General features: G+C 38.9%; 25 protein-coding genes, 1 long non-coding RNA gene, 1 other non-coding gene and 3 pseudogenes across 47 annotated transcripts; 14 read left to right on the forward strand and 16 right to left on the reverse strand.

The window, feature by feature from the left end:
- Positions 1-19,314: 19,314 nt before the first annotated feature.
- LOC115745251 (probable transcription factor PosF21) lies at positions 19,315-22,874 on the reverse strand. The gene is made up of 6 exons (XM_030680697.2): positions 22,843-22,874; positions 22,087-22,201; positions 20,329-21,116; positions 20,031-20,163; positions 19,831-19,915; positions 19,315-19,673 (listed from the first exon to the last, which is right to left on the reverse strand). The coding sequence occupies exons 1-6, from the start codon at positions 22,872-22,874 to the stop codon at positions 19,315-19,317; spliced, it is 1,512 nt and encodes a 503-aa protein (XP_030536557.2).
- Positions 22,875-29,557: 6,683 nt separating this feature from the next.
- Positions 29,558-31,580, reverse strand: LOC115745250 (probable transcription factor PosF21). The gene is made up of 4 exons (XM_030680696.2): positions 30,844-31,580; positions 30,546-30,678; positions 30,276-30,360; positions 29,558-30,118 (listed from the first exon to the last, which is right to left on the reverse strand). Exons 1-4 carry the CDS (start codon positions 31,578-31,580, stop codon positions 29,769-29,771), a joined length of 1,305 nt encoding a protein of 434 aa, XP_030536556.1. The 3' UTR covers positions 29,558-29,768.
- A 6,987-nt stretch (positions 31,581-38,567) lies between these two features.
- On the forward strand, positions 38,568-40,657 carry LOC115745185 (disease resistance protein RUN1-like). The gene is made up of 2 exons (XM_030680595.2): positions 38,568-38,774; positions 39,572-40,657. The coding sequence occupies exons 1-2, from the start codon at positions 38,650-38,652 to the stop codon at positions 40,518-40,520; spliced, it is 1,074 nt and encodes a 357-aa protein (XP_030536455.2). The 5' UTR covers positions 38,568-38,649; the 3' UTR covers positions 40,521-40,657.
- Positions 40,658-41,147: 490 nt separating this feature from the next.
- LOC115745249 (PTI1-like tyrosine-protein kinase At3g15890) lies at positions 41,148-41,986 on the forward strand. Its single transcript, XM_048273276.1, has 2 exons — positions 41,148-41,390; positions 41,471-41,986. The coding sequence occupies exons 1-2, from the start codon at positions 41,148-41,150 to the stop codon at positions 41,984-41,986; spliced, it is 759 nt and encodes a 252-aa protein (XP_048129233.1).
- Positions 41,987-44,647: 2,661 nt separating this feature from the next.
- Positions 44,648-68,568, forward strand: LOC115745188 (tetrapyrrole-binding protein, chloroplastic). Of its 3 annotated transcripts, none has more exons than XM_048284393.1 (3): positions 46,683-47,037; positions 47,078-47,734; positions 67,608-68,568. In XM_048284393.1, exon 3 carries the CDS (start codon positions 67,616-67,618, stop codon positions 68,453-68,455), a length of 840 nt encoding a protein of 279 aa, XP_048140350.1. In that variant the 5' UTR covers positions 46,683-47,037; positions 47,078-47,734; positions 67,608-67,615; the 3' UTR covers positions 68,456-68,568. The 3 variants fall into 3 exon arrangements, with proteins under 3 accessions (XP_048140352.1, XP_048140350.1, XP_048140348.1); XM_048284391.1 differs by having other exon boundaries at positions 46,683-47,033; positions 47,081-47,734; XM_048284395.1 differs by lacking the exons at positions 46,683-47,037; positions 47,078-47,734 and adding an exon at positions 44,648-44,688.
- Positions 46,216-49,056, forward strand: LOC115745190 (B-box zinc finger protein 24-like). The gene is made up of 3 exons (XM_030680601.2): positions 46,216-46,617; positions 47,757-48,059; positions 48,589-49,056. The coding sequence occupies exons 1-3, from the start codon at positions 46,435-46,437 to the stop codon at positions 48,808-48,810; spliced, it is 708 nt and encodes a 235-aa protein (XP_030536461.2). The 5' UTR covers positions 46,216-46,434; the 3' UTR covers positions 48,811-49,056.
- On the reverse strand, positions 49,524-54,075 carry LOC115745189 (protein YIF1B-like). Of its 3 annotated transcripts, none has more exons than XM_030680599.2 (5): positions 53,983-54,075; positions 51,541-51,716; positions 50,633-50,731; positions 50,390-50,541; positions 49,524-50,025 (listed from the first exon to the last, which is right to left on the reverse strand). In XM_030680599.2, exons 2-5 carry the CDS (start codon positions 51,712-51,714, stop codon positions 49,638-49,640), a joined length of 813 nt encoding a protein of 270 aa, XP_030536459.1. In that variant the 5' UTR covers positions 51,715-51,716; positions 53,983-54,075; the 3' UTR covers positions 49,524-49,637. The 3 variants fall into 3 exon arrangements, with proteins under 3 accessions (XP_030536459.1, XP_048140390.1, XP_048140393.1); XM_048284433.1 differs by having other exon boundaries at positions 53,989-54,068; XM_048284436.1 differs by lacking the exon at positions 53,983-54,075 and adding an exon at positions 52,389-52,413.
- On the forward strand, positions 54,887-59,184 carry LOC115745186. Of its 3 annotated transcripts, none has more exons than XM_030680596.2 (7): positions 54,887-55,078; positions 55,200-55,309; positions 55,929-56,078; positions 56,207-56,445; positions 56,810-56,920; positions 57,978-58,025; positions 58,775-59,178. In XM_030680596.2, the coding sequence occupies exons 1-7, from the start codon at positions 54,970-54,972 to the stop codon at positions 58,932-58,934; spliced, it is 927 nt and encodes a 308-aa protein (XP_030536456.1). In that variant the 5' UTR covers positions 54,887-54,969; the 3' UTR covers positions 58,935-59,178. The 3 variants fall into 3 exon arrangements, with proteins under 3 accessions (XP_030536456.1, XP_048140342.1, XP_048140338.1); XM_048284381.1 differs by having other exon boundaries at positions 54,894-55,095; positions 58,775-59,182; XM_048284385.1 differs by lacking the exon at positions 56,810-56,920 and having other exon boundaries at positions 58,775-59,184.
- LOC115745191 (calmodulin-like protein 3) lies at positions 59,975-85,638 on the reverse strand. Of its 2 annotated transcripts, none has more exons than XM_048284443.1 (2): positions 85,621-85,638; positions 59,975-61,522 (listed from the first exon to the last, which is right to left on the reverse strand). In XM_048284443.1, exon 2 carries the CDS (start codon positions 61,503-61,505, stop codon positions 60,858-60,860), a length of 648 nt encoding a protein of 215 aa, XP_048140400.1. In that variant the 5' UTR covers positions 61,506-61,522; positions 85,621-85,638; the 3' UTR covers positions 59,975-60,857. The 2 variants fall into 2 exon arrangements, with proteins under 2 accessions (XP_048140400.1, XP_048140404.1); XM_048284447.1 differs by lacking the exon at positions 85,621-85,638 and adding an exon at positions 67,418-67,435 and having other exon boundaries at positions 59,975-61,521.
- On the reverse strand, positions 66,041-66,112 carry TRNAT-UGU. The gene has a single exon. It is a non-coding gene; the product is annotated as a tRNA-Thr (tRNA).
- Positions 69,315-75,926, reverse strand: LOC115745316. 2 transcript variants are annotated; one of them, XM_030680803.2, is made up of 12 exons: positions 75,770-75,926; positions 74,280-74,356; positions 73,994-74,069; positions 73,832-73,904; positions 73,675-73,726; positions 72,915-72,976; positions 72,079-72,142; positions 71,903-71,960; positions 71,732-71,818; positions 71,072-71,165; positions 70,594-70,698; positions 69,315-69,635 (listed from the first exon to the last, which is right to left on the reverse strand). In XM_030680803.2, the coding sequence occupies exons 1-11, from the start codon at positions 75,850-75,852 to the stop codon at positions 70,606-70,608; spliced, it is 819 nt and encodes a 272-aa protein (XP_030536663.1). In that variant the 5' UTR covers positions 75,853-75,926; the 3' UTR covers positions 69,315-69,635; positions 70,594-70,605. The 2 variants fall into 2 exon arrangements, with proteins under 2 accessions (XP_030536663.1, XP_030536662.1); XM_030680802.2 differs by having other exon boundaries at positions 69,611-69,975; positions 75,770-75,924.
- Positions 78,181-78,859, forward strand: LOC115745283. The gene has a single exon (XM_030680746.2). It carries the CDS (start codon positions 78,263-78,265, stop codon positions 78,671-78,673), a length of 411 nt encoding a protein of 136 aa, XP_030536606.1. The 5' UTR covers positions 78,181-78,262; the 3' UTR covers positions 78,674-78,859.
- Positions 82,637-96,031, reverse strand: LOC115745248 (annotated as a pseudogene).
- On the forward strand, positions 85,624-89,783 carry LOC115745197 (two-component response regulator ARR14-like). Its single transcript, XM_030680617.2, has 6 exons — positions 85,624-85,829; positions 86,429-86,584; positions 86,678-87,052; positions 87,143-87,231; positions 87,373-87,854; positions 89,743-89,783. Exons 1-5 carry the CDS (start codon positions 85,682-85,684, stop codon positions 87,769-87,771), a joined length of 1,167 nt encoding a protein of 388 aa, XP_030536477.1. The 5' UTR covers positions 85,624-85,681; the 3' UTR covers positions 87,772-87,854; positions 89,743-89,783.
- A 1,868-nt stretch (positions 96,032-97,899) lies between the features above and the next one.
- LOC115745199 (two-component response regulator ARR14-like) lies at positions 97,900-100,135 on the forward strand. Of its 2 annotated transcripts, XM_030680618.2 has the most exons (5): positions 97,900-98,109; positions 98,685-98,840; positions 98,934-99,308; positions 99,398-99,486; positions 99,628-100,133. In XM_030680618.2, exons 1-5 carry the CDS (start codon positions 97,962-97,964, stop codon positions 100,024-100,026), a joined length of 1,167 nt encoding a protein of 388 aa, XP_030536478.2. In that variant the 5' UTR covers positions 97,900-97,961; the 3' UTR covers positions 100,027-100,133. The 2 variants fall into 2 exon arrangements, with proteins under 2 accessions (XP_030536478.2, XP_048140265.1); XM_048284308.1 differs by having other exon boundaries at positions 99,398-100,135.
- Positions 100,136-107,274: 7,139 nt separating this feature from the next.
- Positions 107,275-119,098, forward strand: LOC115745195 (protein SEMI-ROLLED LEAF 2). 3 transcript variants are annotated; one of them, XM_030680611.2, is made up of 21 exons: positions 107,308-107,394; positions 107,540-107,620; positions 107,941-108,101; positions 108,376-108,450; positions 108,761-108,876; positions 109,085-109,199; positions 109,545-109,673; positions 110,271-110,318; positions 110,544-110,743; positions 110,834-111,030; positions 111,126-111,418; positions 112,467-112,616; positions 112,701-113,030; positions 113,148-113,297; positions 113,701-113,776; positions 114,610-114,737; positions 114,879-115,079; positions 116,641-116,781; positions 116,861-116,989; positions 118,153-118,365; positions 118,670-119,098. In XM_030680611.2, exons 3-21 carry the CDS (start codon positions 107,967-107,969, stop codon positions 118,826-118,828), a joined length of 2,985 nt encoding a protein of 994 aa, XP_030536471.1. In that variant the 5' UTR covers positions 107,308-107,394; positions 107,540-107,620; positions 107,941-107,966; the 3' UTR covers positions 118,829-119,098. The 3 variants fall into 3 exon arrangements, with proteins under 3 accessions (XP_030536470.1, XP_030536471.1, XP_030536473.1); XM_030680610.2 differs by lacking the exon at positions 107,540-107,620 and having other exon boundaries at positions 107,275-107,394; positions 112,467-112,625; XM_030680613.2 differs by lacking the exons at positions 107,308-107,394; positions 107,540-107,620; positions 107,941-108,101 and having other exon boundaries at positions 108,435-108,450; positions 108,761-108,863; positions 112,467-112,625.
- LOC115745196 lies at positions 109,557-132,629 on the reverse strand. 3 transcript variants are annotated; one of them, XM_030680614.2, is made up of 13 exons: positions 132,403-132,629; positions 131,420-131,595; positions 130,447-130,969; positions 128,521-128,671; positions 127,455-127,565; positions 125,827-126,007; positions 122,963-123,211; positions 122,567-122,636; positions 121,729-121,901; positions 121,198-121,264; positions 120,248-120,430; positions 116,935-116,938; positions 109,557-109,567 (listed from the first exon to the last, which is right to left on the reverse strand). In XM_030680614.2, the coding sequence occupies exons 2-11, from the start codon at positions 131,555-131,557 to the stop codon at positions 120,285-120,287; spliced, it is 1,809 nt and encodes a 602-aa protein (XP_030536474.1). In that variant the 5' UTR covers positions 131,558-131,595; positions 132,403-132,629; the 3' UTR covers positions 109,557-109,567; positions 116,935-116,938; positions 120,248-120,284. The 3 variants fall into 3 exon arrangements, with proteins under 3 accessions (XP_030536474.1, XP_048140231.1, XP_030536476.1); XM_048284274.1 differs by having other exon boundaries at positions 131,420-131,592; positions 132,399-132,628; XM_030680616.2 differs by lacking the exon at positions 131,420-131,595.
- Positions 132,630-133,961: 1,332 nt separating this feature from the next.
- Positions 133,962-141,717, forward strand: LOC115745313 (endonuclease III homolog 1, chloroplastic-like). Of its 3 annotated transcripts, none has more exons than XR_004015908.2 (11): positions 133,962-134,186; positions 134,284-134,408; positions 135,175-135,238; positions 136,149-136,217; positions 136,864-136,982; positions 138,113-138,179; positions 138,885-138,976; positions 139,175-139,312; positions 139,437-139,541; positions 139,898-140,000; positions 140,037-140,435. XR_004015908.2 is itself a non-coding variant. In XM_030680798.2 (11 exons), exons 1-11 carry the CDS (start codon positions 134,018-134,020, stop codon positions 141,333-141,335), a joined length of 1,140 nt encoding a protein of 379 aa, XP_030536658.1. In that variant the 5' UTR covers positions 133,962-134,017; the 3' UTR covers positions 141,336-141,717. The 3 variants fall into 3 exon arrangements, 2 of the variants coding, with proteins under 2 accessions (XP_030536658.1, XP_048140312.1); XM_030680798.2 differs by lacking the exons at positions 139,898-140,000; positions 140,037-140,435 and adding exons at positions 140,449-140,529; positions 141,225-141,717; XM_048284355.1 differs by lacking the exon at positions 140,037-140,435 and having other exon boundaries at positions 139,437-139,608; positions 139,806-139,905.
- Positions 141,718-145,499: 3,782 nt separating this feature from the next.
- On the reverse strand, positions 145,500-147,074 carry LOC115745247 (putative UPF0481 protein At3g02645). Its single transcript, XM_030680693.2, has one exon. The coding sequence runs from the start codon at positions 147,072-147,074 to the stop codon at positions 145,500-145,502; it is 1,575 nt and encodes a 524-aa protein (XP_030536553.2).
- Positions 147,075-163,384: 16,310 nt separating this feature from the next.
- Positions 163,385-165,034, reverse strand: LOC115745246 (putative UPF0481 protein At3g02645). The gene has a single exon (XM_030680692.2). It carries the CDS (start codon positions 165,032-165,034, stop codon positions 163,400-163,402), a length of 1,635 nt encoding a protein of 544 aa, XP_030536552.1. The 3' UTR covers positions 163,385-163,399.
- An 8,717-nt stretch (positions 165,035-173,751) lies between these two features.
- LOC115745245 lies at positions 173,752-176,113 on the reverse strand. Its single transcript, XM_048284347.1, has 2 exons — positions 175,097-176,113; positions 173,752-175,012 (listed from the first exon to the last, which is right to left on the reverse strand). The coding sequence occupies exons 1-2, from the start codon at positions 175,221-175,223 to the stop codon at positions 174,075-174,077; spliced, it is 1,065 nt and encodes a 354-aa protein (XP_048140304.1). The 5' UTR covers positions 175,224-176,113; the 3' UTR covers positions 173,752-174,074.
- A 357-nt stretch (positions 176,114-176,470) lies between these two features.
- LOC115745193 (diphthine methyltransferase homolog) lies at positions 176,471-179,495 on the reverse strand. Of its 3 annotated transcripts, none has more exons than XM_030680607.2 (3): positions 179,351-179,495; positions 177,669-178,001; positions 176,471-177,340 (listed from the first exon to the last, which is right to left on the reverse strand). In XM_030680607.2, the coding sequence occupies exons 2-3, from the start codon at positions 177,997-177,999 to the stop codon at positions 176,625-176,627; spliced, it is 1,047 nt and encodes a 348-aa protein (XP_030536467.1). In that variant the 5' UTR covers positions 178,000-178,001; positions 179,351-179,495; the 3' UTR covers positions 176,471-176,624. The 3 variants fall into 3 exon arrangements, with proteins under 3 accessions (XP_030536467.1, XP_048140317.1, XP_048140321.1); XM_048284360.1 differs by lacking the exon at positions 179,351-179,495 and adding an exon at positions 179,237-179,297; XM_048284364.1 differs by lacking the exon at positions 179,351-179,495 and adding an exon at positions 178,111-179,209 and having other exon boundaries at positions 177,669-178,050.
- Positions 179,496-184,871: 5,376 nt separating this feature from the next.
- Positions 184,872-193,621, forward strand: LOC115745192 (inositol transporter 1). 2 transcript variants are annotated; one of them, XM_030680604.2, is made up of 7 exons: positions 184,872-185,823; positions 187,036-187,106; positions 187,804-188,139; positions 190,191-190,250; positions 190,772-190,879; positions 190,975-191,160; positions 192,717-193,621. In XM_030680604.2, exons 1-7 carry the CDS (start codon positions 185,682-185,684, stop codon positions 193,368-193,370), a joined length of 1,557 nt encoding a protein of 518 aa, XP_030536464.1. In that variant the 5' UTR covers positions 184,872-185,681; the 3' UTR covers positions 193,371-193,621. The 2 variants fall into 2 exon arrangements, with proteins under 2 accessions (XP_030536464.1, XP_030536465.1); XM_030680605.2 differs by lacking the exon at positions 190,191-190,250 and having other exon boundaries at positions 184,876-185,823.
- Positions 193,622-215,918: 22,297 nt separating this feature from the next.
- LOC125313594 lies at positions 215,919-219,582 on the reverse strand (annotated as a pseudogene).
- Positions 219,583-223,251: 3,669 nt separating this feature from the next.
- LOC115745244 (pentatricopeptide repeat-containing protein At4g39530-like) lies at positions 223,252-226,251 on the reverse strand. The gene has a single exon (XM_030680689.2). It carries the CDS (start codon positions 226,083-226,085, stop codon positions 223,557-223,559), a length of 2,529 nt encoding a protein of 842 aa, XP_030536549.2. The 5' UTR covers positions 226,086-226,251; the 3' UTR covers positions 223,252-223,556.
- Positions 226,252-243,008: 16,757 nt separating this feature from the next.
- On the forward strand, positions 243,009-243,632 carry LOC125313595 (annotated as a pseudogene).
- A 1,513-nt stretch (positions 243,633-245,145) lies between these two features.
- On the forward strand, positions 245,146-245,906 carry LOC125313596 (inositol transporter 1-like). Its single transcript, XM_048273277.1, is given in 3 exon segments — positions 245,146-245,332; positions 245,335-245,647; positions 245,738-245,906. Coding segments are annotated over 3 exon segments (669 nt in total).
- A 4,941-nt stretch (positions 245,907-250,847) lies between these two features.
- Positions 250,848-251,535, reverse strand: LOC125316356. Its single transcript, XR_007199593.1, has 2 exons — positions 251,425-251,535; positions 250,848-251,334 (listed from the first exon to the last, which is right to left on the reverse strand). It is a non-coding gene; the product is annotated as an uncharacterized LOC125316356 (long non-coding RNA).
- A 1,580-nt stretch (positions 251,536-253,115) lies between these two features.
- LOC115731413 (pentatricopeptide repeat-containing protein At4g39530-like) lies at positions 253,116-256,278 on the reverse strand. The gene has a single exon (XM_048284268.1). It carries the CDS (start codon positions 256,149-256,151, stop codon positions 253,590-253,592), a length of 2,562 nt encoding a protein of 853 aa, XP_048140225.1. The 5' UTR covers positions 256,152-256,278; the 3' UTR covers positions 253,116-253,589.
- Positions 256,279-272,438: 16,160 nt separating this feature from the next.
- LOC115745289 lies at positions 272,439-275,315 on the forward strand. 3 transcript variants are annotated; one of them, XR_004015905.2, is made up of 4 exons: positions 272,439-273,020; positions 273,832-274,158; positions 274,349-274,412; positions 274,540-275,315. XR_004015905.2 is itself a non-coding variant. In XM_030680755.2 (2 exons), exons 1-2 carry the CDS (start codon positions 272,489-272,491, stop codon positions 273,909-273,911), a joined length of 612 nt encoding a protein of 203 aa, XP_030536615.1. In that variant the 5' UTR covers positions 272,439-272,488; the 3' UTR covers positions 273,912-274,272. The 3 variants fall into 3 exon arrangements, 1 of the variants encoding a protein (XP_030536615.1); XR_007199584.1 differs by lacking the exon at positions 274,349-274,412; XM_030680755.2 differs by lacking the exons at positions 274,349-274,412; positions 274,540-275,315 and having other exon boundaries at positions 273,832-274,272.
- Positions 275,316-276,669: the final 1,354 nt, after the last annotated feature.

The raw sequence follows: 276,669 nt of genomic DNA on the forward strand, positions 1-276,669 counted from the left end.
TAATTGAACTATAAGAACGTGAAAATTTGAATAAAAATAGACAATATTATCCATAAAACACCTTTAAATTTGAAATCCCAATTTTTATTCACAATATTTCCCGTAAGGGCTAGTAAGTGAATATTATAGAATTACCGTCCGCCCTATATACATACAGCAAACTTTGAAATTCTATTTAGGCATTATCAATCTGCTCATCGAGATTGATAATTTGATGTATAATTCACACATACAAGCACAATCATAGTTCGAGATTGAAGTCAGATGTCGCCTTTAATGTATGTTTTCCGATGGACAAGGCACAATTATGGAGTATGCGTTATGGGTAATATTTATTTATTGATTTTCAAATTAAATCACATGAAGCTAAACATGAGATAAACATAAATAAGACACAAACTTCAAACATGGAAATCAAATATTTAAGAGCTAATGTGCATAATTATCTATAAGATAATATTTTGAATATTACCTTCATCTTTTAAGGTATGCACGATTATCCGCAAAATATTAGATATATGCAAAATAATAAGTTAGGCAACAAGATTTTTCAGAATATTCCAAGATAGAAATCGTCACCTAAATTGAAGATTAGGTTTCCAAGTTCGAACCAGCTTCCAATCGAGTGGATCTAGAATCGGCTTTCGGTGGTCAACGGTGGTTCTCGGACGAACTCGATAGCACACGATCGTTAGTTCGTCATGCGGTGCCCAAATAACTTGCCTGGGTCAGCGGGACGATGTGGCGGAACTCCTTGGCTTGGCAAGGATTGGTAAAAGACTTTTGTTGCGCGGAACAAGCGATCGAACAATAAATAGACAGAACAAGAAAATAAATCGGACACCAGATGTACGTGGTTCGGTCGTAGAGTCCTACGTCCACGGGGAGAGCAGCAACGAATTCCACTATAGAACGAGCGATACACGGAGATTACAGAATCACACTCGAGTAACTCAAACACTCTCAGTGTTTCCCAAACCCCAATTACATCCAATAACGCACACAGTGTTTAGCCCTCAATTCCTAGCGATATTCTCGCAAAGGAATTAACACAAATCTAACCTCAATATTTAATCGGCTTCGACACTTGAATTCTTGATGTAATTCCACGAACAAAACCCACGAATGAAACCCTTGCAAAGCACTCAATGAATGGCTCTTTAGGACTCTCTTTCAAAAGTCATTTGTAAAGCAAGCTTGATAAGCATTTTATATTAAACCCACCACCAAAGAATGTGCAGATTTCCACCGTGAAGATAGGGTCAACAAAATCTCAAACTTGGACTTTCTTACTCCTGCACGCAACTTTTTCAAACAACAAGAAAGCAAATCTTATCTTTTCTTCTTCTTTATTTCTTTCATTGTCGTTATCTTCAAGGAGTCCACTTTGGCCAAATATCCTCATTATTTGGCCAAAGTCAAAGATTGCACTTTTCCCTTTTCTCATCCTTTCACGTGAACACATATCCACCGGCAAATATATGTGTCAATCCTTTTTTCGTTCTTTCACGTGCTGGAGCATCCACACAATACATCGTCGGATTTCGTTCGAACTCAAACTCGAGACATATATTTTAACAACTTTAATTAATCTGCAAAGAAACCACTTAGAGAAACTCAAAGAATTTGTCTAGGTCTCTGTGAGATGTCAGTGTGGTAGAACCGCGGGCATTGATAGCACCAAGTGGATCCAAAAGCTATTATAGTGACAATCCGTGATGCAATGATTTTTCCCGGAGACCACTTGGATGAAGTGAGCGAAAGCAGCTGGTCATGGAAGCATGCTAGAGTTGTCTGGACAGCGGCTGAAAATCTGGTTCCTTGCGACTAGTCACAGGATGCTCGCTGAATTAAAAGGAAATCCTGCAAAAGGATCAAACGTGACGAATAGTGCAAGGAAAGCTCAAAATATCATCTTCTCATCAGGGATCACAGTTAGGCTCTCGTGGAGTTCTCGGTGTAGGGAATAGCTTCGTCGTCGGGGCTTGCGGGTGGTGTTACTCGTCCGAAGTTGATCACGGCCAAAGGTATGGCCAGTCAGAGGTTGGAGTTTGCTTGTGACAAGATTTGACTCGCTCCACGTTTATGGTCATCGGCAAGGCTCCTCATGCTAAATCGGGGCTTCGTCGTTGGTGCCGATTGGCCGAAGCCAAGGCTTCGTTGTTGGATGGCTCAGTCAAGGAGGAGTTCGGCAGTCGCACAAGTCGTACGTCCAAAGAAGAAGACCACTTCTCTCTCCCTCTCCCTCTTCACCTTTTTCTTTTCTCTTGTTCAAGCCTGCCTGCTCTCTGGCTGTCTATCTCCAATCGCGAATTGTATGTGAATGGAAGCCCCGAAAAAAAATTAATTTTGTGGCCCCCTTCTCTCTGTGTGAAATTTCTTCCACCACCCACCCTCAAAGTGCCATGAGTGACCATTTTTTGTGTGTTCCATGAGGACATGCAAGATGAAACGCAAATCATGATTGTCAGTACGATTTAATGGACATGAAACTAAACTAACGGAGAGGCGAAATTAAACATGAGAGCACCCCCTTTTCATTCCCGTTTTCCCTTCATTGGCCGCGACGCCATCTTTGAAGAATGCAGCCCCCACGATTTCTCTTCCTCCACTCTCTGGACGAAACCTCCTCTCAAATTCTGCCGAATGTGAATTATTTGTGGCCTCCACAAAACCTAGGCTAAGCTTCTTATTTATAGAGAAAATTGTTGCAAGCTTGGGGCCTAAAGTGTTTCTTAATTTTTCGCAAGATAGTCCTGGGCATAAAACATGACTCAAATCAAGCCCCAAAGGACTAAAATACATCAATTTGACTTCAATTTAAATTAGAATATTTAGCCCACACCGATGAATTGAGCTTGCCGAATTTCACATGTAATTTTGGGCTCAATTGAGCAATTTTTCAATTCAATATGCGTTTAAATTAAGCCATTTCCCAAATTAAACATTTAGATGGCTGAATTAAACTAAAAAATAAGCTTTAATTGCCTTAGGAAATTCAGTACACATTCCCCTAAATTGCCGAAAATCCATGATGAGTTCTAGTCCAAATCACCTGTCAAATTAAGTTCAATCTTGCGCCATCGATCCAATTGAATGCTAATGCAATGTATGAATGATAAAAATAAACATGAAAAATGATTTAATTAGTTTTGACAAGAACTAAAAAATAGTTCTCATTTTCTGTGCAAAAAATGACTAAAAAAAATTAGTCAAAATTTAGATATCAATAGCAGGTTCATGGGACTATTGGACGATTTCCAGTTATTATTTTATGGAACCGGTCCTTAGTGGATGGTTCATGGTTCTAGGGTGGGAACCACCCACCAAGACCATTCTTATCCCTACCTGTAGCTTTAAATTTGTTATTTTAAACAATAGAATCAAATATACCACACGCATACTAACCTTTTATTTCAAACAGAAGTTCTATAATTTATTCGGCACTATTATGGCCTTGTGCTTGTTCTTTCATGAGTTATCTAGAAAGTAACCATAATTTTCATAACATGCCACACTACTTCTAAGCCCATATAGGTGAAGTATCTACCACGTATTCTTGTACTTACAAACGCGTATTATTGATTTGTATTGTACTTATTAAGAGTATAATTCAGCCTACAATAACGTAACAAACGATACTGTTTTCTCATATCCGAGCTAATGTCGTATTAAATAATTACTTTCAAGTAACTTGTGTTTAGAACGATACTAAACCTACTTTACCATCGATTGCATCTTATATTTCAGTTTCAGCATTTTATGACTTTTATAGTAACATCGGCTTAATCTCATTCCATGAAAACATTTAGATTTAAAATTGTGAAAAGAAATTTGTTCCTTTTGGAATATAGTATTGCAAATGAAAGATTATGGCGGAAAATATCATAATTCTAAGGAAGGATATAAGGAGGGTTCGAAAATGGCCAAAGGACACTAGGAGTGCCAATATTTGTGTACGGCGATCACTTTAGTGCCAAATCGGATAAAAAATGATTATTTAAATGCCAATTCTAGCAAAAAAAACGATCATTTTAGTGCTAATTAATTTTTTTATTAATTTTTTCATATTATGTAATTTTTTTAAAAAAAAGGCAGTCCACATGGGCCCACCAATATTTGCAACAAATATATATATTTTAAGTTTTTTAACTTGTTTTTTAGTTTTTTAAGTTTTTTTAACTTTCGGCTTTTTTTTTATTGCTGACTTGGAAGCTCCGGCGACCCATGTAGATGCCACTTCAGATTTCCAACAAAGCTCATCGGAGTGTGCACTGAAATAATTATTTTTCAAAAAAAAAATGGTAATTAAGTGATCCAAAAAAAATATTGACATTAAAGTGAGCGCTGTACACAAATATTAGCACTTCTAGTGTCCTTCTGTCAATGGAAAACACACAATCGGTACCGGTGACTTTTAATATGACTTTTATACAATTAAAAAGTAGTTCGAGTCTAGGAGATACCAAAAAGTGATCTCTCCTTTAACCGTAGTATATATAGAGATTCACCTATAGTCGCGTCTTGCTGCCTTCGTATCTCTCTTTTGACAGTACTTTTTATCCAATTAAAAAGTAGTTGGAGCCGTACTATATCTCCTCATTATTCCTAGAGTTCAATAAATTTAATCGATTAGAGTTCTACATTTTTCTTTACTTGACCGGATTAGAGGATCGCATGCAAACCGTCTCGTCCACATATGCCGAATAAGGTCCTATAGTGCTAGACTGGGGTTCCCGAGACTATATTATAGTGCGCTCTGAATGTTTCATGCAATTAGAACCTCAAACTAATAAATAATTTATACCCAAATGATGTACATAATCAAGTCTCTAGGTACAGTAGATACTCCCGTGCTCTTGCTATGTACTCTAATCCAATCCTTTCTAAATTTCCTAAATTCCGAGCTCGATATATCTATAAAATATTTTGGATTGAACTTTATCTCGGGGAATGACATCTCTAGATCTAAGATAGGAGAACGCCTTATCACTTGACCCAAGAGCACAACAGCATAGTAACAATTTGACAAGTAATATCACATATATTTTGGTGAATCACTACAATTCAGAAAATGCCAATCACTCATTTGACAAGAGTACAATACATATTAACCTTATTTATTATTGTTCTACATACTCATAATCAAATATGATCACTTGAGGAATATAGCGTCGTATCCCACATGATTCAAGTAGTTGTAACCCCATCAAACATGTTAATATACATCTTTTTATGAGGGCGTATACAAACGTGTCAAGAATTCACATATCGTACCACATATAGAAAAGCCGTTTGAAAAACTAATCAACCATAACAAAATTCCTCATCAATTTCTTATTAATAATATGATCAACTTACTCCTAACAATGGGTATTCACTTATACCTTCCAAACATATTAATTGAGTTCATTTGAGATGTAAATCATATGTTTTATGGAAATGATTGTTGTCATGTATGCAATGAATAAAATAGATGTCATGAGCTGACATTTAGTTTAACACTTGTATACACAAAATAACCGTACCAATATCATGATGTGCATATACCACATAATAAATCACCATGTACACAGGTGTGTATCTATTCTTTACTCATCATTGGCATTCATCTCGACTAACGAGGCATCATCTCCATGAATCATAAACACATCTTTCTCACTGTTGAAATATATAAATATTAAACCACGCATTCTTCTATCGCCTTAAACTTTTAGAACGGTTGGCTGTGGTCCCATAAAATCTTTCATGGTATCAGAGCAAAAGGTCCCGAGTTCAAATCTTTCTAGTCTCCTATTTACCTCCATAATAAATATTTTTACGCCTAATATTAGGCAAAAGACCAGACTAAACGTAAGGAGGAGTGTTGAAATATATAAATATTTACACCACCCTAGATATGATGACGAGTTCAAACTTGAGCTCCTCAATTTGGGCTCTCTATTGATAATTTTTCAAGTGAAGGTATTGGGTTTCTACTGCACCCTCCCAACAAATGGTGGCAGAGTCGCCGATTGATTGGTGCTCCACCCCCAATCTGAATCTCAAAAAAGGAATCTTATGGCCAATGCGGTTTCCAAGGGCAGCCTTCATGGTTCGGGCAAAAGATACTAGGGTTGAAGATGGGAGTTGTCATGAAGTAACACGAGCTCAATAAAAAACTTCATGGTTCGGTCTAGAGAAAAACACTAGGGATAAAGGTGAGTGTTGATAGAGATTCAAGTTGAGATATGTCGGCACAAAAAGGTACTTGAATTACAAGGAATAGACCTAACATTGAGCTTACACATGAGGGCGACCGAGTTATATTAGAAAAGCCTCATATCGAATAATCGATGTGGTGCGGAGTTATTAATATATTCTAATTGGCCCATAACTTATCGGTTTAAGCTTTTAAGTAAATATAGGTTTAGTTTGATATGATAACGGGCTCAAGTTCTCTTAGTGATCTCAAGTTTTTGTGCCCGCTTTAAATAGAAAATACCTTTGCGGGTGTTGATTACGGGTCATCTATTTCTTTCAATGATACTCATTCAACATTCTCCATGAAAGTTGCACCGCTTTTGCTTCATTTCGACATCTTTATTCCAATGGTACACATTCAACTTATGACTGTGGAGGCTTGCTTCGGACCCAATGCTCTTGCTTCATTTCTCCCGTAGGCCTCTATCTATTGTTCATTATTCTAATGCTTGCAATTATATTTATGCTTTTATTTCTTGATTGATTGTTAGTCGTCAGGAGTAGTTAACTAGATTAACTTTATCAATCTTCTAACTCGCATTAATGATTGTATCCTAATTAATTTGTACTCCACATGTTCAATTAATTGTTTTGATGTTTGTATGATTCTCTCTAAAGGAAAGTTGTTGATTTCTATACTTGCCTGGATATTTCCTGTTCGTAATTGACGGAGAACCTAAGCTCCTTCAATTGAAGAGCCTAAGAACCATTTTTGGCAAAAGATATTTCAACACGGGAGAACTTCTAGCAAAAATTCTTTTTGCCACGCCTGGTGAGACCGGTGTGGCTGATTTGAGGAAATACGATGGTCCGTACGAGGAATCGATCGGATCCCGACAATGCATGCGATAACAACTCGTCACCGCAACCTGTTAATGGTACAGTGAAACATTCCGAGTCATTGACTACACAGTTGGTGCAAGGAAAAGAGCAAGGAGTAGATGTTCCTCATCTTGTGACAACTCACCTATGAGGAGAGAATGTAGTTAGAACCAAATCCTATGATGTTGGCTACTATGAGGAGAATTCTTGATGAACACCAAAAGCAAATGACTAACCATATGATTTGGAAAACTTCTTCAACATGGTCAAACCAATTATCGTCAACACCTTCCATGAGGTCATACACAGGCTAGGATCGTCTAGCCATTGAATTCAGATGTAGGCAAATCCTTCCACTCTCGCACCTTATGGAATTTTGCAAAGGGCTGAAATTTTTTGTACGACCCGGACTTGTGGGATGGTACTTGTCGATGGAAGCAAATTTGCAAAGGGTTGAAATAGTTGGGACGACCCAAACCTATGGGACTATACCTGTCGATACAAGTAAATTGCAAAGGGCTTAAACCGGTGGTACGATCCGGACCCGTGGGATGGTACTTATCCATGGAAGTAATTTGCAAGGGGATATAACTATTGGTATGACCCAAACCTATGGAATGATACTTGTTGGTCGAAGTAATTTGCCTAATATTGCAACTTCCAGGTACATTAATCTAACTATTAATCAATTGAACGGGAAAAATAATTTAGGCGAAGTGATCTGACCACCAATGAGGATTCTACAAAGGCTTGAAAATCCTATGTACCCCGAACCTAGGGGGCAAAAAGGTCAAGTCTATTGACCTATCTACCCCGAATCTAAGGGGTAGGAAAGGTGTCAACTTGCAAATCTTGATCAAATGCCTAAACTCGCATTACATTAATTAGGTGCCAACAGAGGAATGTCAAGCTAGTACATAGGAAGCCACATCCTAATTAGGCTATACTATACATAGACCAAGAAAATTCTAAATTCCCGACTTCATTGTTTTCACTGGCAAAAATGATTAATTGATCGTTGAACACGCTGGTTGATTTATCACCCAATGTGGAGAGGCAGGAACAAATGAATCCTAAGACATAGGTTGTTCCCTTTATTTATATCATAAGTTGCCTTTACTTGGTATGCAAATTAATGTCTTAATTTTATCCATACTTGGGTTGAGATGGAGAGATAATTCTATTCTCAATTTTATAGAATGATACTTGAAGTAGCGATTGCTAATTTGGCTAGAATCTATCAATATGATAATGAGTCGGTCGATCGGTTTGTTGCTCGCTTTAGTAGGGCTAGAAATAGATGCCTTACTTCACTCTCAGAGAGAGAGAGTTCACAAATTTAGCTTTCATTGGATTGAATCCAATCTTAGAGAAAAATTCGAAGGCCAAAATTTTGCTGATTTATTTCAATTGGCAATGAGAGTGTCTAAATATGAGCAACTACTTGAGGATGGAGACAAAGGACCACAAGAAGACTTTATATAAAATGTGCCTTATGGCCAATCTTGCCAAGACAAAAATCGGCAAGAAAAAATCAAAGTTACCGATGACAAGGAGGCACATGATGACTCTTGATTATCTAATTTAAAAGAATCCAATAATCGATCAATCATTCAATCATTTGAAGGGGGATTTGTTTGTAGTAAAATGACCAATTTTGTTGTAAATATCAATATGTGATAGATTTAGTCGATGAGAGTAGAAATAAGTCATGTATGAATAGAATTATTGACAACGTGATGAATCAACAACTTGAAGGGATCTACAAAATGTGAAATCGACAATGTCGGATGCAAGCGGCGAAGAAGTAACCATCAACAAGGTGGAGTAGAAGAAACCATCAAAATACTGGAGTCGAAGAAATCGTCAATGTAGTTAAGTTGAAAAAACTGTCAATGTAGCCATTTGTAACTCCACTTTGTAACTTTTCTTTGTAACTTTTCTTTGTAACCTCTATTTGTAACCTCTGTTTGAAATCTCCCTTTGTAACCTTGAGCGATAACCGTCGATTGTAGGCTTTAAATAGCCACAACATACTCTTTGGAGACCCACCTCCCCTGCATAAATCAAACAAATTGGTCTTTATCTTTGCTTTCTTGTATCGCACTTTATTTTCCTTAGATGTAGATTTCAGATTCGCGTCATCGATTAAATTTTGGTGTATCTTTCTCTCTTGGGTGATGCGTTGTGGATTAAGTTCCAATGTGGTATCATCGCGTTGTAAAACTTTCTCGTCGATTAAATTCCAAAAGGGTTCAACAACGTTTGGTTCACTTGTAAGGATTGTACTTTCCAAGCCTTGGCGTCGATTAAATTTCAGTATGATTTGTGTTTGTATGATTCTCTCTAAAAGAAAGTTATTGATTTCTATAATGGCCTAGATGTTTTTCGTCCGAAGTTGGTGTGAAACCCAGGCTCCTTCAATTTAAAAGCCAAAGAACTACTTTTGGCGAAAATATTTCGCCGCGGGACAAATTCCGCAAAACATTCATAAAATTACTTTTCACCGATCCAAAAGAACAAAGGCCTAGCTCCTGCTTCAAGTTGACAAGGAAAAACCCATAATTCATATAAAATGGAATCATTGCGAATTGACGTGAATTGACTAAACTTACCACTTTGAGATTGCTATGCCTGCGTGATATTTTCATAATTTATATCATGTGATCGTCCGAATAATGTTCGCTCTTATAAACTGTTTGGCAAATGCCCCAGCACTTCTAAAGCTACGCAGTTGCAGCTTCAAAATAGGTATCACAGAACATGTAAGTCCCAACGTTTTATAGCACGGTGCGACTCGAACACGGTGATATTGAATAGGCTCTTAATTTGGTGAAGAAGGGGACGCATCTCGTGTCTTATTTATTTTCGGTTTTTAGAACTCTCCCACAAGTTGGTGAGGGTGGCGGCCTCCAAGAGCGAGACTTTCAATTTTTGAAAACGGGATTTATCATATTTAAATTCAAATCTAGCGATCGATCATTTTTAAGCGATCGATCAGTTTTTTTGTTTTTTGGTCGAACAGTCATTCAAAAGACTCTTTTGGGGTGATTTTTCTTTCACTATCTTGGAAATGTTTAAAGAGAAAACTTTATATACTTCAAGTTGTAGTTGAAGATTTCACCCTCTCCGCTGAGGTAGAGACTTGCTGTCGTAACCACGACTTTTTCATCTCTTTGACCATTTCGGGCGAAGACCATTCGCACCCGGATCACCTTATCGAAGAAGCTAGTCAGCATGTAAGGGCTAACGGACCATTTTACAAACTGTGGTAGGTGAGATATCTAGTCTTGGTGAGGAAGAGAAATCTCTTGAAGAACAAATGGCCAAGATCAAACGGAAGTTAATTGATGTACGTCATCGGAGAGAAGTTAAGCATGCCCAGAGAGTTCAAGTGGAGGTTAGATGAGTCAAACAGGTGGGCCGGGTCGGGTTGGGTTGCGTCTAATATAGTCCGATCCATATTGATTCATTCAACCCATTTTGACCTATTTTCATGTTATACAAATCTAGTGACCCATACCCGACCCGACATATATTGTTAAAACCGTTCAATATTAAAATCCAATTTCAAGAAAAATTGTTTATTATACATTTATATATATTATATATATTGCTAAATTTTTGTATAGTTTTCTTAGCTAACCCATTTATAATCAATTTAAAATCCATTTACGACCCATTAAGTTCCTAAGTAACTTATACATGACCCACTTTTAAAACTTAAGGAATCCATTTATGACCCACCACAAACTGTTCATGGATTAATGAAAATGCGCAAAAGCTCTTGAACAATAAAAACTTGACCCAATTTGATAGGGGGATTCTAAACCCATTTTGCCACCTCTAATAGAGAAAGCTTTGTCTCAAAGCGTCATCTCTCTCAAAGAGTTGAAGAAAACCGACTACGACCGCCTGTCGAGAGGGAGGGCTGAAAAACGTCATGTCAATGATCGATGCCTTCACGACATTAGGAGACTACATTGTTACATGTTGTCCTTCAAAAGAGCTGTCAGCAGTCCTGTGCATCCAAGGAAAAAGCTCCCATAAATGAAGTTGATTCATGTTTCTTGATGTGTATATTGACCTTATTTTATTCATCCATGTTTGGACGAATTGATCCTTTTAAATTTCTTTGGCCTTCTGGCGGGATTGTATCATCTTTCGAATTTGTATTCCTTTCTCTAACCTCTGGCGATCCCCACTAGCTGCACCTTTCACATCTTCGGTTTTTTAGGTAATGCGCCGAGTCGGTTATCTCTGACGGTCTCTCTATATATGCCTTCATGCTCCGTCTATGGTGAATACCTTATAATTTCATTCTAGACTTCAGCCTCGACATTATACAGAGGTGCTCCCAATCAACCGAAGCTTTATTTGTTCTCATGGTTGGTCTAACCCTAATGATCGATTCAGCCCTTTTCCGGCTTTCGATGAGCGATTCTTCCGATGATATTTACGATTACAATGTGTAATGGGACGAAGTTGGTATCAATCCAAGATCGAGTCAAGTTTAAGGTTCTGCTGCCCATCTTTTGACCCCGTCGAATTCGGTCTTATTGGTAGCCTCTGTTGCTTTTGGTCCCCTTCATCACATTGTTTTTACTCCCTACGGGACCATGAGTATTACCTTGCTGGATGTATGGGGACTTACCGACCTACCCCAGTTTGAAGAATTCGATGATCTTCACTTGCATACTTGTCCTTACTTTCATGACCTATCTTGTCCGGATCACTCTTATAAAGTTTTTATTGACAAGTTTGCAAAATTCGAAGGATAAATTACCCCCGAAGAACATACTGCAATGCACTTTTGCTGGCTCTCACGTATGTGTTTTCCATCCTTCTTCGATCGTGTCGCATGGGTTCATTGACTTGGCTTATGCTCTCCCTTTGTGGTCCAAACATTGGTTTATGTCATATGGTCCTAGCCGCCCTTTATAGGTCTCTTACCGATGCTCAAACCTCTCTCCATAATGCACATTCAGATCCTTTCGACGCCCGCTATTGTTGCTTCTGGGGTGGATATGGCTGTACTTCCATAAGTTGTTTGAGAGCCGCCTAACGCTCCCGGTCTCATGGAGTGCATTTGACTACCAATCGATCGCAATCATTTGACTACGAGAATCTAAAAGCTAGAGTTAGGGGAATTTAAAGTGTAGTATAGGAAGATAAAGATAATTGAAAAATAACATTTGGTTTGTTTGAGGGGACTTCATGTTGGATGACTGGTGGTATTTATAATAGTGGCATGATAAATGCTCCTTGACAATTTTGAGCAGTTGTACCCCCGTGATGCTCATTGATCGTGCCTATATCCTCGGAATATCCATCACTTTCTCCCCATGTCTTTGAACAATTGTCTTCATCATGAATGAACCATTTCATAATCGTCGATCATTGCTCTGTGAGTGGTTTTCCAAACAGCAACCTATTCCCTCTAAAATATGTATTCTTGATCCTAGTTGTTTTGATGATTTTCAAGTTTTAAATAACATTTCAATGATGACTTGCCCAGGCCTTGTCACTGCGACCCCCTTTGTGAGGCACTCCTTCTCCCGAAGTTATGGGGCTATCCCACCCATGTTCACAATGGCGGTCTTCACCATCCATCGTCGTACTTCAACAACCGAATATGTGGCATTGCGGGATGCCATCATCACTCAACACATGTCCATTTTTGTGCTCACCGACCAATTTGTGTGTGAACGACAATGCTTATGTGTAGAACACGTGATCGTTCATCATTTGATGCTACTCACGTAGCTTCTTCGATCATGTGCCTGGCACACGTATATCGATGCCTAGATTGAGTTAATTTTTGGTGTCAACACACCGCAAGGTAAAATTTACTTAATCATTTGCTCACTTGTTACCTTGTATAGATTCATCCACTTTGAGCAGGCGTGCAGTGTGTTTCATCCTCCCCCAAACCGTGTAGAGAAGATTGTTACTGTTTTGCAAATCCTTAACCTTACGTTTTCTTTTCCGCTTTTTGGCAGTACTTCTTGAAATTACGGCAATTTTCTGATTATCAATAGACGCAGTACATGAGTGTTAGTGTCAAATTCTGGACAATTTCCGGCGAAGCCAAAGTCCGTTATTGTCTCGATCTGTTAAAATGAGTGTTAGTGTATCACAAGTAGAAGTCAGTAAGTTTCAGCATTATTATTAAGTTACCATGTAGGATTGTTAGTTGTAATAAAATTTACATTGACAAGTAGCTCTCTCTAATCGTTCCTATAGAATCGGTGATCTGTCATTTTGCCACTTTGTTGAGTAAATTGTCGAGATTCGATTAAAAAAAAAAGTAAATTGTCGAGGTAATAAGTGATTTTTCAAAATTATCAGTAGACACAAGACACTTCATATAGGAAGTTCCAAAGCATAATTGGAAGTAGGTTTGTATGCTCAAGATAATCGAACGAATGTCCGAAGAGGAATTATGCTGCTTGGAAATGGAGAAGCAAAGTTCCCAAGCATCCGCATCGCAAGAGTGGCGGTACTCGGGTAAAAGAAGCCATTCCCGTTAGGCGAGATCTTTGGTTGAACCTTCCGCCTTCTCTATGTTGTAACCAGCAAAGTAAATACTTATACTTCTGTAGAATAACAGAAAGTTTCCTCAAAGCAGTGATTATTAGTTTTGCCACATGTTTAGCTGTAACTTTTCAAAATGAAAAGTAACAAAACTATCTTATGGACGTACAACTCGGTTAGCAATTTGATACAGGAAGTTATTCGCACCGCAACACAACTTCAGCAACCACCAAAGCATTTGCAGAATGAAGAGGAATTTAAAGGAACCATGTCTTACAAGACAAAAACGTAATAACTTGACAAGCATTGATCGGTGTGATCAACTGTGGAGGAAAAGAGATAATTTCATTCACTACCAAACGTTGGTAAAAACAACCATACAATTGGGACGTTATTAGGCATGTCCACGACAGTAACAATTTCAATTTTAGTCCACGACGATAACAAATTAGACAACCAAAACAATGTAAAACGGCAGATTGATGGTTCTAAATTATGGAATTACGGAAAAGGAGTTCCCAGAGACGGAAAAAACTAGAAATGGCAGAAGAAATGTCCAAATGAGAGTATGATAGTAATTGAAATGACAACAGAGAACAATGTCAAATAGTGTTAGTTTTTGGGGAAGCGTGAATTGATATTTGGTGAGGGTGTATTGTTTTGGCTATTCACGGCAAGGAGACAAGATTAGTAGACAAGGAAACACTTTTTATTGAGTGGAAAATAACTACAAGGGTTTTGGGTGTTTGACTAGTTCTTTTCACTTTTTCTTCTCTACTTACAAGAGCACTAACAAGCCTATTTATAGGCAAATTCCACCGCCATTACAATCAACATTTGGTGAATACATGGCCCACGTGTCTTTTATTGCTAACCATGTACACTTTGACTTGTCAATCAAGATTTTTCTACACACTCTAGACTATTCTATACTACTCCTCCGCCGTATGAGGACTAGATATTTTAGGATTTTTCTGGATTTTTCTAGTAAATGGATCAATTCTTAACACTCCTTCTTGATCCATTTACTTGATACTCCAAGCATACTTCGCAAGGCCTCGAACCTTGCTGGCGGTAGTGCTTTAGTAAATATGTCTGCAACTTGATCTTCGGTCTTACAATATTTGATCTCGATTTCTCCGTTATTTTGCACTTCTCGTATGAAGTGATATTTGACGTCAATATGTTTGGTTCTTCCATGGAAGACAGGATTCTTGGACATAGCAATCGCAGACTTATTGTCACACAATATTGGAGTTGATTCCGTCTGTTTTTCTCCAATGTCTTCTAGAATTCTTCGAATCCATATTGCTTGACTGGTAGTCGTAGCAGCGGCGACGTATTCAGCTTCTGTAGTAGACTGTGCCACGTAGTCTTGTTTTTTGGATGCCCATGAAAATATTCCAAAGCCCAATGTAAATGCATAGCCAGTAGTGCTCCTTCTATCATCAGGTGATCCAGCCCAATCGCTATCGGTGTATCCTATGAGCTTAGTTGTTGCATTTGACTGATACCAAATGCCATAATCTGTAGTTCCTCGTAAGTATCTTAGAATTCTTTTGGCAGCTCTAAAGTGAATCTGACTTGGATCCCGCATGAACCGTGATAGTAGACTCGTTGCGTACATGATGTCCGGTCGTGTGGCAGTGAGATACAATAGACCGCCAATTAGACTTCTATAGAGTGAGGCATCAGCCTTTTTTGCTCCGTCTTCCTTTAATAGTTTTTCATTTGTTACGAGCGGTGTTGTAAGCGCTTTGCAATAATCCATCTTAAATTTCTTCCGGGAGGTTCTCCGCATATTTCTTTTGTGAAATGAAAATCCCTTTATTTTGATCAACTTCAATGCCGAGGAAGTAGTGCATCAAGCCCAAGTCCGTCATCTCGAAAGTCTTCATCATTTCTTCTTTGAATTCTTGAATCATTTTTTCATTATTTCCTGTGTATATGAGATCATCTACATATAGAGAGACGATGAGAGTGTCGGACTTACCTTGGGTCTTGATGTAGAGAGTTGGTTCGCTCATGCTCCTCCTGAATCCTTGCTTGGTAAAATATTCATCGATTCTGCTATACCACGCTCGTGGTGCTTGCTTTAACCCGTAGAGGGCCTTTTTGAGCTTCAAAACTTTTTCTTCTTGGTCTTTAACGACAAAGCCTTGTGGTTGCTCCACATAAATCTCTTCTTGAAGATATCCATTTAGGAATGCTGATTTCACATCTAATTGATGGATCTTCCATTCTTTTTGTGCTGCTAGTGCGATAAGAGCACGAATAGTATCAAGACGAGCAACAGGAGCGAAAGTTTCAGTATAGTCGATACCTGGTTGTTGCAAAAATCCTTTCGCCACGAGCCTTGCCTTATGCTTCTGGATTGATCCATCCGTAATGAGCTTCGTCTTGTAGACCCACTTGACGCCAATGATTTCTTTGTCTTCGGGGCGATCGACGAGCTCCCAAGTTTTGTTTTTCTCGATCATTTTGATCTCTTCTTCCATGGCTTTTATCCAAACTTCTTCTTTGGATGCCTCTTCATAGTTTTCTGGTTCTAAGGCAGCAAAGTTACATGTGTCATAGATTTTTCTAAGGGTTTTTACCCTTAGTATTGGAGACTCTGGAGTAGATTCTCCTTCCGTTGCTCTCGGAGAGGATGGGGGTGTTACGCCATGAGTAGTGGAGTCTGATGCTTCACCTTCTTCTTGTGCTATTGATTCCTCACGAACAGGTGGTATGTCGGGCAGGGTGACATACTTCTTTTCGATCTTCTCGTTCTCCCAATTCCAAGCAGAATTCTCGTCAAACTTGACGTCTCGGCTTATCATGAGTTTCTTAGTTCTTAGGTTGTAGACGCGATACCCTTTTGATTGGTCACCGTAGCCGAGGAATATTCCCTTTTCAGTCTTTTCATCTAGCTTGCTCCTTTTTTGAGCAGGGATGTGGACGTAGCATATGCATCCAAACACTTTAAGATGTTTTGCTGAAGGCTTCCGTCCGCTCCATGCTTCAACTGGAGTTTTGTTTTGAATAGCTCTAGTTGGACATCTATTTAAGATGTATACCGCAAGATAGACTGCTTACGCCCGTAACGAGTTTGGAAGGCCTTTTTCCTTTAGCATAGACCTTGCCATCTCCATGACAGTTCTATTCTTTCTTTCTGCTACTCCATTTTGCTCCGGTGCATAGCCAACAGTTAGTTGACGATGAACTCCTTCATCTTCACGTAACTTGTTGAACTCCCTTGAGTTATATTCCGTGCCTCTGTCGCTCCTTAGGACTTTGATCTTGCGACTACTTTGATTTTCGACGTGGTTCTTGAATTTCCTAAAGATAGAGAAAACCTCGGATCTTTCTCGAAGAAAAGAGACCCACGTCATTCTTGTATAGTCGTCAATGAATAGGATAAAATATTTATTTTGACTGGCTGTAGGAGTTCTCATTGGACCACAAACGTCCGTATGGACTAGTTCCAATGGCTTTTTAGCTCTCCATACGCCTCTAGATGAAAATGATTGCCTTTGTTGTTTTCCAAGAAGACAGCCTTCACAAACATCTGAAATTTTCGATATTGCTGGAAAATCTCTCATCATATTTTTCTGATGGAGAATTTTCAACCCAGCAAAGTTGAAGTGGCCAAATCTTCGATGCCATAGCCATGATTCATCAAGTTGAGCTTTCATGGCCATATCTCTAACATAGTTCCATCGAATAGGAAAATTTCTATTTTCCATCTTAACAGAGGCAATAATATTTTTATATTTGTCGTAGATAACGCAGGCATCTCCATTAAAGTATAGAGAATACCCACATTGTATCATTTGGCCCACGCTAAGTAAATTTTGTGCAAGACTAGGCACCGGATATACATCATGAATATATTTTGGGCCTTTATTTGTTTCAACGGCGATAGTGCCTTTTCCTTTCGCATCGACTAACACGCCGTTGCCCAATTTTATTTGGTTTTTCACCGATGTATCAATATTGGTGAATATAGATTCATCCCCCGTCATATGATTGCTACACCCACTATCGATATACCACATATCATTTTTCTTGTCATTTGTCGCTTGGCCAGCATAAAATGTGTTGTCTCTTCTTTCCTTTTCTTCAACATAGTTAGCACGAGAATTTATTTTCAAGCGACAAACTTTTTCTACGTGGCCATATCTTTTACAAAATCGGCATTGTGGTTTATTTTTAAACCAACAATCTTTCTCCAAATGATTATTTTTCTTGCAAATACCACATGGTGGATGTTTCTCCTTTTGTGAAATTTCTCCCCCTCTTTTATTTTTCCACGAGCTTTTTCCACCATTTTTAAATTGATGAGACCGTATGTTTATTTTGGATTGAAAGGCACTTTCAACTGAATCTTCATCTTGTGCCATCAGTCTTTTCTCATGTGCCTCTAGAGAGCCAATCAATTCACTTATTGAAAGGGTCGACAAGTCCTTAGTTGCTTCTATCGTCGTGACAATCGGATTGTATTTTTGGGTAAGTGAAACTAATATTTTCTCTACGACCCTCCGATCAGTAATTCCATCTCCATAAGCTCTCATTTGATTAACTAGTTCCTTTAGTTTTCCACAGTATTCTTGAACGGTCTCATTTACTTTCATTTTAGAATTCTCAAAATCTCTCCTTAGAGTCCGAAGCCGAATAGTGCGTACCTTATCTGATCCTTGATATTCTTCTTGTAGTATCTCCCAAGCTTTCTTTGCCGTATTTGCTCCAATTATTCTTGGAAAAACTGTTTCCGAGAGCGCTTGTTGAATAATGCATAACGCCCTTGCATCCTTTTGTAGTTGATCCTTCGGAATTGTTGCACCTTCTTGCGGAACCTCGTAGCCTTTCTCCACGATGTCCCATAAATCTTGGGCCATCAGAAACGTAGTCATTTTGATGTTCCAAGAGTCGTAGTTGTTCCCATCAAAAATGGGAATTGGAAATGAGGATGACGCAACGTTGGCCATGGGGTGATTTTAGATGAGGGTGATTAGGACAAACGTCCAAAACCAACCGAACGTGGCTCTGATACCACTGTTAGTTTTTGGGGAAGCGTGAATTGATATTTGGTGAGGGTGTATTGTTTTGGCTATTCACGGCAAGGAGACAAGATTAGTAGACAAGGAAACACTTTTTATTGAGTGGAAAATAACTACAAGGGTTTTGGGTGTTTGACTAGTTCTTTTCACTTTTTCTTCTCTACTTACAAGAGCACTAACAAGCCTATTTATAGGCAAATTCCACCGCCATTACAATCAACATATGGTGAATACATGGCCCACGTGTCTTTATTGCTAACTATGTACACTTTGACTTGTCAATCAAGATTTTTCTACACACTCTAGACTATTCTATACTACTCCTCTGCCGTATGAGGACTAGATATTTTAGGATTTTTCTGGATTTTTCTAGTAAATGGATCAATTCTTAACAAATAGAAAGCAAGATAATATAGGGAAATAACATCATACAGATCCTAGGAAAGTTCCGACTTTGAACCAAATCGATAATGAATCTGATAACCAATAGAAAGTATGATAGTATCGATAATGGGGAGCTAGAAATGGCAGGAGAAATGTCCAATTAAAAGGACGACAACATCCGAAGAAAACACAGCAATGTCTGAATGGAAAGTACGATAATATCCAGGAATAACGACATAGAAAAATATCAAGCCGTTGAATGTGCTATGGCGCCATGGGCTTTTGCTCAGTTCCTCATAGTAGAAGAATTATCCGCAGCATGGTTATCACCCTGGATCGCCAAGTGCACAGGTCCTCTACAGCTGAAATCTCCAGTTGGTTGTTGCAGCTGTGGCAGCTGCAGTTGAAGAGGTAGCTGCTGATGCTGAACCTGAAAGGGATGTTGCGGCTCTGGCGGTTGAATCTGCAGCTGCTGGAGCTGCTGCGCAGCGATAAGAGGGCGCAGGTCACTGTTGTTACGAGGATAAAACATAGGGCGCGGTGCGAAAGGAGCTAAAGGCACCATGGCTGGTGCACCGTTGGGCATGACCTGGCCAGTCAGCACCTTCATATGTTTGATCTCGTCCTCCAGCACGTTGTTCAATGCTGTCAAGGAAACAATGCGAACATACAATATCAAGTTAGGTACATAGTGGGAGGAAAAGTTCCACTGGAAGTAGTAAACATCTTGTAAGAAATCCAACGGTGCTCTAAGCATCATAAAGGGCCGTTTAAAGTTGAGGCATTACACAGCCACGCTTACCATCTTGTAATTGAACCCGTTGCTCCATAGTCTGCAGCCGATACTTGAGCTCATGGTTTTCGGTGTTCAGACCAGTTGTCTCTTTCTAAATAAAAGAATAAGGTAACGGAACAAATTAGAGGAGCAAGCATTACGATGTTGCTACCATCAATTATCTATAGTTAAAAGTATAGCAATAAACTAAGTTGACCGGAGTGTACCTGCAAGAGGGCCAATTGAGAAGTTAGTGCTGTGGCCTGTGTCTGCAAGGTTTGCACCTTTCTTTCGAGCTCCGCAGTGCAACGCAACTTTCGCTCCTTCGACCTCGTAGCCGACTGCCTGTTCAACAAGATCCTAAGATCACCAAAGACATTACCTTAATTTCTGAAGATATCATACAACAACCTATAGAAAACTATTTTTATTACATTATAACGAAGTGAAACCACATGAAAATATTAGTTGGAGCATGTACGAACAGTATCTAATACAGCTACAGGTTTCAAAAGAGAGAACTACCTCTTGGCACGCCTCGAGTCGACCAAGGCCAACTCGGTTAGCTGAGCAGCAGAAAGAGCCTTCTTTCTCTCCACTCTTGAGGGCCCCTCAGGGCTCGAAGCGAGCATTTGGGGGTTGATAATCGTCGACCCATCCACGGACTGACTGTGTTGGTGCCTCATCCTGGGCCTCTCGCCAGCTGAACTCTCAGCATAACCCGACCCATGCCCCAATGCCGGTCCTGTAGCTGCAACTAACGGCGCAGCAACAGCAGAAGGAGGAGGAAGAGGAGAAGGCAGAACAGCAACAGCCACAGAGGATGGTTCTCCCACCTGAAACAAAGGTGGCGCAGCAGACGAGCTATTAAGTCTATCCATATCCACGTATATGCCATACAAGTCGGGCTCCTTGTCCTCATCAGAAAAGAATGGCTCACAACCGCCACCCAGAATGCCCGAATCACCATCGAAGTTAATGCCATTGTCGGGACAGGTCAGAATTTTCGAATGGGCGCCTCGAAGGCCGAGATTCCTAAACAGGTCATGGCTAATGTCAGGGCCAAACTGGCTACTGTCAGTTTCCCCTCCACCCTGCCCAAGAATGCAGGGCTCAGGGACGAAATTAGGAGCAGGAACCAATAGGGGTAACGTCGAACTCGATTGTTGTTCAGGAATATCATCAGACGGGTCATTAGTTTGAGTAAACCCAGTGGACCAACCAGATGGAGGTGGTATTCCACCTCCATGGACATAGGACATCTCATTATCCATAAACACTAGACTCGAAAGTAACCGGACCCACTCGAACTTCTATATTGAAGAATCCACGAGAATATGAAGAAACTCTACAGCATCACAAAAGCATAAGCCAAATTTTTTAAGGATGAAAAAGCATATGAGTTAGAAGGGCATTTATAAGGTGTTAATCCTCCCAACATATATGCAGGAAACTTGACAAGCCATAATGTTTTTAAATAGGAGACTAAAGTGAGTTAGTAAGTAATTGAGCTATATTAGACAGTGTTGGACGAGTTTAATTCGGATAATACCAAAAGATATAAAAGGCAAGAGAAGTCCATATGGTAAGTGAGTATGATCAATAATTGTGCGAGACAGCTAAAACTAACCTGTAAATATGGCAACTCGAAGTTGAAAAGACAGGACTATCTATCGTTCCAAAATTGGAAATTAATTAATGCGATGGATAACTCCTATGATTTGGTAAGTAAGTTAATCCCACCTTCACCGACTTTGGAGTCTTTCATTCCTTAAAAAAAGCTATATTTGCGTTGTATCTCCCTTTTTGTACTTGACAAAATGGGTATAAATTTTATTTTAAAAATGCATATTCTTGAAAAGGCTGCCTCGTTGTCTATACTAACTATGAGAAGAATGTAATCAAATCTAAAAAGACAAATTTTTCTTTTCTTGGCTAGAAAGAATCCATAAATTGTTTAGTTTTCTCGTGCAATATGATTTTCAATAAGAACAAGAAAAATTGAAAACCAAACCAATTATGGAAAAATGTTGCAAAATATCAAAACAAAAACTAGAAGTAGAATTCATTCTTTTTAAAAAGTCTATGCTGTAAAATCAATTATAAAACCACGTTGACTCCTCTAATTAGAGCGTGTGCTTAAGTTGTATAATGTAAATCCATATAGGATTTTCTCAATAAATGCACTGAACATATAAAGAAAAAGATCAATAGCAACCATCGCAAAATAAATAAATAAATAAACAGAGAGAGAATTAAGCCAACTTATCATTGCTTAATTACCTTAATGAGGTCCACATGGCAGTAATAATTATAAGCACCAACAAGACCATTGATGCGTCTGTAAGCTTTCCGGATCTTCAATGCAACCGGTAATTTCCACTTTTGATGTTCCATCCTGCAAATTAAGCAAAGGAAATCTCCAATTTCTACAACAGTAGAAACAGAGGGGTTGAATAGGGTTTAAAATGGTTGCGTGAACTTTTGCTCGATCTAATTTAAATCCATAAGGATTAAAATAAATTAAATTTCAACAGGAGATCACTTATAAACGTGGCAAATATTATATACTTTTGTGCATAGATCTAATTTACCATCGTGCTTAAAAATGAAAGGCTAAAGAGAACTAGTAACCAAAAAATAGCAAGGGAAAAATTCTTCGGACGATTATGCTGCACTTGATCTTCTCGAAATCATGCAAATTTCCAATCAACATCGCAATTGTGGAGGTGAATTCGCATACCTTCTTAGTGCCTATTACAATAAAAACAAATGGATGGAAGCATACAATAGATGGACAAATTGTAGGGAATGTGCGAACTTATGATAGAGTTCACTGTAACAGACGTGAACTCAGAAACCTCAAAGGCCTAAACTAGAGAACCCTTGAATGAGCGACTCTCTCTTGAGACACGGTCAAATTTATAGATACAGATATGTATCTGTGTCACGTGTAAAGTGCGTGCCGTGTGAGGCATTTATTAGGTACATGAAAGACCTTCTCTAAAAGCACAAAATTCCAATATTTGGTTGATTTACTTTTCCACGGTCAAATTCCACGCTTCCGCCATTGATTAGTACAATTCATATTCTCGGCTGTCTTGTTATTTGAATGTATATACTTAGAAATAAGTTTTTTGGCACCCGCGTTAGACTTTCATAAGCCATTTTTTATACCATTCCGAATTTTCCCTTAGATATTCCTGGTCCGAAATTAATGTGGTATCCAATGGCCGAGAGTTACCTGCCCAAAATGGTTGTCACGTAATGAAAATTTAAAAACTTTTATATAAATTCAAAATGAACTAATTTTTGTTGAAGTAGTATTTGTGCTTATAATTCATATTATCCAATTAAGAAAAATTTATGCTCATCCCTCACATTAGGAAGAAAGGTAAATACCACCAAAAATCTCAAATTGGTACGGTTGTAACAAGTTTACGCCTAACTAATTTTTTGACTACCAAGAATCTCAAACTAATACACCTATGACACCCAAACTATTTTTTTTACCACAAAAACTACCACACTAGTACACTTGTGACAAATTTACCCTTTATTAATTTCCATTAAATACAATTACTATTACGAAAAGTCTTAAACCGGTACACCTACAACAAATAGAGCATAAAAATCTCATACTTGTACACTTGTCAATTGCCACTTGTTATCCAACTCAGTAATTTGACGGTGAAATCTAATGGGAATTAACCGAGGGTACAGTATAACATATATACCGATTTGGAGTTTTTGATGGTCAAAAAATTTATTTGGAGTATATTTATTACAGATGTATTAGTTTGAGGTTTTTCGTAGAATGAACCCTAAAAAGTTAGAAGTATCCATCGAATTTCACTAAATTAGATGTGATGTTCAAGAAATTTACCCATCTAATTAACTGGTGACTAGAGAAAATGATAGGCTTGAGGATTTCTATTCATTTCTTGAATGCTCGATTTTCTGATTTCACTACTTATTTGGTTTAAACCGAGTTTCTTGTTCGCTCATCGAATCATTCAAACAAAAAGTACTCGTGCTGCAGAAACTTCATGCGGATACTTATTCAAAATATATATATTTGATTGGTATTGTTAGCTCGAATCTCTTTTCTTTAATAGTTGAAATATATATTACATGAAATCAACACTTTTTGGTAAACATATCAAAAGCGGGACAATTTTAAAGTCCTAAATGTATTTTTATTTTTCCGATTCAGTTATAAACCTTTTAATTGTACCAATTGAATTATAAACACTTTTACATTTTGCCAATAGAATCCATTTAGCCTTGGACAAAAATTGCTAATGTGGATGCTGGCCGATCTACGTGGTACACCGAGCGCCGACGTGGATAATTTTTTTTCAAATTTTACTTTTTTCATTTTCCTTTTCCTTTTTTTTTATTTTCTTCTATTTTCCTTATTTTATTTTTTTCTTTCAATTGTGATCGGTGAGGATCGGAAGCCCTTGCTAGCCACTAGGCTAGGCTACCTTGCCCAAATCTGGCCAAGGGCCCGGCAACTTTCTCTAGCCACAATAAAGAAAAAGGAAAGAAGGAAAAGAGAAGGAAATTAAAAAAAAAAATAGGGAAAATAAAAGACAAAATAAAATAAAAAAACTCAAGAAAAATATTAAATTATTATTGAGAAGTTTTTACGTCAACACCGACCATGCTACATAAAACCTTATGCATCCAAGTCAGCCATCGCGTGAGGGCAGCAACACCCTTGTTCGAATCTAGGTGAGGCCATCACAACCCCAGGTGAGGCCATCACAACCCCAGGCGAGGCTGCCTTGCCCGGGTCCTAGCAAGGGCCCGGCAATTTTCTCCCGCCATAGTAAAGAAAAAGTAAGGAAGAAAAGGAAAAAAAAAAAAAGGAAAAGAGAAGAAAAACAAAAGAAGATTGAGAAAAATATAAAAATATTATTCAAAAACTTTTCACGTCAACACCAATCGTGCTTCGTAAGACGATATTATCTATGTCTGCGATTTATGACCAAAACTAGCCAAATTGACTCAATTGACAAAATGTGAAAAAGTTTAATACTCTGTTGACACGATTAAACAGTTTTAGATTGAACTGGTAAAAGTGCATTGAGATTTTTTTTTTATACATTTTAATATTTAAAACATAAGGTATGTGACAATGTACTAATTTGTCTGCACTTCAAAGATTACTGTGAGAAGTAAAAAAAATAAGAGGAGTATTCTCTGTTAAGATATATATGGACAACTTCGATGATGCAATTCAAGATGCAAGAGGCGATACAATTAGGCTATAATCTAATTTGCTCATGGAAGACATGATTTTCTATCTGACTAAATCTCTCATTAACACAACATTATCGATTGCAAGTTGAAAACAAAATCACAATTCATAAAATTAGATTTGCTATGAAGAGCACGAGGAGATGAAACAAATTGAGAAAGTACCTCTATATGATATGGTATATGTTTGTTTAGGATTTCATCATATTACTATTGGTGTTAATTGTTGCTAAGAACGTGTTGGCTAAGTCAAGCCATATTCCAATGTCTTAAAGAATCGTGTCGTTCTTATTTATTTTATCTTTTAACTTTCATGACAGAGTTCGACTTGTAATAGAGTTGATCGTGAGTTCTCTATCTAATTTCGAAACTTGAACATACTCTGAGTGAATATAATATTTGCAAATGAATACTTTCATGGGAATCATCAACTCTCCATATTATTGCTTCACTAAAAAAGATGAAATATCCTTCAAAACTATCATTGGAGATATGAATCTACAAAGGTTGTGCATGGTCTTTTGTTGATTTTGGACAGGAAAGTAAAAGACAAGAAATTGCAAAGTGGGACACTAGGAACAATCTATGCCAGTGATGTAAAATGCAAGAAAGTAAAGATAAAAATAAATAAATTTATCGGAGAATGATGAGTTATGTGATTGATTGGGGGTCCTTTCCCATGAATACAAATGAGGTGTTTATAACCCTCTACCGACAGTTATACATAGAGGTTACATACAACAGTTATTGAATGTGAAAGACCAAATAACTTCATAATCCTATTTATAGTTACAAGAAGTTACTCCGCAATCTTCTATAATTAAGTAACACCTATTTACAAGAACTTACATATTTTCATATCCCGCTATTTTGGGAGTTTCAAGGTGGTGTTGATGACTTCATCCCTGGGGAAAGTTCACGTCAATAATAGATGTTTTTGGTTGATAATTTTATTGGGGAGTTATTGATTCTCTTCAAATTATTAACTATTTTGAGCAAACTATGTGACGTCCCTGCCACGATCCTTGTATCCGTTATAGGAGATATAAACTCCTTCGGAACTCTCGGTCTCTTGAAATCCCTCCAAGAGCACTACAGCTTAACGCCGTCTATAAACAGAGACAATATGCGGATTGCAAGGTCGTGACGTTGCAAGGGAGGATATATGGTGTCCCATGTACACCGTCCTCATAATCGACCCTTAATTTTTGTTTCTTGTTACGATTCGTACATGGCAGCGACTTCATTTCATATTATTCGATCATCTAGGGAACCTTAGATAACATTTAATATTACACATATGCTTCTTGTATTCATTTCATTTACAACACTTATGTCGGTCTACGACATACTCATAGGCATCTTACTATATACAAGGCTCTATCAAGGTCTTCTACTTCGTTGTAGCATGTAGCCCCAAAAAGTTGCTCGTGGGCTCCCAAAATTTCCTCCACCAACCTCGAACACCTAGGGGTTCACGTGCCATCCATCTTCTTATTACTTTCCTTTCCAAAAGGGTTGCTCCATCTTCATGTCATCTCTAGCCCACCATGGCCATTCACCACTCGGATTTCCCGGAGGATGTTCGTAGTCGGGAAAGGGTCCAGTAAGGACGCCCTCCAAGATGAGGTACCATGCCACATAATTATGAGGTACAAAATTCGCCGTTCCTTCGTTTACCCATACAGTCGTAGTATATTGTCAATATGTTATTTCGCAATCTACATCTGCTATATCAACCCAAGACTTCAGTAGACATAACCATACCAAAAAGCGAAGTTGGAGGGTTAGCCATTACCTACAATATAAAAAATAAGGAATGAGATTCATAATCCCAGTATGCAATATCTAAACCAAACGTAGGAAATAAGCTAATCACAATTCATTATGTAAGCTAACATATCATAAATGAATCGTTTTCAATTCTTTTTCCTATATGCACAATGGCTCCACTCTTCTTTTCATATGGCGTACACTTTAAGGCCCTCTCACCTTTTGGTGAGGCATATAACATATCATATCGTATCATATATTTTTACCATCAAAGATAACAAGAAAAAGGAGCATATCATATCATATCATATCATATATTCTCACTATTGAAGATAGCAAGAACAAGGAGCATATGCATCACATATACTTATCAAGCAAGCATTAAAATAGAAAAGCTATATGACCTAGGTAAGGGTTAGATATTACTTACAACTTGTCGATGATCGTAAAATAAGAAACTTGTCGGTTGCTTGTGCTAGTGCTTGTCAATCTCTATTGAGATTCAGTGATGGTAGTTCTTGAATACTTGCTGGCCGAATAAAGTGAGAGGGAGAGGAGAGAGAGGGGGGCGAAATTGAGGGAGGAAGAGAGGGAGTGGTGGCCGAATTTTATGAGGGCTCAAGTGAGATGAAATGGCTTCTTGAGCTCCCTTTTATAGTGCCAATTTTCCATTTATTAAATTTATTTAATTGCTACTTATTGCCCAAGACAAGTTTAGGTTTCCTATGTTTGTCATTTTCTCCTCAATTATTGGCCTCTCACATAATCTCAAGAGCCAAGGTGATTTTGTCACATTGATTCTCTAGAGAATTCCTTTAGAACACTTGACTTGTTCTCCAAGTTTATTAATTTGTCACATGTTTCTAAACCTTGACTTGTTTTCCAAGTTTTGTTATGTGTCATCCTTTCATATTAAGCCACCTAAGATTATTTGAAGCTCTAGAAGTCTCCTTTAATTCACGCCTACTCTAGTACATTGTATATCATTTTTATTTTTATTTTTCTTATTTAAATCTATTAATTTGTAGCAATATTAACTTCTTTTGCCTTTTCTAAATAAATTATAGAATGTTCTAGATATATTATTTTATATTGTCGCATGATGAATCTAGAGTACTCTAATACCTTAAGTTACTTTTTCTAATGTTATTTTGTCTTTTTGTGCTTGGTTTGTTACCTAGGCCAAATTATATTTATTTTCTATTTTATTTTTAACTTGTTCCTCAAGTCGGATTTGTCTTTTGCTCTTTCCACGTGTCGTCATCCTATTCCGACTTGCTGTCTAAGTCAGTTTCGTCTGTATTTGTTGGCTTATTCTCCAAGACAACTATTTTCTAATCATATTTTGTCCTTATGTTCTATCTTGCTCTCCAAGCCTATATTTTACATTTAATTTTTTTGCTTAATAATGGAGAATATTCTAGACACTCTTTTCTTGTTCGTCAAGCTAATATTTTACATTTAAATATTCTTAATAATTAAGAATATTCTAGGTGCAATGCGTCTTACTTTTAAATCTTTCATTTGGTTGTTCTATAACTTTTTAATTTTTTTATGACATATTTTTATAATTGAATGTTTTATCTCTTTTCTCTACTATGGCTCACACACCAACCATATAAACTATTCTTTTATTTCATTTCACATATAACTTCGATACTCTTAATGTTGCCTACCAGGAGGTCTCGAAGCTTCTATTCTATTTTGTAGATACCAAGCATAAATAATGCTAATGGCAATTTGGGCATTCTATTTACTTGGGTAAGGTCGTCTAATAATCGACCTCTTATTCCATACTCTAAAAATGCTACTTATCAACTATCGGGATATTTACACGATTTCTCTATTTTAGGTGCCTAATTAAACTAAAGGTCAGACCATCTTTTTCTTGCTGAATTAATTCGACTCGTAGCTGAGCACATCAAGAGGCGTAGCCATGTTTGGCCCCCTCAAGATTGTGTCTCGTTGCCTATCGGGTCAAAAGCCACTTCTTTTATCTCAATTCAGGATTGGAATCACCCGTTCCTCAAGTAGAAAAAGTCCTTCCTGCTAGGCGAGAGCTTTGACAAAACCTTCCCCCTTTTCTAGGTTGTAACCATCAAAGTAAATAGTTTTACTTCTGTAGAATAACAGTAAGTTATCTCAAAGTGAGAAGTAACAAAACCATCGTATGGAAGTAACTTGACAATTCGGTTAGCAATTTGATAAAGCAAAATAAGTTGCAAAATAGTACAGCCAGTTATTTTCACTGCAACACAACTTCAACAACCACCAAAGGATCTGCAGAATGAACAGGAATTTAAAGGAACCAAGTCTTACAAGACAACAACGTTATAGCTTCACAAGCACCGATCGATGTAATGACGTTACTAGGGACGTTTTTAGGCACGTCACGATGGTAACAACTACGATTTCAGACCATGACGATAACAAGTAAAACAATGTATAACAGTAGATTGATGGTTCTAAGTTATGGAATTACACAAAGGGACTTCTCCCGGACAGAAAAACTAGAAATGGCAGAAGAAATGTCCAACTGAGAGCACAATAATAATTGAAATGACGACAGAGAACAGTGTCAAATAGAAAGCAGGATAATATCAGGAAATAACAACATAGAACTATATGAACCTGTGAAAATTCCGACTTTGAACCATATCGATAATGAAATCGGATAACCAATAGAAAGTATGATAGTATTGGAAAGGGGAACTAGAAAAGGCAGGAGAAAAGTCCAATTAAAAGGACGACAACATCCGAAATGAAAAAAAAAAAAAAAAAGCTATGTCCGGATGGAAACTATGATAATATCCCGGAATAACAACAAAGAAAATTATTGAGTTTTTGTATGTGCCACAGCACAACAAAGGAATATATCAAGTCTTTGAATGTGCTATGGCGCCATGGGCTTTTGCTCAATTCCCCTAAGTAGAAGAATTATCCGCAGCATGGTTATCACCTTGGATCGCCAAGTGCACGGGCCCGCGAAAGCTGAAGTCTCTGGTTGGCTGTTGCAGCTGTGGCAGCTGAAGTTGAAGAGGCAGCTGCTGATGCTGAACCCGAAAGGGAAGCTGTGGTTCTGAGGGCTGAATCTGCAGCTGCTGGAGCTGCTGAGCGGCGATAAGTGGGCGCTGGTCACTATTGTTAGGATGATAAAACAGAGGGCGTGGTGCGAAAGGAGTGAAAGGCATCATGGCTGGTGCACCGTTGGGCATGGCCTGGCCAGTCAGCACCTTCAGATGTTTGATCTCGCCCTTCAACGCATGGTTCAGCGCTGTCGAGAAAACAACGGGAGCATACATTATCTAGTTAGGTCCACAGTGGGAGGAAAAGTTACGCTACAAGTTGTAAACGTTTCGTAAGAAATCCAACGGAGCTCTAAGCATCATAAAGGGCTGTTTAAAGCTGAGGCATTACACAGCCATGCTTACCATCTTGCAATTGAACCCGCTGCTCCATACTTTGGAACCGATACTTCAGCTCATGGTTTTCAGTATTCAGACCAGTTATCTCTCTCTGTAATAAAGGAGACATGATTGTCAATATTAGAATCCAAAAGCGTTTGAGAAAGATGCACATGCTAATGAGAATAAGGTCGCCGAACAAATTAGAAGAGCAATCATTATCATGTTATTAATATGTTGCACAATGAATTATCTATATATAATTATAGATAATTCACTAAGTTGGCTAGAGTATACCTGCAAGAGGGTCAACTGAGAAGTCAGTGCTATGGCTTGAGTCTGCAAGGTTTGCACCTTTCTTTCGAGCTCAGCAATGTAATGCAATTTCCGCTCCTTCGACCTCGCAGCCGACTGCCTGTTCGACAAGATCCTAAGACCACCAAAGATATTACCTTAATATGAGAAGATATCATAAAATAACCTATAGAAAACTATTTTTGTTCCATTACAACGAAGTGAAACTACATGAAAATATTAGTTGGAGCATGTACGAACAGTATCTAACACAGCTACAGGTTTCAAGAGAGATAACTACCTCTTGGCACGCCTCGGGTCGACCAAGGCCAACTCGGTGAGCTGAGCAGTAGAAAGAGCCTTCTTTCTCTCCACTCTTGAGGGCCCCTTGGGGCTCGAAGCGAGCATTTGCGGGTTGATAATCGTCGACCCGTCCACGGACTGACTGTGTTGGTGCCTCATCCTGGGCCTCTCATAACGCAACCCAAGCCCCAATGCAGGTCCTATAGCTGCAGCTAATGGCGCAGCAACAGCAGAAGGAGGAAGAGGAGGAGGCAGAACGGCATCAGCCGCGGAGGATGGTTCTCCCACCTGAAACAAAGGTGGCATAGCAGACGAGATATTAAGTCTATCCGTGTCCAAGTATATGCCATACAAGTCGGGCTCCTCGTTCACATCAGAAAAGAAAGGCGCGTAATCGCCGCCTAGAACACCGAGATCACCATCAAAGTTAATGCCATTGTGAGGACAGGTCAGAATTTCGGAATAGGCGCGTCGGTGGCCGAGATTCCTAAACGGGTCGTCTAGCATTTGGCTAATGTCAGGGCCAAACTGGCTACTATCAGTTTCCCCTCCACCCTGCCCAAGAATACAGGGCTCAGGGATGAAATTCTGAGCTGGAACCAATAAGGGTAATGTCGAACTCGATTGTTGTTCAGGAATATCATCATGCAAACCATTAGTTTGAGAAAAACCAGTAGACCAACCAGATTGAGATGGTATTCCACCTCCATGAGCATAGGACATCTCATTATCCATGAACACTAGATTCGCTAGTAACCCGACCAACTCAAATTTCTATATTGAAGAATCCACGAGAATATGAAGAAACTCTACAACATTACAAAAGCATAAACCAATTTTTTAACGAAGAAAAAGCATATGAGTTAGTAGGGCATTTATAAAGTGCTAATCCTCCCAATTCGTAATGTTTTAAATAGGGAACTAAAGTGAGTAAGTAATTAATCGAGCAATATTAGACTGTGTTGGATGAGTTTAATTTGGATAATACCGAAACACATAGAAGGTAAGAGATGTCCATATGGTAAGTGAGTAAGATCAATAATTGTGCGAGACAGCTAAAATTGACCTATAAACATGACAACGTGAACTAGAAAGACAAGGCTCTGTTTACGTTCTGAAATTGGAAATTAATTAATGCTAAGAAGTAAGTTAATCCCACCTTTACCAGTTTTGGAGTTTTTCAAACTTTGAAAAACCTATATGTAAGTTGTATCTTCCTTTTTGTACTTGACAAAATGGGTATGAAATTTGACTGAAAGATTCTAAGTTCAAACATGTTTAGTTTGTATCTTCAATGGAAAATATTTGCAAAAATTGATAATAACAATATTAAAAAAAAAAAAAAGCAACACGACAATGATAATTTTAATGACGTTGTCTATGCTGATTTTTAATGGAACTTGATAGTAATTTCGTTACAGAAATTAAAAATCTTTCTATCATGTGTGTATATATCTATGTGACTAATTAAAAAAAATTAAATACCCGGCAAAATATGAGGTTAACCATACATTACACCAAAACAAATTTTTCTTTTCTTGGCTAGAAAGAATAAATAGATTGTTTAGTTTTCTCGTGCAATATGATTATTCAATAGATCAAGCAAAATTAAAGACCAAACTAATTATGGAAAAATGTTGCAAAATATCAAAACTAAAAACTAAAAGTAAAATCGATTAGAAAACCACGTTGACTCCTCTAATTGGAGTGTATGCTTAAGTTGTCTAGGTTAAATCCCTAGCAACCACCGCAGACAAGTAAATAAATAGGATAGACTAATCATTGCGTAATTACCTTAATGAGGTGCACATTATAGTGATAATCATATGCCCCAACAAAACCATTGATGCGTCTGTAAGCTTTCCGGATCTTCAATGCGACCTGCAATTTCCAATTTCGATGTTCCATCCTGCAAATTAACCAAAGCAAATCTCGATCGAATTTATATCCATAAGGATTGAATAAATTATATTTCAACAGGAGATGACTTCCAAACGTGCCAAATTTGGATTTGTCTATTCGGCACTTAATACACGTCATATTAGTCATTTTACAAGAGTGCAAAAATGAAAACATATTATATGATTTTGTGTTCATAGATCTAATTTACCATCGTGCATACAAATTAAAGACCAAAGAGAAATAGCAACCAAAAAATAGCAAGGGAAAATTTCTCCGAACGATTATGTTGCACTTGATCTTCTCGAAATCATGCAAATTTCCAATCAACATCGCAATTGTGGAGGTGAATTATCATACCTTCTTCGTGCCTATTATCAAAATATGGATGGAAGCATGCTATAGATGGACAAAATGTGTGAAAGGAAAAAGATACTCCAATCGAAAGGGCGAAGAATGAGAATGAAATGAACTTACAATTGAGTTTACTGTAAGAGGCGTGAACTCACAAATCTGAAAGACCTAGACTAGAGAACCCTTGAATGCGCGACTCTCTCTTGAGATACGGTCAAATTTATAGATACAGATATGTATCCATGTCACGTGTAAAGTGCGTGCCATGTCAAGCATTTATTAGGTACATGAAAGGCCTTCTATAAAAGCATAAAATCTCCACATTTGGTTGATTTACTTGTCCACGGTCAAATTCCACGCATCCGCCATTGATTAGTACAATTCATATTCTCGACTGCCTTGTTATGTCAAAGTACGTACTTAGAAATAAGTTTTTTGGCATCCGCCTTAGACTTTCATAAGCCATTTTTGGGACCATTCCGAATTTTGTCTTAGATATTCCTGGTCCGAAATTAATGTGGTATTCAATGGCCGAGATTACCTACCTAAAATGGTTTTCACGTAATGAAAAATTAAAATTTATATATAAATTCAAAATGGACCAAATTTTGTTGAAGTAGTATTTGCGCTTATAATTCATATTATCTAATTGAGGAAAATTTTATGCTCATCCCTTTTAGAAAGTAAGGTTAGTACTGCCAAAAACCCCAAACGGGTACACTTGTAATAAATTTATACCAAACTATTTTTTTTATTATCAAAAACTTTAAACTGGTATACCTATAACAAATTTACCGCAAACTATTTTTTGACAATCAAAAATCTTAAACTTGTACACTTGTAATAAGTTTACCCTTCATTAGTTTCCATTAGATATGGTTAATACCACAAAAAGTCCCAAACTGGTATACCTATAACAAATGGAGTATAAAAACATCAAATTTATATAATCGCCAACTACCATGTGTCATCCAATTCATCAAATTGACTATAAAATTTAATAAAAACTAACATAAGGTAAATTTGTGACACTCGGGCATTTATTAGGTACATGAAAGACCTTCTCTAAAAGCACAAAATTGTCACATTTGGTTGATATGCTTTCCAACGGCCAAATTTCACGCGTCTATCATTGTAGTACAGTTCATATACCCAGCTGTCATGTTATGCCAAAGTACATACGTAGAAATAGGTTTTTTGGCATCCACCTCATACTTTCATTAGCCTTTTTTTTTTACCATTCCAGATTTTGCCTTAGATATTCCTGGGAAAAGTACACTAGAAGTGCCATAACTTTTCTACGGCGTTCATTTGAGTGTCATAACTTTCAAAACGTTCACTTAAGTGCCATAACTTTCAAAAACCATTCACTTGAGTGCCATGTTGACGTGACACGCTGGAAAAGTTACTGTAGCATGCCGGAAAACCGACGTGGCACGCCAGAAAGTTACCGTAGCACGCCGAAAAGCTTACGTAGCACGCGCGGAAAAGTTCTTGTAGCACTCAAGTGAACGATTTTGCTCCAACGTAGTACTCAAGTGAACGATTTTTGAAAATTATGACACTTAAGTGAACGTTTTGAAAGTTATAGCACTCAAGTAAACGCCGTACACAAGTTATGGCACTTCTAGTGTACTTTTCTCGATATTCCTGGTTCGAAAGTAGTAAAATATTCAATGGCTACAAGGTTTAACTACATATTCGACCAAAAAATAAAAAAGAGGTTTAATTACCTAAAATGGTTTTCACATAATGAAAAATAAAACAATATATATAACTTTTTGTCCAAAAAGTTCAAACATATTGTACAATGACCAATTCAATCATTAATTTTTCAATTATGGGAATTTAGTTTTAAACCTTTTGATGATTCGTCAATTTAGTATTAAACATTTCAATTGGGAAAAAGGACACCACAAGTACTAATATTTGTATACGGCGCTCACTTTGGTATCAATTTTTTTTAATCAATTAAGTGCTCATTTTTTTGAAAAACGATTATTTGAGTGCCAACTCCGATGAGCGTTTCCAAAAATCTTAAGTGACGTCTACGTGGCTCACTAGAAGATCTAGTCAACAATAATAAAAAAAAACAAAAATTAATAATAAAAAATTCCACATATTATTATAATAATTAAAAATAATCCAAAAATTTAAAATATAAGCTAAAATTTTTAAAAAAATAAAAAAGAAAAAGAAAACCCAAGTTGCAACGGTACTCTCCTTGTGACAGCACCACCATCAGCTAGGAATAGCCGGCGAGGGTGGGGGATGGGCCGGCAACCCCGCCGATGGCCGGCAAGGGTCGACCTTGCAGACCTAGCGAGGTCAAGTCTCACCACAGCTAGCACCGAGAACCGGTCGAATCTTGGGGGGCCTGCCAAAACCGGTCGTAGCCACAGCGGGGTTCCTTCTAGTTGCCTAATGTATAGCCCTTTTTCTTGTTCGAGCTACGGTTATCTTGATTGTGCACTGCGAAATTCTGGTTCTCTCCTCTGTAAATCAATTTTAGAATTTATCCTTCTATTTTTTTGAGTTCTGTTTGAGTTTTGGGTTTCTACATTGACAAAGAAAGGACCAAAACTCGTCTCTTTTCTTCTTTCTTTGCTCTGCCGAAGTGGCATTCTCTAACTGCTCTTATTTTGTGGTAACGAGTTTGCCTTTGTACTTTCAAATTTCTGACTTCATTCGACAAAATCTACCATGGATGGATTTCTAAATTGATAGAGTCTGAATAGTTCACCGGAAAGATCACTAGAAGAGGAAAAGGAAAAAGGCAAAATAAAATTTTTATGGCATTTGCTTTAAGAGAGTATTCGAGATGTCTTTAGTTGCAGATGAATCGGTTTTCGAGCAGTGATGATACTTTTGCCGGAGACGGTGAACTATTGCCTGAACTTGATTTTCATTGTAGTTGGAGTTCTCTGCAACTCGCCCGGTCGCCGCAACTTGGGTTTGCTTTTTTTTTTTTTTAAGTTTTTTAAGCTTATTTTTAAATTTAATTTAATTTTTTCAAAAATTAGCTTAATTTTCCACATTAACTTATTCTTTAAAAAAATTGCCACATGGACTTATTTTTTAAAATATTTGCCACATCGATTGTTTGGCCAGAATTGATACTTAAGTGACCAATTTTTCTTCGATTTGTCACTTAAGTGAGCCGGCAAAAAAAATTGGCACCAAAGTGAACGCCGTACACAAATATTGGCACTTGATATATCCTTTTATCCTTTCAATTGTGTCAATTCAATCTTAAACCTTTTCAAGTCTTCCCAATTGAGTGTTAAATTTGTTATTTGGACAATTGTGTGAAAGGACTATATTGACAAATGATCAAAAGATTTAAGACTAAATTGGCACAATTGAAAAGTTTAGAACAGAATTGGCCACGGTGCAATAGGTTTAAGGCTTTTCGGATAATTTTCTTTGGCATTTTGTGCTTATGATTCATGTAAACAAATTATTCCTACCAATTTGGATATTTTGACCAACAATAGCCTGATTATTTTTTATTTAAAGATTCAGGCCTTTGCATAATCCTTATAGGGGTTAACTACTCTAACTAACATTACTGCATCAATAAAATGGAGGACTAGGAACGTATCCATTGGACGATCCTAGCCTTGATAGAGCGTCATTTACAGCATTGATCGTGTGATAAGTGACGTAGTTGACACTATTTCATCAGAAGATCAACTTTCTCACAACAATTATATTCTGCAACCTCCTAGCTGCTGAAGTATCAAATTGTCCAACGTCTCGTTATCAATTTTTCACAACAAGTTTTTGCCAGTAGCATTGTAGGACTCTTGTTGATTTCTAGCTCTTGCTATCGCAATCTCCTCGAATTAACAAAATGTGTTCCATCGAGCATGCCGAAAAAATGTTTCCCAGAAAATGATGAAATATCCTTTAAGAATATTAATCGATCCACTATTGACTAATTTTCAGTTTGTAGTAATAAATTGTTGCCAGCAGCATTGTCGACTCTTGTTGATTTTTAGTTCTTGCCATTGTAGTCTCCTCAAATCAACAAAATGTCTTCCTCTGATCATGCAAAAAATGATGAAATATCCTTTAAAAATATGAATGGATCGTTATGAATCGATAAGGGTTTTGAAGGGTCCTTTGTTGAATTTAGACCCGAAAATAAATGACAAGGACTTCAAAAGTACAACATTGGGAACAATGGTTGTGACTTATGTGAAACGCAGGAAAATAAAGATAAAAACAAATTTGCAGAAGAACGTTGTGTTTTGTGATTGATTAAGGTACTTTACATTGGATACACTTGGGGTACTTATAACCTCTATCGCCAAGTACATATGATGATTACATACAAAGGTAGTGAAAATAAGCAACATTTAATTACAAAAAACTTACATATTTGAAAATATCACTACTTGACAGTTACATACAGTGTCAAGCGACTTCATCCGTGGGGAAGGTTCTCATGGATAGCTAATCTTTGTTGCATGTGTCTTTATTACATTGTCGATTCTCTTCAAGTTGTCGACTGTTTTGATCAAACTGTCTCTACCGACTCAGTTTGCTGCTCATTGATAATAACCAAAAGTTGGTAAATTTTTAGGGGTCAACAGTTATATTATTATATGTTGTAAAAAATTTAGCAATTGACACGAAATAATTAGAATCCAACTGGGTGTCAAACCAACAAAGTAAGAATTTCAGATATGCATGAAAGAGAACACGAGCTTGGAGTGAGTAGTAGCACTTGAGAACAACGCGAGGGTAAGGGACGAGAGCATCGAGATCGTCACGCCGGAAGACATCGTTCTTGAGCGATGACGAAGAACTGAACAAGAGTAAGTAGCAGCACTCGAGGGCGACGTGAGAGAGGGGGGATGAGAGAATGGAGATAATGACACCGGAGGATCAAGGTGAGACAATGAGAGAGGGAGGACGGCGAGGTGAATCCTTGCATGGATGGCGTTCCGTGAAGATTTTGCCGGCGGCAAGGGTAGCGATGCACGGCGCCGGACGACAGTGCTGCCATGTTCCGAACATATTCCGGGCTTGGGTCGTCCCCGCGTCTCCGTTGACTCGTTCCCCGCGCCTCCCTTGTCTTTGAGCGTTTCGCGTGAAAAGAGTGCCATGGCCCCTCTCTCCAACGTTCTTCCGTGGCGACTGCATCATCATCATCATCATCATCATCTTCGTCTACTTCTTCCTCTTGTGCCGCCGTCCCTCGGTGGGACTACGATGTCTTCCTCAGCTTCCACGGCGAGGACACACGCACCGGCTTCGTCAGCCACCTCCACAGCGCCCTCCGCCGCAACGGAGTCCGCGTTTTCATTGACAACGAGCTCCAGCAGGGGAGAGGATCTCCCTCTCGCTCGAGCGGGCCATCGAGAGCTCCAGGATCACGGTCGTTGTCTTCTCCCCCAGCTTCGCATCCTCCACCTGGTGCTTGCAGGAGCTGACAAAGATTCTCGAGATGATGGACTCAAAAGGGGAACTGGTCCGGCCGGTGTTCTTCCACGTTGACCTGAGCGATGTGCAAAAGCAGACCCTCGTCTTCGCTGAGATCATGGCGAGGCATGAGGAGGTTTTTGGTGGTGGTGGTGGTAGCGGTGATGGCTCCGAGAGAGTGAAGAAGTGGAGAGGCGCGCTTCGTGAAGCGGCTAATTTGTCCGGATGGCATTTAGACAACGGGTAATTGTCTAATTACTCTCAGCTAATTGACTGGATTCTCTTGATTGCTGTTTGTTTTGTGGAGAATTTCTGTTAGATTATATCCGATTAGAACTCGCTAGAATTGGTAAAGATGAAACTTGTTGCCTAAATTTGGCAGAATTGTTTGAGAAATGGAGTTTCAATTGAGTTTGCTTAGAAGAAGGAAGCAGGACTATGTGTTTGGAACTGGAATTCTGACTTTCAGAGTGTCATTGTTCCGATGTATAACGCGGATGCATTGAGAGACCACCTTTCGCCTTATGCTCGTGAAATTGCTAACGTTTGTAGTTTCGAAGTTTAAGGTGTTGAATCATAAGTCTCATTTGGTTTTATGGATGGCCAAGAAATATTGGTCGATTATTTGCTTAGCTAGCTTCGAATCATGTATACCTTCCCTCAGTGCTCCTTTAGTGTATGTCTCAATGGTTAAGCACTTTAATAACCGACAACACAATAGTTAACATCACAAGTCAAATTCAAGGACTCGAACCTAACCAGTTCTGCAGCTTAATTCATTTATATCTTCTTGGATCAGGGGGAAGGTGTTATTTCTGATAATCCTTCTCATTAGCTTATTTTAGTTTAGTTGAGCAGATGATGTGCCCACCTATCCTAGATAAAGGAAGCCAGAGTAAAAAGTTTAGTCTTTGTAGAACCTAACGGCTGTTGTATATACGGTACTTTTCAAAGAGCTCTAACAAGTAAATATCAAGTCCTTTTGTTTAGTTTTGTAGCTTAGTGGGCTGTCACATATTTATAGGGATTGCAATTTGCAGTCTTGAATCTGAACTTTATCCAGAGATTGTTGAAGAAGTGTCAAGCAAGCTGCACCGCCTGTACTTGGATGTTGCGAAGCATCCAGTTGCTCTTGACAGGCATATACAGGCCGTTAGAATGTCATTGCATACAGAGGATGATGGTGTTCGCGTAGTGGGTATCTGCGGGATTGGCGGAATAGGCAAGACAACTATCGCTAAAGCTGTATACAATATTATTGCTGATCAATTCAAAGGTAGTCGCTTCCTGGCAAATGTCGGAGAAATTTCTCGGCAGTATGGCCTAGAAAAACTGCTTGAAGCTCTTCTTCATGACATTTTGAGGGATAATACCATAAAGGTTGGCTACATTCAGACTGGTGTAGATTTGATGAGGCAAAAGCTTTGCAATAAAAGGATTCTGTTAGTTCTCGAGGATGTGGATAGTACAGACCAACTAAGGGGCTTATTGGGTGAAAGAGGTTGGTTTGGTCATGAGAGTAGAATAATTTTAACAATAAGAGATGAAGAAGTACTAGTCACTCACAGTGCAGAAATCTGTAAGGTCGGTGAACTAAATTATGATAATGCTCTTCAACTTTTCAGTTGGAATACCTATCGGGAACAATCCCCCGCAAGAGATTACCAGCTTATCTCCTTCGGATTTACTCGCTATGCCAAGGGTCTCCCTTTGGCTCTTATTGTGTTGGGATCTTTCTTGAGTGGTCATAGTATTCACGAATGGAACTGTACATTAGAAAGATTGAGAGCCATTCCTGACGGCCAAATTTATGAGATTCTGAAAATCAGTTTTGATGGATTAGAAGCTAATGAACAAGCTATCTTTCTTGACATCGCTTGTTTCTTTAAAGGAGAGGAAAAAGATTATGTAACAAAGCTGCTAGACCGTTTTAACTTTTTATCCAGACAGGGCGCTTCAAATTCTCTCTCAAAAAGCACTCATATATAAGGACTCGAACAAGATATCGATGCATGACTTGCTTCAAGAAATGGGTCGAGAAATCGTGCGTCAAGAATGTCCTGAAAATCCTGGCAAACGCAGCAGACTTTGGTATCATGCGGATATTCTGAGTGTGTTACGGGAAAATTCGGTAATTTTCATTTCAATATCTGCATTTTCATGTTCCTGAAACTATGTTGTTTAAAAACTACTGGAGGTATGGCACTACAATCACTTGAGGTGTGGTGCTTTGCCATTGGCTTGTTAATAGCGTATATGTAAGTTCTTGCATGGAGACCCTATAGATGCTTACGAACTAACTATGATTAAGCGAACTTGTTTTCATGCACATAAGGGTACGCACACAGACAGAGTATTATTTCTTTCTGAATGTGATGAACTCCTGATCGTATGTCCGCTTCGGATTTGAAGGGAACAAACTCTGTTGAAGCTATTAAATTAGACATGCTTGAGCCTGAAGAGGTGTTTATGGGTACGAAAGCCATCAAGAAGATGAAAAGGCTTAGACTGATTATGGTTCGGAACATTCATTTATCTGGATACCCGAGTATCTTTCGAATGAGATAAGGTAGCTCGATGTGCATGGAAACAACTTGCCAGCAGCTGTAGAGAGCAATGGTCCTGCGCAACCTAGTATTCATGATTCCAGTCCCACCAAGCCTTCTAAGAATGAGAAACATCGTGGTCGAATCAGAACGATCTTGTTTAAATTGCGGAGATGCTCAGTCAGACTCTAAATCTATTATGGCTTCCCCAAATAAGCTTGCCCAGTTTTTATGCTTCAGAAGACGAAAGGGATATTGTCATAACAATGGCGAAGCAGATTCTGACAGCGATATGCTGTGGGAGGAATATTCGGTATATATTTGTCATTTCGATGGCTTTATTTCTCATTACTTCATTTTACTCGGTTACTTGTGATAGATTTTGCTTCTCAGGCATTCAAAATATTTTCGAAGGCAGAGCTTGTTCGTGCAACGAATAATTTCTGCAATGATAATAAGATTGGAGTAGGCAGCACCGGTTCAGTGTATCGCGGGGTGTTGGATGATGGGCAGCAAGTGGCCATCAAGTGGATAAATGTAACCAGAGTAGGCTTTGAAGAATCGAGCGACGAGATCAAAACTCTCCGTCTCGTTAAGCATAAGAATCTGGTTCAGATGTTGGGATTCCATGCAAGACGAAGTGAGCGCGCCCTCGTCTATGAGTACATGAACAATAGCTCGCAGTACTACCACCTTCACACTACCAGAAGCTCAACATTGATGTCATGGAATGAACGGCTCAAGGTGGCACTAGATGTCGCTATGGCAATCCAGTACTTGCATGAATATGCCGGTCCTCGAATTGTACACCGAGACCTGAAGTCATCAAATGCATTGCCAAATGAAAAGTGGACTGCTAAAGTTGCGGATTTTGGACTGTCCAGACTTCTTCCAGAGGATGAAGCATGAGAGTCTTCGGATCCTGTTGCCGGCACCGCGGGTTATATAGCTCCAGAATACTTCTCAAGCAATAGACTAACGGCTAAGAGCGATGTGTATGGCCACGGCATTGTGTTGCTCGAATTGTTATCTGGACGCAAAGCATTCCAAAGGGATGAAGATGGCCCGTTAAGTCATATCACGGAGGACGTGGTTCCATGCGTAACTGACGGTAAAATTTGCCAGGCTCTGGACCCAAACATGCCAATTCCAGCACCGTTCGAGATGATGGCAGTGGAAGATGTGGCGTACCTCGCTGTTGATTGCGTTCATGTAGAAGCTGAAAACCGGCCTCCAATGACTCATGTAGTGGACTGCCTGAGGAGTGCTTTAGCTCAATGCTCACCAGCTTGTCTTTAATCACTCCGCGGATGAAAGTAACCTAAAATCGAAGGTATACACGGTAAGTTTAAATTTATAGAGTGTGTATCTGCTTAGTTTTGAGTATAGTCATTGTAAATTTATGTCCAGAGGTTCGTAGCGAACTCCATTTCCAATTCTCGTTTTTATAGCCTTGAGTTCAGATTTATTTTCTCTGTTCGAAATAAAGAGACAGTTCATGTCCGATACTATAGGATCAACCCAAAGATGGATGCAATAAAATCGATCCTCCATAATGTGTTTTACTAGGAATGTGCTGGTGCACCGGACAGAATACCATGAAATCACCACAATCAAACTATCTCTTACATCTCTTTTAATGACTCGATTTCCAGTTCCAAATTCCCAATAATCCGATCTTTGTTCAGGCTGCATTTGGTAGTCCGGTTTTAAGTCCGAATAGGATAACAATTTATCCTATCGAGTGTTTGGGACGTCCTCCGAACCTGGTATGTCCCGATAAAATGTCGGATAAGAAATTCAGTAAAGAGAATTGGATATATCTAGATTATATAAAAACAAAGTAAAGAGATAACAAAACCATAAGACCAAGTTGTTGATTGTTCAAATTGTTTGTCAACAAGCTTGCACAAATTGTGACGACTTTGAGGCTACAGTTTCCACACCTTGCGTAACGGTAGCAGATTCGCGATTCGTTAGAGTTAGACATGAAAAACAAGGTGCTAAACTCGGTGATCATCAGGCAAGACTTCTTACCTCCATTTGGTCCCTGCTACTGCAACTAGTGGCGCCATCATCTACGCAGAGCATGCAGACCGCTCGTGGGGCGAGGTGAAGATGGTGATGGAGAGGCCGGAGATCTTTGGCGTCGCCGACATTCCAGACCTTGATCATTCCGATGTGACGCGGAGGCGACGCTAATAATCACCGTGAAATTCCCTCGCCCCCTCTGTATCGTAGTCTCTCACATGTCATCTATGGATCTGCATCACCTTGAAGAGGCAACGCTAGTGTTGCTAGCTTCATGCCCGGCCACCATTGCGGTGGTGGTGGCCGCCGCAATACTGAGATCTAGGGTTTTTCCTATTTGGTTTTTTACTTTGATTGCATTTTTTAATTTTCAAGTCTTTTTATTCAATTATTTATGTTTTAATCTTATCCTGAAGTGTACCAAACATTTGATAGGGTTAAAATATGTTCACATCTACTATACAGGGGAGTTATTCATCCCATTTTATCCATCCTAAACCAATTCTTATATTGACGATTAAGCGCGGCAAGAATTATCTCGGACTATTTCCAAACCAGCAAAAAAAGGAAAATTATCAAAAAAAATCATAAACGTTGTAATTGTGCCATTAAATCCTTTTTTTTTTTACCAATTAAGTCCTAAACCTTTAGCAATTGTGCTAATTCAATTCACTTTACCTACTAATGCTTACGTGGATAAATTTTAATAATATTTTTTTATATTATTTTTCCTTTAATTTTTATTTTATGTTTTCTTTCTTTCTTTTTTCTTCCTAATCCTACTATGGCCGGCGAGGATTGTTAGAGCTCGCCAACCGTCGGCAAGGCCATTACAACCCTCGATCAGCACAAGGTGCGGTTGCGAGCGAAGGGGGGCCGCGGCCTCCCCCACGGCCGCGATGGCCTCGCCCGGTAGTCGGTGAGCTCCGGCGACCCTCCCCGGCCACAATAGGATTAGGAAGAAAAAAGAAAGAAAGAAAGAAAGAAAGAAAACATAAAAGAAAAAATAAAGAAAGTAAATATTATTGAAAATTATCCATGTCAGCGACGACCAATAAAGTGAACTAAATTTGCACAATTATAAAAGATTTAGGACTAAATTGGAAAAAAAAATATTATGACTGAATTAGCATAATTGCAATAGGTTTGAAATTTTTTTTGATAATCACCCTGTTATTTTTGTCCTCCTCTACAATATGTAAACCTACTCTTAGGTGAGTGTTCCCTATGGCGTGCTATCATCGTGATTTCGTTATGTGTCTTAAAATAAATCGAAAACATTTATGCACCCGACAATAATGTTCTTTGACAAAATTTCAAATAAGAGCTCGAATTGCTCTTATTTTCTCAAATAAAGATCCGAAATGTTCTCTTTATTTTAAATAAGAGCTTGACCAAGGGCATATTCGTCATTTTCTTCCCCTTTTTTTTCCTTTTTTCTTTCTTTTTTTCCCATTTCTTTTTTTCTTCTTTGTTTCGGCCTACGAGGGTCGCCATCCTCGCCCTCGCCAGTTGCCGGCAAGGACGGTGACCCTCAACCAGCACCCCCCCCACCCCTCCTCTCTCTCTCTCTCTCTCTCTCTCTCTCTCTCTCTCCCAAATTTCTAGTATTCTGCTTCTCCCCAACATCATGGGCCAAATAAGTGCAAATGCGACTAATCCAGATCAATATTTTCGTTTGCATATGACACGGGAACATAAAATCTCCACAAAAAAAAAAAAATCTCTAATCGACGCCAAATAAATTGCAAAGTTTCAAAAAATATCGATGCCATTTTTTCCTCCCAAAAGTTTTGGATCCTAAAAAATAACGCAAAAATATTTTTAAAAAAATCGCCGTAAAGTACCACGTAAATTGATTAGAAATCTAACGAAAGGACTCTTGTGGTTCACGTTGACCCCCCCCCGACTTGAATGCCAGAAATCGACGGGTGAGCCAACTCCATTTAAGATCTCGCATTGGTTGAGAAAATGACGCTGCCCCATTAACTACTGTTACTTCTTTTATTTGTTTTTGAAAGATTTTTTTTTTTTCTTATTAAAGGCAATATAAGATGAATAAATAAAAGGGAAAAAAAAAGAGGAAAAAAATTGGTGGCCACAAGTTTCTCACAGCGGCAAATCAGTTGTGGCCACTCGTGGCTGGGCCTGGCCCCACACCGTCGCGCGGTTTGGATCCACCCGATTTTTTCCGAAATATTAAAACAAATTATATTTAAAAAAAAAAAGAAAAAAGGAAAAAGGGAAATGAAGGCCTTCTTCTTATCTTCGCAGCCTCGTCTGTCCGCCAATCACCTCCATAATTTCGCCGCCCGCCCACCATTAAATTATTATTTTTTCATTTTTCATTTCCCAATTCCACACACGAAACATTAAAAAAAAAAAAAAAAAGATAGCATGTCCTTCCACAACAGTACATTATAAATTCAACTAATGGATTAACGTATTAAATTTAGTTAGCTAAATTTAAAAGAATACTTTTTTTCTACATAATACTTTAGAATGGAAAGAAATACATCATATGGACCTAATCTATTTTTCCAATCATATTGATAACTCGTAATACATCACGTTTATAAACTGCACGATGCGCTGATTAAATTAACTAAAGGAAGGAAAAAAAATTTTGTGAAATCAGCTCGAAATATCTACAATTTCGAGTGAACATAGATTTTTTGTTCTTTCAAAAAAAAGAAAAGATACGTTTTAAGAATTATATTCGAAAAAGTCCTCATATTTTTTTTCTGATTAGACTAAACAAAAATGCTCACTCTGATCGGAAAACTTATTTGAGATTATAAGATCGCAACACGACAAGTTAAATACTAATTTCTTTTTCTGTGATCAGCAAAAAGAATGGCGAAATCATAGGTTTGCAAAAGGAAAATTTTATTGGGAGGCGAAATGCGTTATTGTGAATATAAATGCACGAGAAATTTAAGGAGATGATAATTATTTTCCTCATTTTGTATTAGTATTTTATGTAATATCGAAGACCCTAATTTTTATTAAGAAAAAAAAATTGGACTTTCTTTTTTGTTTTTTGGTCGGAATTGTGGACTTTCCTTTTACTAGGTAAACAGCCAGTCTCTCTCCATGTTCTTGGCTGCTTTAGGCAAAATCCTTAAAGGAACCAACTTTCTGTTCTCTCTTCCTCTTCTTCTTCTTCTTCTTCTTCGATCACTCGACACTGACCTGCGATTGGTTCGTCACTGGAATAGCGACCCTCTGAGCTTTTCCTCAGCTTCTGCTTCTTGGGTCGTCCTCGGCGGCGAGAAATCGACCCGGTTTCTGGGGTTTCTCAAGGGAAAACGAGAAATTCGACGATGAAGATACAGTGCGACGTGTGCGAGAGAGCCCAGGCGACGGTGATCTGCTGTGCCGACGAGGCCGCGCTCTGCGCCAAGTGCGACGTCGAAGTCCACGCCGCGAACAAGCTCGCGAGCAAGCACCAGAGGCTCCTCCTTCACTCCCTCTCCACCAAGCTCCCTGTTTGCGACATTTGCCAAGTGAGTCAATGGCTTCCATTCGATTCGATTTCTCCGCTTCTCTGTCAATTTCTTTTCTTTTCTTTTTTCGTGTGGTTCATGTTGGAGCATGCACGAGATTGAGCGACGCGACGATGGTCTGGCCGCTAAACTTATGCCTTCAACGCGTCGCTTCGTCTTCTTTCCCAAGCTTTGAGAGAGATTGTACTGGTGAATTGCGTGATTCGTTTGGGGGATCTCTGTGACTGGTTGTTATTGAGGAAAGAGGGTTCGCAAGCATGTTTGGTACCTGGGTTATGTGTAGATTCAGCTGATTTGGGTTATTGATAGGTGAAAAGAAGTTGATCAGAATCGACTTCAGCTGAACAGAGCAAGGCACAGAGGTTGTGTTCTGATGGTCGGGTCAAATTGTTGATGTGTTTTAATTTCAAAGGTTAGTTAGTCAGACGTGCACTGTTTTTTTTTTTTTTTTTGGGTAAAGTAGTCAGACGTGCACTGTTTTCACCTACATACTTGTATAAAAGAGAGAAATGAGAACATGCCTCAAGGAGCTTGAGAGATTGTGGTATGGTTCCTCTGTTCTCCAGATCCAAGCTCATATTTTGACTAGGATTAATCTGGGGGGAAACAGCAGCGAAAATCACGAGCTCAAACCCATCCGTTGCTGGAATCGTCCGCTTCCTACTATTGGAGAGTCGATGTTTGTGTTACTGTGGGATTTTAGGACCTGTGGAGGTGACCGGATCGATTCCGGGGAACAGCCTCTAGCGAGACATTGGTCCAGCTCAAAGTGGTCCGACCTTCCCCGGACCCTGCACATCGCTGCACCTCGTGCACCGGAGCAGTCACGGAAAGATTTTAGGACGAATGTGATTGGTACCATGAGGATGCTTATTTCTACCCTTAGAAGAAAAATGTATTGGACTAGTTGCTAATTTGATGTGCTTCAGAATCAATGAAACATGAAGATACGTTAAAACTGAGGACGCAAGCATCAAACGAATGTATGAGAAACCTAGCATGAGGCGAAGTAGAAATTTCGTATTCAATGCAGTGTCTTATATTAATTGAAAGAAGATTGTAAAGCAAGTCGGTCATAGTTGATGAGAAATATCAGCTCTCTCTCTCTCTCTCTCTCTCATAACTGTGTTGCTGTATAGGAGAAGGCAGCCTTCATCTTTTGCGTGGAAGACAGAGCTCTCTTCTGCAAGGACTGCGACGAACCAATTCATCCCGCCGGAAGCCTGTCGGCTAATCACCAGAGGTTACTGGCAACTGGCATCAGAGTCGCTGTCAGCTCTAGCTGCACCAAAGATGCTGAGAAGATTCAATCTGAGCCACCGAGCCGGAATGCACCTCATATGTCGGTGAAATCGCCCCAACAGCAAGCTTCCAGTTTCTCGCCTTCATGGGGTGATGTTGATGAACTGCTACAGTTGCCAGATTTTGAGTCCTCTGACAAGGTAAGGATTACAATGTTGATGCCGGACCCCCATGTGCTTGTACGATCGTATTTTTACCTAAAGAACCTATAATTGCTCAAATGAAAGCCACAACCTGCTGTCTGATGATCACAAAAACCACAAAAAAATTTCAAAATTCTTGTTCACATCGCTTTTCTCTTTGCTCTACTACATAGAATGCAAGAGTCATAAGCACAACCACTAATTGAAATTTTTACTTCAGGACCAGAAATCGTCTAATGTACGATGAGATCAAATCGGTATGATTTTCTTCGAGAGATTTATGGGTAGAATTACATGTTCTATAAATGTAGAACAAGTCTATGTTTCTGTAGCAAGTACAGCAAAGTCTATTCAATTACAGGACTACGCCCTTCTTATGTTGGAAATCACACGCTATATCACACACGTCTCAAAAAAGTCTCTCATTTATGTCGCAAATGCGATCGTTGAAATTAATGTTGTCGTGGACATCATCCTCTCACTTTGTTCTGGCTTTGAAAACTAACAACTACCTTTAATTTTGCAGAAGGGACAGCTCGAGTTTGGTGAGCTAGAATGGCTCGCGGATATGGGTCTCTTTGCTGATCAGGTTCCTCAAGAAGCCCTAGCAGCAGCTGAAGTTCCTCAGCTCCCATTGCCACCCTCGAGCAGCTACACGTCATCCCGAACCACGAAATCCCAGATGCCTCATAAGAAGCCAAGGATTGAATACGACGAGGAGTTTTTCACCGTTCCTGATCTTGGCTGATGAGATGGACGCTGATGCTGCACGGACGTTTGTATGTATCCACATATATGCATAGGCATCTACTTCTTATGTAATGAAGGAACCTTACAGGGAGAATCGTCTCATGATGCGGGATTTACTGCATCCTTTAATATTTTGGTCCGTCTTTTTTGTAATATCCTTTCTGTGATATATTGAGACTACAAATCAAATGACCCCTTCCTTTGGATTTTGAAAGTTGCTCGGTGTAAATCTCACCCCTTAAAATATATTCATTATCTGTTACTTGAACTCGTGGATGAAATTATTGCCCCTGCGAGATGATGATGCTATTGCTTGGCTTGAGAAATGATAATTGCGTTCCTTGGTTTCAACAAGCTAAACTAAGTAGCATTTCAGGAAGAGTCAACTGCACCCGCCAGAAAAAGACTTCCTCTTGCTTCTTGACTATCTATGTTATACTGTCAATCGACCAAGCATTTTTTGAGAATGACAAATGATCGTTTCACCACAGTACTCGTGCTCGGAGTACCTTTTCTTTGTTATGGAAGTGCTAGGAAAATTCACTCTTGGATGGAGTAAAGATTTTCCAAATTTCGACATGGTCCATTGTCACGACCGAGGAAAATTGCGTATTTTCCACAGCCATCACATCCGTAGGTTCAGTTCAATCAGGTGGCACAACTGCTAAACCAATGCAAATCATACTCACGGGAGCAACAAAAACAGCAAGATTTGGTAACCAAAAGAATTGAAGCAACAGCTAGATTACCAGCCTATATAACCCTTTGTAATTTGCTAGATCTTTTCGACATTGCTTCGGAAAATGACACTAGAAGATTCATCAATTAGAAAAGCCAGTTGACACTGATATTGCCAAGCCACATGAAGAGTGGAAACTGAGCAAGGGCGATAAAGAGCAACAGATAGTGGTGCCTGCTCGAATCATAACTCCTCACCTCCGCAAACAGCACTCGCTTCATGGTCTTCACCAGAAAGATCCCCATGCACAAGCAGGTCCACGGCATCAGCACAAAGTACATGTATCTCAACACAATCTTCCCAAGAACTGCCAAGCACAATCCTGTGAAAGTATAACCAGCATATGCCACAATGTCCAGCAATGGTGCCTCCCCACTACCCAATGACAGTAATGTTAATTTTAGCAGTGCTACTTGCATACACCAGCCAAGCGATCCTTTGACAAACAGCCAGTTCAAGGCTTCAGGGCTGAACCTGCAAATAAGCGATTCATGAAAAAAAGCGAGGGAAAGAATGCATAAGTTCAGCAGCAAAACAATTGTGAGAATGAGAGACCCTTGGAAGATATTAAATTAAGATCTAGAAAAGAATCTGGAAACTCGCTCCTTCCATTATCACAGCATTAAAAGTGGCCCGCAATGAACAAACTTGTCTATGAAGGTTTATTCATAGCATAAGAAACAGTCACAATTATCTTTTGTAATAGAATGACACTACGAGTATCAAGAGGTCGATAAAAATGGGAGTAAAAGTAGGACTAGGACCAGTAATTTGATGAGAATAACTCTAGCAAACAAGAGATCTATTCAATGCAAGATACAAACATCCTATCACTTACTTCCCCTGAAGACCCAACAGCAGGCCAGAAAGTACAACGTAAGTACCAAATGCCATAAGCGGAATGTACAAATCTGGAGCATTAATATCATATATTGGGGGCTTATATGACAGCCTGCCTCCCACTGGCTCCGTAATTCGTGTCCAGTGCCCCTGTGGAATGGTACATGGTGGAAAAATTGTCAGTAGTCTGAAAATTGAGTGCAGGTGCAGCAATAAAGTTTGAAGCAATGTCAGGCCTCACCCTATGGAGGAATGGAAACAAAACCACCTTCAACTTGTTCCTCACGTATTGGTCATTCACTTGGAAATAGTACTGCGGATCAGAAAAATACCTGCTAATCTGTCATGAAGAAAGCATTGATTATACTGTTTCAGTGAAACAAGAAAAAGAAAGATACAACAATTGACTATTAAAAGCTAGATCAGCAGGTCTCCCACTCATCTAAAGACATCTTCAACTGCAAAAGTGCTGCATTAGTAGGGAAAAGCGCAAAAATGCGTGGTTCAACTCATTCAGCCTACCCAAAGCATTCAAAGAATTGTTTATTCACTTACCGAAGAAGTTAAGCGCCAGGCGCTACATTATTGTAAATGAAGAATACAAAGCAATTTAGTATATTAAGTGCTGCAAAATTCACATATTTAGAAATTAAAGTGCAGAGGCAACTATGTAAATCACAGAAAATTGAATCATCAGGTTCCTGGGGAAGCCTGCTCAAGCCATGTCATGAGTCCTGAAGGGCAAACAGAGCAAATTCAACTAATACAGACAACTTGGTCAATAAAAAAGACTTCTGCATGGTATAGGTTACTGCCCATGGAGTAGCGAATCCTCGCACATCAAATGCTTTGCAAGAAACAACCAGGCTTATTGCCTGCTCTCTTCTCATTTTGCTTTTTTGCTTTTGTTTTTTTTCACATGGTGGTAGGGAAGAGTGTGGTTTACCTCTTGCCCTTGACTATGTACTCAATTTGGCAAATATATACAACCTCCAGGATGCTAGAAGTATAACCTGTCCATACTCATGAATGTGTACAATGGCGATGCACGACATGAAATGAACAAGCTACGCTAGTGTCATTCAGCTTGTCACTCACAGAATCATCAAAATACAAATTGATGTATTCAAGATGAAGCCTAATACTTACATTACTTTGCACGTACTCAGAGCTAGATCCTAAAATTTTTTCTCCATAAGCACCAAGCCCACCGCGGATAAGACCTGAACCAGCACCATAAAAAGCATTGCCAAATGGTGTGGGCTGAGGATTTGTTGGAGGTATGGGCACCCCACCAGGCTGTGCGGTCGGATTGTTGTACATTACTGCAAATTGACATACAATCAAGAGAACTAGAAAGAAAAACAGTCATAAGAAAATGGGCAAAATAAATAGAAGCCAATGTGATGGACAAATAAATACAATCCTGTCCATCACGGCCCTTGGTTTGCTAGCTCATCCCACTAACCTTAAGATCTATAAAGAACACGCGCAATAACGCCAGCATATTATGTTGAAATAGACTTCCTAGACCCTTATACCGCTCATAGAAATAAAATGATGCAGCGCTTAATTATTCATATCACGTGCAAAAATTTCCAATCATCAAGTGATCTTTCAAGAGGACTAAATTTTTGGTAAATCTAATATCAGCAGGAGTATTCTATTCTCAAGCTTTCAGAAAACTGATACAACCATTAAAGCAAGCAGAAAAGTAAAGGATTCACGAGACACAAAAAAAGAGCAGCCGATAGAACATACACAGACCAGCACCAGCAAGCAAGTTATCCCGGTGAAAACCAACTAAAATGGACTGCCAGCTTTGATTTTACAAGCAATCAAACAAGAAACAAAAGGCTCTGCTTTATTAGGAATTGCTGCTTTCTGAAGCACTCCGTTAAGCAGGTAGAGGTGTTGATCTTTAGACTGTTCGGTACAGCTTGAAGGAAAGGAATAGTCCGGCCAATAAAAAAGAAGGAAAGGAATCAGAGGAGGACCTTCTACTACACTGCCAACTTAAATCACCTCATTGGCATGTCGCACAACTTCATCAGGAGTGAAGCGAATCTCGGAGAAAACAGTCAAGGGACTGATCAGATGCTGACAGAGCAGGAACGTGCAGATTGAGAGAAAATATAAGCAGGTGAAGCCACATTTTTCGCTCCGGAACATTTACCTTAAAACGAAGGAGCTCTAATGCTGAAGCTTCACAAATCCAGAGCCGAAGGATTTATCTTTATGGAGACACTAACGGCTGATCTTTTTTGTTCCATCTACTGCCTATTGACAAAGCAATGCGTACCTATTGTACTCTTAATTTTCAGATGATGTCCATTCAGATATTGAAATGATATGAATTAGAAAAGGAGCAATTCGAAAGAAGATAAATCCATCCTCCAATCCCTCCCTACCTCTCTGACCAAACCCGATGTAGTTGTATGGCAGTTAAAATCAGGGAAAAGCACTCAACATGATACAACTCCATGATATTAACTATTATTTGGGCCAGAGGTCTATTGAAAGATGATGAAACATGATGAGATGACAACTTACTTAATGGCGCTCTTTATAGCGACATGATGAAACAGGTCACCATTATTTTCTTCATAGGCATCAGACATATTCATCAGTATCTATAAGGTCCAGAGGTCCAGAGGTCCACTTACACTCAAAAGGAGAAGACTTGAGAGGACCAACATCCTCTTATTATGGACTTTATTTCATTTAGAATATCATCAATTACTCTAGACAAAATTCAATTATTCACACCTTAAAAGTAACCTCTCCAATTTTTTAGCCATTTAATACTTGTCAAACCCAATTACCAGCTTCACTAATAAACCCTTTGTAAACAATCCTCAATAAAAGTCCCGGCAAACATCTCCACATAATCTACTTTCCTTACTTGAGTCTGCCATCTCCACATTGCTAGGAAACACCTATAACTCCATGATGCACGACCCTTAAGCACTATAACCCAATTCTCAAACCTTCGTTGCGGGAAGTCCAACAGCAAAAAATCATCAAAGCCCATCAAGTCTCCCTCTTATATCTGAAAAAGGCATCATACAGCCACAAGATCAAGCATTATCTTTCCCCACAAGGAAAAACCCAAAGCACACAGCTGAATGGCCAGGCTCTGACGATTCCACGCACCATCAGGAGAATCCCCAAATCTCTTCCGCTAAATCTGGTCACAATATCAGAGTAGCCTCTTGTCACTAAAGCCAGCACGCTTGAGCTGGCAGTGCTTCTAAAGCCTTAACATTCTCTAACCTCCACCAGGTCCTGAACTCTATCAACTGGAATCGCGCAAATTGGACAGCCTCGAGCACTTGCAATGCCACCAATATCGAAATTTCGCAGCTAACCAGAGTCCAACCAAACACAAAATGATCGTAAAATCTCAAAAAAAAAAAAAAAAAAAACCCCAAAGGAAGCCTCTGAGGCTAAAACTTGCGAGAAAGGAAAGAGAACCGCAACACAGGACAAGGACACGCATAGACAGAATCAGGCACAGATGAAGACGAACTTGAGATTCGAATTGACAGGAGAAACTAGAGAAGAAGAGAAACAAGGAATAAATCGAACCTGGATCTCGAATTCGAATCTGCAGAGAGCTTGCGGAGAGCAGATCAGATCTCCAAGCTTTGGAGAGTGAGTCCGGAGAGAAAGAGAGAGAGAGAGAGACGATCGATGCTGAAGGAGAGAAAACGGAAAAGCCCGGTGACACGTGTAAATACATTCCTAAGAATTCAACAAATACATATTGGTGTCGGTTAATCGTCTCCTATTTTTCGAAAAATAAGTGTACAAATAATTAAAAAAATCTCCAATTCTAACACACAAATATAGAACCTTGAAATGGAAACATATAGATAATTTTTTTAGAGAGAGAGTTAAAATTACTATCTATATTATATTTAGACTGTTCTCTTATCTTCTTGTTCTCGAAGAAATTAGATGTTCGATTATCAAAGAAAGAAATTAGATATTCACCCTCACATTCGCGTTACATTTGTAAAAAAAGCGTCATCAAAACGCGGTAACCGAACAAATTGCTTAAAACTTTATATGGTGAACATCTAGAAATGTGAAATTACCATAAGGAAAGAAATTACATTGTACCTAAATGAAGAAATATTTGTATTTTTTTTAGAAAAAAAGGTGCTTATTAGTATGATTTGTAGTTTTGCATTCTTTTGTGTTAAGCTAAAAAATAAATGGGCGCAATCGAAAAAGTTGCCTTTATTTAGAAAATGAACTCCATTACAAAAAAGAATTTAAGTTAGAACAGAAATGACGCAAGCGAAGAAGTTGTCTTTATTTAGAAAATAATCTTCACTAAAAATAATTTAAATTGGCCTATATTTTTAAAATTCTCATATCGCATTGGCCTAGTTGAAATTATAAAATGACTTTACATGTTGATATTTAGAAAAGGTTAAATTGTGAATTCACAAGGAAAAATTAACAATTTTTATTTTGCCCAGCAATTTTCCTCGCCATCTTCACTTTTCGACCACCGGAGCTCTCGGTCGCGCTCTGCATGCGAGATCGAAGCAGAGAGCGTCGATTATGGAGGCTGCGGAATTCGACGAAGCTCTAGCTCTAGCGGTGCTGGAATCCGCTCTTACCCATGTCCAATGGCGGCTCAAATCTTCCTCCAAGCGCCGTCTGCAAATAGGTTCTCATTCTTCATTCGTATGTGTTTGTTCTTCTGTTGATCTGGTTGTTCACAGTTTTTGCTCTTGGAGGATGGTGATTCTGATGGGTTTTTTTTTTTTTTATTACCTTTTTTGTGGCAGATGTGATGGCTTTGTGCGCGGGGGTTAGGCCGGTGGTTATGGTGGACTATGGAGGAAAGCTGCCTGAACTGCAGCAACATTTGTGCGCTCTGTTAAGATTCTGTCACAAGGTTTGATCCTCTATGCAAATGTTTTCAGCTTCCGAAAGTTTGCGAATTTGCCTAAAATGCCTGTGGAGTTTGCGCCTTTGGCTTGAAACTCGGTTTCATTTCCCTTGTTCGTCGAATGAACGTCAAATTCGCGATTCATTTCCATGTTCTTCTGTGTAGAACTAGACTGAGTTTGTTGATTGTTGGCCCCCTTTACGTTGTATGGTCTGTACTGAAAGCCAGTGGGGTCAATCTTATTTTTTATTTTTTTTATTTTTTTGGGTCGAGAGTCAATCTTATTTGGAAGGGCGATTCTTGGATGTCTACTCTGAACTTTAGATGGTCCATTTGCTCAATTGCTTGCGTTACTAAACATATCAGATGACCTCATGTCAAGCTGAAATTTGAACTCAGTCACTGTTAGTGGGTGATGGGTGTTTTTATCTTAAGTTGTTGAGTTCATTTGTCAAGCCTTAACCAATCTTGTGCGCCAATGTCATACAAGTTTTCATGAAATGTTGCTCTTTAGCCTTACATGCATTTCTTATTTGTGTTCTTTATCACGATGTTATTGTTTTTGGCTTCAGATTTTTGTTTCCCTGACTTGTTTTAGTTTATGGTTTAACAATTATGGATCCAGGAATCACACATATTTGAGCATTTAAGGGTGATGCTTATAGAGGATATGATTTATTTAGTTCATAGAAGAGGACTGGCCGAACATGTAAGATCTAGCTTGAACTCAGATGCACCACCGTTCTTCGTGGACCTTGAACAGGATCCTCCTCAGGTTTATTCTTTGCTTGCACTTGTTTCCTTGACACTTCTTAGTATAATTTATAGTGAACAGGTATCCATATTGGGTTTCTTATTGTTTGGCTCCCTGTGGTTAAAAGCTCTTTTCTGTCTCCTCCCCAGATGATAAGAGAAAGAGAAGATAATGTTGCAGTAATTCAGCTTGTTTCAGTTCAGAAGATCTTCTCTCTGCATTTTCCAATTACAGAACAGAGCAATGAAAGCTTACCATGTAATAAGACAGGCATAGTGAGCACTGATACATCTTCGGTTGATGATTCTACTGCTCTGGGGAATCCTGACTGTATTGATTTGAGTAGCTGTCTGCAAGATACAAAGATTAGCATCCCAACATTGAATGGGTAAGTTGTTGGATTTATGATTGCTTCTTCTTATAATGTCAATGCAAATCATTCATTTTTATTCTACCTTTGTCCTTTCGTGTTGTTTGAAGCAAATCTGCATTACCCATTCGAAAAACCACATGGCTGAAGCGTTTAAAAGGGGTACTCAAAGCTGGCATTTGTTTGTCTGTTTCCATGTTATAATGCAGTACTAACTGTATTAAGCAATTTGAGACTTGGCTTTTAGAGACTGCTACATAGTTGTTACCAACCTTTGGGCACTAACTAGCATGTCACAGTTGCCAAACACTTGCCAGCAATTTATTTTCCATATCCAGTTAATTGATATAGCATTGACAAGTGATTATTGCGGTTACTGCAGATGGCTTCTTGGTTATCCAATCGTGTATTTGTTCAGCACAGAGCACATTGAAGAGGCGATCCATAATCTGTCTACCAAGTCACTTCGTGTCTTCAGAATTTTAATCTCTAGGTTCCTTCTCTGTCTTTGTCTTTATGCTTTTAGAAGAGAAAAGAGTGCGTTCGGTTAGACCAATGCATGACAGCGCCACCTGTGCAAACAAATGCTTTCACCTGTTTTTTAACTTTGATTTTCTACTTTAATATTTTCTTTTACCTTGACTGGAAAAAATTTGATTTGGAGAATTATCTGAGCTTGTCGACTGGAAGAAGAGAAGCAGACTTTGCAAAAAGGTTTTGATGCAGTAAATTCATCATGTAGTCACTTTATGTAGGCCAGGTGTAGGATTTTTTCTTGTCTTTATATCTACTTGAGTTTCCTGGAAGCCTTTAATCTGTGGCTACTCTCACTCCTTTTTCCTCCCTCTCTGTTTAAATATTTTAAGCAAGTCTTCCTACTGGCCTATTCTTCCTTGGAATCCCTGAGATTGTCGATACTTTCTCAGGGCATAGCCATACCTATGTGGTCCTTGAACTAAAGTGAGTGATCGTGTAATTTGGACAAATATCATTGGAACATCCTTGATTCGAGTTAACTATGTGGCACTTGGGTAAGTAGCTGACATATTCTGCAATGAGTATTGGTATACTCTTCAACCTTGGTTTGGTGAATCTCACTATTATCTTCATCTCATTTTGAATGATTGTTATCTAATTCTCTCCATGTCCCATTGTATCATTTCTTCTCTGTGTATCCTTCAAATCTTTGTCATTTCCCTTTACACTCTTCTCGCAAGCACTGACTTTATTAATTGATATATCTTTCTCCGCTTTTATCAATGTCTTTTCTCTCAAATTCTTGATGGATTCCACTTTCCTTCTTTTTGCCTGAATGTCTTGGTGCATCCGAACAAACATTGTACATTAAGAAGGCAATTCTAGATAGAGTTGAGTTCACGTCAGTGTATAGTTGTTGGGTTAATTTGGTTGATATGAACAAGTGCACTTTCTTGGACTTGGATGGTATTCATGAACTGGTAGTGGAGACCACAATTTGACTATTATTAGATGCACTATTTGCAGCAACAATCTAATCACTGCCTTATCGATTCCTTATCTTGATCATATAGGAAAAAGACCCGTGCAAAAGTTACTGAACCAGAAGAAGAATTAATGAGGTATCACTTTCTTGCTGCATCCTGGTCAATATAAAATTACATTTCCTTTGAAGCAAAGAAAGAAATCATGAACCCTAGTGTCTTATACTTTAAAGTCCTAATCCAAGGGGAGTCCTTATTTGATGTTTCTTCCTGGCACATTGTTTTACCAAATGAAGTGTTGCTTGATGCTAGATAGATTATCCAGCCAGTTTCTTGTTGTGAAGGGATAATGATAATTAGAAGCTTAGATGTTGAGGCTTCTCAAGTGGACAATATATCAATGAAGACAATTAAAATTAAATTAGATGATTTGGAAGCTCCAAAAACCTTAAATCAAGCATTTGACCCCAAAAGGAGTCAAACTTTCTTTAAATTAGAATGATGTTATGCCCTAAACTCGTGCTCTAAACTTTCCGAAGTATTATAGTCACAATGAACATAATTATAAGAAAATTAGATGACTTGGAAGCTTTCAAAACCACAAGATCCAGCATTTTACCCAAATGTGGATAGTTAGGTTGACCATGATGATGTCTTAGATCGACTCATACCTCAACTGTACGCCAGTAGTTTACTGAAATTCTGTGAGCAAAGTCCAGAAAGGGGTGTTATCCCTTGATGTAGCATTAGGTATTTGGATTACATTCAGGTCTTTATATTTTTAAAGTTCGATGGACTGATGCATGAGACTTCAGAATCGCAAACATGCAGATCATTCTATAATCACTATCCTCTACTTGGCTTAGAGGTTGCAATTCACATGACAGCTTTTCGGTGCCTTATGATCTGAGCATGGGTGGCAGTCATGAGCCGTGGGCCGAAGCATTCTTGTCCGATATGCACGAAAGATGGGGAAGATGCAAACCTGCTTGGGGTGCATTGCATATGGAGGTCACCGAATGTTATCCACAAGCCATTGTGCTTTAGTATAATTAGGTAAGTATACATCAAGAATTTTCTGAATACCTCATGTAAAAAACTCAGTGTACGATATCAAACTACTGCATCAATAATCATTAGTTCACACGAATGATCTACATCTTGTTCATTAGCAACACACTGTTCTCTATGCACCAAACATGCTCAGAGCTCGAGCAATGCAGCAACCAAAGACTTACCGTTCTGGCATCACCAAATGAACAGAGACACAATCAGGCATATGTTATAGTGACTAAATATTGTCAAAAGAAAAAAATAAATCAATGACTTGAATCGCTCACTAGAAATATGTTTTTTCTTCAAATTGATGACTCTCTCTTGCTCGGCAAGTTTCAACATTAGAATAGATCTCCAGAAGTGTGATCACGAGTTTGATCATTAGCAAAAAGCAATTTTTGGTGGGTACCTGGATATCGTGGGACAGGAGAACTATCATGACTCAAGAAGATAAATTAGGTGCTCCGAGAGGCTCGGATGCTCAGTCTCATAAAAGAAAGTACACTATACATTTTTCATCTTAAAGCATGCCTAAGAATCCCTAATGTATAGGCTACTAAATGAAAAAAAAGTTTTGAGTGTAATCGAACTTCTAAAACTCGTCACGAATATACAGTAAAGTCCTAAAACTTGTCATGGTATGTAATCAAATACTTCAGTTAGTTTCATTAAATTTGAGTAATGGAAAATGTTGATGTGACTCCTTTTTTTTTATAATTTTTCTTGTCTATGTGGCCATTATGTTGATAAAGAGTGCAAGAATGGCCAAAGTGATTCTGGGATCAAGGTGCTTACATTGGTGGCCTTGCCACTTTAATTTCTCCGAGCGTTCATTAAAACATCTGGAAACTGATGGAAGTGAAATCTGTCCATGTTCTTTTTACTTCACATTGTGCCACTACATTGAAGTCTAGTGTTGTCTTTCGCAATTTCAGTTCTTTTCTTTGGCTTGTTGCAATCATTTAGCCATAAACCAGCAGGATTTCTTCGACACACTGACCATTCATATGTTCATCGTTTGCCTGTCAGACCATTGTCGCGACCGCCTCTAGGAACTTGACAAGCTGCTGTCGTTCATGCTTTCACTATTTCATCTCTATATCATGTTGCTGATTGCCCTAAGGCAGAACACATGGGTATTGTCACTCTGTCTCGGTTGCATTGACGTTGTCAAATCTTAGGTATTGTATACTTATAATGTTCATAGTAAGAGCTCAATCCAAGCCAATATACGAGAGTGAAAGGGACAAAAAGTTAAAGGGGTTGGGGAGGGTAAGGAGACGACTTTGGAATGATGCAGTTTCATAGTTTCTGTCCGTATTTCAGATCGAAGTCCTTGCACATAAGCGAAGCTTAAGTAAAACACGAAGTGCATTTTCCCTTCGTTTGTCCGTATCTTGTCAGTTCCTTTTTGGTGAAAGTAGCGAAGTAAATTTGCTGGTTTCCTTCCACCAGATGTCTTTTCCCCAAGGGAAACAAAAAGAAGGGAGTTTTCATGACAATCAACGACAATGGGGATATCAAAAAGCAACCATACAAGAGACCCATGAACTCATGAATCTCGATCATCCACATCCATGTTTTCCGACTTTGCCGTGCCTCCATCGTGCGCCATTTGATTAGATCTCCATCCACACGATCTGTTCGTATCGACCACGCGAGAGATCCACACGTGCATTGCACCTCGAATTACTTGATCCAAGTGGTTAGCGGCGGCGGCGGAGGAGACTCCGGAACCCCCTCTCGCACGTGCCTGCCGCCCAATCCTTTCAAATTCAATCTCTCCCCTCCTTTCCTTTCCCCTCCCTCACACATCCACCAACCATGGAAATGGAAAATATATACAACTTCATGAAAATTTTAAAGAAGAAAAGAGAGAGAAGGATAAAAAAGAAGAAAGAGAAGGTACGTGGGTCAACTCAAAGCGCTAAAGCCACCACCTTTCATCATTTGCTTGAACTCCTTGTAGTCGACCATCCCATCGCCGTCGGCGTCCACCTTCATGATCATCCTCTTGCAATCCTCCAGCGTCCTCCCTTGCTTCAACCCGAGAGAGGCCAACACCGACCTCAACTCGTCCACGGTGATGAACCCATCCCCATTCTGATCGAACACGTTGAAGGCCTCCCTCAAGTCCTCCTCCTCGTCGCGCTCGTCCATGATGGACCGGTACAGCGCGCCGAACTCGTCGATGTCGACGCAGCCGTCGCCGTCGACGTCGATCTTGGCGATCATCTCCCCGAGCTCCTTGCCGGGGATGTAGATGCCGAGGTTCTGGAGCGAGTCGCCGAGCTCCTTCTCGGTGATCCGGCCGTCGCCGTTGCGGTCGAACATCTGGAAGACGCGCTTGAGCTCGGCGGGGTCCATCCGGGACTTGTGGAAGGAGAGGGAGCGCGGCAAGGAGGGAGGGGGCGGCGGGGACGGTGTCGGTGTCGGGTCGGCGAGGAGAGGGAACCAAGAAGGAGGGAGGTAGATCCTGAGCTTCTTGGGGACCAAATAGAGGGACCAAGCGTGGAGGAGGCTGTAAAGGAGGGAAATCCTTGTGATTATGGTTGGCATCATGGCTTGGGCTTTGGCTTCTTTGTTGTCCTCTTGGTTCGTTTGGTTGGTTGTCTTTGAATTGTGTGGTGATTGTTTGGGGAGTGACGAGAAAATCTTGGGGGGGAGACGAGAAACTTTGCGACTTCTTCAAATAGAAAGTGGGGGAGGGAGTTCAGTGTTTATATAACAAATTTCATGATCATACGTCATCAATGTATGGTGAGTTCTCACGCGTTTTGGTAATAATAATAATAATAATAATAATAATAATAATAATTTATTATTATTAGTAGTAGTTGTAGTTTAATTGTTTTTTTTTTTATGGGTGTCGTCGAACTTCAAAGACGCGTTGTTATAATTGCTGTTGTTGGGCGATGGGAGAGACCTTGCTGGATGGCAACCTTGTCTTAATTATATTTCTCTGTTGTAAAATAATGTGCAAATGGAGGAGAAATGGGACCGTTGATAACGGATCTGAACTTTAACGCTCTTTTTTCCTTTTTCTTTTTCTTTTTTGCTTTTTTTTTTTTTAAGTTATGATGATGGGTATTCGAGTACTCGTGTAGCTCTCTCTTTAAGCGCGGTAGTTCCTGTCTTCGTGCACGCAAAGTAATTGCTAGAGTGCGCAAACTCGAGCACTCGAAAGACGGTCGCGTTCTAGTTTAGGAATGTGGCGATTCAAACTCGAATTTAGAAAATACGCTTGTCACGTAGATAGCTTAAGAGAATTTATCTGAATCTGTATTGTTATTATAATTATTATATAAAGTAAATATTTCGAATCGGTTAATTATTTGGGTCAAAACAAATACTCTGATTTTTGTACTTTTCCGTAAAGTTGAAAGAGAGACCCGTTGTCCAATTTCTTTGGCCCACTTCTTTTTGTGAGAAAGAGGAGACAAAGAGACAGGACACGCCAGAATCGTGGGAGCAGGCCGGACGATAGCGACCGTCCGATTGGATCTTCCCCCCCAACGGCTACTGCCGCGTGATTTGTGGGTTCGCGACACGTGGCGTCTCTAGGGGGCGTGGGGCATGTTTCGTGCTCGCTGGCACTTTCTGATTGGACTGCCTGCTGTGGTGACCTCGCGAAGGAATGAATGAGACTCGTCGAAGTTGTGACGGTGAGGACGGCTTTAAAAACGTGGAACGCCTCCGTCGGTTCCCGATCTAGCGGCGAAATGCATGATCGCATTCATCAGACGTGTTGCTCGGGTGAGGGTGTTTACGGTTGAGATGTACTCAGCTCGTGGCGGATCGAGTCGTAGAGAAATTGCCAAGAAAATTGTCCAAAATATTCTAAATATATTGTGAGCGAGGGCCGCGACATTCTCGCTAGATTGGGGCGAGGGCATCGTGGCCCTTGCAAGCCACCCCCTGCCCAGATGTGGCTAGGGCATCCCTTGCCCAGATTTGGGCGACCACGGCCATTGTCGAGGCTTTGACGATTACATGTTTCTAAATTGCATAAAAGTTTCAAGTCCTTGAGATCAAAACTCACATAAGATCAACAACATCTAGCTCTCTGCTCTACCAACAATTTACACTATCTGACATGATAGTGAAACGGTCATAGCATCATCACAAGCCGCATAGATCAAGCGGACCTCAACAGTGGTATCTTCTCTAACTAGGAGCCTATCCAAGCTCGTAATGCTTTTAATTAAGCCAAAATGTTGCGTACCTGAAATGTACAGTTCTTAGGCAAGCGACGACACAAGCCATTCCTTGGTTTTCTAAGTTGCATTCATGAGTCTTAGGATAGAAGTAAAGCACCGATGATCATATAAAGAATCTCAATAAGTGTGATCCGAGAGTACAACATTAGGTATTTCATCGAGGATGCCGGAGTCGCAGGCTCTAGCATCCGAAGCTACGGTGCTTTCTAAGCAAGAACATTCATATCCGTGTTTGCACATGGGACTCGGTCTAATCAAAAGGCTAATAAATAATACTAAAATGTACACAGATCCCTATCTCAAACACTGCATTAGCTAACATTTCCTCTTAAACTTCCAATGGATAGAATGACTAATTACTTTGATGCTTTCTCTTCACTTGATTCCACCCCTCACATCATACTATATACAAAAACTCAGCTGACTGTCACTTCATCTCCCTCCATTTAACAAATGTGCTAATCCCAGAAAAGCAAACGAAACCCTAGAAATTCTTCACTTCTCATTGAGATCCAAAACCACCTTTTTTTATCATTTTCTTTTCCCCCCTTTTACTGATGCAGTCAAGTGATGAATTAACAAAGGGGTCAGCTGAAACTGTTGACTTGGCCCGGCTGGACAGGGAGCAAAACTAAACAGTTCTAATCACTCGACTAGGTCTGGCCTTGTCTGGACGCAACTTGGTCAATGCTTTACGTGGGGTGTCCAGCATCTTGGAGTACTTACTTAGTGTGGTGTCATCATGTGCAGCATTGATTAAGACAAGGCAAGCTCAGTCCTTTTATAATTTAACGTGGGGAGATGCTAGTTATTCGCGACACGTCCGAATTATAATATGAGGCGAAGGGAGTGATCGATGAGCAGTGGTGGGGTTGACCAGGCGACTGGAAAGAGTTTATGTTCCACACGGGAGAGACAAAGCAGGGGTTGAGTTGAGTCCAGCTCCAGCCAGTGTGCTTATTGCGCCGCACACCTGTCTCCATCTCTGCATGAGCTGTGATCTCTCTGCTGTTTAACCTCCCTCCAATTGCGCCCCCCCCCCTTTCTACCAAGGCCCTCAAACGAGAAACCCTAGACAGGTTTTTCAACTTTAGGATATAATCGCTTTACGTGTTCTGGAATTAATAGGATTCAGCCATGAGATCTGTGAGAGACACTCTACTGTCCACCTATTTTGTAACGATGCCAAGTTTGGTTGCTAGGGTTATTGCAATTTGCCCCGTTGGATTTCGGTTTTTGCGAATTGGAGCCCCTTGGATTCTTTAAATTGGTTTCGACGTGTCCCTGGCGTTGGCTCCAACAAAATTCTCCGAGCTCCAACCGTGTGATGACATGTAGATTGTTATGAAAATACGAATCGGTCGTGTAAGTATATACATATAAGAGCAGAAGGGCGACCCGAATATATTGCACTTAAGAGCATGTGTTCCAATGTCCTCGCGAGAGTTTGATCGAAGTCAATGCTTGAGACGCATCAGAAATGTAGTACTGAATCTGTTTTAGTGCGCTCTCTCTCCCCCACTTGTAATCACGTGGTCAGAGCTGCGAGCAAGACTCGATTGGAGTCAAGGGGCACATTGGAATCAATTCCAAAGAGTCGGTAGAATCCAAAAAACTTTGGGGACTAGGTGTGATCTAGCCCAACTTTTACATGGAAAATATCTTCCTTGACTGTAGGAGAATTCGAAAATGTTACTGGAAATGGGGTGGAACACTGACTTGGATAGAATGTGAATAACATCCGAGCCATAAAATGCCAACCTAGTATTTCTCAAAGTCAAACTCACCGCATTGCGTCCAAACCTCTTATAATGTCTTGCCGATTCGATAAGACAAGATGACAATCTTCCACATCCCACTGTGGCAATGTTATATTACCAAAGCAGGCGGCGCATAGAAAGCTGTTTCTCCTGGATTCGGACTCACAACCATCCTCTTCAGCACGCGGTGATACTTAAATCGACTCGGGTGACTCGTTAGAGAAACCAATAATCGAACTTCTTGGATTGTGTAATGATTTCTAGCTAGAAATAAGAAGGATTACATTTATCTCCGTTCCTAACTGGAGGACACCCCTAATTGCTAGCGAATGACAATTTACGAACATCGTTCACGTGCAAACTCAACAAGGTATCAATACGGGTGATGTCTACAATCTCAACCCACCGGTCACAAGAGTGGTTGGAGGAAAGCAATGGATGAAAAATTGGTCAAGAAAAAGAAAGAATTGGCATAATTATGACGAGGCAAGTTTTAATCTTAACTCAAGCAACTGACAAGCACATTGCAAGAGCAGCAGTCCGATGGCTATACTACTCTATCGATGGTCTTAGATCAGGTTGTTGGGCCGGATTGACTGGGCTATAATTGAGACCAGTAAGCCCATTGGCTTACAATAGATTGGCATAATGAGCCCAATGGGCCAAGGCATGACTGATCAATAGCAGCCGGCCTACAGTAGCTGATGTGGACGAAAATTTTCTTCTTTTCCCTAATCCAAAACAGAATCGATCTTCAGATTTTCATGTCGGAGCTGAGTATATGTTGTCTCAAGATTGTTGTTGCTATGGCGACGGCTTTCAGTAGATAAAACGGTCCTCTTGGTAAACGTGTTCGGATTCCTCGCTCGAGACCTGAATTCAAATCATCACATCATGTTCATTTTCTCGGACAATCTCCGGAGCTTATAGACCTATGTATTTCTGGCAATTAATTGATGGCCCCGGAACACGGAGGATGACTAAGATTATCGATCCAATGTTAAATAAGCCTTCGTCACTTTATTGTCAGCAAAAGCTATATCTACATTCACAGTAGATAAGTATCAATAATGAAATAAATAAAAATAAGTGAGTGGAGGAGAGTGAAGTAGTTGACTGCCCCCACGCAGGATCGAACTACGGACCTTCAGTTTACAAGACTGACGCTCTACCACTGAGCTATAGGGGCATGTCGCCATTGCCGTCCATACTTTTACAATATGAATAGTTTAAAACAATATTGATCTGGTTACTTGGAGTTCATTTTGATGAACCAAATTGAGTGTATCAAAAAAATTTCTTATTTAGATTTAAAGAGATCAGATGTGGTCGGTTTCCAAATGGGACGATTTTTTGTCTAAAATCGAAAACCAACGCTATGACTCCCAATAAATAGGCAGAGTTCTCATTTCTACCCAAGAACCAGTCTGTTTTATGTCTTCGATAAAAATAAAAAAAATCAAATTCTTATGATGAAATGAAAACAATCGTTGGTCTGGTGGTTTTGTTGTCGATTCTTCGTGTTAAAAAGACCGTGGTTCAATTCAAGATCGAAGCACAAGCACTTCAAAAAGAATTTGCTCTCTCGGGATCTATTTGCTCGCTTTGGCCCTAAGTGTTTGTTCCCGAAAATCAAGCACTCCGCAAGTCTCCGAAACTTCTCTCTCGCAAGTTCAACGGTGGGCTTATATGAAATAATTTTGTGATTAACTAGTATCTGTTTTGCAGCTTCTCTCTTCCAATTTAGAGTTAGATTTAGATTTGCATGCTCTTCTTTTTCGATCTAGAAATAGATCTAGGATATACATGGCCTTATTTGTGCTCTTTCAACCTATTTGCGTTGTTGTTATTTCTCTACGATGATGGTGATGGAGATATCGAACCTAGGTGCGCATCCCCTTTTGGCAAAGCGGTAGCTATTAGAGAGGAAAATCTCGGCGTATGCTCATCACCGATGAGACGAGTTTCAATGATCGGCCGTTGGTTGTGCTGCGATGCTTGGACAAATCTATTCTTGTGGAATGAGCGAGTATCTGAAGGCTTTACTAAGTTGATTTATTTTGCATTTTTTGAACTGGAGTGTAACTCTTTAGGATTGGTTTTGTCTTGAAGTTATATATCTCCCTTTTATGTGAAATGAAATTTTCTTTCCAACCAAAAAAAAAAAATTCTTAATGAATGAAAAGAGATTTCTTCTTTCTTTCTTTCTTTCTTTCTTTCTTTCCTAAAAGTCCAATTCCTCAGCGAATAATAAATAATATGAACACAAATCTAAATCTTCAATTCCTTTGTACCCCAAATTTACTCGAGCGTCTCCTTGGGAAATTTTAGAATTGGAAACTCTCGTTTGGTGGGATTTCACGAATTCCATTATTCGCACTCTAATATTACTTATTCGCAGTCATATAATGATTTATGAATTTCTAAATTGACATTTTGATTTACAATTAATTGTCTTCCAAGTCATGAATATTTGCATAAGGAAGACAAAACAATTGAGAGAGAGAGAGAGAGAGAGAGAGATCTAGCCTCACCCTAATGTAACCAATCAAAATCCTCCCTGAAATTGCTCCTGATGAGCCTTTTTCTTCCCCCCCACCTTCCCTCTCTCTTCCTTCTTATCTTCCTCTCCACTTCCCACCCTCCTTATCATTTCATTACAATACTCATATCTCTCTCTCTCTTCCATTGTATGGCGACGAATTCTCTAAACCCTCTCCGCCACCAACACCGCCACCACCACCGCCTCAGACGCCGCAACTCCCTAGACTCCCCCTCCTCCTCTCTCTTCCTCAAACCCACCACCACCACTGCACAATCTCTCTCCTCCCACTCGCTTTCCATCAACACCACCACCACCACCACCTTTTCTCTCTCCCCCACCACCGACGCCGCCACCTCCACCACCCCTCCCCCCTCCTCCACCTCCCTCGACCTCCTCGAGCGCCACCTCGCCGCCAGGGACTTCCGCCAGGCCGACGAGGAGACCCGCCGCCTCCTCATCGCCCTGGCCGGCGACGCTGCCCTCAAGCGCGGGTACGTCTTCTTCTCCGAGGTCCAATTCATTGCCGCCCCCGACCTCAAGACGATCGACGACCTGTGGCGCCGCCACAGCGACGGCCGCTTCGGTTACAGCGTCCAGAAACGGCTGTGGGACAAGGCCAAGAGGGACTTCACGAGGTTCTTCATCAAGGTCGGGTGGATGAAGAAGCTGGACACGGAGGTTGAGCAGTACAATTACAGGTCATTCCCGACCGAGTTCGTGTGGGAGCTGAAGGAGGACACTCCCGAGGGTCACTTGCCACTCACCAATGCCCTGAGAGGGACTCAGCTGCTCAACAACATCCTCACTCACCCTGCTTTCGCCGACATGGAAGAAGGAGGAGAAGAAGCGGCAGCAGCAGCAGAAGCGCAAGAACAACAAGCCGATTCACCAATCAAGAACGGCGGGTTGTTGAAGGGCTTGAAGGACAAGAACGCCTCCTCGAAGCCACAACCCAAAACGGTGTTCAAACCAGACTACAGCTTCTGATCTTGTTTCAGGATTATTGTTACTGATTAATCAATCAATCTTGATGAAATCAGCACAGACATAATTGGTACATTGTTGATTCAATTGGTCCTTCCCTTTTCTGAATATTCTGCCATCTTTTCGTCTTTTTGGGGTTTCCCATCATTATGACTTTGTCATTGGCATCGCCATGTTGCTGTCTGAGTTGGGCCAAGTGGGTGTGATATGGAAAAGGTAATGGTTACAGAAACAGGGCATGGGGACAAGTCAAACAGCGGAATGTAATCAAGTGTTCTTTTCTGTGGGACAACGGGGACAAAAGCAGGGGCCGGACGTTTTGTTCTTTTGATTGTCTTCTTTTACAAGGATTAATAATTAATATTAACACGTGTCGATTTTGGTTTTCCTTTTACATTGTTTTTCACTGGAGATACTAAGGAGTATCGTGGGACTCGGAGAAATGCGATTGGCATTCACATCCCCGAAACATTATATAATCCCAGTTCAAGCCATGCCCTTTATCATCATGCACGAAGCAAGAGCAGCACATTAGAATAGAGAGGAGCAGCACATTAGAGTAGAGAGAAAAAATTTCCTACTCAAGAACGTTAGGCTAAAGGGATTGGGAGGATCGAGTCGAAGAGTATCAATTTTGGGATTCGATCTTCATAAGCACCGCACAATTGTACATACAAAAGAAGAGTGAGCCCCCCAAAAAAAAGGAGTGAGGCAATAACTCCCCCAGTAAAGTAATTAATTGACCATATTATAGATAGATATATATATATACAAGAATACATAAATTTAATTAATCCAGTAGCTCCAAAAGCATGATATGGTCTCTGGAGGAACAAATTTAGATGTTAAGAAGTACAGAAGATTTCGTCACGATCGTACTCTCAATTTTATACGTAATTTTGCAATCCCATTTGTTGTTCGATTTACATCGGTTTCGTGAGAACGATTAATTTTGCAGATCGTATGCATGTCGTGGAACTATAACAAGTGGTAAGCAGAATTTCATTCTCAATTTCATCAGAAGAAAACCTAGTGATTGTTCTTCTTTTCTTTCTTTTTTGTTTTTGTGGTGTGCACTTCATTATCATTATTTTTTTTTTCCCTCTTCCATGGTCGATCTTCCCCATAATGAAGTGAACAAGACATTTGCATGACTCCTTTTATAGAGGGAGAGATTCCAATTCTGTGAAGCAGCAGAATGCTAAAACTTAATTGTGCTATAAAATATGCATGCAAAACAGAGATGTTCTAACTCATGTTCCTTCTTAACAGCCTTCCAACGCGAAGAGAGCATCCAAAAATGCCAAAATTTGAAGATCTACATTATTACGACACAAACATGCACTACCACAACTAATCTTGATTTGCGACCGAAGCAGAGCATTTCAACTATACGTGTCAGACGGCCAAAAGAGAAATTCTAGGTGTCAGAACTCAGCCCTTCAAAAATGAGACCTGCGTTGCTGCTAGCATGTTCAATGCCCCACGTGGTGTCGAAGAAACTCTGAAATTCATCGCATTTCCTGAATGAAATTCGAAATATCAGTGACAGCGACTATCTTTTGAACAACTGCATAGGCAATCAATGATGGCTGCAAACCATGCCATCACACGATTTTTTCAAGACATATTCCCCAACTTTCATTTGAACTTACTTGGACAAGAAATAGTCCATTTGGAAGCATCGTACAGGCCAGGGGAACACAGATGCATGTATATGTCTTCATGAAGAACAGGACGTTGTGACAGCATGACTATCATTAGCGCTAAATCTTTGTGGAAGATGAGCAGAGAGAGTGGAATAAGCACGTGCATATGCAGACGGGTCTCCAGTCACCTTAAGACTTGCATCTACCATGGGACGATTCACATGCAAACGGGGCACAAAGAAAACAAAATCCTTTTGTATACCTTTTGTGAATGCATGAGAAGTCATCAATTGTTGAATATGTTAGACGCTCAAATCCTCATTAATACACCACAACTGCTTCAAGATAGGATTAATAGAGATAGACAAGTTGTTTCCTATGTGCAGAAGACAAGGTTATGGCTTACTTCATTATTCATACCATTCTACAGGCAGTTACATCACATGTTATACAAAAAAATTCATGGCGGAAGATGATGATGTCAGAACTTACCAAGCAATTATACTAAGCACACGGGCAGAGTCTCCTAGTATGCCGATGCGAACCCTCACATGAAAGCACTGATTGTCTTTGGGTATACAAGCAAGCTCCTGGATTCTGGAATTAATGGAAAACTCAGTACGCTTGCAACGTTTGTCATCACAATTCTGTCTATGTAAAAGTACACATCTACGCGTACTAATTTCATGTCCAGAGCATTACCGAATCCTGTAACGACACAAGGTCCCGAGCCCAACTTCCCATAGGTGATGCCAAAAATAAAATATCCAAGTGATGACCTAGGTGTCAAAATATCTACTTATGTATCACTACGCAATGTCCTTCCCAGCAGGACATGGAGCATTACAAATTTACCATATTGTCAAGGCTGTCCTCCACACACAGGCTAATTCAATGCACACATGACCATAAAGACATGGGTTGCTAGAAGCTAAAAGCCCATTCCAGTAGCTGCATTAAAAAATCGTACCAGATGTCTAGGCGCATCATCAGCAACTTCAGCAGGTTGATCTCCTCCGATGCTTGCCAAACAAGCTCCTTTACAGCTCAGATATTTCTGCATACTGTTGGAAGAAAAATGAAATAAGAAACCACGAGTAGATTGCCACAGAACTCAAATCATCTATTGAACCCAATCATGTTTTAAGTCCACCTATGGTGTCAAATTGAAAACAGATGTTGAATAGGAGTAAGGAAAAAATCCACTTTCTCTTTCAAAGCCCAAGAACAGAAGGACAAGCAGCATTGTCTAGCATATCTACTTTGAAACCCATCACCCATCTTGTTACATAATCAAAACATATGGAAAGATGATGATTCAGTTAGAACTGAATCATGAATAAAAGCGAAGCACGTAAAACTCCAATCACCCAGAAATTAATGGTCCTTTGCCACAAACAAATAAAAGTGATGAAGACACTAGCAGAAAAGGTCAACAAAAAATTAAAAGTAAGGGAAAGCTTAAAAACAGATCCAAAAATGAATTATGTTCCTGATTTGATGAAAGCAACTATGTTTACCATCCAATGCAGCAGAACACCAGGAGGGGAAAAGAACTCAGTTATGAAGGAAGAATCAAGCAAGCGTCATTACAAACAGAAAAGAAAAGGGATAACTTAAGTTAACTTACATTTCACATTGGTTCAGAAGCGCGAGCTTATTTGGGACACATGACTGCCCAATTGACCTGCAGACTGAATCGCAGGACTCACCTTGCCTAAAGGATGGAATAAGAAATCAAAACGAATAGGTCCCTCCACAAATTACTTGGATGAGTAGAAAGATTACTGAAAATGCTTACCTTCCCACAACGACATTAATACCAGTCAGTCCAGCTTCTAAAGTCTTGCTGCTAAACCCTATTCCAGTTTCAATTGTAAAGCAGTCTTAATATTTGGAAATAACAGCATCTATGCATGAGCAATCTTCTGATGCTTTTACCAGATAGATCTTTGCCCTGGGTACTTTGTAACATACCTGAAGAATTTGCAGGCAGGGAGAAGCAATGATGGAATTCGCTAAGATAAGCATTTTCATGAACCTGGAGTAGTAAGATCATTTAGATATTACATTAACTATTTACAGAACTTAAATTCAGGTGTTCAATAACAATTACGAAGGAATCAGAGTTATAAGCAAGTATGAGTACTACACAGACAACATGAAAGAGAGATACAATGACTCATCTTAACAATGTACACATTGCTTGTCCCTCAAAACTTAATATGCTAATATTTGCGCTGAAACTCTTTGTTACATTAATCCTCTAGATTGCATATCCGTATTATCACCACCAAGTAATCCATTAACAACAAATATAATAGCTAGCAGTCACCATAATCTGACATCATATGTTACAAATAAGAAAAGTGGACGGTGGCTAGTGGGACTTTAGATGGTTAAGGCTTGAAAAGAAGCATAAACAAACAACCGTATTTACAAGAAAATACGGGGCTATGAAGCGCATAAAACATGAATACAGCAAAAAATCACAAAAACTCAAACTCCATACATGTCCAACAATGAGGGCATGCAGATTTCCAGTGATCACATCCTCAATAAAGATAATGGCCCACATGACGTACTTTTCAATATTTATACTGCAGTTCTTTTTCCGTGAAGCACTCCTGATATGCAGTTACAAAACTAAACATCTAATACAAAGATCAACTTTATGACCTCATAGCAGGAAAGCAACCCAATTATATACTTGAATATAGAGGGAAAAGACAGGCATTTACTCCAAAATATCAAACAACAACAATATCCTTTAAAAGGAGAATCATTAACTCTCGTCAAAATGATTTGCTTACCACACTTTCGGAATTGTGACGACATCTCCCAGTGCAGAAATCAAATATGCTGCCGTAAGTACCTGTCACATGTAAATTTGGTTCAGTATCATCCATCCAAGACTTAAAGGAAGCTGTCTTATTTTAAAAGGAAAACCGCATTTTTGCACTAGCATATTCTGCAAGTACATGACTTTCAAATTAAAACCGACTACTATCCAGATGCCAAATAACGGGTGTTAAATGCACATGTTGACCCTCATTTGAAGGTGCTCCATGATATATGCCACAGAAATTTCTTTCATACAAATGAAATCATCAAACCTTGAGATGTTATAGATAACACCGTGGAACGTACTAAAAGCATCTTGTGAGAAGCACATGCATTAGAAGAAACTAGAAGATGCAGGCAAAGGATATCGACAAAACAAATCAATAAAAAAAAAAATCCCTCAATGTGTAAGACTTCAACTTTTTCTTGACACACACCAAAAAAATAAAAATAAAATAGGTTTGTCAAAATTGATGTGAAACTCGACATTATATACCATTCTTAGTTAATCAGTTACATTGAATCAATATATGCTCAAGATTGCAGAAAACAAGGCCGTGAAAAACAGAATAAAAAATAAGATGGACCATAGTAGAAATGAATAATTTGCTAACAAGTTAGATTACTCTAAATACATAGTATACATCTGATATACTTTAGATACAGACTATTATGAAGATGAAGAAGAAGACTTCGCGATAAGTTTTCCATTGATTAAGTAATATGTACCTGCTGTAGCAGGCTTGGCTATTTTTACTTTGAGCACTTCATCCTTCTGAGTCTGCAAACCACATTGATAACAAAGCTATAGATTTCTGAACATCTTCCTAGATAGAAAGCAAAACCAAAAGATAACTAAGCACAAAAGGAGCATAGACGAACATACCCTAGTTGGGTTCAGGCAGCATGACACGCAATATTCATACGAGGTGCAACATTGTGAAAAGAGATTGCACCCACTACAAAAGAGAAAAATAGAAATTTTATCACAATTCATGCGCAAGTGTATGCAGTCAAAACAAAAGTCTAATCAGCATTAACAACTCACTAACAAGAGAATTTCTCTCCATTTTCTGGACAGCAGCGAGTCTGTGGATCTAGGGAAAAAGCATCACATACATGGCCTGCAACTCACATAACCATTTAGAATGTTGAAACTGGTAAAAGAAAGCAAAATGTAAATTCTAACTGCATGCACAAAATCATGGCTGCTATGACTTGTTGTTGGCATCAATCAAGTATCTCAAGGAAAATTAGTAGTGAAAGAGATTCAGGGCAATAAGTTCATGAAAATACGACAGCGGCGAAGAAGATCAGAAACGACAAAGGCTCACCATTATCATCGGAAAGCAAAAGTCTCCCTTGGACCGTGTTTCTACAAATGCGCCTCTCAAGGAAGCCTGTATCTTTCCTGCAAGGCAGAATTTTGCACTAAGATAGGATATCACAGATACATGTGAAATTGCCGCACGGTAAAGTTCCCCAAACAAACATATATAGCACATAGTAGTCATTAGATCATCTCAAAATTTCTAAAAATTAGAGAAAGCAGAGAGAAGCCAGCGTTCATCAGTTGAATGTGTCATTATTTCCCAGCAGAATAAAACACAGAGACCATTCAGGAAAGCATTATGTAACAATATCGTCCACCAAGCACTTCAATACCATAATCTTTATCCTGACGAGCCCATGTGAATGAGGAACTTCATTTTCTTTCAGCCTAGAGATATTCCCCTCAACTTATCCTTGTGCACAGATCCTTCCTCCTGTAGAGTCCTTCATCATTACCATACGAATACACACATATATCATTCTTCTTGTCTACAAGATTCTAGCTGTTAAGAGCTCAAAACATACTGTGTCTTATCTGTCTTATACTTGTGTCTAGGCTGAGGAAATAACTTCTTGTACGAGATCAGGTTTGCAGTGAACTGACAAATAGCCGGGTCCAGAAAATCCACTACCAAAAATTAAAGACCCTTGAATACTGCTATAGAAAATGGAAAATACACAAAAGTAATCAGACAAATATTCCAAATGACAGGAGAAACTTATCCACTGGAATGACGATCAAAACCACAATAGAAGCTCAAAAGCCAGACAAGCCATGAAGTTCTTCAGTGTGTGGATATATACTTATCTATCTCTGTCACCTAAATCAGGAGCATGTTCAGATAACCAACCACCACTGGCATAAAACTTCATCAGTTAAGGGAAAGAGTACTCAGGCACAGTCTAGGCGCCCGATTTAGTTACGAACTCCGAATTAGATAAGTCGCCGAAGAAAATGGGGATTACAATAATGGGTGGCTCTTGCAAATTTACACCAAATGCTAATGCCGGGCTTATTCAGGATGAGCAATGCTAGGGATACACAGAAAAAAAACAGTCCACAAATTTGGTTTAAGAAGGAATGCGTGTGAAGCAAGCACTCGACAAGAGATTGTCATGTGACTCGTATCATTATTTAAACCAATTTGTGCAAAGTCTTTGTGTCTCTAGCATCATTAATGTACGAAATCATTTCCCATGATTCTTGTTTCTGGTGGACAGAGAACTAATGGTTATGTCCTAATTCCACATTTATGTGAGAGATATGGTAAATTCAACGAGAGATGAACAGCCAACTCAAACAAACCGAACTCTCCAAATCTTGAAAGCCTCAAAAAATGAACTTTCACGTTTCTTTGCTACAAGACAGGGGGAGGCAATTAGCCATATATGCATAGCAGAATTGGTTTTCCTAGTTTTCTTCGATTCTCGAATCCAATGTTGGGAGACACAAAGCTATCAACTTAATCGTGAAAGAGGAATGGAAATTTACCGGATTGCCAAAATTCTTGAGGAAAGGTGAAAGACAAGCAGATGCGAGATCACCCACGCCAAGTTCCACCAAGATCTCCTCATTCTCGTCCTGGGATTCTCAGGAAGTCATCGCCATCTCTGTCTCTGTCTCTGTCTCTGTCTCTGTCTCTCTTCCTTTGAAGTCTGTGTTAGCATCGCCATCGATCAGGAATCTGGATTTGGGCCTGGGCTGTCAAGCACAGATTTTTGCTCTAATTTTTATCAGATACAGTAACATCTTTTTTTTTTTTTTTTTACCTAAGTAAAGTTTTTAAATTGCTTCGTTTGAATTCTGAGACGTAAAATTTCAAAGTATTCTCTGAAATAAAAGGAATAAAAATATTTTCTCTTAACTTAAGGGGTGATGATGGGAAAGGTAGAGTTCATGTCATACTCGAATGACTACCGTCGAGTGGGGTTGTACAGTAGTATCCCACGCCTGGAGTGAATTATCGAAGTTTCGGTTCTTGCATCGTCGACCTATGCTTCGCATGACGTCTTTGAACCGACTTGTCGGCGATGTATCCTGGTTCAAACATGCCATGCGTTGCCATCTCTCTCTCTCTCTCTCTCTCTCTTCCTTTGTGTTAGCATTGCCAACGATCGGGAATCAGGATTTGGGCCTGGGCCTGGGCTATCAAGCCCAGATTTTTGCTGGAATTTTTATCAGACACAATAACATCTTTTTAAAGAAAAATGATACTGATATTATTCAGTGGGTGACTCGATGACACGTGTGAGAAGTCAGGTAAATTTGATTTATAACAACTGAATTTCCCTGAAGTTTGCTTTACAATTAAGTTAATGAATTTCGGTTTTAATTGTCAAATGCACGAAATAATCATTTTCTTCCTCAAAATTTTGGTAATTGCCAATATTCGATTAATTTCTCCATCAAATGAAAAACTTTAAAAAAAGGAAAGATAAACTTAAAATCCATAAAATGAAAAACTTGAAAAAAAAAATGGTAAAGTGGAATATGGGCATGGTTGCCCGGAGGATAATAATTTGTCCGAACCCTTCTCCTTAAATACTTTGCGTCATTCGTTTTAATCCTTTAATTTTTAAAAAAATTCACTCAATATAATTCTTTTTTTAAAATGTAACCGTAATTTCTGTCAACCTAATTGTTAGATTTGTCATGCATGCCTTCACGTAGCTTCCATACTATAAATCTCCCTCTGTGATTAGAGCACAAAAGGAAAATAACTTGATAGACAATATCATTATTTTGACCAGTAAAGAAAGACCATTGAAAAAGAATAATTCTTGCTACATGTCAAGAGTGTGCTCTTTTGCTAATAAAAAGTGCAAATAAAACATTTAAAACACAAGGATAGAAAATACATGGATCAACACAAAGACTAGGACATATTTTTTTCTTCGGGAAAAAGCCACAAAAAACTCCAAACTATATCCATTATAATACATTTACCCAAAAAAAAAATTTTGTGTCACAAAAAACCTCAAACTTTTAAACTTATAGTAGTGTGACACATTTACCCCAAACTTTTATTTGTGACACTAAAAATCCTAAATTGTTATCCGTGTGACACATTTACCTCAAAATTTAGAGCAAACATGTCACAAGCCTACACGTTTGTGATTTTTTGTGTCACAAAAAGATAATTTGGGGTAAATATGCACATTGATGTAAGTTTGAATTTTTTTGTGTCATAAAAAAATGTTTGGGGTAAATATATCATACGAGTACAAGTTTGGAATTTTTGGTGTCACAAAAAAAGAGTTTATGATAAATGTGTCACAGTATGTATAGTTTGGAGTTTTTGGTGGTATTTTCCCTTTTTCTTCTGACGTCTCTCATCAACACACTGTATAAAAATGGCGAAAAGTGTGCTCACTTTTTTTAAGCTAACTTTTTTTTTTTCCAAACTACTCTCGTTAATGAAGTGAAGTAACAGAAAAATACCTAAGCTAAATTTCTTAAAAATAAGAAATAATTATACCAATAATCTCTTTGGTCCATTGTGCAATTTGGTCCATGAACTTTTAATTTTGTTCGATGTGGTTTCTGAACTTTCACCTAATTTACAATGTAATCCCCAAACTTTTGATTTGTTCAAAATGGTATCTGAACTTTGCCGTTCTTCCATTATTTCAAGATCGGTGATAACATAAAGCATTTTCATATGATTCATCGGCTAATTTGAACATGCACCAAAACTCGAGAGACTCATAGATCACATTACACTCTAGGCCAAAATTCAAGAACCATTAGGTCATTTTTCCTAATAATAATAAACCAAATAGGAAGATATAAACCGAAATTAATCGTATTTTATGCTTAAAAAATTTAAATGGTAAGCATTAGTTTTATTTATTCTTTTGGCTAAAGCATGTTAAGAAGAACTCCGACATGTATTTTGCAAGGAAATGCTTACTACGTTTTACGAAGGATTCATAGTTTTGTCGAACAGTGCCGAGGGGCGTGTCTCTGTCTGTTCCATCGCAGATGTCCATGACCAGAAACCAACACCTTCTTTGCTTGGTGCTCTCGTGCCGCAAGATCACCGCTCAGGTCACCGACTCCGCCACCTCCTCCATCGTCGCCATGGCCTCCTCCTCCGAGCAGGAGTTCCTCGCCCATAACCGCGCCAAGCTCGCCCGCTTCCCCCGGACCCGCCACGGCGTCTGGGACGCCAAGGTCGCCTCCCGCGTCGGCGAGAAGCTGGGCTTCCGGCTGATCGAAATCGGGGTCAGCAGCGTCGAGATCGACCTCGACGAGGAGCTCGCGCGGCCGATTCGGCACCGCCAGATGGTGCGGCCGCTGTTTGATTCGGTGCGCCGCGCCGGGGTCTCCGTCGGCGGAGCCGACAAATTAGGAGGGATTGGGTTCGCGAGCCGTCAATCGGGCGTCGTGTGAGTGTAGAAATGGTTGCTGCTTATTGATTCATCGAAGAGAAGATGGCTTCGATTGATAAGCCGTTCGCCTGCTTGTTGCAGGTGAGTTGCAACTGAAACCGGTGAACAAGTTAAATATGTAGCGGCAAAATTGACCATCATTTGTTATTCCTTTTGCGATGGAAGAATAATGAAGACGATAGATTCTAAAGTTGCATGTTTCATGCTTGGCATTTTGAATTATGGTTTCTGGGTTCTGGAATACGATTACGTTCTGATGTCCTAACCTCTGACTCCCCAATTTGGGTAGCTTGCAGTTAAAGGTGTCTTTTTTCTTCGAGTAATGGATGGTCTCAATTCAGCAGTTAAGTAAGCCTGACAGCAGATTATGACTATAAAGAAATTAGAGAGTGGTAATGCTGGGCAGGCCAGTGAACGTCACACATGACTATTACACTTAAATTTGGTGCGACGGAAGAGGAGGAGGAGAGAGAGAATGACAAAGATAGTCACGATCACGAACTTGCATACAATCACACTGTAGAAGTACTACTTCCCCTCAAGCATTCCTGTTACAAAGGGTTGTTTAACAGGAAAATTTTTCTTTCGGATAGTTTTAGCGTGCTGGGAAAATGTGACAGCGGTCCATATGAAGCCTCTACTTTTCCAAGGAGAACTTGGACTGCATTTCTTTCTTCTCAAGATATGCTTTGATCGAATCTTGAGTTAGTGAGGCTCATGAGTCTCAGTAAATTCTTGCTTTCTTGTTCATAAAAGCCTCCAAATTCTAATGACCGTATCTAGGTGTTTTAAGACTCTTCTGGGGGAGTGTTCAAGTTGATGCTGAGCAAATACATTGTCAGCTGTTCGTAGATTAGGGTTGTTTCGTTTCTCATACACTTCATTTATGCTTTTAATCATGCTACGCCCCGATATATAATATTCTTCGTACACGTGGATTGTAGATTTTGTCTTCTGCGTCTTCTTTTGCTTGGATGGTTCTCGGTGGTTTGTGATATCATGAAGGGTTGGTTTTAAGAATGCAACAACAGGGATTTCTCACGATTGTTCGGATATGGTTGACTTGAAGCTAATGCATTGAGTTGCCTCTCTTTTCTGATCATTATTTTTCTGTGAATTTCTTCACGTGTTCTGACAAGCGACATTTGATGGATTCATTCGCTTGCAAGCTGGATAAAAGGGGTTAATCACTGAATACTGGATTCCTTTTCTTTTTGCTTGGATGTGGGGATGCTATCACCTGCCTTACTCTCTGATCATGGTCCTAGTCTTGTAAATTTTCCCCTGATCTTCCCAAGTCAAAAGGGGCCTTTCATATTTATAATTATCGGATGGTGCGAATCTCTGTGATTTTCCAGGTCTAGTGGTTCTTGGGTTTCCCAATACATCAACTCTACTTCAAGCTTAGGAGGTTGGGTATTTCATGCACGTTTTGGTAGGTCAGTGTATTTCTGCTTTACTTATGATTCCTGTTGCTCTGGGTTGGGTACCAGTCTGCAAGAAAGGAGAAACATAAAAGAGTTAGGAAGATCTAAACAGACAACGGACCCTGTTCGTCGGCGATGCACACAGTTTCGCTGATGTCAATTGAGAGAAAGATTAACGCCATCATCCAGATGAGATCCACGCATCTCTCAGCGAAACTTTGGCGTAAAGAGACCAAGACCCTTTGAAAGAACTACGAAAATCTGAACAAACGCTGAGCCCTGTTTCGTCAGTTCACATTGCTTCTTCGCTAGGGATAAATCGTGTCACCGCCGGAACTGATCATTCTAGTGAAGTAGAATTCCCGCCCTAGTGCTTTCAGGAACTGCGCTGCGACATCGAGCCATCTCTTTCCGTTTTCGTCTCCTGTTTCCGGCCAGGTCGTCTTTAGCAGGGGCAATGTCTGTGTTGTACTTAGACTGATGTATGAAAAGCATAAGACAAATCTTCCCATTTCTCTGTCTTGTCCGGTCCCAGCGTAATGAACCGATGGAGCACCGCTCCAGCTAAGCTATCTTGTTAAGTTTGTATCAGGTACACTTTTTTCCTTTTTCCCCATCTCTCCATCTTGTCCGGTCCAATTCAAAATTATCCAAAAAGTCATAGATTTATTGCGTTGTGATCGCTTCAATCATAAATCTTTTAATTTTACAAATTGAGTCCTAAACTTTTTCACATTTTACCAATTGAGTTCATTTGGCCAATTTTAATCGATGATGTGGACCCACTGCTAATGTTGACAATTTTTTAATATTTTTTTATATATTTTCTTTTCAATAAATATTCAAAAATTAAGAAATAAATACAAACTAAATTAGCATTTTTTTTTTGGTAAAAAGCTATTTTTTTTTAAAAAAAAGTCCAAACTCAAATCAACCTGAGGTCAAGCCATTGCCAGTGGTCATCGACACGCCTAACGGCGAGGACTTGCTGGCCCAAATCTAGGGGAGAGCGCGACCCTCACCCTAGATCCAAGCAAGGGTTGCCAGCCCACACTTGGGGCTGGCAAGGGCAAGCAAGGCCTCGCCTGGGTTGAGAAACATCGGCCATACCTCGTAGGATAATCGTTGTTGACGTCGGCGATTTTCGGCTAATATTAGTCAAAGAAACTCAATTAGCAAAAACATGAAAAATATTTAAGATTCAATTGTCAAAATTAAAAGGTTTATAACCGAATTGGGCAAATTACAAATTTGTTTATGGGTTTATGGAAGTCTTTGCAGAATCTTCTTTAACAAGAAATTTTAAGATTTTGAGCGCGTGGAAAGCACTTTGCTGCATGTAGTTAACTATTACAGTCCTTTTGATGCTGACACTCTTTTGTGGGTCTAGAGGATTTTGCCCCCAAAGTTCTCATGTAATTCCTTACTGTGAGAGAGAACGAAGCCACATTTTATTATTAAAGAGCGTGTTTTGGGATTGACTTATACCTTTCGATATTGGTTAGTCCGGATCACCAACGCGAAACTTGGAATTTCGGGACGCCGGTTGTTCGACCGAAGCCTCGGAATGGATTTGATTTTGGTCAGGGATGGGCCAATCACCAGCTGAAGGTGAGAGATGGCGAATTCACCGCCATCATCACCTCGCTTTCAAACATTCGGCTACACATAAACGAAGCAGACTTAATCCAAGCTTACATTGCATCTTGGCAGTCCATGCAAGCTTGGGCCAGAGAGGCAAAATCCATGCAACCCTCAAACATGGATTAAAGAAAGAGCTCTCAGGCATCATAAATGGCTTGTTATGTTTCAAATGACAGTGCTCTCGGTTCCCAACCATGCAAAGATTCACAAAATCGACTTTGATTATTCTCCCTTTCAATATCTCCAGACGGATTTCAATATGCAAACCAATATAGATCACAAAATTGAGATAAACCTTCCCCGAGATCTCTACGCATTAGCAGCTGCTCAATCATAGAAGCTGATGGAAGGCCTGATCACCCCCATCTAAACTGACACTGAGATCTCTACGCATTAGCTTGGCTCATCAGCGGGTGCTGAGTGACCTTGCTAAGCTCTCGAGCATTACAGATGAAAGGAGCACACACTACTTGACGATGCTCAGGTCTGAACTCAATTCACCGGAGCAGGTTTCCTCTAAAGGACCAAGTCATCGGTCGTGTAATAATCTGCTATTACCCGGTACATATATGATGGATTGTGTCCTCCTCTGGAAACACAAAAGAAGAAATGATACTCAAAGGATGATACCACTAGAAGTTAATTGAGTGTACAATTCGGCAATGTCACTATCACAATGGCCTGATTATGCAGTGTCAGCAAATTGAAATTTGGTAGATCTGTACTAAAAAGTTAAATGAAATCTCATAGGTTCCAAGTCAATTGCAAACCTGTCAAAGAGATGAGAACGAGTTTGAAGACTTTGCATTATCAACTATATGGGTTTTAAGACGCTCTTTGTAGCTTACTTTGGACACAAACTAAAGCGAGCAGCATCATGAGTTGTTATTCCCTCAGTTTGCCTTATCGCTGCCTGCGAGTACCGGAAAAGGAACTGCATGCCTTTGAGCTGCAAGAGCAACCGTATTCAACCCCACAGATGCTGTAACTCCACCGTTAGCCATTACAGCATGAGCTCCAACTATTACCTTCCGGCACAAATTTAGTTCCGACAGTCATGCGGTAAATCAGATGCTGAAGGGGAAAAAAATTGCTAAACGGGTACCATGTTCACACGTGAAGTCATGGCAAACACAGCAGAATCAGCAATGAGCGCGGTTTGTAAACCTCTTGCAACCAACTCTTTTGCAAGTAGCTGTCACTGATACCTGATCAGGACCACACGATTAGAACAGCACAGAAAAAGACGAAAACATAGTACACTAGTTCCTAATTCCTAGGAAAGGGCTGCCTCAAATCCTGGACTCTGCCAATGCATCTGCTCATATGCATACTTCTGTGTCCTAGTATACCCTAGTCCATCCTCTGATAACCAGAGTCTCAACATTGCACTATTGGTCCGAGGGGGATGGCTCCATCAGACCAGACATAAGTTAAGTTTTCGATAATACAATAATCAATCATCTGGACATGTGACCCTGCCGTAGAGGAGAATCCATGCACATTAGTGAGAAAAACCACATGGATTCATCTAAAAGAAACCCATAGGCTATGGTAAGATAAGGAAGTCCTGAATATGCTTAAACTCTCTCTGAATTACAGCAAATGATGCTTGACCTCCAATACCCAAAAAAAGAGTCCATAAAGCAGCTTTTACTTGTGAAAAAAAAAAATAACTGACATGGCTTCAAAATAGAAATTACAAGCACATAAATTCCCATGTTGCACATCATACCAAAATATGCCAAAACCTTATGCCACAAAAGTTATCATGGAAACTACAAATTGTCAAGGAGTTCATGGATGGAGAAAAAGACAAGAACATCATCACCTTGTCCTTCTAATATCATATTGTTAATTACACAAATTGTCAAGGAGTTTATTAAATGAAAACAAGTGAAAAAAAATGAAAAAATCAAATAAACAGTACCACTCATAAACTCCAGAAAAAAATGGAAGAGATGCCCATCTCAAGTTCCATAATAATCAATTAGTGGGAAAAATGACAAATGAGCAGTAATCCCGGATGCAGAGCAATAACAGGGGAACAAGCAAAGGTCAACAAGGCAAAATCAGCACTTTTGATGAATGTGCTCCAGTGCCTGCAGCAATCTGTTCATGGCAAGTGTCAATAACTTCGAGAAGTTCATTCACTACTACAGTTACATCATGCTTCAGCTTCCAGCTTCTTAAAATTTTTTTCTGCAGCTGTGATGGAAGAGAGTTGTTTGCCATGAACTGGCGAGTCAGTAAAATCTACACAAGAAACAGAAAAGAAATCTCCACATGCCATGAATGTCAATTTGCTAGTGGATAGGACTCTATCCTTCTTTCACAACACGAGCTATCTTTCGCATTGCTAGCATACATCTACAAATAGACCATGAAAATATAAAGGAAGCCGACATTTGCTTTTCCCTTCAGAATCACCCCCTGATGAAGAATTATGAGGAAGAGCTCCCGAGTTCGGGCAGATCCTCATTGAGGGTTTGCAAGGAAGATGGATGCAAAGTGTTTCTCAATACAGCAGCCACTGCAGCAGCAGCAGCAGACAACACAGGATGATCATCTAGGTCTATTTCATCTTCGTCGTCACTTACAGCTGATAAACTCAACCCAGCCATAGCAGCTGTGGTGAGAGAAAGATCCTCCTCCCTAACACGCCTGACAATATTGCCGAAAGCAAGTTCTGCTTTCATATGTACAACCTTGTCAATACATGTAGCGAAGTACACACAATCTCCGTAAAGATAATGCTTAAATGTAAACCGTCCTAGCAGTTCTTTCCAAAAGCTTAAGAAACAGCAATGAGCAAGCAAGAATGCCATGAGGAACAGGAACTGTTCGGACAACAAAACAGATCAAACATACACTTACAAATTCAGAATACGGATTGCTGAACTTGAAGTGTCGTATTCATGAGAAATGGGAGGGTCTTTCTTCGAGAATTAGATTATGAATTTTGGGTTTTTGAAGCTTTCTTGGAGGAAAGTTTGAAACTTTTTATTCTTCACCAATTGCTCTAGCTTGGGTCGTCCGTACAGTCTAGCACCAGCAAAGGCCCAAAAAATCCAAACCGCTCGGGTGATCGTAAGGTTGAACGTGAACCGAACCATGAAACGGGGTATACAGTCCAAATCGGCTCCGGACTACGACATTATAATCATAATTGTCGTATACCGTGGCATATTTGCCTTCAAATTAATTTTCCTATGTCAAAAAATCACAACCTAATTTTCGTACCCTAAAAATTTCAAACCGGTATATCCGTGCCGTATTTACCCCAAATTATTCGAAACTTTTGTAAAACGAAACTAATTTGGGATAATGTGTGATAAGAGTACCGACTTTAAATTTTTTATGATACAAAAGATAACTTAAGGTAAATATGGCACGATCATACTCGTTTAGCATTTTCGTGACAAACAAAAAATCAGTCTGAGATAAATATGTAACGAGCTTAGCAGTTTGAAAATTTTTGTGGTATTAACTATAATATTTGACTTTACATCAAACACTAAATAGCTCTTTTTCAAAAATAAAAATAAAAAAAATAATTGCATAATGAAATTGCACATCAATTATTTTTTAATCACCAGAAATATTCAGAATTGATGGTTTCGTGTTACTTTTTATCCCAAAAAGAAAACCCAGTTTAATTTCGAGTTTTGTGACTTGAATTCCAAGTTTCATGTTAATTACCCTTCCTGTTATATTTCCTGTTTCAGAACGCCGTGTTCTGTAGGTCAAGTTTCCAAGAAAAGAAGGCGTTCTCAAGGCTTGCCGTGGTTTATAAATGTCGTTAGTTTCTACTTCTAGTCCTGTCTCTTTCCTGTCCTGAGTCCCTTTCATCACCGCAAAGTAGAAGAGTTAAGACAGAGAGAGAGAGAGAGAGAGAGAGAGAGAAACAGAGAGCGACGTGCAAGAAAAACAGAGCAATGGAAGGGTTGACCCACAACGAAAATAGTAATGTTTCGAGCGAGGATGGTGATCAATTCCCAAAGGGTTTAAGGGTTCTTGTGGTTGACGACGACATCACCTGTCTCCACCTTCTGGAGAAGATGCTTCAACGTTGCTCGTACCAAGGTAACTTCACTGCCCTGCTTCGTGTTTTCTCTTTTCTTACTTCCAACTTCGCGTCTGCGATAATGTGTGTTGTTACGTTGCTCTTTCTGAGTCGATGGCTGCGGACCCAACCGCAGAAGAGAGAATTCTCGCTTTTGTACTCGAAGTAGTAGTCGAGGAAATAGTTTCATGCTTTCTTGATCAAGAATTGATGTTCAAACTGCAACCAGACTGTTGTATCCAACATAGGCACAGAGGAACTCAAATTCCCATCTAACACTACATGCAAAATCTCAGATATCGACTCTTTTTTGCCCCCTGATGCACTCTTGTATTTTATAAAAAAAAAGAAAGAGACGGAGACGATGAAGGTGAGATTAGAAGAGATTCTAATACGAAGTCAACGAGATTTTGATTTGAGGCAAGAACCATGACCAATCTCTGAACATCATCCAGCGTTATAATACATGTTAATTTGCAAGTGGATTCCTGATGCTTGTGCCCGAAGGTGGATCGTTTAAATGAGATCAAGAGGAGAAGTTTGACGCTGGAATGCGTTTTATGCACATAGTTTAGCCAAGAACATGCACATCTGATATGTGTATAATGTGTTTTAACAGTGACCAAGTGCCAGCGAGGAGAGGATGCGCTGTCCATGATTCGAGAGAGGAAGGGCTGGTTCGATATTGTCTTGACCGATGTTCACATGCCTGGCATGGATGGAGTTCAGCTTCTCGCCGAGATTGGTAACATGGGGATAACCTTGCCTGTAGTCTGTAAGTTCTTATATGTCAATTAACTCAAGCCAGATTCGCAAATTTATGGAACTAATGTAATATATTCATGTTTCTTACCTTTAAATTTGCCAGTGTTTTCATGCGATGCTGAAAAGGACACTGTCCTGAAAGGAGTGAACAGCGGGGCTTGCGACTTTCTAGTGAAGCCAATTCAAATCAGCACCCTCACGATCCTATGGCAACATGTGCTACGGAGCAACCGAAGGTCAAGCAACAATTCTATTAAAGAATTGGAGACACTGCATGCCCTGACCACATCTTCATCTATCGACACCCGTGCTCAGGCGGAGAATGAGGAAGAAGAGAATTCTAAAAGCTTGAAAAGGAGCAGCGAAGATGAAGTCGATCATGGCCAGAGCCAAAGCAGGGTGAAGAAACCCCGCATGGTATGGACACCTGAGCTGAACCAGATGTTCATCATGGCCGTCAACAGTCTCGGAAACGACGGTACGTGGTGTGTGTGCATCAACCTGTTTCCTTCTCGAGTGAGATGATGATTGACCTAAGTGATGTGTTTCCATATGACACTTGATGCAGATGCCAAACCCAAGAAAATATTGCAGATTATGAGGAAAATGGCTGGTGTTCCTCATCTCACTAGGCAAAATGTCTCCAGCCACCTTCAGGTAAGAGTCCTTAATTCAACCTCACTCAGAAAGATCGACAGCAAATTGGGAAAACAGACATATCAGTGCTTTAACAATGGTATTTGTTCCTTGAACTTGCAGCGAGACATGCATATTAAATCGAGATTCTTGATTGTGCAGAAATACCGCACGGGCTCTAAGAAGATAGGGGAAGCCTCGGAGCATCAAAGTGCACATTCTTCTCTCCTTGACAGCCCTGGCTTTGCCAATCCGGCTCATTCCGCTCCACCGTCATCATCATTAATCGGGTACCAAATGGGGCTCCAATCACAACCGATTGCCCCGTTGCAGCAGCCGAACCCAATCCAAAGCTGCGGTCGCCAACAGCAAATGACTGAATCGGGTCAATGCCGATCGTATGCTCATGAGCCATTCGTTGGGTTCACCTCGCCAATGAATAACAGCACACACCCTCCTCATGATCAAACGTATTTAACTCAGAATATCTTTGACGATCTTGGCTTTTGGGAAGACGGTGCCTTTCTTGACAGCTACATCCATGACATCGGCGCCATGTAGAACCTAAAGATTAATCTTCCTGCAGCGGCATATTTCTGTTGATAATCTGCACAGATGAGCTTGACTCTGTTATTTTGTACTGTAAATTTTTCATTAGAACCGTTGACATTTTCTCTGTCCCTACTGCGCACGTCCCCACACGACTGTGTTTGTGCTTGTCTTTGCACGTGCATGTCTAATTGCGGGCACAGGCATATCTTTCTGTCTAGGTTGTTGGTGTTGCCTAAAATTGTTGAACCTGTTAAAATACGAGATATTTAAGTATGCGTTTGTTTCAAGAAAAATTCAAGATTTGGAAAACGTTTTTGAAAAAATAATTAGTTATATCGCTTAAAAAATTTAGTCAACGAAATTTTTGTTTTCATTATTGACAATAATTTATGGCTGACTATTTTCATGGGGTGAAAATATTTTTCAATTTTTAATTTTTTAAGCTATACAAGCGACCATTTTTTTTAAAAATGTTTTTCAAATTTTGAGTTTTCTGTAAAACAAACACTTACTAAATCTCACATCGATTTATCTTTTTATCAAATAGAGAATCTTGTGCTTACTCTGAATTTACATAACAATTCCCACCTTTAAAATTGAAAATACCCAAAAACTGACGATGACGGTGTGGCCTGTCCATTGTAATTGGAGATGGTTAATTTGACTAGCCCGGACATTTTCTAAATTGAGTAGCAAACCATACTCCGAAACACAATCATCTCTAGCTCGTTCTGAAGCTAAACGCATTCGCTTTACCACATGGTGATTGCCTTGGTTGTTCGCACGAGCAATGCAACTAACTCAATAGTATGCTCAGCTAATTAGACCGACGCTTGGACCAAAAAATAAAAAAAAATTTAGACCGACGCAGCGAAGAAGAGAAGTGGATCATGTACGAAGCAGGCCATTGTAATTCTTACCAATGTTTACTTACAAAGAATGAGTCTGGAAATGCTTCTTCTTGCAGTTTTATGAAGGGGGAATCTTAATGTTACAATATAGGTTACGAACAAAAACTCAGAGGACAGAAACGAGGATCTTAAAGTGGTGTGTCAGTTTATTCCCCATTCACTTCAAGCATCATCTATTTTTTTTTCAGCTTTTGTATGAACAAATTCAAATGGAGTACTGCTCGCTGGCGATGCCTTGGTGGCCTCTTGGAGTAGATAGATGCCCCAAAATCGCAATGCATCAAGAAGCCTCATTTCCTCTTCTGAGCATGTAGTCTAGAGTTTAGCTGATCTGACAGATGCGGCTAGATTGACAAGTTCTCCCCTCAAGATCTTCCCTGCTGGAGATTTTGGGATGCTACTGATGAAAGCTACCCGCCGTATCTTCATGTATGGGGCAACCTGCAGGAATACTCATAGTAATAATTAAGCTGTCAACTCTAGTTTACAATTGGGGCTAAAATCCTACGGTCCTATGTATGCATTCCTAAAAACAGTCGGAACTATGGTTCCTAGGAGTCAAAACATTTGAACAAAAAGATGACCATAATTAGATGGCCCATAAGGTAAGCTAGCACATCCATATCACTAGAGCATGCACAAATTATGAACAGATGAACTTGTTTGCATGGGATGGAATGAGTGAATGAATGGTGCAGCAGCAATATTGTCGCAGTCGAAGGAGAGTTTTGCTATCAGAACAACCATAATCCTATTGCTGTGGACTGCCATGTATATGGTAACACGGCTATGTTTGCAGATATGCTTGATACTTGGTGGCTGGAGCTTGTTCTCTCCGGATACGATTGGTTAGTTTAATTTTGTTTTTGCGATCAGCGAGGCTTACTATTATTTTCACCTTTATCGCAGAATATCATTGAGGATCTTGGCTATAGGGAAGACGTTCCTTCTCTCGTCAGCTAAATCCATGACATCGGTGCCATGTAGATGACTAAAGAGTAATCTTCTTGTGGGTTGACATATTTCTGTCAACAATTGCATAGATGATAACTCTGATTATTCTGTATTGTATTGAAACGATGGCTAACTATAAATATTTAATTAAAACCGAGTATGTTTGTGCTTGTCTTTGAGCTCGTATCATGGGATGATTTCTTGGGTTCGAACCGTGTGGCGACTTAGGCTTCCTTGTATAAGCTAAGCCTTTGTCAAGGATCACTTAGAAGCTGGAAGAGAATGTTTTGTATTGCTAACTATTGGATGATACAAATTAGGGTGAGGGCTCCCCTATTTGTACAAGAGGATCCCTCCTTACCACCCTTGATCGGCTCTTGATCCAATGGTTAAGAAGGCATCTCCCCGCCTAGCAATTGCGAAAATTCTAGAATCATAAAATAATTACCGTATCGCCTGTCCCTAAGAATGAAAACCCTAACGATCAAGAGACACCTCAAGGCTTGTTGTTCTTCTAGGCTAGGCGGCCGGTCAATTGGGTCAAGGAACCCTTAGTCCGTGACACGCGCACGTCTAAATGTGGCCACAGGAGTATCTGCGTGTCTAGGTTGTTGGTGTCCCCTTAAAATCCTGAACCTGCTAAAATCTAGGATGTTTAAATATCGCATCAATTTACTTTCTATCAAACAAAGAATCCTGTGCTCACTCTGAATTTAGCAAAACAATTCCCACCTTAAGATTGAAGATACTCGAAAACAGATTGTAATTGGAGATGGTTAATTTGACTAACCTGGACATTATCTAAATTAATTAGCAGACCATACTATGATCAGCCATCATTCCTCATGGACATATCGAAATAAGTGATAATGCTGCATAGGCATTTGAATGGTCAAATAGGCAATTTGCGTCTGACGATGAACTCTAAGTGAGAGGAGAAGATGTTATCTCAAACGAAGCATGGCCCGCCGAGGAAGAAAACAATCGCGGCAAGCAAGCAAGAGGTTCAATCTAGCGAAATCAACTTTATGACATACTCAGTCACACAACACAATCAATGACAATGAGTAATGAGAACAAAGTTGGATTGAAACCGGCATGTATGCACCATACAAGACCAATAGGCATGCAGACCTACTGGTAAGGAGATTGGGATGATGAGGACGCTAGTATCATAGGTGCAGGATTCAACTCCCGAGCTCTGCAAAAAGATAGGGCGAAAGTCTGAGTGAGGAGAGTTAGAGATAGGACAGACAAAAAAAAAAAAAAAAAAATACACCACATTGGCCACAAACTTCAATTCGGTGAACATGCTTGAATAACTTTCTCGGTTACACAACATTACGCATGACAGAATTTTAAACGTTTACACTGAACAACAACAAATCCAGACACTAAGCATAAGAACACTCCTCAGATTGGCTGCCATTGGTTCTGGTCCAAAGTAACAGCGAGATGGAGAGATTTCGACTGGGTGAATCGAGCAGAGAGCTTCACCGTGGAAGGGACCGGAGCGCCACGTCAGGAGGCTGGAGAAAGTGATATGATGCGACGACGGCAGCAGAAGACTCCAATCAGCAACGAACCGCCGCCGGTGGAGGATCCAAGAGGATCGAGAACTTGGTCTCCGTTCTCTCTGTTGAGAGAGCGCGCCTCCGTGAGGCCATAATAAATATTAGGTCCTGAAACATTCCCGACGTGATCTTTGATCAGATGACCATGATAATCGTTTGAGAGGGCACAGGGACAGGTGACATGGCACGAGAGTTTACCTAATGAGTAAGAATGTACTTGAAGATTGAAATTTGGGCTGCACACATTGGATTTAATTTAGCGTCTGAATTTAAACTAAATTGGGCTTCTCTTGTTCTTTCTTTCTTTTCTTTTCTGTTTTATTTATAGACAATGAACATTTGAATTGTCGATTAAAATTAAGATGTCAACAAATTTGAGCGGTGTCGAGTGAGAAATGTCGAGCTCACCACAACAGAGACTTTATCGACAATGCTTTCTTTACGAATTCTGATCCTCAAAATGAATGACTCCGGTCATTTATGATCGGAGGCATGAAATGGCTGTTAAATAGGAACCTGTCACATGGCGATCCGCGTGTATTTAATCAATGGATAATGTTTCTTACACATCAAGAGTACACTACTTACAATTAAATGGCCCCTGTCATAATGAAAAAAAAAAAAAAAAGATAACGAATGCACAAGGATATTGGAATGTCATTCATACTCCCCATCTGCAGAAGAGCACAAGATCCTGCCTCTTGGTGAGTGGGGGGATCCAAAACAACCACTTAGGCAGGGAACTCAAGGGGGCAGCGCTCCCGAACACCGAGTGGGCATTTATAGTTTCAATCCATATTTTTTCGTTGATAGTTTGGGCTTTGACCCATGTATAGCTACTGCTATATTCTATCTTTCTCTTGTAATTAAGAAATGTAACGAGAGGTGCGATATGTTAATTATAGTGGAATCCTCTGCTGGATGTAACCCTGGTTCCGGGGTAAATCACGATAAAACCTTATGTCTCGATTTCTCTTTCTCGTTTTTTACGCTTTACTTTGTTGCGATTGTACACCGAATCCTAATAAAAGACAGGCCTTCCCTAACGACTCTCATTCCGTGCAGATCAACTCAAAAATTCTCTCGAACATTCCAAGTACACAGAATCAACCCTCCAGATGCCACGCATGAGCCTTCGCTGAAGTACGCCTACAAGTGATCTATGGGGTTGAACCCTCCTTAAAGAACTCTGAGATTTGTGATGGACAATAAATCTTTAACTTGTTATGCATAACCATCGAATATAATGTCACATAGAAGTACCCGTCCATATATTGCCCCTTGCTTGGGCACCGATTTGGTCACACACAAAATTTTTTCTGTCTTGATAACCGGCAAACCCTAGGGGAACCAAAAGTTTGCTTGAAAGTAGATGAATTGTAAACGATAAATATTATCGGTATCTTGCCGATAACGGAATCGTGGATGTCAATGGTGATTTGCAACATAATTGGTAAACTCCAATTGTCAGTAAAATGTTTGAACTAAACAAATAAGGTAACCCGTTGAACAAACGCATTCACCCAAATTATTGCAGACTTTTGTGTCATGGAAACTAACTTAGGATAAATGTATGACATGTGTAGTCATTTGAGATGTTTTATGACACGAAAGATAATTTAAAGTAAATAAGACACAATTATACCCATTTAGCATTTTTGTGATAAAAGAATTAAATTGAGAAATGTGGTATGAGTTTACCAATTTGCAAATTTTTGTGGTGTCAACTCAACTCGACTCAACTCAATGGTATTTAACTTTGCATCAAATGCTATATAGCTATTTTTCTAGAAATAATCGCATTATCAAATTGCACATCAATTGTTGTTTATCACCGGAAATTCTTTCTTCTTTATTTTTTTTTCAAAAACCAGAAATATAGAGAATTGATGATTTCGTGTTACTTTTTGTGGCAAAGGGTCTAATGAGGAATTTGGTCATTTATTATCCCAAAAACAAAACCCAAATTATTTACAAGAAAAGAAAAATGAAATATTTATCGACCAGAATTTCGAGTTTCCACTTGTCCTCACCGTAACTTCAATGCCAAGTTTCCTTTTTTTACAGTTGTACCGACGAAGAAACATTTGACTTTGGTTAAATAAATGCAAGAACTTCCGAGGCGCACATTATTGATTCTGTCTTATGCCAATTTCCTTGCATGTTCTCTGACGGCCGTGCCCAAGGAAAGAGAGCCTTAATCAGGAAATAAACCGGCTTGATCCTTCCTACGCACCAGGCTTGCCTTGGAGCTCCCTCAGCGACAAATCCGGAATGATCTTTTCTTGTCCCCTGTTGCCGCAGAGAAAATTCTAGTACTGTTCTTGAGCTTCCTAAAGCTAATATTACCTCACTAAGAACGCAGACCATTGATGGCTATTAATATAGTCAGCGTATAATGACCAGCGAAACTGGAAAGCCTTCTTGGACCATCCGGTCCGGCTCCCGTTCCCAGAAGGAACCAATCCTTCCTGTCTGGTTCCCGGTGCTTGGGTTGGATTGGACTAGACCAAGAACCGATCACCCCTGCTCTTAGTACATATGGATGGACCTATTGGTTTGCTCGGGGGGAGAAAGGGATGATGACACCTAGGAAAGGGCTGCCTCAATTACATTCATATTTCTGTGTCCTCATATTACCCTAGTTCATCTTCCTATAACCAGTGTCTCCACGTTGCACTATTGTCTGAGGGTTAAGTTTTTGCTGATACAATAATCAATCGTCTGGACATGTGACCTGCCCAACAAGGAAGAGGAGAATCCATGCACATTAGTGAGAAAAACAACATGGATTCATCCAAAAGAAAGCCATAGGCTATGGTAAGATAAGGAAGTCTTGAATGTGCTGAACTCTGTCTGAATTTGCCAGCAAATGATGCTTGACCTCCAATACCAAAACAGAGTACATAAAGCAGCTTTTACTTGTGAAAAAAGAATTACTCACACGGCTTCCAAAATTCAAAATATACAAGCATATAATTTCCCATTTTGCACACCATAACAAAATATGCCAAAACTTGGCATATGGAAGTAACAACCTTATGTCACAATCGTTATCATGGAAACTGCAGATTACAAGACTAAGTTAAAATATTTATGGATGGAGAAAGGACAAGAACATCACCTTGTTCTCCTTATCCCCTGCTGTTAATTACATAAATTGTCAAGGAGTTTATCAAACGAAAACAAGTGAAAAAAAAAAAAAAAACGAAAGAAACCAAATCAACAGTACCAATCATAAACTCCAGAAAACAATGGAAATGACGCCCATCTCAAGTTCCATTATACTCGATTAGGGGGGAAAATGACAAATGAACATTAATCCCAGATGCAAAGCAACATCAGGGGAACTAGCAAAGGTTAACAAGGCAAAAGAAGCACTTTTGATGAATATGTCCACTGCTTGCTCAGCAATCTGTTCATGGTAAGTGTCAATATCTTTGATAAGTTCATTGACTGCTTCAATAACATCATGCTTCAGCTTCCGGCTTCTTAAACTTTTGTCTGCAGCTGTGATGGAAAAGAGTTATCTGCCATGAACTAGCGAGTAACTAAAATCTACACAAGAAAATGGTACTTCCTTCTTACTTCTGCCTATATACTCTTAACATAATACCACAATGTTGGAAAGTGATTTTACGAATAGAAAAGAAATCTCCCGACGCCATGAATGGCAATTTGCTACTGGATAGGACTCTATCCCTTATCACAGCACGAACTATCTTTGGTATTGCTCGCGTACATCCACAAACAGACCATTAAAAGATAAAGAAAGCTCACATTTACTTTTCCCATCAGAATCACCCCCTGATGAAGAGTTATGAGGAACAGCTAATGTGACAGGAAGATCCTCGAGAAGGGTTTGCAAGGAAGGTGGACGCAAAGTGTTTCTCGAAGCAGCAGCCAATGCAGCAGCAGACAACACAAAGGATGATCATCTAAGTCTGTTTCATCTTTGTCGCCACTCACAGCTGACAAATTCAACCGAGCCACAGCAGCGTTCGTGAGAGAAAGATCCTCCTCCCTAATACTATGTAAAACACGCCTGACAACATCGCCAACAGCAAGCTCTGCATTCATATGTAAAACCTTGTCAATACATATAGCGAAGAACCCACAATCCGAAAAGAAATGCTAGTTCTTTTCAAAATAACCTGTGTCAATCTCCTATTAGAGCGTAACTTCTAAAAGCGCAAAAAAAAAAACAGAAACATTCTTTTATAGGATAGCACTATCGTAAAGTCTGTGAAGACATCAAACTAACCAAAAACTTTAGAAGAAGAGCATGTGGATGGCCACTATCTAGTATGTGGCAACAGGAATATCCATAATTCCAACTTTTTAGAGGGAAAGTTTTCCAATGGATGGATAGAGCTTGTGCATAGTGCTGCTTTATTCTCTTGCCAGTGTGAACAAAAGAAAATAGCGCAATATAATTGCCCTGTTACAGTAATTAAAGGTGCGGTATCATTTCTAGCCTTTATCTGACACCAGCAAGAAGAAAATTGAGAAACTAGGACATGAAAACAGCGGCGATTTCATATGGCAAGCTGATATCAAGCAATGACAGACAGTTCTGCAATTTAAAACTAGCAGCAACCAATAACGAAACAATACAAGTAGCACACCAACAGGATTTGCTGCAGCGAGCTGCTCTCCTACTGCTTTTACAGCATCGATCAAAGCAGCTGCCTGGTCGGTATGTGGAATTCGCTGTTGAGAAATAACCGATCGAAGGAGTACTGCTGTCTGTCTTGCCGTTGCCTGTGAGCCCTCAATCTTGCTGCCACCGCATAGAGAGCATGAATTTACTTTCTCACCTTCAAGCATGCTGGAAGGAACTTCACAACTAAAAAATGGAGTTCGATAGGTTCACACCATCTTTTAAGTGTGAAGAGGAACTCATTCACGAGGGCCTAGCATGTCTGGCATGACTACCGATTTACCACCACTTTAACCTAAGTGATAGAAAAGATCAGTCCGAAGTTCCCAAAAGTTTGATCCATATATTTGAGCAGCAAAGATTAACATTACTCAGAACTTTTCCACACAGCCAAATAATAAACATGACCTATAGCTAAGTTTTTCTCAACCCGTATGACCAGATCACATTGAGGAGACACTGAATGGTAAGTCTAGACGTAAGAGCTACTGTAGCCAATTTAAAAGCAGAGGTCTTTGCTCTTTAGTTCATGCCATACATTCACAAACTCAATTAGTAGAGCAGGTTATTTTTTTTTTTTTCTGTAGTAGAGCAGGTGATTGAAAAGCTGTAATTGCAGCCTATAAACAAAGAGCAGGAAGAACTTTGTCCGACGTGCATTATATTTCCTTTCAATGCCAGTTTCATTCTTTTTCGAATTTATTGTTTCTCCCTTCGACAAAACCACGGTATGCTAACATGTCGGTCCCGTTCCTCTGTGTTCTTCCCTTCCTTCTTCAAAAAGCACCACATGCTAACAAGTCAGTCTGATAGACCAAGTTCTTTCTTTTATTCCCTTTACATGATTTCACTTATATCAATAAGACTAAGGCAAGTAGACATTAAACAAAACACATTTCACAGTTAAAATCCACCCACCTGATAATTCTTCCAACAACGCCCTTACCCCCAAAATTCCCACTGTGGTCTTTGATTGTAAAGTATGTGCAAAGACAAAACAACTTCTTCGCATTCTGTCTCGCGATTTCACCGAATGCAGACACGCTTCTTGATCGAACAGGAAAAGAAAAGTACCAAGGTGAAAGAAATAGCAACGAGCAATCAAGAATGCCATGAAGAACAGAAACCGTTCGGACAACAAAGTCGATCAAACATTCACTCACAAATGCAGGATGCGCGTTGTTGAAGTGTCGTGTTCGTGAGAAATGGGAGGGTCTTTCTTCGAGAATTAGATTATGAATTTTGGGTTTTTGCAGCGTTATTGGAGGTAAGTTTGAAACTTTTTCTTCTTCACCAGTTGCTCTAGCTTGGGTCGTCCTTCCAGTCTAGCACCAGCAAAAGGCAAAAGCCCAAAAATCCAAACCGCTCGAGAGATCGTAAGGTTAAACGTGAACCGAACCATGAAACAGGTATAGTCCAAATCGGCTCCGGACTACGGCATTATAATCTCAATCATCGTACTCCGTGACACATTTGCCCTCAAATTCAATTTTTCTATCACAAAAAATCACAATCTGATTTTCGTGACCTAAAAATTTCAAACCGATATATCCGTGTCGCATTTATCCCAAATTATTCATGACTTTTGTTAGACAAAAACTGATTTGGGATAACGCGTGACAAGAGTACTAACTTGAAATTTTTTGTAACACAAAAGACAGCTTAAGATAAATAGGACATGATCATACTCGTTTGGCATTTTCGTGACGAACAAAAAAACAGTCTTAGATAAATATGTAACGAGCTTAACAGTTTGAGAATTTTCGTGGTATTAATTATAATATTTGACTTTATATGAAACATAAAAGAAAACCCAGTTTAATCACAAGAAAAACCTGAATTTCGAGTTTTGTGACTTGAATTCCAAGTTTCATGTTAATTACCCTTCCTGTTATATTTCCTGTTTCAGAACCCCGTGTTCTGTAGCTCTAGTGTCCACGAAAAGAAGGCGTAGGCTTGCCACGGTCTATAAATGTCGTTAGTTTCTACTTCTAGTCCTGACTCTTTCGGTCCTAAGTCCCTTTCATCACCGCAAAGTAGAAGAGTTAAGACAGAGAGAGAGAGAAACAGAGAGCGACGTGCAAGAAAAACAGAGCAATGGAAGGGGTGACCCACAACGAGAATAGTAATGTTTTGAGTGAGGATGGTGATCAATTCCCAAAGGGTTTAAGGGTTCTTGTGGTTGACGACGACGTCACCTGTCTCCACCTTCTGGAGAAGATGCTTCAACATTGCTCGTACCAAGGTAACTTCACTGCCCTGCTTCGTGCTTTCGCTTTTCTTACTTCAACTTCGCGTCTGCGATAATGTGTGTTGTTACGTTGCACTTTCTGAGTCGATGCCTGCGGACTGAACCGCAGAAGAGAGAATTCTCTGCTTTTGTACTCGAAGTAGTCGAGGAAATAGTTTCGTGCTTTCTTGATCAAGAATTGATGTTCAAACTGAAACCAGATTGTTGTAATCCAACTTAGGCACAGAGGAACTCAAATTCCCATCTAACACTTCATGCAAAATCTCAGATATCGACTCTCTTTTACCCCCTGAAGCACTCTTGTATTTTATAAAAAGAAAGAAAGAGACAGAGATGATGAAGGTGAGATTAGAAGAGTTTCTAATACAAAGTCAAGGGAGATTTTGATTTGAGGCAAGAACCATGACCAATCTCTGAACATCATCCAACTTTATGATACATGTTAATTTGCAAGTGGATTCCTTATGCTTGTGCCTGAAGGTGGATCAAAGTTTGATTCTGGAATGCGTTTTATGCACATAGTTTAGCCAAGAATCTGAGTATCTGATATGTATAATGTGTTTTAACAGCGACCAAGTGCCAGCGAGGAGAGGATGCGTTGTCCATGATTCGAGAGAGGAAGGGCTGGTTCGATATTGTCTTGACGGATGTTCACATGCCTGGCATTGATGGACTTCAGCTCCTCGCCGAGATTGCTAACATGGGGGTAACCTTGCCTGTAGTCTGTAAGTTCTTATATATCAATTAACTCAAGCCAGATTCGCAAATTTGTGGAACTAATGTGATATATTCATGTTTCTTACCTTTAAATTTGCCAGTGTTTTCAAGCGATGCTGAAAAGGACACTGTCCTGAAAGGAGTGAACAGCGGGGCTTGCGACTTTCTAGTGAAGCCAATTCAAATCAGCACCCTCAAGATCCTATGGCAACATGTGCTACGGAGCAACCGAAGGTCAAGCAACAATTCTATTAAAGGATTGGAGACGCTGCACGCCCTGACCACATCTTCATCTATCGACACCCGTGCTCTGGCAGAGAATGAGGAAGAAGAGAATTCTAAAAGCTTGAAAAGGAGCAGCGAAGATGAAGCCGATCATGGCCAGAGCCAAAGCCCAGCGAAGAAACCCCGCATGGTATGGACACCTGAGCTGAACCAGATGTTCATCATGGCCGTCAACAGTCTCAGTAACGATGGTACGTGATGTGTGCATCAACCTGTTTCCTTTTCGAGTGAGATGATGGTTGACCTGACTGATGTGTTTCCGTATGACACTTTGATGCAGATGCCAAACCCAAGAAGATATTGCAGATTATGAGGAAAATGGCTGGTGTTCCTCATCTCACTCGGCAAAATGTCTCCAGCCACCTTCAGGTAAGAGTCCTTAATTCAACCTCACTCAGAAAGATCAACAGCAAATTGGGAAAACAGACATACCAGTGCTTTAACAATAGTATTTGTTCCTTGAACTTGCAGCGAGACATGCTAATTAAATCGAGATTCTTGATTGTGCAGAAATACCGCACGAGCTCTAAGAAGATAGGGGAAGCCTCGGACCATCAAAGTGCACATTCTTCTCTCCTTGACAGCCCTGGCTTCGCCAATCTGACTCATTCCGCTCCACCATCATCATCATTAATCGGGTACCAAATGGGGCTCCAATCACAACCGATTGCCCCGTTGCAGCAACCGAACCCAATCCAAAGCTGCGGTCGCCAACAGCAAATGACTGAATCGGGTCAATGCCGATCGTATGCTCATGAGCCATTCGTTGGGTTCACCTCGCCAATGAATAACAGCACACACCCTCCTCATGATCAAACGTATTTAGTGCAGGATATCTTTGACGATCTTGGCTTTTGGGAAGACGGTGCCTTTCTTGACAGCTACATCCATGACATCGGCGCCATGTAGAACCTAAAGATTAATCTTCCTGCGGCGGCATATTTCTGTTGATAATTTGCACAGATGAGCTTGACTCTGTTATTTTTGTACTGTAAAATTTTTCATTAGAACCGTTGACATTTTCTCTGTCCCTACTGCGCACGTGCCCACACGACTGTGTTTGTGCTTGTCTTTGCGCGCGCATGTCTAAATGCGGGCACAGGCATATCTTTCTGTCTAAGTTGTTGGTGTTGCCTAAAATTGTTGGGCTGCCTTAAATTGTTGAACCTGTTAAAATACAGGATATTTAAGTATGCGTTTGTTTCAAGAAAGATTCAAGATTTGGAAAACGTTTTTGAAAAATTAATTAGTTATATCGCTTAGAAAAATTAGTCAACGGAATTTTTTTTTTCATTATTGACAATAATTTATGACTAACTATTTTCATGGGGGACGAAAATATTTTTTAATTTTTAATTTTTTAAGTGATACAAGCGAATATTCTTTCGAAAAATGTTTTCAAATTTTGCGTTTTCCGTAAAACAAACACTTACTAAGTTTCACATCGATTTATTTTTTATCAAACAAAGAATCTTGTGCTTACTCTGAATTTACAGAACAATTCCCACCTTTAAAATTGAAAATACCCAAAAACTGACGGTGACGGTATGGCCTGTTCATTGTAATTGGAGATGGATAATTTGACTAGCCCGGACATTTTCTAAATTGAGTAGCAAACCATACTCCGAAACACAATCATCTTTAGCTCGTTCTGAAGCCAAACGCATTCGCTTTCCCACATGGCGATCGCCTTGGTTGTTCGCATGAGCAATGCATCTAACTCAATAGTATGCTCAGCTAATTAGACCGACGCAACGAAGAAGAGAAGTGGATCATGTGCGAAGCAGGCCGTTGTAATTCTTACCAATATTCACTTGCAAAGAATGAGTCCGGAAACGCTTCAGCTTGCAGTTTTATGAAGGGGTATCCTCGTGTTACAATATAAGTTATTAACGAAAACTGAGAGGACAAAAACGAGGACCTTAAAATGGTGTGTCAGTTTAGTCCTCTTTCACTTCAAGCAACAGCTATTTTTCTTTTTTTCAGCTTTTGCAATGAACAAATTCAAATGGATTACTGTTCGCTGGCGATGCCTTGGTGGCCTCCCGGATTAGATGGATGCCCCAAAATCGCAATGCGTCAAGAAGCCTCATTTCCTCTACTAAGCATATTGTCTCGAGTTTAGCTGATTTGACAGATGCGGCAAGATTGACATGTTCTCTCCTCAAGATCTTCCCTGCTGGAGATTTCGGGATGCTACTCACGAAAGCAACCCGCCCGTATCTCCTTGTATGGAGAAACTTGCAGGGAATACTCAAACTAATAATTAAGCTGTCAACTCTAGTTTACAACTGGGGCTAAAATCCTATGTTCTTGTGTATACATTCCTAAAAACTGTTGGAACTATGGTTCCCAGGAGCCAAAACATTTGAACAAAACGAAGACCATAATTAGATGAGCCATGAGGAATGCTAGCACATCCGTATCACTAGAGCATGCACAAATTATGAACAGATGAACTTATTTGCACGAGATGGAATGAGTGGAAGGTCCTGTGTTTGCTTTCAGTCCAATAGTTCAAATGGGCTGCCACTTTTCTTTTTTTACCGTCTCCATCGCAATAAACAGCATCAAGCGGAATCTACTTCCTATCATGTTATATAGCAGGAAACAGACCCCGGAGACCAAGTTGTGATTCTAAATGAAAGGAGAAGATGCAAATAGAGTCCAACAGCGAAACTAAAAGCTATCAAATCCAACGGTGATGTGTAACTTATATTTTAAGCTGGCAGAGAACTTTAAAAAAAAATTCATATTTGTTATATTTCGTGATGTGATGTTTTAGTTAATGCTATAAAATGATTTTGCCCCGAGGTTGACATGAAATTCCTTAATGTGAGAAGGGCTAAGTATTGCATGCGAGCAATGTAGCAAGTGAGATGAAGTAGAGAGCACATAAGAGCAGAATTTAATAATCTAGGGACTTTGTCACGACCCTCCCGGACGGGTGTCAAGGGATGATGGGGTTAGAGGTAATATCGTGTTGAGAACTAACGGTCCTCGGTTGGCGCAGGTTCTCCCGAATCCTTACCTTGCGATGTTAAGATTTTCATTTTAATTCGATTAACCTATGATAATTCTACGTGAAGAGCCGCCACTAGCCTATTAGGATTGGCTAGAAACCAACCGAGGTACGAGTGTATACCTTATTTACTACGCAACCATAGATAATAGGGTCAAGGACTAGATTATTTGTCAACTTGGGTGTCCACAAAGTCCTTTCGCCAAATTGTGAATCCTAAGGTGTCCGCGCTGTCTATTGGTTTGGTCCAACTTCTCAAGCGCAGGTGCTTTCTTGCTTCCCTTTCTTTTGATTCTTCATGCAACAAATCAACACTCAGAACATTGCCTTATCTAACATTTTACAACTTCAGAGAATTCATTCTTCCACATTTTAACTAAACTCCACTGAATTTCTTTCATTCATGTTCTTCTTTCCTTTTACACAAACAACTCCTAAACCCAGATCACACACACACAAAATGAAGATGCTGAGCATCTGACTATCATTAACTCAGTAAAGCACGCATTTACACTATGGACACAAGAAATTCTCCCTTGGTGTACAAACCTTAATTCCAAGAATGACAAACTTTTCTAAGCCTACTCAGGACCTCTTTCCAATTCCTCAAACTCCATTTTTATTTTTATTTTTAAACTTTCGCCGATCAACTCGTATACAATCGTGACATATTCACCATATGATCCCACTCCCCATCTATAATTCTTTCTTTTAAGAATTTTGATCCTCAAATGAACGACTTAGGCTTACTTTGTGATCGAACGCATGAAATGGTTGTCAAATAGGAACTCGTCACGTGCCGATCCTCGTGTACTGAATCAATGGACAATGTCTCTCGCATGTCAAAAGTACACTACTTACAATTAGATGGCTCATGTCACTAGAACAGAATGTGATATCAAGCTTATATATATAGTGAATGGATAAGGATAGATTTTCCCTAACAATTCTAGCTTCGAGCCCATCAAGTAAAAAAAATTCTCTTGATTCTCCTGAACATTCCAAGTATGCAAGATTAACCGTCCAAATGCCACGCATGAACCTCCGCTAAAGCACACCTACAATTGGTTTATGAAGCTGAACCCTCCCTCCTTAAAGAACTCTGAGATTTGTGATTGATAATAATCCTACTTGTCATGCATAATTGTCGAATATGATGTCATAATAGAAGTATTCGTCTATATCTTGCCCCTTGCATGGGCGCCGGTTTGGTCACACACTGAAAAAAACAATGTCTTGATAACTAGCATACCAAAAGTTTGGTTGATAGTAGATAAATTTAAAATAATTATTACAGGTATCTTGTCATTTACAGAATTGGGGATGTCATTGGTGATTTGCAAGATAATTGGTAAACTCCAATTGTCAGTAAAATACTTAAACTAAACAAATAAAGTAACCCCGTGAACAAATCAATTAAGCAGAGTGTAAGTAAATGTTGCTAAACACGGTTAATGACATAATAATTTGCACCTAGTAGACTTGATCATGGGCTTGGCAACCCATAAGCCCACCCAAGCCCAGTCTTTGCCGCAAGGGTCCACAATAATATCAACCCCAAAGAAAAAATCTGGATATCCAGATATAATAGGAATAGGATAAAAAAAAAGTTACATTGCACGACATTATCAAAAAATCTAACGAGCAATAAACAGATCCAATGAGAAAAATATTTTTTTCAGGTTTAATGCCCACCCCGGTTAGGTTCAACTAGATCCGCATCGGTGTTATGAGAATGGACCGGCTTGAGCGTTATGTTAGTCCCGATTCGAAAGGTCCGGCCAGCCTTGGGTTTGCCTATTGATTACCCCTAGCGTCTCAACTGTTTCCTCCTTATGTTAATTAATTTCAAGTGCTTGGTATTTGGTTCTATATGAGTCTCTTAGATCGTTTTGCAGAGCGCTTGGTTCTAATGGCTTCTGAATCTTTGGTATGTGGGACATGAAACCTTGCCCTTGAACCGAATCCATGAGATTGGACTTGAGAGTTGCTATTCCTTGGACGTCGGTGTCAGTTACCTCGGCCCCAAGGCTCAGGACTCCATTGGCCTAATCGGGGACCTCGGCGTTACCTGTTGAGGAGCTTGTCGATCACATTTAGAAAGCAACTCATCAGCCAGCATTCGGAGAACTTGAACCATCCTCTTGCGGTGTCTAGATTGGCCTCTGGATCACCGTCGCCAAACTTGGATTTTGAGGGCTTTAATGTTAGGATTAGGCAACCAAACACAATAAAATATAGAGTAAAGGTAAGAAAGAGAAATCGAGACACAAAGCTCATCTCGGTTGACCTTTAAACTAGGCTACATCATCCAGTAGAATATTCTATTATATTAGCATCTCTCACCTCTCTGTTACAACCCTAAATTACCGGGAGAAAGAGATTATATGTAAGCAGCACGGTTGCTATTCACAAACCCAAATCCAAACTATTAATGAAATACAAAACCCGTTATACCTTCCTGTCAATGAGTAATATGAACCACACCCCAACATCCAATCCTTCGAGCAAAGCCAAGGAATGGTTTTCAAAAAGAGCTATAAGAGAAGAGGGAAAATCCGCAACCCAGGCAACGTTGAAGAACCTTCCTCATCGGATCCAATGCTTCGAAAGATCAAGCCACGAGGCAGTTGGACTCATTCACCTCTTTCCTAACCTTTCGGTAAAGCAACTACTCACTCGCTTTTAATATGTGTTCGGACCACTTTGAATCTACTCGACCTGTTCTTTAACTCGTCGCGGGAAAATTCGAGTACATGTCCAGAATGCAAAAAGGACAAAAAAGATGATGGAGGCTAGAGATGCCGATCGCTTTTAATGAATCATAAAGAGAGGAGGGGCTTAGCTTTCGTGGGTGGATGACCAACTTTTCCCAGCGATGTAGGGTCGTCTCTGGCGTGCCGAGTTTTCTTAAACGGCGTCAAAGTCCTTTTTGGTGCATCATTTCAGCAATAAATATTATTATTTTCGAATGAAGAGACGACCCCACACTAAAACATCGAGTGCAATCGGATGGATCTTAGCATAAACGTAGCTGACTCAATAATTTTTAAAAAAAAATTTCTTATGGGTACTTAAGATTTTATTAAAGGGTAACTCTAGATAATTTGGACCAAAGAAAGGGTTATACGGATGGAGCACGATTCGGCGAAAACGACGATCGGGGGCATATAGCAGGACTTTTGCGTAATGTAGCTTATTCACTTATTTAGAAAGAAGAAGAACCAACATCTAATTTTACGGTTTGGGGAATGAAAGGGCGCGAGCCCTTTTGATTCATTTAAAGTTAATTAATCCGATTAGGTCGATATAAAATTGGTGGTTGAAATGAACTTCCCATATGAAGTGTCACGATTTTATTATAGGTAGATATGTAGGAATCGAGATAGCGTCCGCTTCTGCACGCACCACGTGGCACTTCGCTTTGCCTCTGTGATTGCCACTTGGCCCCCATTCGATATAGATAACATTTTAGCTTTGCGATTTTTCCTTTAATATGTTATTGGAGTTGAATATTAGAAAATAGACAACCGAAAAGTATAGGAAGATTTTGTCTCTCATCGAGTTTAAACTTAAAAGGATTATAAATTAGAAAGTACATTCGTTAAATAAAAATGATTGTTGGAACATGTTTGTGAAGTCTCTATAAATTAAGCTAACTTGCTGTCTAATTCCTTAATTTCGCCAAAAGGGTGGGGCAAAAGAAGAAATTAAAATAAGTTTATATAAGAAGAAAAAGAAACACTAAAAAATTGCATTCGTCCCGTAATTTCCGGGACCGTTGAAACTTTGGTGTCCTTTTCCAGGTCACCCACCAACGGCTTACTTCTTAATCACATGATTACTCTTAATTAATCCTATGATCATTAAAAGGGATTCCCATTGGACACTAATTGGCATGTTTTCGGGAAACGAAAAAGATCTCTCGTGCATCGGCAGACATCGTCAATTAATTTCACCCGAGTAATAAATAAAAATTAATTTGCCGAATCGAAAAACTTATAGAATTTTCATAAATGTAAAATTCAAATTTAATCGTGTAATATGATATTATGCCCGGAAGATTCGAAACTCGGGACCTCCTTCTCCGATGTCATGTCAGATTTTATGGAGCTACTTTCAACTGTTTTAAAAATTTAAACTGTTAGATGAAAACGTAATTCAATATTTAATGTATGATTATTAAGAATGATTTTTAATCTCGTGATTTATGTGTAATAAAGTTGCTAAATATAATGTCTAAATCTATTTATGTGGAAAAGGTCGTCACCATTCCACTTAGGGTGAATGCTATACTACCATGCCTCTCATCTCCGCACAACTCCCTTATTCTATTTCTATAGAGGATATGGTTTGACATAAATCTCTCTCTTCCCTCCCCCTCCCCTTTCTCTATTTCATTTTCTTGCTTTTCTTCCGTTTGTGGAACCTTTTTCTTCCGATCCAATCTAGATCTGAAAAATTTATCTCTCCCGTTTCAAGAAGCTTTTTAGTATGTGTTTTCGGGATTTCGTTTCCCTTGAATTTCGTTAGTGTACAAGTCCAGTTTTCAAAGGAGGTCGGCGGAGTTTTTGTGAATGTTTCACTCTCACTATCGGATTCCTGTTCGTTCAATCTTTTTTATTTTTCATGGCGAAGGTGTTGGGACCACTAAACCTAGGTGCGCACCGGCTGAAAGGCAAAACTATAGAAACAGAGAAAGATCTCGATGTATCTCATTACAGAAGACGGATTCAGTGACAATTCATCTTCTTATCTAGAGCTTGTTTTATTTTGAAGTTGTAGCAATTGTACTGCGATGTCGTGCTTTGCTTTAATATCAATACTACGGCAATCTCTCCGGTCTAATATTAAATTGAGCATGTACCAAAAGTGAAAAAGAAAAAAGACTGTTAATTTGTCACTTTATATATTTTTTTACCAAAATAAAAAAAAATAAGTGGAAAACTTTTTGGGTTGCCTTTTCCACGCGGTAATTAACAACTGGACTGCTCTACTCTTCCCAACTCGTGACGTCAGCCTGAGCTTTTTTTTTTCCTGCCTTTTTATTTTTTTTCGTTTTGTTTTTATTATTGTTCTATGTAATTTTTATAATAAAAAAAATAAAATAATGAAAATGGATGTATGCATTGCGCTCATGGTAATGTCCGAGAGCAGAAAGAGAGAGACAGAGAGACAGAGAGGAGAGAGAAGGAGAAGGGGACGCCTTGGGGGAGATTTTCTCGTGCCTCAGCCCCCATTGGCTTCGTTCTGAGGTGAGTTCGTCGGTTGATCTTCTCTTGAATTGAATCGAATTCCTCGTTTCAATTTCTGGTGTTCTTTCGGTGATCTGGTGTTGATAATCTCGGTTCTCTTAATGGTTTTGGTGAAGCTCACCACGTTTGATCTTCGTTTCGTCAGGCAGTATCGGGTCGCAAGCTCGCCAATTGGATTGGGTTGAGTTTATTGCCCAGGATTACGGGGTTTCTTCTATATTGCTAGGTGCGAGCTGCCTTTTTTGCTTTTTTTTTTTTTTGGGTGGATTGTAATTTGCGTTCTGGTTAATTGAATTCTTACTCAGAATCTTTGCTTCCTTCGCTGTTAATCTGCTGATTTCACGTGGTTTCATTGAAGTTTTTCGTTCTAGTTTTGACCGAATTGTGAAATGTTTGAAGTTGTTGACGCTTGTTATTCCTTGAAAAGCTCGATGGTCACAACTTCTATGAGGATTGGAAAGTCTTATTCTGTCAATTATATGGGACTTGGATTGTGTTCGGGTGATGGTGGCCCCGAAATTGTTGATGGAACTATTTGGTTTTTCAGGGGTGGAGTTGAATTTGATTAGAGGATGGGGGTTGTGTCAAGGCGGGTTGTACCCGTCTGTGGGAACCTCTGTTTCATGTGTCCTTCGATGCGTGCGAGGTCTAGGCAGCCAGTCAAACGGTACAAGAAGTTGCTCGCTGACATCTTCCCCAAAAGTCAGGTGATTTTTCATTTGGGTCACAGGGCTTAAATTTGGATGAATATGATCAAAGATTCTGTCAGTTCATTCTGAATTCAAAGCTTTGACTGCTCAGCTTAAGTTGAAACCTGGAATGTTAGTCCTTTGAGTGAAAGCTAAAAGTTATGTTAATGCCAATGCTTATCGATTTCTTCCATTTAAGCCTATGCGGTCTACTTAACGATTGTCCATAAAGTCCAATTTTAGTTTGGATTCTTAGCTTTCTTCCCACGTAATTGTTTTTTGTTACCGGCAGGAAGCTGAACCTAATGACAGAAAAATTGGGAAGCTGTGTGAGTATGCCTCGAAGAATCCATTAAGAATTCCTAAGGTAAGTATACACCAAAAGAATAATTAAACTTTGATCACCAGGTCATCCACCATTTTAGTAGTTCAAGTTTCCACTGGACAAACAGAGGCTCCATTTTTCCATCTCGAGGTTAAACAAGCCCACATGTTTAGCGTCCCGAGTGATTATATGATTTCTTTTTACTAATTCCCAGTTCAGTTATGCTTGCATACCTGTACCTTGTGCACTTCCCACTAGTGTGCAACGATGGAAGGAGTCAAAATGTTCCTTTCCCATGTCCTACATAGTGACTGGAGTGTTAAAACATTTGTTTTCATATATATCTGCGCAGATTACCACTTACTTAGAGCAACGGTGTTACAAGGATCTTCGGAATGAGAATTATGGATCTGTTAAAGTTGTCTTTTGCATTTACAGAAAACTGCTGTCATCATGTAAGGAGCAAATGTAAGTTTCATGTACTTGAATGCTGCATTTGATTACTAAATGATCGAAGGAAGCATTTTAAATTGAGGCCATACTGCCTATGAGTGGTTCTTCTTTTTCCTCTTCAATTACGTCTTGGGAAGGGGGAGAAATTGGTCTTGCAGATCACGCTCATGAGCAATTATGGGCCCATAGGCAGAATGTGATAAATTGCTATAATGTTTTGCAGGTCATTATTTGCTGGTAGCTTACTGGGAATTGTTCGAACATTGCTGGAACAAACGCAGCAGGACGAACTGCGGATTTTAGGTTGTATCACTCTTGTTGACTTTATGAACAGCCAAGTAAGCACTTACATTGTCATGTTAGATTATAGTAGCGTCCGGCACTTTTCTTTTGGACTTATGTATCCTGAAGATGATCTATTTCATCATCAATGAATATTTTGTCTACTAGGAGTAAAATGTATGAGAAAAGCGAAAATAAACAATTGAAAAAAAGAGAGAAAAAAAAAAGAGAAATGTGTAGAGGTGTTGGCCTCAATTTTCCTCATATCATGTGTCGAGTTACTTATGAGATGCTTTTGAGTATTCTATGGATGATTTTTCTTCTTAAGCTGTTATTCTTTTTAACTTATCGGTATATTTAACTCCATGCCAAAGTCTTATTGTTGTTCAAAATTTATATAGGTTGACAGTACGTACATGTTCAACTTAGAGGGTCTTATTCCAAAGCTTTGTCAAATGGCTGAAGAAGTAGGAGATGATGAAAGAATTCTTCCTTTACGCTCTTCTGGGATGCAGGCCCTGGCATGCATGGTAATAATTCCATGCCCAGCTGATTTCCTTTTCTGGAAAAAGAAAAAAAAATGAAAGCATGATGCCTGAGTATGTTATATCATGTTTACACTTATTTCATTACAACCTTCGAAAAGCACATAATTAGCATGTCCGTGACCTTCTCTATTGTGTTTACTTTGACAATATTTAGTTTGTAGCCAGGAACTTAAGTCACGAAATAAAAAATTAGCCAAAGATAAAACGACTCTGATCATGACAAATGCCAATAGCAATACGAAAGCTTGTGAAAGCTAGTAACTGCCTCTTCTCCTTAGAGAGCATGGTCTAGTCAAGCAGCAGCTAGATTTCTCTTTTCCAAGTGCTGTCTCTTTCCCGCCACTTGATCATGAATTAATAATGCTTCTAGATGTTGAGATTGTAAATCATTGCTCATCTTTCTCTGTAGTGCAGGCTGTCATCTAGATGATGGAATTCTATCTTTTTTAGCAGGGATCTAATGACAATGTTGTTGAGCTCATGTAGAATGTTACATCTCCTGGTTTTATCTTTACTTGCTTTGTCACTTAGGCTTGGTTGCTTGGCTTTTAAGACTGATGTGTCGCTTTTTTCTCCTAGGTGTTGTTCATGGGAGAACATTCCCATATTTCTATGGACTTTGACAAGGTGAGTCATCCTTTTGTGAGATGCACAGTGGAATACATAGTCAAACAATTCAAGCTATGTCCATGTTTGGAGATCTGATGTTCACCTTGAAATTTTTTTTTTCTTTTGGTCGGACTTCACCTTGAATGTGAAAGGCAGACATTTTAGCAAATCCGATGAGTGACTGACTCAGTCCAGGTCATTATTTTCAATCTCCTTAAGGGTGATGTTTATATTATGGAACAGATTATGTCAGTGATGCTGGAAAACTATGCATATCTACAAATGAACTTGGAGTATGCCAAGGAAAAGCCAGATTCTTTACCTCAGCAACAATGGCTTCAAGAAGAGCCTAAAGCAGATCGGGGCTCATCAATTCAAGATATAAGTGACAAAGTTATTTCCTTACCGATCCGCTGGACCAATCCCGACATGGATAAGACAATGTAAGGGACCCTCTTAATTCTGTTATTGATTCTAATATAGATTTTTGCATTACCCAGGCAATCAATAATTCTTTTGCTGCTTTGCTACAGAGATACCTCCAAGAGCCCATCTTACTGGTCAAGGGTTTGCTTACAGAATATAGCCAGCTTGACAAAAGAGATTGCAACCGTGCGACGTGTTCTTGAGCCCCTTTTTCAAATTTTTGATACTGAAAACCACTGGTCCATGGATAAAGGACTTGCCTGCTCTGTATTGATGTACTTGCAGGCGCTTCTGGAAAAGACAGGTTGAGAATTTAGTAATTTTTCCTCTTTAAAATGTTATTTTTTTCTGAATACTGTCATAGATGGTAAATTAGTGGCATTTTCTGTTCTTATGCAGGGGGCAATGCTAATGTACTTTTATCTATTTTGGTCAAGCACTTGGATCATAAAAATGTTGCTGGGAAACCCTTACTGCAGATAGACGTTGTTCATGTGACCACACAGCTAGCACGTAATGCTAAACGGCAGAATTCAGTTACTATAATTGGGGCAATTTCTGATTTAATTAAGCAACTAAAGAAGTGCTTGCAGAACTTATCTGAAGGATTAACCCCTGGAGATGGTGTAGATAAGAGGAATGCTGATCTTCAGTCTGCCCTGGAGAGTTGCATCTTAGAGCTTTCTAAAAAGGCATGTACAACTATTAACTTTTGATTCACATCTTTATGATGCAATGCTAAGAAGGTGAAGTTAATTATATAGCATGGTTTTTAACTAGATGGTTTGGGCAAACAAACATAATAAAGTCATCACTACCTGTCTTTCTTAAATTATGGTTACACTACTGGTGGTTCTTCTCACCTGTTCATGCTAGGATATCTTTAAATCCTGGACTCCTTGTTGTCATAATGGTTGCAGAAACACAAATACAGCTTCTACTTACATTACTAGTTATTCTAAAAGCTTTCTGAATCTACAGGTCTTGGTCATTACTTGAGTTGACAACTTAAGATCCTAATGACTTCAGCTAATGGATTAAAGAAGTAATTGATGGTCTCTTTTTCATCTCCTTTTCCTGTCAAACTATGCTGGTCATTTAACTGCAAAAATAGAGTTTTCGCACTGTACAGTCTTGCATCGATGAGTTTAATTTTCTCTTCCATCTCCATATGTTTTGATTTGGTCAGTGCTTGAGATGGCCACGAAAAGAAGATTTCAGTCAATTCCTGCTATTTTATGTTCTTAACGAGGATCCTACTGTGCTATAACTTGATAATAAAGTTCTGATATTAGTTGCCGTTTCCATCATCTTGTGGTAGTTGCTTTGTTGAATGTGCGGACACTCAGGAAAGGATATGAGAACATTTGAACAAAATTTGGCATGGTGTCAATTGAGGATAAGATGCAGAAACTCATTTAAGATTGTCCGGATATTTAAAAATATGGGCTTAGAGTCCAGAATGAGAATATTGATGTCATGATGGAGATGTATGGTCGAGGGGCAGGGAAGGCCGGAGCATGGGTTTATTGTGGTTACTGGGTTGTTACAAATGCTGTAATACAAGAAAGAGCGCGATGGTGTAAGAAATCCATGTAATCAACTACACTGAGTGGGAAAAGACTTGGTTGTTGTTGGCGTTGTTGAAGGAAAGGACTTTCTAAGTTCAGCTTCTTATCTAAACGTCTTATTGCTGTGCTTTTTCTTTCTCATCGTAAAAATGAAGCTGGCTATTGTCAGGTTGGTGACATAGGACCCATTCTGGATATGATGGCTGTGGTGTTAGAGAGTCTCCCACCTACTGCACTTGTGGCCAGATCAACCATTTATGCTGTTTACCGCACTGCACGGATCATCTCTTCAATCCCTAGTGTGTCTAATGATAAGAAGGCAAGTATGGTAGTCCTCATATGCTGCTTCATAGTGCTTATGCAATGCTTTCTTACGCTTACTTTGCATGTTTGATCGTTCCAGGCTTTCCCTGATTCTCTGTTTCATCAGTTGCTAGTTGCAATGGTCCACCCAGATCATGAAGCAAGAATTGGAGCACACTCTATTCTCTCTACTGTGCTTATGCCTTCACTAGTTTGCCCTCTATCAGATCAGAGGAAGCACGTGCAGACCTTAACGGCACGGAAAAGAAGTTTTGGAGATCAGGATGAAGGGAAGGACTCAGTGGTGCCATCAATTGTCTCGAAAGAGGAAGTCAATCAGATATTGGATGGGGATGCTAAACGATCACCCCTTTCTGGAACTCTTTGCCAATCTAATAGTTTGAAGCTTGCATTAACAGATGGAAAAGCAGTATGAAACTTTCATGCTTTTAGCTTTTCATTACTAGCTGCATCTGTGAATAAATATTCTAGGTGGTTGCCGGTACTTACTTGGAAAAATGTTTTTTTTTTTTCCAATTTTGGATAGGATATTACTTCCCTTCGATTGAGCAGTCACCAAGTCAGCCTTTTGCTTTCATCAATCTGGGTTCAGGCAACATCTGCAGAAAACTCACCAGCAAATTTCGAAGCAATGGCACATACTTATAACATAGCTTTATTGTTTACACGTTCCAAGGTGAGCTCTGGGATGTGCTGCATCTGCTCTTTGTTCCTTTGCATCCTTTCAACATCTCTCAGGAACAGTCTGAAAACCCTCAACTATCTTATTAATCCCTTGTTATCTTCTTTTTGCGAATTAAATTACTTGACAAAGTAGTATTTTCCTGCGGGGAGATCCTTTCTTGGGGCCTATTATGATGTTTTGAAGAAATGGTGATCAAGATGTATAATCGTTAACTAGCCATGTGTGCTAAGGAAAAAGCTCCTTAAAAAGCCCCTTATTTGAGAGCATTTATTTGGAGTTTGGTACATGAGTAAATATGGGATATTAGGTAGTATGTGCATATTTGGGAAGATAGATGCAAAGGCTTTTTATTGGAAGTAATGTTTAGGTAACTTTCTATTTACTGGATTGACAGTCTTCCAGTCATATGGCTCTAGTAAGATGCTTCCAGCTGGCATTGTCCCTTAGAAGCATTTCTCTTGACCAAGAAGGTAAGTGACTTATCTATGTTTTCTTTTATATTCAATATTTATTCTTTTTTATTCTTTTGCAGAGTATATGCACATATTCCCATGTGATTATATAGAAATTTCACAGGTCATGGAGATGCTTTATGAGCATAAATATTTATTCGTGCATTAGTATTCCAATAAATTAACATCTCTTCAAGTAGTGCAATATGTAAGAGAAAAACCAAAGAATTTAACAATGTCTTAAAAATGATGCATTTCCTTCTTCTGATCACTCTCTGTGATGTTGTACCTGAAATTACGGGAGGTTTACTTTTACTTCTTTGGTCTTGAATTGCTGGGGCTACATTCAATCGGGTGACTTTTCTAGGATTTCTGGAAAAAGTTGCAAGGATTTAAAGGTAGCAAGCTCACAGCACATGGCTTAAATTTGGTTTCAGCATTCCAACACATGATTTTAAGAAGTGTGGAGGAGAATTTAGTAACTTGTCAGAAAGTTTACAATTTCAAAGATCAGATTCAGTTAAAGTTAAAGTAATTGTCTGACTATGTCATTTTCCCGAATTGCTACTAGAATTTGCATCTTTATCTTTGAAAGAGTTCTTGCAATTGTAAGGCATACTCTTTAATATCAGAGCATCATTTTCTTAATATCTCTGTTCTGGTCGATACGGTAATCAAGCAGTTTGTATTGAGCTTGATTAAGTCTGTTTGAACTGCTTCTGTTTTTCCATGAGATCAATTGTTATTCGGATCGAGTGCATTTGGGCACTGTGGTTTGTGGAATTGTGAAAACAGGAGAATGAATGTTGAGTTTTAAATATTTAAACTGATTGTGGTTATTTTCCTTGAAGGAGGTTTGCATCCGTCTCGACGAAGATCCCTTTTTACCTTGGCATCCTACATGCTTATATTCTCAGCCAGGGCCGCCATTTTTCCAGACATTATCCGTCTTGTGAAAGCATCATTAACAGATAGAACGGTCAGTCCAATACCTCCCTATCTCTTTCTCAGGCACATTCTTGTGCATAATTAAATGAACCATGCTTAATATTGCTTTGTACTTCTATTATTATAAAATAACATTGTCATGAGTAAAACTGCAATTATTTCTATTGGGCAGATTGATCCATACCTCGAGTTAATTGAAGATATCAGGCTACAGGCTGTATGTATAGAATCTAACTTGGAGAAGATATCGTATGGATCAGAAGAAGATGAAGCCGCTGCACTGAAGTCGCTGTCAGATATAAGCTCAGATGATCAGCAGTTAAAAGAAATTGTTCTTTCACATTTGATTACAAAATGTGGGAATTTGTCCGAGGTAATAATTGAGTCTGTTCTAGTAGTTTAGTATTGTCCCACATAACCTAATGCCTCGGGAAAAATTAGCATCAAAGCAAAAAGCATGTTCAAAGAATAAGTGAGGAAAAATGGTGTGCCATTGAATGAAATGCTTATTAGAAAGGTCCTGGAAGAATTAAGCAGCATTTGAAAAGCAACTAAGCATTTAGACTGTGGATTAGTGGCAAAGATATTGCTAATCTACTGTAGGGAGTGCAATTAACAAAAATAATATTGCCTTTCTCCTCTAAGTGGAACTGAAAACATGTGTTGTCTTGTGCTCTTGCATTTGATATGATTCATACTCCACTATATTTGTGTTCTCCAGAGTTGGGAACCGTGTCCTTTTTGCCTCTCCACACTTCTAATCACGTCCCCTTGTAAACATACATCTTCTCATAGGGGCATGCATTAGAGAACTCGATCAAAGACTCATCTGCTGTGTACCAACTGTTGCCCTTATTTATGCTGTGTATGCCTGCATATATGCATGCATCCTTTACCTGTATCCTACAAATCTAGACAATTCTCCCCAATATGGCGTCAGTAACATCTAGCTTTGACATCATTGCATAGGTTTCTGCTCTTAAGTTATTTGTCTCCAATTTGGGCTCCATTTGTTTTGCAGAAAATGAATGATTTGGAAAACATTTTCTTAAAAATGATTGCTTAAATTGCTTATAAAATTGAAGAAATGAAAAATATTTTTATCGTGCATAAAAATGTTTAGACATAAATTGTTGTCAATGATAAAAATATTTTACATCTGCTAATTATTGCACGTGATACAAACAACTATTTTTAGTAAAATATTTTCCAAATTATTCATTTTTCATGAAACAAGCGGACCCTTTAGAGGAGAAAAAGTGGTTAAATGAGATGAGATTGCATTTGGGAATCACAGGGTGCACAGCAATGCTGAATCTCTCTGGCTCTTTCTGTATTAATTTTATTTGTTGACTCATTATAAATGGATCCGGAGTCTGCTTTGAATTAAATGACTTCGGTTGGATTTGAAGTTGATCCCTTGGATGTTTATGCAAAAAGTTAAGTATATTGATTTTGTGTATGTTTTTCCCCTGGCTGATTCAAGCATACTTCCTTTTCACATTGGTTGCACTCTTCTAGTTGATTCTTGAACCCACATGTGGAACTTGCAGTCTCTGCTCACTGTCATGTTAATGTTACGGGACGCCGTCATTTTGCACTATAGTTTGGAGGGTTCATTCTACGTCAGCTTCTTAAGGATTCTCTTTGGTAATATATGACAGTCTTCTGTCAAGTTATTATGTCATCAAACACCAGAATAATGTGGCTTGCTGCTTTATAGACGTGTTAAGACATTAGTTATTAATAGATGGGATTAGGATGAGACTTGAACCCTGGGGAAATGATGAGGGCATTGTAGTCTGGAACTGGTTAAATTTTCAACTCAAAGCTCCCAGGGTATGTGTAGAAATGAATGAGTCAGTTGTTGTAGTGGTCTTTTTTTTTTCCCCCTCTTTGAGATTTGCCCTCAAACCTATACTTTCTTCATGTAGGAAGAATTAGCAGACTTGAAAAAGCAATTTCTACAAGCATTTTCACCTGACGAAGCTTATCCTTTGGGAGCGCCGCTATTTATGGAGACACCTAAGCCATGCTCTCCTCTAGCCCAAGTGGATTCTCAGCCTTTTGATGAAGTAAGGAATGCAGTGATTAAAATTATTTTCTGGCACTATTCTTAATATGGGATCTGCATTTGGTTTAAATCCTGTTCAGGCCATACCTTTAGTCGACATGACAGACGATGATGCCTTCCTTGAACCGAGTGGGAGTCAGTCGGATCGCAAGACATCACTCTCTAGCAACACAATCGACATTATAAATGTCAATCAGCTCTTGGCATCTGTAAGATCTAATCCTGTACATAATGACTTTTTCATGTGCTTAAATTTTTGCGCAATTGCCTTTTGGGGACAGGCAAGCTAGCCGTACCCTTATCCTCCAGGTGTTCGATGACATTCATTTCACCCATTTTTTACAAACTTGATATGTCTCCAGTTATCTCCATTGATTGTCGTTTTGTTTATTTCTGTAATACAAATATTGTGCTCAACAACCCTATTAAGTTTCTTGTGGGAGGACTATTTCTTATCTGTCCTAGATGTTGTGTTGTTGAGCACTGTTGACATTTCCTACTACCAGCCATGGATGCCAATTACTTTTATTTGTTGGAGAATATGATGCAGCAGAAGGGGAGGTTTTTTGAAAGATTGTACAGAACTCTAAACCTAGACTCGAGGAACCTTGATCTTTCATGTGCTATGGATATGGACAATCTCCCTTTTAATTACCATAAAATTGACTGTTTTAAGGCATACCATTACCATTTGTTTATGGAGGATGTGTTTGTGACATTGTGTTGTGCCTCTCTCATACTTGACCTCCCCTGTCTTCTCTGAAGGCTGAATGGTGAGTGGTAGAAATTAGATCCCATACGTGGTTAATAGCCTACGGAGGCATAAATGGGATGGATAAAATTAATGAAAGCTGATCGATGAACTTCATGTGCAGATTGGATGGGATGACGGGTGAATAAGCTTAATGAATTGCGTCTTAGACCTGTTAATATTAAAGTATGTGAAACTGAACAGGGTGGCTGAACTGGACAAATGGAATATAATTAAAGAATGGTGCTTTATGCAAATTGTGGAATTCATAATTTTTTTTTGGTCAAATAATGTATAATTGAGTGAATGGAGAAGATATGTAGGCTGTTTCAAGAAAATTGTTAAGTTCATTGATAAAGTTATTTCGTTAATGATGGTTGACTGTTCTTTTAGGAGAAGATAGATAGCGGTGGTGGAGATTGCAGTGCTTAATGCTATCAACTCTTATTGGGAAACCCTTCTTAGTACATTTAACTTTATAACTTCCTGATGCACTCTTTGTTTCCTAGGTCATTTTTTTTGTTTTTCTAATGAAATAATCAGTTTTAAGTTTCCTTTCTGTAAATCTCTCATGAAGGAATTAAAAAGGCTCTCTTCTCATGGTTCTAAGACTGTTGACAGGTTCTGGAAACAGCTAGACAGGTTGCAAGCTTGCCAGTTTCGTCAGCACCCATACCGTATGACCAAATGAAGAATCAGTGTGAAGCTCTTGTAACAGGCAAACAGCAGAAGATGTCGGTTCTTCATAGTTTCAAGAATCAGCAGGAAGTGAGGGCTATAGTTGTGTCGGGTGAATATGAAAACAAAGACCCCCCTTCACCAATTCCAAACTTGGTAAGTACGTTTACTTTGTAAGGAGGATACCATTATCATTTTGTTTCCATCTGGTGGGTTATATAAATGAAACACTCTATTGACTTGCAAAGTCTGTGTCATGCTTACATCGACCTTGTATATGTGGTTTCTGTGTGCTTGGTTCTATTTAAGTCAAGAAGCACTTGTTTGTTTCCGTTGTGTAAAAGAACTTGAGAAGCTTTGGTGTAGATGACCAGGTTAGAGAAATTTAACATGGAAGGATTCAACTCTCTTCCTGAGAAACCTTTGCTAACATTATATACATTCCCGGCTTTTCTTACAGAATATAGAGCTTTTGGATGGGGATGGGAAGTTGCATGAGGGTGACCAATTGCGACATCAGGATCAGCTTCAGCTCTGTTCATGTGATTATGGACCGCATTCTTTCAGATTACCGCCGTCGAGCCCGTATGACAAATTCTTGAAAGCTGCTGGATGCTGAATAGTTTAGGCATGCTTTTAAACGTATATACCTTTGTTTCTCAAGTTTATTCTTCTAACTGTCCTATATTCTTTTCATTCTTTCAAGTCTTCCGCCAACTCACCTGTATATTCTTTGTTTTCCTCTTCCGGTATGACGTTGTCTACCTACCATGTCCGAATGGCTGGAAAGACAGAAACGGATCATAGTAGTAAATAGCTGAGTGTAATGTGTCAACAATCGCTCTGTAGTACAAGTCATTTGAATGTACAAATAATGTGTTTTTGTTTGCATTTTATTTGTTTCGCATTGGTGGGGAAGCTGCCGTTTTTCAATACCTATTTAGTTTTGTATAATGATCGGCTTAATAAAGTGAAATTCTCGCAAATTGTAGGTTAAATGCCAACGGTAGTAAACAAACCATCTCGACTATCACACAGTCAAAATTAAATTTTCCTGTCGCTTGTTATCTGACTCTTGATGTCATATGATTGCTAAGTAGTTTCAGTAAATATTGTATTGTTTCTAATGGCAAAGTTCTCAAGTGCACGAAGTGAGGTAACTTCAAGTTTAGACCTTGAGATAACTTGAGGTATCCATTAGGGTTTTTGGCCAAACCAAATTCCTGATTTTATCTGCAAACGGAAACCAAAAATGCAAGAGATGAAGAGTGCGAATACTGAGACCACAAGAAAATATGTTGTTTCACATGTCATAGACCGATCATTTAATGTTGTTTCACATGTCATAGACCGATCATTTAATAGCAACTCAAGTATGCTTTGTCAGTTCATGTTACTTCCACACCATGAAAAAGTCGAGCCACAGGGTCGGGGATCGTAAACCAATTTACAACGGTTGCTTGAATAACCCTACTTGCTTCTTTTTTAAGACGTTTTACCATGACTGGAACTGTCTCCTAGATCCTTCCTTGCCAAAATCCTGAATCGGAAAATGGCAAGAAGGTTTATGAACAACTCAAGAGTCTTCAGAATTACCTCACTGCGCACAGAGGCAAAAGGCAAGAAGTCATAATATCAGTCAGGGTTCCATTAATATAAACCAGAACCATGATTGGAACTGTGTCCTAGATCCTTCCTTGCCAAACTCCTGAATCGCAAAATGGCAAGCAAGACCAAGTATCGTTTGCGAACAACTCAGAGTCCTCAGAATCACCTCACTGTGCGCAGAGGCAAAAGGCAAGAAGTCATAATATCAGTCAGGGTTCCATTAATATAAACCAGGACCATGGAGAATAGAGTAAAATATGCCTACACGACACAGACAAGGTTAAAGGTCTTTGTTCCTCTTCTTTTAGAGGTTCCACAATTCTTCACAAGCAAAAGCCCCATGGTCATCAGCCAGGCTCACCTGTTGTTAGGTTCACCAACCCACAGGACAGGTTACAAAAATCGCATCCCCAAAACACTACAGGACCACAAATGCAGTTTCCAGATTAGTGAGTATCATGCAGCTTCTACCCCTTGCTTGCAGTGCTTTTCAATATGACCAGCGTGTTGGCTGCAGCCGATTCTCTGGCTTCTTCAGGAGTGGAATGAGGGTCTCCATCAGTCGAACACTCAAAACCTGTGCCTTTGACAGTCACTTTAGCGACATACCCACCTTTTAGAAGAAATGCAGATTCACATTAGCAAGCTGCTTGGAGCATCACGAATCAACATACTAAATATACCTGGACTGAAAAGTTCTACCAACAAAACCTCATCTCGACGGAGTAGGTAGAAGCATTGTACGGGAGATCTAGTTTTCACATGACCTCAATGGAGGATCATATTCTTCCACACATGCCCGAAGACTCACGAGACAGCATAATACCTTATCAGAGATCAATGAAGTTTTGCAACCATTCACTTTTAATCATTTCAGCTGTTCAAGACATTCCCTCACATGCTAAAGATGTTCAAGGAAAATTATAAAATAGCTGCAATCCTCCTATGGCATCTCCGTGGGATAAGTATAACAGCAAAAATGGTACCCAAGCTACTAACAAGAATTTGATTGTACTAAAAAAACTTCAGATAAGCAGGGCAAAATCCCCTATTTTCGATTTATTAGGAGCAAACCACGGTGTCTTCGAAGAAGCAAGCAAAGCATGAAGAAACTTAGGGACACTGAATTTGCAGGATATTTCTAATGTAAGTCAGATAATTGTATTTACAAGTCACGACCATTTCTGGAGTTTATAACCATCCCAGAGTGTTCCAACATCATGGTCAAGCAAACCTATCAAGTTTCACATTCAGAATTCTGACCATTGCAGAAATAATCACTGTACAAAAGGGAAGGCTCCATTCACAGTGTCAATATGATGCCATCAAGAGTGAAAATTTCTCGCATATTAAAAAAAACACTATATCCAAGTATCTTACCATCAGTGACACATATATGATAAGTTGGTAAAATCCAAGTGTTCTCATCACACATATCATCCAACTCCTGCAGAAAAGACGTTAAATGTTGGCAGAGAAGAAAAAGCGTAAATTTCTAGTTGCAGTTCCAGAAAGTGTTCTTACAAACACCGTTCTTGTTGAACTTTTCTTCACGAATGAAGCGTGTTTTCAAGAAAAGAGTAAAAAAAAAAAAAACTATTTTGCTGTCAATTTCTATGAAAATGGAAACATAACGACAAATTAAATGGCATTTCCTCGTTTTCACTTGAAAACCGTTTTCAAAATGACTGGACCTAATCAGTTTTGATGTGTTCGCATTTCCTCTTGCAACTTATCCCGTCTGTCTGTTTTAATAGAATGTTAATATCAAAAAAATGAATGCTATTCACCTCATCAATAAAGGCTGCTATACCATCTTGTTAGAGATGCAGCAATAATAAAACTGGAAAAGATGCCCAAAAAGAACAAGGGAAACAGAAAACAACTCAACTTTTCATGGTGGGAACTTACTTGACATGGACTTTTTCTGTAGATAACATCCGTCAACTTTACATCGGTATAATGGGGTAAAGGTTGGCCTTCAAGATGGGCATTTGTCCTTTCATGAGCAGAAGTTTTCAGGCACAAAAAATTACAACCATCAACTATGGAGTCTATCTTCAGCGCTAAAGCAGCTGCTCCACCTATGACAAGACGAAAAAGACAGAGCTCTCCTGAAGAACTATCCATACCAATCAAATTGCAAGTATTAGTTGCTAGGTGATAGGTCTACAGACAACCCTCAATTTATGTAACTCATAACCAACTTCCCATTGCTAATACACAAATTAATGACCATCGTTCTGAGGGATTGAACATATCAGAGAATGATGAAGATGATACAGAAACACAGAAATCAACAAAAAGCAATTAGTCAACCGATGTCTGACAGAACATCCAAACCATTCAACTGCCTTGACAAGCAAACAAAAACCCCTTACTACCGCATATCATAGCCAGCAGTAGTGTAGCTAGCATATCATAGCCAGAAGTAGTGTAGCTAGCAATCTTTCAATCTAGAGCTTCATTTCTCTACTACAAATACAAAATCATTATAAAGACATCAAAACAGTGCCTCTCCTTAATCAAAAAGAGCTCACAAGAATTTTATCTTTCCGTTGAGGCTAACTAATGACAGACTGACAGCTCAATTCAGCAGCATCGAGAATAATTTATAGCAGATTTCATCTCGCGACAGAAGCTTCTCCTAAATGTCTAACATCAAAGCTCAACAAAATAAATATCAAAATAAACAAATTCCATCATGGAAAATTGGCTTTTTAAAGCAAATCAACGAACACAGTCATACCATTCATAATCGTATGAATACACTTGTCACACTTTGCAATCTCATCTTCTATATTCCGCTGCTGAAGGGACTGCAAGAAAACATAAGGTCGAATGGAACATGACTATTCCGAGTTATAAGGAATTGTTACTGTCATTTACAAAAGAAAGACTAATACAAACCCAACCGGTAATGTCTATAAAGTTGCGAAGGGATCATTCACCTTCTGGATCATTTGCTTATATAAAATCTAAGAGATAGCTTCGTAATCAGAAAACTTAAGAAGGATGTATTATGACAAAACCAAACTGATAAGCTTCAAAAACTGCTGAGCTGCTGCATCAGGCTACCACTCAAATATTAGCAGTTTGAAACATTAAAAACGCTGTGGAACATATTCATGGGAAAGAGAACTACCAGTTTAGCCCTTTTCTTGAGAAGAACTCTTAATGCAGTTTGTGACAGTGTGTCTTCTTTAGAAGCCAACACAGAATATATTTTCTCAAGATCTTCAGAGGTGGACTGGCAAGTCACTAAAGCACAGTCACTACTAAGGATTGGCTCCTTATCCAACAAAGTAATGTTGTTCACGTTGTTTCCAGCAGTACTCTTATTGCTTCGGCATTCAGGAATGCTACTCTGGCATTTGTTTTCAACCATCATGTCCTGGCAATTCCAGTAAATATTTAGAGAAGTATGTAAATCTGAGTTGATGCCAAAGAATAGGGGAGATAAAAAAAAAAAAACAAGCTAACTGAAAAAACAAAGGACAGTCTATCTATGCATATTTTGGACATACATCACGGAATTTCTCAAAAAGGTGTATCCCAGCAACTTTGGAATCCCAAATATAGAAAATGAATGATTGTTCAAGAGTTTCAGTCATAATGTTAGTAATTTGGTCCAAGAGGGATGTGCAGTCATTGAAACGGAAAACAAACTATCAAAAGGAATGAACATGTAAAAGACAACTGGCTTTCCAATCCTGCTAAATGTGAGCCCCAGTGTACGGATTGGCAGCAAAATTACTCCATGATTTGTGACCACTGATTGAAAATTAAGTGCTTATAAGGAGAAAAAAAAACCTACTATAAGCGAAAAGTACACGACAGTTGCATTGACGATATAGAATGGTAACTAAATAACTGCTTAGTACAAATATTACTACTTCAGCAACAGCTACTAAATTCCATCTAATCATGTTATTATGCCAGCTAAACTAGGTAAAGTATATTATGCAATAGCCCTCTCCTACAAGCATGCTGAAAGTATATCCTTCCTCCAAAAATTTCTCATTCTTTTTTATCCCATTACTTCAAAATCCTTTCATTTCACCACTGTCCTTTCCTCAAATTTCTAACTCTTGCACGAAATTTGTCCTTCGTGTTACCTAAACTAATCTAACAAAACATGTATAAAAGAGGATAAGAATCACATGTCATTGAGCCATGTAGGCAAGAGTATCGGGTCGCGCAACCATGTGGCTGCTTCTCCACCTATCACGCAGCTGTAGTCTCTGGTATCTTGATCATGAGGATAATGATAGCATGAAAAGATTTGTCGAAGTTTCCTATGAGGAATCATCTATTCTTTCCGTTTTCCTTTCATTTATTTTACATAACAGTGTAGTTCATAATGTTAATTCTAACTACGAAACCTACCTAGACAATTACGTAATCATTCTTTTGGAAAAATATGGATCAAATCTTATTGGTCATTAAATTCAGTTTAATTCCCCATTGTCTTCTTTTATCATTGATGAGTCGTTAATTAACATTCAGTTATGTATCAAGGAAGATTACATAAATATGGTGGTGCGAGTCTTTTATATTGTCAATCTAATTAATTTAAAGTTTGTTTTTTCCTGATAATTTTCAATAAACTTGATCATGAAAAGCAATTGTTCAAAACCAACCAAAAAATTCAGTAGGAAAAAACTCTTCATATCAACATACACTTACATTTACATTGTAAATATAAGCAAATGATGAAGAGTTATTCAACCAAGACTATCTGGAATACAGGAAAACACAAAACAATATGACATTATTCATACAGAGAAGATACAAACAACAAATAATTAATTAGTAAAGTTGGCCCACATAATGAACATAAAGGGGCATGAAAATAGTTGGCCGCATAATATTCTAAATTCTATCAACATTTCCTACTACAATTAGGAAGTAAATTTCCATTAAATTTCCTGTGTATTTTCTGTGGCAACCGATGGTAGAAGCCCATAAATATCTGAGGTGGACAATGTCCTATAGCTTAGTAGCTTCTCATTTGTATAAGTAACCATAATCCAAAGTGCTCTTTTAGTGGCTTAATAAAGCTCTACATGTGGTGCTAAATAATCACAGAATCTATCATCAGTGAGTAACTTTTTAGTAATTTTTCATAGTAATTAGCATCTATTGTCAGTTAGTAACTTTTTCATAGTGCTATCGCACAAAAGTCGAGATTGGTAAATGTCAAGGTGCTCTGGTATTTTTTCCATACATGTTTGCAACATTTGCCATCAATTGATAAATATTTCAACCAGATTAGTTTCTATTTATTGTGGTAACCCAAGGTACAAGAAACCAAAATTTTAGATAAATACTATGGGTTTCGATAACTAATATTTCATCAACTATTAGTAACTTTTCTTCTGTCACAGAAAACAATCATCAGGAACTTTTCTAGAAGGTTGATTGCATTCCTACCAGTGTAATAAGCCTTCCACTTTTGTAATTGCAACATATTAATTCACCAATCTATGTTGGTAATTTACCAATCTATATTTGCATTGGTAGTGATGCTCAACCCATTCAGACTTATGTTTTCGCAGGTTGGTAACTATTAAATAAGGTTTGGAGTTTTTTATTAACTACCAGTGTAAGGGGATGCTTCTTATCTTCGACGAACAGTAAGCACCAATCCAACAAACTTGATGGCTCACAACGATGCAAGCAAGTTTCTTTCTTGGTGAGCAGGAATTTTCACTAAAATAAGTCCTAAGAAAATATCTTTTCAACTACACACAATCTATAGCATGTGTGGATCTAACCTAAGCTATGCAAGTTATAACTCAGGGATGTAAAACTAAAATTCCTCAAATTATGGAAAAGGCCAACAGACCAAAGCCAAGAAGCTAGAAATTTAAGCTTCAACAAAACAGCACTTGGAAATGCCCACAAACTATCAACTCTTACAAAATTCAAATGCATCTAATGAAATAGCTAAAGCGGAATTGTTTTTATAGGTAAGAAACCTCAAGTGGATAGTGAAGTTCTAACCTCACTGGTGACATCATGGAGGTCGTTCAGCTTTCTCTTCATGAAAGAAGTATTTGGTTCGCTACTATGAATATTATTATATTTCTCTTCAGTAAGAACGGAGACCTCATCCTCCTCCATGTTTACTTGTACAGTTACAGAGTCAACTTTCAAACTTTCCAGATGATTTGGAGATGCATCCCTGTGATGGCGGAAAAAGAAGCACATTTGATAATGAAGAATCAATGAGCTTGTGATAACCGGCTCTCCATCATATCCTAAAGAAGGGAGCATTAAACAAGGAAAATCAAATAGATCAAATCAAAAGTTGCTGCAGTTCTATGATCTAATGGCTCGTGTGAAGTGGACTAACATAGGCCAGAAGTACCCAAAAAAGGTCCTAAAATAGAGACAATATAGCAATACTATTGGAGGAAATAATGTATCTTATCAAGCTTCATCGAGTACAAGGATGGAAATGGGTCCTCAATTTCCTTTTTGCCTGATCTCTTCAAGCTAGCCACCCTATTGAAGCTCTTTTCTCTACAATTGCAAGCAGAATCCAGTGGACTGCGTCCTTTGTTATACACTTGAGATTAGGAGCTGAAATATCTTTAATAGCTCCTTTGAGATTGAAGTTTTAGCTTGTGTGGTGAGTGGGAAAACAAAGCCAGAGGTTCACTGACCTCATATATGACATTTCTGAACTGTTCTACCACTCTTTCACACAATTTGCCCCAAGGGACTTGGAAGTTGATTCGAACACTCTTAAAGCTGCCTTCTTCACATGGAACGCTGCTTAGGAGAGAGTCTTCCAACAACTGACAACTTTCAAAGGAGTGATCTTGAGCTTGCCAATAGATGTTTTATGGGTGAAAGTGCCATCCAATTTTTTTAGTTTTTATTTTTTGAGGAGACCATCCAAGTTAATTAAGCACATCTTAACTCATTGCCTGGAGTGAGGCAACTATGGAACAATCATGAAGCTCAGGCTTCTATGGTTAGCGAAGAACTTTCAGATTGGAAAAGGAACTTCTTTGTAAATAACAATGAGAGAGATTCTATCCTTCCTGCTATCCCTCCAGTATTTTTTAATCTTATCTGGAGGGAGAGAAACCTGAGAGCTTGTGATAATCTGGAGTCTAAGGGCATGTTCGTTGAGGCTTTCGAAAAAGCAAATATTCACAAGTCTAAAAAATTGGTTATGGATCTTCATGCCACCATTCTTATATTGTGAAAGTTTCAAATATTTCAGGCTAAGAAAAATTCAATGTTTGTTTGGCGCGAAATTTAGATTATGAAAACATGCAATAGATGGTGACATCTTTTGAGTTTTTGAATTACTAAAACCACTATACAATTGACATAGAATGCTGGACGCTGAACTCTTCTCCATAATATTCATATAGGGTTAGTCCCCCGTGGGTACATTTCTTATAAGATTTCCTTATTTTAGTTTTGAAGGAAAAGGAATCTATTATATTCCTACAAAACCTTGAAAACACTTTCACTATACATAGGAGAACTCTAATGTTTTTCTTTCAATGTTTGTTTTCTTTTCTTTTCTTTTTTGTGGGGGGGGGGGCAGCGCATTTCCTTCAAAATTACGAAAACATTACTCATATGAAGATCATCTACATATGACATACCTAGAAAACCAATTTGACAAAATCCCAGCATAGGGAAGCACATGAAAATATTCAACGACTGGGGTTATTGTCCACTTGTGTGACACCTTCCTGATCAAAGGTCCCTGCAAGCTAAAGAAGAACAATGCCATTTTCTCAGTCAAAGAAAGCACAGAACAATACTCAAAACATGCTATGTAGTGCAACTTTTAATAATTTTGGGGGTGAAAATAACTCACTCTCTCTCTCTCTCTCTCTCTCTCAATTGCCATGCTTATTGGTTTTCTCAATGATGGTGGACAAGCTCAAAGCTTAGTTGGATTACAGCATTCTAAAGACATCAAATAAAAGAAGAACTGGCAGAGATCCGCCAGCAATTATCAGTTAAATCAGATGGAAAGGCACAGGAAGGTGTTGAGGAGGGGACATACTGACATTTATGGATGTTATGGAGCTTGCTTATGAATGCTTGTTTTTCGGTCTAATTACTATATTTGATCTCCCAGATTGTCGAATCCATTAACTATAAAGCTAATTTGCAAATGCAGTGGCAGCCCTCAGTGCCACTTACATGGATGCATAATAATTCTTACTGATTAAGAAAAATAACAAAAAAGAAAACGAAAGAAGAGCCACTTAACAGGTGATCTACCTAATTGTTCGATGCATAAAGCATTCAGTAAAACCAGTTAAAATGGCACATTTTAGATACTCTTAATGAGGGAAGCAAGAAGTTCTTATAAAGCAGCAATGGCATGGAGAATAAAGTTCAATAATATCCAATGATCTCTCTCTCTCTCTCTCTCTGCTTGTTTTTGCGTGGGTGCATGTGTATGTTAGGACATCTCTAAAGTAAGATAGCATTCAGGGAATCACTCTGGTATAACTTTGATACATGTGAACTGAACTCAGAACTTCATGTCAACAAAAGAGACTGTTTGTCAAAGAGTTCCCGAATCCTAACTCAATTATGGAAATTGGTGCAAGGGCAAAAATGGAGAAATTCAAATTCATAACGGCACTAAGCGAAGTATCCGATAACATGCCTAGCAAATGACACATAACACAAAGTTTGGCACACACCAACCTGTCGATGGCATATTTTATAGGCACCTGAATGGCATCTTTACTAGTAGGCTGGGCGCATTGCATTATGTAGAAGCGAGATGCCGATTTTTCTTTACCCAGTGAATATACAGTGTGGCTTTCTAGTATAGAAAGACAGGCCTGACTAATGTCTGTTCAGCAATCACAAACCATATTCAAACGTCAGTCCTCTCAAGAGGCCAAACAAAACAGAAATAGATAGAAGGAATTACACTTATTGTACGTGCAAATCTAGTCAAAAGTCGAATTAGAACACTTGAAAGAGGAAATGTAAAATTGGACTCTAACATTATATTCCCAAAATTATAACTATCGACAAGTTTAACTTGGATACAATGCAAGTGCTGTGAATGCGGTCTCTTCAAAATTCACTCATAATTCCAAATGCCAGTCTCTTTGAAGGTCATCCTCAAAGGACACCACTTATGGAAGGGGTCTGATACTCATAAGTTCTAGAGACCAATCGCATTTCCTACATTTTATCATTGGTCCTTCCTCAAGTAGAATATCTCACATTCTACAAAACTTATCCTATCGCCAAGACTGCTTCAACAGAGAAGATTATATCTCAACGTTTAACGCACTAACATCCCACCAAACAAAAAAAAAAAAACAACTATCATCAGTAACTAGTTGTATTACGGTCTTTCATCTTCTTACCCCCTTAAAAGCGCTATATAGTGCCACAGTTGCTGATACTTTCATCTTACAACCGCATAAGAACCAGAAAATCAGCATAGACTCAAGTTGGCAAACAAATTTAAGTACTAAATAAGCACTTCAAAATCCACTTAAAACCTGACCATCAAACCTAGTTTTATAGTCCGACCCAAAAAAAGGAAAAAATCTATCCTTATAGAATAAGGATCAGATAATCCCATTTACAAGCCTCTGCAGGGTATCTTCATGTCCAATATCCGTATCACTTCTCTTCCAAGAAGTAGAACCAAAAAGCAGACCACCATAGAGGATCCAATTAAAGCTATTCTGCTAAAACTTTAAGCAAAAATCCCATCACACTTAATTGTGCGCTCTCTCCATGTCCAGTTTAAAGTTGACTCCTCTTCTCTCTTTATATTCTCATCATGAGTCACAACTTCACAAGCAATATACAGCCAGGTTTGGTCTCCTTAAAACTGTATTGTTAAAAGGAAAAACAGTGTAACTATTCTCATGTGCAGACTAATAGGCTTGCCCATATGTCACGCATGCATCCCTTTTTTGATAAGATGGGCTTCCGAACCATCGGCTTGACTAATCTCCACTAATTAATGTATATCGCTCCATTCAATTAACTGGACAAAATCCTTTGATCAATAACCACGATTTACACAAGTTCTAAAATGACGGAGGCGTTATTTATAATTGTGAGCAAATTCTCTAATCCAGTGAAGTTCACGAAAAACTTTTAATGAACTGATCTGGATTTTTCCCAACTCTCCTTTATGAAAGCTGTGGAGATCTGAGCATGGCACTGTGGTTGTTATTTTGTTTTCCAATCTCTTGCCCATGAATGGACCTTGATCTTTACTCCTGTGAAATTCCAAGGTCAAGCTAAAATCTTCCCGTCACTATTTCTATATGAAGGCAAATGGCTCGTGAAATGCTTTCATGTGAATTTGCTAACTTGGTAATTCAAACTTCCACCTCAACTTTAAATAATGTAGCAAATTCTTCATCAAGAGATAGCTATCCTTCTTTCCTAACAAAAGCCCTTCGCAGATTTTTATAGCATCAAAATCCACAATGTCCTAAAATTCCTTGAATTTCCATCATCTTTATTGTTTGATTAAAGGCAGGAGAGTGCACAAGACAAGGCATTGGCTAAGAATATGCAGATTGCCAATCTTAATTAAACCAAAAATTTCCAGTTTTATCCATGGATAAAACCAAACCAAATTCATACCTGCGGCTTCCCTGACTGATGAAAATGCAAGCTGCTGCATAGCATCCTCATTAACACCCGAATCATCTCTCCAGGGCTTTTTGGTGATCCTTTTCTTTTTATACCGTTTCAACTCTGGCATGCCTTCTGGACTCTGATTGGAGATATCCACATCCTTTTCAATTAATGACCAAACCCCCTCTGTGACGGAGCTGAATTTCAACAAGCAATTCTCTTTCCTAGAGTCAACCAAGAAAACGATGACTTCAGAAATTGCCCATCCTTCTATGTCGGGGCTATCCTTTGATGCATTCAGTCTCATACATAGATCACATGCATCCATGATAGTCTTTTCAACCAAGGAAAGCTGCTTGTCAGGGTCAATTAATTCAGCATCATCCGATTTTCGCATGAATTTCATGTATTCCAGTAAAGGCGGATTGAAACCCAAAATCAATTTGCAGAATGACTCAAAGCCCAGAAACTCTAGCTGTCTGTGTTGTTTCCGGTGGTAGTAGTTGTACAGTATGACAACTCCATGCATCTGCAAAAAAAAAAAAAAAAAAATGATTGATAAAGAATCGCTGGTTGGACCTAAAGGATTCCATTATCCAAGAAAAGATATAAAGAATCGTACGCTGGTTAGACCTAAAGAATTCCATTATCCAAGAAAAGACAAAGCATAGAAAAGGGAATGCAGAAACAGAAGCCAGAAAACAGAAGAAAACAGCCAAATCCTAGAGGATCAAAGCTTATGAAAAAAGTAACAACAATGGCTTAAATTCTCTTCTATTTCTCTCTAGCCAATGATTCACATGATGCAAATAAGAATAAATCTTCAGATTTTTTTCTTCAACTTTGAATTCCCATGGTACTTCCAACAACTTGCATTTACCTTTGCTGGTACAACTACATAGATGAGAAGAATCAACTTAATGCAATGAAAATCAGCAAAGAATAGTAATTGTTGAGAGGATGTCTTCCCAAAAAGGACCTGTTTTGCGACTGATTGTTGCTGAGAAAGTGATGGACTGTCGGATGCAGAAGATTTTGTTGGAATCAGAGGATCAACCAAGTATTCCAGAAATGTCCCAACAGCATCCTCAGTAGGGCATACACTTGATAAAGCCATCGTTCCCTCCTCCTATGCTTTGTGCAGGGGTCCCCCTCCTTGATGTATGTGATCATCAATAAGAAAGTAAATTTGCAAACTATTGCCATTTAACAAGGTTACCCAATTGCCAACTACCAAAAAGAATGGATAAGGAAAGAGATCGACCACATGACACGATGAGAGCTTGTCACGCACTTAGTGCTTCAGCAAAAGTTTCCCAGATCCATCTTCATAGGTAAAAGTAAAAGAAGGATTTTGTGAGAGAGTGCCCGGAACACTTGTTAAACACCCCATTGAGGGAAGTTTGTGATTTCCAATGCACCGTCTCTCTCGAGCTACAACGCGAAACCAATGCACAGGAAATCAAAACAATTCCTGAGTATACTTAACAAGTGCCCGTTGACAAGACCCAAAAGAATTCAGACTAGTGTTAATCAGAGAGTCAAACAGAAACCGGTGAATTTCTCTAACAGGGGAAAATCGAAAAAAGAAGAAAAACTTAAGCTTGATCATTTTCCTCTCCTTTCAGCAAGTAATTGCTCCTTGACAAATAAAACTCCATCAAAAGCAACAATTTTGCTCGCTAAACCATGATAAACACACCAGTCGCACGTACTTTCCTTCAACTCTCACCAAAATTCGCTCCCTAAACAAGAAAACCCTCACCAGAAGGCTTAAAACCACAAAATGCCGATAGTAACACGGCAGACAGACAAAACCTCTCGAGTAAGACGACACGATACGCGAGATTTCACAGGCACTTTTAGGCGATCAAAAGAACGAAAGAGCGCTGGCGCAGTGAGAGGAGAGAGAGCGCGCGCTTCTTGCACGCGGACACGGTCGACTCCATGAACACGGCTTACCTGAGAGTGCGCTCCGGTTTACAGATACTCAATATGCAGAGGAAACTGAGAGAGAGTGAGAGAGAGCTGGATATGGGGGACGATGGCTACTCCGGCAAGGATGTTAGGGTTAGGCCAATGGGCACATTGGTCGTCATCACCCGGTCCATCGGAATGTACTCGGTTCTGATGCCCGATAATTTCTTCTTTTTCCTTCTGCTCAGCGGCTTTCGAGGTGTCGTAAAAATGTAGCCTGATTGACTGGCTTGGCGGGGCTGTCACACCATTGCTGATCAGTGATCACGCAAGGATGGCCGCTCCGGGCACCGGTTTAGAGAGAGAAAGAGGCGCACAGAGCGGGTAGAGAGAGAATGTGTATCTGCGCATCAGACCCAGAGAGAGAGAGAGAGAGAGAGAGAGCGCATTAAAATGTGACTGCGACGGGCAGCAGCAGAAGACACTCAGCCTCCACGTCAGCTTTCGCTGGTGGCGCCAATTTTGTACATTAACTTATGACACTCCTCTTGACCATTAAGCCCACTGGTTTAATTAAAAGCGTATGCTTTTACATTATTTTCAATCCCGTTTGGGCCAAGATATTTTCTTATCCTTCTTCCCCTTCTCTCTCCTCAACGTGTTGCGACTGAAAAATCCTAAACTTTATCACGAAAATATAATCGAGTCTTAAAATTTATATAAAATGTAATCAAATCCCTTCGTTAGTTTCGTTCAACTTCATTGCCAAAAAATGTTCACTTTATTCTTTTTAATATATTATCTTTCCTACGTGACGATGACGTGATCAAAATGACTGTCATTAAAGTCAAAATTCAACTATGAAAATGGGCAACGACAAGGAGAGTTGGAAGCTCTATTTTCTTTAATTTAGCTTATTCTTTTTTTAAATCAAAACGACGTTGTTTTGGCCTTATATTTCATATTTTAATTATGTCATTATCACGCGAAAGAAAAAATATTTAAAAAAAGAAAGCCGAGCCAGCATATTCCGTCAACCAAGTTAGACGCGATCAATGAAATGATTTAATTGTACTAACTTGATTGATTTTAGGAATCGATTGTATTTTTATAAATTTTAGGACTTAATTGTACACTCTTAACAAGTTTCGGGATTTTCAATGCACTTATCGTTATATCATTCTTGACATGATTAGATGCGATCTTATCGAATATGATATATATATAATTAACTTTATTGGTAAAACAAAAAGGATATTTCGATGGGAAAACGGCACAAATAGTTTTTGAATTTTAGCCCAAAGCGCGATGTTATTCATAAATTTTAAATCCGTTCGATGGATTAATATTCAATTTAATCTCTGAACTATATGAAAAATGTTCAATATTATCTTTTAATTAATTCAAGATCAAGGATAATATTAAATATAAATTAATAATTTTGAGATTATATTGAATAAATTAAAAATATCAATCCAAAATTTAAGTAGCAGATTCGTGCCATTATTCTTGTTTCGATCGCCTAATTGACCCCCCAAAAAAAAAAAAAAAAATTGTCCTCTTCGTAACCGGATGGAAATATAGTGGCCTTGCGGAATCGCCTTTCCTCTTTCCCGGCAAAAGTAATAACAAAAAGAAAAGGAAAATACAGAGAACCAAAATGTTTCGCGGCGTCGCAAGAAGCGTCGCTGCTCCTCCTCCTCCTCCTCCTCCTTCGGCGTCGACTGCGTTCGCCTTCCGGCGATTCGAGCCCACCAGAATGCGGGGAGCAGCGCGCTTCTCCTCCAAGAGCCTCCCGGAAGACCCCGACTCTCCAGGGCCTAAACCAGGTCGACTCAACGCTCTGTCCCATCTCCCCCTTTGCTTCCTCATCCTATTCAGTTGCTGGCCTTCACCTGTTTTCTCTCTCTCTCCAATGGCTCGCAGGTGAAGCTCCAGGTGGACCTTCTCTGCCAGCGATTCGAGTTTTCGCGAGGAAGAAGAAGCGGTTGAAGGAGGCGGTTCTGGTCGAGCAAAAGCAGCCTAAAGTCGAACCTCTTCTTAGTCGAAAGGTTGACTGAATCGCTCTTCTTTGTGCCTGTTGAGATTACGTGTGCTGCATTCAGATATATCATTCCGTTGTCGCTTTGTACTTGTGGTGGAAAGGCCGTTTTACGGGGAAAGTTGCTTCCTTTTACATGAAGTAGCTTCCTCTGGACGGTCCCACTTGGACTTTGTTCTGTTTCTGTTTTTAATATAATTTCTGTAACACAGTCAGATGCGTCTTTGATATGTCACTACATCACCTCCGGCGAATCGTCTGGAAAGAGTTGCTTCTTGTTTAGTCTGGCCCTGCGGTGGTTGGAGTACTCGTAAGAATTTATTAGAGGATTCATGCGGATGCATCAAGTTTGGAAGAGGGTGTAAAATGCTTGAAGCGAACCACTTTCATTTTAAACTATTTTGGCGAGGAGCACCTCGAGTTAACAACATGCCAATTGTCATCTAAGTGGTTTGGTCTGCCTTACAGATTCAATATGAATAAAACATCCTGGGTAATTGGTACTTTAGATTGCTAGTAGGCATATCCACTTGAATCTGAGGACAAGATAATGAGTACGTAGAGCTTACACGGAGGCTGGAGCACAATTGCATAAGTGGAGGGTCCTTGTTTAGCCGCAGTTAGTGTGATAAGGCTTGTTTATAGCCGTAGTAGGACGCACAACTGGATAATGATTTATGTGATGGTTGACTATATGTCTCATTGTTTTAGTATTTTTGTTTGGGAAGATGACTAAATAGCCAATCATTTTAATATTATGACAACTTGTTTAGCAGCCAAGTGAATTACCTGACATCGAAGATTTTGCGTACAAGAATCCTAATGCATCTGCCTTCTCAGGTAAGCCTTGTCCACGGAACCAACTTCATTCATGTCAAAGGAGAGCAGTTTGGCTTTGTGTATACACTACATAGTTCGTGAACATTGCTAAATGTGTATCATCAGTTTGGTCCTGTGGTATCCATTTGCACCTACTGGTTTCTGTTAAGTGGGATTGTTCACTTTTCATTTGCTTCTAATATAGTTCTTTCTGTCCAGCATAACGTTTGCCTACGAATGTGGTCTCGATTCTTTCACTGATGCCTGGAAAATCTAAAGCTTTGATAGTTCATCAGTCTTCGTGGAAATTCTTTTGCCGGGAAAAGAAATCATAGAGAAATTGGTTTGCCATCTTTTACTCGCTATTTTCCGGAGGGTTATGTTTCTTAATGTTATCTTTGGCAATCAAGCAATTGTTGAGTTAGGCATGCACAGACCTATCACTTAGAATATTATTTGGTGTCCCTCTTAGTTGCCTTTTTGGGGAAGGTTTGAGGCTACAAGTTTCAAAAGCTACGTCTTCCATACACATAAGCTCTAGCAACTTGTCACCTCGTCTTCACAGGAGTATCCCGACTTTGCACGTTGAAATGAGGTCAAACTGAAACATGGCAATTGTGTTCTAATTCGATTTTCTTCAGCATCAACAAGGAAAGATGATTCTGCTACTCATACAGAAAGAAACTCAGGATATTTGGGAATGAGGCTATTGTTTGAAACATTTTCAGTCGAAAGTAGTTTACTTGAAACAAATGTACCTTCTTCAAATATTTGAACAATACTAATTCTCTGGTGGATCAAGACATGTGATATGCTTGGCTGTAATTATATCTTCAGGTTGTTACCCAATTTGTTTTAGGAAATGTCCTCTTTCGCTACTGTTTTTCTTGATTCATGAGGTGAACTTTTCTCCTTTAATGGGATTTTGCAGGACATTCAAAACGAAAATCAGATGTCATTGTGCAGGTGAATGGAGTCGTTTCCCAAGTGAGGCCAAGAGGTAAAAAAAGAACATAAATGCATGAAACGGTTTTTGTCTTTTGGTTCTTTTTCATGATAAGCATGAAATGAGCTTTGGAATATTTTTCCTGTTGGTGTTGTGTTGGTTATAGCAGAAACCATTCCATATTAATCCACCAACTTTCATGACAGTTGGTTGACCGATCCATTTACTTGTCTAAAATCTTTCGATGTTTGCTTATTTATGAATACGCTTAGATCATAGTATTGGATCGTTCAAATTTTCTTTTTCTTTTCTAGCTTCCTATCTGCTGGTTTCTGATGAGCCAAAAATGAGCAGCATCAAATGCTAATCTTGCAGCTAAGCATGATGGTCTCGAGAAGATTGGATGGAGTGAAGGGAACTTTGATAGTGGGCACTTCTCTTCCTGCTTATTTTGATAGATAATGAAACCTTGTACAAGATAAAACATGGTAAAGTCAGTATGCCAGAAGTATATGCATATCAATGTAGCTCAGGTACAACTGTGAAACAAAAAAGAGGGAAGAGAAAATTGGAAGAGAAGACTTCTAAGATAGTCCAGCCTGAAACAACCATAATGATGTTTCCTGTGAGAAGAAAAAACATGAAACTGCTTTGGTCTTACCCTGTGTTATAATAGGAGAGAATGGATGCAAATTGACAGGTGCACCACCTCCAAACTGGGAAAAAGTTCTTGAAGGAATTCGCATGATGAGATCCTCTGAAGATGCTCCAGTGGACAGCATGGGATGCGAGAAAGCTGGAAGTTCTCTTCCCCCTAAGGTATGATAGAAATAACTGGGGAACTATGATGATCAGCACAAACCACTGACACTCACATGAGTGAGTTCACTGTGCCTTATTTTGAGCTGATAGTGCAGTTTCTGTAACAAGAATATTTATTTCTACAATCACTTTTATTGCCGCATGCAAGTACCACAGAGTATTTCTTATTGAGCTAGACGGTTAATAATCCACATGGTGCAATAGGAATCTCGTTGACATGACATTATGTTTTATGTTTGAGAGTATGATGGAAAGGGCTTTTAACTGCCTCAAAGTAGATCAGTGATTGAGCTCCATAATAGAAAGCGAAGCATGGTCCTCCTCTAGCATTTGTGTACTGCCATGTGAAAAGCACCTTGTTCCTATGCATAAGTCTATGACAATATTATGGCTGTTCCTCAGATCTCACAGTTACAGGGAACACTGATGGGCAAAACTGATATTTGGAAAGAAACTACTGTGCAAATCTCTTAACAAAATAGGCTGCTTGAAAGCTGATTTGTGTGCGTCTGGTCCTAAGACTGTTGTGATTATATATTTGTAATTTCTGGTCTTTAACAGACTGAAAATACAATGGACACAGTGTTCTGCATGACACGTTCGTTTATTAGCAGTTCTCTTGTACAGTAACTACAGTTTATCTAGACTGTTATGCTTGAATCCCTTAGATGCATCAACTCATGATTGGGCTTTTTCTTTTCAAGTTGGATCTTAGCAGCTTGTGACTTGACTACTGATGTGACTTATGTTGTGCTGTGTGAATCTTCCCGATAGGAGACATAGGTCAATTTTTGCTTCTTTTAATATTTAATTTGTTCGAAAATCTGATTCAAAAGCTTGAACTATTGGGTCAAAGAAGACTACATAAATATGAAACTATTACTAAGCCTGCACATGAACAATGTGGGATATCTTCCCACATTCAATGTTCTCTGAAAATAAATAGAAGGGTAAACTATGCAAGATGCATCTTTCGCTTCTCGCAGACCACTTTCTTATCCCGCTGATAACATTAGATGTTGATAGAAATGTTGCTGAATTTCAAATGCCTAAAGATGCCCTTATGTCATTTTAATACTGATTCTTTGGGGATTTCAACATAAGGTTTTTACTTCTTTTCCTGTTAGGAAAGGAGGTTCGCTGTCTTGGTTTCATCACTCCTGTCAAGCCAAACAAAGGATCATGTTACACATGGAAAGTACACTGTTTGCATTTACGAACATTATCTTTAAGATATTTAATTTGTTCTTATTCCACTTTCATGTCCTAAAATTTGTACTCTTCAGGATGAATTTGGCATAACAATGTTTTTGCTTCTGCACTATAATTTTCTAGTGACTTTACGTGGTTTCAAGTTCTTGTTTTCTGGTATCATACTTTGAAAACGGCGTGGTGGGCCATTGGTGGTGTAAGAAAAGACGAGGAAGTTTTAATTAGGTGGATTTTTTGAAGGATTTGAGAAAACCATGTGAGATCTTAAGTAACCTCCAGGCCATTTCATTCTCTGTTTCAACGGTGACCCACTGCCTCTTGAGTTTGAGATTTTTTTTTTTTTTTTTTTTTTGTACATATAGTGTTAGACTGTTGTTTTTTAGCTTAGATTCTCTGCTAATTTGGTGTGTCTGTTTTAGTTTATGGGAGTTTCTTTCCTGTTGGAATGTTGGAGAACGCATTAGCTGTCTGCTCTTAGGTTGAGCAGTAGCGATTTTTTTGTGTTCTGTCAAGTCATAGCTTCTCTATGGCTGCTTTTTCTGATACATTCATGAACTTGATTATAATGCTGGTTACACTTTGTGCATGTAGTTGGATGCTATGTAAACTTGATGAGCTCCTCTCTCTCTCTCTCGCTCGCATGATTTTTTAGTCCCTCCTTCACTGATTACATTCTTTGAAATGCAGGTGCTGTACAGCGACTCCTTCAGAATGACATGCTTACAGCTGATGCCATCGACAAAGCTGATGAGGCATCTATTAGGAGCTTAATCTATCCAGTATGTTTCATATAGTCGGCTTGTTGCTAATGATCACTCAAATTGGAAAGTATTGTCTATACAAAATGGAGTAAGGGAATGCTGTCAAATTTGTGATAGAGCTTCACTGATGAGACTCATATGTCCTATATGGCTGCAATTATATGCTCATGATGTGTTGTATTAAACCTATCCTCTTAACCTCCTATGCTCTCTTAGGTTGGGTTCTACATGAGAAAGGCTAGTAATTTGAAAAAGATAGCCACAATCTGTCTTGCTAAGTATGATGGAGACATTCCAAGCTCACTGGAGGAGCTGCTACTGCTTCCAGGAATAGGCCCCAAAATGGCTCACCTGGTAAGTTTGTCTGCATTGCTTAAGATAAAACACGATAACTCGCACGCATTGAATACATCCTATACATGGTTTTTTTTTTTTTTTTTCCATGTTGCTTAGCACTTTTGGTTTACCATTTCTTCAGGTTATGAACATTGGGTGGAACAATGTCCAAGGAATATGTGTAGATACTCATGTGCACCGCATTTGCAATCGGCTGGGTTGGGTTTCCAGACCACGCAGAAAGCAGGTAAATTCATTGCATTTCCTTAATGTGTCTAATCAGTCATCATGAAACTGAAATCAAGGTTCTAGGTATGAAAGATCAAATATTTATTTTTATTTTTATTTATATTTATAACCGAGGTTTTTCACGTGCAATGAACTATTCTTTGGGGTAGTGGGGTTATGCCAATGCCATCGGGTAAGTTCCCAAGATGTGGTCATTGGAAGTCGAACTTGGGACCTTATCATTTTAATTATCTAAGGCCCAGGAAGCTCAACCAACTCGTCCATTGGCAAGATCAAATATCTTTTGTCCTGTGATTTCTTGAAAAATCATGTCTAGATCAGTCCTGCCTAATTTGGTCTCCGCATCTTCTGCAGGTTGTAAATTGTTTGAAATCCCCTCGAAATACTGTATAGGAGTGAACGGATAATTCATGTTCCTGAAACTTTCTTGTTCTGTATCTACGTTCTTCAGCCCATCAGCGAGAATTTTTTTTTTTTGGTAAGGAAATAAAAAAGCGAGAAATATTTTCCAGGCCACAAACTTCTAAAATGAAATACAAAGTGTAATTGGGTTTATTCAAAGTTATAACAACAGGAGATTCTTCTTTTAGACCTTATTATGTGGCTTCCATGTTCTTTTGCTAATCACTTTTCTCGAATTATTGCTATCCCATCATGAGGTGACTCATAAGAGTGAACATTTTGAACTGTTCTTGAACCGCAAATTGTTGCATAATTGTCTGAATAATGAGTAAGACTGGTCACACGGTCACGATCTTGTTTGCACTTTGTGCAGTTTGGTACTCTGATAATGTTTTACACTTTTGTTCCTTCTTGGGCTTGAAGAAGCCTGAACTAGTCTTAGCATATTGTACAACTATTACATCTTAACTTAGACATTTTTTCATTTTGGCTCTTTCTCGAAGACATCAACTCCTGAAGAAACTAGAGAAGCATTGCAGCTATGGCTGCCAAAGGAAGAATGGGTCCCTATAAATCCTCTTTTGGTAAGTACAACTCATTTTACACATGCATGTGCACCACTATTCATGCATAAGGAAGTTTTATTTGTTTAACTCCAACAGTCTACATCATATACCCAATATTGCTTTTTCCTGTTTTGAAGCAGCCTTTGGCTCATTTACACTTTGGATTAATGGCCTATTGCATGGAAAGCTCACTATTCTGTATTATGAATCACAAGTAGACAGCAATATTTTCTGCATTAGCATCAAGATGGCAATCGTACTTATTTTTATTATTGGGGTGGGTTTTTTCATTTTTTTTCTCTTGCTCTTCTGCCGTATTTGGTATAAATCGCGCTTTACCTTTCATGCCTCTAAAGATGAATTTAATGTTTTTATCAGGTGGTGTTTGTGATTTAAGTCGCTAGTGAGACTAGGTTGGTAAACAAATGAAGTTTCAAAGTGTGTGGTTATTGTAAGAAGATAGGACCTCCGGTTCCTACAGACATAATGTGTCTTCCTTTACTGGAAGGTGAGAGTAGAAATGCTAAAAGGCCTTGAGCACATTGAGGACAAGATTATTTGATCTGGATAGTCATAATAGCATAAAAAGTCCATTTTAGTGGGCACGTCAAGCACAAAGAGATGCCGTTGACTTTCATTTTTGCAACGAAACTAAAGAGATCTTACGGCAATTTTTCTGAAAAGTAGCTATCTTATTGGCATGAACCATGCAGGTGGGATTTGGACAGACAATATGCACTCCCCTTAGGCCTCGTTGCGAGAAGTGTGGTGTGCACGAACTTTGCCCATCTGCTTTTAAGGAGACAATGCTTAAGAAGTCTTGAGCATGCAGTTTCGACCTTGTTTTTAATTCTGCTAGAATAGATCTGCCAAATGATGGTCATTGCCGACACATTATTGCTATGCATTCCGAAAGATCAGAAGATTAGTCAAGTTCTATAGGTTCCTCCATCTCTATTCCTTTTTCTTTTTTGTTTCTTATGCATGAGAGGCTGTTCGTGCATTATTGGAATGTTGCCTGCCTCTGCTTTGAGGAACCTAAACCCCACATATTCTGTTTCTCTATGTTCTTGTAGATGCTCCTTCTCTGGGTTTTCTAAATCTTGTAAAGCCCAAGTGTTTTGGTTGTTATGGGGATGTAGACTACGTGCCATTGACTATACCATCGGCCTTCGTCCATTGACTATATATATGTGTCTTCCCTGTCAGCTGCATGTTTGTAATTGTTCAGAAAATCCGGTTTAAGACTGCTCAAAGTTGATGCTTAACAGAGGCACGACATGACTTTTCTTATTTCATGAATTTGAAGTCAAAATTTGTTCTCTGTTGGTATTTAATAGAATGTTTAGGGATTCAATCATTTCTATTGAAAATACTACCTGATGATTAGCAAAAAAAAGTGTGCAATGTAAGCGCTGATAGGGACTCAAACAGAATCAAATGTGTTACTACGCCCATGTCCTAAAGTATACGCCTTGCTCTGTCTAAATGAAGATCAATGACTACTTTGCCAAATGAAACATATCCTTACCCAACGAACGAAAAATAAGAGATTGAGTCTTTTTAGTTGGAGTCCCCTCTGATACATACCGAAATAATCAGTGGCCTACTGATGACTTTTCCATACATATTACATATTCAGGTTGGTACGTAATAAAGTCAAGTCACAAGCAATATAATTGGTCTTTAACTGCATGACAACGACCAGCGAAATGAATACTGCTTTCTTTTCTCGTTGAGAAATGTGTTTCCCGTGGGAGAACTCTTTTAGAAGTTGGAACACTAGCAACATCAATGATCAAAAGTTGATAAACAGGACAAGTCCAAAGGTGGTGGTCTTGTGACAAAAAAAAAAGGTGGTGGTCCGCCCACGATAAGGCAAAGGTTACATCTGGAGGGAACCGTGCAAAGGTTACATCTAGCCACTTATGAGAGGAAGATTTCCAAATGAAACCGTTTTCTCAACAAAAAAAAAAAATTTAGAATGAAGATTATCTCAAATAAGAGTTTGATTGACTAAATTAATCTCAAATAAGGGTCTGAACTTATATTCCCTTCAAATCTTCATGCAAAAGTGGGACAATTTTGACCGAAATTTTCAGTCAGGTAAAAAGGCTTAAAATCCTTAAACAAACAAACGTCCCAAATGGAACTCTGAATTCTACGACCAAGAGATAAAAAACTCTTGAGTTCTTTGTGAAATCGTCGATTTTCAGGTGCTCGAACTCTCAATTCGTCCATTCTCTATTGTGTGGTGTTTTCTTCCTGTCTCGATGCCGCCCCACAACAAATCGCTCCTCCCCCTTGAAAGTCTGTCATCTCAAACACTAGGGGTGTTAAGAAATGAACCGAAACCCGAGCAGAAATTGGAATCGAATCGAACAGAAAATGGTGAGATTTTCAAGTCCGTCGTCATGAGCTCTATTCTCATCTGGAAGAGCATCCATTCCATCTAGATTTCAGGGTCGTCCAATTTCCATCATTTCGACCAAATTCTTCTGGCTTTGTTGGATTCACCCGACTAGAACTGGAAAATCGATAGTATAGTTGTGGTGTGGAAAGAGGGTAATAGTATGAACGTCTTAGACTGAAGCTAACCATGTGAGATGCTTTCAGCACACCCGAAAATCGGGAAAATGACACTTTTGGTACCAAAAGTTGTGTACAGAGATCATTTTGATGCCAAAAGTTTCCATCGAATCACTTTAGTGCCAAATTTTTTTAAAAGGATCACTTAAGTGCCAATTCCAATATACTTAGCCGGAAATCCAACATGGCACTTTTTTATTAATATATGACACCGACGTAGCTCGCTAGACGTCCACTGTGTTTTTTTTTTTAATTTAATTTTTTTATTTTAAAATAATTGGAAAAATAAGCTGAAAAATTCAAAAAAGGATAAAAATAAAAAAGGGGGGGGGATGATAACCGGGCGGCGAGGGCTTGTTGTAACCCTCGCCGTCGCCGCCCCACCATTGCCGGCAAATTTTTACGCTTATATGACACTAATCTATTTCTTTTTTTTTTATAGCTTTTTTGTTAATTCTTAAGCTTTTTTCAATTTTTTGAAAATTTTCTGTTAATTTTTATTTTTTAAAATCATTTTTTTTAAAATTTTATAAAATTTGAATTTTTTAAAAAAGTATCAATTAACATTCAAAAATTAATTAAAAATGCCACTTATTGAGAATGGCCGAAATTTTTCATTGGAGGCACCAAAGAGATCGTTTTGTCTCCGATTTGGCACTTAAGTAATTTGGCAAAAAATTTTGGCACTAAAGTAATCTCCGTACACAACTTTTGACACCACACGTTGTCCTTTTCCCCCGAAATCAAAGTAAGTGTTTTGATTTGTTAAAATTTTGGACGTCTTGTTTCTTTGTTGATTGTCTATTGGTTCTATACAAGTATAGGGGTGTGCATTGTCCGGGCTAGTCCGATCCCAGTATTGAACCGGGGATCGAACTAGTAGTCCTAGTCCCCAAATTTTTGGGATCGGACAGGATCGGAATCGGCGATCCGATCCTAGTGAGATAGCTAACATTAGCTGCTTATAGAAATCTAACCCTTAGATCTAAACTAACCACTTCCAATATCAATCATCCAACCTAATAAAATATACACATGACTATCGCACAACATAACCTTTCTTTGTTTATGCGTTTGAAGTTGGAATTTTCCTCTGTGTTCCTATTTACTAGATTGTTTAGGGATTCATTCACATCTATTGAAGATATTATCTATTGGTTGGAAATTTCTGATGTGCACGTCGGCAGTCCTACGTGACATCACCGGCGCTAACGTGGATAATTTTTAATAATACTTTTTTTTTTTTTCTATTTATCTTTTTATGTTTTTCCTTCTTCTTTTTTTTTTTTTCGCTTGCCTCAAACGAGGGCCACCCTCACCAGCCCAGGGTGGCCCTCATCTGAAGCCGGTTGAGGGAAAAAAAAGGGAAAAACAGAAAAAAGATAAATAGGAAAAAATAAAAGTATTATTAAAATTTTCCACTTCGATCTTGGGGTGTCAATAGGACGGCCAACGTCCACGTCAGCGATTTTCGATCAATAGGACTGAATTAACAAAAGACGAAAAGATTTAGAATTGAATCGACAAACTCAAAAGGTTTAGCATTGAATTGACAAACGTGCAAAAGGTTTAAGACTTTTTTGACAATTTCCCCCTATTCTACTGTTGCAAGGATTCGATCAAGATTTGCACTCACAAGTTCCTGAAGATCAGCGCCGTTGGACCAAGTGAACACCCTTTACATCAAGATCCAGTAAATCATAGTCATGCACTCTGCTCCAACGAACAGCCTTATGTCCATCTTTTCCCCGCGGATACAAGACCTCATCAAATTCCCCGAACTATACTTGCCTCAAGGGCAGTAGGAGGTGCATAAACAAAAGTAATTCTGACAGTAATTTGCTCACCTTGCATAAACAAGAGCGATATCACGGTGCCATTCAACATGAGAGGGCATTTATGAAATTATTGTCCTTAACAAATTATGTTTTCCAGTAAAATGACGAACAAATATGAACATGTACATGGTAAAGTAATTGAAGGTTAACAAGTTAATTATTCCCCTTAACAAATTATGTTTGGCTCCTTTCGTGAAAATTTTAACTAAAATTGAACCTAATTTATGAACTTCAATTCATTGTATTGATGAGCCAAGAGCTTGAGTTTGATTCCTCGCAATCTTTACCCTTTTTCACCTAATCGAACCGATAAGTCACGGAAATTCCTATCATCGATAGACAGCCAGCCAAGACACGAGAACATATTTTTAGATGTTTCGCGGCCATTTTTGCATACTAGGAAATTACGATTACAAACAAGATTAAGAGTAACTTAGTAATAACATACAGGAAAACATGCGAGGAAATTAAGATCGCAAGATTAAGAGTGACACACAGATAACACATTGGAAAACATGCGGGACAACAAACAACTCCGCGAAGATCGAAGCTAGATCAAGCTTAGTTTGTCCTTTTGACGAGGCTCGAACAACTGTAAGCCGAGCAGAAAGTTTGTAGCCCCATGAGCAGAAACAAGAGGGCAGTCGCCGCTATCACTAGGACCTTCCAGGCGCCATACACATATCGCTCCATCATATTGTGGGTCTTGATGGTCGGCGCGGCATCGTAAAACTTGTTCACTGTCTTGATTATCTCGTCTAGTGGACAATCGCCATTCACTTCAATGGAGTCGCTCATTCCATTGAACAGATGCGTCACTTCGTCGTCCTTGAGACGGCCCGTGATGATGCCTTTGTTCTTGAGCAACTTCACGTCGTCCACGGTGTTAATTAGGCCGTCCATTAGCTCCATGAAGCGCGCGAACACCAAGGGACCAGAGATGGCCATCGCCTCGTACGCCACCAAGTTCCGTATCACGACTTCCGAGTTGATGACGAGTTTGATAACGGGAAGATGAAATGTGTGCGTTTTTTCGTCGAACAATATTTCGTGTAAGAACTGTGTTTTGCTGAATTTTACTCCCGCTTTGGCAAGAGAGGACGCTGTCGGGATCAATGCCTTCTCTTCAGCGGGAGCTTCTTCTTCCCCGAATGAATCGGTGGCTGAAGATAGTTTGGAATAGAGACTCATCAGGCCTTCCAGCATCTGAACATGGGGCTTAATCTTCCGCAAGATGGTTAAATTCGAATTCTCTACAAGTTCGACCATGCTCTTTGCGACATAATTAACATTCTGAGGAGGATTAAGCACTTCCTGAACATCAGTAGTTACCCTTAGCTCGAGGGATTCGTGAACCTCGATCTTATGTTCTTCGGTTTTGATGGGGTCGGCGGGTAGAGCAATCTCGGCCTCGTCCTCTCTTGACACGACCATGCTATAAAGAAGATCCAACAGATGCGTGCGCTTCAGAGCTTTGGCAGCCTGGCATTTTAATGTCGCTTTGATGGGCGAAAGAGCTTTGCAAAACCCCACAAGCATGCGGGGGAAGATCTCTTCGACAATAGCCTTCCGCTCAGCGACTTGTAGCGACGCACACCCGACCGTCAACATCTTCTGCACGAAGAATATCGGGATTTGGTTCTCCAACATCATGACATCCCTCCGCATGGTGGCATCGGCGAGCTTCTTGCCTGAGTTGTCAGCTAGGCCCTCCAAGAAGGGTGACGAATCGAGGAAACTCTTGTTGACGCCGTGCTGGCAGACCTGATAGAACAAGAACAGCGAGTCGACGGTCATGATCCAGGACAACATGTCGGAATCCATGTCCAAGAACTTGTGGTAGCACGCGCGGACAAGGAGGTCCAGCTTGGAGAGCTTGCTCACGAGCTCAGCAAAGCTCAAGTGGTGGAACTCCTTGTTGAGCTTCTTCACGACGTCGAGCTTGACGCGCTCCATCTCGGTGAGCTGAGGCTGAAGGTGGTGATAGGGTCCCAAGCCGATGAGCTGGGGGGTGTAAGCCTCGGGCTTGGAAGAGCTGAGTGATTTGGGGACTTGGAAAACGCACACGTTGGAATCAATATCCTGCTCAAGCTCTTCGTTGAAATCAGTTTGGACATGATTGAACCATTCTCTCATTTCTCTGGATGAAGAAGACATTGTTGATGATCAAAACGAGATCAGCTCTCAATGTCTTTCTTCTTCTTTTCTTGTGGGATGTTAGTGTGTGTGTCTTGATTTGGTGCTATGCAATCATCCTTGCTCTCATTGTCTTGTTTATATAGAGTCGAACTTAACCCAACCCCCCCCCCCCCCCACACACACACACACACTAACCACCACCCCCCTCCACAAAAAAAAATATATGAACACACACACTGAAGCACTTTATATGTCAGGATTATGTTAATGACCCATGGTCATCTCTGACCACTTGACACTACGTACTGAAGCTTTTCTTGGGATATGGTCCATACTTTTCATCAACAGGAAAGCATAGAGGTATCAATTAAGTGATGTAATAGAGATGTATGAAGAACTAATTATAATGGAATCTTCTACTCGATGCAGACTTAATTTAAGAATGAATCAGAATAAACATTGTGTCTCGATTTCTATTTCTCACTTTTACTTTTTATTTTGTTGTAGTTGTGCACCGAATCCTAACACATAAGATACATGTGTAGAAAAATACCCATAACATGCAAGAGAGAAAAGAGCATCTAGGGTTTATTACATCAAAAGAATTTTGCATTCAAAATTGACATGTAACGTTTCTTTCAATATACTTTGTTTCTTCTATAAAATTGTATCCCTTGAGTTGATACGATTCTCATCAATGAGGGTGTCATCCTTGCATCCTTTTTCAGCAAGAGGAACTTATACATGTCGCTAAATTGCTTAGATCAATTGACTCTGATCATTCACATTAAAGAAGGGGGAGGAGGGGGGGGGCCGAAATTGTTTCGACGTAAGATTTTCATGTGTCTCTGTCGATCGTAGGTTATTATTATTCATCACTTGTGCTGAGTTGTTCTTGTTGTTATTACTTGTTGAATTGGCATCCTGAATTCTCCTAGACAAGGATGCAAGTTTTTTCCAACACATTCCTCGTGCGTTTATGCAGGGAAACAGTCGCTTTTCTCCAACATTAAATGCAACCCATATTGACGAATGCCCTCGTTAAAGCTGTGTGAAGATATTCTTGAATGCTTGGCTTTTTATGGCACGTGTTAGGGTTTCTAACCATAAAAAAAATTCAGAAAAGCACCAACTGAAGACACTAGAAGCAACGCTTGTTGCAGTTTGTTTGGTCCACATTGATTTAGGAAAGACTACATGTAGTTATTACAATTTATTGTCTTTGTTTTGTACTTCATTATCACTTCATGTAAGCCATATTCATACGCACAATAAATGCAATATATCTTTCACTACAATCCAGCTAGCATAACAGCCCTCCATGTATCGTGAAAGTAATGATTTATTGGGCCACGAATGTTTGAGAAAATGAGCCTCATAATAAGTTTTAATTGTTTATTATTAATTATTATGCCGCTCATAACATACCGTTAATTTCATGGTGAGTTTAGGACGGTCATTTAATCATTTCTCTTTTCATTGTATTCATCGTTATCTTAGCTTGATACAAGAGTTACGAGGTATTAGTGAAATTTGATTTCTCAATATTATCATCGTTAATATTGTATATTTTAAAATGCTAAAGTGAATGCAATGATTGACTATTAAATTATTTCATTTATTTATTGTTTTTATTTTTACTTCATTATAACTTCATGTAATCCATGTTCACGTGTCCCATATGCACAATAAATGCCATAAGACTGTCACTATCTCACCTCCCACATGGTTGAATGTCGAGGGACTAAGAAGATAAAGTATGTTATCTATCCTAGGTTAGGTTAGGTATACCAGGAATCTTTAAGTTTTCATGCGCAATCTTTTCCAGGAAAATGTAATATCAACTATAGTCAATTAACTATACACACGACGCATAAGATTAAGTTGCAACGATGTGATAAATTTCGATTGCAAGACGTTTCATATCATCACGTGATTTCACGTTTACTTACGATGTCTACTCCATTTTTTACATAGAATTCTCGTGAGATCCTTGACCTTTCGAAAATCTAAAATTTTCTTTTCGGTAAAATCTAAATCTAAATTGTATCTCTAATGGACCTTGCCTTATTAAAAGTATTATCCTCATTCCTCACTAAGAAATGATCCTATATGGCTTCCCTCATGTTATTGTTCCGAATAGAGGAATAGAACGATCATATAATTTAGAGAAACAAAAATTAAGCATCTCATGACCTTATCATTGGGAAAGGGATGCTTATAGGTCGTAAAGGATGAAATTGAAAATTCAAATTGTGAGGACAAACTCAAAGCACGTAATCGAGCTTTTAAGCTCGAGAAGTCCATTTATTGTGGACAAAAATTAATCGATATGAAACTTGAATTTGAACTAAATCTAAAATTTCCTCCATGCTTAGGTTTCTCTAAAATGGACAGGTCTAAAATCAGGAAATAAATTATTTGAACTTGTTGTTTTCTTGGTTTCCTTTTTGCGGTGGTAATGTGTGGGGACTAGACAGTGGGAAAATTCTTCCAAGCAAAGACGAAAAAAGAAGGTCGTGGAAAGAGAATCTACCTGTCAATTGCATGTTCCCATCATCTAGGGAGGTTGTCACTTAACAATTTATCTTCTTTGTCGATTGGCCCATTAATTTATCTTCCTCGTCTTGTAGTGGGCACATTCCTTCACATTTAAGTGAGACATACACTTCTGGCACATGTGTTAAAAGTAGAAACGTCAAAGGAGATACCAAAAAGATAATGTTATTATCTTCCGCTGGAAAAGCAAACTGAAATGCACGGTAAAAGTCAATTAAGACATATTAAGCCTATGCAATTGCACAAGAACAGTAGGTTTAAAGTATTTTACACTTTATGACCAAAAAAAAAAAAAGAAAAGTATTTTACACTTTGAAGTTGCTTTATTTACCGACTCATAATTGATTTACAACTCAAGTGCACTAACAATGTAATGTATGTATACATACGCGTGCACATACACACTACTAAATATGTGACAGGTGAGAATTAATCACACAATTAACATCAAACAGGAAGTTCATTTTCAATCTCTAAGGGGGATTCGCGCATAGCAAAATTCTATTGTTTTGAGTCTAAACTACAGAATTTTTATATTCCCTATCAGGAAGTTTTCAATATATGTTAGTAAGTGTCAAAAAACTGTAGATTGAAAAAAAAAATGGCCTTCACCAAAAAAAGAAAAATATTGCCAGTGACCTTTTTCTAGGTAATTTATTAATAGTCGACTAACAATTTTATAAAATTACCAACATTTATTCAAAATTTCGCACAACTTACTATCATTTTGAATTTAATTGCTCTCAAACACAATTTTCTACCTAAATTAGGCGACTTATCGACTTTTATCAAATTAAATTCACACCAAATTTAGGGTTTACTAACTCTAATTTGAGAGTTATTTTCCAATTAGTTTTCTTTAATTTTCTGACCTTTATTTTCCTTGATTAGCGAGTCTGGCATTTATTAACTTATTTATTTATTTATTTGGATGAAAAACAGTTGCTTTTCTTTAAAATACAAAAAGTTCAACCTCATCATAGCTGTCTGATGCTTGGTATTCATGGCCCATTGTAGGGTTTCTAACAATATGAGAATTCTGAAAAGCGCCAACCGAAGACACTAGAAGCAAGACTTGTTACATTTTGTTTGGTCCATGTGAAATACCGAAAAGATCACAAGTCGTTATTACATCTTATCGTCCTCGTTCTCGACTTCACTATTACTTCATGCAATCCATTTTCAAGTGTTCCATACTCACAATTTTCTTAGCTCTTCCCTTGCTATGAGGGTGACGAGGTAGTCGTAAAACTTATCTTCTCAACATTGTCATTGTTGTTAATATCGTGCATTTTGAAAACATTTGAGAGAATAATCGTTCATCCCTGAATTCACACTCTTTCATGACTATGGGATGATGATAGATATAAGGTAATCGCCAAAGTGAAGGCAATGATTGATTATTAAATTGTGCTATTTATTTAGTGTTTCGGATTTTTGAATTCGTTACAACTTCGTGTGGTCCATGTTCATGTGTTCCATATGCACAATTAATGCCATATGACTGTTACTATTTCACTTTCCACATGGTTATATGTCGAGGGACCAGAAATATAAAGTATGTTATCCTAGGTTAGTTATACCAGGAATCTCTAGCTTTCCTGCACAGTCTCTCTCTCTCTCTCCCCCTTAATCAATTAACTATAGATATGACGCATACTAAAATGTTGCCTCAATGCAAAAAATTTCGATCACAAGGCGTTTCATATTATCACGTGATTTCACATTTATTTAAGATTACTTTACACCAGATTCCATGAGATTCTAGACTTTTTGAATTTTAAATTCTTTCTTTCAGTGAAATCAAAACTTTAATATTGTCTCTAATGGACCTTGCATATTAGAAGTTTTATCCTTACAAAGAAATGATCTTATAGGGCTTTGCTTTTGTTAGGAATAAGTACACCATGAGTGCCATGACTTATATACGACGTTCACTTGAGTGCCATGACTTTCAAAACGTTCACTTAAGTGTCATAACTTTCAAAACGTTCACTTAAATGCCATAACTTTCAAAAATCATTCACTTGAGCACTACGTCGGAACAAAATCATTCACTTGAGTATTACAGCAACTTTTTCGCCGTGCCACGTCGGCTTTCCGGCATGCCACTTCATCTTTCCAGCAAGCCACGTCGGCTTTCCGGCTGTCACGTCGGCTTTTCCGAAGTCCACATCAACATGGTACTCAAGTGAACGATTTTTGAAAGTTATGACACTTAAGTGAACGTTTTGAAAGTTATGGTCCTCAAGTGAACGCCGTACAAAAATTATGACACTTATAGTGTACTTTGCCCACTTTTGTTATTATTGTGCATAGAGGGATAAAACGATGATACAATTTAGAGGCACATGAACACGTCATGGCCTGATCGTTGAGAAAGAGAAGCTTATAAATCGAGTTTATAACATACTCGCAAATTCATTCACCCAAAATGACCAACTTTTAATTATTATCGACAAGTGATAGAATTAGTCAATGAAAAGAGAGTTAAGTCATTTATGAACAGCAGTATCGATAACTTGAAGGGAATCGACAACTTCCCAGCAAAGTTATCGACAAAGGAACGTGAAGGTATCATGTGAGTAAGCTAATGTTTCTTCTTTCTCCAGCTGGTCACCAAGGTCCGGTGACCAACCGCAGGCGAGGGCCAGCAAATCGCCAACCTTAGGCGAAGCTCGCCCAAATTTGGCGAGGCTCAACCTTGCTGTCCCTAAGCAACTGACTGGAGGAAGAAGAAGATATGGAAGAAAAAGAAAAGAAAAAATAAATAAATAATTCAAAAAATACTAAAATATTATTAAAAATTCCACATCGGTGCCATGTCAGCGATTTCCAATCATAATTGGCCGGATGGATTAAATTGACGCAAATGCAAAAGGTTTAGGATTAAATTAGCAAAAGAAAAATTTAGGACTAGATTGGCACAGTTGCAATATGTTTAGCTACATGAAATTGTATGAACATGATTGAACCATTCTCTCATTTCTCTAGATGAATAAGACATTGTTGATGATCACAAGAAGGCCAGCTCTCAATGTATATCTTTTTTTTTTTCGTGGGATGATAGTGTGGGTGTTTGTGTCAAGATTTGGTGCTATGCATCATCCTAGCTCTCATTGTCTTGTTTATATAGAGTCGAACTTTCCTTATCTTGCCATTAAACCCTCGAAATTTTTTTAGAAAAGGTACAAATTTATGGGCAAGATTATCATGATTGTGCTAATGACGCATGGTCATGTCTTATCTCTCTACACTATGTACTAAAGCTTTTCTTGTTAGAGTTCAGCATGTTGGGGTATGGCTCATACTTCCCATCAACAGGAAAGTATAAAGTCGGACTTTCCTTATCTTGCCATGAAACCCCCAAAAAAAATTAGAAAAAGTACACATTCATGGGCTAGATTATCATGATTGTGCTGACGACGCATGGTCATGTCTTATCTCTCTAGACTATATGCTAAAGCTTTTCTTTTTATGGTTCAGCATGTTGGGGTATGACTCATATTTCTCATCGACAGGAAAGTACGAGGGTCTCGATTGAGTGATGTAAACAAGAAGTTTAATGTTCTAATTATAATGGAATACTCTGCTGGATGTAACCCTAGCTAAACGATGAACCAAGATAGCCATTGTGTCTCAATTTTTCTTTCTCACTTTTACGCTCTATTTTGTCATAGTTATGCACAGAATCCTAACACAGCCGATACGTGTCTAGAAAAATACCCATAACATGCAAGAGAGAAAAGACCATCTAGGGCTTATTACGCTACAAGAATATTGCATTCAAAATTGACATATCATGAGAGTAAGCAAATGTTTCTTTCAAAGTACTTTGTTTCTTCCATAAGATTTTATCCGGTGAGTTGAGACGATTCTTATCAATGAGGGTGTCATCCTTGTATCCATTTTCAGCAAGAGGAACTTATACAAGTAGCTCAATTGCTTATAGATTAATTGATTCTGATCATTGGCATAGTCGTTCTTACCCATTCCCATTTAAAGAAAAAAATTGTTTTCCACGTAACATTTTGATGTGTCTCTTTCGATAGTCTCTCCTTCTTATTACTTGTTGAATTGGCATCCTGAATTCTCCTAGAAAGGGATGCAAGTTTTTCCCAACGCATTCCTCGTGCGTTTATGGAAGGAAACGTCCGTGTTTCTTTTATATGAAGTTCAACCCATATTGATGAATGCGCTCGTTAAAGTTGTGTGAAAATCTTCTTGAATGGCACATGCTAGGGTTTCTAACCATTAAAAAAAAAAAAATTCCTGAGAAGCACCAATAGAAGACACTAGAAGCGACGCTTGCTGCATTTTGTTTTGTTCCCGTTAATTTAAGAAAATGACAAGTCGTTATTACATTTTATTGTCTTTGTTTTCTAGTTCATTATCACTTCATGTAATCCATATTCACAAGTTCCATACGCACAATAAATGCCCTATATCTTTCACTAGAATCCGGCTAGCATAACAGTCTTCGATTCATCGTGAGAGTAACGGCCTCTTGTGGGCCACAATTTTTTAGGAAGTGAACCCCATACCAATTTTTAATTATTTACTTTTTGTTATTTTGTGGCTCAATATTTAAGATAATCACTTAATCATTTGTCTTTTCACCGTGTTCATTATTATCTTAGCTAGTTACGTGGGTTATAAGGTATTAATAAAACGAATTCTCTCGACATTGTCATCGTCGTTAATATCATATATTTTTAAAATGCTAAAGTGAATGCAATGATTGATTCTTAAATTGTTTGACTTATTTATTGTTTTGACTTTTACTTCATTATTTCTTCATGTAATCCACGTTCCTTGTCCCATATGCACGATAAATGCCATATGACTGTCAGTATTTCACCTTCCAAATGGTTGAATGCCGAGGGACCAAGAAGATAAGATATGCTATCCTAGGTTAGGTATACCCGGAATCTCTAAGTTCTCATGCGCAATCTTGTCCAAGCAAATGTGCTATCAATTACCTATAGACGCAACGCATATGAAAAAGTTACACCAATGTGACAGAATTTTGATTGCAAGACATTTCATATTGTCATGTGATTTCACGACTACTTTACTCCATTTTTCATACAGGATTCTCATGAGATGAGCTCCTGAAAAATAAAATTTTCTTTCAGTGAAATCAAAATCTAAATTTTGTCTCTAATGGACCTTGCATTATTAAAAGTATTATCGTAACTAAGAAATGATCTTTTATGGCTTCGCTCATGTTACTTTTTTGAATAAAGGATTATAACGATCATACAATCTAAAGGAACCAAAATAAAACATTTCATGACCTTATCACCGGAAATAGATGCTTATAAGTCGAATACTCGTGCATTAAAAGTTGTTGAAGGCTGAAATGTAAAATTGTAATTGTGAGGACGAACTCAAAGCACATAATAGAGCTTTTAAGTCCGAGAAGTCTATCTATTGTGGACGAAAATCAATCGATATGAAACTTGTGGTTGAACTAAATCTAAAATTTCCTCCATGCTTAGGTTTCTTTGAAAAAGATAGGTCTAAAATCGAGTGAAACATTATTTGCTCCTGTTGTTTTCTTGGTTACCTTTTTGTGGCGGTAATGCGTGGGGACTAGACAGTGGAGAAATTCTTTCAAGCTAAGGCAAAAAAGAAGGTCGTAGAAAGAGAATCTACCTCTCTATTGTATGTTCCCATCATCTAGGGACGTTGTCACATAACAATTTATCTTCTTTTTCAATTAGCTCATTAATTTATGCTCCTTGTCTTGTAGTGGGCACATTCGTTCACATTTAAGTGAGACATACCACTTCTGGCGCGTGCGTTAAAAGTACGAACGTCAAAAAAGATACCAAAAAGATAATGTTATTATCTTCCGCTAGAAAAGCGAAGTGAAATGCAGGTATTTTAAAAGCCAATTAAGACAGATTATGCCTAAGCAATTTCACAACGAAAGTAGGTTTAAAGATGAGCCACGTCTTCTACACTTTGAAGTTGCTTTATTTATCGACTCATAATTGATTTGCGACTCTGACCATGTAATTGTCAATCTCTAAGGGGGATTGGTGCATAGCAAATTAGTATGTGTCAAAAAACTGTTGATTGAAAAAAAAAAAAGAAGGACCATGACCTCTTTTTAGGAAATTTATTGACAATCGACTAACACTTTTACAAAATTACCAACTTTAATTACCAATATTTATTCAAAATTTCTCATAACTTGCAATCATTTTGAATTTACTTACTCCTATACAAAATTTTCTTTTACCTAAATTAGAGAGATTTATCGACTTTCGCAAATTAAATTACCAACTAATTTAGGTTTTACTAACTCTAATTTGGGAGTTATTTTCCAGTTAGTTTTCTTTATTTTTCCGACTTTCATTTTCCTTGATTAGCGAGTCCAGCATTTATTAACTTTTTTTTGGATGGAAACAGTTGCTTTTCTTTAAAATACAGAAAGTTCAACCTCATCATATCCGCGTGATGCTTGGGATTCATGGCACATGGTAGGGTTTCTAACAATATAAATTTCTGAGAAGCACCAACCGAAGACACTAGAAGCAACGCTCGTTACATTTTGTTTGGTCCACGTTAAATACCAAAAGATCACAAGTCGTTATTACATCTTAGTGTCTTTGTTTTCTACTTAACTATTACTTCATTTAATCCATTTTCACGTGTTCCATACACACAGTTACCTTAGCTCTTACCTTGCAACGAGGGTGACGAGGTAGTAGTAAAACTTATTTTCTCAACATTATCATTGTTCTTAATGTCGTCCATTTTGAAAACATTTGAGAGAATTATTGTTGATCACTGGATTCACTCCTTCATGATTATGGGAAGATGATAGATGTAAGGTAAGCGCCAAAGTGATGTAGCGATTGATTATTAAGTTGTTCTATTTATTAATTTTTTTTTTTCGGCTTTTTTACTTCATTATAACTCCATGTGGTCCATGTTCACGTGTCCCATATGCACCATTAATGCCATATGGCGTCCACTATTTCGCCCAAAATTTTTTTTTTCACTATTTCACTTTCCACATGGTTGAATGTTGAGAGACCAGAAATACAAAGTATGTTATCCTAGATTAGATATACTGAGAATCTCTAGCTCTCGGGCGCAATCCTTGTGTAAGCAAATGTATATATAGACCATAATCAATTAGCCACAGACACGATGCATATTGAAAAGTTGCACCAAATGTGATAGATTTCCATCGTAACACATTCGTGATTTCACATTTATTTGCGACTACTTTACTCCTCTTTTCGAATAGGATTCTCAATGAGATCCTTCACCATTCGAAATCCAAAATTTTCTTCCAGTGGAACCAAAATTTTAATTTTGTCTCTAATGGACCTTGCATTATTAGATGTTTTGTCCTGACTACGAAATGATCTTATATGGCTTTGCTTATGTTGTTATTTTGAATAGAGGAATAAAGCGGATGATACAAATTAGAAGAACAAAAACATGTCATGACCTCGTCTTTGAGAAAAAAGACATGCTTATAAATCAAGTCTATAACGTACTCGCACATTAAAAATTGTTGAAGAATGCAATTGAAAATTTTAAACCGTGTCGACAAGCTCAAAACACAGAAGACTTCTATTTATTATGGACGAAAATCATTCAATGTGAAACTTGTGGTTGATCTAAATCTGAAATATCTTCAATGTTTAGGTTTCTCTAAAAAGGACAGGTCTCAAATCAAGAAATATATTCTTTGGTCTTGTTTTTTTTTTTTTCTTGATTTCCTTTTTTGTGGTGGTAATGTGTGTGGACAGTGGAAAAATTCTTTCAAGCAAAGACGAAAAAGAAGGTCGTAGAAAGAGTATCTAGCTGTCAATTACATGTTCCCATCATCTAGGGATGGAAACCAACCATTCTAGCATCTTTGTCAATTTAGCCCATTAATTTGGGGTGGCGCTTTTTCCACTCCCACTATGGCTAAAACACTCAATAACACATTGTTTTGACAATACTAACCTTTGTGGGTCCTACTTTTTCTAAGTATTCTTCATTTGTTTTTCTTCTTTCTCTTTTTTGTACCACTTTCCTTCGTATCATTTATTTTTTTGATCTCTCTTTCTGAAACTCCTCTCTCATGCCAATAATAGACAAGTTTTTGACATTCCTCACCAGATTGAACCAAAAAAAAAAGACGTATCTCACTTGCACAAAAGAAAGCGTCCGTCTTTGACACAAGCATTGACGTAGACGAAGCCCAAATTTGCAGATACCCCCTTCGTATCCACTTCTTTAATTCAAAATTATTGTAAGTAAAAAAAAACCTTCTCAAATCTCTTTACTCTTCACCCTCATTCCATCGGTTTTGCTCTTTGTTTTTCGTTTTCTCATTTTGCGTCAAACACTTCGATTGATCGATCACAAAGACAAGAAAATCTCCATTGAAGATTTAAATTCAAGAGCTGAACCGCTCGCCCAAATCCTCGTCGGGCTCATCGAGAATGTCTGCTTCTCCATCTTTGTCTTCTTGGTCCTTATCATCATCGTCATCGCCGATTCACCATTACCTACCTCGTTCACGCAATTTCTCCTTCTTTCGTCCCAATCTTGGTCTCCGAGCCACCATCGCAAGCGATTGAGAGGGTTGAAGAGGTGATTACGAACTTAGCCCTCATATCCGAGCCCTTATGCGATGAGGAGGCTCCATTATCTGTCAATTATTCGAATCTCCGTGCTCTAATCGTCGTTAAGAAGTTCAATGCAATAGCCTTTCTGTCAATTATAGATTCAAAAATCAATGAGTGCGATGCAGCCTGGATGACAAGTGACAAAAGCAGGTCACAAAGGAAAATGTTAAATTTTTTAATTTTTCTACATAACTACTAAGGTTTTAACCATGATCAGTTTAAGAGGGGCGAAGAGAAGTAAAAGAAAACTAAATTGTGATACCATAACCAAACAAAAAGATGCTTGAAAGAAGATGGGGCCCACAAGGGTTAATATTGTCAAAAATACTCTAATTAGGAGTATTTTAGTTATGGTGGGAGTGGAAAAAGCGCAACCCTTCTTTATTTGGACAAAAAAATAAAAAAGTTGCTTTCTTTACAGACACTCTATTGATTTACGACTTTGGTCAAGTCCACTAACAGCGTAAAAAAATATGTGTTCCATGAAGGTGATTGGTGCAAGGCATGATTGAATTGCATTGTGCCTAAAATATAATTGCCGGTGAGATCCTTAAAACTTTTTTAACTGTTAAGTTCTTTTTGGTGAAATCGATATGATAATCCTGTCTCCAATGGTCCTTGCACCATGAATAGTTCTATCAAAATTAAGACATGATCTTATGTGGTTTTACTTATGTTATTGCTATTAATGGACGAATATAACGATCACATAATTTAAGTTGAAGAAGATTGAACGTCTCATGACTTGACTGCTGGAAAAGAGATGCTTATAAATCGGATGTCTAAACGCACTGAGCATTAAAAGTTGTTTAATTTCGAAATGGGAGGACCAACTCAAAGTACAAAATAGAGTATTGCGGACAAAGAACATTCGGTCAAAAACTTGAAGTTAAAAAAAATCAAAAATTTCCTCCATACTTAGATATCTCTATGAAAGATGGGTCTCAAATCAAGAAATACGTTGCGATAAATCTGGACAGCCGGAAAAACCTTCTAGCAAGACATAAAGAAGGTATTTTCAATAATTACATGAATTTGTAGATTTTATTTTTTACAAGCCAGTATGTTGAAATATAGGTATTTTCCAATAATTACATAAAGAAGGTATTTCCATTAAATATAAGGACCAACTCAAAGCAGAGAAAAGAGGATAAATTCATGTGAAACGCCATAACTTTCGTACAACATTCATTTGAGTGCTATGACTCTCTTTTTTTCGCCCACTTAAATCCCGCAAATTTGAAAAATCAATCACATAAATGCCATCGATGATTTGCCTCATTAGAAAAGCGGACATGTACGCCAAAAATATGATGTTGACAATTTTATTTATTTATTTATTTTTAATTTTTTATACTGTTAGCAGTGACCCTTGCCAGCTGCAAAGAATCACCCTATTTGGGCTAGGGCCATCTTATCAGCGGCCGGTGGGTTTGCAAAGGCCCTAGATGAAGCCATCCTAGCCTTGTTGGCCATAGGTGAGGGGCTTCGCCACCTCGCTAGCCACGGGCAAGGTAGCTTCACCCTCGACCGATGGGTCATGAAGCCCTAGGCAAGGCCATCGTGGCCCTTGCCCAAGGTATTCGTGGCCCTAGGCGAGGCCGCCAAGGCCGGCAAGAGTTGCTGGTGATCCTCGTTGGTAAAAAAAAATGACTAAAAAGGAAAATAACGAGCAAAATTTAAAAAAAAAATCAAAACAACCAATGTGATAGATTTATTGTAATATTTCTTTGATTAAAAATTAATTAAAAAGTCCTTATATGTCGATTTGCAGGAAATGACATTCAAATGATCGCTTTTACTCCAATGTAGCACGTAAGTGAGCAAAAAAAATTATGGCAATCAAATGAACGTCATATGAAAGTTATGACACGCTAACAGCCTCAATTGCTATTACCTCCCCGCCACACCTCCCTTCGCTAGGAAAGAGATTCCAACAGGTCTTCTGTCGTAATTCGGCCAAGAACAAGAACTTATTCGCTGTAAAATGGACCTCGGGTAATGCCCTAAGTCCATATAGAAAAGGGTTTTTAAGTTCACGGCCTCTTTGACAAGAAAAAAAGTTCAAGGCCTCAATTTATTGTGGACGAAGATCAACCGATATGAAACTCGTAGTTGAATGGAATCTAAAATTTCCTACATGCTTATATTTCTCTAAAAGAGACAGGTAAAAAATCAAGAAATACAATGCGTTGCACTCATAGAAGAACACGTTTCAAGTTACTTGATTTTGGGCAGAAGGACTCGGCAAGTGTTAAAGTTTGTATACAGTACTCACTTTGTGCCCGATACAGGAACATCAGTCCTTATTGATAACTTCATATTGAAGATATCGAACTTCGGGAGAATGACTTATGCATATGGAGATTTCGTCGTGACAATGAATAGAAATTTTAGTTTTACGCTAGCTTGGGAAAATGATCACAACTCTCTCGATAAAGACCCAATTGACGTGATTTTAGCTCCAAAAGTTCAAGGACTCTTAGATCTACAGCTTTTGTGATTTGAGTTTTCTAAGATAAGCTCCGTAAACATATCTATGACGAGGAGAAATTATCAATCAGGATGGTGAACGAATTTTGAGTCAAAATTCAAGGTTCTAGATGTTTATTATTTTTTCTAGTTCCTAGGTTCTTTTAAGGCATTTCTAATTACTAGGATATTAATAGATTTCTAGTTCTCATGTCAATGTTCGTTGAGTAGTTCTTGAGTCTTTTATTATCTAGTTTATTTCCTATGTATATTTTCTCTGTATAAAGAGGCAAGAACTCAAATGTAAGATAACGAGTTAAATATTGAGAACATATGAGATTTTCCTCTGTGTGAGCAAATTTCTTTGGAGAGTGGATAACTCCTATTCGGCGTTTGTATCCTTAGAGATTGAATTATTCCTTTGTGATGAGCTAAAGAAGCATCTATATCCTCAATTGGTGATTTTCTTTAGGACTTGGTGGCGAGCTTCTCCTATACCAAAGTAGTGATATTTTGGCGGCCTTATTGATGAACTTCATCATCTGATCGTGATCCTTAGCTGGTGATATTATGTACGCCTTGGCTCTAGCCATAATCTTTCCTAAATTTGCATTTCATCTATCAACTTCACTTGAAACATCTCTCACACGTGCCCCACACGCATCGGTGTCACAAATTTTCGCTAGCTTACTTAAGTGTCAAATCGGAGAAAAACAATGACTTAAGTGCCAACGGCAATAGATTCTAGCTGAAAAATATTTGTGGTATTTATAATTAAAATATTTGAGTGACACATCATTTATAGTTAAGAAATAATCCACATAGCAATTCATTTAAAAAAATCAATCCACTTGGAAATTTCTTTAAAAAATTCAATTTTAATCTTAAAAATAAGCTAAAAAAAATAAATAAAACAAGGAAAAAAAAGGGTTGCTAGCAGCGAAGAGGGCTTGCACAACCCTTGCTGCTGCCAACCTTCAACTTTTGGTGTCCTGCTGCCCTTGATTTTGTCTTTTATTGGTTTTTTTTTTTTTGGGGGGGGGGGAGGAGGGTGATAATGTGTGTGGACAATGGAAAAAATCTTTCAAGCCAGACAAAAAAAAGGTCGTACAAAAATCTATAATCTTGACTTATGGGCTAGACTCTTATAATACTTGTGGGCTTATATTATCTAATAGGCTCGACTCCTCATGGGCTCATTAAACTTAAAGCCTTATAGGCTAATCCTAACTCAATTAAAGCTTAATATGACCCCCTAATTAAGTTCAGAACCGTTCACAGCTGACCCATTTGAATATAAGGGGACATAGGTACTATTGCACGATAGGAAGGAGGCTCAATTGTTCAAGCGTAGACAAGACGAGGAAGATAGAACTCGTCAATGAAAGTGGAAGTTTCAGCTGTTCTTCTTGCTTGCAATGCTGCTCAATCTCTCGGCATCTATTAAGTAGTCTTTGAAAGTGATTATAATGTGTTAATTGATGTAGTTCAAGGTAGGGGCCTTTGCCCTTGGTGCATTCATCCTTTCGTCTCAAACTCTCGCCTCCTCCTAAGCAACAACCCAGGATGGAGTTTGAAGTGGATCGATAAAACCAGTAATGCAATTGCTCATGAGCTTGCAATTTGGGCTTTTTATCAGACGAAAACTACATCTTCTTTTCTTTTTAATGATCCCCATCTAGTGTAAAAAATACAGTGTTAGTAGAATCCTCTTTAATCAATCATCTTAATGTAGGCTCTTTTTCCTCCTTATAATATTTGCATTGCTCTGAAATGTCTTTTTTTTTTTTTTTTTTGTAAGCGCAAAAAAAAAAGCTCACGTCTTTCCTTTTTTACTCAGCCCCATTCTTTAAAATCCTCCGCCCTCTGCCGTTGTAATATTTATCCCATCAAGCTCGAGAGTTGAAAACCAGATTTTACAAAAGTCCACGGCTGACCGAGCCCCCATCTCAAGTTTATATTTATCCCACGGACTCGGCCGAATTTCACTGTCTTCTGGGCTTAGTCCAGCTCAATTAATCAAGTTCAGAATCATCCACATAGGATCCAATTAAATTCAACTAACGGACCGATTTATATACAAAATGAGCGCCGTACACAAATATTGATAATTAAAGTGTCTTTTTGCCTTAATTAAAGTAATATTTTCAGTTGGGAGCCGTGGTTGATCCCGAATATTCCATGCAATAATTAAATAAATGAGAGGTCAAAACTTAGATGTTAACGTGTATGTATGTATTACACCAACACACCATTTTGAACTAAAACTACACCAATTCCGTCAGGAGTATTGGTTTGGTTCCATACAATTTATGCCGGTTGTCACCTTGCTCTTGAACAACAGAACAGAGCCTCATTGAACCGAGAGGTCGCATAAATTCCTGTCGCAATTGGTATACAACCAAGCACAAGAACAAATTTTCGGTTGTTTCTCCTCAGAATTGATAATGGTGGCCATTGGTAAACACTGGGAAATTAAGATCAGAAAATGCGATAAGATAGAGAGTGACAACATAGGGGAAAACATGCTAGGTAATTGACATCACGAAACAGACGAGAGTAAGAGTAAACAAAGTGATAACATACTAGAAAAAGATGCCAGAAAACACACATGGAATCCCAGATTGAGCTCAGTTTGTCTTATTTGACGAGGCTCGGACAATCGTAAGCCGAACAGAAAGTCTGTAGCGCCGTGAGCAGAAAGAAGAGGACTGTCGCCACCAATACCAGGACCTTCCAAGCGCCATACAAATATCGGTCTCTCATCTTCAGGGCCTTGATTTTCCGCGCACCGTTGTAGAACTTGTTGACTTCTTTAATCGTCTTATCCAGATCGGTATCGCCTTTCACTTCGATGGAGTGGCTCATACCATTGAACAGACGTGCCACTTCGTCGTCCTTGAGATTGCTCTCGATGATCCCGTTTTTCTTGAGCAGCCTCACATCGTCCGGCGTGTCGATAAGGCCGTCCATTAGCTCCAGGAAACGCGCAAACACCAAGGGGCCAGAGATGGCCATTGCCTCGTACGCCACCAAGTTACGTATCACGACTTCCGAGTTGACGCCAAGTGTGATCGCGGGAAGTTCGAGTAGGGGGGTCTGTTTGGGAAGTAAGAAGCCCTTTTGAAATCTCTTTGTCTGCAAAGATTTCTCGGGCCCTTTCTTTTTGAACGATATGTCTTCTATGTGGTCCGTTGGACTGAATTCCACGCCCGCTTTGGCGAGAGAGGATGCTGTTGGGGTCAATGCCTTCTCTTCAGCGGGAGCTTCTTTGTCCCGGAATGATTTGAAGGCGTCCTTTAGTTTAGGGTAGGCATCCTCGAGGTGTTGCCACAACTTATAAGCGGCCAGTGCCATTTTGACGGCTTCTCCCCTATCTCGAGGTGACAACCTACGACAATGAGAATGTTTCTTATGGTCTTCTTCTTCGATTTGGATGCGGATCTCGAACTCTTCATCTCTCCTCACGACCATGCTATAGAGAAGATCCAACAAATGTGCGCGCTTCAGAGCTTTACCGTCCGGGTACTCGATCCTCGCTTTGAGAGGCGAGAGAGCTAGGCAAAACCCCTCCAGCATCAGGGGGAAGAGCCGTTCAACAAAGTTCTCCCGCTTGGTGGGTTCTAGTAGCGGGCACCCCACCATCAACACCTCCTTCACGAAGAATATCGGGATTTGGTTCTCCAACATCATGACGTCTCGCAGTATGGCGTCCTCTGCGAGCTTCTTGCCCACACGGTTGGCTAGGCCCGGCATATCGTCCGGCCACTCCTTGAGGGTCTCCTCGAGGACCTTCTTGTTGATGCCACACTGACGGAGCAGATCAAACAAGAACAGCGAGTCGACAGTCATGATCCACGGCAAGACTTTGTCGTCCAACTCCACGATCTTGTGGTAACATGAGCACACATAGGGGTGAAACCTGGAGAGCTTGTCCGTAAAGTCGTCGAGGGTCAAATTCTTGCGGAGCTTCTTCACGGCATCGAGCTTGACTCGCTCCATCTCCACGAGGTGAGGCTGGAGGTGGTGGTAGGGTCCTAAGCCGATGAGCTGGGGGGTGTAAGCCTCAGGCTTGGTGGAGCTGAGTGATTTGGGGACTTGGAAAACGCAGACATAGGAAGCAATGTTCTTCTTAAGCTCGTTCTCGAAATTGGGTTTGACTTTATTGAACAATACTCTCATTTCATGGGATGAAGAAGACTCTGTTGATGACCTCACAACATTGAATGAAGAAGACTCTTTTGATGCACTCACTTCAGGGGATGAAGAAGACATTGTTGATGATCAAAACTAGATCAGCTCTCCAATTTTTTTTTCCTCTCTTTTTTATGCATCATCCTAGCTTAGCTCTAAAGTGTCTTCTTTATATAGAGTTGGGCTTTGCTTATCTTTCCCATTAAACCCCTCGGAAAAAAAATTAAAAATGTAAAATTTATGGGCTATACTATCATGATTGAGTTAACGACCCATGCTCAATTGCTCGTGCCTTTTCTCCTTAATATTATATTCGAAACACTTCGTTTTTCCCTTATTAAATTATGTCGGATGAGTTGGGATTACTCTTATTCGTGTGCATCTCGTTCTTGTACGTTTCTCTTGATTGTGCATAGATTAATTTGGTTCTGATAGTTAGCCTGGTGGTTTCCACCCTTTCTTGCTAAAAGAGTTCTTTTATAATATCATCTTGATGTGCTTCTGTCGACCGTGGATTATTATTCATCCCTTGTGTGGAGTTGTTCTTCTTTATCATGTAAGGAAACAGTCGCTTTTCTACATATTGATGACTGCCCTCATCATGGTCGTCCGAAAATACTTTCTAAATGCTTGGGAACTATTGCGCTTGTTTAGGATTCTAACCATATAAAAATCTGAAAATCACCAACCGAAGACACTGGAAGCAACGCTTCTCCCGTTCTGTTTGGTCCACGATGATTTGAACAGATCACAATTTGTTGTTATTGCCGATAACCACGCACGGGATGACTTTAAATTTGACTTTTTAACCAAAGAACGTGCTCAAAGTGAAAGAGACAGATTTCAACAATGATGACGGAGACATTTTTCTTTTTGGTCGGTTATGACGGAGATTAAGAGGCTAAAATGTACGAAATTGACTTATAAAGGGGTGAAGTCAGCTTATTGGGGGAACGTAGAAGAGTTTATGGAAAAATTTGTCCCTCCAAACTTATTACATCACACATGTTTTAACTTGTATTAGGCACACAAAATGATATCAAAGCAAGTAAAACTTATGATGATGACTAAATTAAAGTCATAACTTCTTAGTTACCTCACCTTATAACAGATGATGTTATTTTGTTGGGCCGTAGAAAATATTTTTATTATTGTCCCTATGATGAAGAATTTTTAACCTTTATATATCATGTGTTTTCTTGGGTGATGATCAAGAATTCTCTTTTTGGACCCCTATTAATGTGATGAAGTTATATAAATTTCAAGATTAATTTCAAGTACATTTCAACCATTTTCCATATACATAGGTATTTAGATTTTTTTATTTTTTTGGGCATGCCACTATGTTGACGAGTATTCTAGCTTTCAGCTTGCTAGGGGTTAGCAAGGTAGGGGGAAAATACAATTTTTCAGCACTACCATCTCGTTAGTAACGCCAAAATGACTGCAATGATTGATTGGGTTTGTTACATCATGATGTCCATGTTCACATGCTTCACATGCGGAATAAACTATAAAGGCCATAACACTTTCACACTTTTTCACTTTCCACACGTTTAAATTAGAACCGCCCAAATCGGATCGGACGGGGACCAGCGATCTGATTCCCGGTTCTAGAAGGCAGCAAGTCCTATTCTCGATTCTAGGAGCATAAAATCGGATCGGACCGGACCGGACCGCCTAAATCAGATTGGTTGATTTTTTTAAAAAAAAAATTAACCCTAAATAGATTAAGACCGATTCTGAGCGTATTTCTTCATATCTCTTCTCTATCATCTGTTATACATCCACCTCTGAACATTTTTTTCTCGTATAGAGGTTTGCGACGACTCCTCCAATCAATTCTCAAAGTGTCCATAGTTTGTAGACATTTTCTAGTAGGAATGAACCATTCCCATACTTTGGATTAAGACATAAGCTGGGAGATAAGATCTTGTTAGCTCTGTGCACTTGACCGAGATTGTACACATAATTAACACCCTTGTGAAATTTATGGATGCTCTTCACCACTAATTCTTTACTGGTCCATGTTCCTCTTCATACCAAAATCCATGTTATATGGCTTTACCTCGGGATAAAGTTATCACTTGGCAAAGTCGATCTTGTACAAGAAAAGTTGGCGTTACTCAAGCAAGTGGACGCAGCAAAACCCGAGCTCGAGGTTGAGAAGTTGAAGTGCAGATCGAGAGACATAAACCAACCATATTGGGTTGAAGTTGAATAGACATCTAAGTGGGAATTTTGATGGTTGATGCATCAATACCTAAGAATATAAATCGGTTTATGAGCGATCCGGCCTTGGTAGCTGAATGAACTCACAGAAGGGATAGTTTCACACGACGGTGGTTTTCAAGAGAGAAGCTTCATGTTACTAGTTCCTTGGAATCGCTAAGGAACCGAACCTGACCGGTTAGACAGTCCGATCCCTGGTTTCGAAAAATGGGAACAGGGACCACCGATCCAGTTTATGGTTCTTGAAGGGAACCGGACCGGATCAACAATCGATCACCTCTGTTGAAGTTGTTGTTGTTGTCTCACATTGATTGTGAATGGGTCATAAATAGTCTTTATATTCATGTGATCTCCCTCCACTTATCAGCTTAAGCTTTTGAATTGGACTTTCTAACGTATTATTCCTTTCTGCGTATGTGGTCCTACCCCCTATTAGTCAATTTCCACGTGTCGCCCGTAATCCGGCTTGCACATGAGAGGGGGTGTTGAAGTTATTGTTGTTGTCTCACATCGATTGTAAATGGGTCATATATATTTTTTATATTCATGTGATCTCCCTCCACCTATCGGCTTAAGCTTTTAGGTTGAATTTTCTAACAACTCCTAGTTTGAATGTCAAGGGACCAAAAGAGTGAAATATGTTGTCCAACGTTAGGTATACCAGGAATCTTTAGTCAATGAAGTATATACACTTTGCAAGACATTTCACATGATAGCATGACTTCATATTTGTTGACGACTACCTTATTCTATTTGTCTCATATGATTCCCCATGAGATCCACAAACTTTTGAAACCTTAATTTTTTTTTTTTTTTGTGAAACCGAAATAATAATATTGTCTCTAATGGTCCTTGCACCATGAGTAATTTTATCCTAATTAAGACATGATCATATGCTTTTTCCTTATGTTATTGCTATAATGGACGAATGAAACGAGGACATAATTTAAGTTGAAGAAGATTGAACGTATCATGACTTGACTGCTGGAAAAGATATGCTTATAGATCGGACGTATAAACACACTGAGCATTAAAAGCTGTTTAAATTCGAAACGGGAGGACCAACTCAAAGCAAAAAAAAAAAAAAGTACTGCAGACAAAGAGCATTTGATCTAAAACTTGAAGTCGAAATAAATCAAAAATTTCCTCCATGCTTAGATTTCTCTATAAAAGATGGATCTAAAATCAAGAAATACGTTGCGATGAGTGTGGACATTCGGAAAAAACTTTCTAGCACGACATAAAAAAGGTATGAAATCAAAATTGGCCGAACAAACTCAGTTGATAAAACGTAAAAAGATTTATGACTCAATTAATAAAATGAAAGGTTTAAGATTTGATTGATAAAAGTGCAATAGGTTTCGGAATTTTCGGACAATTTTTTCACTTATGTATGTGCTCTCGATTAATTAATGCCCTTGTTGAATGGGCATCCCAAGTTCATTTGGCCGGTGATACAAGCTTTTCCCAACACATTCCTCGGGCATTGATGGAAGGAATGGGTCGTTTTTTAAATGCATGGGAATTATGACTTTTAATATGGCTTTTTTCTCGAAGAAAGATGTGATCGGTTTTAAGAACAGTGACTGGAGATCACAAAGCTAACATATATGAAATTGACTAGTAAAGTGTAAAATAGTTGAAGTCTTGGCAAAAGTAATGAGATGACAAATTGAAATAATATGCTGATATGCAAAATTGACGAACTCTTCATGTAGCTTATACGTGCAATGATGATGCAGTTAAAATCTTAAGGTGCGTTGTTTAAGTGAAAAACTCAAAATTTGAAAAATATTTTTTGAAAATAATCTATCAAATTTCATCCCGGCCCCTCCCCGAAAAATTTTAAACCTTTACATGTTGTTGCGATTAAGCTATATAAAGAGAACATTTCAACTATTTCCGATAGGCGATAACGGACCGAAAAAAACTATTTTCAGTATAGATTATTGCGGTTCTTAATTTTTTTTTGCAATATGTTGACTTCTTGCTCATAGATAAAGGAAGAGTATGCGCGCTAGCAAGCTACGACTTACGAAGTTGATCGGATCAGATAGCCCTTCGGGGGAACCAACCAAATTAACCCACCACATCCAATTCCAATCAACAACTTGGAGGTATGTCTAGGTAGCCGAAGGCATTGATTTGCTAAATCGACATACAAGAATATTGTATTATGGGCTCGAATTCCATTTCCTCTGGCACGGAAATAGAATGGGCGGGCGGATTCGTTGTCATTGATCCGAAAGTCCCACGTATGCCTCTTTACTTCAAGTGCCTTTCAGGAACACGCTGATCGATTCATAAATTGTTTTATTTATCTATTTTGGTTCTTTACTTCATTAGTACTTCATAAAATCCATGTCCACGTGTTTCATATGCACAACCAAGGTCATGTCAGATTCACTATTTCGTTTTCCACGTGGTTGAATGTCGACGGACCGACAATGTAAAATTCAATGCTGGTATACCAACAATCTCTAGTTGTCATGCTCCATGTTGTCTAATCAACTATTTATCCCCATTGAATAATTCATAACCACTGAACTATAGACGACGTGACAAATTTCTTATGATGTACTTTGGCCGCGCTTTACCAGACGTTGCATATCATCATATGAACTACAGATAATCTTTCGTGGGAATGTGGAAGAGTTCCAAGGAAAAAATTGTTACTCAAAATCTTATTGCATGACACACGTTGTAAAATTAACATGGAAAAGTAATAATATCTTACAAATAAATTAATACGAAGAGCCTCAAGTAACAAACAAGACATGATAATGAACATCAAATATTTATATGGTTTGATTTGAATGTCGACAATTACATTCATGAAAAGAGTGAGTAAGAATAATTCACTATAGATCGTTCGTACATTTGAGTATTTTCTATACCTGAATTATACTCAAACTCAAAATATTTACAATAAAAATAATTCTATTGGATATAAAAACCCTAGCACTGTGCAACCGTAGAAACCTTCTTGCCGCGGCTCGGACATCTCGTACGTTTCTTGACTTGTGCGGCTCCCTCGCTTTTCTCTCGTACGGCTGCCGCAGGATAAGTCGGAGAAAAACTACAAAAACTGTCAAAAAGTAAAACCTACTTTTACTTTCCTTTCTTTCCTTCTTCATAAAGACTCTTTTGCCCCCACAACCAGAATACAATATAAGAAACATGGCTCCTCCTTGTAGAAAAAATTCCAATTAAAGACATGAAATGATGTTATTTTCTCAAATAAAATCTTGAAGTAGACTTTGTTTTAAAAGAATGGCAAGTGTCCTCATGATCTAGCAATTAGTGATGATGGGAAAATTATCAAAAAAATCTTAACTTATTGCATTTGCGCTGATTTAGCCTTTTTTTGGTTAATTGAGACCTAAATATTTTGTATTTATATCAATTGAGTCAATTCGGACAATTTTTCTCCAAAATTGATGACGCGGATGTCAGCCATCTTACATAGTACTATGAACGCTGGCGTGAATTTTTTTAATTTGGTTGCTTTTTTTTTTTGTCTTTCTATCTTTTTTCTTTTTTAATTATTATTAATGGCTGGCAAGAGGCCACCGGTCAAGGCCCGTCGACCTCCTGGCCACCGGGCGAGGGCTAGCTGCTCTTGCACTCTACTAGTGAGCCATCGCCTCGGGGCATGAAGTCCTAGCCGAGTGTGTGGGCAGCAAGCCCTCGCTATCGTCCGGCGGAGGCTCGGTGGTCGATGGCCTCTTGTCGGCCATCAATAATAATAAAAAAAATAAAAGAACAAATGACAGAAAAAATAAAATAAAAATTTAAAAAAATGTTACATCAATGCCGGCAGTGTCACGTATGATGGCCAGTGTCCATTTTATCATCAATTCCTGGCCAAAATTGGATGGATGGGCTCAATTGGCCAAATGTGAAAAGGCTTAGGATTTGGCAAAAAAAGTTGAGGATTATATTAGCACAATTACAATAGGTTTAAGACTATTTTTTGTAATTCTCTCGTCCATTGCGGACAAAGATCATTTGATTTGAAGCAAGAAGTTAAAATAAATGAAAACTTTGCTCCATGCTTAGATTAATTTCTCTATAAAAGATTGGTCTTAAATCAAGAAATACATTGCAATGAGTGTGGACAGCCGGAAAAATCATTGTAGCAAGACAAAAAGAAGGTCCGAAGCCAACTATTTCCGCTAGTTAAGTGATACATATTTGAAGTTTTGTACTTTTTACATGCCGGTGTGTTGACGATATTGGGTTTACAAATACGAAGGAGTAAAGCTTATCTTTTCAGCATTTAAAAATCATTTGAGAGCGTTTCAGGAATGCACTGATTGATTCTTAACCGCTTAACAATATACATTGTGATAAATTTCTTATGAAGTGTCGTGGTTGCGCTTTATTAGATGTTTTATATCTTAACACATCTCATTTATATACAACTGCTTTACTCCATTTTTGAGATAGGATACTCTGTTAGATTCTTAAACTTTCAGTGAAATCAAAATCTTAATCCTCTTACGATCCTTGCATCATGAGAAGTTTTATTGAAATCAAGAAATGATCTAATATGGTTTTGCTTATGTTATTGCTTTCATTAGAGGAATAAAACGCTGATATTATTTAAAGAAGTGAAGATTAAACGTCTCATGACTTGATCGCTGGCAAAGCATTTGCACATTAAAGTTTTGAGAGACGAAATTTAAAATGTGAGGATCGGCTCAAAATATCGAATAGAATTTTTTTTAAGTTCCAAGACCTTAACTTATTGTGGATTAAGAATTTATTGGGGACAACGATCAATCAATATGAAACTTGCCGTTTAACTTGCCGTTTTTTTTTTTTTTTTGATCGGGTAAATCTCAATAATTGTCAAAAAATAATAATAATAATAACTGCGGGACTTTTATTCCATGTGTTAGTAACAGACTAACACTTCTATGAAATTCCCAATTTTTCACAGGTTGTAAATTACCAATTTTGATTTTAACTTACCTACTTTCATCTGCATAACTTACTAATGTTTTGAATTTACCTAATATTGTATGAAATTATCAACCTAAATTAGAATAACTCATCCATTCATTTACCAAGTAGTTTCGGGTTTGCTGACTCTAACCCGAGTTATTTACCGACACTCACTGTTATTAATTGAGTTTTTATTTGCCTTGCTTGGCAAGTTTTACATTTACTCACTCCTTTTTAGAGATTATACACCCACCTAAGTAGAGGTGAGACTCTTTTTTCCATGAGATTATCACATACTATTGTTTACCAATTCTCGTTTTATTTATTTATCCAACTTTATTTCTTTTTTAAATTTTCCGATCTTTCTTATGTTTTGCAAAATTTTACTCACATTTAAAATTAGGGAAAACAAATTATTATTGATAAGAGACTCAAATGAGAGTTGCTAACCCAACATTAATTGGTATTCTAATTGGAGAAACTTGATATGTCACATAAATTAAGGTTTATAATTTCCTATAATAGTTGGCAAAATTGAAGCCGTTAGTAATAAAGGTATATAAAAGCTGGTTAAAAATAGGATAAGCTTGTTTTTTTTTTTAAGTGATAAGCAAGTTGCTAATTTAGAAAAAAAAATTAATAAACATTAGTAAATAATTCAAAGAAGAGAATATAAAGTTAAACTAGATTGGAGAAAAGTTCATAATCACTCTATCGATAATTTCGAAAAGAGTTGGAAGATTAAAAAAAATTGGTAAGCATAACAAACAAAAGCGGCAATTCAATAGAAAAGTTTATTCACTTACAAATTAAAAAAGACAAATAAATAAGATTAAAAAAAAAGTGATTACCACCAAAAATCCAAACGGGTACTCCCATGCCATGGTTACCCCAAATTAATTTTCGTCTCACAAAAAATCTTAAATCGATACATTCATGCCACATTTACCAGAAAAAATCTCAGATTAGGATAAATGTGTACATGAGCACTAGGTTGGGATACATATGGTATAAGTATACCAGTTTGAGGTTTTTTTATGGTATTAAACCTAATAAATAAGAAAAGATGATCATTTGCAAACTTTGAAAAAAGAGTTGATGATTCCAATTTTTTAACACGTGATAATTTTTTCAGAAATCTCCGATCCGACATGGGAAATTCTTTTACATAACGATAGAATAGTCCTAGTAGAACTCCATTTACACCCTCGCTGTGGACCTAGCTAGCTAATAAAAATCCCCCGTGGACATTGCTAGATGCATTATTAGCTGAGTAAGATAGCCACTTGAACTTTTAAGTAGCACTAGGGAAGAAGTCATTTAACCAGTGAAGTATACGTGCAATATCTCAGAGATTTAGTCCCAAGAGTCCGGTTAAATATGTGTAGATTTACTAGATTAGCAGCCCGCTATGCCTTTTCGATACCGCAACTCTTTTTTTTTTTTTTTTTTCGGTCGAAGCAACTCTTTGAGGTGGAATTCTACACATTTATTGATTATTTTTCCTCGGTTCATTTGCCGTTGTTGTTCTTCTAGTTTTGCTACTTAATGAGAACCGGTTCTTTTTTATTTTTACCAAAAACAAAAAATCCCTTTGCCTCGCGTGAATTAGGTTACTACAATAAATAAAAAAAATAGGTTTAGTACAAGAGCTAAATTTGGATTGCATCAGTCGGTATCAGTAATTCAGTATCACAACATTCTATATTACCAAAAAACTGTGCATGCGTAAAGAGTAGCTACCAAACCAACTGGGCTCAAATTTTGGGGTAAGGCCCAAGCCCAAATAATCCAACAAGGCCCAATATTTACTCCATTGCAAGCAATCCAGCAAGGCCTCTCTCCTGATCTCCCTAGAAATTCAGGGTCCTTCCTGGAATGAATTCTTGGTAGGAGAAACATTGGGAATTCTTTTTTGGATCTAGGATACGATTTTTCAATCCACAAAAGGTGCAGCTTTCGTGGAGATTCTCCAACTCGTCCTGCTCAATCTCGACGGCCCCATGTCGCCGACCTTCCGACTCACTTTAATTGTCCTCGGATGAATGAGTTCTGATCTGTTGCAACTTGCTGATCTTGTGCTGAGTTGATCAATCCTTGTCTTGGAACCCTCTCTCGGACTCGCTTTCCTACCCAAGAAATGCGATACGGAAGGTTTGCAAGATGTCCCCCTGGGAATTTTGCGTTCCACGATGAACTTCCGTGGCGACATACTCAGGAATCGCACTGTTTCATCGGAATCCCAATCGAATTTCCTCTGGAACGGCCAGAAAAATGGCTCATTGTTAGGATTCTCGAGTTCTGCAGCAATTCCAGGAAAATCTTCTGAAGAGAGATGGCTTAGTGAATTCCCTTGCGCCGCTTCGAGGAGAGACAATCCGGTAGAGATTGAGGATGTTGCTCCAGGACTGTTACCGCGCCGACAAGATGGGCTAGGGAAATCTGATGGAAAATTCTCCAAATCGCCATCCACGTCGCTATATAGCTTTGAATCTTCCTCATCAAGATTCACCAGAGAGAGCAAATAACTGTGTGTGTCCTCATCTGAACTTGGAAATGACGTCGAATGAAGGTTGTTTATGGAGCCGGATCGGCTCAATGAACGCTTGCGACTTGTGGATTCATTTCTCGGGATCACGCGAGGAGACTGGGAGATTTCGGTTGAAGTGATCAACCAATTTTCTGCATCTGCATCGTCATTCAAATCATCCACGTGAATGAAATCTAAATCCAGGGGGGCGCTTGCAAAAGCCACAGATGCACCTTCATTGCTCAAATGAACTCTTGATAACCAAGAGCAAAACCATTTATCAACAAGGGTCCAGGATCCTGACAAGCAGTATTCATCTAAGATCGAACGAGGCGACGAACGATCTGAAGACAACCACGTGCAATCACTATCATCGAAATCAAAATGATTTTCCTCACCCAAATCATCAATTTCCACCTTAGATGAACCTGTGCTGTTCTGTCCGGTTCTAAAGACTCGATCATTCTGTTCAGCACATAACATTCTTGATTCTCTGGTGATGAAGATCGAACCCAGTGCAGGAAATTTATCCACTCCTCGGCTTGAAGTGATCATCTTCGTCTTTGGGGACGTTGGTGAAACTCAATTCGCAATTGGGCAAGAACTGTTCCCTCCACTAGAATCACGTCGAATCAAGCTCCAGCAGTTTCGGCTGTTGCACTGGATTCGCCAGTTGATAAGGACATTTTACGAATAAAGAAGTTCAAGAGAAAGGTCCAGGAATTTCAATAAGACCGGCACTCCCAAAAGAGAGGTCGGACAAATATATTGAATGGGAGATCAAAACGAACAGACAAAAACAAGAGACGAGACAGGATTGAATGTTACCAGAATACTAGTTATAAGCACTAAGAAAGTGAACAGAAGCCAAAAAAGAGAGAAGAAATCAAACTGGGAAGGAGTTGGGAGGCACAAGCTTTGCTTAAAAGCCTTCCCTTGCGAGATTAAAGGGGAGAATGAGGCTAAATGAAGGTAATTACAGTTATTTTGGTCAAACAAATCGGTAGTTGAAGGAACAACCTACCAAACCAAATATAGCAACTTAAATTAGAGGAAATATAGAGTTAAACACTAAGTTGAGGCACGCCAAAAAAATTTGAAATTTGAACCTTCAAGAGGTCAAATGGAACACAAACTAGAAGAATTCAAGCCTGTTCAATTAGATCAAAAGTGTGCATTTGTCATGCCAGTCCCATTGATTGATGGATTGATAGCCAGGAACAAGCAATGTACGTAGAATGAAACACCATTTGATTAGAAAGGAAGATTGGAAAGTTGAATGATTCCAAAGGTAAATTTACCCCTAAATTTAGATCTTGTTAACTTTTGAGCTTGGCTCCTTCTTTAGAACATATCGATGAATTAGCCCCACTTAAGATTTTAATTTTGAGTTCAGATTGATGCTAATTTTTGGTGTCAATGGCACAAAAATAATTAATTGAAGTTGTAGTACCATTTCTAAAAGAAGTACCTTAAAATTTTAAAATGCCCCAAAAAAAGTTATAAAAGTAAGATAAGTACCTCCTAAAATGATTATTCCAATTGGAGGATTAAGAAAGAAAAAGGAAAGAGCATAGGTTTCATTAACGGTCAAGGTAAATTTTAGTTTTCCATCATGGTTCCACCATGATAAATCTGGTTGATCTAATATATAAACCGCCATTGAATAAGTAAACTTACACCTTGCTAACACTTACAACCAAGACAGAAAAAGCATCCACCCCCATATAAATTACTCAAGGGAGCATTTCTTTCAAGGGCTTAAGCATATAAAGTTAAACAATAGAAAGGCGGAAACATCAAGTGAAAGACAAGTATCATTGCCAGCTTTTAAGTTTGTCCAGCAAGGACTTCCAAAATTAATTTCAAAGCATTCTTACAATAGATTAGGATTTAGTGCAAAAGCCCCTAAAATTACAAATCCTGGTCATCACAAATTCTCAAGAATGTATGGGGTCATGCAAATATATTACACTGCGGTGTCCATATCCGGACAAGTCTATCATAAAAGGAACAAGTAGCAATCACCATATTCTCTCTTTTGCCATCTATTGACCCACCTTTTTGCCAATCTGCACCATATGCAAGTGAGCCATGCCTATTGTACGTCTCTACAATTTTAATCTCCTCGCCCCTGAGATCAACAAGTGCAAATCCATTGTGCATACAAGCTGCCAAGACTAAACCGGGTACATGAGGATGTTGCTTGATTCTCCAAACCCCTCCCCCCAAGCAGATTGAACTCTGATTTACAGGTTTTGAGATTGATCTTATATCCCAAACTCTAATGTGTTCATCGTAGCTACCAGTAAGGACCACATTAGGGTCAGACATACTCTTCGTGATGCAGCAAACACCCATTTTATGTTCCTTGGAATTTCGGAACACTAATTTTGAGGGACAATCACGGACATCCCAACAACTGAATTTACAATCATCTGAGCCCATGTATAACAAGTGGGGTTGGTGGGTATCAAAGGAAACCGCCCACATCTCGAAATCATGTGCTTTCCATTCTTGCTCGATTTCAAGTTTGGTCTCAGAGCGAGATAATAGTGAGGCAGAGCCATCAGAAAGCCCCACTGCTATCGATGTAGCTGAAGGATTCCAATCCAGGCATAGGCACATAGAAGAACTGATTTTTTCACTGGTGCCCTCTCTCAACACAAGACCTGCGTCACGTCCATCTCAAGTAATTACTACAGTAGAAACATCCAAACATCAAAAGACAGTGAGAACTTGTGCCAACAAACCTATCAATTGCAAAAGAGAAGTTCAACTGTACTAAATTTTTACAATCCTCAATATCAATGTCTGGAAGAGTATTTACTTTGGCAGGACAATGGCACACAAACAAATGTTATCGCACTAATTCTCCTTCTCTGGACTATTGATGAGCACACGAATACAGCCAAATAATTGTAAAACTGTTACCATACCAGTAAAGAGCACTTCCCTTCTACCACAGATAAAGCGACACAAAGGGAAGATAGTGGGTACCTTTTTCTTCCGGTCCATCCGAAGAACTCTCCAAGCCATGAACTTTGACATAACCATCCGAGTCAGCTTGTGCCAACAAGGGACGTCCTATGTTAGCATCAACAGGGCTCCATTTGATATCAAAAATACCAGTGGATTCCAGACAGTGTAATAAATCAAGTTGGCCTGAACCAGCATTGACATTGAAGAGTACTATGCTGCCAGATCGAGAAGGATTGTCGCCTTCTTGCAGCGTGTAAGTCGCAGCTGCTAGAACATGGTTGTAAGAATAATGTGGACAAAATTCAACTGCATCTGTGTTTCCATCGAGGTAGAATTGTGCAATGTCCATACCTAGTAAACCAAATGGAGTGCAACTTGTCAAGTAACATTTTGACAATGACTTTTTTTTGGTTTCTCATATTCACTCTTTTGCAAATAGTCGTCGAATAGGTAGAAGTAACAATTATACTGAGAAGTGATTGAACTGCAGGGGCTTTTACATCAAAACAAAAACTTCCAACCAAAGCTGTTCAACAACTCATATCCTAGCGGTCGAAGGAACTCCAGTATAATTTGAGTCTACTTAGTAGTGTGGAGTAGCCTGCGAGTAGAGACTATAAAAGCAATGGAAGTTTGAATTCAACAGGGAAGTTCCATATTTGATGTATATGAAACTCGTATTTTTTTTTTTTTTTTTGGTGTAGTTTACTAACACCTTTGACAAATTACCATTACTTCTTAAAAATTAACCCATCGCAAATGAAAATCCATGATTTCAGTCATAAACATAAACTTGTGCACGTTAAAGCAATAAACAAGAGGTCAAGGAGTTCTTTGGGCTATGAACAAAAATAAGACACATGGGACGGATCGGTACAATGTTGTTGTTTTTCCAGTGTTCCAGGAGTATTTTTTGGGGCTAACTTAATCCAAGCTTAGACTTCACCCAGCTACTGTCCTAGGGATTCTTTCACCAGGAAGTTTAATTTCAGTCAGTGAAAGTACCATGAAAAAGTGATGCATTCAAAATTGGAAAATGTCAAAGTGTGCCCCTTAGGCACTTGTTAAGCATTTTTTAATTTGGTTGAAAGTTTAAAATGTCAATTTGAAGGAAGCGATTTAACTGAAATGCGTCATTCATTCATTTTGAAGAAGTCTTGAAAGGTGTTATTCGTTTCTACTTCCAGTTAGCTTGTTATCAAGACCCTTCAAATTTAGTGAGTGAAAGCGCCATGAAAGAGTGATGCATTCACTCTTAACACAAGGTAAACAATTTAGGAAGACCTCCACCTTTTTTTCGAGCAAAAGCTATAAAATCATAGCCCGGACAGGACAAAAGCATGGATAGACTCAGTAAAAACAATCAGCTAGTTGTTGATTGCTCTACAGCAATAGCCACTTTTGTGACATTGTACTTGAAGTACTTCACACTTCATGCACCCGGGCATCCACAAATCCTAATGCCCCACAACACAAATCAACAAAGTTATGGGGAGTATCAATACCTATGATCTTCATGCTTAAAAGGGTAAGGGCAAAACATGAACACTACAGAGAGAGCAACCACCCCAACACAGAGACATTACCACAAACAGTTGGTGGGCAACCATAACAAAAGCAGCAAGATCGCATCATAACACCCCCTTTTCACTGGCGATTGTTTATGAGGAAGAAATAACTGAGGGAGGACGAGAGCTCACTTGGTAGGACCGCGAAGACAATACCAGCAGAGACGTGGGAGAGGGTCAACTCGCATGCCAAGACAGAGCGCTGCTACGGCAACCTTCTCTGTTATTTTTTTGAGGAGGATGATATGCTTCACAAAGTTCGGAATTATGGAGATATTTATTTTACAATATAGCATTGGTGTCTTTGATTTTGGTGATGCGATTTGTATTTCATTTAAATTATATTAATCAATTGATATGTTAATTTAAAGGGTTAATGCTACGAAAAACTCCAAATTAATATAATTGTGACAGATTTACCACAAATTGCTTTTTTGACCACAAAAAACCCAAAATCGATATATCCGTGACAAATTTACCTCAAATTATTACTTTGATTATTAAAAACCTCAACTAGTACATATGTAATAACTTTACCTCAAACTATTTTTTGTACCACGAAAAACCCCAAACTAGTACACATGTGACAAATTTACCATCCGTTAGTTTCGGTTAAATTATATTAGTACCACGAAAAAACTTCAAACCGATACATTTATGGCAAACAGAGAGTAAAAACCCATTAACTATTATGTGTCATCCAACTTAGCAATTTGACAGTAAAATTTAACAAAAACTAACGAATGGTAAATTTGTCAAAAGTGTACAAGTTTGATATAAGTGTACCAGGTTTGGATTTTTAGTGGTAAAAAAATAGTTTGGGGTAAATTCATCACAAATGTATCAATTTGAAGTTTTTCGTCCTATTAATCCTAATTTAAATTAGGGTTGTTTGTCTAGGTTTATCAAAAGTCAAAAGTCACTTTTTCACTTTCTTGTCCAATCTAATATAGTACTAAGTTTTAAAGGATTACGCAAAAATTGCAAAAAATTATCAAAAAAGTCCAAACCTATTATAATTGTATCAATTCAATCCTAAATATTTTTTTTGTCGGTTCAATCTTAAACCTTTTGCAATTGTATTATTTCAGTTCATCAGGCAAATTTTGGCCGGCCGGGGTTGACGTGAACGGCGGCCTGTCGGCGACCTAATATTTTAATATTTTTTTGAATTTTTATGATTTTTTAAATAATTTTTTTATGTTTTTTATTTTTCTTTTCTTTTTTCTTTTCCTTCCAACCCACTCCCAACCCTAGCCCCAGCCAATTGCCATAATCCAATGACCAGCCGGAGGGGCAGCTGGCTAACTCATCCCGCCACAGCGGGGGTCGACCTCGCAAGCCCGGATCCGGGCCGGCGAGGTCGAGCCTCTCCCGGCCATGGCTAGGCATGACCTCTCCCGGCTATGGCGAGGGTTGACCTCGCCGTCGCCGGGCAAGTCGGCTAGCCACCCCTCTAGCTGGTCGCGCGGATTATGGCAACCGGCTTGGGGTGGGGGGGGAGGAAAAGATAAAAGAAAAAGAAAAAAAAACACAAAAATTATTTAAAAAATAAAAAATATTAAAATATTAGGTCGTCGGCTGGTCGGCGTCCACGTCGATGTCGGCCGGCCAAAATTCGTCGGATGGACTGAAAAGCACAATTGCAAAAGGTTTAGAACTGAATCAATAAAAGAAAAGCAAGTTTAGGATTGAATTGACACAATTGTAATAGGTTTAGAACTTTTTCAGTAATTTCCCCTGCAAAAATTATATATTTATATCCGTGCCAATATTTACCTATTATGAAAAAATTTAAGTTTTTTTAAAAGTCAAAATAAGGGCCTCTCAAGATTAGCGAAAATGAAAAAAAAAACAATTGAAAAACTATGGCTTTCAACATAAATGGTTTTAATTTCAGCTAATCTATTGTTGATAATCAAGGTCGTGTAATTAATACCTGGCTGATATTATTAATCGTGCGAACATTTTTATGGAAGTTATACATGAGCATAATGCTGATGACTTCTCTACAAATGGATAAGACTTTAATCTTAATATAAGTGCGGTTGAACTTGAAATACGATTGGGTAGGTAGGTAATCATGCTAATGTTCATGTAAACATCATGATTTCCGAGCACCCTTGGAGAGTGAGGGAGTTTTAAACTATTTATGTGTACGTTTTTTTTTAGGTCAAATATTTATGTATACGTTAATAAAGGTAAAAAAAAAGTACTATTTGTGGATGAACTCTTATACATTCGTTTTCTTACTGCGTCGTAAATTAAAAAAAAAAGATTAGAAAAATGAGTCAGCTTTTTATTAAATTAATTTATTCATCGCAAAGGAAAACAACCGATAACATATTTAGGCTCCGTTTTGTTGCAACGAATGATTTAAATAATATTTTCTATCGCTTAAATCACTTTAAATAATAATTATTAATAACTCTTTATATTTTAATATTTTTGTGGTCGGTAAAAAAAATTTGATTATTCATTTTTAGAAGTGATACAATTGATTATTTGTAGAAAAAATATTTTTCACGAAACAAACGCATTTTTGCATTCGGTGACTTTTTCATGCGTGGTAATTTTTCTTGCGAGGACAACTACTAATTACCACAAGTTATATTTAGGCCTAAAGCTTCATCTGTGTCTTAGCCCAACCCATCCTAAACACTTGCAATCTGAAAGTCTCCAATGTGTTCTAGTTCTACCTTATGCCTTGGCTCCATAAAGTAGATATAGGACACATTAAGAGTTTCTAGAGACTTTTGGTAAGAGTGACCGCCCAATACTAAAAATAAAAGAAAATAAGATAAATGGTTCATAAATTTTGGCTTAATATGCAATATGGCCCTTAAACTTTTAATTTATTCGATACTATCCCTGAACTTTAGCTTAATATTTAATGTGATCCCTAAATTTTTTTTATACATGTTCAATTTAGTCCATGCACTATATGAAAATATTAAATGTTATCTCTAATCTTAAATGAATAAAATGGCTACACTAAACATTTTAATATAGTTCAGTGGCTTTATTAGACATGCAACAAAGGTGTAGATATCACATTGAATAAACTAAAAGTGCAAGGATGACAATACATATTAGGCTGAAGTTTAAGAGTTATTTGTATCATTATCCATAAAAGTAATTAGCAAGTTTCAAACTCTATCGCTGCCATGACCACTCTATCTAGAAACTTGGTTTAAGGTATAATCTCATCACAAGCTGCTAGGGCCAAGCTTCGAAGCAACTTGAAGTTCGAGTTTTGAATCTCGCGGTTGCCATGGCCGCTTGAGCTCGAAGCCTTGCTTAAGGGTTTGACGTTGATCTCCACAGCTCGTGGGTGCTCGGGCAAGTGCCAACGAGCGTCGTTGAATGTCGAGATAGTAATTGGTAGCAAAGCTAGATGCCAGAAGAGTTTGGCCAAGTGACCGAAGACAATGAAAATACTCCGCGATGAACAATACTTCCTCTTCGAAGAAGAGGCCAATGGTATGACTCTTTCTTTCTTTGATGTGGCGCCACGGTGAATAGTAAATTATTATTATTTATTTCTATGATGTGGCACTTGTAAATGCATTATATCAAAGCAACTTATCCCTAAAAGTACCGCGTTGAATTCACGTTAGCTTTTTAACAGTGACTTAGAACATAATTATAACGAGATGGTAAATATGTTCACAATGTGCATAGTTTGAAGGATTAAGTTTAGGTTAAATATGTCATGGTATGCATAATTTGAGAGTTTTAATGATTTTTTCCATATAAGTAAATGGAGGGTGTTGAAAAATTTGTGGTCACTTGTGTAACATTATACCACTATCTAGTCATCGATTGGGCGGGGAGTCGATGGGCCCTCGACCCCAATCCCTTTCGAAAGGCAAGATTTCGCAAATCTGAATAAGCAATATCCTTTTTGGACCCGGCTCCCCTGGATTCGCCCCGGCGTGATCAATTTTATGCGGAAAAATAAGGGACAATCCTGATTGGAAGGAAGTGCATTAATTCTAGAGAGAGGCTTGCTTAATCGAGCGGAAAAATGGGGACAACCTTAATTGGAAGGAAGTACATTAATACTAGAAAGAGGTTTATAAAGTGTAATAGACTTTCCTACATGAGGTTTTTACTAATACGATAGACAACAAAATCGGTCCAATTAAGAAAATGGTGGGCCCCCAACATAAGCCCAGGCCAGGCGACCCCCCTAGGCCCTAGTCCTCCTGTACATCGATCATGGCAATTCCCATTTATTTTCCCCACGTTTTATATTTAGCGTCCGTCCATGTTTTCGGAATCCTACGTCCCGGCAGATGCTGCTCGTGGGGGACTTATCACTTGTCAGGGTGGGGCCCACCGGCGGTCATGCGTTCTTTTGTCCAGAAACGCAGGGGGGGGCAACGGGATGGGATTCATCTGGACCGGAACGTGCAGCTGTCACGCATTTGCCCCTTCGGCGAGTGAAAGCGTCGAGAGCAAGTGGCAGCCGGAGGTGAGTACCGGTGGGTCACTTACGCGAGCGCGTGACGTGGGATCCCTTGATTTTGTCGGATTTTCGGCTATTACATCTTATCCTAATCGCCGCGTCAATCACGTATAGGATTAATACTACGAAAAATCATAAACTGATACACAATAGATAAATTCATTCTAAATTATTTTTTAACCACAAAAAATTATAAACCGATACATTTATAACAAATTTACCCTAAATTGGTACACCCGTGATCAATTTACCCTCTGTTAGTTTTCGTTAAATTTAACCATCAAATTGCTAAGTTATATGGCACGCGATTGTTCATGGATATACAATTTTAGGATTTTTACTCTCTGTTTGTTGCAAATGTATAAATTTGAAATTTTTCCGTGGTATTAAGCTAATTTAACGATGGGTAAATTTGTCACAAATATACCGGTTTGAAGTTTTTCGTGTTCAAAAAATTTAGTTTAGAGTAATTTGTCACATGTGTACCAGTTTATGATTTTTTATGGCAAAAACATAGTTTTGAATAAATTTATCATAAGTGTACCAGTTTGGGATTTTTCATGGTTAAAAAAATAATTTAAGATAAATTTATCACAAATATATCGATTTGGAATTTTTCGTGACACGAACCCTATCATCAAATCCTTTCAGACACGTGAATTTGTCCCAATCGGAGACTCGACCTAACTCGATCCAAACCCGAGCAAAGCGTAGTCTTAAACCAATCTCCAAAGCTAAGGCCAAGCATCGAGCCCGTTTTCATTCGAGAACCGGACCAGACTAACCTATTCGAGGGCTGTTCTAGAAATAACTTTTTTTTTTTTTTTAACTATCTCGTAAATCTAAAATTGGCCGAGGAACAATGCTGATTCTATCCGAGAATCGATTCAACGAATCTGCTTTCCCCTTCATCATGATCTTTAACATGGACCGATAAATAAAATAATCAATCGATCAGTAAATATTTTTATAATGAAATGATACGAGAATCACAGGATCGATTTCGATACTAGGTCGAAGATCGATCAAGGAACCGGAACCAATCGGCCCTTGATTACCAAACCGCCACGTAGGATTTCCATGCACGTGATTTCACCGAGGGCAAAATACTGTCAAATCCCGCTGTCATCCATCGAACGGAGACGAAACGAAAAGGGCCGTCATTTTCCCGAGAAAATTACGTGGCCGAATCGTCCCCGAGAGGAGAACTTCCGTTGTTACTTTTTCTCGATGCTTTCACTTTCTTTCAACTACCACCCCCTCCCTTCGCCGATTTTCTCGGGAAAAAAAGAAACAAAAGAAAACTTGGCTGCTGGAATTTTCTCGCCCCCTGGTTTCTGTCTCGGCTCGCATTTGCAATTTCACAAGCCACCATTGTCGCCGAATCTCGTCTCTCCCGTTCCGGCGTGGGATCGTGTGGATTTAGCTCGGCAGTGGTTTTTCGGGGGCTGAGCTTTTGCTATTTCTGAGCATAGGGAAGCTCGTTCCTAGTCCAGATTGTAGTGATTCTGCGATTACCTGGTTGTCTTTGTCGTTGTTGCTTCAAATATAAAGGCTAATTTGGTTGGACTCGTCAACTGATCGAAGCAAAACTCGAATCGTCCTCTTCTGTGTTGTATATCTATCGATCCCTCTCTCTCTATCTCTCTTATACATTTTCCGAGAGATAAATTCCCAGTCTTGCTTTCAAATTCGAGTGAATTTGTCGATTTTCCAAGCACTTTTATTGGGCTTGGATTGAAACTTTTGGGGGTTTTGCTTGTACCAGTAACGCGAGTGTAAGAAGCACGTTCTTTTTGTCAGCTCGTGAAGTTTCTGTGGTTGTTGTGGAGAGTTTCGTGAATTGTTAGTGTAATTATCGTCGTCCCGAGCTCAGCTCCGTTCGGTGGCTCGTTTTTTGTTGTCGCCAGAAGCGTTGGGCCGTTCCAAGTGGTTTTATCGCGAAAGTCTATTTGTTCTTGATTAGATAGACATAGGAGTTGCAGCGAAATGACGATCGGGTCTATGCCGGGTAGCTCTGGATACTTGAACTTGTATCCAGAGCGGAAAATTTCGTATTTCAGTAATCCATACGTGCTTGGATTGACTGTGACTGCTGGGATAGGCGGACTACTCTTTGGCTACGACACAGGTACCAACCACCTTTGCTGTTTCTGGCGAGTGTGCTTTACATAAGTAAATATCGACATGTGTTCGTAATATGCTAATCTTTGTGTACTTGTAAGTCTCTAAGTACATGTGCAGCTCGTAAATTTGTTGATTGCGATCCATGATGTTACTCATTTTCAAGTTTTCTCGGGTGGAATATTGTTTTGGTTGCATTTACTAGTTGTTAGATGTATGCTTCTCATTAGTTATCTCGATTCCTTCCAATGCTTCACGAGGTTTAGTTGATGTATGTTGATGGCTGAGCAATTTGGTTGTAATTTTTGTCTGCCGAAAAGTTCTTAAACGGCCTATGTTCACTTATCCTCACGTATGTCTATCCAGAAAGAGTTGGTCATTGCCAAGTCGGTCAAATTTGTTAAATTGCTGGTGCAAATGTATGGAAGGACTTTGCATTGTTCCGTTAGTATTGTCGAAATTTATCTTGCAATAGAAGTTCAACTTATCTTTGTATACAGAAGCAACATTGAGTTTTTTTACCAACTTTTTGAATTTCCTTATTGCATTTTGCTGGATATATAGTTACCACTTCGAGATTTCTTAAACAGTGTAATTGTTTTCCAACCTTGCTCTTACATGTTAATTTGTTTGTCTGACCAAAAAAAAAAAAAAAAATTTGTTTGCCTTTCATTTTAAGTTTGACCATGGGCAATCTTTCAATGGTTTTGGCTCTGCTTGAACTTCAGTCACATTATTATTCTCTATTTTCATGCCCCACCTGAAAAGTTCTTTGGCACATTATCAGCATTCAAGAGCACCATAACATTCTTTGTGCTGTCCCCAGGTTTATGGGGGTAAATCCCCTCTCACAAAATCATGTTTTTCCTCGAACGTTTCTTTTTCATAGTTTTTAACAGCTTTGCGATTTAGCCTGCCCTTCCATTTGTTGATCAGAGGATTAGATATAGAAGCTGATTAGTTGGTTTGAGATGTTTTAAGTAAGAGATGGTAGGAGGATGCTGCTTCTCTTCTATATATTGTTTGAAAAGGGTGTGTATCCAGAAAGTGAGTCATAAATTGAGATTGCTTATCACTGATGGGCCTGTCTTCTTCAGAAATTTGGTTATTCTTGAGTGTATTTGACACCAAAAAGGAGCATGTTGTATCGATATTTTATTGAAGCACAAATTAAGTACTCTTTTGCTACTGCTAGGCTATAATGACTTGCTTGTTACAGGTGTCATATCTGGCGCGCTCCTGTATATTGAAGATGATTTTGAGGCTGTCAAGGAGAGTAGCTTTCTGCAGGTACGAAAAGAGAGCTTTAAATAGGGAAAAACATATTGTCGCCTGACATCTCTGAGTTGGAAAGTAGAGAAAAACATGAGAGTGTTTCTTTTGGGAAGAATAGCATATAATTTGCGACATTTATTGTTAAGACTGTCCAACCAAAAGCTTGAGCCAATAAGTGGAGAGAGACCGTATGAATCTGTATAAACCCCATAGACAAGCTATGTGGGATACCTTTTAACAACCCCCCTCAATAACAAATTGAACAGAAAATGGCACGTGAAATTGATGAATGGGGAGCCTAATGCAAAATAAATCTGTGGCGAAACCTCATTCAATACCATGTTAGAATGTCTAACCCAAAAGTTCAAACCAATAGGTGGAAGGAGACAAATGAATATGAGGCCCGTAAAAATTCCACAGACAAGCAGTGTGAGAAACTTTAACGGGCATCAGAAGATTGGGATTATGGTTCTTTCCCCTCCTTTTTTTAATGTTTTAGTGTCTGAAATACATTTAGTCAATACATTTTAGCTCATGGAACCTGGAAAGTCGTATAGAGGTGGTTAGACTGGATCTTCACAAATGTGGTGCTTGAGCTTTTTGTGGGAGGGGTGTTAACCTCCAAAATGCTTTGACTATCTAAATTTCTTCATAATTTAGATTTTGGTCATTGTGGTCATTATTACATACTGTATTGACTTGAATTTGGCAGGAAACTATTGTCAGCATGGCCTTGGTTGGTGCAATGATTGGAGCTGCTTCAGGGGGTTGGATTAATGATTCTTATGGACGTAAAAAAGCTACCCTTTTAGCTGATGTTGTTTTTGCAGTTGGAGCAGTAGTAATGGCCGCTGCACCTGATCCTTATGTCCTCATTGTTGGTCGGCTTCTAGTTGGACTTGGTGTTGGTGTTGCATCTGTTACTGCTCCTGTATATATCGCAGAAGCTTCGCCATCGGAAATAAGGGGAGGCCTTGTTAGCACTAACGTGCTTATGATAACTGGTGGACAGTTTCTCTCATACCTTATAAATCTTGCATTCACAGAGGTCACACTCATTTGCTTTGCTATTTGCCTATTTGTGATCATAATCATCTGTAATTTGCAGATTGATGGTTGTCCTGTTTGAATGCCATAAATTAATAGTTAAATGGTCATGTCATGCCAAATTAATCGACTCAGAGAGTGCTGAAGGACCATGGGAATAAATTTTTCTCGCTGTTTGGTGAGACTTCCTCAAGTATTACATGCTTAAAATCTTATGGCTAATGCAATTTGGTTTCTATTTTATGTGATGCTTGAAACCTTTCAATACATATAAAAATTGACTTCCAGATGTCAATATTGTTTTTTAATGATTTTAAACCTAAGATATGCTCTTTTCTTTTCAAATTGAAAGGCAAAAAAACAAGATTTTCTTTTTCTAAGCAAATCCAAACAAACTTCACAGCTAAATATTTGGTTCTAGATCAAGTAGCAAAACTCCCATATCAGGAGCGGACTTTTTTGAAATCATCAATTTGGTGATCATGTGGTAGTTTTTATATTTTTTTTCACCACTGAAAATCTCACAGAAGACAGCTTCTTCCGATTAATCAGCTAATCGTTAGCTCTGGGAAGTAATCTGGAGTGGGAAGTTATGAGAGTAGGTTTACACTGCATGAGAATTTCTTGCACTAGCAACAATTTTCTGGTTGTAAGCAGTTCCATCACTCCTTAGGCTTAGTCGAAAAATGTTAATGAAGTTATCTACATTAGTAATGGCTTCTTTACCAGCAAGTGTTGGAGAATTTCTATTGGTTGGTCATGTCCTATAGGCCCAACCTTGACATGACCATCCCTCATTGGTTGTCCGCGTATTCAGTTCAGATGTACGGTACCTATATAGAAGTTTTCACAAATATATGGATGAACTTCAATTTTTTTTCCTAGCAAATATTGAACAAACCCTCCCTTGCTTTGTATATATGAGATATGCCTTTAGATGTTTCTAGCATGAAAGTTTCTCTTGTGCTGTAGTGAGATAGACCATCAAGTTGTTTCGTCTTTTCTGTGAGGAAAATGAATTCTCATGGAATGATTTCTTTTGGGCTCATTCGTTTGTTTTCATTCTCTGTTGTCAATTATTCTTTTATTTTCTATTAATCATAATATCGTAACATAATTAGATCAAATGAAGTGTGATAGAGACTCTTGTGGAAGCTTTTGTAACACAGTCATTCATTGAGAGTTTGAGGGTGATATCTGGGTATAATATTTTTGGTCACTCGGCTGGCAAATCTCAGTATCATTTGGGGGTGCATTGGCCTCTGTGGAAAATGGTACTTCTGAAAACAGCCAAACATGATCTTAAAAAATTGTGGAAACTTTTGGTACATTATCTGTCTGGATTTTGTACAATGCCCTTGGATAAGACGGAATCATCTGCACTTTTCATTGGTACTGGTTCTGATCGATCAAGTCTTTTCTTGACACTTTGTGGTCATTGCTCAACACAGGCCCCCTCATTATTGTGATGTCTCTAGTTTGTAGGTATTGTTTGATAGGTCTAACATATAGGTAGGCTCTTATTCTAGATTTTACTAGTTTGTAGGTATTGTTTGACAGGTCTGACATATAGGTAGGCTCTTTTTCTAGATTTTTCTGCTAGAATTACGGTTTGCTGTTGGCCCGTTGCTGCATGAGGAATTGGTATCCTACTTGTCATTGCGTTATGTTCAACTTATTGCATGTGGAATTGTTATACTTGTGGTTTCAGCTATAAGTTTCTTCACCTCAATTTCTTGACCTCTTTCTGAGAAGAGGGTCAAATTGAAATTAGACTCCTTTAGTAATTGAAATTAATTAGAGAGAGACTATGAAGTTCGATGCTTTAACATATCTGCTAGCATTGGAGGCAAGCAAATAAGCAGTGTTCACCTTACCCCTCTGCCGGGGTTGGATAACGAGTTGCCAGATCATGCTCTGAACAAAACATTAAATATTTTTCTTTACATCTGTTTTGCTGGAATCATAATGTGGTTTGTGCCCTTTACTTCCTCTTTTGTACTTTACTGGAGAACTTCTCAAGCTTATCTTGTGCAGTTTGTCCTGTTCCAGTTTTGGTATCAGCCATGCGGTTTCTGGGCCTTCATGGAAACATCCTTTGTTCTGACAATGGTTATCCATCATTGGTCTTCTGCCCGAGAATTCTCGACATGAACGTTTTGATAACTTGCTTGTTGTTAAGCATATTCTGAACATAAAAATTGCGAACTTCAAGTTTGATGTTTAACTCATTTCAACATAACTTGATGTTGCTCAAAGTGCTTTTGTTCTGTGTCATACATTTCCTACATATACTATAGAACAATGCCTGAAGTCTATCTCCATGAATACAATAATACAAGATTATAGATGTGGCACAATGGCAGCTAGTATTGGTATCACAAAAAATGGAAAAAACATTCATATCCTAAGCTAGATCAATAGCTCTTACTTCAAGGGATCTTGTTGTCAATGTCCAACAATCTGCTAGTTTGTTGGTTCTTCACTGAAAGGTATCCAGAAATATCTCTTAAGATGGATTGTCTTCACAAGAATTTAGTGAATATAAGACCTTCTACTTGTTTTGTTTCTTTGATGTACATTGGGCGTATATCGTCTGATGAATATTTTGAATGTACTTGTACTTTGCTTAGGTCCCAGGAACATGGCGTTGGATGCTGGGAGTGTCTGGTGTGCCAGCAGTCATTCAGTTCTCTCTAATGCTCTTTCTACCGGAGTCACCTCGATGGCTTTTTATAAAGGTAGAAGCATCGTTCTTTTTGGAAACTTTTGTCATCCAATTGCTTTTCGTTTCAGTTTCTACAACAGTAATTGAAAACCTGACATTGTCATGCAGGATGATAAAACTAAAGCTATTGCTGTGCTTTCTAAGATTTATTCTCCTGATCGGTTGGAAGATGAGATTGATAGTCTTTCTGCCGCTTCAGAGGAAGAATGCCGGAGAAAGAATAATGTCAGATATCGGGATGTTTTTAAGTCAAAGGAGATTAGACTTGCATTGTTGGCTGGTGCTGGGCTTCAGGTCAGAATTATGAATTATTTTTAGCATCAGGCTACAATGATATATCCTCTGTTAGTCATTGTTACGTATTAGGCTCATTTATGCTGCTTCTAAAGTAATGCAGGTATGCTTCATTTGATTGAACCTTTTGTTATTGCTAAATTTGCCATCAAAGGGACGGCCTTTTTGTATTCTGGTACCTAATGTATTTCTTTGGGGATTGCTGGTGTATTTGGAAAAAAAACTGTGATTACCAACTCGAAAAGCTTCATGCGGTCTATGAAACCTATAACGATGTTCGATATTTTCTTCACAAAAGGCAATAGCCAATGCTTCTTTGCTTTCTTTGCTGATCTGCTTCATGTCTTCAGCGGAAGGACTCACTAGATGTTCCTGTGAAACATATTTAGCTGATTAACTTGGCTAACATTGAACTTTCTTTTGCCAGGGCAATAGCTAGAAAGCTTAAGCTCTGAGGCAAGTTTTGAATCAAGAAGGGCTTGAGCTATGCAGTCGTATGGCATGGATATTCTTTTACATTCTGTCAACGTGTCGTATTTTTTCCTTAGGTAGAAGAGGGAAGTACATATTCCTAGACCAGAGTTGAATATAGGTTGCCAGCCCTGTCATGCACTAGTTCGTTAATTAATTACCATAGGATAATGTGTTATATGCCAGGCGTAATTGCGTTATTTTAGGTTTACCTGTATGAATAGTAAAACCAACCTGTCTACTGCTCAATTGAACTGAAGTAAAGAATATTTCATTATATCTCTCAAACTGCTATTTGAGTAAATCAACCGAAGGGTTTAGGAGAGTATGAAAAGATGAGGGGCTCTAGGTTGTTGAACTGCGTATACCAATAAAATTAGCTAGATAGGACCAGAAGAAAAAATCCATTTGGTGGTAGTTTTATTCTCAATATAAGTGCACAGTAGTTGCTGAAATTTAAGGTTTACCTGTATGAATAATAAAACCGACCTTTCTACTGCTTGATTGAACTGAACTAGAGAATATTTCATTATATCTCTCAAACTGCTATTTGAGTAAATCAACCGAAGGGTTTGGAGAGTATGAAAAGATGAGGGCACCAATAAAATTAGCAAGATAGGACCGGAAGAAAAATTCCATTTGGGGGTAGTTTTATTCTCGATATAAGTACAGAGTAGCATATTTTCGGAGTTGGGCTCATAGCTGTTTTGATATATTGCAGGTCACATGCACTGTCTGTGACTTTGATAATAATTCTAGCTTCCGACAATGCTCCTTTTTAATTGTTGGAATATGCCATACTTTTTCCATTAGTCAGCCGAAAGCTGCTGTATCAGGTGTTGCCTCTTTTTTGGCTGATTAAACTTTAACTAGATGCAATTTGATCTCAATAGCTGGCTGGCATCAACTGTATCTTTGTTTCCATTATTGCCTCTCTTTAGTCTCTTGAAGCAAAATCATGATACTGGGCTGGGCTGCACTTGCTTATCTATATTCTGTTGTTAAATCTGTATTTGATACGACCATCAAAATTGTTAAACTTGTGATCTTTAGTCAATCGGAAGATGTTTTTCCTTCTTATGCAGGCATTTCAGCAGTTCACCGGTATCAATACGGTGATGTACTACAGCCCAACTATAGTCCAGATGGCTGGTTTCTCTTCCAACCAGCAGGCACTTCTCTTATCCATGATCGTTGCTGCTGTGAATGCTGCAGGGACCATCGTTGGAATTTACTTAATTGACCATGTTGGTCGGAAAAAACTGGCCCTTGCAAGTTTATCCGGTGTATTGGCATCCTTGGCAATTCTTTCTGGTGCATTCTTTGCAGAATCCTCTGATTCCACAAATGGGGTATATGGGTGGCTTGCAATCATCGGTTTGGCCCTCTACATCGCTTGCTTCTCACCTGGGATGGGACCTGTACCATGGACAGTAAACTCGGAGATATACCCCGAAGCATATCGTGGAATATGTGGAGGCATGTCGGCCACCGTCAATTGGATTTCGAATTTGATTGTGGCACAGACATTTCTTAGCATCGCTGACGCTGTGGGGACTGGTGCGACGTTCTTGATTCTCGCGTGTGTAGCCGTGTTGGCAATTGTGTTTGTGGGTATCTTTGTGCCAGAGACGAAGGGGTTGACTTTTGAAGAGGTGGAGAAGATATGGAAAGAGAGAGCTTGGGGAAGTAGCGAAGGCAAAGAGAGTACAGAAGGCCTCCTTGAAGATGAAGCCTGAGTGGTATGAGCCCTTGTTTATCTGTTATATATATAGTACGTACTGCATTAGAATGAAGCATCCAGCGGATTCGCCCCTATGCCTATGGAGTATGACACCTGTTAAGGGGTCCGTTGGCCATGGACAGTTTGCAATTTAAGGAAATAAATGTGTATATTGGATTTGGCATTTGCTCTAAAATGCCAAGGTGCCAACTACGAGTTTCTTTACTCTATTTGCTGGTTTAAATCATGTTGTCTGATTGGTTAGTCGAGTTGAAAGCACAGATTTAGGTCATCCCTCCCTGTAACTAAACTGAAATACATGCTAAATGATGAGGGCAATAGGATGAGCTGATAGGTGGAAAAGTCCCAGAGTGGGAAAAACCTTTCTTTGTCGACACCTATATTGCTTGGCAGGGATCTTCTTCTTTACATACTACATGCACATGATATAACATCTAGACTAATGCATTTATATACTATGGGCAAGTATGAATTGCCTATGGATCTTTATCGAGCTAAAAACTCATGGTTTGCCCCAACAACTAGCAAATATCACAGTTGCACCATTACTTGACATGTGGCACGGTCAAAGCTAACATGGATGATTTTGCAATTTAAAAAAAAAATTAGGAATTCTTCTTTTTCTCTTTCCTTTTTTCTTATTTGCTTTCATCATATTTCCGATGGGCCGGGTCGTTGAGGCCCAACGATGTCTAGCGATCTTCACCTGGTTTGAACGAGGGCGGCAACTCCCTTGCCTATGGTTGGCGAGTGAGGGCTGCAACCCCCTCGCCACTCTCCGAGTACAATAAAAAAAAAAGAGAGAGAAAAAAAAGGTTTTTTTTAAATAAAAAAATTTGCAAAAAACATCTATGTCGAAGCCGATCGTACCGCGTAGGACGATCGACGTTGACTACACTGCTGCGTCAACTGTTTTCGATCAAAATTGACCGGAAGGACAATAATGGAATTTCGCATAAAGGTTTCGGACTCAATTAATAAAGATGAAAAGTTTAGAGTTAAATTGGATGTCGTACAATGAGTTTACGACAATTTGCATAATTAATAAATATGAAAAGTCATTTTCTTTGCCATATTTCTGTTTATTGACAAAATTGACAATTTGACAACATTTACGCATTGGGCAACTATCAACATCACCATAATTTGCTTAACCCAAATGGACGGTTCAATCCATCTGAATTATGATCTCGTGCATCACTCTCTCCAAAATTTCTCCCCCGGCGAAATATCTTTCATCGAAATCATTCTTCAATTTTTAAGTAAAAGAAAATAGATTTTGTAACGATTTCGGACAGGAAAAAAGTATCCAAGCAAATAAGGAAACAAACAATTTGAATTCCAACAGGATTATACAGAAACAAATCGAGCCGGAATTTAATTAACGACAAGGCATGGAACATACAAACTTCGCAGCAGGACTAACCTAAACAAGCTATGCTGGAATTTAATTGATGACAAAGCTTAAAGACATGAAGGTATTGCGTTGGAATCTAATCGACGACAACGTCGAAATGTAATCGACGTGAGTCTGGAAATTAAAGGTACATTGTAAGAAAATAAAGATACTAAAAGATAGAAATTTGTTCGATTTATGTGGGGGGCTTCCGAAGAGTACGACATATCTATTAAATGCCTACAATCAACCGTTATCAAGGAGGAGTCAAAGGGATATTACAAACCGAAATTACAAACAAGGGTTACAAATGGAAGTTACCAATAGAGATTACAAATGGTTATCAATAGTTTCTTCAATTCCACTACCTTGACGTTTTCCTCAACTCCACTACATTGGTTACTTCTTTGGCGATTGCATTTGAGAATGTTGACTCAACTTTTTATCAATTTCTTCAAATAGTCGGTTCATCAAGTTCTCAATTCTTCAAGTTATCACATGCTGATAATAACCAAAACTTGGATATTTTTGGTGCAAATGCCCACTACCTTGACATTTTCCTCAACTCCACGACCTTAGTTACTTCTTTGACGATTGCATCCGAGAATGTCGACTCAACTTTTTGTCAATTCCTTCAAGTAGTCGGTTCATCAAGTTCTTGATTCTTCAAGTTAACACATGTCGGTTTCCAAAAAAAAAGTTAACACATGTCGATAATAACCAAAACTTAGACATTTTTTGGTGCAAATCCCCCCTTTAAAAGAACTGAATGATTCATCAATTATTCGATTCTTTTATATTAGGAAATCAAGAGTCATCATATGCCCCCTTGTCATTGCAAATTTCATTTTTTCATGTCGAATTTTATCTTGATCAGATTCATCATATGGCTTTTATTTTTCCACAAAAGGCACGTTTTTTATAAAGTTTTCATGTGGCCTTCTACCTCTGTCTTTAAGTAATCACTCATACTTAAACACTCTCGTTGCCAATTGGAATAAATTGGCAAAATTTTGGCCTTCGAACTTTTCTCTAAGATTGAATGCCGATCTACTATAAGCCAAACTTGTGAATTCTTTCTCCTAGAGTGAAGCAAGGCATCTATTTCTAGCCTTCTCGAGTCGACCAACAGACTAATCGATCAACTCATTATCGTACTGATATATTCTGAATAAATCGGCAATCGATATCTCAAGGATCATTATGTAAATTTAAGAATGGAATTCTATTTCCATCTCTGCGGAAGTGTAGACAAGATTAGGAGATAAAGTTTGAATACCATCTAAAGATAGTTTTTGATAAAGATAAGGTGAACAACCTAAGTTTTAGAAATTCATTTGCTCCTGCCTCTCCACATTGGGTGATAAATCAAACAACGTGTTCAACGGTCCATTGATCATCTTCACTAGTGAAAATAACGAAGTTAGGAATTTTGAATTTTCTTGAGTAAGGTATGGTGTCAATTCAATCAGGATTAGTGAGTTAGGTATTCATGCTTTGCCCCCAACAACTTGCCAATATCACAGTTGCACTATGAGCATTGTTTTAGATAGACGGCCTTGATCATGGACCCTTTTTTAGTGCTAATTTTGACCATTTTTATTGCGCTAAGTAGCTCGCTTATTGCAACTGAATAACGGGAAAATTATTCCAAAAGTCCTAAACCTATTATACGACAGCCAATACAGTCCTAAACTTTTCGATTTTTCCATTTTAATCATAAACCCTTTGATGATTTGTCAATATTATCCTTTTGGTCAATTTTGTCTAGAATTTGCTAAAATGGATGGAATCATTTTACGTGACACGGCTAACACTAACATAGACGATTTTTGCTCTTTCTTTAAAAAAAATATTCTTCTTTTTTCTTTCATTGGATTTCCGATCGGCGGTGACAGCCAGCAACTCTCACGTAGTCCGGGTGAGGGTTGTGATCCTCTCGCCGCTAGTAATCCAATGAAGGAAAAAAAAAAGTAAAAAGAAAAAAAAGAATGGAAATTTTTAATAACAAAATTGCAAAAAAGCATCTACATTAGTGCCAATCGTGTCATGTAAGATGATAGGTGTTGACTAGACCGACACGTTAGTGATTTATGGGCAAAATTGACTAGAATTATTATATTGAAATTTCACACAAAGGTTTAGGATTAATTGATAAATTGTCAAAATGTTTAGAACTAGATACTTCTAAACGGGTCACTGCGTATTTTTAATTGAATTTTTTTTTTAAAAACTTAGGTTTGAATTTGTGATCGTCCAATATATTATAATTATCCCACGGAACAACCATAACTGTCGGGGTGGGAGGTCCTCGGGGTTGACTATTGCCTTTCCTAAGACTCGGAGGCGCGGCCCAACTTCCTGAGGTGCAAGATGGTGTCGAGATGTCTGCTGGGATGAACATTTTCCAAAGAGTAAACTGTGAAAAGGCATGTCTTTCTATTTCACTATCGTCAAGACAAGTCTACACATGAGAATTTCTGGAAGATGGTGTGGGGAATACATGGAACTGAAATACTTGTGCTACTTTAAGAACATAACAAGCATATGACTTATGGCGTCATTATATACCTTGCTCGATGGCATCAAGAACGACCGACATGTTGTCTGATCGAGTCTCTGCCGTTGCCAATTCTGCAGCCATGTTTCAAACAGAGGAAAAATAATGAATGAGCATCACTAGAATAATTGAAATTAGTTCTCCGTTAATTAATAATCATGGGATACACACTGAATAGCACAGAGAATTTATTGACATAATGATGAAATTACCATGATTTTCCCCCACACATTTAACTATAGGTCCTTATTGACCAAGATGTGACCATGCTACGCAAATTAGTGGGCAAGTAGCGTCGGCAGCACAGAGCACCAAGATTTTATTGCTAATTCTTGCTATAAATAAGGAGTCGGGCATATGCACGTGCTACAATTGTAAAGGTGAAATTTCATGGAGTTTTGTTATTCGTTTGGCATACAAGTGACATTTAACATGGTGACTAATCATTTGACACACAAGTGACATTTAACATGGTGACTAGAGAATATCTAATTAATTAAGGTTCAAGTGCTTTCGAGCGAGCGCAATACGATGTATAATGAACGATTCACACATTTATAAACCGCTCTAGAGACAAATGACGCCATGAAAAGGTTTGAGATATGGAGTAAAAAGAGGACTCACACCCATGTCTTGCATCATGAACAGAAGCGCTTCCATGCACAGCTGTAGGCAACATAATATTTAATGAGAATAGTAATGGAAGATCAGATACTAGCTGATGGAAATGGTTGAGATATGTGAGTAAAAAGAGGACTCACACATAAAACTTTTAGGAAGCAAGCCATCTGTAGGCAAAATTCAATGAAAACTGTTATGAAAGGTTAGAGGCTGCCCGAAATTATCAAATGATTCATGGAGCAAAACATCAAGAGCGACGTTAAGAAAAACAGCACGACGTATGAAATGTCTGTATGTTCTCGTGTCATGCTATTTTGAACTAGAGTTTCATGGAATCATGATCCTCAAATCATGTCCTCCTCCCTTATTGGAAGCTCTAAAGTGGTCCTCGTTTAAGTCGTCAATTATGTGGTTTGGATACTCTTATTCGGTCATTTTATTCTAATCCTCGACTTTTATCGGACTTGAAACTTCTGCAAATAAGTATAAAACTTCCTAAGTTTTGGAGGCAAGTGATTATGGTCACAGGATCCGTCACAGCAAAGCCTGGATTAGAGAGAGAGAGAGAGAGAGAGAGAGAGAGAGAGTAAAATAATAATAATAATAATAAACGGTTGCCGACATAATATGTTGGAAACATCATGAATGAACACAGCGGTAACTTAATTTGCTGACTAGCAAAGAGTGAGCATAACTTGGGACCGAATGACATATTCTAGCAATATGTGAAGAAACTTAAACAAGACTTGAGGCTTGAGAGCGAAGTTACATCGCAGTCAATTGTTTGGTTATGTGAATCCTTCGCCCCACCTGGACCATGTTGCTCAAGTTTCCAGTGACAGTTTGTTCAGCAGTGAGATTTGTTTGTTTCATGTTATTCCCAGCTTCATTGTATATGGTTTGATCATTGGGCGGATTGGAACTCATTGTATCCTCTTGAGTTGTTTCCATGCCTCAAGATGACAGAGAGTTTGTTGAGAAAAATCCCTAATTGATTTTGAAGTTGACAAAATAATAGATATTCTCTAATATCTGAGTTTGCTGATTATCTTAATATATATTCGATTGTTAAAGAATGGATACACATGATTGAATCTGGCAAAAAATGTTCAAACAATGCTCCGAGGAGCTCAAACACGGTAGAGGGCTCAGACATTGTATTAAAGCTCAAGCTTTGATGGAGTATTTCATATGGAAGGATTAGATTATCAAGAGATATTTTCAAGGTGATTTAATTGACATAGTACATCATCACAACGGCTAGCAAGTCAAGCTAGATTCGTTTTGGGAGATTCTCAATCATGAAGATCGATCAAGGTCTTGGATTAAGGGAGACGAGGATGACTCACCTAATGAAGAACTCTATGTATGGAAATCCTATATCACAATTGTATGGATGATTTTATTTAACGGGAGATTCTTCCCTTTGTTAACCTTAACGGCTACAAGATCTTTTGTATACAATCTCATCCAAATGGGAAGTTTGGAGAGTGATCCTTTGGAGACCTTGCAACAGGTAGTTGAAGGTGAAGGAGTATAAAAGGAGTCCTTAAAGTTGAAGAGTATACGATGACGAGAGAGCAGAATCTTAAATTCTAAGATCAAGAGAGCTTCACATCATTCATATACCTTTGATTCAAACACTATAATACTTAGAAGAGCGCAATCAATTGTGTGAGTGTTAGGCAGGAAGTCTTTCGACTCGAGTTGTCACTAAGTTGTAACCTCCGAGATATTCATTAGTAGAATCCAGTCGATTGGCTGTCAGCATGAAAAAGTGAATATAGGCTTGAACAAAGCCGAACCACTATAGATTCTCTGTGCAAATTTTCTATTCCTTAAACTCTTTCATATTATTTTTGTTGTGGCTAGCGTTGTCACTTAGAAGAGGTGAATATGTGTTTTTTAAAGATTTTGAAAATCAATGTGGAAATATAAATGAGTATGCTTAGAACTTAACCCTCGGATGATGAACACAAGTAAGGTTTGAGATATTCTCAGAATGAGCCGCTTGCAGAATTCTACTATCATAGAATATAAACAGAAAGGTTAAGGGATAAAAAAATTGCACATACTACGTCTATAAAGATGAAATTTCATGGAGCATCATTTCTCATTTGACGCACAAGTGAAATCCGACATGTTGCATGATTATGTGACTAGAGACTATCTAATGAACTAAGGTTGAAGTGCTTTCAAGTGAGCGAAATACGATTAATAATGAATGATTCACATATGTATAAACTGTTCTAAAGGCAGATGACATGATGAAAAAGTTCGAGATATGGAGTGAAAAAAAAGAGGACTTACGCCGTGCTACTGCAAGACGAGGAGGGCTTCCATGCGCATCTATAGGCAAGATAATATTCAATGAGAATAATAATGAAAGATCAGATACTATGTGATGGAAAGGGTCGAGATATGGAGTAAAAAGAGGACTCACACATAGGAGGGCCACGACTAGGAGGCGGCGGCTTATCTGTAGGCAAGAAGAGATTCAATGAGAATCGTTATGAAAGATCAGAAACTGCCCAAAATTATTAAACGATTCACGTCCTCCTCTCTTATTGGAAGTTCGAAGCACCAAAAAGAAAAATCACTTACTGATATAATAAGCTGAGGTCCATGGAGGGAAGAGGGAGATTATAACCAAGAGCAAGCAGAAAATGGTGATAAGAGAAGATGATGATGATGATGAAGAGAAGTGCATTTTTGCTGTCATATCTGTGTGTGTGGTGTGGTTGTTGTTGGGGGGTTGGGGGGGTTATATATAATCTCTGAAGTGCAGATGAAACTAAATTAATCAGTTGCATTAAAGTCCACATCTTTGGCTTTTCTTCATTGAATAAATGAAAGGAGAAAGAGAGAAACTTGAGAAGTCTAATCCAAGGAAGGAGACTTGAAAGCGTTCATCTTTGACCGCTCACATTGAGTATATGAAGGGTAAGAAAAAGACTCGAGGAGTCCACTCAAGGAGGGAGAATTGAAAGTCTTCATCTTTTGACTTCTACATTGCGTAAACGAAGTGTAAGGAAAAACTCAAGGAGTCTACTCGAGGAAGGGGACCTGTTAGTTTCAAAGTCCACATGCCTTTTCGATTCCTATTCGGTCTCTTTGGGAGTATCAATGTGGTCGGTTCAAAGCATAAGCGGGCGATTGTCCAAAATGGTCCTCGTTTAAGTCATCAATTATGTGGTTTGGATACTCTTTTTTGTATAAAAAAATAAAAGAGAGAGAAAAAACAGTTGCCGATATATTCAATCTGCGTAAGTTAGAAACATCATGAATGAACCGAGCAGTAGCTCAATTTGCTGACTAGCAAAGAGTAAAGCATAAGTTGGGACTGAATGACATATCCTAGCACTATGTGAAGAAATTAAACAAGACTTGATGCTTGAGAGCGAAATTACTTCACAGCCAATTGATCAGTTATGTGAATCCTTCGCCCCAACCTTGACTGTGTTGCTATAAGTTTCTAGCGACAGTTTGTTCGGCAGAGAGATTTGGAGCTCTCATGTTATTCCCAGCTTCGTTGAATATGGTTTGATCATCGGGCCGATTGAAACTCGATGTATGCTCTTGAGTTGTTTCCATGCCTCAACATGACAGAGAGTTATGCCTAAAAAATTCTCCCTCTGAGGAATCAAGTCTTGAATTTACACAGTTATGGCATATGCGCCTTCTGCCCGATTGGACAAAGGATTCTCTTGGTCAAAGTGTAGCAATCTTCGGTGAAGCGACCGACTTCTCCCACACGATACTCGCACATTTTGGAGGAATCGTATCAAGAATAATTCTCCGGGATTTGGTCGTCTCGACTCATTAAAGACTAGTCCCTTCTTTTGGAGGACAAGCAAGACTTTGGATAGAGGTCTTGGTAGAGGCGTGAACTAACGTCATAACAAACAGGGGTCGGTCCATGACATCGGTCGAACACACATTTTGTTATCCAATAAAAAATGTCCATACTTGAAATTAAGCTCCTTCCTAAGACATTAACCTAAAAAATTGAAATAACGCCCTACAACTGAAATTAAGCTCCTAAATAAAACATCAACCGAAGAAATCGAAATGTCACCATGAAGCTCCATTCGTTTCGCGAAAAATGAGGTGTTGTGAGGTGTTCCTGGAAAATACTTTTCAGAAACTCATTTTCCGATGTTCGACTGAAACCTGAAAATTAATCGGATTTGATTTTCCTTTATACGCTCCTTTTAATAAATTTTATTTTTGTTATTTTTTATTTTTACTATTTTCTCTTTTCCCCTCTTCGCCCTGCCTCGACGGCCGGCGAGCTCAAGCCTCACCATAGGCCGACGAGGCTCGAGCTCTTCCGGGAGGCCTAGCCTCGCTCGAGGCGGGCAACGCCTCGCCACTAGCCTCGGGCGAGGTTTGGCCTTGCTCACCTGCGGCCGGTCGCTGGCCATGGCCAACGAACAGCCCAAGAAGAAAGAAAAAGAAAAAAATAAAAGAAAAAAAATAAAAAAATAAAATAACGGAAATTTCAAATTTATTAAAAAAATTCAAAGTAATAATTAAAAAGACAGAAGAAGGGAAAGAGAGAATGAAGGAAAGATAGGAAAATATTTTTTCCACTTTTGAATGTGTTTTTTCAATAAGAGAAAAATGTTTCCCTAGACTCGTTTAATTTCCATGAAAACGAACGTCGAAAATCGTGTAAGAGACAACAGAACTTTTTTATGCGAGGGAGGAATGAAACTCGTAAAAGCTCTGGGGTGCATGAAAAGCTCCTTTCCCATTTTCCGTAAATCAAGTAAGAGAGACAAGAAAGTTTTGGCCAGTTCATGAAATTCATCCCGGCACATACTTGTCTAACTACACATGCAGCAAAACGATTGATGAAATTCCTATGGTAAGGAAAAATTATGAATCTTAAGAATGCCAGAAGGAAAATCTTACCAGATTGGTGAGATGTCCATTGTTTTCGAAAAAACATTAAGTCAAAAAGCTGAGCGGACAAGCATCACTGTTCCTCTTCGAAAGTTTTTTATATTTTTTTGTAGTTCATCAATTTTAATCCCCGAAAGTTCTGCCATGACTGAAGCAGGCTTTAGATCGACTAGTGGTCTAACAAGCTCAGACCCTAAGGGAATTCCTATGGCAATGTTGTACTCTTCTAAAGTCGGGGTCAATTCATGCTTACCGAATATGAATGTGAACGTTGTGGGGGCACTATTGATTTGTCAGAAGACCTTTAGGCGAAATATTGAATTGGCAAAACTGAAAAGTTTTGTGATCGAATTGATCACGTCGTACGATAGGTTTAGGACTCTTTGGACGGTTATCCCACCAAACAACTCTCGAGATAGAAGGCTCCTCAAGATTGACTATTGCCTTTCCTAAGCGTCGCAAGCGTGACCCCACTTCGTCAGGTGCAATACGGTGATGAGATGTCTGCTTGGATAAACATTTTCCAAAAATGAACTGTGAAACCTGTCTTTTTTTTCCTTTTTTCACTCTAGTCAAGACAAGTCTGCATATGAGAATGCCTGCAAGATGTCGTGCAAAATACAGAGGAACTTGCATAATTCTGCTATGCCAAGAACATACAGAGTATTGTGACATATTACATCATATGTATCACGAGTGACACAGAGTTCCTTTCTCGATGGCATCTAGAACAACCAACAAGCGTAAACCAAGGGTAAGAAAGTCTACATCTTTGATTTTTGCATTGAGTACATGCAGGGCAAGAAAAAACTTGAGGAATCTACTCAGGGAAGGAGACTTGAAACTCTTCATCTTTTGATTTTCTACGTTGCGTATGTTAGAGATATGCCCTAAAGTGACTATGTAATAGTTACATGTTAGGGATTTCAGTTGTATTTTCAATTTATTATTTAATTAATGGCAAAGACGTATTTATTCATTTGTCCAATTATTTACTTATATGAATAAATTCCATAAGATCGCTTGTAACTGGACCTATTCTTAAGACGTTGAGAATATATGTGACGAGTTCACGGCTAGACTGAATCTTTAAAATGTTCCTAGTCGATGGATCATTAAATGGATATCAATGATCCCGTTGAGACCGGTGTGTTCTTAACTTCACCATTGAGTATTGGATACTTAAGGAATTGAGGAGTCACAAGTCATTGGGTATTGTGATGCCCGAGTTGGAACACAGGTGCTTATATTGGACAAGTTCATCGAACGTGACACGCATTGAACGATTAGCGACATGGAAGCTTTTAGCGTGGTCAATGTCTAATCGTTCATGCTTTGGTATTGTGTAAATAATCCTTAGACCCGAGACACAGTGTTGACTTGTGTGTTGGATGGCTATGGTTCACAAGGACGCATATTGATGGTTCGTCGATCCGTCTCCGTACTTGATGGTTATAGTTCATACACATATGAAGTCACACGTGTGCGCAAAATGGAATTTGTCTCCTTGTTATATTCAAGGTATGATATCCTGTGCGATTTAATTATGACAATGCATTGAAATCCTCGGCCGAGGTTGTATTCGAGAATAAATGTTTATGTCTCGTATAAATGCATGTCGATTAAATTTGTGCAAATGATCGAATTGGTGGCTTGACAAATATTCTATGGTCTTTGTTCGATTGGGATATAGTAAGACAGAGGGATTGAATTACATTGTAGCCGTAGCCGACGGGTTCATTATGTTCTTAAAAAATTCACACTGTCCGGGTAGCCATGACATATTGCTAGATGTCACTCATGGCTTGTGGGACCTAGAGGTTAATCGGGACAATTAATTCTCTTGGAAGTACTAACATGTTAGTGCATGTCTTACTGCCAGCTCGGTGATGAACCTAGGGATGTCACACACCTTAACCAATAAATAACGACGTTAAACGGAAATGCGATATTGTAAATTTGTTTGCAATCACGACTATCGAATTAGTCGGACTAAAATTAGATTAAATGAGATTTAATTTTATTTTATTTTCGGTCATTGACATACGTGCATATAATGACATACACGTATTGTCCGAACACATATTGATGTGCCCAATTTACGCACATAAGGGTGGTGTACTTTTTTGTTTTTATAGTAATAATAATTGTTATTATTATTATTTAAAAAAAAAATAAAGGTAATGCATTACATGGTCAGCAAGTAGTTGCTGACCACACGGTCAACAACTACTTGCTGACTGTGTGCGTGGGACACCCACGATTAATGAATCGTGGGTGTTCTTCCACGATCAGCAAGCGGTTGCTGATCGTGGGCGTTTCTCACGATCGGCAACCGCTTAGGGTTATTGAAAATGTGAAAAACGCATTGACGTAGTGAATATGATTCAAGTCCAGTGTGCGGATGGGTGTGAAAAAGTGTGAGAGAAAATAGAAAATACTCTCTTTGCATTTTACGTTTTTGCGGTGACCGAGAATCAAGCGTGCAGAGAATTGTCGCCACGAATTGCAAGCACAATTTAGGTGGTAACTTTCGCGTGTTCGTTCTTCCGTTCATCTTCGTGATTGGTGGTGTGTCTGAACTAGAGGCTCGACACTTGTGGGGCTCGGATCGAAAAACATCTGAACCTTTTCGTTCCAAGCACGCTTCAAGAGGTAATCCGTTAACCCTCTTTCATTTAATATGATTTTCGATTGAACGCACGAACTACGCCTCCGGAGATACGTGTATAGGTTTTTATTTATTTCCGCTGCGTATTTTATATGTTTTATTTGCCTATGCATGTTACGTGTATCCCAACAGCGTAAACCAAGGGTAAGAAAGAATAATTGTTAGTTTCAAAGTCCACCTGCCTTTTCGCTTCTTATTCGGTCTCTTGCGTGTATCAATGTGGTCGGCCGTGGACTTGGGAGGTACCTGATCTGGTAAGCCTCAGCTCAAAAGCGCGCGATTGCCCAAAATGGCACTCACACTATGACTAATAGCCTAAAATGTTCCTCATTCAAATCGTCAATTATGTGGTTTGGCTACATTTTTTCGATCATTTTATTCCGATCCTCGACTTTTATCGGACTCGAAACTTCCACAAATAAGGATAAAAACTTCCTAAGTTTTGGGAGGCAAGTGATTATGGTCGCAGGATTCGTCATAGCAAAACCTGGATTAGAGAGAGAGAGAAAAAAAAAAAAACAGTTGCCGACGTAATCAATCTGCATATGTTGGAAACATCACGAATGAACAAAGCGGCAGCTCAATTTGCTGACTAGCAAAGAGTAAGCATAACTTGGGACTGAATGACATATTCTAGCAATATGTGAAGAAACTTAAACAAGACTTGAGGCTTGAGAGTGAAGTTCCATCACAGCCAATTGCTTGGTTATATGAATCCTTCACCCCAACCTTGACCGTATTGCTCGAGTTTCTAGTGACAATTTGTTCAGCAGTGTGATTTGGATCTTTCATGTCATTCCCAGTTTCGTTGAATATGGTTTGATCGGAGGGCCAATTGGAACTTGACGTATCCTCTTGAGTTGTTTCCATGCCTCAAAGCGACAGAGAGTTTGTTGAGAAAAATCCCTAATTGATTTTGAAGTTGATAAAACAATCAATATTCTTTAATATATGAGTCAATTCAATGAAATACTTATTTTGCAAATTATTCTAATATATATATTCGATTGTCAAAGAATTGATATACATGATTGAATCTGGCAAGAAAGGCTTCGACGATGTTATGAGGGGCTCGGACATTGAGCGGGGAACTCAAACATTGTATTAAAGCTGTAGCTACGAAGGAGTATTTCATATGCAATGATAAGATTATCAAGAGATATTTTTAAGATGATTTAATTGACATATTACATTATCACAACAGTTAGCAAATCAAGCTGGATTCGTTTTTGGAAATTCTCAATCATGAAGGTCAATCAAGAACATGGATTAAGGGAGATAATGATGATTTAATGAAAAACTCTATTTAGGGAAATTCAAAATCATGATTGTATGGGTGATTTGATCTAAAGGGAAATTCTTTCTTTTGTCAACCTTAACAGCTACGAGATACTTTGTATGCAATCTTATCCAAACAGGAAGTTTGGAGAGTGATCCTTTGGAGATCTTGCAACGGGTAGTTGGAGGCGAAGGAGTATAAAAGGAATCCTCAAAATTGAAGAGCATACGATAATGAGAGAGCAGAATCTTAAATTCCAAGATCAAGAGAGCTTCATATCTTTCATATACTTTTGATCCAAACACTATAATACTTAGAGGAGTGCATTCAATTATGTCGGTGTTAGGCAAGAAGTCTTTGTACTCAAGAGTTGTCACTAAGTTACAACCTCCGAGATATTCACCAGTGAAATCTAGTCGATTGGCTGCCAGCATGAAAAAGTAGACGTAGGCTTGAACAAAGCCAAGCCACTATAAATTCTCTGTACAAATTTTCTATCCCTTAAACTCCTTGATATTATTTTGTGATAATTAAATTGTGCACACTACTGCATCTAAGAACACTTCAAAACTTGTCGACAATCATTCTCTAAATTAAGCTTTGAGCTTATCTGTTTATATCGCGCATTGATTTCTATAGTTCTTTGAAATCACTTATTCACCCCCTCTAAGTGATAACACTAGCACTTACAATTGGTATCTATGAATTTCATTTTTTTTATGCGTGCATTTTCCATCGATCAGAATTTGTTTTCTGTTGATTAAGTCATTTTTGGTAAACTGAACATGGGAAACTCCAGAAAACTAATTCCTTGGAAAATACTTTCTTTCAAACAAACACACTCAAATGTAGCCTGAAATTCGTAGAATGGACTCAGCTAGTGATCAATTTCTAGAATAGCCCTGCATCCTTAGAATGGATTATCGGCAAGTATGACTTGTCTATAGGCCTTTTTCAAGCTAAAATTCATGGTTTGCCCTCAACAACTAGCCAATATTACAGTTGCGCTATCAACAGCGTTTCAGCAAGGACGGCCTTGTTCATGCACCCTTTTTTTGTGTGGCTAATTTTGAGTATTTGCGTCTCTTAGAGAGTCAGACCATTCTTATTGCCCTAACTAAATATCGTCAAAATTATACAAAAAGTCATAAACCTATTGTACGGCGGTCAGCATAATTTTAAACATTTCACTCTTGCCAATTTAGTTCTAAACCTTTTGATAATTTATCAATATTGTCACTTTCACCAATTTTGGCTAGAAATCATTGACACGCGGCACTGCTGGCCCAAACATGGATTTTTGCATTTTTTTTAAATGTGAAATCTTGTCTTTTCATTTTTTATTTTTTCCTTTCTTTTTTTTTTCAATTGGATTTGCTATAGGCGAAGTCTTTTAGGGCTTGACGACGGCCAGCGAACTACACGTGATCTCGGCAAGGGCTGTGAACCGGCCAGTAATCCAATGAAGGAAAAATAGAATAGGAATAAGGAAAATTGCTATAAAGTATTGCAAAAAGCGTCTACGTCGAAACTAGTCGTGCCGCGCAGAGACGTCGCCACTCCTAGACCATCAAGTAAGGGTTTCTTGGCTAAAATTAACCGGAATGATTAATGAATTTCGCACAAAAGTTTTATATTAAAATTTAAAAGTTTAGAACTGAATTGGCTGCCATACTTTTTGAATAATTGTCCGATCGAATAATTGTGGAGGCAAGATTCATCCATGGGGATTGAATACCTCATTTAAGAATTGTTTCTGATTCAATACGTAAGAATCCATAGAAAAGTCATATTTCTCAAGGTTGACTACTGCCTTTCCTTAAGACGCGCAAGCATGACCCCATTTTTTTAGGGTTAATACGGTGATGATATGTCCGCTCGGATAAAAAAATTTCAAGAGTAAATTATGAACCCTATCTTTTTCTTTATTTCACTCGAATCAAGACAAGTCTGCATATGAGAATGTCTGGAAGATGATGTGCGGAATACAGGGAATAGAAACTAATTCCGCTATGCCGAGAACGTACCAAGTATTATGACGTATTACATCATACATATCACACGAATGACACAAAGCTCTTTGCTCGATGACATCAAGAAGGACCAACATGCTGTCTGATCAAGGCTTTGCCGCTACCGACTCTGCAACCATGTTCAAAATGAAGGGAAAAGAAGAATTAAGCCTCACTTGCCTTTGGGAATATAGAAAGTTCAATCTTGTACTCCAGACAAATATCAATCATGGGATACAGATAGGTTTCTTTTGTAATTAATTTGAATAGTGCATGTGAAATTATTGACATAATGATGAAATTACCATGATTTTCCCCCACATATTTAACTTGGGGTGTCGGTTCAGAGCACGAGGTTTTATTACTAATTCTTGCTATACATAAGAAGTTAGGCACATGCACGTACCACGACTGTAAAGATGAAAATTTCATGGAGTTTCACTAACCGTTTGGCACGCAAATGAAATCTAGCATGGTAACTAGAGAATATTATGGGAAAAAAAAACTAGAGAATATATCCGACGAATTAAGGTTTAAGTGCTTTCGAGCGAGATTAATACGCTGTATAATGAATGGCGCACATGCTCGATGGAAAGGTTCGAGATATGGAGTGAAAAAGCGGACTCACAAGGGATTTTGTCACGAAGAGGACCGCTTCCTTCGACACCTATGGGCAAGATAATATTCAATGAGAATAGTATTGGAAGATCAGATACTAGGTGATGGAAAGGGTCGAGATATGGAGTAAAAAGAGGACTCACTCCCACTAGCAGTAACAGGGCCATCGTCAACTGTAGGCAAGATGAAATACAATGAAAATTGTTATCAAAGATCAGACACTGCCCAAAATTGTTGAATAATACATGTAGGAAAATATGAGCGCAACATTAAGGAAAATTCTGTATGTTCTCGTCTCATGCCATGCGAACTACAGTTTCATGGAATCATGATTCTCAATCCATGTCCTCCTCCCTTATTGGAAGCCCGGAGCACCAAAAAGAAAAATCACTTACTGGTATCAGCTGAGGCCCATGGAAGGAAGAGGGAGATTATAACCAAGAGCAAGCAGAAAAAGGTGATTAGAGAAGAGGACGATGATGAAGGGAAGTGCATTTTTGCTGTCATCTGTGTGTGTGTGTGTGTGTGTGTGTGGTTGCTGTTGGGGGGTGGGGGGGGGGGGGGGTGGTGTGTTATATACAATCTGTGAAGTGCAGATAAAACTCAATTAATCGGGTGCATGAACGTCTACATCTTTGATTTTTGCATTGAGTACATGAAGGGCAAGAAAAAACTTGAGTCTACTCAGGGAAGGAGACATGGAACTCTTCATCTTTTGATTTTCTACGTTGCGTAAACCAAGGGCAAGAAAGAATACTTGTTAGTTTCAAAGTCCACCTGCCTTTTCGCTTCTTCTTCGGTCACTTGCGTGTATCAATGTGGTCGGCCGTGGACTTGGGGGGTACCTGATCTGGTAAGCCTCAGCTCATAAGCGCGCGATTGCCCAAATGGCACTCACACTATGATTAGTGGTCTAAAATGGTCCTCGTTTAAATCGTCAATTATGTGGTTTGGATACGTTTTTTCTGTCATTTTATTCCGATCCTCAACTTTTATCGGACTCGAAACTTCTGCAAATAAGGATAAAAGCTTCCTAAGTTTTGGGAGGCAAGTGACTATGGTCGCAGGATTCGTCACAGCAAAGGCTGGATTAGAGAGAGAGAGAGAGCAAAAAAAAAAACAGTTGCCGACATAATCAATCTGCATATGTTGGAAACATCATGAGTGAACAAAGCGGCAGCTCAATTTGCTGACTAGCAAAGAGTAAACATAACTTGGGACTGAATGACATATTCTAGCAATATGTGAAGAAACTTAAACAAGACTTGAGGCTTGAGAGTGAAGTTACATCGCAGCCAATTGCTTGGTTATATGAATCCTTCGCCCCAACCTTGACCGTATTGCTCGAGTTTCTAGTGACAATTTGTTCAGCAGTGTGATTTGGATCTTTCATGTCATTCCCAGCTTCGTTGAATATGGTTTGATCATCGGGCCAATTGGAACTCGATGTATCCTCTTGAGTTGTTTCCATGCCTCAAAGTGACAAAGAGTTTGTTGAGAAAAATCTCTAATTGATTTTGAAGTTGACAAAACAATCAATATTCTTTAATATATGAGTCAACTCAATGAAATACTTATTTTGCAAATTATTCTAATATATATTCGATTGTCAAAGAATTGATATACATGATTGAATCTGGCAAGAAAGGCTCTAACGATATTATGAGGGGCTCGGACACTGTAGAGGGCTCGGACGTTGAGCGGGGAACTCAAACATTGTATTAAAGCTAGAGCTCTGAAAGAGTATTTCATATGCAACGATAAGATTATCAAGAGATATTTTTAAGATGATTTAATTGACATATTACATTATCACAACAGTTAGCAAATCAAACTGGATTTGTTTTTAAAAATTCTCAATCGTGAAGATCAATCAAGGATGTAGATTAAAGAAGACAATGATGATTTAATGACGAACTCTATCAACGGAAATTCAAAATCAAGATTGTATGGGTGATTTGATCTAAAGGGAAATTCTTTCTTTTGTCAACCTTAACAGCTACGAGATACTTTGTATGCATCTTATCCAAATGGGAAGTTTGGAAAGTGATCCTTTGGAGATCTTGCAACAGGTAGTTGGAGGGGAAGGAGTATAAAAGGAATCCTCAAAATTGAAGAGCATACGATAATGAGAGAGTAGAATCTTAAATTCCAAGATCAAGAGAGCTTCACATCTTTCATATACTTTTGATCCAAACACTATAATACTTAGACGAGTGCATTCAATTATGTCGGTGTTAGGCGGGAAGCCTTTCTACTTGAGTGTTGCCACTAACTTACAACCTCCGAGATATTCACTAGTGAAATCTAGTCGATTGGCTGCTAGCGTAAAAAAGTAGAGGTAGGTTTGAACAAAGTCGAGCCACTATAAACTCTCTGTGCATATCCCTTGAACTCCTTGATATTATTTTGTGATAGTTAAATTGTGCACACTGTTGCATCTAAGAACACTTCAAGTCTTGTGAACAATCATTCTCTAAATTAAGCTTTGAGCTTATCTATTTATATCGCGCATTGATTTCTATAGTTCTTTGAAATCACTTGTTCACCCCCCCTCTAAGTGATAACACTAGCACTTACAATTGGTATCTACGAATTTCATTTTCTTTATGCGTGCATTTTCCGTTGATCGGAAATTGTTTTCTGTTGATTAAGTCATTTTCGGTGAACCGAACAGGGGAAAGTCCAAAAAAATAATTCCCGAAAAATACTTTCTTTCAAACAAACACACTCAAATGTAGCCCGAAATTCTTAGAATGGACTTGGGCAGTGATCAATTTCGAGAATAGCCCTGCATTCTTAGAATGGATTATCGGCAAGTATGACTTGTCTATAGGCCTTTTTCGAGCTAAAATTCATGGTTTGCCCCCAACAACTACCCAATATTACAGTTGCACTATCAGCAGCTTTTTAGCAAGGACGGCCTTGTTCATGCACCCTTTTTTTGTGCGGCTAATTTTGAGTATTTGCGTCTCTAAGAGCGTCAAACCATTCTTATTGCACTGACTGAATATCGTCAAAATTATACAAAAAGTAATAAACCTATTGTACGACGGTCAACATAATTTTAAACATTTCACTCTTGCCAATTTAGTTCTAAACCTTTTGATAATTTATCAATATTGTCCTTCTCACCAATTTTGGCTAGAAATCATTGACACGCGACATTGCTAGCCCAAACATGGATGATTTTTGCATTTTTTTTAAATGTGAAATCTTGTCTTTTTCATTTTTTATTTTTTCCTTTTTTTTTTCAATCGGATTTGCTATAGGCAGGGTCTTTTAAGGCTTGATAACGACCAGAGAACTACTCGTGATCCGGGTGAGAGCTGTGAACCCCTCGCCTGTGGCTGGCGAGGGTTGCCGGCCAGTAATTCGATGAAGGAAAAACAGAAAAAGAATAAGGAAAATTGTTATAAAGTATTGCAAAAAGCGTCTACGTCAAAACCGATCGTGCCGCGTAGGACAGTCGCCACTACTAGACCATCAAGTAAGCATTTTTTGGCTAAAATTAACCGGAATGACTATAATGAAATTTCGCACAAAAGTTTTATATTAAAATTTAAAAATTTAGAACTGAATTGGCCGCCGTACTTTTTGAATAATTGTCTGATCGAATAACTGTGGAGGCAAGATTCATCCACGGGGGTTGAATAACTCATTCAAGAATTGTTTTTGGTCCAATACGTAAGAATCCATAGAAAATTCACATTTCTCGGGTTTGACTATTGCCTTTCCTTAAGACGCGCAAGCATGACCCCATTTATTGAGGGGTAATACGGTGATGATATGTCCGCTCGGATAAAAAAATTTCAAGAGCAAATTATGAAACCTATCTTTTTCTTTATTTCACTCGAATCAAGACAAATCTGCATATGAGAATGTCTGGAAGATGATGTGCGGAATACAGGGAACAGAAACTAATTCTGCTATGCCAAGAACGTACCAAGTATTATGACATATTACATCATACATATCACACGAATGACACAAAGTTCTTTGCTCGATGACATCAAGAAGGACCAACATGCTGTCTGATCAAGGCTTTGCCGCCACCGACTCTGCAACCATGTTCAAAATGAAGGGGAAAGAAGAAATAAGCCTCACTTGCCTGGGGGAATATAGAAAGTTCAATCATGTACTCCAGACAAATATCAATCATGGGATACAGATAGGTTTCTTTTGTAATTAATTTGAATAGTGCATGTGAAATTATTGACATAATGATGAAATTACCATGATTTTCCCCCACATATTTAACTGTAGAGTGTCGGTTCAGAGCACGAGGTTTTGTTACTAATTCTTGATATACATAAGAAGTAAGGCACATGCACGTACCACAACTGTAAAGATGAAAATTTCATGGAGTTTCATTAATCATTTGACACGCAAGTGAAATCCAGCATGGTAACTAGAGAATATATCTGATGAATTAAGGTTTAAGTGCTTTCAAGCGAGAGTGATACGCTGTATAATGAATGACGCACATGCTCGATGGAAAGGTTTGAGATATGGAGTAAAAAGAGGACTCACACATATGTCCGTCATGAACAGGATGGCTTCCATGCACATATGTAGGCAAGATAATATTCAATGAGAATAGTAATGGAAGATCAGATGCTAGCTGATGGAAAGGGTTGAGATATGTGAGTAAAAAGAGGACTCACACATAGCACCTTTAGGAACCGAGCCATCTGTAAGCGAGCCATCTGTAAGCAAAATTCAATGAAAATCGTTATGAAAGATTAGACACTGCTCGAAATTATCAAATGATTCATGTAGCAAAATATCAAGAGCAACGTTAAGAAAAACACCACGACGTGTGAAATGTCTGTATGTTCTCGGGTCATGCTATTTTGAACTAGAGTTTCATGGAATCATGATCCTCAATTCATGTCCTCCTCCCTTATTGGAAAGCTCGAAGCACCAACAAGAAAAGTCACTTACACATTCCATCAGCTGAGGCCCATAGAAGGAACAGGGAGATTATAATCAAGAGCAAGCAGAAAATGGCGATAAGAGAAGATGAGGATGATGAAGGGAAGTGCATTTTTGCAGATAAAACTCAATTTATCAGGTGCATGAAAGTCTACATCTTTGATTTTTACATTGAGTACATGAAGGGCAAGAAAAAACTTGAGGAGTCTACTCAGGGAAGGAGACTTGAAAGTCTACCTCTTATGATTTTGGGAAGGAGACCTGAAAGTCTTCCTCTTTTGATTTTGCACATTGCGTAAACGAAGGATAAGAAATAACTCAAGTAAGTCTAATCAAGGAAGGGGACTTAGAACTTCCGACGTTTCAAACATCACATACCTTACCGGTTCTTATTCGGTCTCTTTGTGTGTATCATATCATCCCAATGAAGAGTCCAACGTGCAATTTGGTGGGCCGAAGACAGCCGTGGACTTTGGAGGTACCTGACCTCAGTAAGCCTCAGCTCACAAGCGCGCGATTGTCCAAAATCGCACTCTCACCACGGGTAGTAGTCTAAAATGGTCCTCATTTAAGTCGTCAATCATGTGGTTTGGATGCTATTTTTGATTCATTTTATTCCGATCCTCGACTATTGTTGGACTCGAAACTTTTGCAAATAAGGATAAAACTTCCTAAGTTTTGAAGGCAAGTGATTATGGTCGCAAGATCCGTCATGGCGAAGCCTGGAGCAGAAAGAGGGACAGTGAAAAAAGGAAAAAACAGTTCCCAGCAAAATCAATCTTCATATGTTAGAAAGGGCGTGAATGAACGAAGCGAGCTCAATTTGCTGACTAGCAAAGAGGAAGCTTATAACTTTTGACTGAATGATATATTCTAGCAATTTGTGAAGAAAGTTAAACAAGCCGACTTGAGACTTGAGAGCGAAGTTACATGGCAGCCAATTGTTTGGTTATGTTCATGTACAAAGAAGTAATGAGATCGCCAATGAGGCGTCGGACGAGTTGGTGAGATACCTGGGCCTTAGACAGTTAAACTGATGAGGTCCCGGGTTCAACTCCCAGCAACCACGTCTTGGGAGACTTACCTAGTGGTATTGGCAAAAACCCCCCAACACCCCCGAGAAATAGTACATTACAAGTGGAAAACCTCGATTACCCAAAAAAAATAATAATAATAAGACCTAAATGTAGATGCTGTTCTCTCCGGGCGGCCATTATGAGTACTTCATTGTGGCTGCTGGCTCTGGTAATGGGTTAATATCTCTATACCTCAGGAACAGGTCATTTGCCCTCTTCTTCAACTAACTTGACCCATGCAAACCACAAACAGAGCATAGCTCATTAGTTCATCCAATCTTCACGAGTTGACCGTGCGATTAGAAGTCTCAGAATCAGATCAATTCCTCCTGACTTAAGTCTCTTTATAGATGTTTGGACACATCTTTGCAACTTCAATGCCGAGGATTAATTTGCATCCAGTGAATTCTATAACTGCCAATATTCACCACTTAGTGAAGACAATTCAAACTTGTATCCTGGCAGCTGCTTCTCCAGCGAAATATCGTCCTCACACCACGATGAGTGACCTCATGTCTCAACATATCCGATGGAAAGCCCAACTCAGATGATGTGCAAGCTTCAAGAAGATTGATCACGTCCAGGCGACATACAGCTGGAAGGGTACACGGAATAGTGCATTTGCAGTATAATAGCATCCCGTTACTAATTGTCAGTCAATCGTCTATGATAACCGCAACACTGTTTGGCACATAAGCGATCTCTTTTATCTGAAGAATTAGATAGTCCAAAACTGAAAAAAATCAAGTCAGCCTCACAATGAGTCCGGTCTCTAGCAACAAACACATGAACCTCATTATTGACTTCTGTCCAACTTTTTCCTAGTTCTTTTAGGACTCCAGTCTCGTCCATTCTCTGCCTCACCTTCTTCACATCAAATCACTTTCCTTTTGATGCAAATATATTTGAGAGTAGTGTATAAGATTGTCACGACCCAAAAATCGGAATTTTTTAAGTTAATGGATTGCTAAGCTGCTAAACCTAGCTCGGACTCTCCCCAAGTCCATACCAATTCACGACTTATGTTTGAATTATTTCATGCAAAAGATTTTTATTTGGAGTCGCCACTAATCTGTTTACGGTAGGTCAATTAGACACCTAAATAAAGTATCGGGAGAAATACTTCATTCCTACGAACCAGAAATTATGAATCTGGAGACTTGGTTACGCTAGATTACACTAACGCCCTTTCGGTACCATTTTTAAAAAAATGTTTGGCAGACAGTTGGGATTCATTTTAGAACCTATCTCCTAACATGTGAAAATGTCCATGCCGGTACGCAAAACAACCAATGAAAAAATAAAAAAAAATGATAGATAAATTGCAAGAGAGAAAAAAAAAAGTCAAGCAAAACAAGTTTCTTTTTTTGTTTTGTTCGGACTTAACATGCAAACTAAACTGTTAATGCAAGAATGCAATCTTAATTTTTTTTTTTTAGTTTTTTTCTTTTAAAGTGATGACTATGCTAAGATGCAATGCATGAGATGCACGATTAAAATTAAATGCAGCTATTCTAATATGTCACGTGGCATGAAAATATTAATCTAACTACAATCAACCAAATTTGACATGCACCTTATCATATTTGTATTGAAAAATGCAACCTTCTCTTTTATGCCTTTTAAAAAAAATGCTCAGTATAGGATAAGAATATAACTCGATCCATTGCATGACATTTCGGAATTTTAGGCAAAAGATTACGATATCCGAAAAAATAATCCGTGTCTCGCGTCATAAATTAATAGATATCATAATCTTAACAAAGTTTTGACCGCGGTAAATTCAAGCTTGCTTAGAGAAATGACCCATGTCTCGCGGCTCAAATTAATAATCAAATTTGATTATTGTGCAGTAACCCTTGATGGTATGATGCCTAAAATCACGTAAAACCATATCAATACAAAAAAAATGGAATTTAAAATCAGATCAAGTAATCACCTAGTTGGCCAATTTAGTTTCCAACGAAGATGACTCGGACTGTGAATAATGATTCCCGCAAGTCACTGTGGAGGACAATGGGAGAAATACCCAGCAGGTCTTTTAGCGTGATGGCTCAACAAAAGGGAATCCGGAACGTCGAGGAAATCTGCAAAAGCAAAGAATTCTCCAAACGCAGGTAAATGTCAGCTGCTGTTGTCAAGTCGGAGAACGAAAATTTCGTCACCGAGGCGGAGTAAAATAGGGGTCAAGGAGTCGCAGTGAGTCCGCAAAGCATGCTAGCCGTCGACCGTCGAGGGGAAGGATGCAATAGTGGAGTTGGAGGTATCAAGCTGTGAGATCTCCACAGAGATTTCTGGTTCTCGCTCGTATATCTCTTAAAGTGTGTTCTCAAGAACTCTCACTATGGAGTATGGACAACCCTTTTTCTCTCTCTCTGTCTTCTCTGTTTTCCTCTTTTTTTTTCTTTTTGTCTCACTATTCGTGCTTGGAAATCATCAATTCCCCCACCATATCTCACTTTTCTTGGCCGTGAAAAAAAGAATGGCAATGAACCCTCTCTCCTCTTTTTTTTTGAACGATGCGTCTCCGGTTTTCTTTTAATAGGCCAAGAGTTCTCGATGAATCCTCCTCTCCTCCCGACAGTGAATGGCCCTTGTATGTGCGTTAATTTGGACCTTAAAAGGCAAGAGAATATCACGGAACAATCGATGAATCATTGATCCCCTTCATGATCTCGCTGATTTGCAATATAATGCTTGATAGTCTCGCTAATTTGCTCACAAGATGATGCCAATAATGATTTCATGGGCTTCCTTCCTTTCAATTTTTCTTTCTTTCCATAAGACCTCCCCATTAGTGGCCGATGCCCATTTTCGACGTGAAAGACGTAAGACATGATCCACTCAAGGAAAGGACAGAACCTCTCCTCCCCTTTCGCGTGATTTGGGCGATGAAACAGTCCAGCATCTCTCTCAGCCCTCTTCATTTTCCTAATTCGCTCCCCTTTTAATGCTTGCTTCCCAAATTAATGGATTATGCACAAATATCGTGGGATTTTGCCGATTGCTTCATATTGGCAACGTGACCGCCATTCTAGTGTTATAAATGCTCATCAACGAAGTTTCCTTATTCGTGCAAATTTCAGCAATTTGAAGTTTCCAATGGAAGTATCCCAATGCGAGTTTAATTCAGCATGTTCATATAAGCTCATCCGCCGCCGTCCAATTAATATCCAATTGTATGATCCTAATGCAAATGCTCCTAATATCTATGTGCGATTAACTAATAATATATTTATATATATATATATATATATATATTTTAGGAATTGAAGTTGGTTCCTAATTTTTCTATGCAATATGCACCCAATGGGACGTCAAAATTTAGGTGTCAGCAAAGATCCACTATCCGTTGGATCCAAAGAGATTGCCATCTCCGCAGCATACTTTCCTAATTCACTTTCACCAGCATTCCTGCATGCACGGAGCAATCTCCTCCGTACCAGCGCCATCGGTTGAATTGGCATTGTCTCAATGAAATCCACAGCATCCTTTAGTCTACCAGCTCGGCCAAAATGCGAGACTATGCAAGCATAATGTTCGGTCCCCGGTTCAATTCCAGGCCCGCGCATCTAGTTATAATGATGCAATCCATCTTCCACAAACCCCGCATGGCCGCACGCCGAGAGGATGCCCACATATGTGATGTAATTTGGTTTCACTCCTGCGATTATCATCTCCTCAAATATCTGGAGAGCAGCCTGTGCTTCTCCATGTTGTGCATATGTCGTGATCATGGAGTTCCAACATGCAACATCTTCGCAACTAGCAAGGTCAAATGCTTTCCTGGCCTCCCGAATACTTCCGCATTTAGCATACGTATCCACGACACCATTCGTGACAAATGGGTCGAAATCCAAACCACGCTTTATAATCTGGCTATGGAACTGTTGACCATGTTGGAGACTTGCTAAATTGCTTGCTGCTGTGATAAATGTAGTGACTGGCTGAGGTAACTTCCACTTGTACAGAGAAGAAATAAGACCAAATGGTAGATGTTCTGCGGCAAATTGTGAGTACTGGATGTGCTAAAGTCGTTGGCGGAGGAGCTGGCAATATCAGATATGAAAAATTACTTGCAAAAATCCTGATTTCTTCCTTATTTGTCGCTAGTTGAAAAACCATGTGTTGATCTTTAAGGAAATAAATGTGTACTTTGGATTTTGCATTGCCCTAAAATGCTCGGTTTAAATCATATTGTCTGGTTGGATAGTCAAGTGGAGAGCACGGATAGAAATACGTGGCAATGATGAGGGCGGGAAAAGTACACTAGAAATGCCATAGCTTTTGTACGGCGTTCATGTGAGTGCCATAACTTTCAAAACGTTCACTTAAGTGCCATAACTTTAAAAAATCATTCACTTGAGTGCCATGTTGACGTGGACGCCGGAAAAGTTGACGTGGCAGCTGGAAAGTTGACGTGGCACGCCAGAAAGCCGACATGGCTCGCCGAAAAAGTTATTGTAGCACTCAAGTGAACGATTTTACTCCGACGTGACACTCAAGTGAACGATTTTTGAAAGTTATGGCATGTAAGTGAACGTTTTGAAAGTTATGGCACTCAAGTGAACACCGTACACAAATTATGGCACTCATGGCGTACTTATCCCTGATGAGGGCAATAAGATGAGCTGATGGGTGGAAAAGTCCCGAGAGTGAAAAATCCTTTCTTTGTGAACGCCAATGTTTGCTTGACAGGGATCTTCTTCTTCTTGGCACTGTACATCCACATGATATAACATCTGGACTACTGCATTTATATATATTATGTAGATTTGCTTATAAAGGATGAAACAGGTAGGTGTTTACCGAAGCTCAACAAGCAAAAGCTGATTAAAATAGAGTATGGGCAAAGTATGAATTGTCCGTAGATCTTCATGGAGCTAAAAAATTCATCGTTTGCCCCCAGCAACTAGCCAATATCACAGTTGCACCATCAGCAGCATTGTTTTAGCTGGACGGCCTTGTTCATGCACCCCTTTTTTCGAGTGGCCAATTTTTTAGTATTTGGGTCTCTTAGTGCGTCTGACCATTCTTATTGTGCTAACTAGCCCCCTTATTGTGATTGCATATCGTTACAATTATCCAAAAAATCTTAAATTTATTGTACGGTGGTTAACACAGTTTTGAACTTTGCACTTTTGCCAATTTAGTTCTAAAGTTTTAACGATTTGTCAATGACAAACCTTCCAATCGATTTTGGCCAGGAACCAATAGCATGTGACACTGCCGGCGCTGACATGTACAATTTGCTTTTAATTTTTTTATTAAAAAATTTGTATTCTACTTTTTTTCCTTTTTTTTCTTTTCTTTTTTTACTTTCCCGGGCTTTCCAACAATGGGGTCATTGGGGCCTCGGCAACAACCAGCGACCTTCACCTCATATGGGCGAGGGCTATGACCCCCTCACCTGTGGTCGGTAAGGATCGCCAGCCAATAATCCAATGAAGGAATAAAAAAGAAAAGGAAATAAAATAAAGAAAAGAAAAGAAAAAGGAAACAATTTGCAAAAAGTGTCTACGTCGGTGCCGGTAGTGCCACTTAAGACTGCCGGCGTTGACTACACCCCCAAATTACCTATTTCAGACTAAAATTGATCAGAAGAACTATACTAAAATTTCGCACAAATTTTTAGGATTAATTGACAAAATACCATGTATAACGAATGGTTCACACATGTATAAACCATTCTAGATGCAGATAACTTGATAGAAATGTTCCAGATATGGAGTAAAAAGAGGACTCACTCCAGTGCCCGTCTTGACCAGGCGGGCTTCCAGTCACAACTATACCTGCATGTGCAAGACAATATTCAATGAAAACTCGTTACGAAATATCAGACACCATCCAAAATTATTCAATGATTAGTGCAGCATAATTACAGGAGCAACGATAAGGTAGCCAGCATGATGTATAAAAATTTCTCTATGTTCTCGAGTCATGCCATGTCAACGGTCCCCCTCCATTATTGAAAGCTCAAAGCACCAAAAAGAAAAATGACTTACTCTTATCCGCCGAGGCCCCTGGAAGGAACAGGGAGATTATAACCAAGAGCAAGCAGAAAATGGTGATAAGAGAAGATGATGATGATGAAGAGAAGTGCATTTTTGCTGTCATATCTCTGTGTGTGTCTGTGTGTGGTTGTTGTTGGGGGGTTGGGGGGGTGTTATATATTATCTCTGAAGTGCAGATAAAACGCGATTAATCAGTTGCATGAAAGTCTTCATCTTTGATTTTTCTTCATTGACTCGTTGAAGGGAGAGAAAAATACCAGAGAAGACTAATCCAAGGAAGAAGACGTGAAATCTTCATCTTTGAATTTTCTACAACGAGGAAATGAATGTAGAGAAACAACTCGAGAAGTCTAATCAAGGAAGGGAACTCGAACTTCCTAAGTTTCAAATTCCACATACCTTACCGGTTCTTATTCAGTCTCTTTGTGTGTACCAGATCATCCACATGAAGAGAGTGTGCAATTTGTTGGGTTGAAAACACCCGTGGACTTGGAGGTACCTGACCTCGGTGAGCCTCGGCTCATAAGCACGCGACTGTCTAAAATCGCACTCTCGCTACAAATAGTAGTCTAAAAGGGTCCTCATTTAAGTCATCAATCATGTGGTTTGGATGCCATTTTTGATTCATTTACTCCGGTCCTCGACTTTTATCAGACTCGAAACTTCTGCAAATAAGTATAAAACTTCCAAGTTTCGAAGGCAAGTGATTATGGTGGCAGGATCCGTCAAGGCAAAGCCTGGATCAGAAAAGAGAGTAAAAAGAACAGTTCCCGACATAATCAATTTGCAAATGTTAGAAAGATCATGAATTAACGAAGCGAGCACAATTTGCTGACTAGCAAACAGCAAGCATAACTTTTGACTGAATGATATATTCTAGCAATATGTGAAGAAAGTTAAATGAGCTGACTTGAGGCTCGAGAGCGAAGTCACATCGCAGCCAATTGTTCGGTTATGTTCATGTCAATGTTATGAAATATAACAAATATAATGAAGGGAAATCAGATCAATTTACTGCAAGGTATCAAACTTTCTGAAGATGAAGATGTCAAAAAGAAAAATGCAAGAGGTTAGAGAAGCAACTCTCAAAGAAGATTCTCATTAGAAATTAAAAAAAAAAATCTGGAAAGATCGCCAATCGTCTTCAGATCAGTTGAAGCACATTGATCCTTCCTCCCCATTGTCTTGCTTTTCTAGCATGTTTTAGTAGCATGAAAGTCTTAAATCTTACATCGAAAAAAGGAAGCGAGAGAAGTGACAGGACCTAAATGTAGATGCTGTTCTCTTTGAGCGGCCATTGTGAGTACTCATCTGTTGAAGTTGTTGACAGAGGAGCTGCCAATATCAGATATGGAAAACTAGTTTCTTTTTCTGATTTCTTCCTTATTTGTGACCAGTTGAAAAACCATGTGTTGCTCTTCAAATGGTGATTGTAAAATAGAAAAGGAGGGTTTGATCAAGCTGTCACAAAATCCACAAGAAAATAGCTCCCAAGGTTTTTGCTCTTCGGGGTTGGTCAACCTGAAACTCATCATTTTGACCTACTGCATTAACAGAGTGAGTCTCCACCAAGGGGAATTTCTGGTTGGTCATCTTGTGGCTACAGGCAGTGGGTTAATCTCTCTATCCCTCAGGAACAGGTCATTTGCCCTCTTATTCAACTAACTTGACACATCTAAACCACAAATAGAGAGCATAGCTCATCAGTTCATCCAATCTTTACGAGTCACCTGTCAATTAGAAGTCTTAGAATCAGGTTAATGCCTAGTGACTCAAGTCTCTTTATAGATGTTTGGACACATCTTTGCAACTTCAATGCCGAGGACTAATTTGCATCAAGTGAAGTCTAAAACTATCAATATTCACCACTTAGTGATGACGATTCAAACTTGTATCCTAGCAGCTGTTTCTCCAAGAGAACTATCGTCCTCACACCACGATATGTCTCAACATATTCGATGGAAACCCCAACTCAGATGATGTGCATAATTCGAGAAGATTGATCTTGTTCCGGGAACATACAGCTGGAAGGGTTCACAGGATAGAGCATTTGCAGTAAAACATCGTTCTGTTACTATTTGTGAGTCAATCGTCTATGATAACAGCAACATTGTTTGGCACATAACCGATCTCTTTTATCTGAAGAATTAGATAGTCCAAAACTGAAAAAATCAAATCAGCCTCACAATGAGTCCAGTCTCTAGCAACAAACACATGAACCTCATCATTGACTTCTATCCAACTTGTTCCTGGTTCTTTTACGACTCCAGTCTCGTCCATTCTCTGCCTCACCTTCTTTACATCAAACCACTTTCCTTTTGATGCAAAAATATTTGAGAGTAGTGTATAAGATCCACTATCCATCGGGTCCAAAGAGATTGCCATCTCTGCAGCATACTTTCCTAGTTCACTGTCACCAGCATTCCTGCATGCACTGAGCAAGCTCCTCCATACCAGTGCCATCGGTTGAATTGGCATTGTCTCAATGAAATCCACAGCATCCTTTAGTCTCCCAGCTCGGCCCAAAAGGGAGACCATGCAGGCATAATGTTCGGTCTCCGGTTCAATTCCAAGCCCACTCATCGAGTTATAATGCCGCAATCCATCTTCCACAAGCCCCGCATGGCTGCATGCAGAGAGGATGCCCACATATGTGATGTAATTTGGTTTCACTCCTGCAATTATCATTTCGTCAAATATCTGGAGAGCAGCCTGTGCTTCTCCATGTTGTGCATATGTTGTGATCATGGAGTTCCAACATACAACATCTTCACAAATAGCAAGGTCAAACGCTTTCCTGGCCTCCTGAATACTTCCACATTTAGCATACATATCCACAACAGCATTCGCGACAAATGGGTCAAAATTCAAACCACGCTTTATAATCTGGCTATGGAACTGTTGACCATGTTGGAGACTCGCTAAATTGCTTGCTGCTGGGATAAGGGAAGCGAACGTGAATTCATTGGGTTGTTGTTCGGATAACTGTAATTCCAAGAACAATTTGAAGGTCTCCTCATTTTCCATTTGCTGACTATATCCAAAGAACATTGCATTCCAAACTACACTATCTCTATCGCTCATCTCTTCAAATACTAGCCTCGCATCTCGGACTAAAGAACACTTGGAATAAACATCGATCAGTGAACTCCCTGCAAATAAGTCCATAGAAATTCCAGATTTACTTAAGAGGCCATGAACTTGCTTGCTCAATTCCAAGGTGAATAAAGCAGTCGATAATCCAAGGATGCTGACAAATGTCAATGGACTTGGGGAGAACGACGCAAGCCTCATACTATGGAAGAGATCTAATGCTTCCTCCAGTTTCTCTAATCTTGAGTAACCTTCAATCATAGCATTATAGGAGACAACATTTTTCCCATCCATAACATCGAAAAGTTCCCTAGCATCCGCTAAGTCATTGCATTTTGCATACATATCGATCAAGCCATTTTTTACGAAATCATCAAACTCTAAATTGGCCTTGATAGTGTAAGCATGAACTTGCTTTCCCTGTATTAAGGCCTCGAGCGAGCCACATGATGTGAGAACACTGGTGCAAGCAAATGCATCGGGATTCCAACCCAATCCAGTCATCTCTGCAAAAAGCTTCAATGCTTCTTTATCATACGCATTCTGCATGTACCCAGAAATCATCGTGGTCCAAGAGACCATATTTCGAACTTCCATATGGTCAAATAACCTCCGAGCTGCTTGTGCCATGCGAGATTTCGAATAACAATCGATCAGCACATTAACCACTGAAATGTCCATCTCTGCTTCTCGCCTTAGTATGTGAGCATGAATTTGCTTGCCACCTTCAACAAACTCAAGTGCTGAGCAAGCACTTAAAACACTGGAAATCACATATTTGTCAGGAAGCAGGCCAGCATCTATCATCTGGCTAAACAACTGCAGAGAGACTTCACTTCTCCCACATTTCACGTGCCCACTTATGATCGCAGTCCAAGTAACATCAGTCTTATCCAATAAACTATCAAAAACTGATCTCGCCCCATCTATATCACCATTATTCGCATACAAAAAAACCAGGGAAGTGCCAACATAGACATCCTGACCGAGACCGGCCTTAACAACGAAACCATGCACCTGAGCTCCTTCATCAAGGCCACCCGACTGCGCACAACCTCGGATCAGACTGGCCAAGATATACTCATTCGGCCTCTCCACAGAGCTTCTCTGAAATTCCACAAAGCTCATCAGTGCTTCACTGCAATAACTATGCCGGGCGTACATCGAAATCAGCGAAGACCAAGTGATCAGGTTCCTCTCAGGGATATCATCAAACACCCCTCTTGCATCACGTAAACCACCAGACTTGGAGTAAGAGTGTAGCAGAACGTTGGCAAGAAACACATCGTACTGAAATCCCCAGTCGACGATTTGGCGGTGGAGCTTCTTGTGGTGACGAATGGGGTTGACGGAGTCGGAGGCGGGCAACTGCAGGAGCTTGGCGAATTCACGCCTCTTGACCCGCGAACTGGGAAGCGGACGAAACGGGGTCTCCGACGGGAAGGTGGAGAAAGTGAAGGACGGTCTCATGGCTTTGGAAATCCTGCGACATTGTCTTGCGAGGAGTGCTCGAGCGACCATAGTAGTTCGTCATCATAGGGGATGCATCTCGAAGGGTCGTTGTTCCGTTAACGGTCCTGAAACGGAGGAGGGCGCTAACAAGTGTAAAAATCCAATTTTTACAATTTTTGGAAATTTACCATCTTATATGAAAATCAAGGCCAAATGTCGAAAAAGGGCACAACCTTTACCTTGGAACAATTTTGCCAATATTTTCCAAATGTTTAAAAAGAAAGAGAAAATACCATAAAAAAAAAACCTTCAGCTGTACACATATTTATCCTAAATTTTTTTTTAACATTAAAACTCTAAATTTATACTAGTACGACACATTTATTCTCCACTAAAATTTCATTAAAAATGTTTACAAAAAATCTGACATGGCTCCACCTCAATACCACGCAAGCGCCATGTCAATAAAAGGTTAAAACAAAAGTCAAAAACTAAAAAAAAAATTAAAATTTACTATTCATCGTCCTCAACCTAGAGGTCGCTCAGCCAAAACACGTCTGATGCTCGCCGTCGCTGTCCACCGGCACTTAAACCTTCCGGCAGCGTTCGTCGACCCTGCTTGACCACTCTTCAGATCTGGCCACGGTGGCCACGAGCTTCGAGCTCGGATCTCGCTTCGAAGTTCGCAGTCGCCATGGCCGCTCAAGCTCGAAGCTTGGCCCAAGGGTTTGTGAATTTCATCTCTTTTGCGAGGGAACGGATTTGTGGATTTCGTCTCTTCGCGAGGAGCAGGCAATGGCAGTGGTAGAGGTGGAGGTGGTGGTTACACGCTCCCATGAGGGGCATATAGTGAGGGTCGTGTTGGGGAGCTGCAAGCTTAGGAACCTAAATCGGACCTCGAAGCTTGCGATTGCCATGCCCAGATCTGGTGGATGCGATCAAGCGAGGGTGAACGCCGCCGAAGGTTTAGGCACGAGATCATCTATGCCTTCGGGGACGGGCTGGTGCTCAAGAACAAGAGCAAGAACAACCACAAGACCTAACGCCCGAAGCTGAACCGAGCCAGGACTTGACTAAAACCCAGAACGAATGCTAATCGAACACGAGCCGATCCACAAACAACGACGACGCAAACCAACGGGGACTCGCAAAAGCACAAAACAAACCTAAAAAAAAAGAGAAAGCAACGACCGATCGCGAACGCCGGAGGACCTCGCCAGGTTGAAGACGATGAACAGTGACTTCAAATTTTCCTTTTCTTTTTCCTTTTCGTTTTCATGTTTTTCTCATGTGGTGCTTTCATGGCGCCATATCACCGTCAGGTCGAATTCACGTTAACTTTTTAACTATCAATTTTAATAGAATCCTAACGGATTTTAAATGTGTCACGTAAATATAAGTTTAGACTTTTTGATATCACAAAAAAAAATTTACGGTAAATATGTCACGGGAGATATAATTTGAGAATTTGACGTCACAAAAAAAAATTTAAAGTAAATGTGTCATAGTGGGCATTGTTCAAGGTTTTTGATAGTATTTTCCCTAAAAGAAAAGGCAAAAACTTAAACTTATGAAATAACTTCGGCCTGAACTTTCGAATGTCCGCAAAAAGTCATGTAATTATACTCCTCATGTATCGAAATATTTTCCGCGACAAAATGTTTTTCGCCCAAAGTCGTTCTTCGACTTTTAATGAAATGGAAACAGGTCACGTGGCAACTCCGAACAGGAAATAACCGGACAAACAAGGAAACCAACAACTCGAACTTCAATAAGATTGTACAGTTACAAACCAAGCAGAAATTTAATCACCAACAAGGGCCGGAACATACAAACTTAATAGCACAACTAACGTAAACAGATTGTGCCAGAATTTAATCGACGACGAAGCATGAAAACGTTAAGATATTACACGAAATTTAATCAATGACGCAACACCATGATAAAGATACACTCGAAAATTTAACGATAACGCAAATCTAGAATCTACAGCTAAAAAATAAGCCTCAATTTAATCAACGATGCAAGTCTAGGAAAATAAAAGTACAATGCAGGAAAGATAGATACTAAAAGATAATAAATTTGTGTGATTTGTGCAGGGGGTCCGAAGAGTACGATGTGACTATTTAAGTCTACAATAGACGGTTATCAACGGAAGTTCTAAAGAGAGGTTACAAATAGAAGTTACAAAGGAAATTTACCAATAAAGGTTACAAACAATTATTGACTATTTATTCGACTCCACTATCCAGCTTTCTCAACTTTGCTAGGTTAACGGTTGCTTCATTTCACTTCGTTGACAGTTACCTTTTTTATGGTTGCATCCAAGATTGTTGACTCCACTTTACCGATTCATCAAGTTATCGATAATTCTATTTATAAATAATCAAATTATACTATCATCGATTAATTCCATCACTTGTTCATAATGACCAAATATTAGTTATTTTTATGGTGCAAACAAATTATCAACATTCTTTTAAATTAGATAATCAAAATTCATCGTGTGCCCACTTGTCATCGGCAAAATAAATTTCTTCTTGCCGAATTTTATCTTGGCCAAATTCATCATAAGGCAGGTTTTGTCCTATATGTCATACTCTAAGTAATTGCTCATATTTAGACACTACAATTGTCAATTGGAGCAAATCGGCAAAACTTTTGCTTTCTTATTTTTCTCTAAGATTGCATTTCAATTTACTAAAAGTGAAAGCAAGGCATCTATTTCTAACCCTCTTGAATAGAGCAACAAACTGATCGACCTATTACGGCCGGATGAGAAATTGATACTTCATATCTCATTCTATAAAATTTAGAATAGAATTGTCTTTCCATATCGGTTCGAGAATGAATTAAATTAGGAGGTAAATTCGTATACAAAGGAAAAACAGTTTTCGATAGAGATAAATGGAACAATCTAAGTCTCGAGAATTAATTTATTCCTACATGAGCACATTGGACAATAAATCGACCAATATGTTCAATGGTCAACTGGCCATCTTCGGTGAAAATAGTGAAGTCAAGATTTTTGAATTTTCTTGGGTAAAATACGAGATCGGCCCAATAAGGATGTGGTGTGACAGTCCGATTTTCCTGTCATTTCGAGATCCTTGACCGTAAGATATCCGTTGAAGTATTTAAGTTATATCTCGCTCGGATCCGATCAATCGCGAGTTAACTAACCGAAGGGAAAAGGCTAACGTGTGACGAGATACATGGACCTAAGAAATTCTTTTCGAAAACGGCATTTTGACCATAAGGGTCGTTGAGGGAATATTTAGAGCTGAGGCTGATCCGAGAACGATTAAGGAATTCATTGCTAGTGTTATGCGATTGTGACGCGGGTGATGCCGCATAACCAACGTATGATTTGCGAATTTCCCTAAATCGATTTATGACGATCGCGGCCATCGGGGCTAGTAATAGACCCTTACGATTTTATGACAACCAAGATAGCCGTGATTTGAATTTTCCTAAATGTGATGAGAATCACAGAGTCAATACGCGTAATGTTCGCAAAAGCCGCCCGTTAGTTTGAGATAAATTGAAATTACGGACGACGGGTGTGAAAAGACGATTTTGCCCCTGGAGCTTCGACCCTATTTTTATTAATTGGAAAATGGAATTCTTGTCATTTATTTATTCCTTTTATATCAGCTGAAAATTAGAGGGGCAAAATTGGAAGAAGATTGTGATATTATGTGTATAATGACAAGTGTCATTAATCCATGGAGCTCAATCAATGAGCTTGACACCTAAGGGGATTTGGATGAGAATAAGCCATCTTCTTCTTCCACTTTCTGGTTATTCACGTGCAAGAGCAGATCAGCACCACCATCACCTCCATGTTCTCCTTCCTTCACTCCCTCACCCACAGGAACAGTCTACCCGACCAGTTCTGATCGCCAACTTCCCGGCTGTCCAATCTTTCAACCGTCGACAACCAGCCAGTGAACCACCTACCACTGCGAAGATTAGCCTGTTGTCGAACTTTTCCAAGTGGAATTGCACCGTTTGAACCACTGTGGAATTTAGGGCGGCCAATCTCCCGCGAGTCGACGGAAACTGATTTAACTGGAGGTAGGCTGCTGTTGGTATTTTATTGGACCACCAAACGGACGAATTTTGAGCTCAAATTTTGGTGACGTTTAGTAGACATGTATATGATATTGCTATAAATTTTTGGGCGAAAAAGAATGATATCTTGACCTTGAACCACTGTTGTGTTCAAAGGAGCAGAAACTGTCCAATGGCGGATCAGAAGGAATTAGCACCAAACGAGGACCAACTGGTGTCGCCTTGAGCCAAAATTTTCGGTGAGGTCCCTTAATACATAGAACTTGGTGTTAGCAAGGATATTGATGGATAAATTGAAGGATAAGGTTGAGTTATGGATTATTTGAGCTGGATTGAAACAGAACAGGGGGTACCCTGTTTCGGTTCTGTTCTTACTGAATTAGAGGGGGGCTGTTGGTGATGGAATTGAGGTGTAATTTGATCCTTGAGGCATGTTGGGATGTGGAGTGATATGTTGAGGAAGTGTATGATCGATGACTTGGCGTTTAGGCGAAGGAATATTGATGAATTGATTGATTTCCTCTAGGTTGCTTGCTGCCCTGTTCTGAAATTGTGGGAGCCGAGGTGTTTAAGGGCTAGGAAAGAAGTGTTTTGCTGATTAAGCTTAAGGTAAGAAAGTTCTTATACCTTTGCTAGAACGATTGGGTTCAATTGGGTGAATACGATGAGGAGTGTGCAAATTTTGGTGAGTTACGGTAATGTTGTTTGATATACGATTTTATTGTGCCGATTGCTTAAAGACTCATTGAATAGCTTTGATATGTATTGATTGCCTCTTGCTTGTTGAAAATTTATGTTCTCGCATGCCTTTTATCGTCGGCTCTATGTGTGAGCCGTATTTGAACTCGAAGTCATGATTATGATGAATTGCTGGCATGCTTGAGAAATTGTGGTACCCTGATGCGTAAAGACGCGGGGTGGGTGTTACCCCGATGCGTAAAGACGCGGGGTGGAAATGGCCAACGTCCCGATGCGTAAGTGACGCGGGACGGGAATTATGATGTATCGGTACAGGCTCGAGATGATTTGAAATCCGGAGGCGTTTTAAGTGGATTTTATCGATGAGACGGTCTGATGCGTAAGTACGCGGACCTAGCCTGAGGCGTTTCACACGCGGGCTTGAATCGAATAAATGTGGAAAGAAAGGAAGGCGTGGCTTGGTTTGGTTATGTGCATCGTCTTAAGTAAATGACGAGATAAATTGCTACGATTGAATAATTGGTACTTATTGTTATACATGTGCTTTGTATGGCTGTTGTGAGCATCACGTTACTATGCATATTGAGCTTATGTTGTTTTTACCTGAATGAACTGTCGGTCTAACCTAGGGATAGGACTTGCCTTACCGAGATATAAATCTCACCCCGTCGTGGGACCATTTTTTTTCGGATTCTAGAAGTTGAAGATGTTGCTCGTCCGATTGGGTGAACCCCAAGAAATGACTAGGAATATTGATGAGTTTCCCGAAGGAGGGGATGTAGTATATATTAGAAGGACGATCGTAGTTGGGTAGATGAGCCCGAAGCATCTTATAAGCCTCATAGGTTCGAGGCATGGTTCCGTAGAGTAAACGGGGTCGTATCTGAACAATTAAAGCCCCAAGATGTGCCAGAAGGGGTTGTGCCTTCTTAGTGCCACCCTACCAGGGATGAAATAGAAGTTGAAGCGTCCCCGGCAGGTTCAAATAGTATACCCGAAGAAGAATCGGTGGGAGAGGAAAATATAGAAGTAATAGAGATTCCAGATTCGGAGGATGACGAGATGGACGAGGATTCAATTGAAGTGCAATCGGAGTCTTTCTCCGAGTATGATCCTAACGAAGACGCGAGTCAAGCCGAGGACACTAGTAGTTCCTAGAGTCTCCGCTGTTGGTCGACCGTGACGCTACTTTTGTGGAGACGGTGTTAGGTTATGGCTTGGTGGTTTCGTTTTTGATTTGCCGTTTTGTCCCCTTGACCTCGGTGGTGTATTTTTTTATTTTATTTTGTGGTGTCGTTTGTACGACCCTGCATGTATTTATTTGTTTGCATTTTCTTGTATGGATAAAGTCTTTTAGTTTCCCCGTATCTCATTAAGTGGATGCAGTGAGACGATGGACTGAAGTTGGGTTTATCTTCTTTCACTTCTCGCTTACGAGTTTCATTTCATTCGCTACACATGATGAGCATCCTGGGATAGTACTTACGGCGTGTTATGGATGTACGTGCTCGTAAGGGAGGCGGGGCGTTACATCCTAGTTAAGTGGTATCAGAGCAAGGTCAGCTCAATCCAATGAGATTGAGATTTGGAGTGATAAGGAGTGATGACTTGAGGACAATTAGATAGTGAGACCTTTTGGATTAAGCATTAATCGCTGAATCTTGATGATTATAGGCTTGAACTTGAGTGGTATTCTAATGATCCTAGTGTCGACTTTAATGGGTGATCTTGAGTGATGTTGTGATTGAGGTTTAAGTGGAAGCAAGCGGGAGTTAAAGAGACATAAGCATGGATTTGAGGTAGTAATTGTGCTTGAGTTTAATAGAGAATTGCTTATGAATGAGCGGTCAATTAGACTACATGATTTTGACTGTGGTTAGTCAATGACCCAACTTGAGGAATAGGAGCTATAAAGAGACGACTGGTATTAGTAACTTCGGACTTGAATTGCGTTATATCATGATGACTTTAGTTATCGGTTGTTATTGACAACCTGGGATGATATGAGATGAGATGTATACAAGGAAGCGGACAAGGACTATAGGGATTAAAGGCCGGTTGTGATCGAACGTATATGGATTCGACTCGAATAGCAACTAGACTTGAGGTATATGCTGGAATATAGGTAATTAATCTATGAGATGTGACGGTCATTGGTGGAATTAGAGATCTTCTGTGGATAAGAGTTGATCGGGAAACGATGGTGGTATGACAAGTGGTGAGGAGAAAAAAAAAAAACATGCTATGCATGTGTTTGTGGATATGAAATAACAGTTGATGAGGGTGTCTACATGAGCTTATCACTTTCGGACTTAATAAACTATCGCTTGGTATAGGACGAGTTGATGGGATACCTAAAAACCGTGATGAAGCATGGTATGGGACGTGTGGAACGGGGCTTCCTCCGTAGATGTATGACTTGGGACAACCCGCAATGACCCGGTCTGATGAGGGCGGGGAGTGATCGCCGGGACCGAGAGGTCCGGACAAGGAGCGGCTCCCGACGGGCTTCTAAGATATTAAGGAGGCGGGAATGACCCAAGTTATAAATTGAAAGGGAAAGCCTAGGTATCAGGTTGAGTCCGATTGTGGTGAAGAGATGTATGACACGGGATTAATTCGCAAGTGAATGTTCAAAAGTGGCATGACGTTTGTAATGACACCTGTGATTGGCATGGTTGGAAGCTTCGTGCTTAGTAGTGGATACCGTTTGAAAGGAAAAGTGATGTTTGCGATTGGCCTATTGGGCGTGTTTTGTAGTTGGCATCGTGTGATTGTTATGGTTAATGTCTAACTAAGAGATTAGACAGTGTGAGGAGTTTATACTCCATTGATCCGATGCTTGTTGAGATTGAGATAGCCTGTTATGATTATGCTAGAGTGGTAGATATCTCTAGATTTGTGGCATGAACGATTGAAATGGCACTTTGAGTATTTGCTTGGTGCCGACCTAGTTACGTTTTGGCCTAGTTAAGGTTTGCCTAGTAATGGGCTGTTAATTGAGAAGTTTCATCGTTGAGGCTTGCTTAATGTGTGATTGTTGCTTAAGGATGATTTGGAATCCTTGGATAATGGACAACTAGTTGAGAGTTGTTTGAGAACCACTAGATAGTTGCTTGCTGGTGATGAATGATGAGATGAGCAGCCTGAATCTGCTAGGCTTGAGTAAATGACTCAAGTTTTTGATTCCCGAAGGGAATCACAGTGGTTCAAGTGATATGAGAACCTAATAAGGTTGATCGACCAAAGTGCGGTCACTAGAGGAGCACTTGGCTCGTTTATGTGAGATATGAAAGGATCCAAGAACCGAGATGGATTACGAGAATTGAGTAAAGATAAGCAACTGGAGTATAAGTACTAGAAGTGAATATGGCTCGATTTGTTAATTATGTGAGGCCCAAGTGCAATAAGGGGTTGTGAGAATTTTAAATGGAAATGAACAAAAAAAATTGATGAGTAGGCAAGCTCGAGGAGGAGCTGCCATTGTGCCTAAGTCACTATTGTTACAAATATTAGTGCTGATGAGTTAAGTGATGGAAGTCACGAGAAAGGTGACTATGAGTTACTCATTTCTGAATTGAAGGTGTGGGAAGAACCACGAGAGCTTTGAATAGCTTGTGAGGTGGATCACGAGGCCGAGGTCAACTAAAGTTTGATAGAGAAAGTGAATTTAAAACCGCCCTCCCTCCGGATTGAGGGTTTCGTGAGAAAACCTTAAAAGTTTTGGGTGCACTAAAGAAAGAAAGTGACCGTAGCAGTTATTAGCCTTAAGAGGCTATTGATGACCGCCTTCATTGAGATGTTTAATGGAAGTACTTTCCCGGGATTGCATGAGAGCAAAGATTGTGTAGATCCTAATAATCTTGTAAGGATCTGAGGACGATCGACCAGTGTGAGATAGAGTTCTCAAAGTTGTTTAAGCATATGTTAAAGGTGGTCAATGATCCTTTGTATAAGACATGAACTCCCCGAGTAGATTTGAATTTGGAAGCCTTATGACTAGTTGTTATTCCCGAGTCCGAGGAATCGTAATAGATTTTAATGAAGGGAGCAGATGATTGGAAGACATATGAATAAGAGAACCCTTGCTCATGGATTTCGAGCAAATAAATGTTCATTATGGAACATGGAATGTGCCTGCGAGAAACGGCTATTACCTTGGCGTAAGACTCGTAATAAGAGATTGATGTTTTGTTTCTTCCGTCGTGAGGAAAATTAAGGAAGAAGTTATGTCAATTGTTTGGTCTTGTTGAATAAAATAGGATTGATTGAAGATGAATCGGGACCACTAGAAGTGACATTGTGTGTTGTTACCCCTAAAGAGTAGGATGTCGTTCTTAAAGGGGCGATCGGACTATGAGATGGTCGTTGAAGGAAAGGAAAGTGAATGGACTTGATAGTCTTGGTTGTTTGTAATTTTATTAAATGGTTGAGTAAGCGAAAAGAGCGTATAGAGTGTAATTACAAACCGGCTTGAGGAAGTCAAATTGCATGTTCAAGTGTGGATTTATAGTGATTAAGGAGGAACCTCGACTCCTTGAAACCTTATTACCCGAGGTAACCGAGTCTCCGGAAGAAGAATGTCGAGTATAGTGGCATCTAAATCCTGGAGTACAAACTCTGCAGTTAACATAAACTCCAAGATTGACGTCCTATGGAATGGGAAAGACGAGGGGGATTTGAAGTGAAAGAATGCCATTGAAGTGTATAGTTTCCTTCATGAGGAAAGAGCCCTAGTGTGGAAGGAAGAGAAAATACTAACTGTCTTAATATTAAAATTGAGCGTCAAAACCGAGAAAGAAGACGCAAAACTTGGATGATTCCTGAAGAAGAAGTCCGAGAAACCGCCCTATATGCAGTATTGAATCCCGGGACATGTGGATGTCTAGTTGATTGAATGAAATCGAGATAGGGTTGCATTGGTTAGTTGTGAACCAAGAGGGCAAGGCAATAATGTTTCCCGAGGAAAGAATGAGAAAAAAAAATGAATGAACAAAATGTTGTATGGTCCAAGTGGAGACCCTTGACAATAGAGGGCCAAGGTTTGGGCTCTTAAGTGAGACGTATGAAGGACAGTTTGAATGGTTCTATGCCTAGTGACAAGAAACCGATGATAATCAGCTTGAGTATCCCCGAAATAATTGGATTGGTTGTTACCGTATTGAGAGACAATGAATGGACTCATTTAAGGAGTCATAAGAAACATGAACAACTTTTAAGAGTATCCTATGAACTCTAAGGAGATGCTCGGTGTATGCTAAATGTGAAGAACACGAGCTGTGGACCCGATGAGGTAAGATTCCTCGGCCGTGAAATTTGTGGAAAATGAAATCCCTATGAAGCCTCCGAGGATTGGAATGAGTGATGAATCGACTAGGGTCGATGTGAGTTGTCGAAACTTGAAGTTTCCTAGAATTGATGGATTGTTATAGATGGATCATGGGAGGATTCCCCACGAGAGCTGTCCTATTGATGAAATGGGCTAAGGACGAGATCTAACGCGACTAGATGAATGAACGTGAAAAGAGTTTTTGAGGACTTGAGTCAAGTTGATGACTAAGCGGTTAATGGCGTTATCGTTTGAATCAAAGGGATCAAGAGAATCATAATGATGTCATGTCGAAGGGAGAAATTGAGGCGTAACAAGACAATCGGAAGAGGGTTGTGCGAATGCGCTGTGACAATAAGATCTTATGAGTTGGAATGCTCAGTGTATGACGGGAGTTGGTTTGCTAATGTCCTCGTGACAAAGTTTGGGAAACATTGTTTGGTTGGAAAAAGATTTTGAATCTATATCTACCACAATAAAATAACGTAGTAGGTTCCCGAGAGGAATTGAACGAGAAGCAACGCCGATGTATGAAATTGTTTATGGATATGATAGCGTTGCTTGTATAAAGAAAAACCTCAACGTTATGTGAACTATAAGAGGTTGAGAGCACCGATTGCGTAAAAGAGAATTAAAGGAAAGTCACGTGGAATGAAGACATTACCCAAGTATTATTGCTGTGATACCCATATCGCTAAGGGAGGACGGATTAATTAGCGAATGCTTATAATTGAGAATTGAGCAATGTGTAATTGGTGATAGAGGGACAGATCTTCCTTCGAGAAATAAGAGATTCAACTTCTAAATTGGAAGTTTTCCAATTGGCTAGTTTGATGGCTACCCGAAGCATCAAGCCCGAAGGTCAGAAAGAAAAGTGAGATGTTAGAATGAACAGACCTTGATATCTAAGGGATTAAGGAAGTAAATAGAGCAGGAAGAAAATCCAGACTTCCGGATGCTTAGGAAGAAACTTTGAAGTTGAGAATAGAACCCTTGATGTCCCATGGATGAAAGTATGAGCCCAATATAGAAGATGAACTTAAAGAAATGACCTCATTGGAATTTCAAAGGGAGAATGATGGTGTCCCTTGGGGTGGCACAAAGGTGTGCCAAGATTTGCCTTAATACTATCAATGGTTTGAATGGAAGATTTGGATTAGTCCAACAGGTGGTCAAGTATTAAATGTATCGATAAGAAAGAGTGTATTCTTGCGATGGGTTAGTGATGATGGCGATGGGCATGGAACTTGAGTTTAATATGATGCTCTGAAAAGGTCTTGAGTCAAGAATGCTATGGAAGTGCCAATTGATGAAAAGAGTTACTTTGAAAAGCAAGGTAGCAATAAGGTGCCGATACCCCAAAAGATTGGATGGCTAGAAGGTTGCAAATTTCGAGGACGAAATTTCTTTAAGGGGGGAAGAATTGTGACAGTCCGATTTTCCTGTCATTTCGAGATCCTTGACCGTAAGATATCCGTTGAAGTATTTAAGTTATATCTCGCTCGGATCTGATCAATCGCGAGTTAACTAACCGAAGGGAAAAGGCTAACGTGTGACGAGATACATGGACCTAAGAAATTCTTTTCGAAAACGGCATTTTGACCATAAGGGTCGTTGAGGGAATATTTAGAGCCGAGGCTGATCTGAGAACGATTAAGGAATTCATTGCTAGTGTTATGCGATTGTGACGCGGGTGATGCCGCATAACCAACGTATGATTTGCGAATTTCCCTAAATCGATTTATGATGATCGCGGCCATCGGGGCTAGTAATAGACCCTTACGATTTTATGACAACCAAGATAGCCGTGATTTGAATTTTCCTAAGTGTGATGAGAATCACAGAGTCAATACGCGTAATGTTCGCAAAAGCCGCCCGTTAGTTTGAGATAAATTGAAATTACGGACGACGGGTGTGAAAAGACGATTTTGCCCCTGGAGCTTCGACCCTATTTTTATTAATTGGAAAATGGAATTCTTGTCATTTATTTATTCCTTTTATATCAGCTGAAAATTAGAGGGGCAAAATTGGAAGAAGATTGTGATATTATGTGTATAATGACAAGTGTCATTAATCCATGGAGCTCAATCAATGAGCTTGACACCTAAGGGGATTTGGATGAGAATAAGCCATCTTCTTCTTCCACTTTCTGGTTATTCACGTGCAAGAGCAGATCAGCACCACCATCACCTCCATGTTCTCCTTCCTTCACTCCCTCACCCACAGGAACAGTCTACCCGACCAGTTCTGATCGCCAACTTCCCGGCTGTCCAATATTTCAACCGTCGACAACCAGCCAGTAAACCACCTACCACTGCGAAGATTAGCCTGTTGTCGAACTTTTCCAAGTGGAATTGCACCGTTTGAACCACTGTGGAATTTAGGGCGGCCAATCTCCCGCGAGTCGACGGAAACTGATTTAACTGGAGGTAGGCTGCTGTTGGTATTTTATTGGACCACCAAACGGACGAATTTTGAGCTCAAATTTTGGTGACGTTTAGTAGACATGTATATGATATTGTTGTAAATTTTTGGGCGAAAAAGAATGATATCTTGACCTTGAACCACTGTTGTGTTCAAAGGAGCAGAAACTGTCCAATGGCGGATCAGAAGGAATTAGCACCAAACGAGGACCAACTGGTGTCGCCTTGAGCCAAAATTTTCGGTGAGGCCCCTTAATACATAGAACTTGGTGTTAGCAAGGATATTGATGGATAAATTGAAGGATAAGGTTGAGTTATGGATTATTTGAGCTGGATTGAAACAGAACAGGGGGTACCCTGTTTCGGTTCTGTTCTTACTGAATTAGAGGGGGGCTGTTGGTGATGGAATTGAGGTGTAATTTGATCCTTGAGGCATGTTGGGATGTGGAGTGATATGTTGAGGAAGTGTATGATCGATGACTTGGCGTTTAGGCGAAGGAATATTGATGAATTGATTGATTTCCTCTAGGTTGCTTGCTGCCCTGTTCTGAAATTGTGGGAGCCGAGGTGTTTAAGGGCTAGGAAAGAAGTGTTTTGCTGATTAAGCTTAAGGTAAGAAAGTTCTTATACCTTTGCTAGAACGATTGGGTTCAATTGGGTGAATACGATGAGGAATGTGCAAATTTTGGTGAGTTACGGTAATGTTGTTTGATATACGATTTTATTGTGCCGATTGCTTAAAGACTTATTGAATAGCTTTGATATGTATTGATTGCCTCTTGCTTGTTGAAAATTTATGTTCTCGCATGCCTTTTATCGTCAGCTCTATGTGTGAGCTGTATTTGAACTCGAAGTCATGATTATGATGAATTGCTGGCATGCTTGAGAAATTGTGGTACCCCGATGCGTAAAGACGCGGGGTGGGTGGTACCCCGATGCGTAAAGACGCGGGGTGGGTGTTACCCCGATGCGTAAAGACGCGGGGTGGAAATGGCCAACGTCCCGATGCGTAAGTGACGCGGGACGGGAATTATGATGTATCGGTACAGGCCCGAGATGATTTGAAATCCGGAGGCGTTTTAAGTGGATTTTATCGATGAGACGGTCCGATGCGTAAGTACGCGGACCTAGCCTGAGGCGTTTCACACGCGGGCTTGAATCGAATAAATGTGGAAAGAAAGGAAGGCGTGGCTTGGTTTGGTTATGTGCATCGTCTTAAGTAAATGACGAGATAAATTGCTACGATTGAATAATTGGTACTTATTGTTATACATGTGCTTTGTATGGCTGTTGTGAGCATCACGTTACTATGCATATTGAGCTTATGTTGTTTTTACCTGAATGAACTGTCGGTCTAACCTAGGGATAGGACTTGCCTTACCGAGATATAAATCTCACCCCGTCGTGGGACCATTTTTTTTCAGATTCTAGAAGTTGAAGATGTTGCTCGTCCGATTGGGTGAACCCCAAGAAATGACTAGGAATATTGATGAGTTTCCTGAAGGAGGGGATGTAGTATATATTAGAAGGACGATCGTAGTTGGGTAGATGAGCCCGAAGCATCTTATAAGCCTCATAGGTTCGAGGCATGGTTCCGTAGAGTAAACGGGGTCGTATCTGAACAATTAAAGCCCCAAGATGTGCCAGAAGGGGTTGTGCCTTCTTAGTGCCACCCTACCAGGGATGAAATAGAAGTTGAAGCGTCCCCGGCGGAGTTCAAATAGTATACCCGAAGAAGAATCGGTGGGAGAGGAAAATATAGAAGTAATAGAGATTCCAGATTCAGAGGATGACGAGATGGACGAGGATTCAATTGAAGTGCAATCGGAGTCTTTCTCCGAGTATGATCCTAACGAAGACGCGAGTCAAGCCGAGGACACTAGTAGTTCCTAGAGTCTCCGCTGTTGGTCGACCGTGACGCTACTTTTGTGGAGACGGTGTTAGGTTATGGCTTGGTGGTTTCGTTTTTGATTTGCCGTTTTGTCCCCTTGACCTCGGTGGTGTATTTTTTTATTTTATTTTGTGGTGTCGTTTGTACGACCCGCAGTGTATTTATTTGTTTGCATTTTCTTGTATGGATAAAGTCTTTTAGTTTCCCCGTATCTCATTAAGTGGATGCAGTGAGACGATGGACTGAAGTTGGGTTTATCTTCTTTCACTTCTCGCTTGCGAGTTTCATTTCATTCGCTACACATGATGAGCATCCCGGGATAGTACTTACGGCGTGTTATGGATGTACGTGCTCGTAAGGGAGGCGGGGCGTTACATGTGGCTTCCTATATACTAGCCCGACCCTTCCTCCGTCGGTACATAATTGTTGTAATACGAATTCAACCACTTGATTAGGATTTGCAAGTTGACACATTTCCTGCCTCTTAGGTTCGGTGTAAATAGGTCGATAGACTTACCTTCCTACCTCTTAGATTCAAGGATATAAGATTTTCGAGCCTTTATAAAATCTTCACGGGTGGTGGAATCACTTAGTCTAAAAAAATTTCATCATCAATTAATTAAAAGTTAGAGGAATATACTCGGAAGCCGTGGTATTAAACAAATTACTTCCATTGACAGGTGTCGTCTCACAAGTCTTCCTCGTACCAATGGTTTCAGTCCTTTGTAGAATCCCGGAAGGTACAGGATTAGTAGGATTCACTTGAATCCGAATTGGATGACTCTATGTTCTTAGCCCGTGCATGACCTCCTGGAAGGTGTTGAAGATCATAGGTTAACCACTTGATGAGGTATTCAATCATGCGATTAGTTGGCTCCTTCCGGTGTTCATCGAGAATTTTCTTCATGGTAGCCAACTTTAAAAGATTTGACTCTAACTGCCTTCTCTGCTCATCGATGAATTATCTCGGGATTTCAACTAGACTGGATCCGCCATCGATTGCGAAGTCAATAACTCAAAATGTCCTACCCTCTCGTTGTTATGTAGTGGAAGCGAATTGTTACCGTCCGGATTTTCAGGATCAAGTTGATTCCTTGTGCGCACCATTATATCTCCTCAAACCAGTCACACTATTCCCACTAGGCATGCCAAAAAAATGTTTCATCGGAATCTCTTCCGCTACGAAATGTCTTTTGCCAAATATCACTAGTCCTGTTGTGAAGTTTATATGTTCCAGGCTTTGTTGTCGAATAAATTCAGGCTTGGTTTGTAATTTTACACTCTTATTGAAGTGCAAGTTGTCGGTTCCCTTATTGAAGTGAGAGGTGTTGAAGATCATAGGCTTGACCACGTGATGAGGTATTCAATCAAGCGATTAATTGACTCCTAGTGTTCATTGAGAATCTTCTTCATGGTAGCCAATGTTATAAGATTTGACTCTAATCGCCTTCTCTACTCATCGATGAGTTGTCTCGGGATGTCGATTGGACTTGATCCACCATCGACTGTGCAATCGATAGCTCAAAATGTCCTACCCTCTCATTGGTAGGTAGTGGTAGCAAATTATTACCGTCCGAATTGTCAGAATCAAGTTGATTCCTTATGCGTACCATCATATCTCCTAAAACCATTCACTTGGTCCCTCTAGGCATGCCAAAAAACGTTTCATCGGAATCTCTTTCGCTACGAAATATCTTTTACCTAATATCGTTCTTCGGCTTTTAATTAAATGGAAATATTTTTGTGACGACTCTAGACATGAAATATTCCGGAAAACAAGGGAACCAACAACTTGTACTTCAATAAGATTGTACGATTATAAACTGAGCCTGACTTTAATCAACAACAAAACTTGGAATATACAAACTTCACAACAGGACTAATGTAAACGCCGGAATTTAATCCATGAAGTAACACCGAGAAAAAATATACATACTCAAATTTAATTGACGACGCGGATTTGAAATTTGCAGCTAAGAAACACGTTAGAATTTAAAAAATGACGAGAGTTTGGTAAAATAAAAGTACAATGCAGAAAAGTAAAGATATCAAAAGATAGTAAATTTAATTTAATTTGTACTGGAGGACCTCCAAAGAGTCTGTTGTGGCTATTTAAAATTTACGAACAACGGTTATCAATGGAGGTTACAAAGGGAGGTTATAACAGAAGCTACAAAGGAAAGTTACCAACAAAGATTACAACCAGTTATCGACTATTTCTTTGACTCCACTAATGAAAAGTATTTTATTATTGACAACAATTTATTTCTTATCATTTTCGTGGACGATAAAAATTTTTTTTGCTCTTTCATTTATTGAAGCGATAGAAACGATTATTTTAATATATATTACAAATTATGTGGTGGCATATTTTCGGAGTTGGGCTCAGCTGTTTTGACATATTGCAGGTCACATCCACTGTCTTTGTTTCCTTGACTGCCTCTCTTTAGTCTCCTGAAGCAAAATCAAGATACTGTACTGTGCTGCACTTGCTTATCTATATTCTATTGTTAAATCTGTATTTGATACGACCATCAAAATTGTTAAGCTTGTCATCTTTAGTCAATCGGAAGATGTTTTTCCTCCTTATGCAGGAATTTCAGCAGTCCACCGGTATCAATACGGCGATGTACTACAGCCCAACTATAGTTCAGATGGCTGGTTTTCTCTTCCAACCAGTGGCACTTCTCTTATCCACGATCGTTGCTGCTGTGGATGCTGCAGGAACCATCGTTGGAATTTACTTAATTAACCATGTTGGTCCCAAAAAACTGGCCATCGCAAGTTTATAAGGTGTATTGGCATCCTTGGCAATTCTTTCGGGCGCATTCTTTGCAGAACCCTCTGATTCCACAAACGGGGTATATTGGTGGCCTGCAGTCATCGGTTTGGCCCGTTACATTGCTTGCTTCTCACCCGGGACGGGACCCGTTCCATGGACAGTAAACTCGGAGATATACCCCGAGGCATATCGTGGAATATGTGGTGGCATGCCGGCCACCGTCAATTGGATTTCAAACCCGATCGTGGCACAGACATTTCTTAGCATCGCTGCTGATGCTTTGGGGACAGGCGCGACGTTCGTGATAGCCGTGTTGGCAATCATGTTTGTGGTCATCTTTGTGCGGGAGACGACTTTTGAAGAGGTGGAGAAGATATGGAAAGAGAGAGCTTGGGGAAGTAGCAGAGGCAAATAGAGTACAGAAGGCGTCCTTGAAGATTTAGATTGTGAACACGAATTTTTTAGCGATGATGTTGGAGATACCACCGCCACGGGTACCACAACGGGTAGCGACGATTGACGATGAGGTAAGTTGGGGTTCTCAAAGGTAAAAAGAACTACATGGCTTTGATTCTTCTATCCCCAAGAAGATATGTAGGCCGCTTAATGATAATTCATTAAGTTCAAGCCCATTCCTTTTTTTTTCCCCATATTTTATTACAATGTACAATTTAATTGTATTTTATAATTTATAATTTATTATATTTATTTTATTATTTATTATTTTAAAAATTATTATTAAAAATGAATCGGAATGAACGGGCGGTTCCGAAGCGGAACCGGCCCCGAACCGCCATTTTACACGGCCGGTTCCGGTTCCACCTTTTCGTGGAACCGGAACCGCCGGTTCTCGAACCGGAACCGGCGGTTTCACCGAACCGGCCTCCCCTAGGGGGCACACATATATTTTCTAGTTAATATTTGGTGGGACCCAAATCCGAAAGTAAGTCATGTTTTTTTTAATATCAAAAGGACTTCTCTGACTCAGTTCGATGGCCGCACGAGAAAGTTAACTCTGCAGAAAATAAAGGCCGCTTTCTGGGCATTCGGCGACCTCGTGCGTGAGAGAAAGCTTTGTTGATTTGGTGAAAAGTGTTCGCTCCCTTCGGCGTAAATTTTTTACGCTTGTTTCGTTTATTTTTCTGGTAATTTCGCATTGATTTAATTACAAGATCCGGTCATCTTCCGCTTTATATCTCAACATTGTCCAAAATAGCACTCACATTATGGATAGTAGTCTAAAATAGTCTTTATTTGAATGGTCAATCATGTCATTTGGATATTATTTTTGATTCTTTCAATTTCGGCCCTTGACTTTTTATCAGGCTCGAAACTTCTGAAAATAAGGACAAAGCTTCCAAGTTTTGAAGGCAAGCGATTATGGTCGCAGGATCCGTCGTAGCAAAGCTTGAATCAGAAAGAGAGATAGTTAAAAAAGAACAGTTCCCAACATAATCAATCTGCATATATTAGAAAGATCATGAAGGAACCAAGCGAACTCAATTTGCTGACTAACAAAGGGTGAGCGTAACTTTTGACTGAATTCATTACGTCTCTCAAACTGCTACTTGAGTAAATCAACCGAAGGGTTTGGGAGAGTATGAAAAGATGAGGGGCTCTAGGTTGTCGAGCTGCTTAGACCAATAAAATTAGCTAGATAGGACCGGAAGAAAAACTCAGTTGGGTGGTAGTTTTATTCTCAATATAAGTGCGGAGTAGCATATTTTCGGAGTTGGGCTCATAGCTGTTTTGATATATTGCAGGTCACATTCACTGTCTTTGTTTCCTTGACTGCCTCTCTTTAGTCTCCTGAAGCAAAATCAAGATACTGTGCTGTGCTACACTTGCTTATCTATATTCTGTTGTTAAATCTTTGTTTGATACGACCATCAAAATTGTTAAGCTTGTGATCTTTAGTCAATCGGAAGATGTTTTTCCTCCTTATGCAGGCATTTCAGCAGTCCACCGGTATCAATGCAGCGATGTACTACAGCCCAACTATAGTCCAGATGGCTGGTTTTCTCTTCCAACCAGTGGCACTTCTCTTATCCATGATCGTTGCTGCTGTGAATGCTGCAGGGACCATCGTTGGAATTTACTTAGTTAACCATGTTGGTCCGAAAAACTGGCCCTCGCAAGTTTATAAGGTGTATTGGCATCCTTGGCAATTCTTTCGGGCGCATCCTTTGCAGAACCCCCTGATTCCACAAACGGGGTATATGGGTGGCTCGCAGTCATCGGTTTGGCCCGTTACATCGCTTGCTTCTCACCCGGGACGGGACCCGTTCCATGGACAGTAAACTCGGAGATGTACCCCGAGGCATATCGTGGAATATGTGGTGGCATGTCGGTCACCGTCAATTGGATTTCGAACTTGATCATGGCAGAGACATTTCTTAGCATCGCTGATGCTCTGGGGACAGGCGCAACGTTCTTCAATTTTCAAAAAAAAATGAAGAACGTCATGAAATCTTCATGTTTCCTTATTTTTTCTTTCGTTTCTATTTTTTTTTTCATCAGATTTCCTATAGGCGGGGTCTTTCAGGGCCAGACGATGGCCAACAACCTTCTACCTGATTTGGACGAGGGCTGCAAACCCCTCACCTGTACCTGGCAAAACATGTCGATGTCGATGTCGATATTGATTGTGCCGTGTAAGACAACCGGCACTACTAAATCACCATATTAGGATTTTGCAGCCAAAATTAATTCGAATGAGTATAATGAAATTTCACACAAATTTTTATAATAAAATTAGTAAAATTGAAAAGTTTAGAACTAAATTATCTGCCGTGTGATGTGTTTATGACTTTTTGAATAATTGAGCGGATAACCGTGGAGGCAGGACGTTTCTCGGGTTGACTATTGCCTTTCCTAAGACTTGAAAGCATGATCCACTTCCCGAGGTGCAGTATGGTGATGACATGTCCGCTCGGATAAACATTTTTCAAGAGTAAATTATGAAACCTATCTTTTTCTTTAGTTCGCTCGAATCAAGACAAGGCTGCATATAAGAACGTCTGGAAGATGATGTGCGGAATACAGGGAACAGAAACCAATTCTGCTATGCCAAGAACGTACCAAGTGTTATGACATATTACATCATACATATCACACGAATGACACAAAGTTCTTTGCTCGATGACATCAAGAAGGACCAACATGCTGTCTGATCAAGGCTTTGCCGCTACCGAGTCTGCAACCATGTTCAAAATGAAGGGAAAAGAAGAAATAAGCCTCACTTGCCTTTGGGAATATAGAAAGTTCAATCATGTACTCCAGACAAATATCAACCATGGGATACAGATAGGTTTCTTTTGTAATTAATTTGAATAGTGCATGTGAAATTATTGACATAATGATGAAATTACCATGATTTTCCCCCACAAATTTAACTGTAGAGTGTCGGTTCAGAGCACGTGGTTTTATTACTAATTCTTGCTATACAAAGAAGTTAGGCACATGCACGTACCACAACTGTAAAGTTGAAAATTTCATGGAGTTTCATTAATCGTTTGACACGCAAGTGAAATCCAGCATGGTAGCTAGAGAATATATCCGATGAATTAAGGTTTAAGTGCTTTCGAGCGAGAGTAATACGCTGTATAATGAATGGCGCACATGCTCGATGGAAAGGTTCGAGATATGGAGTAAAAAGAGGACTCACCCGGAAGTTTAGCATGAACAGGAGAGCTTCCATGCACATCTGTAGGCCACATAATATTTAATGAGAATAGTAATGGAAGATCAGATACTAACTGATGGAATGGGTCGAGATATGTGAGTAAAAAGAGGACTCACCCCCAGAAGGAGTATAAGTCCCACCCCCAGCAGGAGTAAGAGTCCCAGGCATATCTGTAGGCAAGATGAAATCCAATGAAAATTGTTATCAAAGATCAGACACTGCCCAAAATTATTGAATAATACATGTAACAAAATATGAGCGCAACATTAAGGAAAATTCTGTATGTTCTCGTCTCATGCCATGCGAACTACAGTTTCATGGAATCATGATTCTCAATCCATGTCATCCTCCCTTATTGGAAGCCCGGAGCACCAAAAAGAAAAATCACTTACTGGTATCAGCTGAGGCCCATGGAAGGAAGAGGGAGATTATAACCAAGAGCAAGCAGAAAAAGGTGATTAGAGAAGAGGACGATGATGAAGGGAAGTGCATTTTTGCTGTCATCTGTGTGTGTGTGTGTGTGTGTGTGTGGTTGCTGTTGGGGGGTGGGGGGGGGAGGGGGGGGGTTATATACAATCTGTGAAGTGCAGATAAAACTCAATTAATCAGGTGCATGAAAGTCTACATCTTTGATTTTTTCATTGAGTACATGAAGGGCAAGAAAAAACTTGAGGAGTCTTCTCAGGGAAGGAGACTTGAAAGTCTTCATCTTTTGATTTTCTAAGTTGCGTAAACCGAGGGCAAGAAAGAATACTTGTTAGTTTCAAAGTCCACCTGCCTTTTCGCTTCTTATTCGGTCACTTGCGTGTATCAATGCGGTCGGCCGTGGACTTGTGGGGGTACCTGATCTGGTAAGCCTCAGCTCATAAGCGCGCGATTGCCCAAATGGCACTCACACTATGACTAGTGGTCTAAAATGGTCCTCGTTTAAATCGTCAATTGTGTGGTTTGGATACATTTTTTCTGTCATTTTATTCCGATCCTCGACTTTTATCGGACTCGAAACTTCTGCAAATAAGATAAAAACTTCCTAAGTTTTGGGAGGCAAGTGATTATGGTCGCAGGATTCGTCACAGCAAAGCTTGGATTAGAGAGAGAGAGAAAAAAAAAAAACAGTTGCCGACGTAATCAATCTGCATATGTTGGAAACATCATGAATGAACAAAGCGGCAACTCAATTTGCTGACTAGCAAAGAGTAAGCATAACTTGGGACTGAATGACATATTCTAGCAATATGTGAAGAAACTTAAACAAGACTTGAGGCTTGAGAGTGAAGTTACATCGCAGCCAATTGCTTGGTTATATGAATCCTTCGCCCCAACCTTGACCGTATTGCTCAAGTGTCTAGTGACAATTTGTTCAGCAGTGTGATTTGGATCTTTCATGTCATTCCCAGCTTCGTTGAATATGGTTTGATCATCGGGCCAATTGGAACTCGATGTGTCCTCTTGAGTTGTTTCCATGCCTCAAAGTGACAGAGAGTTTGTTGAGAAAAATCTCTAATTGATTTTGAAGTTAACAAAACAATCAATATTCTTTAATAAATGAGTCAACTCAATGAATTACTTATTTTGCAAATTATTCTAATATATATTTGATTGTCAAAAATAGGTTTATGACTTTTTGTATAATTTTGACAATATTCAGTTAGCACAATAAGAATGGTCTGACGCTCTAAGAGACGCAAATACTCAAAATTGGCAAGAGGAAGTGCATTTTTGCTGTCATATCTCTGTGCGTGTCTGTGCGTGCGGGAGGGAGGATTTATATATAGCCTCTGACGTGCAGATAACTCAACTAATCAGTTGCATGAAAGTATTCCTCTTTGATTTTTAAATTGAGTGTGTGAAGGGTAAGAAAAACTTGAGGAGTCTACTCAGGGAAAGAGACTTGAAAGTCTTCCTCTTATGATTTTGCACATTGCGTAAACGAAGGATAAGAAAAACTCAAGTAAGTCTAATCAAGGAAGGGGACTTAGAACTTCCGACGTTTCAAACACCACATACCTTACCGGTTCTTATTCGGTCTCTATGTGTGTATCATATCATCCGCATGAAGAGTCCGACGTGCAATTCGGTGCGTTGAAGACAGCCGAGGACTTTGGAGGTACCTGACCTCGGTAAGCCTCAGCTCACAAGCGCGCGATTGTCCAAAATCGCACTCTCACCACGGGTAGTAGTCTACAATGGTCCTCTTTTAAGTCGTCAATCATGTGGTTTGGATGCAATTTTTGATTCATTTTATTCCGCTCCTCGACTGTTGTTGGACTCAGTTTTGAAGGCAAGTGATTATGGTCGCAGGATCCGTCATGGTGAACCCTGGAGCAGAAAGAGAGAGTGAAAAAAGGAAAAAAACAGTTCCCAACATAATCAATCTTCACATGTTAGAAAGGGCGAGAATGAACGAAGCGAGCTCAATTTGCTGACTAGCAAAGAGGAAGCTTATAACTTTTGACTGAATGATATATTCTAGCAATTTGTGAAGAAAGCTAAACAAGCTGACTTGAGACTTGAGAGTGAAGTTACATGGCAGCCAATTGTTTGGTTATGTTCATGTACAAAGAAGTAATACGACCTAAATGTAGATGCTGTTCTCTCCGGGCGGCCATTATGAGTACTGATCTGTTGGAGTCGTTGACGGAGGAGCTGCCAATATCGGATATGAAAAATTACTTGCAAAAATCCTGATTTCTTCCTTATTTGTCGCTACTTGAAAAACCATTTGTTGGCCTTTAAGGAAATAAATGTGTACTTCGGATTTTGCATTGCCCTAAAATGCTCGGTTTAAATCATATTGTCTGGTTGGATAGTCAAGTGGAGAGCACAGACAGAAATACATGGTAATGATGAGGGCAATAGGGGGAGCTGATGGGTGGAAAAGTCCCGAGAGTGAAAAATCCTTTCTTTGTGAACACCAATGTTTGCTTGACAGGGATCTTCTTCTTCTTGGCATTGTACATCCACATGATATAACATCTGGACTATTGCATTTATATATATTATGTAGATTTGCTTATAAAGGATGAAACAGGTAGGTGTTTCCCGAAGCTCAACAAGCAAAAGTTGATTAAAATGGCCCTCAATTCTTAGAATGGAGTATGGGCAAAGTATGAATTGTCCGTAAATCTTCATGGAGCTAAAAATTCATGGTTTGCCCCCAACAGTTGCACTATCAGCAGCATTGTTTTAGCTAGACGGCCTTGTTCATGCACCCCTTTTTTTGAGTGGCTAATTTTTTGAGTATTTGGGTCTCTTTGAGCGTCCGATCATTCTCATTGTGCTAAGTAGCCCCCTTCTTGCGATTGCATATCGTTATAATTATCCAAAAAATCCTAAATTTATTGTACAGTGGTTAACACATTTTGGAACTTTGCACTTTTACTAATTTAGTTCTAAAGTTTTTATGATTTGCCAATGTGAACCTTCCGATCAATTTTGGCTAGGAACCAATAGCACATGGCACAACCGACGCCGACATGGACGTAATTTTTTTATTAAAAAAATATGTATTCTTCTTTTTTTCCTTTTTTTTTTTTTTTTTTTTACTTTCCCTGGCTTTCCGACAACGGGGTCATTGGGGCCTCGGCAACAACCAACGACCTTCACCTAGTATGGGCGAGAGCTATGACCCCCTCACTTGTGGTCGGTAAGGATTGCCAGCCGATAATCCAACGAAGGAATAAAAAAGAAAAAGAAATGAAATAAAATAAATAAAAGAAAAGAAAAAGGAAACAATTTGCAAAAAGTGTCTGCTACGCCAAGCCCAAGAATATACCCAGTACTATGACATAGTACATCATATGAATCGCGAGTGACACAAAGTTCTTTGCTCCATGGCATCTAGAACACCCAACATGTTGTCTGATCATGGGTTTGCTGCCACTGACTCTGCAACCATGCTTAAAATAAAGGGAAAATAAGTCTCACTTGCCTTTGGGCATATACAAAGTTCAATCATGTACTCCAGACAAATATCAATCATGGGATACAGATTGGTTTGTTGTGTAATTAATTTCAATAGCACAGTGAAATTATTGACGTGGTGATGAAATTACCATGATTTTCCCCCACATATTTAACTGTAGGAAACCTTATTGACCGAGTCGTGACCATGCGTACACAAATAGACTCCCTACGCAGCACCAGAGATTTCACTACTAATTCTTGCTACAAGTATGAAATTAGGAACATGCACGTATTACGTTTGTAAAGATGATCTTTCATGGATTTCCATTAAACGTTCAACACACAAGTGAAATCCAACATGGTGATTAGAAAATATCTGATGAATTAAGGTAATAACGAATGGTTCACACATGTATAAACCATTCTAGATGCAGATAACTTGATAGAAATGTTCGAGATATGGAGTAAAAAGAGGACTCACTCCAGTGCCCGTCTTGACCAGGCCTGCTTCCAGTCACACCTATACCTGCATGTGCAAGACAATATTCAATGAAAACTCGTTACAAAATATCAGACGCCATCCAAAACTATTCAATGATTCGTGCAGCATAATTACCGGAGCAACGATAAGGTAAACAGCTTGATGTATAAAAATTTCTCTATGTTCTCGAGTCATGCCATCTCAACGGTCCCCCTCCATTATTGAAAGCTCAAAGCACCAAAAAGAAAAATCACTTGCTCTTATCCGCCGACGCCCCTTGAAGGAACAGGGAGATTATAACCAAGAGCAAGCAGAAAAGGGTGATAAGAGAAGATGATGATGATGAAGAGAAGTGCATTTTTGCTGTCATAGCTCTGTGTGTGGTTGTTGTTGGGGGCTTTGGGGGGTGTTATATATAATCTCTGAAGTGCAGATAAAACTCGATTAATCAGTTGCATGAAAGTCTTCATCTTTGATTTTTCTTCATTGACTCGTTGAAGGGAGAGAAAAATACTTGAGAAGACTAATCCAAGGAAGGAGACGTGAAATCTTCATCTTTGAACTTTCTACTTCGAGGAAATGAATGTAGAGAAACAACTCGAGAAGTCTAATTAAGGAAGGGAACTTGAACTTCCTGAGTTTCAAATTCCTCATACCTTACCGGTTCTTATTCAGTCTCTTTGTGTGTATCAGTTCATCCACATGAAGAGAGTGTGCAATTTGTTGGGTTGAAAACACCCGTGGACTTGGAGGTACCTGACCTCGGTGAGCCTCGGGTCATAAGCGCGCGACTGTCCAAAATCGCACTCTCGCTACAAATAGTAATCTAAAAGGGTCCTCATTTAAGTCGTCAATCATGTGGTTTGGATGCTATTTTTGATTCATTTACTCCGGTCCTCGTCTTTTATCAGACTCGAAACTTCTGCAAATAAGTATAAAACTTCCAAGTTTCGAAGGCAAGTGATTATGGTCGCAGGATCCGTCATGGCAAAGCCTGGATCAGAAAAGAGAGTAAAAAAAATAGTTCCCTACATAATCAATTTGCAAATGTTAGAAAGATTATGAATTAACGAAGCGAGCTCAATTTGCTGACTAGCAAAGAGTAAGCATAGCTTTTGACTGAATGATATGTTCTAGCAATATGTGAAGAAAGTTAAATGAGCTGACTTGAGGCTTGAGAGCGAAGTCACATCGCAGCCAATTGTTTGGTTATGTTCATGTCAATGTTATGAAATATAACAAATATAATGAAGGGAAATCAGATCAATTTCCTGCGATGTATCAAAGTTTCTGAAGATGAAGATGTCAAAAAGAGGTTAGAGAAGCAACTCTCAAAGAAGATTCTCATTAGAAATTGAAAAAACAGAAATCTAGAAAGATCACCAATCGTCTTCAGATCAGTTGAAGCACACTGATCCTTCCTCCCCATTGTCTTGCTTTTCTAGCATGTTTCAGTAGCATGAAAGTCTTAAATCTTACATCAAAAAAAGGAAGGGAGAGAAGTGACAGGACCTAAATGTAGATGCTGTTCTCTTTGAGCGGCCATTGTGAGTACTCATCTGTTGAAGTTGTTGACAGAGGAGCTGCCAATATCAGATATGGAAAACTAGTTTCTTTTTCTGATTTCTTCCTTATTTGTGACCAATTGAAAAACCATGTGTTGCTCTTCAAATGGTGATTATAAAATAGAAAAGGAGGGTTTGATCAAGCTGTCACAAAATCCACAAGAAAATAGCTCCCAAGGTTTTTGCTCTTCGGGGTTGGTCAACCTGAAACTCGTCATTTTGACCTACTGCTTTAACAGAGTGAGTCTCCACCAAGGGGAATTTCTGGTTGGTCATCTTATGGCTACAGGCAGTGGGTTAATCTCTCTACCCCTCAGGAACAGGTCATTTGCCCTCTTATTCAACTAACTTGACACATCTAAACCACAAATAGAGAGCATAGCTCATCAGTTCATCCAATCTTCACGAGTCACCCGTCAATTAGAAGTCTTCGAATCAGGTTAATTCCTCGTGACTCAAGTCTCTTTATAGATGTTTGGACACATCTTTGCAACTTCAATGCCGAGGACTAATTTGCATCAAGTGAAGTCTAAAACTATCAATATTCACCACTTAGTGATGACAATTCAAACTTGTATCCTAGCAGCTGCTTCTCCAAGAGAACTATCGTCCTCACAACACGATATATCTCAACCTATTCGATGGAAACCCCAACTCAGATGATGTGCATAATTCGAGAAGATTGATCATGTTCGGGGAACATACAGCTGGAAGGGTTCACAGGATAGAGCATTTTCAGTATAACATCGTTCCGTTACTATTTGTCAGTCGATCGTCTATGATAACAGCAACATTGTTTGGCACATAACCGATCTCTTTTATCTGAAGAATTAGATAGTCCAAAACTGAAAAAATCAAATCAGCCTCACAATGAGTCCAGTCTCTAGCAACAAACACATGAACCTCATTATTGACTTCTATCCAACTTGTTCCTGGTTCTTTTACGACTCCAGTCTCGTCCATTCTCTGCCTCACCTTCTTTACATCAAACCACTTTCCTTTTGATGCAAAAATATTTGAGAGTAGTGTATAAGATCCACTATCCGTCGGGTCCAAAGAGATTGCCATCTCCGCAGCATACTTTCCTAGTTCACTGTCACCAGCATTCCTGCATGCACTGAGCAAGCTCCTCCATACCAGTGCCATCGGTTGAATTGGCATTGTCTCAATGAAATCCACAGCATCCTTTAGCCTACCAGCTCGGCCCAAAAGGGAGACCATGCAGGCATAATGTTCGGTCTCCGGTTCAATTCCAAGCCCACTCATCGAGTTATAATGCCACAATCCATCTTCCACAAGCCCCGCATGGCTGCATGCAGAGAGGATGCCCACATATGTGATGTAATTTGGTTTCACTCCTGCAATTATCATTTCGTCAAATATCTGGAGAGCAGCCTGTGCTTCTCCATGTTGTGCATATGTTGTGATCATGGAGTTCCAACATGCAACATCTTCACAAATAGCAAGGTCAAACGCTTTCCTGGCCTCCTGAATACTTCCACATTTAGCATACATATCCACAACAGCATTCGCGACAAATGGGTCAAAATTCAAACCACGCTTTATAATCTGGCTATGGAACTGTTGACCATGTTGGAGACTCGCTAAATTGCTTGCTGCTGTGATAAGGGAAGCGAACGTGAATTCATTGGGTTGTTGTTCGGATAACTGTAATTCCAAGAACAATTTGAAGGTCTCCTCATTTTCCATTTGCTGACTATATCCAAAGAACATTGCATTCCAAACTACAATATCTCTATCGCTCATCTCTTCAAATACTAGCCTCGCATCTCGGACTAAAGAACACTTGGAATAAACATCGATCAGTGAACTCCCTGCAAATAAGTCCATAGAAATTCCAGATTTACTTAAGAGGCCATGAACTTGCTTGCTCAATTCCAAGGTGAATAAAGCAGTCGACAATCCAAGGATGCTGACAAATGTCAATGGACTTGGGGAGAACGACGCAAGCCTCATACTATGGAAGAGATCTAATGCTTCCTCCAGTTTCTCTAATCTTGAGTAACCTTCGATCATAGCATTATAGGAGACAACATTTTTCCCATCCATAACATCGAAAAGTTCCCTAGCATCCGCTAAGTCATTGCATTTTGCATACATATCGATCAAGCCATTTTTTACAAAATCATCAAACTCTAAATTGGCCTTGATAGTGTAAGCATGAACTTGCTTTCCCTGTATTAAGGCCTCGAGCGAGCCACATGATGTGAGAACACTGGTGCAAGCAAATGCATCGGGATTCCAACCCAATCCAGTCATCTCTGCAAAAAGATTCAATGCTTCTTTATCATACGCATTCTGCATGTACCCGGAAATCATCGTGGTCCAAGAGACCATATTTCGAACTTCCAAATGGTCAAACAACCTCCGAGCCACTTGTGCCATGCGAGATTTCGAATAACAATCGATCAGCACATTAACCACCGAAATGTCCATCTCTGCTTCTCGCCTCAGTATGTGAGCATGAATTTGCTTGCCACCTTCAACAAACTCAAGTGCTGAGCAAGCACTTAAAACACTGGAAATCACATATTTGTCAGGAAGAAGGCCAGCATCTATCATCTGGCTAAACAACTGCAGAGAGACTTCACTTCTCCCACATTTCACGTGCCCACTTATGATCGCAGTCCAAGTAACATCAGTCTTATCCAATAAACTATCAAAAACTGATCTCGCCCCATCTATACCACCATTATTCGCATACAAAAAAACCAGGGAAGTGCCAACATAGACATCCTGACCGAGACCGGTCTTAACAACAAAACCATGCACCTGAGTTCCTTCATCAAGGCCACCCGACTGCGCACAACCTCGGATCAGACTGGCCAAGATATACTCATTCGGCCTCTCCACAGAGCTTCTCTGAAATTCCACAAAGCTCATCAGTGCTTCACTGCAATAACTATGCCGGGCGTACATCGAAATCAGCGAAGACCAAGTGATCAGGTTCCTCTCAGGGATATCATCAAACACCCCTCTTGCATCGCGTAAACCACCAGACTTGGAGTAAGAGTGTAGCAGAACGTTGGCAAGAAACACATCGTACTGAAATCCCCAGACGACGATTTGGCCGTGGAGCTTCTTGTGGTGACGAATGGGATTGCCGGAGTCGGAGGCGGGCAACTGCAGGAGCTTGGCGAATTCACGCCTTTTGACCCGCGAACTGGGAAGCGGACGAAACGGGGTCTCCGAAGGGAAGGTGGAGAAAGTGAAGGACGGTCTCATGGCTTTGGAAATCCTGCGACATTGTCTTGCGAGGAGTGCTCGAGCGACCATAGTAGTTCGTCATCATAGGTGATGCATCTCGAAGGGTCGTTGTTCCGTTGACGGTCCTGAAACGGAGGAGGGCGCTAACGAGTGTAAAAATCCAATTTTTACAATTTTTGGAAATTTACCATCCTGTATGAAAATCAAGGCCAAATGTCGAAAAAGGGCATAACCTTTACCTTGGAACAATTTTGCCAATATTTTCCAAATGTTTAAAAAGAAAGGGAAAATATCATAAATTAAAAAAAAAACCCTCAACTATGTACACATTTATTTTAGGGAAAAATCCAAAAAAGGGCCTGAAGTCTTCATAATTTCTCAAATAAGGGCCCAAAGTGAATCTTGTTTCAAAAAAGGGCCCGAAGTGACATGGTGCGTTTCAATTGAAAGCTCGAAGTGGTTATTATATTTCAAAAAAGGGTCCGGCCTGAAGGACGTTTTCGTCATTTCACATTTTAATTTTTTTTTATTATTATTTTTTTCTTTTTCCTGATTTATAATAAAAAAAATAAAAATAAAAAGGCTTTGCACAGGCGGGAGGGCCGCCCCCCTTTGTGGTTGCGACCCACCGCCGGGGGGGGGTCGGCGAGCGCGGCGAAGACCGGCGGGGTCGCCGACCCTCACCGAGGTGCCCGCGACCCCGCCCGGCTGTGCCGCCTACCGCCCTCCGGCGGTGGGGCGGTGGCCACAAGCGGGAGGGCTACCCCTCCCGCTTGTGAACGTTCACTCCTCTTTTTTTTTTTTTTTTAGGAAACAGACTACAAAACTATAATAAAAAAGAAAAAAATTAAATAAGTAAAAAGACTAAAATGCCCTTAAATCAGGCCTTTTTTTGAGAACTTATAGTCATTTCGGGCCCTTATTTGAAACGGTATTCACTTGGGGCCCTTATTTTAGAAAACATAAGGACTTCGGGCCCTTTTTTGAAATAATGTTTATTTGGGACCCTTATTTGAGAAAATATGAAAACTTCAAGCCCTTTTTTAGATTTTTCCCTTTATTTTAAATTTTTTTATAACGTCAAAAATCTTAAATTATATTTACTGCAACACATTTATCTTAATTTTTTTATAACATTAAAAACCTTAAATTTATACGAGTGCGACACATTTGCCCTTCCTTAAAATTTCGTTAAAAATTTTCACAAAAAATCTGACACGGCTCCACCTCGGTACCACGCGAGCGCCATGTCCATAAAAGGTTAAAACAAAAGTTAAAAACTAAAAAAAATGAAATTTACTATTCATCATCCTTAACCTAGATATCGCTCGACCAAAACTCGTCGATGCTTGCCGCTTGTCGTCCACCGTCACTTAAACCTCCCGGCAAGATTCGTCAACCCCGCTTGACCACTCTTCGGATCTAGCCACGGTGGCCACGAGCTTCGAGCTCGGATCTCGCTTCGAAGTTCGCAGTCGCCATGGCCGCTCAAGCCCGAAGCTTGGCCCAAGGGTTTGTGGATTTCGTCTCTTTTGCAAGGGAATGGATTTGTGGATTTCATCTCTTCGCGAGGGGCTAGCAGTGGCAGTGGTAGAGGTGGAGGTGGTTGTTACACGCTCGCATAAGGGGCATATAGTGAGGGTCTTGGTGGGGAGCTGCAAGCTTAGGAACCTAAATCGGACCTCGAAGCTTGCGATTGCCATGCCCGGATCTGGTGGATGCGATCAAGCAAGGGTGAACGCCGCCGAAGGTTTAGACACGAGATCATCTATGCCTTCGGGGACGGGCTGGTGCTCAAGAACAAGAGCAAGAACAACCACAAGACCTAACGCCCGAAGCTGAACCGAGCCAGGACTTGACTAAAACCCGTAACGAATACTAAACGAACACGAGCCGATCCACAAACAACGACGACGCAAACCAACGGGGACTCGCAAAAGCACAAAACAAACCTAAAAAAAAGAGAAAGCAACAACCGATCGCGAACGCCGGAGGACCTCGACAGGTTGAAGACGATGAACAGTGACTTCGAATTTTCCCTTTTTTTTTCCTTTTCGTTTTCATGTTTTTCTCATGTGGCGCTTACATGGCGCCATATCACCGTCACGTTGGGTTCATGATAACTTTTTAACTGTCAATTTTAATGAAACCCTAACGGATTTTAAATTTATCCTGTCAATATAAGTTTGGCTTTTTGACGTCACAAAAAAAAAATTTATAGTAAATATGTCACGAAAAACATAGTTTGAGATTTTTTACGTCACAAAAGTTTATGATAAATGAGTCACAGTGGGCATAGTTTAAGATTTTTTGTGGTATTTTCCCTAAAAGAAAAGGCAAAAACTTAAACTTATGAAATAACTTCGGCCTGAACTTTCGAATGTTCGCAAAAAGTCATGTAATTATACTCCTCATGTATCGAAATATTTTCCGCGACAAAATGTTTTTCGCCCAAAGTTGTTCTTCGACTTTTAATGAAACGGAAACAGGTCACGTGGCAACTCCGAACAGGAAATAACCAGACAAACAAGGAAACCAACAACTTGAACTTCAATAAGATTGTACAGTTACAAACCAAGCAGAAATTTAATCAACAACAGGGGCCGGAACATACAAACTTAATAGCACAACTAACGTAAACAGATTGTGCCAGAATTTAATCGACGACGAAGCATGAAAACGTTAAGATATTACACAAAATTTAATCAACGACGCAACACCATGATCAAGATACACGCGAAAATTTAACAATAACGCAAATCTAGAATCTACAGCTAAAAAATAAGCCTCAATTTAATCAACGATGCAAGTCTAGGAAAATAAAAGTACAATGCAGGAAAGATAGATACTAAAAGATAATAAATTTGTGTGATTTGTGCGGGGGGGTCCGAAGAGTACGATGTGACTATTTAAGTCTACAATGGACGGTTATCAACGGAAGTTATAAAGAGAGGTTACAAATAGAAGTTACAAAGGAAATTTACCAATAAAGGTTACAAACGATTATTGACTATTTATTCGACTCCACTATCTTGATAGCTTCCTCAACTTCGCTAGGTTAACGGTTGCTTCATTCCACTTCGTTGACAGTTACTTTTTTTATGGTTGCATCCAAGATTGTTGACTCCACTTTTTACCGATTCATCGGGTTATCGATAATTCTATTTATAAATAATCAAATTATACTATCATCGATTAATTCCATCACTTGTCCATAATGACCAAATATTAGTTATTTTTATGGTGCAAACAAATGATCAACATTCTTTTAAATTAGATAATCAAAATTCATCGTGTGCCCACTTGTCATCGGCAAAATAGATTTCTTCTTGCCGAATTTTATCTTGGCCAAATTCATCATAAGGCAGGTTTTGTCCTATATGTCGTACTCTAAGTAATTGCTCATATTTAGACGCTCCAATTGTCAATTGGAGCAAATCGGCAAAACTTTTGCTTTCTTATTTTTCTCTAAGATTGCTTTTCAATTTACTAAAAGTGAAAGCAAGGCATTTATTTCTAACCCTCTTGAATAGAGCAACAAACCGATCGACCGATTCTGGCCGGATGAGAAATTGATACTTCATATATCATTCTATAAAATTTAGAATAGAATTGTCTTTCCATATCGGTTCGAGAATGAATTAAATTAGGAGGTAAATTTGTATACCAAGGAAAAACAGTTTTCGATAGAGATAAATGGAACAATCTAAGTCTCGAGAATTAATTTATTCCTGCATGAGCACATTGGACAATAAATCGACCAATATGTTCGATGGTCAACTGGCCATCTTCGGTGAAATTAGTGAAGTCAAGATTTTTGAATTTTCTTGGGTAAAATACGGTATCGGCCCAACAAGGATGTGGCTTCCTATATACCGGCCCGACCCTTCCTCTGTCAGTACATAATTGTTGTAATACGAATTCAACCACTTGATTAGGATTTGCAAGTTGGCACATTTCCCGCCTCTTAGGTTCGGTGTAAATAGGTCGATAGACTTACCTTCCTACCCCTTAGATTCGGGGATATAAGATTTTCGAGCCTTTATAAAATCTTCACGGGTGGTGGAATCACTTAGTCTAAAAAAATTTGATCATCAATTAATTAAAAGTTAGAGGAATATACTTGGAAGCCGTAGTATTAAACAAATTACTTCCATTGACGGGCGTCGTCTCACAAGTCTTCCTCTTACCAATGGTTTCAGTCCTTTGTAGAATCCCGGAAGGTACGGGATTAGTAGGATTCACTTGCATCCGAATTGGATGACTCTATGTTCTTAGGCCGTGCATGACCTCTTGGAAGGTGTTGAAGATCATAGGTTAACCACTTGATGAGGTATTCAATCATGAGATTAGTTGGCTCCTTCCGGTGTTCATCGAGAATTTTCTTCATGGTAGCCAACTTTAAAAGATTTGACTCCCTTACCAAAAAAATATATATATATTTGACTCTAAGCGCCTTCTCTGCTCATCGATGAATTATCTCGGGATTTCAACTGGATTGGATCCACCATCGATTGTGAAGTCGATAACTCAAAACGTCCTACCCTCTCGTTGTTATGTAGTGGAAGCGAATTGTTACCGTCCGGATTTTCGGGATCAAGTTGATTCCTTGTGCGCACCATTGTATCTCCTCAAACCAGTCACACTATTCTCACTAGGCATGCCAAAAAAATGTTTCATCAAAATCTCTGCCACTACGAAATGTCTTTTGCCAAATATCACTAGTCCTGTTGTGAAGTTTATATGTTCCAGGCTTTGTTGTCGAATAAATTCAGGCTTGGTTTGTAATTTTACACTCTTATTGAAGTGCAAGTTGTCGATTCCCTTAATGAAGTGCGAGGTGTTGAAGATCATAGGCTTGACCGCGTGATGAGGTATTCAATCATGCGATTAATCGACTCCTTCCGGTGTTCGTTGAGAATCTTCTTCATGGTAGCTAATGTTATAAGATTTGACTCTAACTGCCTTCTCTACTCACCGATGAGTTGTCTCGGGATGTCGATTGGACTTGATCCACCATCGACTGTGCAATCAATAACTCAAAACGTCCTACCCTCTCATTGGTAGGTAGTGGTAGCAAATTATTACCGTCCGAATTGTCAGGATCAAGTTGATTCCTTATGCGTACCATCATATCTCCTAAAACTATTCACTTGGTCCCACTAGGCATGCCAAAAAACGTTTCATCGGAATCTCTTTCGCTACGAAATATCTTTTACCTAATATCGTTCTTCAGCTTTTAATTAAATGGAAATATTTTTGTGACGACTCTAGACATGAAATATTTCGGAAAACAAGGGAACCAACAACTTGTACTTCAATAAGATTGTACGATTATAAATTGAGCTTGACTTTAATCAACAACAAAGCTTGGAATATACAAACTTCACAACAGGACTAATGTAAACGCCGGAATTTAATCCATAAAGTAACACCGAGAACAAATATACGTACTCAAATTTAATTGATGACGCGGATTTGAAATTTGCAGCTAAGAAACACGTCAGAATTTAAAAAATGACACGAGTTTGGTAAAATAAAAGTACAATGCAGAAAAGTAAAGATATCAAAAGATAGTAAATTTAATTTAATTTGTACTGGAGGACCTCCAAAGAGTCCGTTGTAGCTATTTAAAATTTACGAACAACGGTTATCAATGGAGGTTACAAAGAGAGGTTATAACAAAAGCTACAAAGGGAAGTTACCAACAAAGATTACAACCAGTTATCGATTGTTTCTTTGACTCCACTAATGAAAAGTATTTTATTATTGACAACAATTTATTTCTCATCATTTTCGTGGACGATAAAAACTTTTTTTGCTCTTTCATTTATTGAAGCGATAGAAACGATTATTTTAATATATATTACAAATTATTCATTTTTTACGAAACAAACACACTCTAAATAAACTTAAATTACCAATTTCTAAAAAAGTTATATGTCATTTTTAACCTCGAAAAGTTGCTAAATACGCGGTAGAATTATCCGAAAATCCATGTCATAATGGAGTAGGAAATTAGTAGAGTGGGTCGGTCGGCACAAGTGGTTCTTAGATAATCTCGAAGCTTCTCCGAAAATTTGCTATGTTAGAATAAATCACGACAATTATTAAGGTAAAACGCATGGTGATCATTTTGAGGAAATAGGAAAACGCAAGTGGTCAATAATTAATTAGCAAAATTTCAAGAAAAGGTGAATTTAATGGGTCAATTGAACATTGTTTTTTTTTTTTTTTGGTCGGAAAGTCAATTGAACATTGTTAAAAAGATTGTTTTTTCAACAAATAAAGTAGAAACGGCTCAATCATTGGCCTGCCAATTATTACAAAAGAAGTCTCTAGATGCTCCCAAATGAGCAGCAATCTCCTACGGCAAGCCACACAACAAGTGATATACGCATTAGGCAACCGTCGACGTCACTATGACTTGCTTAACCCAAATGGGCGATTCGATCCTCCTTGATTATGATCTCGCCCATTACCATGAATATATATATATAAATAAAATTATGTAAAAATATTTCAAATTTATTTTACTTTTGTCAATTCAGCCATAAACATTTTAATTTGTCAATTCATTCTAAAATTTTTCATATTTTGCCAATCAAATCCATCCAACCCATTTTGACCAGAAATTACCGACATGAATATCGTCCGTCCTACATGGCTTAGACAATGCTGACGTTGACAATTCTTAATAATATTTTTATATTTTTTCACACTCTTTATTAAATTTTTTTCCTTTTTAATTTTTTCTGTTTCCCTTTTTAAATTTTTTTTCCTTTTCTTTTTTTTTCCCTTCTCCGGACATCGCCGGGCCTCGTCGATGGCTGCAAAGGTCACCAACCTCGCCAATTTGGGCAAGGGATGCCCGACCTTAGGCTGGCGAGGGCCGTCCTCGCTTGAAGTTGGCGAATGTCGTCGACCATCAACAAGGCCTGGCAATAGCCAATGGAGGGATAAAAAAAGCAAAAAGGAAAAAAATAAATAAATAGTTCCAAAAGAACGTTATAATATTATTGAAAATTGTCCAAGTGAGTATCGGTCGTGCCACGTAAGATGATCGACAACCATATCAACAATTTTCGGCCAAAATTAGTAGGATTAACTCAATTAGCAAAACATGAAAAGATTTAGAGTTGAATTGACAAAATAATGCAACAAGTTTATGATTTTTTGGACAATTTTCTCGTTATATGTGCATTATACACACACAAAAGCATGCGAAGTAATTCGATGTAGGTCTGAACTGAAATCTTGTCTAACAAAAAAAAAAATTTGGTTTTTGGTTTTAAGTAAAGCTGTAATGATTATAATGGAGATTGAAAATTCTCGCCTCAAAGCTTTATTTTAATTAAAAAGATGTATTTTGATGGATGCTTGTTAACAAACATTTTATCACTCATGCTTGACCCATCATTCTTCTACAATGCCTTGCAACTAAAAAAGTTCTGTACATTGATCCAATATGATCTAGAGGGGGTATGTCAAAAAATGAAAAATAAAATAAAATAAATCAATTAAATTACTTATTATAAACACAAAAGCAAATTAATTATTTAAGTATGGTGGGTGACGACGTGGAGGATGAAAGTGGGGGCACTGTGCGACCCTTTTTGTCGTTATTGGTGGGAGTCCATGCCCAGGAGTGGTTGGACTCCGTGCCGGAGGGGTAGGGCATTATTATTAGGCCGATAGCGACGGGCCACGTGGGTTGTTGGGGGCAGTAATTGTCTTTGATTGGCTGACTCGAGGGGCCAATCCGGTGGCCCCACGTGGCTCGTCGTGAATCACGTCAGTCCCCCCGCTTGGGTCCCACCTCCATGATGATGATGATGATGATGATGAATGCCATGTTACCCCATGCATTGGATACATTCTATATGCTCATGATTATTTGGATGCATGCGGTATTTTGATAATCGACCTTCTTTCTATTTGATTTTTCACTTAATTGAGTGGTTTCGTCTTTAATGTATCTATTGTCTATCGACATAGAAATTTCGAATTTCGGGCTAAATCGACCGGGAAATAGAATCCTCGAATTCTATTTTTCTTTTTTTCTCTTTAGCTAATGTTATTCGAATTTTCTTCCAACATTCGACTAATCTCGCTAAGTCAAGACCAACCCTCGCCTTGTGAAGTCCGTAATTATCATATCAAACAGACATCACTAGATGTTTATTTCTTAAATTATGCATATGTTTAGGGTATGCTGCATAGCAACAATTCTAATTCAAAAAAAAAAAAGTGGTTTTAATTAAAATTGATTTTTTATTTTATTTTATTCTAATTTTTAGAAAACAACCAGTTTGATAGCCGAAAGGGAAGTGGCCCGCACTTGCAGAGCTCGGCTGGCTTATCATGAGCCCCCAACTTTTGCGGATCTCCACGACCGAGGTGGATGAGCTGTCCAGCTACTGTTGTCGGCTCGGCTTGATTTTGGATATTCCATTTTTTTGATTTGGAATATCTTTTAACATATCTATTGATTTTTCTTTTCTTTGTTTTTTAAGAAATAAGTCCAAATCAACATCATCCATCCATGGCCCGCCACTCATACCGTTCAATACAAACCTTATTAAAATGCTTATAAACAAAATCACAAACAACCCCAAAAAAAAATAAAAAAACCAAGTAAGAAAAACATTATTCCTAATATAAGGGCACTTTCTAGAGTGGATCTCCAATGAATATGAGGCGGAGCCTGTCGGTTAGAGGATTAGAGCATGTTACTACGAATTGCGATTTCCGGGGTTGGAATCCCTCTTCACCCACGACCGATTCCTAGGGGTTAAAAAAAACTCATAAGTTTAAACTTTGATGCCGGGGTTAAAACTCTCCCCAAATTGACCAATTTTTGGGGGGGTGGGGTGAATTTGAGCTTCTCTTCCAATTCTTTTTTCTTTTTCACGCCAACCCAATTTCATGCTCGCTTTCTTTTTATCAAATTGTTCCAAATATCATTTATTTCTATTTTTTTTCCTCTATATTTCCTTAAATTATGACCTTAGAGAACGCTTTTCTCAAATCTCTTGTACCCCACATGGTATGCCTAGCAACCTATTTATTTTATAGATAAAGATTGAACTAAGCAGGCCCTAACCCTAACAGCTTATTACTGCCAAACGCAAACACCTGTACATGCAACATGGAGAAAAAATGATTGCACGGACCCACCATTTAATATTTGTTAATTGTTAGCCATCAACCACCATATAAATAAAATATTTTGTGACCAATTTGTTATCATTTTCGCAACCCATTCGGTGCTAAAAGTTGCGTTTAGATCCGGCATCTCCGGGATTAATTGCCTGGGAATTATCAAATCCTCAAAGACACAATCACCTTGTCGTCCTCTTACTTTCTTCTAATCATCTGTTGTTAATTAAAAAAAATACGTTACACGTTAATTATGTAGATTAGGAGTCGTAGGTGGTCGTAAATTAATTTTGATATCTTCCTATGGTCAAACGTGTTTCATTATGTTTCATTTTATTTTTTTGTTGCTATCCTTACCCAACTGCCCCGCCGTCGCAAGAACTGTCAAGTGATTCTGAATGAGCCACTTGTTGTTGTCTTTTTAATTATTGTTTTAGTGGCATTTTGATGTTTGGTTCCCACACGTTAACTTATCAAAGATCTGTTTACCAACGATTCTGATTCTTTAATTATATTCCCTACAATAAATATAAAAAAAAAAGAGGAGAAACATGTTTTGTAATGTAAATGATTATAATTCTGATTATATTCCCGGAAACAGTTTTGGAGCAAAAACAAAAACAAAAAAGTTGACTCTGAAAAAAAAAATCACTTTTGAGAATAAAAAAAATAACAAAATTTCAATTCTTTTAAAAAGATGAAGTCCACGTGGACTTCTGAATTTTAAAAAAAATTAAAATTAGATTTGAAAATTCACTAACAACTAATTATTTTAAATACATATTTTTAAATTAAACTTAAAAATAAGTTTTAAGATTTAAAAAAATTTCAAAAAATTTAAAAAGGGGTAATTAAAAAATTCAAAAAATGTAAAATAATAATAAAATAAAATGGGGCAAATTGAAAATTGAAAAATATTTTAAAAAAGATAAAAAAAATTTAAAAAAATTATCGCCACTTGATTGTTCCACGGAACATAAATTTTGTACATTTACCAAAAAGCGTTTTTGTTCGGGAGCAGAAATTTTATACAATCATCAAACGCGTTGTGATTCTATAAAATCATACGGGAACGAGACTAAAAAAAATATGATTCTAATTAGAATTATTTTTTTAGATCATAAACGTTGCAAGCTATCTCTAGCTCCACTAAATGACAATTTGTAAGAAAATTACTTTTCAATTAGAGTTAATTTCAGGAGATTGAACTAAATCAGAACAGAACCTCAAATGTCATGCGCCTTTTTGCTATTTTTTTTTAATATGATAGGTTGATTTTTCAGTGTTTGAACAATGGAAAACTAATTAATCTACCAAAAACATTTTCCATGGACTGAGAATAATAAATTTAAATTTACAGAAAATGACTTTCCATTCTAGCAAGAAGGAAATTGCTTTTTCCAAAACCACCAAACAAAAGAAAACCAAAACATTTTCTTTGAAAATGATTTCCATAGAAAATATTTTCCTTTAACATTAAAATTTCAATGAAACAAACACACCCGGCTTCGTTTATTCACAGAAAATGAATAATTTAAAAGATATTTTTAAAAAATAATCGTTTGTGTAGCTTAAAAAATAGAATGGTTGAAAAGTATTTTGATTGTCCAAGAAAGTGCTTACACATACATTATTGTCGATAATGAAAAGATTTTTCATTGGTTAATTATTTTAAGCGATATTTTTTAGAAAGTGTTTTTTAAACCGTCCATTTCTTAAAGGCAACGTCTCAGGATCTTATTAACCAATGAATTGTCGTCAAATGTACATGTTTGAATGAATAATTTATAGGACGATCGGAGACCTCGTTTAAATATTGTTTTTTGGGAAGTTGCATGAGATGATATCCGCGGGAGCCATTTTTTTACTGTAATAGAAAATGTACAAAATATTTATGGGAGCTATCGGGATTATCCCTTCATTGACCACCCTTCTCTTGCCATCATCTTGTACATGTTTTTTTCTTTTCACGGCACCTAAAAAACTGTTTAGTTTGTTCCTATATAAATATATAGACATTCACATCACATGTTGATTTTTTTTCGTTTTTAAAAGAGGCTTTTAATAGTTCCTTATGAAAGTTATGCAAGGGACGATACTATCGAACAATCAAATTCCTCAAAGTTGAGATTTGTAGTAAAAGAGAGAAAAGTAAGGAAAACCACTATTTATCCTAAATTCTAATCCTAAATTTCTCTCTAACACTTGGTTCATGCAATTTTTGTCATGTCCACTTTCGATGAAAAAAATGGACAAAAGGACATCCGGAGTGTCAACATTTGTGTACGGCGCTCACTTTAGTGCAAATATTTTTTTTCGATCACTTAGTGCTATTTTTTTTTTTTAAAAATCGTTATTTCAGTGCCAACTCCTGTGAGTTTCGTCGGAAATCTGACGTGGCGTCTACGTGGCTCGCTTGAGCTTCAAAGTTAGCAACAATTTTTTTAAAAAATGAATAAAAAAATCCACATAATATATGACAAACTAAAAATAAGAGAAATTTTTTAAAAAATAATAATGTTATTTTATTATTATTATTTATTTTTTTTATTTTAGCTAATTTTTAGTGGAATTTTAATTTTTAAAAAAATCAACTTATTTTTAAGTTTAAAAGTCCACGTGGCTTATTTTTTAAAAAAAATTGCCATGTAATTAATAAAAATGCTAGGTGTAATATTTGGCAGGAATTGATACTTAAGTGATCTTTTTTTGCCGGAATTGAGACTTAAATGATCATTTTTCCTCTAATTTGGCACTTAAGTGATCTAAAAAAAAAAATTTGACACAAAAGTAAGCTCCGTACACAAATATTGGTACTTTAGGTGTCCTTTTTATAAAAAAAAAAAAAACGGTTCCTCGGGGATTATACTTATGCTTAGCCTTTGTACAAATAAGACTTGAGAAATCAATGGTCACTAAATGAATAGATGCTAGTCGCATACAAGTCATTTTCTAATTTTGTTTTATATAAGTGATTCGACACTCTGAATTTCAATTTCCTTGCTTAAAGTCCAAATTTCCTTGCACTGCTTCATAACATTCTTTTCCATTGATGTAGGCAAATTCCAATCACTATATTGCACGAATCCTTGCTTGTTTATCTCTTGTCCTGTATGACGTGTCTCTACGTTTGTTTTCTTCTCTTTTATGTCACTTTTTGTTAGCCATTTCCAATTCCACACGATCCTTGATTCCTTTGCATGTGGTCCTTTGCACACATGTTCCTTTCGTTTGAAGCAAATTTGTTTTGGCAATATCATTCTTAAAATACCGACAAAAAAGAAGAATAGTCTCTTCGAGTTCTCTTATTATTTTTGTCCTTTTGTCCCCCACCCTTTTTGGCCCACTAATTCTGGATTGTGTGTTATTTCAGCAGGACCAAGCAATGTTGGTCCCAACTCGTTCACGGTTTTTCTTGTTGTGTGCTCCAATCGCACCTTCAACTTTAACAAGCCCCCCCGGGGGACCACCACCACCCCGTGATCACGATCTAGTGGTCCGGGCTAATTTTTCGCAAACGTGAAGTCACGGGGTCGAAATCGTTTAGCAAAAAGAATGTGCGCATGTCGTGATGTTACTCACTAGAAATGGGGTTAAGGCTCGAATAAGATCACGTTAACATCTGAATCTGTATTGAATATGCTGTCGATTTTACATATTATTAAGGAATACTTACATGACTTGACGCATCTCGATTTCTGTAAGGGTGCTTCACAACACATTGGAGACCAAAATAGTGTTTAATTCCCTGATTGATTCTGCCTAGTACGTTAATTTTAGCAGATTTAGTGGATTTAGGCACGTTAATTTTAGCAGATTTAGTGGATCTAGGCTTAAAGGGTACTTCTTTTTTCACTAACCAAAAGAGATTTATTAGTAGATCCGAAGAACAGAACTCGCACACCAATCAATTATATATAGCTTGCTAAACACAAATGGTGGCCTTTATATGCTTACAATTAAGTATGTCAATCCCGAAAAAGGACAAGCTTATGTAAGCAGAAGTAAAATCACGCTAAGAGTGTTTATATGTATAGGCAAGACAAACTAACCCTCATATGCAAAACTTTAGGAATAAATTCACAAAAAATTCTCAAATTATGTATATCGTGGCATATTTATTCTGAACTTTTCTTTTGTGACATGAAAAGTCTCAAGTTCCATGCAATGGTCCGGGATGAGGGGGTACTTGTGAATGTGATTGAATAAGTCCTCCTCTATTTGTTGCGAGTCGAGGGCGAATAATAGGTAGGAGCAGCATAAACCGAAGCATTCTGGAGCTACAAAGATAGTTATTAATTCGTTAGGACCGCATAAAAATATTTACGCTCAATATGACATCATTACTCTAGTTTTTATAGCGTTTGACCCTAAATATGTACTCGTGTGACATATTTACCCTTCGTCAAGATTTCGTCAAATGATTTCCCAAACACGACGACGTAGTTTTCTTTTCGAATCATAGCAATACTGTTTGCATTTCGTCATCCATCTATGTATATCTTTAGCGGGTGCTCCGTCGTATAAGTATGAATTTGAGATTACAGTGGGCATAATTCGAGGTTTTTTTTTTTATGACTTTTTACTGAAATCGATTAACCATTAGATCAGTGGACTTTTCTAATAAGACGTGGACCGCGAGTGTGACACGTCTTTAATCCAAACATTTTGATTTTCTTTTTTGTACATATCTCGAAATTTTATGGAGTGTCGATGTGTCATCCATATCGGCGCCTTGTCCCATCTCTTTCACGTAAACGAAGACAACCACATCACACATGTGCCTCTGTTTCCACATCCTTTGACATAATTCCAAAAATGGATCAATGCAAGGTTGAGCTCGAAGAGGGCAGGCGGGAGCAGATAAGGATTGGACCGACCCGTTTACTTACCCATGAATCCACATAAGCAAAACGTGTTTTCATAAGCATATCATTGTCAAAAAGTAGTCTGGCTTTTCAAAACACTGTTTTTTTCTTTCCTGAGAAAATCTAATTCATCTGTTCTTCTTCTTTTTTTCTAACTCACAGTAGGATTTTAAGTCCAATTCCAATTCTGTCCCGGACTTCTTGTTTGTCTAAAAAAAAAAATTCTCAAGTTCCACTCTAGTCTTAGATTTGCCCACGCATAAAAAATCGACACTTGCTTCTTCAAGATTACCAATATCGAGATGCTGATGTTGTTCCATACGAATGTGATGTGATGGTATTGATGAAGACGCATAATGAACTTCTAGCTAGTCCAGATGCTGATAATTTTGAAAAAGTCGATTGCAATTTTCGGACTCGAGTGAAAAAATTTGAGACTAGAGTGAAGTTGTGAATTCTTTTTAGACAAGAGTTCGAGGGCAGAATTAGGATTTGACTTAAAATTTGGGGGTTCTAACGGAATTAGGCCAATAGAAAAGTGGCAGCTTTCCCATCTTGTATATATTTAAATTTTTCATATGCTAGAAAGTGACTCTTATGGATTATACATCTATAATGATTCGAAGGATCACTCTCTATTCTGTTAACTTGCGCGGTCGGATAATGTTAAACCATACCTTTATAAAAGCACTATTTTCCTTAAATTTTGGTCGAAGAAAGCTCCCGGATCAAACAATACCTCTAAGTGGCGAGTCATAAATAATGAAAATTATTCACGTACAAACTTAATCAAACTTGAAAGTAAGCGATATCGATATCGACAATCCACCAAAGAAGACACAATCGGAAGAAACTTCTTCCGACCTACATACCCACCTTGTGATCGATATCTTTCGATGTCGAACCTCGACTAATATTAGGCATCGATCGACTTTTCTTCCTTCGCATGACGTGGAAGAATCGATTTTATGCCCTAAACTGATCATTGAAATTATATTCTCAAGGATATTCTCTGCGCTAGAAAACAAAACCTTCACGAGTCTACTAAATCAATGGAGATAACGTCTCAGTACAGTTGGCAATGAGTGCAGGCAAAGGTAAAACATGTTGAAGTTTCGCTTTAATTTTTAGCAATTAAGAAAAAGGTCTGCGTGCTAACTGATAAGAAAGATCGACCATTACTGTGGCAAATTAGATCGACACAGGTTATCTTAACGTGTTTTATTTTGTGCAGCAATTCATAAAGAGAAAAGTTAACGGATAAAAGGAAATAAGCGCATTAGAAGTCCTAAAACTTATTGCGAAAAATGTTATTGAGTTTTAAAACATTTGAAAAGTGCAATGAAATCATAAAACTTGTTAAATTTGTGCAATCAAATTCTTTAGTTAACTTCATCATTTTGGTTAATGAAAAATTCTAAATTTTATTGTTTTTCTCTCCCATATGTGGCATTTTTTTATTATTTTTCTTCACTTAACTTGACTTTAATCAGGCACCACCTCACCGGCGAGGGCTCGATTGCTTCTTTCTTTTCGATTTGGATTGTTTTTGTACATAAAATTTTTAGAATTTTTTATTTGTAAATCTAGTTAAAGTGATATTTGAATATGATAAATTATAAAATAATGTCATGTGAGAGAGAAGTACTAAAAATTGCAATCTTAATATTTTTCATAAAAAAAGTTTGACGGAATTGACAGAAAGACTTGGCCGCCCTACTTTCATAAATTTTAAAATTCGATCGAACTTTTCAAAATCAATTATACTTTTTAAAAAATTTAGCATTTAATCGTACTTTTTTGCGAATTTTTTTTTTATGGAATTGAGAAAAAGGCTTGCCGTGATTTGATAAGTTTTAAAATTCGATTGACTTTTTCAAAATTCAATTCTACTTTTTTAAAATTTTAAGAATTTAATCGTAATTTTTATGATCGTACTTTTATTTTCTTAAATAAAATATACAAAAGAAAAAATTGACTGATGCGCCCACACGACATACATGAAAAAGAGAGAAAGAAGAGTAAAAAAACAAATCACAACACGTGTCCTCTGCTAACCGTCGACTCATCTGTCGTCATCTTCCATCACCCATCTCATTCACTGTAGTCACAACTGACAGCTGTCAGACATCCCCACCACACATCCCATCCATCCATGGGCATGGACATGGGCATCATCATGTGTCAACAAGCCCCTCATCATGCCTTCACATACATAATACCCACATCGTGGTCTCTTTTGATTTTGGTAATAATTAAGTAAATTGCCCAAAAAAGCTCACCCTTTCCACTTTCTGGGATCCAGCTTTTATAAGCAGGCCCTGTCTCTCTCCCTTTCCCGCACTCGTCTTCAGAAGAGAGAGAGAGAGAGAGAAGATGGGACTCGTTTCTTGTGAATCCGCATCTGGGTTTTCTTCGACCGCGCCAATTGCCCAAGAAACCCCGCAAAACGAGGCCTTTCCGTGCGATTCGGCTTCGGACTTCGATCCCCAGCACGAGGAGTGGCCGTTCCTGACCTCGCCCACAGACGCCGACGCGAAGGCGGTCGGCGGCGGCGGCGCCGAGAAGAAGGAGAAGCCGCTGCAGAAGAAGAGGAGCCAGGTGCTGCTCGAAGGGTACGTGGAGGCGGCGGACGAGGACGACCTGGTGAGGACGAAGAGCTTGACTGACGAGGACCTCGTTGAGCTCAAAGGGTGTCTGGATCTTGGCTTTGGGTTCAGCTACGACGAGATTCCCGAGCTCTGCAACACCTTGCCGGCCCTCGAGCTGTGTTACTCGATGAGCCAGAAGTTCCAGCTCGACGACCACCAGAAGTCGCCGGATAGATCCGCCCCGCCGTCGTCCGCGGCGGAGTCCCCTCCAGCCGCGGCTGCCGGCCCCATCGCCAGCTGGAAGATATCTAGCCCTGGTGAGCACTACCTCCAATCCTTTCGATTTCCGAGCAAACACAAAAGAAAAGCTGATCCCGAGATTATTATCTGCATGTGTGATATTGACGTCGATCTAGTTTTGAGGTCTTCATCGAGTTGAGGCTATGGCGTCGACTGTTTTATTTCCTTAAGAATCCAATTTTTTGCCTTGCTTCAGCATGATATGTGGTGGTGCTTGGATGCAATTATAGTGAGCTGTGGCTTTGAAGGTTTTGTTTTGTCTGCTCGAGTTAGTCGCTTACGCCCTGATATTGCTGCTTTTATTCGTGGTGGGGGATCGGAGGATATTTCCCCGGGCAGTTTGTGAAAATTATGAATTGATTGGATATGCAAATGGTAGTTGTTCTCCAGATGGTGTTTCGGTTGTCTTCATAAAAGAATTTACAGGGCTTCAACCGCTAAGGAGGGAATGAATTCAAGAATTTCTATGTTCTCCGGTTGTCAGATTTGTAATATTTCCATGCTAACTCACGCTGGGTGAAGTAGCAAATTCTAATGTTAATAATTGGTGAAATTTGCCTTATGTTATTCTCTAGTTTTCTCCTTTTTCATATGTATGTGGAATGAAGGTCGAGAGTAAATGCATATCTAATCCTTATCAGGCAGCTCTAAAATCCGTGCAACCGTGGCATGTGGAGACTCTGATTCTCTGGTGCTTTAATGGAGTTCTGACTCAATGATCTATGTCTGACCTTCTATCACCGACACTTGCGCATATCTTCACTTATTGCTTTCAGTTTTGGTGTGTCAACGTCCTAATTTTCCATTGCGGTGATTCTATTTGATCAGGTGATCATCCAGAAGATGTTAAAGCAAGACTCAAGTTTTGGGCTCAGACTGTGGCTTGCACAGTCAGATTATGCAGCTGAAAATCTCACAGGGAGACATATGCGGCTTCATTCGTCAAGGAGAGATGCATCACTTAGCAATTCTGTCTTTGATGGGGTTGAGTGGCCTGAATCTGCGAGACCACGCCATATTCTTTTCTGTTTCCGCAAAGTCTTGGGTTGCAGGAACCGGTAACCTCCCTGCAATTTTGGAGCCGGGTGGATATCCACCATCCATTGAGTTGGCCGGCTTTGAAGAAGTTGAAGAAGAGGGGACTGAATGTCTCAGGTTCGAAATTAACCAACACTCCATCTGAGACTGATTTAAATGTGACTAGAGGCTTAATTCTATATTGTACTTGTATTTGCAAGATTTAGAATAAATGTTCCATTTGCTGAATAATGCTTGTGGGCCATTCTTGTGCTCTGTCTTCTGTGGCTGTTGGTTCCTCGACCTAAGGTGTTCATTTTCTATGCAGAGGCGAGAATCCTTCTTTATTACAAGTTTTCTCCGACTAACAGCGGACCTCTGTGTAGGCCGAGGTATACTAATCTGACTGGGTGAATTAACTTTGGCTGCTCGCTATTACGGTCCATTTTGTTATTTCTTTTTTCAGTAACTGACCAGGTCTAACATGTGCTGACTTCTCTTCATCCATCCAATGGATAGATGATGAAGAACACCTATTTGGGCGATAACGTGGCGCCGAGTGAAAACGGAGCGAATGGAGGGAGTGAGAAGTAGAAAGATGCTGCTTCTGCAACACCTCCTAATAGGTCTCCACATTGTCCATCTCTCTGACTTTGTTTCATTGGTTCTCTCGTCCTTTCTGTCGTATGAATCTGGGCCAATTGCTAACAACGTGCGTGACGACCCCATCCCTGATGGTTTTACTTGTACTTGGGAAATGCTTCCCCTGAAAATAGTCAATTGTAGATCTAGTTGAGAAACGTGTGGCTATCCAGTTATTCATTGTGACGGTTCGCAGTATTATGCTGCCGCTATGGCCTCCTAGCGAGTTATCTGTATCTGTAGCAACCAAGTGCCGGTTCCATCAACATTTTTCTGGAACTGGAGGACATATCTTTTAAGGTCAGTTGTAATCTTGGAATATAATTGCAGAAGCATCCTAGTTGGCCAGCTTTTGTTTCCGTGTCCCCTTGTTGGTCTAAAAGAGAGGAAGAAGACTGGAGTCGTGCTGAGAATCTGGAAGTTCCTGGTCTGTTCTATGACTCATATTTCTTCCGTTCGAGCAGTCCATACAACCATTCGGCGATTTTTTTTTCTCGTCTTTGGACTCCTAGCAGTCACCTTTGTTATTTTGTCTGGCATGCTCTCCCTAAGCTTGAAGTAACTGAAGATAACTGCATCGGCTTTTCGTGTGTTCTCTCTTTTGTTGGTGAATTACAAGTACTTGGTACTCAGGCAGGGCGATGACACGAACTGATGACCTCCATGACAAGATCCTCTAGGGATTTGGCATGGCTCTCTCAGATTGTGCATATGCGCCATCGTTGAAGTGTAGGTATTCTGGGTCGTTTAGACTCCTCCAGAATCATACAAATGCGCCCTTGTTGAACACGTCGAATCGAATTCCGTGCTATGGCTACAACGAAGAGTGATTGTACCTGCGGTTTGTGAACTGATTGTCGCTTGCGAAGGATGATATGCTGTCGCATTGCTTGTGAAAGATGATATGTCGTCGCATTGCACATGGTGCAGTTCTTGGCGGGACCAAACGAGGCTCTCTTATGGTTGGAGTTAAATTTAGGGACAATGGTACAATTAGTCTATGAATTTTAATTCAATGTGTAATGTAATTTCTAAATTTTTAGTTTAACCGATATGGTCTTTGAACTTTAGTTTAAAATGTAATGTGATCCATGATGGTCTATGAATTATTAGAACATGTTCAATTCAATCATCGAATTATAGGAAGATGTTCAATATACTTTTTCTATTAATTTAAGTTCATGGGTGAAATTGCATATTTTCTTATAGTTTATGGACTAAGTTGAACGTGCTTTAAAAGTTCGAGGAGTATATTGAACAAATTGAAAATTTAGGGATCATATTGTATATTGGGCCAAAATTCAGGAACCATATTGGTCAAATTAAAAGTTCAGGGATTACATTACAAAGTAGGCCAAAGTTTAGAGATCGTTTGTGTCATTTTTTTTCCTTAAATTAACGTGTATGAGGAGTTTTCTACGATTAATTCTCTACACCAGTAAATCGGGGTTCATTTATAATGGAGAAAATGACATAAAAAAGTTTATGGACTTTAGCTCGATATACAATGTGGTCTTTGAACTTTGCTTTAATGTGCAATATGGTCATTGAACTTTTAATTTGTTAAATGTAGTTCTTAAATTTTTAGAACATGATTAATTTAGCCTTTAAATCATATGAAAATGTTCATTGTTGTCTCCAATCTTAAATTAGTAGAAGGAATTGAATATTTTCATATACTTTAGGGATTGCATTAAGCATGTATTAAAAGTTTAGGGATTATATTGAATAAATTAAAAGTTCAACGACCTAATTGAACATTAAGTTAAAGTTCAGATATCATATTGAACAAATTCAAAACTCAATGATATATTGCCATTGAACAAAAGTTCAGCGACCATTTGTATCATTATCTCTTTATAATGAAATGAATTTAGGAATGGACGAGATAAAATAACTTCATATTTGCAGTAATATAGTGATTGGTTAAGGACCACAGAAACTATGCATACAATCAGATTTGACAATAAATCAAAGCATTCCTTGATTGTCCAAAAACTGATTTTT

Source organism: Rhodamnia argentea, chromosome 1 (genome assembly GCF_020921035.1).
Source record: "Rhodamnia argentea isolate NSW1041297 chromosome 1, ASM2092103v1, whole genome shotgun sequence".
Taxonomy (NCBI): domain Eukaryota; kingdom Viridiplantae; phylum Streptophyta; class Magnoliopsida; order Myrtales; family Myrtaceae; genus Rhodamnia; species Rhodamnia argentea.

What these genes read in the sequence shown, in the direction of transcription:
- LOC115745251 (XM_030680697.2), bottom strand. Translation starts at nt 22,874, where the DNA reads ATGGCGGAAGCGTGGAATTTGACCGTGGAAAA. An exon ending in GACTCGAGGCGTGCCAAGAG is followed by an intron (nt 20,164 to 20,328) that starts GTAGTTCTCTCT and finishes TGGTGATCTTAG; the next exon opens with GATCTTGTTGAACAGGCAGT. An exon ending in ACGGGTTCAATTACAAGATG is followed by an intron (nt 19,674 to 19,830) that starts GTAAGCGTGGCT and finishes TTTCCTTGACAG; the next exon opens with CATTGAACAACGTGCTGGAG.
- LOC115745250 (XM_030680696.2), bottom strand. Translation starts at nt 31,580, where the DNA reads ATGGATAATGAGATGTCCTATGCTCATGGAGGTGGAATACCATCTCAA. An exon ending in GACCCGAGGCGTGCCAAGAG is followed by an intron (nt 30,679 to 30,843) that starts GTAGTTATCTCT and finishes TGGTGGTCTTAG; the next exon opens with GATCTTGTCGAACAGGCAGT. An exon ending in CTCAGTTGACCCTCTTGCAG is followed by an intron (nt 30,361 to 30,545) that starts GTATACTCTAGC and finishes CCTTTATTACAG; the next exon opens with AGAGAGATAACTGGTCTGAA.
- LOC115745185 (XM_030680595.2), top strand. Translation starts at nt 38,650, where the DNA reads ATGGCGAGGCATGAGGAGGTTTTTGGTGGTGGTGGTGGTAGCGGTGAT. An exon ending in GGATGGCATTTAGACAACGG is followed by an intron (nt 38,775 to 39,571) that starts GTAATTGTCTAA and finishes TGCAATTTGCAG; the next exon opens with TCTTGAATCTGAACTTTATC.
- LOC115745249 (XM_048273276.1), top strand. Translation starts at nt 41,148, where the DNA reads ATGGTCCTGCGCAACCTAGTATTCATGATTCCAGTCCCACCAAGCCTT. An exon ending in TGCTGTGGGAGGAATATTCG is followed by an intron (nt 41,391 to 41,470) that starts GTATATATTTGT and finishes TTTGCTTCTCAG; the next exon opens with GCATTCAAAATATTTTCGAA.
- LOC115745190 (XM_030680601.2), top strand. Translation starts at nt 46,435, where the DNA reads ATGAAGATACAGTGCGACGTGTGCGAGAGAGCCCAGGCGACGGTGATC. An exon ending in CTGTTTGCGACATTTGCCAA is followed by an intron (nt 46,618 to 47,756) that starts GTGAGTCAATGG and finishes GTTGCTGTATAG; the next exon opens with GAGAAGGCAGCCTTCATCTT. An exon ending in ATTTTGAGTCCTCTGACAAG is followed by an intron (nt 48,060 to 48,588) that starts GTAAGGATTACA and finishes TTAATTTTGCAG; the next exon opens with AAGGGACAGCTCGAGTTTGG.
- LOC115745189 (XM_030680599.2), bottom strand. Translation starts at nt 51,714, where the DNA reads ATGTACAACAATCCGACCGCACAGCCTGGTGGGGTGCCCATACCTCCA. An exon ending in TGTTTCCATTCCTCCATAGG is followed by an intron (nt 50,542 to 50,632) that starts GTGAGGCCTGAC and finishes ACCATTCCACAG; the next exon opens with GGGCACTGGACACGAATTAC. An exon ending in CTGTTGGGTCTTCAGGGGAA is followed by an intron (nt 50,026 to 50,389) that starts GTAAGTGATAGG and finishes GCTTATTTGCAG; the next exon opens with GTTCAGCCCTGAAGCCTTGA.
- LOC115745186 (XM_030680596.2), top strand. Translation starts at nt 54,970, where the DNA reads ATGGAGGCTGCGGAATTCGACGAAGCTCTAGCTCTAGCGGTGCTGGAA. An exon ending in CAAGCGCCGTCTGCAAATAG is followed by an intron (nt 55,079 to 55,199) that starts GTTCTCATTCTT and finishes TTTTTGTGGCAG; the next exon opens with ATGTGATGGCTTTGTGCGCG. An exon ending in TTCAGAATTTTAATCTCTAG is followed by an intron (nt 56,921 to 57,977) that starts GTTCCTTCTCTG and finishes TTGATCATATAG; the next exon opens with GAAAAAGACCCGTGCAAAAG.
- LOC115745191 (XM_048284443.1), bottom strand. Translation starts at nt 61,505, where the DNA reads ATGATGCCAACCATAATCACAAGGATTTCCCTCCTTTACAGCCTCCTC.
- LOC115745188 (XM_048284395.1), top strand. Translation starts at nt 67,616, where the DNA reads ATGGCGACGAATTCTCTAAACCCTCTCCGCCACCAACACCGCCACCAC.
- LOC115745316 (XM_030680803.2), bottom strand. Translation starts at nt 75,852, where the DNA reads ATGAGGAGATCTTGGTGGAACTTGGCGTGGGTGATCTCGCATCTGCTT. An exon ending in AGCCAAGCCTGCTACAGCAG is followed by an intron (nt 72,977 to 73,674) that starts GTACATATTACT and finishes TACATGTGACAG; the next exon opens with GTACTTACGGCAGCATATTT. An exon ending in ATTAATGTCGTTGTGGGAAG is followed by an intron (nt 71,819 to 71,902) that starts GTAAGCATTTTC and finishes TCCATCCTTTAG; the next exon opens with GCAAGGTGAGTCCTGCGATT.
- LOC115745283 (XM_030680746.2), top strand. Translation starts at nt 78,263, where the DNA reads ATGTCCATGACCAGAAACCAACACCTTCTTTGCTTGGTGCTCTCGTGC.
- LOC115745197 (XM_030680617.2), top strand. Translation starts at nt 85,682, where the DNA reads ATGGAAGGGTTGACCCACAACGAAAATAGTAATGTTTCGAGCGAGGAT. An exon ending in GATAACCTTGCCTGTAGTCT is followed by an intron (nt 86,585 to 86,677) that starts GTAAGTTCTTAT and finishes TAAATTTGCCAG; the next exon opens with TGTTTTCATGCGATGCTGAA. An exon ending in ATGTCTCCAGCCACCTTCAG is followed by an intron (nt 87,232 to 87,372) that starts GTAAGAGTCCTT and finishes TTGATTGTGCAG; the next exon opens with AAATACCGCACGGGCTCTAA.
- LOC115745199 (XM_048284308.1), top strand. Translation starts at nt 97,962, where the DNA reads ATGGAAGGGGTGACCCACAACGAGAATAGTAATGTTTTGAGTGAGGAT. An exon ending in TCAACATTGCTCGTACCAAG is followed by an intron (nt 98,110 to 98,684) that starts GTAACTTCACTG and finishes GTGTTTTAACAG; the next exon opens with CGACCAAGTGCCAGCGAGGA. An exon ending in GGTAACCTTGCCTGTAGTCT is followed by an intron (nt 98,841 to 98,933) that starts GTAAGTTCTTAT and finishes TAAATTTGCCAG; the next exon opens with TGTTTTCAAGCGATGCTGAA.
- LOC115745195 (XM_030680610.2), top strand. Translation starts at nt 107,967, where the DNA reads ATGGGGGTTGTGTCAAGGCGGGTTGTACCCGTCTGTGGGAACCTCTGT. An exon ending in ACATCTTCCCCAAAAGTCAG is followed by an intron (nt 108,102 to 108,375) that starts GTGATTTTTCAT and finishes TGTTACCGGCAG; the next exon opens with GAAGCTGAACCTAATGACAG. An exon ending in CCCGACATGGATAAGACAAT is followed by an intron (nt 110,744 to 110,833) that starts GTAAGGGACCCT and finishes GCTTTGCTACAG; the next exon opens with AGATACCTCCAAGAGCCCAT.
- LOC115745196 (XM_030680614.2), bottom strand. Translation starts at nt 131,557, where the DNA reads ATGGCTTTATCAAGTGTATGCCCTACTGAGGATGCTGTTGGGACATTT. An exon ending in TATTCATACGATTATGAATG is followed by an intron (nt 121,902 to 122,566) that starts GTATGACTGTGT and finishes GTCTTGTCATAG; the next exon opens with GTGGAGCAGCTGCTTTAGCG. An exon ending in ACAGAAAAAGTCCATGTCAA is followed by an intron (nt 121,265 to 121,728) that starts GTAAGTTCCCAC and finishes TCTTTTCTGCAG; the next exon opens with GAGTTGGATGATATGTGTGA.
- LOC115745313 (XM_030680798.2), top strand. Translation starts at nt 134,018, where the DNA reads ATGTTTCGCGGCGTCGCAAGAAGCGTCGCTGCTCCTCCTCCTCCTCCT. An exon ending in AAAGGATCATGTTACACATG is followed by an intron (nt 138,180 to 138,884) that starts GAAAGTACACTG and finishes TTTGAAATGCAG; the next exon opens with GTGCTGTACAGCGACTCCTT. An exon ending in TTAGGAGCTTAATCTATCCA is followed by an intron (nt 138,977 to 139,174) that starts GTATGTTTCATA and finishes ATGCTCTCTTAG; the next exon opens with GTTGGGTTCTACATGAGAAA.
- LOC115745247 (XM_030680693.2), bottom strand. Translation starts at nt 147,074, where the DNA reads ATGAGAGAATGGTTCAATCATGTCCAAACTGATTTCAACGAAGAGCTT.
- LOC115745246 (XM_030680692.2), bottom strand. Translation starts at nt 165,034, where the DNA reads ATGTCTTCTTCATCCCCTGAAGTGAGTGCATCAAAAGAGTCTTCTTCA.
- LOC115745245 (XM_048284347.1), bottom strand. Translation starts at nt 175,223, where the DNA reads ATGATCACTTCAAGCCGAGGAGTGGATAAATTTCCTGCACTGGGTTCG. An exon ending in AACCGGACAGAACAGCACAG is followed by an intron (nt 175,013 to 175,096) that starts GTTCATCTAAGG and finishes GGTTGTCTTCAG; the next exon opens with ATCGTTCGTCGCCTCGTTCG.
- LOC115745193 (XM_048284360.1), bottom strand. Translation starts at nt 179,285, where the DNA reads ATGATGCGATCTTGCTGCTTTTGTTATGGTTGCCCACCAACTGTTTGT. An exon ending in TTGCCCACCAACTGTTTGTG is followed by an intron (nt 178,002 to 179,236) that starts GTAATGTCTCTG and finishes TTGGTTTACTAG; the next exon opens with GTATGGACATTGCACAATTC. An exon ending in GGATGGACCGGAAGAAAAAG is followed by an intron (nt 177,341 to 177,668) that starts GTACCCACTATC and finishes GACGTGACGCAG; the next exon opens with GTCTTGTGTTGAGAGAGGGC.
- LOC115745192 (XM_030680604.2), top strand. Translation starts at nt 185,682, where the DNA reads ATGACGATCGGGTCTATGCCGGGTAGCTCTGGATACTTGAACTTGTAT. An exon ending in CTCGATGGCTTTTTATAAAG is followed by an intron (nt 190,880 to 190,974) that starts GTAGAAGCATCG and finishes ATTGTCATGCAG; the next exon opens with GATGATAAAACTAAAGCTAT. An exon ending in TGGCTGGTGCTGGGCTTCAG is followed by an intron (nt 191,161 to 192,716) that starts GTCAGAATTATG and finishes CTTCTTATGCAG; the next exon opens with GCATTTCAGCAGTTCACCGG.
- LOC115745244 (XM_030680689.2), bottom strand. Translation starts at nt 226,085, where the DNA reads ATGGTCGCTCGAGCACTCCTCGCAAGACAATGTCGCAGGATTTCCAAA.
- LOC115731413 (XM_048284268.1), bottom strand. Translation starts at nt 256,151, where the DNA reads ATGGTCGCTCGAGCACTCCTCGCAAGACAATGTCGCAGGATTTCCAAA.
- LOC115745289 (XM_030680755.2), top strand. Translation starts at nt 272,489, where the DNA reads ATGGGACTCGTTTCTTGTGAATCCGCATCTGGGTTTTCTTCGACCGCG. An exon ending in CTGGAAGATATCTAGCCCTG is followed by an intron (nt 273,021 to 273,831) that starts GTGAGCACTACC and finishes CTATTTGATCAG; the next exon opens with GTGATCATCCAGAAGATGTT.